The sequence below is a fragment of the Vidua macroura genome, chromosome 3, assembly GCF_024509145.1.
Source record: "Vidua macroura isolate BioBank_ID:100142 chromosome 3, ASM2450914v1, whole genome shotgun sequence".
In the NCBI taxonomy this organism is placed as follows: Eukaryota; Metazoa; Chordata; class Aves; order Passeriformes; family Viduidae; genus Vidua; species Vidua macroura.
The window spans coordinates 33,483,889-33,772,246 of record NC_071573.1 but is presented as its reverse complement, the minus strand read 5'-3'; the positions used below and the strand labels follow the sequence as shown (position 1 = coordinate 33,772,246).

The window sequence follows — 288,358 nt, the reverse complement described above, 5'->3', positions numbered from 1 at the left end:
AATAAATAAAAAACTACAGCTGTGCCACTCCTAACAAAATGATGACAAATTTGTCTGAACCTTTGTAGTTGCTTTTGCGCTGTATAGCTATTGCAAACAAGAGCTGCTCAGAAAGTTAACTTCCAGGTAGTTTTGTGGGGGAAATGCCAGTGCCACGAGACTGAGCTGTTCTGCAGGATGTATCAGTTTCATTGCATCTGTCGAGAAAATTCATGGTCCAAAAAGGCATTAACATATTTGTCAAAATTATTTTTATTGAATCCACTACAAAAGAAAAATCCAAGCTATGTGCAGCTCTGTAAAACCCCATAATCTGCAATTTATGAGCCCATAATTAACTGCTGGAGGTCACTGAAAAGAATCTTCACTCCAGTGTAATTACAAAATTATTTGTCAGGAAAGTCTTTTCAGTGTCTTCTGAGGTCTCAGAGACTGAGACAGATTTCAAAGTTAATTCAGTCATCAAGAGTGCCAGCTCCTATGCCCTGCATTTTATTGTCTCACAGACAAAATACTTCATCCACAGCCAAAGATAACCACTCACCACTGTTCTCCACACTTTCCAGTGGTTTTATCTGCAAGGGATTTTTAATCTGGGAGAAGCTTATTCTGTTCTGAATAAGCTTTTCAGAATTACCTGAAATTTGTATTTGTCCAAGTAAGTTTCCTCTGGACTTTATTATCTCTAATGCTTTGTTCAAAGAATTGTATTGGAAGAGTGGATTCCCTGAAGAGGGCACTTGTGAGGACTCAGACAGTGACAAATTGCTTCTACTATCACATATAATGAGTTCAGATCCTTGCTAACCTGCAGCTGGTCACTATTTTCCTCCATCTTCATGGTTTAATGTATATTTGAAGTCGGCCACTGAGAATTCACTCAAGAGCAGATGCATTGCAAAATGAAAGCAGGAAAATCCGTTAAGGCTGCTTAACGGAGGAGCATTTTGGTGCCTCACAAATGCTTTGAGCACTTTTAAATTCCCATTAAGTCCATTGAGGTACAGTGTTTGCTTGGAGTGTGAGCTTCCTGTGGGAGAGCTGCCTCAGTGCTCCTTCATCAGTACCCAGGGAAATACCCTCCTGGACACCTCTGAGCTGTGTGACCATACAAATACTATCAATACCAGAAACCCTGGAACAGTTGCTAGTGCCTAACAGCCCTTAATGACATTCCAGCCAACAGCCACTGAATTGAACAGGAAATTTAACGATCTTCACTAAGTCACCCTTTTGCTGAATGAAGCCTTTGGCTCATATACTTGGTTAATTCAGTACAGAAAAATAAATTCTATTTGTGACTAATTAAAGAGAATGAAATATTCATCAGTAATGCTCCAAAGGATGTTGGACTGCCTCAGCATAATGTAGGATTTAAGTTAACTACTCCTATATTTTGTTTAAAAAGAGTCTTCTGCCCATCATGAGCAAAACCTTTTGATAAAGTTTATAACTGGTGATGAAGAAAGAACTTTTACTGCAAAGTAACCTAAAGTGAAAGGCAGAAAGAAATCAGCTGAACTTTCAGATCATTGATGTTTAGAAGGATGGCTTAAATTTTTGATATAGGTGTCAATAAGTTTTGAATGCTGTTTTTCTTTTGGGTGGCTTTGGTTTTATTTTATTGTTTTTGTTTTCTTTAGGTGAAAACTTAAGAAGTAGAAGCTCTTTCCCTCCATAACATGAAGTCTGCACAAACTCATGTTTACAGGCAGCTTTCTGGGTGACACATGTCAGACTGTCTTTGCAAACACTCCTTCAAGATGCCAATTGCAAGGTACTGAAATCAAGCAAAAAAATCAGTCTGGCCCTCTTCTTAATGGCATATGAGATAATTTGAAGAAGAATTACACCACTAGCAGCAAAATTCCTCTAGGTGTCACCCTAATAATAATGCAGGCTAATGGAGGGCCATGGCCTACATCCATGTTCTGGGACTGCAAGCTCCCCTCTGCTCAGCAGCACATGCCCCAGTTGTCTTGTGTGTAGCACACTGAGTGTGGTTCCTCCCTTCTTCCTCTTGTTCTCAGGCTTTGCCTTTCTGCGCCAAGCTGTGGTCAGTGAATAAAGATCCAGGCTCTGGGGGCCAGGAGTTAGACTGGAGGGATGCTGCTTTCCCTGGCAAGGATCATGGTGACATTCACCAGATACAGGACGTGCCCTCCCTTTGCTTTGCCTGGCAGTGATGTTGACAATGACAGACAATTGCCAGGGGGCTGTTGCCCTGAAATGTAACACCTTGTGTCATTTGAGATGGGATAAGGACACAAGACACCTGCACAGAGCTGATAGAAGGAGCTAATGAAGCTCCCTACCTTTCCACAAAAGTAGCTGGAGGCCAGGGAAAATAACCTGGAGCTCCTTAGTACCAATGTCAGACACCTCGCGTGATTTCACACGCCTCAGCAGCCACCCTGTGTGACAAGAGTGGGGACTCCTCCCCCACATCAGAGCTGTTGCTTCAGGAGGGGAGGGTGGCACTGTGCTGTGCCCACACCTCGTCTCCTGAAGGCTGGATCAGCAGCAGGCACTGCTTGTTCAATGCAACTGGAGTCTTCAGTGGAAGGACTAGAACATTTTTATGGAAATGCTTCTCCTCTGAGTTGCTCCAGAAAAAACCTCTGATGAGATCCAATCCTGTCAGGGCTAAAGAACAATCAGGGTTTCTATGACAACCTTTCTCTGGTCCTTTTACCTCCAGGGCTGCTGTGCGGCCCCGAGACCCCCTACCACAATCCTGCTGTGCCAAGTCAGAAAGGGACAGCCCATGGGCTCAGGCTTGTTCCCTCTACACCAGAGCACTTGGGAAGCACACAAACCCCTCAGAAAGGTTCCCAGTCAGCCTTCACTCCTGACAGCTCTGTCAGGCAGGTGACAACAGAGCCAGGACTCCTCATTCTTCCAGCAGCCTGGCTAAACACTGGCAGCAGCCAGGGATCAGCAGGAGCCTTGATGCTGGCAAGATGAAATGTTGTTCATCCCTAAACGATATTTGAATTTGGAGATTTAAATCTTGATCTGGGATCTGAAAATACCCTGAAAATAGAATCATCTTTATGGAACAGAAATTCACTCTCCCAGCCAGCCCCAGTTGTCAAGACTCACTCCTTCTCAAAATGAGACCATCTGTCATGGAAACAGGCATCTAACTTTAACCCAGATTTGAAACTGCTGGCTTGGAGGTTTGTAAATAAATCCCAGCAACACCCCAACTGTTTTTAGGCTAACACTGAGGGGCCACATCTGCTCAAAGTAAAAAAAAATCTGAATTTACATGAGTCACAAATCAACTCATTCTATGTAAAGACTCTGTAAAAGCAATGCCAAAAAAAAAAGCTGTCGGTGTGCCAGCAATACCATGTTTACATTAAAGCCTGTCAAATACAGCCCTAAGCCACTACATAAATAGGTGGAAATATTGAATGTGTTGCTGCAGGATAAAATCCAAGTTTTAAACTATTACAGGTGTTTAATGGATGCTATCTTCATCATCCTCTTCATCAGGCAGAGGCATTGTCCTCCTGACAGCCACAGCTCCTGGAGCAGAAGGTGGCTGTCATAAGCAAGCCTGCTCTGCAGCTGGAGCTGTCCTCTCCCAACACAGCCCTGCTGGTCTGCTGTCCTGTTTGGCAGCTCAGTGCTAAAACAGAATCTGCAAGCTGTTAAAGTTGGTGCCACTATACATCAACACTAAGCTGGTTCCCTCTCCTAAATATGTTGGCATTTCAGCGCCTTCATGATTTTTGACATGTGCCTTTTAATAAGAGTGAAGAACTGCTCTTCACCCTACTTTACAAATTGGAAACTGAGGTGGACACAGAATTAGTGATTTCCCCCAATAAAAGAGGCAGACAGTGCTTTTTCCTTTCCCATTGTATTATGTTTTTTGACATGCTGCAAGTCTTTCTGGCTTCCTCAGATTCACACAAGAGGTGGGACCAATATTTAATTTGAGCATTTGTGTCTCTGTGACCTTCCCTAGCACCTGGTGAATGATCAGGGAGTTCTGGAGTCCAGGCTAAAAGACTATGAAATATGCTACTGTTTCTACATGATTTAAAATTTGTGTGCATCACAGGAGTGTTCTGTTCACATGCTTAGGCTTGGCTCCTTCACCAGATATCAAGTCAGGAAAAGCTTTTCTTGTGATCAGCTGGGTAGAAACTGTTGGATGTTTTCTTCAGTTTCGAGGGGATTTTACCTTACATAATATAAATTATGCCACACTGTTCATTTTGGGACAATCTTGATTCACATTTGCGACCATCCTGGATGCTGCATTAGAATCATTTTGCCAGCTAATGGCTGAGATTGCCTTTCTTGGATTCTCCCACTAGAGGGGCTCCCTCACTTCCTTTAATCCCTTTTGCAAACATTCTCTGCTAATCTCATCAGCCTGTAAATTCCCTTCCTTCTTACCATTGCTCTTCAACAACTGGATATTGACAGCAGTCTCTGATTTATCCCAGAGGTCACTGCTGTCAGCAGTTTTCTGAATTTCCAAGGAAGCATCTTCATTTTTTCTCCCACACAGGCAGTGTGTTCAGAGCAGTGAAGAGGAAATCCCCATCACTGTCTCTAAGACTGGCTCACTTTCCTCTTCCAGACCCCTGCTTTAAACTGTGCTTCACTGTCATGGCTGGGAAAAGCACCCACAGAGCACTGGCTGCTGATGTGCCAGCACTGCTGCCTCTCACACCACCCACCTGCTCTCCCCTCAGCACATCTCGGGCTATTGTCAGGCTGTAGGTGCTCTGGGGACAGGACTGTCATTCACTCTGTGCTCATGCAACACCTAAGATGGGGTTATCCTGGTGGATGCCTAGGGTTATTTGGAACACACAGCAAACTGCCCCTTGCAGAGCCTTGCTTTGACTGGCCTGGTACCCTCCCATTCCTATCCTAATGCCTGCTCTCAGAAACCTCTCTAATCCCCTGGCAAGCTTTCCTCATCCCTTTTCTTGGCACTCTCCTCACTTTGTGGACCACATTGCTTTGACCATATTGTTCTGCCCATGGTGTCTCAGCACATCTCTGGCACAACCTTGCATCCAGCCCTTGTAACTTTGCTAGAAAAAAAAACTGGGTGGCCACATGGCTGAGGGGCAACACTGTAAAAGGAAAATGCTCTTTCCAAAATTGAAACCAAGTTTGAGAAGCAGGCTTGAAAATTTTAATTGGCAGTTTAACCATTTGCATTTATTTATGTTTTTATTGAGTTTCTCCCCATGGACAATGGAATTTTATGAATGTGTCTGTTTACCTGTCTGTATTCTGCTTAAGATTCTGTTCCATTTTCTTGATGTAGTTTAGGCTACAATATATCTGGTTTTTTAGGACGTCATCCTATGCAGTCCACAAAATCTTGTCTGGGTAGATTTCATGGAGCTTCTTGGATGTATACATGATAATCCCACTTGACCAAAAAACCTGGAACTCCATACATGCACACTCATACTGTCCCATAGCTCTTGTTTAGCATCCTGGCTTCCTGCATACCCATGATAACGTGAATCCTAATGCTGTATAAAATACACAACATGCAGTCAGTGCTTTCTGGAAAGTCTTGGAGTCAATGTACACAGACTGTTCTATTCACAAACATACGTCTGATGCTTCTCAGAAACTGCAGTTTAGGACATGTGCTGTCTGTCATAGCCAGGGTAATCCCTAAAGGCAAACTCAAGAGTACAATATGGTAAATTCTCCTACTACACCTTACTTTCAGGAGTTTAGGGAATGGTGTGATGCATGGACAAGGTGACACATAGATTTCACACCTTGGAAAAAGGTAAGAAGTGGCATCCTGGGCAGATGATCTTTAACGTGTATTTCAGTGGTTTTCCTCTGCACTTTCTCTATAATTGGAAAGTGTCAATTATTTTGTCTGTTTACAGTTTTCCAATACAACCTCTAGCAAAGGCAAAATCAGTTAAGCTCTGAAAATCAACCCCTAAGCACTAAAATCTGTTTCTGTCAGCTGGCAGCAAACAAGCAGAAAAGCACTTCTTGATGGGTGCCCGGTCTTTGAGAAGCATCGTGAGAATGAATCACCCTTTGCATGCCTCGCTATTCCAACGTACCCCTGCAGGGTCCGCACATGGAATAGATGGAAAAGTCTCTGCACCTCCAAGCACCCACAAGGTGGTGCCATTCAATAATTTTAGAAGAGCCACCACCGAGGCATTGGGGAGGAAAAACCAAGATCCAGCTCCCCTTAGGAATTACGATCTATTGCACAAGAAATTCTGTTTTCTAAACCGTAGGCCAAGCACCACCCGAACAGCAACTTGCACTCAGTCAATCCAAAGGATCATATCAAGCATTTTGGCTGCTGCCTTGTGTCTCCTTCAGCCTCTTCCCTGTTGCAGGGTCATGACCACCTCTGCATGCAGTCCTAGGAAATTTCCTCTATATGGGGTGGCTCTGCAGCATAAAAAATCTCACAGTCCAGGCTGCCTCCCTGTCAGCACACCTGCTGACAGAGACCACCTTTAACCTCATGGCCCAGGAATAATCAGCTCAGTTTGCTTTGGATGGTTAATAAGCACGGGGAAAGTCCCTGGCAAGGGTTACTGTCAGCCCTCCTGATAATTCCCATTCCCATACAGACGCTGTTTGTTCTTCCTACATCATAATCTCCCGCTCACAGGACTCACACTGTACTCCCTTGGTGACAGACTCAGGATAACTGAGTCAACAGGGTGAAGAATGGGAGCCCCTTGTTTTGGTATTAGCAGGACACCACCAGCTGTACTCTACATCAGTTTTCCTACTCCGTGGAGATGGCCAGCTTATTTTCCAGCAAGCCTTGGATGAGCAGAACATTTTGAGGACTTGAAGGCTTCTTGCCTGTGTCAGATTCAGAGGAGAGGCTTAGAAGTGTACCCCTGCCTGAACCCTTTGCTCTAGCAAAGCTCTTCTGGAGGCTGGGGTTAGTTTCTGTAGGGTTCAGCTGGTTGTTCCTAACCTGCAGGCTATCTCCTTCCCTTCAGGCCTTGTTCTTTGCTGAATGTCAGACTGCCTGCAAGATCAGTGACTTCGAAATCATGTAAACAGCATATGTTGAGCAGACATTAAAACTGTTGCTGGAGGATGCATACCTCCATAAACCCCCATAAACCCAATCAGATTAGCAGAGCAAGAAGCTAAAACAATCTTTCAGAAAGAATTGCAGCTCTTTTTTGCAGCTCTTTAACAGATTAAGTTGCCTTTTTTCCCCAGTCAACTTCATCAGCGGCACTATTCAGAATCCTAATGAAATTCAGATGATAATGCAGCTGGGGGTCTTGAGAGCATCTCTGCCTGTGGCTATTCTTGACTCTATGGCCTGGAGGAATGCAGAGGAAAATTGTATTAGCCTGTCCTTCAAAGGCAAGGAATTAAACTTGTTAGCATTGTGGTCTAAATTGTGTCAGTAAGTCATATATTTACCATTAAGCAATTGCCAGAACAACACAGGTAAATGAGCAGGAAAATAGTTGTTTATGGCCTCAGTTACTCCTAGTTGCTGTTCACTGGTGGAGTGCAATAAAGACAAAGGAGAAGGAAACAATGGGAGACAACCTCCACAGGTGATGCTCAAATGAAGTGTGAGGAGTCACATGTTTCAGGAAATAAAAGGAGAGAAAAGCAGAATAAAGCATTTGTCTTCCTCATGCATTTTTGTCGTCTTTTTTATCACTTCTATAGAGCTCTGTAAAATCAGGAAAGGTAGGGGGATGATAAATGGTTCATTGTGCTTTCTTGTATGAGAACAAGAAATGAAACCAGCAATTAGCAAGCTCTCCACAAGCAGGAGGAAGTGGTCCTTCACACACTGTGCAAGAAATCCCTAAAACTCCTTGCTGGAGGAGATTTTAGATTCAAACATTTACAAAGGTTCAAAAAGCAACTGGACAACTTCCTGGGTAAAAAGAACCCATGAGTGCCTTTGACAGTACCTCCTCCCTCAGAAAGCCTGTGTGTGTGTTCCTGGGGAGGAGGACAGCCAGTTCTGAGAGAAGTTATTTATTCCAGACTGCTTGGTAGTAGCGAGGCTATACCTGGGTTGTGTCCACCCTTGGTTTCCCTTCCCAGGTCAACGGGGATGTGGGGAAACTGGCAGGGCCCAGTGGGGCTGCCATGTGTTCAGGGCCTGCAGGATGTACCCTCAGAGAGCTGGAGGGAGCTGGGCTTGCTCAGGCTGGAGAGAGGCAAGCTGGAGCTGGCTACAACCACCCAGCAGAGAAACACAAACAGCAGATACTTTTCAGGAGCAGTGGACAACACAAGGGCTGGTATCCTAGGTTTGCAGTTTGAGAGAGCCAGGTTGGATTTTAGGGAAGACATTTGCAGTAGGAGACCTGCAGAGGGGACTTTCAGCCAACATTTCTATGACTTGATGAGCATCAGTTTCAAAACTGAACACTTGCATTTTGCAGGACCCCCCAAAAAAGTGGTGGGAGCTTTCTGAGACAAAACCTAGAGAGAGACAATATCTCTGATATGGTAGCTGGGAGCACCTCTTTCTTGTTATCCCCTGTTTTGTACTGACACCATCACAGGTTTCCAGTGACAGAGTCTTATTTATTCACCTCACTGAAAGGCTCATTCTCAGTGTCACTGGGATGACTCTGTTCTTTGTACTGTAACAGAAGTGATGCAGTCACATCATGTTCCAATAAAGAGGCCCTGACCTCCAGCAGTAGCTCCATGTGAAAGAAATGAGCACCTGCTAGGAAGCTGGGTGCCTGTCATCCCAGCCTCCCTGGTGAGGCAGTCACAGGCTATTTTGGGCCTCAACTGCAAGTCCACTTTCAGTTCTGCATGGCTGAACCTGCCAAGCTGTGGTCCTAAAGCAGCTCACTGTTCACAATATTAACATTTTGTTCACAAAACACAGGGGTGCAATCAGAGTATCCAATCCTCTCAGCTGCCCAAGACACACACCCAGAGCAAAATGGCCAAGATGCTCCCAAACAGTTTTCAAGGCAGAGAAAAAACCTGAGCACAGCATGGCTGGGGGCTAAAAGTGAACATGAGAGCAGCAGGTCAACCTTCATGCTGCCAGCTTTTGTTCAGGCATTTGGGCTTCCTGAGTAGGATTTTAACAGAGAACAGCAAGTAAGATCTGGGGTTGTGCTGAGGGAGTTCCTCCCAGCCACAGAGAGCATCATGAGACTCTGTTTGCTAAGGAAATTATAACAAGGGAGGAGTAAAGAGCAAAACAGAATGATATGAAGAGCTTGGGAATGAACATATGTAAGGTCAAGGATACACTGTGGAAAGAGATCATTGTTGCTTGATAAAAAAAAGCATCAAAGGAGATATGTACTGAAGGAATAACACCACCCTCTTCTAGACCTCTTGCTGAGGCAAATAAGCCCTGCTGAGTGTATAGGGAATTGCCCCTCACCTTATGCAGAGCCCTTCTGTGTTTTATGCATCCTTCAGCCTCACTGCTAGGGCTAAAAAAACTAAAAAAAAAAAAAAAAAAAACCAAAAAAAAAAAACCCAAAAAACACTTGTCTGTAATGCCTTGGTGGTGATTTTGTGGAATCCTTTCAATTATCCACTCAAAAATATCCTCTGTTCCCTTTACTCTCTGTTAGTATGGGAACTATTTCTGTCTGAATTGTCTCAACCAACTTCAGATAAGGGTGTCCTGGGGATTAAATATTTTATAACCCTGGAATGTCCCAGAGCTTTCCCTCTGTGCCTTCCTCAGCCTGACTGAGATGTTAGAATGTGGGAAAGGCAGGGAGATTTTCAGAGGAAAATATTAATGAAAAATATAGGGAAAATATAGGGAAAAATCTGCCCCAACTTCTATCCCCACTGGTGGAGGATAACTTTTGTTATATTTAATAGACACTGTTTTATCCAGCCAGGTTTTACATTACCTAGTATTTATATTGTTTGAGATGACTCTCTGTTGCTCTGGGATCCTGTTGTCAGGAAGTTACCTTGGTATTATTCTTTATTTGGATTAATCTCATGAGGACAGATAAGCCCAAGTCTGCACACAGAATTCTAAGATGTGATGACTTTGGACCTGAGGCTCCCCAGGCCAAGTATCCCTGCTCTAGATCAAATGTTAAACTTCCTTAATGTCCCATGATGCTCAGATCTGAGGGCTTTGAACTTACTTCCACATTAATATGTCATTTCTCTTTATTACACTCTCCCATGCTAGTGCAGAAACTTTAATGGAGGAGCCACAGGCTACCACTTGCAGCTGCGTTCCTGCTGTTTGAGGACCAATCCATCAGACAGCAGTGGAACATCACCTCTCATATTCTAGACAGGCAGGCTCTTCAAAATGTTTTCCAAGAAAATTATCTGCACAGAGTTCTGTAAAAATCTAATTCTACCCCATTAACCAATAGCTTATAACTAGCCCAGAAAAAAAAATCAGGTATAATAGCCCTATGGCAAATGGGGTAGCACTTAGTCAATTCATTTGTCTATCTACTAAATGGATGCTTTAAACCCAAGAGCCTCACCTCTTAACTCCATGGTTAATGTTTCCGGATGACATGCCAAATGTATCTGTTTTATAAAACCACATTAAAATTAGAGAGGGGAAAAGTCTGGTCATCTTGGTTAAACAGGATTGTTTCATGAAGAATAATACTGAAATTGTATTAACAAAGCTTCAAGACTGTTCTGACATTAAAAGGACTGATACTCATTCTCCATTTTGCTGTGATGTCATGGTTTGCTTATTCACTGTGTCTCAGCTCAGGGCTCCAGCTTTGTACTGAGGTGCCCATTGTGCAAAGATAAAAGAGAAAGGTAGTCCATGTGCCAGCAACCCAGCCCAATGTGAGATATAGCACAACAGAGATGCTCCCATGCTCAAAGTCGAGAGTCAGAGCAGAGGTCTGTGCTTGGCAGTGTATTTCAGGCATGCCTTCAGTCTCATTCTCACTGCGTTTTCCACAGAGCTTGTGACAAATAATTTTAGGAAGGAATTTATAGGATGACTTTGAAGGTGATATCATGGTGTTTAGAGAGAGGGTCTCCTTTTCTATGTGATGCAGTGTGGAAAAAAACACCTTATCAATGAGTGTTGTGCTTTGCTAAATGGAGACACTTGAACTGCATGAAAAGAGGCCACAAAAGGCCTTTAAGGGGCAAAGGTAAGAAATTTGGGGTTGGTGATGCTGACAGAGGAGTTTGGCAAAACAGTGGCAGGGGGTGATGATGGTGCTGGGGTAGTGTGGTGACCCTTTTTTCCCTCCTCTGTTCTCTGCCCTCTCTGCTTTTGCAGTGTCTCACCCAAGTGGCCCTCACTCTCTGTCGAATGTGCCCCAACAGACTGTTCTCCTGAGTGGCCTCTTCCATGGGCTCTGATGTTTCTACCCCAGCTGGGGCTCTGCACACTCTCTGCACTGGTTTTCATCACCATACACAGGAGCACAAAGGAGCAGAGACATGTAGGGATGAAGAGTAGATCAGTCAATCTGCTGTGGCTACACAAAACTCTAGGGGTGTTGCAAGGAGTCGGGAGGGACAGTTCTTTCAAACTGTCCTGCACTCTCTGCTCCATAGCTTTTCATTAGCATGCCAGAAATCAGCTTTTTACAAAGCTGGAATCAGGAGTGATCCCCATCCTGAATGTATTGGGAAAGTAGGATATTCAAAATTATTGCTGCTGTCAAATTTACAACCCAGGAAAGTCACTGGGACATAGGAAAGCAGCTTCTGAAAACTTGGACAGTTGTAATCAAAGTCAGAGGCTGGATACACTTCAGGGAGGATGAAGCTCAGAGAATGAGAATGGAATACCCATTAGAAAGAAAATATGTCACAAATGTTATGTTTGATAGGAAGACTGTAGAATCTTTGCCATTTGAGATATTTAAAATATGCTTAGGTTGATCCTGAAGTACTTGCTCCTGCCTTAGCCTAAGAGGTAGACATTGGTGATCACCTGAGCTGGCTTCTGACTCTTCATTATTTCAGTCTCTGGTATCAAATACTGCTTTTCTGTGTCAACAACCTGTCACTGAGATAATGAACTGAACTATTATTTTTTTTTCCTGGGAGTCTTAATACCTTGTGGCATCAGATGCCACCAAATCATTTTTATTGCAGTCTCCTGTGGGGATTTGTGGTCAGCCATTCTGAGAGCAAGCTGCCCTCACCGAGCTTTCATGGACAAATATTTACCTGCAGCAGAGTACAGGCAGCTGTAGCTGCAGGCTCCTCTTTATTTATAGCTCACTAGCACAGGCAAGCTGCAGTCCGCCTGCCTTTGGTCACCTGCTCAGAGCTGAGGTTAACACATGAGTAAGCAATGACTTCCTAAAGGCTAAACTGTATTTGCAGAAAATATCACTTTATCCCAGTCACCGCTATGGACAGATACAAAGTAATCCCTACAGACATGTGAAGGCTAAGCCTGCTTATCTGATGGTGCAAGGTCAGACAGAGGGACTGACAGGGGCATGTGTTTATAGTAACAATTGTGATTACTCTACAAAAAGACATCCCTCAAAGGGTTTCCTCAAAATATTGTCAGGTCAAAATACAAATTCTTGAGAAAATTAGGAGTTTAATAATATATCATCTCCTATCAGGGTACTTTGACTCACACAAACACAAAATAATTACGAGATACTTTCTTAGAGAGCTCAAGTTTATCAGATGTCATCTTGCAGGGTTAAGCTGATTAGCACAATGGACAGGGAGGAAACTCTCCCCAGCAGGCACAGTTACTAGCCAAGGTAGCCAAGGTCTTACCCAGCCTGCGTGGTTGGGCACAAGCTGTGGTGGACCCAGAGCCAAGCATGGGCTGACAGGCCAAGCCAGCACTCCGGTCCAGTTGGCTCTGGTCTTTCCCAATGAAAGAGCTGGGCTATCCCTGCCTTCTCCTGCATCAAGCCACCCGTCTCCCCGCAGCGGGAAGTGCTGCACACTGTTCCATGGTCAAAATTGGCTGACACTGGCCAATGGGCTCCAGATTTGCTGAGGAACAATCAGAGGGGAAACAGATGGAAAAGCAGCAGGAGAGGATAAGCTTTGTTTCTTTAGAAAGCCAGGCTAAAATGTCCTTCTTGGTTTAGAATAGCAAATACAGTCTCACATGTGCACAGCAACTGCTTTTGCTACAGCCTCTTGTCTCTCCTGGTTACAAAGCCATGGAAGCCCTATGAAATATTGCCATACCCACCACTCTTTGCTATGGCAGCAAAATATCTTAAAGAGCAGAATCTAAATTAATATCTCATTGATCCAAAGCAGCTTGGGCTTCCCTCAGTGTGCTGGCTCCTGTCAATGCCATGGAGATTCACCAACAGAATCCAGCCTTTGGAGCAGAGTTTGTTGGTCAGTAAGACAAGGACTGTATGGAGAGAGAGTCCCCAGTTCACAGCATCTTGTAAGGTGAAGTGGGCTCCGTGGGAGAAGAAAGGGGTGAGGGGTGGTAGATGCTGGAAGAGAGAGGCAGTCAAGGCAAGCAGGGAGCACATTTTGGAGCCAGTTGATGGGCCTCCCCTTAAAAAAAAAAAAAAAAAAAAAAAAAAAAAACCCAACCAAAAAAAACCAAAAAAACCCCAACAAAACAAAAAAAACACAACTAGGCTTAAGAGCCGTGCATTTCTGCACAACTTGTGTTACACAACCACAGAATTCAGGTCTTAAGAGGGTCCTTCAAAACAGCTGCTTTTCTGGTTCACTGTAAGCACTATCCTGGCTGCCTCATCCCTGCAGTGACTTGCACAGGTACTTGTCCTGGAATGTTTGTAGTCCTCCCTGTCCCCAGCACAGCTGCCTTGCAATCTGGGACAGAGCAAATTTCATGGGCCCAGAGGGGGTGAGGGACCCGTGTGGAGCAGTGAGAGGTTCATCAGAACAGGAGCAGTCCTGTGACCTGCTGAAGGGATAAGGCAGTTTGGTCCATTATTTCTCTCCTCTGTGCATGTGGAAACAATGCAAATTTGGCAAAAGCCTGGCCTATATTATTAATCAGAAGTCATTTGATGGTGGGATTTGGCAACCAGCCAGTTTCATGGGGTGTTTCCTTCTTACAGCCATCATTTCATCTTCCCTATAAACATCTGCAAATTACCCGCCTTCAAATCATGCCTTTTCACTCCTCTTTTCTGGGGTGCCAGTGAGAACTGTGGTTCACCCAGCAGCCTCTGGTGTGATCTGCCCTTACCTCATTTTCTGTTTTTTCCTTCCTTGTACTTCCTTCTCTGAAATAAAAGATGCTAAATCTCAACATGATTTTTGAATGCTGTTTACTCCCAATCTGTGTTGTTTCCAATTCTTCGCCTGTAAATACAAGCTACTGGTGGAGCCCAGTATGAAAGAAAATATCCCAGCATATGTTTGGCAAATGCAGCATGCTCAGCTCTTGTCTCTAAATGCTGTTTCCCAGTGTTTTCTTCAGGGAAACAACTCTGATTAAATGTGCCAGTGTTTTTCATTGCATTTGGAGGATCTGCAGATCCTTCAGAAAAGTGGAGGCATGAAAAAGTAAATAGGTAACCAAGAGCAGTTTAAGGTGGAAACTGCAATTACACTTGAAATAGTTAAACCCAGATGTAGGTAAGAGATACCTCAGTGACTATTCCTGCACCCTTTAATCCCTTTGCAAACAGCAGTTGATGGCATTTGGATAAACATCTGCTGGCAGTGTGAAGGAGAGCCACCATATTCATATCTGAGTGCAAGACCTCTTCAGGGTTTCCCAAGCTTTAGGATCAGACACTTCCAGACTCCAAGCCTTCTCCCTCAGATATTGCTGCTGCTGCTGTTGCTTCAAGCTTCTCACTGGAAGGTGAGCCTTGAGCTGAGATGATTTTCACCAGCTCGATAGAGGAGGTTACCAAACCCCACTGCCCAGGCTGCCTGACTGGTGAGACAGCTCAGCTGGCCTTGGTGCAGCTCCTGAGCTGGCTCAAGCTGGCAGCCCCATGTTTTCCTGCTGGGCAGGCACCAGTCCTGCTCTACAGCAGGAAGGTTTGAGCTGGTAGTGTAGGATCCACCTCATCAGCCCAGTGCAAGCCACCTTGGTTTGATATCAGGACTCTATAACTCAAAAAGCTGGAAGTGTTTTGTACTTTTTTCCAAGAAAGTCCATATTTTCACCTTTTAACTTGATCCTGGGAGCTTTTCACTGTACAGAAAAAAAAAAAAAAAAAAAAAAAAAAAAAAAAAAAACAAAAACCCAAACTTAAACTAAATCAAACAGTCCAAGGCTAATGTGTAAAGAGCTCTGCTTTTGCCCCCCAAAATGCCACTCAATATTCTTCCTCTCCTTCGCCCAGACAAGTGCTGTGTTGTCCTCATGGATCTTTCCTAGGCCAGTGTGCCACAAGCAGATGAGATAGGACTGAAGATTGCAGCCTCTTTTTGGAAGTCAAATGAAAAGCTCTGCCAAAGCCAGCAGTGACTAATCCACTCACACAATTAGTTGTGGGACAGATGACAATGATTTTCAGAACCCAATACTCCCTGTGAACTGCTGTCCCTGAAAACACTTTGGAAATTTGTCAGCATGCCCTCCACATAGGTCCCAGATATCTCTGCTTTTTCCCTCCCCCATTTCAAACCAGTATTACTCTGTTTTCAAAGAGCATATTTTTAGCTCCTCTGAGAGGAAAAAAGGGCTAATGCTGGGAAATTTTTCCACTGTACAGGTAACAGGAATTACAGCCTGCAGCTGGGATTGCTCCCCTCAGATGGAACTGGCAATCATTCCCCACCAATGGTTTCTGCCAGTTAATTTAAAAGTGCTGTCCCCCCCAAGAGGGCTGTCCACACAAGGTCTCCTGGCCCAAATTTTCTAGATGGTTTAGTTCCACTGGTGGGATCATGATGGGGGCCACCAGCAGAGATGTCAACTCCAGACAAAATCAATCATGAGTTTGGGCTGAGAATCATTCCCCAGTCAAAGTGAACTGGGATGCGAAAGAAAAAGGGGGAAGGTTACATTCATTATAAAAATCTGCATCTAAAGATCGAATCCATTCCTAAGTGTGAGTACCAGCCTGAATTATTAAAGCTGAAATTATTTATAAGGTTAATTTTCCTTTCCTTGCTTGTGTTAGCAGATCCTGCCTAGCAACAGAGGTGACCTCTGGAGGTTGCTTCTAGCAGCGTCTCACGTGGCTGTGTTTGTTCACTGTCTGCAGCTCCTTCCCATCCAGACAGCCCAACGAGAATAGCCAGTTTCTCCTCAGTATTATCCTCCAATTGCTATGTGACAACCCTGCTTTGCAGCATGTCAAGTTACACTGTCAAGAAAGATTTAAATCCCCCAGAAAACAATTCATCTTTAAATAAAAAAATTGTCTATGAATCATTAATTTTAAAAATAAGCACTTATGAGAATTCACACTGTCTTGAGTAGTAAAAGCTTCTGTTTGACTCTAACAAAATCAGAGTAACTCTGTGACAGAAATGGCTGGATTCCTAAAGCTTTTCTTCCCTCCCCTTCAAGAAGTGATAAAGCCCAGGCCATTATGGTCCCAGACAAGCCCTGTTTTCTCAGCTTCTCTCTTTCAAATCAGGGTGAATTTAATCTAAACTCTTAATTATAGACTGGATCCTAAAAGCTGCTAAAATAAGGTGCCAATTATGCACAGCTCCTCAATGATCCAGGGGGTGAGTTAATCACTGCCCTCACATCTGGTACAGCCCCTACTGCCTTGCAAATCCCTGCCTGCAGACTGCTCCCAGCTGGGAACAGATTAACCCTTTTCTCTCAAGCATCCAAACTGCTCTAAAGGCTACATCCAGGAGTATTCACAACCACAACCTGGTTTCCCTTTCAGCTCCCAGATCCCATTGAGTGTTTCACAGGGCAAGAGCAAAGCTTAAAATAGGAAAGATATGGAAAATGTCTGTGGACAAAGCTTGGAATTGATTTCCTTGATGCCTTAGAGAGTGTAAGGCAGTGTGCAATGTGTGCGGGGTAGGTCCCCAGAGCCTGCAATCACAGTAAGAACAGGGCACAGGAGAAGGAACCTGCACCTATTCACCACATCTCTGTGCATGCTTCTTCTGTATTTGGAAGGGCTGTTTATGCCTGACTTCTTTGCCTGGATGTAACCAATTCCTTTACCTCCCATCTACTTTAAGACATGAGTTCGAATAGAAAAAAAACAGTTGAGATGTGTTTCCACCATCAGCAGAGCACTAAAGGTGATTTGCTTGTAGGACTAACAGCAAAGTCTTTGCATTTTGCCAGCCTTTTTCTTGGCATAGACTCATTTGAGTGCCATGTGGAGACCTCCTCTCCTGTTCACCATAACACAGATGGCCTCTTCTTCCCTCCCAAGCCACAGCTCAGTCTTGCTACAGCTCCAACAGTTATACAGAAAACTACCAGGAGAGCAATGTCAGAAAATTATTTCCTATATTTGCCTTTCCACTTGACATAGGGTGATTTCTAGAAAGGAGGAAAAACACCAGTGTTAGTTGGAAAGTTGAGTCCTGCTCAGCTGGTAGGAAAAAATTCCTCGATGCTGTGGCTCTCAGTTTGAGAGCTGGTGTCATGAGCCAAAAACTGATTTATAAACTGTCCTGTCTCACGTTGAGTATTCATAATTCTACAACACTCTCCCAGAGAGGAGGGATCGCATAACTTAGCCAGGCTTAAATGACTCCACAAAAACGAAAGCAGTGGTGAATCAATCCATGCACAGCAAGGACAAACAGACTGTCAGAAAAGTCCCAAATGCTGGTTTGCTTAAGGCAAGAAAACCATTGAGTTATGATATTGCAGTTTGATATGCATAAAAGGTCTCATTTGTAAGGTGGTCTCCTGCCTTAACAAAGCACCTCAGGCTATTTTCAAGTGGTTTCTATACACAGTTATTTCAGCTCACTGTTTGCTCAGTTTGCTTACCTTAAGCAGTGGTGACAAGATAAATATCTCTGGGTTCCAATTTACTTTATGTTTCTCAGCTTTGTCAAGGCACTATTTAGACTGTTGTGTTGAACAGCTGACTCCGAGCTGGAGCTCGTCCCTGCCTACATGCAAATGAACGATCAGATTGTGGGTTTGGGCCAAAGAACCGGGGAACACATTAAAAAACAAATTGCAGAGCAGTAATTCAATAGCTCGGACAGGGCTAAGTATCATCTGCCCTCAGGTGGGATGAGTCAACTGTAACAGAGCTATGCCACACAAAAGAAAATCTCTCAGGTCACTCAAGATAAAACACTGTGATTAATGAAGTCTTGATTAACTCAAATGATCATTTAACAACTATCTCTTGTTCTTTCCCAATTGTGTTTGCGCATCGGGAAAGGGCGGGGAGGGCCACGCAGGGAGTCACTGCACACGGACACCCACCCCCTGCCCGGAGAGCCACCGTGCTCCTTTTGCAGCAGAAAACGACAAGGATTAGTGACGGTGAGCCAGCAAAGATGCCACTATGTGGGCTGCCCGTGGAGGGCTGTGTGGCAACCTAACGTGGCTCATGTGTGCATCACTGTCCCCGAAGTTAGGGATGCGGGCAGGAGTGATGTGTCACACGCTAACAATAGCCACTAACAGCGCCCTCAGAAACCGGGGATAATTAACAACCACAGAAAACTCACCTGCCTGACACATGGTTCAGCTCTCCTTTCAGTTACTGATCAGTTGCTCAAGTGAATTTGCCAGGGAAAAAAGCTTTTCCTGGTGTTTCAAACTGACTCGACCGATTTATTTCTTTAATCCATTTCTTGGCTCTGTCATTTTGCTTTCCTGCCCCTAGTTCTGAGCTGTTCATTGTGTTTAATCAGCTCCTATTTTTTCATGTGTAAGTGTCATTGGATTTATCTTGTTTGCTCTCTATTCTGGGGGAAGGAATACTGCACTGGTCTATTTCTTTGGGCGCTACCCACAACAAGTATTCCAAACAGAAAACACATTTGCTCGTGACTTACTTGACCTGGGAGAAACCAGCTCCCTTTGCCCACAGGCATTTACACTGTCTGAATTCTGTGAGCATCTGAGTTTGCTGCTCAGCTTAAGGGAGCAAGGGAAGAAAAAAAAAAAAAAAAAAACCAACCCCCAGACAAAGCTGAAATGCCGAGCTGGTTTGACTACCCGATTTTATCTGTCAGGGGAGGAGAAGCATGGAAGGACTCGTGAGATCACTACTGAATTGATACTGGGAGACAGGAAAAGAGGAAAACACAGGTCAATTGAGTATCAAGTTTAAAAGCATCCCAGTCCTTGTGATGTGCTTCTTCTTGAATTAGTTTGTTCTCAACTATCTAAAATTGGATCTTGCCAAAGTGAGTTAGAAACTGCCAAGTGTCTGCATGATATTTTTGGGCAAAAATCTTCAAGGGACTGGAATGAGACCAGTGTTTCTCTTGCTAACTGATTAGATTTGAACCTGAGATTCCACCAGACTGAGGTCAGTACATTTCTGTGGAGAAAAGTCACACTAAACTATAATAGCTGAGTTTTTGAAAAACCAGAATTAGGATATTCCAACGTAAGTGCTGTACTGCAAGGAATTCAAATGAATCTGTTCCTGTGATCCATTTCCTTGTGCCATTTTACCTCTAAAATATAGTCATGGCTCTGAGGGCACTCAAAGACCTTAATTGCACTGACTGGCCCCTCACCAGTGGCTGTGTTTAGCTCTTGTGGGATCATGTGCCACCCCTGAGAGCCCTGCCTGTGCTGGCTCTGCCTCCAGCTGCTGCTCTCCTGGAACATCAGGCCATTGCTGTGCCCTGGCAAATACTCTGGAGGCTATTTGAGGCTGTTGTGGCTTTCAAGGGCTAAGAGTAGTTAATTAGTTCAGTCTAACAAGTCTTTCCAAACTTGATTAGTCTAGATTTTAATAGGGTACCTGTGAAGGTCCATTTGTTTTTTGCTGTTTTGAGGCTCATGTAGCCTCCCACATTCCAGACTGAGGCTGCACTATGAGCTAAGTCCCTGTTGCCTAAGTCTCTCTGAAATGAATGGGAGTCAGGCACCTACATGATGCCTTTTGGAAATCAGTCTAAACACTGTAATAATAATAAATAGCTGTCACATTAGCAGATGACTAGAAGCTTGACTAATAATGATGCAACAACAGTATGATGAAATACTCTTCTATGCTTTATTGGCAAGTTACCAGAGCACTTTTCTGCTTTGTTCCTGCTTTCTGCCCCCTCAAAATTCACCGAGTGTCCATCTCTTCCCCTAAAGACTTCTTCTTCAAGGACTTAGCCTGCCATGCCCTCCATCCTGTGATGGAGTGTACAGGTCCCATATCAAGTGGTCACTGCTGCAGCTCAGCTCCCTGCACTGTTGATGCCCTGTTGCCTGCCCGTGTTGCACTTGTTGATGCATAATCATGTGTGAAGGCAAATATCCCCCTCATGTCACACCCTGCAAACCTAGGAAGGGACCTTGCTCACCTCTGTCAAATATCAGCAATCTGCATGTGGAGTCCTAGTGAAATGAGAAAACTGAATCAGGCATTGAGGGTTGCTTACATGAGTCCTGTGCTACAGTTTTGTGAGCCCACCTGAGTTTAATTCTGTAGTCATTCTTATTCTTGTTCTCACCTGTTTCACTGGCTTACAAGTGACTCAGGCTGCCTTTACTAAAAGTCCCTTGCTAATGTTACTCAGAGCCTGCCCTGCACAAGGCCAGTCACATGTGCTGAATAATTACATTACTCACCATATAAGCAACTGGCCACATGAAAACCCTCAAGCACCCTTCCTTTGGGTTCTCATCCAAAATGGAGCCTGAAAAGCAAACAAATTGAAGACTCTTTTCCTTGTACTCCTGGCCTAACCCTGCCAGTCCCCCTCTGGCAGGACAAGGGGCTTCAGATCATTTGCTTGTACTCTCTTGTACTCCTAATTTTTATCTCTGCAGCAAGAACTGCATTGCTTACTCAGCTTAGCAGACTAATTGAAAATATTTGTGCAATACTGTGTGTTCTGATGTAAGATCTGCAGAGACCTTCCTCCTTTTTGTTACTATTGTACCTGGGAAGGAAAGAAATCCTTTCTCACTTCTGTGGAGGTTTCAAGAATGCCCTGGAATAAACGATGGATCATCTCTCTTAGGCTGCCCAGAGGCAAGCACGTCAGTGTTTACTCAGCTCTGCAGCTGGGCTCCAGGGACAGCCCCCTCGCAGACCTCTGAAGCACTTGCAGAAGGGAAGCTGGCCATTTTCTGTTTCCTCAGGTGCAGGCTCCTCTCACACGCTTCACTTGCTGAAACACACTGTCCCTGCAGGGAGTGGTGCCACCCACGTGTCATGGCTGCCGGACAGAAACCAGATGTGAACCCTCCTCAAGGTTTCTCCATCCTGGAGACTGGTGTTAGACACGGACACACATCTGCTGAGCTCTCCTCCTGGTCTCACATGCATCGTACCTTCATTGTTTGACTGTTTGACAATGACCAAGGATTAGTAGGGTGTGAAAAGGATCATAAAACAAGTCTCTACCCACCATTTCAGTGATATGGATGAAGCTGTTTATTGGGTAGATTTCCAGGTCCTGTTCCCTTCCCTTGCATGTCCTGTCTCCCCTTTTTATGTGGTCCCCCAGGCTCTGCTTGCCTTTTTCACTCTGCTCCCTCTGACTTTAGCGTCTTTGATAAATGTCTTTGGGTAGATATCTGTGAACAAAAGAGAGTAGTAAGCCTAGAAGGCTGTTTTCCTTTACACAGGCTCACCTTTGACACTCAGAAGTGTGCCTCCTAAGCAGGGGGTGGTACTGTTAAAAGACTGAAAGCAATACTGAATCTGCTTCAAGACCTTAGAGGAAATGCTATGTTGACTGAGGCTGGGAAACTCCACCCAGAGCTCCAGGAACAGCGAATGGAAAAGACTGACAATACTACGAAGATTTCTTCTCACTGCCCTGTCTGTGAAGTGAGAATTGTAACAAACCATCTCTTCGTAAGTGCAACCAAAAATGAAACAGTTATGGGAATTCATCTGGGCCTCAGGTGTGTATACATTTATACATTCCCAAGTTAGTAGATTCCTCTGATTATATAAAAAACCCCAGCAATCCAGTGCAGACATTAAAGTGTCCTGTTCTGTACAGGCTCTGAATGTCTCTGCATGGGGCCCTTTCTAGCCCAATCTGTCTTTGTTCTCACCCAGTGCTACAAACAATAGGGACGGCCCAGACTGTCTGATGAAGTCCACGTGCGTTTGAGTAGCTGCTCTCCCCCAAACTATTTATCTCCTGGTAGACAGCTGTTGTGATGTTTTTCTGTGCCAAGGGAATGGTTTCGGTTTTACTTTCTCAGATTAGGATACCAGCTCCCTTGAAATCACCTCCTATAAAACACAGGGGAGTTGGCAGCTGGCTCATTGCATCAGCTGGGTCATTGGGTCACCACCGCATGGCATCTCCACTCAAACACATGTGCATCAAACCAAGCCCTTGTGTGGAGGAAGTGGCATAATCAGATGGCTGTCATCCATGAGTTGGACACCTTTCAAAATCTCCCCCAAAGGAAAGTGACAACATATGTGATCTTGCAGAGCATTGCCACTGGACAGGATTTGTGAGACAGGACTTGCAGACTTAAACCTGAAAGTTCCCCTTATTTCAGTAACTGTCCTTCACTGTGAAGGAATAAAAAGAGAAGGCTTAGCAATGAAAAACCCTGCAAGATCTTTGCCCCACTGTGATATGTTTGTGTCACCATCCATTCTACTTAGCAACTTTGCTTTCTTTGCTGGGCATGGCAGTGAGGCTCACTGCAACAGTGCCTGGCTTTGGGGGCTCTGTGTCTGGGCTCCTTGTTTCTGCAGGACACCATTCTGCATTCCCTGGCACCAGGCCTGCTTACTGGCTCCATTCCTGAAGTTTTAATAATGGCACGGAAATTCAAAGTCCCTCTTCAGGCATTAAGTGCTTTCACTGATATGGCTCCTGGGTCTTTTCGGGTTTTTCACTTGAACACCTTTTAAAATCTGGCCAACAGCTACTAGGTATGGTGACAGGGTAATGAGACCAGCTCTGTCATTATGGAGAGGGTGTGAAGGAACTGCTTCATCACTGACCTTCATCTTTTGATGTTGAGATTAACTGTAGAAATCATTTCCCCTGGCAAAAAAATACAACATCTGAAAAAGTATATGTAAGTAGGACTTGTGTCTGTGTCAGCTTTCAGTTGAGCCAAAAGCAGTAAATGTCTGCTTGTGATATCAAATTAAAGACAATTACTTTTTTGTGTGTGTCAGTAGGCTTACATTATGAGAATGAAGCTGCAGCCTGTACCATCTCCTCTGAAAAGAGCAGGCTATCAGTAGCCACTGCCAAATAACAAGAGCAGCTCGTGGGATGAACCCAGTCTTTGATGCGAGGCAAAGCTGAGAAGGCACAGAGGGGGCAGTGAGGGGTCACGCTGTCTCCCAGAGAGATCACAGCCTGTAAGCCTGGCTCTGTATTTCAGTTGCCTCCTCTCTGCTGACAGAAATCCTGGACACGGTAGGAACAGCAATGGAAAATCCCATTGCATCACTGTCCCACCTCAGGCATGCCTGGTTTGGTAGGCTTAACTGTGCCACACAGGAATCCACAAGTGTACCAAAAGATTATTAGTGGTTCTGGAGAAGGAACAGGAACAAAAACTACTGAGCTGTAAGTTTTTCTTTTTAAAGGGAGAAGACGTGCACAAGCAGCCCCCAAGCCCTGACACTCATTCGTGGGGTGTACCCAGGTCCTGCTGAATTCCACTGAAGTTTTGTCACAGGTTTTAATTAGATTAATATGTTGGTGGCTGAGTTTCACTACACAGTTCTGTCTGATACTGTGATTAATTCCTCAGTTATCTAATTATCTCTGAAATACTTCTTATAGGGTTGCTCACAGCACTGAGAAATGGCTTTAGATGGAGCAAATATTAAAGGTGGGTCTTACTAAGGCTGTTGGGTGTGGACATCTCCCCTTTCTCTGGTTCATTAAGTTCCAGATCTAACATAGCCTTTTTTGCTCAGAAGTGCTGCAGAGAAGACTGGCTCCTCCAGAGTAATTTGAGCTATTGTGATATGAATCAGCTGTGGAAAAGGCCCAGGGTCTTCCCAAAACCCGGCATAAGAAGTAAAGGAGCAAACTGCTGACTGCACTGCATTTCCCTATGTCAGAGGAGAATTAATTAATGTTTTCAGGCTGCTTTGAAAATTAAAAGTGCCATGTGGTACAATATTGCTGATCCTGTTTTTCACCCTGTAGCTGACACGTAGCATGTCCCTTACAAGCTAATTGGAAATTGCTTTTGGTATTTTTAGCGTTTTTCAGCAGAGCTGCTACAGCCTGCTGCTTTGTTCTATTAAACGTGCCCTACCTCACCCTCCCCTACCCCCCCTTCCTCTAAGCTCCTCTGCGAGGGAAATAAAAACATCAGTCCCTGGCACCATCTGTCAAGCACAGGCTAATCCATTCTCTGCTTGTCTCATGGTCAATTTGGTTTCTCTCTGATTGGTACAGCTACCCTTCTTATTGGTGAGAATTTAATTCTATTCATAGGTTTGGGCTTTGCTTTGTTTTCATGGTAATATTATTGTGATGATTGCAATATTCAGACATACAACCCCTACATATGCAGGGAAAATGAGGCAGGAAGAACCAGCTTGCCCCAGGATGTGCGGGTGCCTCAGCAGCAGAGCTGAGCACTGAGCTCACAGGGCCCCAGATAATACCCAGTGCTGACTAAAGCACCACTGCTTTGACTCTTTCTGCTCTGTTTTGGCTTTGTTTACGGTGATCTCCACTCCACGGGAGCAGTGCAGAGATGAGTAAGACATGGACCTTTGTATAGCTCCTATGACGAGATGCAGCAGATCCACCAGGGACACAGCTCGTGGCTACCCAGCAAGGAGCAGAAGCAGATCAGGTCAGCCTGTTAACAAAGGGGGCATGTTGGATCAGTTATTTTCTCCATTTGCTGGTGGTAAATGGGACCCCAGGCACGGCTTTATGGCTTCCTTCTAATATTCTCAGTACTACTGCTGTCCCTGTGCCATTAACTAAGTGGTGATTGCTGTCTGATAGACTGCTCTAACACCTTTCATTCCCCTTCCAGGATCTAAAGAGAGGCTGATGAGAGGCCAGGGAGAAATGTCAATGCTCAGCTCTGCTCAGGATCAGGCCAGAGCTGACCATACGGAAGAGATCTGATTTTCTGGAGGTCTGTCCAAAGCAAACAGCAGCTCTTAGCACATTGATGTTGACCTGTCACTGGCTGTCTACCCTCACACAGGCTGTTGTGTTCTCTTCTGCCTCGTCATTTCTTTTTATAAAAGAATCCATGCAAAAGACACAGGCTGAAGAACAGCTGGGTGTGTAAGCAGGTCCTGTGTGCTTCACAGAGATGTCCCTCTGCCTCTGTGTGAAATGACAAAAGAATCCTGCTGACTCATTCCTTCCTGCCATTACTGCAGCTTCTCTGGTGATACCACACGGATAGACCCAGGAATGAAAATACTTTCTCAAGAACAAACATCCTTAAAATGGCATGGCTTGCCCCATAGAAGGAAAACAATGTCTTTTTGCGTCTCTTTTTCATAACCAACAATTCAAAAGGATTTTTTTTTTCATTCTATTTTGTCCAACACCACTATTTGCCAAGGAGGCAGTGTGTGAGCACTTAAAACTGACAGGGAACTGACAGCTCTTGCAAACAATGGTCAAGAAGGGCCACACTTTGCCTTATTCTCTCTCCTCTGGTCTTTTATCTTCACAGTGGGCAGTGTTTAAGGTATCCCACAAAGATTTCCATGTGAATGGCCTGAAAGTCTGCAAGCAGCATGAGTCACAGCTTCACTGACCAGGGGATGTCACCAAAAGCCATTTCTGCGCCTTTCTACACCTCCAACCCTCACAGAGCCCCATAGAGTGGTGAAGTTCACAGCCAGGGTAGGCCAAATCCCTAAGAATGCAGGTGCCTGGAGACAGGACTCTCCTTCCTCCCAGCCAGGCCTATGGCAATGTGCTCTAGGGGTATAGGGAGGTGTTGGGTGGCTCTGGCATTCAGCTCCCCTAGGAGTGAGAATTTCTGCCAGGCTGTGAGGGAGGCAAGGGGGTCTGGGAGGCTGGTTGAGGGGGAGTGGAAGGCACCAGGCTCAGGGCAGCGGCTGACAGGTGCCTGGGAAATGGAACTTGGCAGGTGGGGAAGGGCTGAGCCCTACCATAAGGCTCCAGATTTGGCTCTGGCACCGGCTCCAGACCTGGCTCCATCTCCAGCTCTGGCCTTGCCTCCAGGCCCCCCAACAGCTGGGCTGCAGCACTGAGCACTGCCCTGATCCCTGTCCTCAGCACTGTGCTCAGTTCTGAGCCTCTCTTTAGAAAGGACATTGGGGTGCTGCAGTGTGGCCAGCAAAGGGCAACAAGGCTGATGAAGGATGTAGAAAACACATCTTGTGAGCAATGGCTGAGGGAGCTGGGGTTGTTCAGCCTGGAGGAGAGCCCACTGCTCTCCACAGTTACCTGAGGGGATGCTGTAGGGAGGTGGGGGCCGGTCTTCTCTGACCTGTCTGCAGTGACAGGGCCAGAGAAAAAGGCCTTAAACTGAGACAGCGGAGATTCGGATTAGACAGAAAAAAATTGTCATTGTTAGGGTGGTGAGGCATTGGAATAGGTTGTCCAGGGAAGTCACCATCCCTGAAGGTGTTCAAGAGACTTCTGGACATGGTGCTGGGTGGTGTGGTGTAGTGATTTAGGGGTTACTGTGCTAGTGCCAGGTGGACGATCAGACTAGATGACATTAAAGGTCTCTTCCAGCCTTGATGATTCGATGATTCTGTAATTCTATAACTCTATAATTCTGCCATTCTGTAATTCCGTGATTCCGTGACCCGGCGTGCCCCACCGGGCGCGGCCGTGAGGCGACCCGGGGCGAGGCGGAGCGCGAGGCGGCAGGGGCGGAGCCTTCGCGGCAGAGAGGGGGCGGGGCGGGGCCTCGCCGCGCTGATTGACGGGCGGGGCGGAGCCACGGCGGGGCGGAGCCGCGCGGCCGATCCGGAGCGCCGGGGCCGTGGAGGGCGGGGGAGACACCGGGCACGGAGCCGCCGCCACTGCCGCTCCCCGCAGCCAGGTAACCGGACGGGGGCCGCGCTCGCCCCGGGCTACCCCGGGAGGCCGGGGCGGCTGGGGAGGGAGGTGGCGACCGCCGCGCCGTGGCGCTGTGTCTGTCGAGCCGCGGCGGAGCCCCGGGTGAACCGCTCTGGTCCGGTCCGGTCCGGCGACGGGCGCGGAAAGGGGCAGCGGTCGGCCCTGCCTGAGCCGGTGCGTTACCCGGCGCCGCCACAAAGCACCAGCCTTCCCCCACCGCGTCCCCTTCTCCGTCAGCGTCTCCCAGCGCCGCCCAGCCTTCCCGGCGGGGGCCGGCACCGAGCACGCCCTCCCCGTCGCTGCCGACACAACTTCCTCCCCCAGCTCGGCACTGGGCAACTTTTCGGACGGGTTCTTGCGCGGAGCCGCGGGCGGGTGGGCGCGGGGCCGTGCTCGGGCCCGGAGCGGGGGCGGCCAGGCGGCTCGGGGATGGGGGGCGGCGGAGGGCCCCGGGCACGGCCCCTCGGTGCGGCGGAGGCGGCGGCGGTGCCTCCCCGTCAGCTGTTTCCTGCTGTTTGTTGTCAGGGCTCCTGCGCTCCCGGCAGCGCCCGGCGGCGGCGGGGGGGGCGGGGGGGGGGACGGGACGAGCCGGGCCGGCCCCGGTTGGCTGCGCGCGCCCCCGTGACGGCGCGCGGGCCGGGCCGGGCCGGGGACCGCCCCCGCGCGCGCGCGGCTTTGTGTGTGCGCGGCACCGACACCGGGATCGGCACCGACACCCCCGCAGCGCCGCCCCCGGGCCCGGCCGCGGAGGATACGCGGGGGTTGACCCGCCCTGCCCTGTCTCACGGGGGGTGGTGGCGGCGCCTGACGCATCGCCCCTCTCCTAGGGCGAAGGTGCCGCCTGCCGAGCGCCGGCCGGCGGAGCAGCCCCGTGTCCCGGTCAGACAGGTGCCTCCCGCGGGGAGCTGTCACCGACCTGGCCTTGTCTTGTGGTGCTTGTTTGCTTTGCGGAGGTGCTCGCGGCTCGCTCGGCAGCGAGGCGCATTCGCCTGCTAGCGCTTAGATTGGGGTTTTCCCCGTGGAAGTACGGATTTCCAGGGAGCTGAAATATTCTGCCGGCGCTTTTCCGCTTTGGGAAAGATTCTAAGTCAAAGCAAAAATGAATGTGAAGACTGTCTTCTGTCTGCTTCATTTGTTGCTCTGTGCACAGCCCTCAGCTGTACTGGGCAAGAGATCTAGATTAGATTAATCCAGCGTGTTTATTTAAGAATAAAGGCCGCGTTTTGGACTGATATCACCGTAGAATTTAATAAATTATTTGTCTTTGGTTTATTTAAACAATAAACACGGGTTTAGGGTTAGACTGAGGGAATAACAAAGCAAGTACACACGGTTTTATGAGAGAGAAACAGGGCAGGGCTCTTTCTAAAGTGGTATCACAGAATAACTCTTGATGTCAGCAGCTAATGGCTCTGGATTAACCATTATCTTAACTAATGTTTATGATTGAAAGGAAGGGAACTTGCTCCCCAGTTGTAAACATTCCCTCACGTGACTGTATGTAACTGCTATATATATAATCTTATATATATTTTTATATAGAGCCTCTTTTTGGATGGCTGAATTCAAGTCGTATGTGTGACAAAAACTCAGTTTTTAAGTGCTGCTCACTTTTTCTAAAGTAGTCTTTAAAAATACTGTGTGGAGGCTTCTGTCTGTTCTGTACTTTCACTTTCGTAGTTACAGAATTACTTAGAGATGCAGGGCTTATTGTTTGTATATAGATTTTAATAATGACAAGTGAGTTTCAAGTGTGGTTGCGAGTGTATGAGGACAAATGAAACTGCATCTCAAAGCCCAGCAGAGAAGATGACAAGAACAGGCTGTATTTGTTACTTGTCACACACTGAGAGCTGTACACATATTTATATATCTGAATTTAACATGGTAATCATCACAAGCTTGAAGGGATGTTGTCCATGTCAGGTCATTGGTTCATGTTTGTTTACTAACATTTGACCTGTGTTGAAATCTTGGGTTGCTCAGCTCTCACTGAAATACGTAATTCCCTTAAGCAAGACTTAACTTAAAAATTGCTTGTTAAATGTGTAGATGAAATGCCTGTACACTGTGTATGTTTGTTAGCAAGGTGATCTCTAATTTTGGAGCCTTTACCTACCGTCAGGACCTTTCTAGTTAATATAAAAATCTCTTGGTGATGTGCACTTAGTGTACTTTCTGCCGGCTGGACGCTGCTGGTTTGGATGATGGTTGTCTTTACACCATTTCTTAAAAGGCTGTTTATTGGATTTCGTTTTTTATGACTCATTAAATCAGTGATGTCTTTGGATGAAGTTTTGTATCATTTCAGCACTAAAATTAATGAAAACAAAAAATGTGTAGTTTAGCTTTCTGAAAGTTGCAGAATGGATTCATAGACAAAAGTTGTCTCAACTGCTTAAGTAGTATAAGAATAAATGTATTACAAAACAAGGAAATACAGCTTTCTTAAAAACAGTGGAGTAATTAGGAAGAGGAAAGGAAGAAAAGGGAAAAAGAAGCAGGGAAGTAGGTCTAGTTGCTGGTTTTGGATTCTCTGTAGTGGTGGGAAAGAAAAGTAATCTGAGTCTGATACCATTTGTAAACTAATACTTATATATGTTATCTAGCAGGAGTATTGTGAGGGTTTAAGTTACTCTGTGGGAGATGCTGAGATAGGGGGGCTGTATGAGAAACAAGCACCCATCTATGTGTCTCTGCTCTCTGTTAATGTGAAATGAAATACCCTGGATTAGTGTTTGAGTGCACCAATATGACATAAACAAATTTAAATGGCAGTGTCTCAGTGCTCTCCTTACCTAGGAAAAAATGCAGTTTGCAATAGGAAATTATAGTACTGCAACCTGCAATACAAAATTACACTGCTGCAACTTGCACAAGGGTGCTTTCATCCTGCAAGGCAGCTTGTATGTTGGTGGGTGCTGTGCCCTGCATCAGGGCTTTGCCAAAGCCTCTTCTCTCATTGGACTGTATTAAGTTCCCTTCACAGTTTGCTACAGTTAGCTAGATGGTTCTAAAGAGCACAGTATGTTGGTCCAGTTCAGTTTCTCTCCACATTTGGCTACATGTGGTGGTTTCAATTCTGCATGTAGGCAGAGGCCAGGCCTTGTTTACTCGGACAGTCACAGAAGTTGATGGTGGACATTGAATCTCCGACCTCCTAAGAGACTGACCACATGTGTATTTTTGGATGTTCCCTCACCTGTGAGCAGGGAGACCTGGGAAGGTAAGGAGCAAGTTTTATTTTTTCCTTTATGATTCTTTAATTTTGGTCTTGTGCAGCTGTGCTAAGAATTATCTTTTCTCTTTTGTCCATCTCTGAGATGAGAAGAGGAAGCTGAAGCCCAGTTCCTGAGATGCCATGATGAAGTTTCAGCCTAGTTCCAGGGTAAGTACATCTTGAGAATGTTTCAGTGTGCTTAGAGGAATGCATAACCCTTTCTCAGAGGGTAGAGAATGCTTATTTGCTCACAAAGGAAAATGTTTTTAGTTGGTAAAATGGTGCAAGAGAGGTGGTCACAGTTTTTTGTCCTTTAACTAGCAGCTGTTCTCTATTGTAGATGTGAACGCAGTAGATGGTGCTGAAGCAACACTGAGGCTCCTCCTGTGAAATATCCACAGTCCAGTGTGTATAGAGAAAGTGCTTGCTGGCTCTCCCAAGTGTTGACGGTCCTGTGTCTTCAAGAGATGCATTCCAGGACAAGAAAACACTGACTGTTAGTTTTAAAGATGTTAATAAATAATTCTTTGTGTTACTTTTTCATTCTTTATTGATGGTGAAGATAGGCAGATGAGGTAGTACAAATATCAACCAAGCGGTGCTTCAGGTGGTTTTGGATATGTGTGCAGATAGTGGTCAAATTTAAGCTGTTGAATGTCAGCCCTTTGATATGGTTGTTGCTCAGTGTTGCTGAAATCAACACTGAAAGTGTCTGGGGAGTTTGGGAGCTACTGCTCTGGGCATACACATTATAGCACTCAGCCACAGTGCCTGTGTTTCCTGTCTGTCCATGCACTCACTGGGAGAATCATGCAGGGAGGAAGTCTTTCACAGAGAGATTGAGAAGTGGTATCAAGGTTTATGCTGTCAGAATAATGTACTGTCAAAATCATGCACTGTCAGCAAGCCTGACCTAGGTAATATGAGCTATCACTGATTGCTGTCCTAAAGGTCCTCTCAGGAAGGTGGTCTGGGTAGAATAATGGAAGTGACATCATCTCTCAGTTCATCAAGTACCCCCTCTTGGAATTGGGGAGATTGGACAAGCAATAGATACTTTATATCCCATTAAGGAAAGTAAAAAAGTCTGCCTTTCTTACATTGCAGCCATTCAATTAATATAATCACGTGTGTTTTGTAATTTGCATGAAGGCAAGAGCGCTAGAACTTCATCACTGATACATACCCAGTAAAGAATGCTTAGCTGATTTTAAAAGTGAAATCATGGGCCAAAAAAAATCTGTTTTTTCCTCAGCATTTGGTTTTGTGAATAACCAAGATCCCGGTCCGCTACTTCCGAAAATTCTGCTGGTAGCATGATGGAATTGTTGGGATAGTGTCACTTTCTGGAGCTGTAAGTAGCACTAGGGAACCTGACTGGTTCTCTGGACCAGTGGAAGTTATTTTCTGTGTTTTTAAGTGTAAGTAGTGGATGAATGGCCAAGTGCACTTACTGTATTTTCCTTCCCCTGTTTGGAGGATCTTAAGCTTTAGAAATGCTTTTGTCTTTCACAATTCTTTGGCTTCTCCTCATTTAAAAGAGCCCTCCCACTGCCTATCAAAGCTGCCTATAAGTGGCTTTTTCAGATCATTTATGCATGTGTGAACATAAATAGACCCCCGCACCTTTCCCATTGGCAGTGAAACTATAGGGAAAAAAATCTGCTGACTTTGTACGCACCACTTCTGTTTGTAAGGGGCAGCCTGAGAGCAATGGAAAATTGCTTTCCCCTTGTTCTGTTGTGCTTCTGTTTTTTCCTGTGTGCAGTAAGTATACCCTACAGGATTCAGCATCCTTACATAAAGAGAGAGGAGTCTTTAACCACAGCAAGTACATTCTGATTTGGTCTTATAAGTGAATGCTATGTTTTTAGCTTGGGGGAAGAAAAAGGAAGGGGAGACCGTGAAATTATTCCAAACTGAAGTCAGTTTCTCTATTTTACAGGAGAGGAAAAAGCAGAATTTCCATGTTAGGTATTTTAGAAAATCTATTATAAAGCGTGGTATTTTAAGTCTGCATTGCTAGCAGTCATTTTGTAATTTTTCCCTACTTTTTACTACTGTGAGCAGTAACATAAAGACTAATGTAAGATGACTAGTTTTATAGTGCTTCAGGTGGGCCCTTACAAATTCATTGAATTCAACAATCAAACCTGAAGTCACAGGTAGCTGTAGCCTGCTTTGTATTTTGACTGAAGTCTACCAGGTGGTAGTTAAGTGTAGAAGTTACTTTGAAAAAGTTAGACACTGGTAACCTTACAGTATTTTAGTAGTTTCTTCAGAAAATGTACACAAAATCTACATTGTTTTGATTGTTGCAGTGCTGACTGTAGAATTTAATTTTCTAAATTTTTTTAATGTGTATTATTTCAAGAATATAGATTACCTTATGCACTGTATTCTGAAAAAATATGTTCTGGTACCAGTTGGTTTGTTAGATTCTGCTGTGACTTTAAGTTACTTTCAGCTCTTTAAGGTGGCATAAATATGTGAGGATTTTAGGCCTTGTATTAGTAGGCAGATTTTTCAGCCTTCCATCTTTGAATATCTTTATTTATGCATTTATTTTAACTTTTGACATCTTTGGGACTCAAGATTTCAGTCCATGTCATAATGCCATATCCAAAAATAATACATTTGTATGCTGCTGTGACTTTTAGCTTGCTTGTTAGAATTGCCCTTGTGCTCCCTTCTGAAGTATTTAATTTCCATTTTTAACATCTCTGGGCTACTGCTTTTCTGAGGGCATTGACATGAATTATGATTTTAGGCAGGTGATGCACTTGCATTTGAAGTGTTTAGGTGCATTTTTCAAAATGTCATGCTGTGCAGGGTCAGTCTGTGTAAAGGATCTGTTCTGGACACCAAGCTCTGTGTTTGTGTTGCTCTTGGTGAGATAGGGACGGGTTTGGATTTGTGTTATGTTACCTTCTAAAAGTACTGACAGGGTGTGCACTATTTTTACTCTGAAAGAAATACCCCTTTGGACGCCGATTCCACATTTACTGTAACTTACAATCAGTTAATTGCTTTGAATCCACAATACAATCAGCACAAATATAACATTATCCAAAATTAGGAAGGATAGCACATGGACCTAGGCCAAGTGCCTTATGGGCATATCTATTACAATTGCCTTAATTGCTTGTATTTGTGGTTTCTTCTGGCTGGAGACTTTTACTGATACTTGTTTATTCACACTTATTGTCTGTTGATTTTCCTTCATTCTGTCACTATTCACGTTTTAATTTTTTTTGCCTTTGGTTGCTTAGAAAGATAAAGGCATATTAGAAAGGTATAAAGCTTAGAGAAATCTAAATGAAAATGCTTTCTGTATTTTGAGTGGAAATCTCACGTCTAACACTCAGACCTGTTTTATTTATCCTTTGAAGAAGAGAAATGGGTATTATATTACCTTTAAAAGGAAGAGTCATGACATTGCTTTTAATTTTTATATATCCTTCAGATGGGATACAGAAGATTAATAGTGATTGGAAAAATCTGAATGTTAGGAACCTCAGCTAAAATATCTCTGTTCAATATTAGGAACCTTTTTTGTTGCCTCACATTGTAAGAAAACAAAGTGTGAAATAAAGCAATTGGAAAAAAATCATTATGTCAGTGATTTTTCATTTTTAGATGTAAAAATGGTGTGTTAAGCTCTGTGTGTGCAGGTGCAAGTTTTAGTCCATTTGCTTTGTGCATGTCAAGAGTAGGCTTTAAGAAACTGATCGCCTAAAACTTGAAATGAGTTTAAACTAGGTATTTGTGCTTCTTAACAGTGCTTGACTTAGAATATTCAATTAGATGAGTACAAAATGTGACTGACTTCTCTATGAACGGCACAGTCTCCTGCTCTGAAAAGTAAAACCCACACAATTCTAATATTGCAGTGTGTCAGATTTACTTTGCATTGCTCTGCGTGACAAAAGCAGAGACAATACATTTTTCTGATTCCACATCTGAAGCATAAATGGAGGTACATTTAACTTGTTTAACTATAGAAGTTCAGTCATAAAACTTCTGCAGTTGAAAGGGAAATAACATCATAATTCAGTTCCTTTGTCATGTTATATCATCCTTCGTGATTTAAGTTGTCGACTATACGTTCTGTGCCTACTCACTAGTTAACTTTGAGTAATTTATGTTAGTTAGTGTGAAGTTGGTGAGACACTTTAATTTTCCTAAGCAGTGAAGAGGCTGATTTATCAGGCACTGCAGGTCATCTGCGATAAAGTTTTTAAGCTCTGTTTTTTTTCTCATTGGAGTTGCTGAGGCATTTTAGTGATGAGGCTTTGGAAATACCCTGGATAAATGACACAGTATTTTATATTTGGATTAGACAACTTTAAACATTTGTATATGTCTGGTGTAAAGACTGGATGTATTGTTTATTATGTGAACTAGCATCCAAACCTTTCCTATCTTGGTGTGTATATGAAACAAAGAAATGTCAAGTGAAATACAGCAGCCAGGGTGCTATACCAACATTCTGAGTGGTGGTGTTGTGTGATCATGTGTCATAAATTGTGCAAAGCTATGGGGAAGCGACATAATAAATATGTATTATAAAAAGTGGGGGTGACTTGGGAAAATTAAGCTATAATTGTCTTGGTGACTCAGTGTAATTCTCAGTGCTTCATTTCTTAGTGCTGACTAAGATGAGTGAGTTGTTGGGAATGTACTGAAATAGAATTTTCAGTATTGTGTTAAAGGAAGTGGCAGCTTCTGAGTTTAAGAACTGCAGGGGTCAGTAGGGGGTCTGCAAAAGTCTGAACTGTATTTTAAAGGTTTCTGTTTGTGTTTTTCTCATGTAATGTAATTCGTTTGTATTTAAGTAATCTTATTGGTAAAATGGTCACTTTGGGAAATAACTTGCCTTGAAGAGAGGCAGACTGTAAGTTCAGCAATTCACCAACAGAGGAACAACTTTGAGCAATCATTAGCTGATTTGGTTTGAAGAATATTCTGTCATATATATGGGATGTTTGGGAGGTTCATTTTTTTTGCTGTAATGCTTTTTTTATATGATGTTTCTTTTTGCTTTCAGGTCTTGAGTATAAACTTACATAAGTTCTAAAAATGGGAAGAATTTTTTTGGATCATATTGGTGGCACTCGCCTGTTCTCCTGCGCAAACTGCGACACAATCCTGACCAACCGCTCCGAGCTCATCTCCACTCGCTTTACAGGGGCCACAGGAAGGGCCTTTCTTTTTAACAAGGTTGGTAAGAAGCTGGAGGAAGTGCTCTTTACTTTTGAAAAATGAGTTTGTGGGATCTTATGAATCTGTCATAAGATTGAAAAAACTTCTTGGCTAAAGTGTTGTGTAATTACTATTTTAACTTTTTAAAAATTTTGTTCTGTCTTTGAAGTCAAATTTGACATTTACTGTTCATGGGGAATTTAGCTAAATTAGTTTTGTCTGAAATACCGAAAGTCTATAAAGAAAACTGTGTATATAGAGGCACCAGGCCAAAATTGATGGAGTTTTAACTTCAGAGACTTCTGTAATAGGAACCTCAAATTCACTCTGAGAGTATCTGGTGTCTGTCAAAGGGTTCCAAAGGTTTTTTCACTTTTATGCAGTTAAAAAAAAGTCTAGATAATATTTTGTTTAATTTCTGAAATGCATTTAACAGTAGTGTGGCAACTTAAGTTGCCACAATCAATCATAATATTTTTTACAGGTAATAATACTCTGGTTTCATTTAAGAGTTTTTAATTGATCCGATTCAATAGATCGAAATACAGAAGTCATAATTTTTAGTGAATTGTAGGATTATTTATTAACCTTGTCCATTAGATTAATTGAAAAAAATTGTAATTGTCCTTTGCTTTCTTGCAGAGTTCCTGGTCATATAATGCTTGGTGTATTTTAGTTTTGTTTTTTTCTTATAAGCCATTTGGCCATGGCAGAGTTTAGATAGAGGCATCAATATAGTCTTAACTATGGCATAGTGTCTTAACTATGTTTTGCTCTGGGACTTCTGGTATCCGAATCTTATCAGTAGTGAGAGATTTCTTCCTCATCCAATAGACTCTAGATGCTGGAGTTCAATTTTTTTTTAATGTTAAATAGTGGGGTTTAATTGCACTTTGAGTTTTTGCATTTCTGTAGTCAGAAGCTGTACATTTGAACCGGTCAGGTGCAAAGCTGAGAAAGTAGTACCGTCCCATCCTTTAGAATCTGCATATCAACAGTTTGGATATTATTCTGGCATCAACTTTTCAATGAAGTAACCATCCTGGTTTTGTGGTGATGCTGCAAAAGAAGTTAAAAGTATATTTAAACTGCTGATACAGCACACAAAAAGGTGCATGTTTCATGTCTACGTTCTCAGCCACTGACCCTGGCTTTTTCTTAGTTATTTCAAAAGCACCACAAGATTTTTTAAAGAAGTACCTCTTTTAATATTTCTGAGTTCTGGGACTTGGTGATCACATCAGCTGCTAGAAATGGGTTACATATATTACAAGTGGATTAATATAAATTTACAAGCTGTTCACTGGGAGATTGTCACCTAGAGTTGAACACATCCCTTTTGCATATTTTGTGATAGCAATTGTGTCTCTCAGTTAAAATGTGAGGGTTTCACATCGTTGTGAAGCACATCTTTAAGGTGTTACTCTCTCACAAAGGAGATTTTTTACACTGCAGTTTTCAGTTTGTTTGTGGTGCCACAGGCTCTTCCCTTCTGCTAGGTATTTAGCAGGTTTCCCCTAGGCAGGCTAATCCTCTGTGTTCCCTGTGCGCTGTGTGTTTGTCCCAGGTGGTCAATCTGCAGTACAGTGAAGTTCAGGATCGGGTCATGCTCACCGGCCGCCACATGGTCCGGGACGTGAGCTGCAAGAACTGCAACAGCAAACTGGGCTGGATCTATGAGTTTGCCACTGAAGACAGCCAGCGCTACAAGGAAGGCCGCGTTATCCTGGAAAGAGCCTTGGTCCGGGAGAGTGAAGGCTTCGAGGAGCACGTTCCATCCGACAATTCCTGAAGAGGCTCCAGTCTCTTCTCAGGTTCTCTTCAATTGAAACTCCAATATAATAAAATCAACAAAAAAATCTGCTTACATACACTGTCACCTTGGCATCAGAGTCGGATTCATGGACTACAAAGTGGGAAAGATTGTGAGAATATTTCAGATGGAACCTTACTTTCTTTATTCCTTTTATATTTTACTTTCCCTCCAGCAGCTGTTTGTAGAAAGAATGTTGTGCAGATGCTGTAACTTCTTCTCTGTTTCATTTACATCTGTTAGATTTGAGATTGTATCATAAGATACAGTGGGCTAAAAGGAAAATATTTGCAGGATTTGTCTTTTGTTGGAGAGAAATTCAGTGAAGGTTGGTTTTTTTTTTAGTTTGCACAAACTGATGTCAGCATCAAGTTATTTTAAAACTACAGATTTTTTTTTAAAGTATATTCCAACTTTTGGCTTAAGTTTTTAGTTAGGTTTTTGGTTTTTTGGGGTTTTTTTTACCCAGCCTTTTCACCTGGTTTGCTAGCTAAAGTGAAGAGATCCGAATTTGTGCTGAGTGCTAAAGGTTCAGTGTTGGTACAGCTTGGGCTGGCCCACGTGCCATATTCTTGTTGAGGTTGATTGGTAGCACAGAGCCCATTATTTCTTGTCATTCTTGACCCAAAGATGTCACCATTCCTTGTTTATTCGTGAAGTCCCATTCACCATGTAAACTGGTGTTGATTGGAAACTATCCTTGAAATAGGGTGAAACTGCTTGGCTTTTTTTAACTTAACAGATGTAACTTATGAGCATAGTAATAATATAAAGTAATAGCTGTCTGTTTAGTCTTGCATTGCTTACAAATCCGGCTGTGTTTGTAATGATAGGGATCCACTGAGAAACTACTATTTCAGTAGTCATTTTTTTTCGTTTCTCTACTAATCTCATTAAGTTAGACAGGGAATTGCAAATCTTAATTCTTCTTCAAGTGGCTTTCTTTAAACCCAGAACCTCCTATGTTAAACACAGCTGCTGTGTAAAAGGAGAAGATTGCCAGCATGTTTGTTCATGCGTAGAGTTATGCAATCTGCATCTCTTGAAAAGATTAACTTAAACAGCTTGTTTTCAAATGCTGCTTCTGGTGTTGAAACCTTTATCTTTCAACTTTGTTGAACGTTTTCATTGTGATGTTATGTTTTTATCTTTCTGGGCAGCAGTACATGTCAGCCTAGTAGTAACTAGTGACTTGGATTCCTGCTTTGTTCTTGTAGAGGTCAGCTCTGTTTAAAACAGTGATCTTGCTTGCCTTTTTTAGCAAAAATGCTATTCATTAACTTAACTCAAGGGTGCCCAAACAATTTCATTGTGTCTTAAGCCATAAGTTAGGATCTCAAGGGCTGAAATTTATTTGAATGTTAGATCTGTATGATTTCTTATCCAAGATATGAGTTGGTTGTGGTTATTTTTCTTATTGGATAAATTGTGGTCAATGTGAATTAAGTTACCCACAGACGTAGGAAAGGGGGAGAACCCCACCCAGCCAAATGGATCTGGTTCTGACCTTTCAGAGTAACTTTTCTTCTCTAGCCACAGCTCCATATCTGAAACTAAGATGTGGAGGGTGACTATGCAGAGTATTTTTCTTAATTTTTTTTGGTTGCCAAGTGGCAAGTTGGACACCCCTGACTTGAATCTACTGCCTCTTTCATGTAAAGGTAGCTTTCTTCTAGAAATGTCTCATAGAAAGAAAACAGAGTAGATCACATACCAGAGCTGTGCTTGAATCAAGCTGCTTAAACAATAGTGTACTTGTGCCTCAAATGAATCAGTTTTTGCACTGAGTACAGTAGTACCCCATTATCTTGTACTTCTGTCCTTCACAGACCCTGGAAGCGCCATTAGCATGGTTCTCTGCAGTACTTTTCTTGTACTTCTGACATTACAGTACAATAAAGTATGTTTTGTCCTGAACTGATCTTTGCTGTCCTTTTAGAGTTATTGTCATAGAGTCTGTCAGCCAAAATCGCATAACCCATCTTTCATTCCTTGTGTTAAGTTTCTGCAGCACAGTGACAAGCTGTTGACAAGCATCCCTTTCTGTATTGGTGGTAAAAGAGTTCTGTTGATTTTGGAAGCTGCCAAGTAGAGCTTCATGCATACCACTTGGACACTTGAAAGCCTTCAATTTACTCCTGTTAAAGAGAAAACAAGAAATGTCTCATTTTATGGAATTCTGGGTGCCAAATGTCTTTCCATGACTTTGAAAAGACAGCAAGCTAAGCAAAAGTCCACCTTCTGCAAGGAACTTGAGGTTTTGGCTTCTGAAATGGCTTGGGAATTAATGAATTGGGTATTATATATCTGGACTTCTGTGACTTTATCCTTTGTGTTCAAATGTTAGGCAGAAACCTGCCAGCAGCTGGTCAACTTCTAAAGCTGAAGATCTGAGATGAAAGAATCATTCTGTTGGTGTGATGGAGACTGGGGCTCTTATTCTAACTTACATTAAGACCATTTTGGAAGAATGCTGGTGTGAGATGCTAAAAACTACTTTTCACAAAGCCTTTGATTTGAAAAACACATGTGAGGTGAATTCTTCAAAATCCCAGAGGGATAAAGCAAGTTCTATGCAGCTTTAAAACAGTAGACTTTGGCTTGCTGTTTTAGCTTACACGCTGTTCCCTCGTGTATCACTTTGATGACTCTGGGAGAGTTTAGCCTCCTATATTTTGGCTGCTCCTCCTTGAGACACTTGGTGTGTGAACACAGATAGCTTATCTGTGGGGAACAAGGCCATTGGTTACAGCACATCTAGAGACAGAGGAGACATTGCTATTTGGCATCAGCTGCAATTTGGTAATAGCGCAGTAGCCAGGGATTCTCAAAAGAGGGCTGGCACAGGAAAATGTGCCACTACAGTGATCTTTTGCCTGGCATGTGGTGGGGCCTGAGGTAAAGAAGGGAGCAAGGAAAGTGCAGTGCATAACAGAGTGCACTTTGCATTCCTGGAGACCTCAGAATCTGTGCTCATAGGCTGCAGCTTGGGCCAGCAGTGGTGTTGTAACATTTGCATGACACGGGCTGGACTAGAGTTCATGTCACCCATGCTGTGGGTGTACTGGAAACTGAAATACTTCCTTGCTACTGTTTCAGCAAAACACAGCTTTGGGAAGAAGAAAGGATTGGATGGTGTGTTTGTGAAGTGTAAAAGCGTTTTACTTGAGCTCTCCAGGGATGTTAGAAGAACTTTAGAAAGGACATACATGTTTTGTGGCTCTGTTAGAAAAAGTGGCCTTACCCGGGGCTCTGGGGTTGGCTGTGGTCACTGCCACAGCCTTATTCTTACAGGGCGAGTTTGTCTCTGCAGATTTGGGTCAGAGCTTTAGGAAAAAAAGTTGGCAGATCATCAGTGGATGAGCAGGTAAGGAACAGGTGAAGCTGCAGTTGAGGACACAGTTGCCAGGTACAAGGATGAGGTGGCTGGGAAGGCTCTGGCATTGATGTGGGAAGAGGCTAGCTGGTTGATGAACTCTATTTTAGACAAGAAACACAAGCTGTAATACTGTAGTACCATTCTGCAAAAGCCAGAAATAGTGTATTGTATTTCCTTCTTGGGCCTACCTTTACTTAGAACAACAATAAATTTTAAAAATCCAGTGACGCTTGCTTTCCTGTGGATCTCAAGGGCTTTGCAGACTCCTTGATGCCTAACAAGGATGAAATGTTTCTGTCTTTTTTCTTTTGCTTGGGGCACTGATAAGAATTGCTCTCCAGTCCTGGTTTTGCAGGATTTAAAAGAACTAAGCAATTTTGACACCCCTCTCTTTGTAATCCAGAGTTAAAATTGGCCAAAAATTTCAAAAGATTGCTTTGAGTGATGAGGAGGAATATGACCTGGTAGATAAAGTTCCTGTGCAAGCTTTTTTCTTCTTGCAGAAAATCTGAAATATGGCCAAAGTGAGCCTCTGTCTGTCTCGTTACATGGTGTGTGGCAAAGATCTTGAAGAGCTGCTAAGGAGCCTCGTTTCTGCAAGTGTGAAGTTCTTCCTGGTCTCATAGTTACTTCCTTCCCTACCCCTCTCTCATGTAAGAGTTTCTGGTACATGTAGGAAAGTGGAAAGGGAGAAATCTCACATTTGCCTTCCAGCCTTTTGTTTACTGATAGCGTTGATCTTACTTGAATGGATTTTTGTGATCTAAGTAAAACTGCTGCCAGGCTGGCAGAATATAATTGACTTTATCATCTCTCATCCCCATCTCTCTGCCCCAAGTCTAGGCAGAAGTTGTTTGGGAGTGATGCTTGACTGAACATTGTACTCTGGGTGGAGGTGATGTGAAGGAAGACCTCATTCACACCATGCACAGGATACATCCATTGCTGTGCTGCATCTCTTTCTTTCTGGTGCTCTTTTAAGTTTGATTTGTTAAAGTTTGCATTGCAAGTCCTTCTCTTAAAAAGGAGGTGACTAAGAGAGAGCAATCGGTGCGTCTTAAACATAGCATTTCCCTCTGAAGGACCTGAAATACTTACAATTTGGTCTATATGCTGCTCAATTGGAAGGGGCAGCTGTGTTCCTGTTTGACTTGTTCCTGCAAAAATAACCCCAGTGCTTGTCTAAGGTATGGCCAAAAATCTCCCTGCAAGGGAGTTAGGATAGGGAGGAGAAATCCAGGTAGAAGAGAGTGTGTGTGTGTGTGATTCATGTCAACTAAACTGGTCACTGAAGCAGCAGAGGTGGGAGAGATTCTAGAGGTAAGCTCGCACCTTTTCTTTTTGCCTTGGGTGGGTTCAGAGAAAGTGGAAATCACTTGGGCATTGCAGAGGATCTAAGGTTCCCTGATGAAAAGAGGAGTGGCAAGTGCAGCACCAGGGCTAACTTTGGTACTGGCTCTGTGTTGTGTTTGGATGAAGGCAGCTGGAAGGTATTTGTCCTTTGAAGTAGGCTCTGGTTTTGTTCTCATTAGCTGAAGCATTTATTACTGTCAGGAACTTGCATTTGTATAGAAGTGAAAGTAGGAGAAAGAACAAAAGACTATGGTAATAACATGGATTTTCTAAGCATGAGGGGTAAATGGGAGAGAGAAGGATGTTATGATCTTGTATTTTCACTCTGCCCAGGAGAGAGATGTGTGTTTGCCTGACATCAAGATCCAGTGCTGTTTCTCTCTGGGACTTGGGGATGTTTAGTTAGAGGATTTTGCTTTGTCCTTTTGTAAGCATTTGATTTGACAGTTGTAAACATTTACAGGTGTTTGAAACAGTAAGTTTACTGGGTTACAACAGACTGCATGCCATGGTTGTTTGCACACTAATAGCAGATGTTGCAATAGATGTAGTTAGTGGAGTAGGGAGATCCCTTTTGTATGAGGGGAACACAAAGCAGAATAGCTCATACAAGGCTGCTTAACCAAAGAACTGCCTGGTGGCTTTCAGCTGTCTTTAGAGACAATAATCTTCTGTCCCTGGAAGAGTTTGAAAACTAACATTCCAGGCACAGGTATATGGTGAGTATAAAATGAAGAGGACATTCATTATTTTCAGGGGTAGATCTTGGCACATGTGCACAGTCGAAAAGGTGGGATGCTCTGAATTTAGTAGTGAGAACTCAGGTACATCCCATGGACAGAGTGCAGAGAGAGCCTCTGTGGTTATGCTCCTGTTGGTATTTGGTCAGCAGATCTTTTCCCCCATCCTACCCATTTTTATTGTCTTTGATCTGGTCTGTAGTGATAATTGCACCTTCTCTGTAGAATTAATGCAGCTTAAGGACTTGGGGAAGTGCCTGCTTTTGGCAATATTAGACGGTCATCTCTACTATCCTGTACTACACCAGTACAATGGATTAGTTGTCACAGCTCAGAGGGATCCATGGATTGTCTATTCCATGTCTCCTTGCTGAGGAGTGATTAGCTTAGTGATGAACTCAATGAGAGTGCATTCTTGGGATGGAGTTCCTCAGCGGGATTTCTTATTGTAGCCGAAAGTACATCAGAGAGATATGATTTAGGTCACGGAAGTAGAACACTTGAAAAATGCCAGCTTTCCAATGGATTGGGTAGCACATGGTTATCCTGTCCCTGCATACGTGCAGCTTGGGGATGAAAGTGGCATGTGATCTACAAGAGCAAGGATGGCACCATGATCACCCTTTTATATGGTATGCATTGAACTTGTAGCTACAGCCTCCATCCCACAATTCCTAACTCCAGACTGCTGGACTTCTTATTACTTCTGTTTCTAAAGGCAATTTGAAAATTAACTTTCTGATGTGCATTTAAGTGGCAAAACTAAAAGAAAATGAGATTAAGTATTTGTAATTGCTGGCTTCTTCATGACTTGAACTGGGAACCCCCTTTGGTGCAGTAATCATCACTACTTAAGCTCCAGGGCTGACTGCTGCTTAACCAGTAGCTGGCGGAAGCTTTTTGGTGAAAAGAAAGCTGAGCAGATGGCAGATGAAGGCTTCAGATTTGATGTAAAGTTTCAGTGTGGGACAGGGAATTTTATTTTTAGTTTGTATGCTAGTTCTGGTTTGGTTGAGGCAGTTGTGTGGTTTTGGTTGGGGTTTGTATTTTGCCCTTCTGATATGTGGAGTTGGTGAGTTTCCTGCTCCATGTAGGACTTTACAGGAAGAAACCCGAATTTGAAAATTACGCTGTATTTCCTATCCAGGCTGCCTAACTGACTCTTGCTTCCAGGCTCCTGAGTTTGGGAAGGTTCCTGCTCCATGCATGCTCCCTGTCAAGGAGAGAGCAGCACCATGATTCATGTGCCACATTCCTGGGAAAGGGAGGAGCAGTAGGAGGCAGCTTTCTATCTCTTCATTTCTACCCTGCTTCATTTGCTCTATCAGCTGCAGGTAAGCTCAGGGCTTCCGGAAGCTTTGGCTGCCTGCAAGAACAAACCAGAGGCACAGAAAATCAACAGCTTCTAACACTCAGTCCAATGCAAATTTAGGATGTAAAATTCTAGTGTTATTCTGAAAAACAGACACAAAGCCATTCTCCCCATAAAACTCACTTCAGCAGCATTGGTATTTTTATGTCAAAAGGTCAAAGGAGAAGGTGTGGGACGCTTGCCACAGGAAGTGAGGGGAAAGCAAAGGCAGATAAAGATGCTGTGCAAGAGGATTTGCTGTTACTTGCCGGCAGTGTTGATGCTTAAATATCAGCTCCAGGTGTCTTGGGGAAGGTGATGCTCATCACAGGCTCCTTTACCTGTCTCCTCCTTTTTGATCCCTTCTCTCCCTGTTCTCTGCACCCTAGTGTGCTTTGTTCCTCCTGCAGTCTGTGCTTTTGCCGCTTGTCACCTCCCCACGCTGCCACTGGCTCCACTCTGTTCTTCCTGCCCTGCTCCTTGCATCCCTGCTGGGTTTTCAGCCGGTGACCTTGTTCCTCCCCGCAGGGCACCAAAGGCTGCGGTTCTGGTGCCGGGCTCTGCTCTCGCTGCCGGCGGTGACTGCGCTGCTGGTGGCGCGGCGTGCGGCGAGTCGGGGACACGGAGGGGCTGTTGCCGGTCTGATTCACTGCGCTGTCACGCCAACAGCGCACACAGCCCTGCTAGCACGCTGCTGGGGGTGAGGCAAAGTAGCACTGCATCACAAATCAGGTTTTCATCCCTGCCCCTGTGTGCTGCCAGCGGGGAGTGAAGAACACACACACACACATGAAGTGACCCTGCTGTTCTCAGTTCCTGCCCCGCTGGCTCTGCTCAGCAGAGACAGGTCTGGAGAAGGCTCTGCTCATCTCTGCTGCATGGGGCGGGGCTGGCACCCAAGGTGGCCGAGGAGCTGAGATGGACACTGCACACCCCTCTGCAGACACACAGGTAATGGCAAAAAGCATCTTCTGGAGTGACAACCCGACCAAATTTCAAGGCCCAGCTCCGAGTGTTGTGTCACAACTTTTTAACAAAGTAATTGGACAACTTGTTTTAAAAGGGCAAAATCATGTAAATCATGTAAACCCCTGAGCCTGGTTTTCAGAAATGCCTGTTTCTAGAGGAACTGTTTTAGGATATAATAACCTATCCTGACACAGACCTCCAGCAGGGAAAACTTCAACTGTGTAATGCTTTGTGAGCAAAATCATAGCCAGCTGAAAAGAGCTGTGTGCTGGCAAGTGCCAAGCGGCCTTCATTCAGGAGTCATTTTTCACACAGATGCTTCAGCTCAACAGAAAAGAGAGCCCAGCTGCCAACAAGTGCATCAGTTTGGACAAGGGAATGGAAAACTATGGTTTTTCTTCATTTACTATGCTTTGAGGTGTCCTTTCAGGAGTCATATATACATCTGGTTTTTCTTGTCTTCAATGGGCAGTTCTGTGAAATCTGTCAGAGGCATATAGTTTTGTTAATTTTTAACATTGTGAAATTGTTCACAGTATTGCCTTAAAAATGCCTTAGTTCCGTGCCCTTTTCAAGCGCTGATTGGCTGCCAAATAATCAGTGTTTGAAAGACTCTGGACATGATTCTTCTCTCCTTTACACTTATTTTTTTCTCTTGACATCAGCTTAGTTCAGTGGAGCTACTAATTCCCTGCAGGTTTGATATGACTAGAAATATATATACATATATTCTTCTGTGTATATGAGTATGTATATATCTATAGAGAGGAATTATATGGAATAGAAATGAAATCATCATACCTGGTGGGTTTTGGTTCCACTTGATCTTATGCACATGTCCTGAGATTACCAGTCCCCTGAAACATACTTCTAAGCACATCTTCCCTAAAGAATACTTTCTTTACACCTGCAAGTGTTCTTTAGTGTTGTGTGACTTTGCTGTTGTAAATTTTCCTGTCTGCATCAGATAGAGTTAAAAACACTAAATAATTTATTTCCATTTTTTAGGCAGTACAATTCCAAATATTAATTCAGTTGTACCTCATGGTAATGCTTAGACTGGTGCTGAATTAAAAAGCAATGAAATGGTGTAATTTTTCAGTCCCCTTTCAGAAGGATTCCTTTTAAGTCCTCTTAGGTAAACAAATTTGGTGGTCTGTCATCTTAATTTCTTCCCTGCCTTTGCTTCTGTCTTTTGTCTCTATCTGTTCATCACAACCTGAACACTTCTTATTGTGACATCCTTTCAAACTACCATCCTTTTTCTTCAAGACCTTTTTCTCACTGTTTTGCCACCCACTCTGACCTTCACCAAACCCATTACATACTTTATTTTCTTGGCTTTGGCTACTCTTTCTACGTTACCAAATCCATGTTATTTCTTGTTAGATCAAATAGGGTTCAGAGCTCTTATTGACTCTTTTTTTTCTAGGTAGAATTGGTGCGAAAAGTGCCGGAGACTCAAACAAGGGTCTTCTACAGACATTCCACCTTTCTATTTTGAAACTGATCCTGGAAGTCTTTAAGATTAATGCAGGGTCCTTTCCATGGCTCCCTCAATGAATGCAGTACTTCTGACTAGGCTGCTTTGATTGTATCTGGTAACTATCCCCAGCTCACCTTTAATGAAATCCCAAGCTGCCCTGGCTGCAGCTGGTGGGGTGTGATAGAGGTGACAAAATTAATTTCCACAGAGGTGAAGCAAGCAGTGACAGGGACCCCTGAATAGTGATACCATTATTTCCCTCCCTCAGCCTAGGAAACAAAAGAGAATGCTGCAGCTGGGCACTGCAGTGTGTGTCCATGGATTGCCTTGCATACTTCTTTCAATATATTTTTTTACAGGAGGGTATTTTGTGCTCCTCTGATATTTCTTGTGACCAGAACCAGACCTCAGAGAGGAATGCCAGCCACTGTCAGATGTCTACTACACGCCTTGCTTCATATGTGTGTGGATAAATCCAGCTTCTCTGCAAAGCATCAGTCTTCCACACATCAGTGCTGTTTTAAAGAATTCTGCTGTTAAAAAAGTGCTGTTGCACTCCCTTCCAAAAGCATCTGGGAGCTGACCCTCATGGCATGGTATGAATCCAGCTCAATGCCAGCTCACCTCTTGGGGGCATCTGCATGTCCCTTCTCCTGTCATCAGCTCTGCAGTGAGATGTGTACATTCTAATAATCAAGGTCTGTGTTTCAGAAATATTAATGGCTGGGGACATACCACATGCCATACCTTAGCAACCCTCTATTTTAATGAAGAGCTATTTTCTGACAGCACAAGAGAGACTGTGGGAGTTTTAACATCTAGGAATGTTGGGGAGTGAAACCTGAAACAGAACTTGGCAGCCTGCAAATTATTTATTACCTGGGAGCAAAAGAAGTGCGGGCTCAACTTCCACTGAATCACTGTGGCCTGGGGATATGGTCCCACCTGCTTTCTTGGCCTTTGCCAGATCTCCTCTGCCTAACTTTGAGCTGAGAGGGTTGGGACCCCCTGTCCAAAGGAGAAAGCCTTTCTCTGAGGAGTGTACCTGGGCCTTAAAAGCTTCTCCTGGGAAATTCTCATTATATTTTCCTGATTGGTAAAAGCTGCTAACAAAGACACTTGAATTTGTCCTCATAGAATAACTACAGTCAACCTTCCCAAGGAGGCTGCTGTTACAATTTGTGATTAAAGTGATTTATGATTCCAGCTCATCCTGATCTGGCTGAACTAAACATCGATGGGATTTGAAAGGGAAGCACTGTTTGTTACTGACCTGAAGGATATATGATATCTGACTATAATCTTGAGGATGAAACACGTCTGCATCACTTCAAGTTCTCAGGTCAGATCCCAAATTTGCATATTCCTTCTGAAATAAAACTTGGGTCAGGTTCTTCCCAAAGCTGTGTTTCAGCACTGTTTATTGCAACATCAAGCTTTTGGACAGACATGGTTCATCTCATGTTGGTTGAAGAAATATTTATAGGAAATCTGAAGCAACTTTATTTCCCCAGGATTCCACACAGGGAACGTCAGACTTGGAGCTTTCCAAGACTGCTGGCACCTTAAAATAGTCCGTGAGAATTGCTATTGTTCAGGTGACATAATGAGGCTGAGATGCAAATGCAGAGGGAAGCAGTAGCTGGTATGTTTTGACTGATTTTTTTTTTTTTCATGGCATCTCTTTCTCTCTGTCTCTTTCTGCCCCTTTCCTTAATAACAGATTTTATGGGGGAGAATATAGGAAGTTCAGGGGGCCAGCTTCTGGCTGGAGAAGTTGGGATGTACAGCCTGCACAGAGGGTGAATGTGGCTTAACGCCTACATCTGACAGGAACTGATTTAGGCATTTCCTCCCGCTCTGCAGAGGGCTGCAACTGCAGTATCAAACACTGATGCCTCCCTAGATCATCTTCCCCCTTTCCCAAAGGAGGAGAGGAGGAACAAGCAGGAGTTAATAGCTGGTGGCTGATGCCTTCACTGTAGATGCAGAAGCACTGAATTGAAGTGTGTGTATGTTCTGATATCCAGCACCAAGCCTGCCAGAGTTCAAGAAACATTTGGACAACACTCTCAGGCACTTGATTCTTGGGGAGTCCTGTGCAGGGTCTGGAGCTGGACTCGATGATCTTTGTGGGTCTCTCCCAGATGAGCATATTCCCTGATCTTTGCAGATCATGAGCATTGCCCTGTGCTGAGGAGCACAGGAAAACATATCAGTCAAATTTCATTGAATCCAGGACTGCCTCACAGATTGCCCGAGTGAATCAGCATTTACCAGTACTGGGCTACATTTTGTTGCTGAAAAATCCTACCTGCATCAAGTGGATTCAGAAGGATGGCAGGTGGTACAGCCCCGGGAATGAAGAGGCCTCGGGCCTATATCCACTGCTGCCACCAACATTCCCCTAAACCCCCTTTTCCCTACAAGGTCATTTCTGTCTTTCAAGTTACTATCACCCTTTGTGAAATAAGAGGGCAGTGAAAGATGTAGAAGTTGTCTATCAAAAGTACTGTTTTGTCAACTAAAGAAGCCATGGCAACGTAAAGCTACAGCATGATTTCCATCACAAGACTTACTTGAGTCAGTCACTGCCTTTGAAACATCTGTGGTGTGGGCTAAAAGTAGACTTTTCTACCAAAATTGAAGGACATTGGAGTCACAAAAAATAGCCTAAAAGAGGGTGAGGAAAAGAGGATTACCAGATTAGGGAGTGGGGAGGAAGGAAGAACAAACAAGTGCTTCAAGTTTCCCTGTTTGTATTGATGTTACTCTTTTACAGCCAGACTAATGAGTTTATGGGATATGTTGGACGGTGACCTAGCAAGTGGAACCACTGTTGAGACTCTCGTTGCTAAGTTTCTTAATCGTAACAATGCTCCTGCCAGGAATTACCTGAAGCTAGGTAATTCTTCAGGGACTAGGAAGCTGTAGGAGCCATACCTGAGGGTTTTTCCAGTTCCTCTTTTGCCTTTGTCCTGTGTTATGCTAAGTTCTATCCTCCCTGCATTCCTCCTTGTTCTAGGAACACATCTATCTGGAGACTGGAAATGTGAGAGCTCAATAACAAGTTGATATTTTACATGTAAAAATGCAAACATATGTCCTAGAAAGACAAACTTGCTTCTCTATGAGAGCAATTTGATATATCTGAAAGGGCTGAGATGTAGCAGGGAATATTTTGGAATAACTTTGTGATGTGACAAACAAAACAAGCCAGTTTGAGGCCTGCCGGTATTATGGTAGCCTGCCCTTTGACACATCACACTTGTTTGGATAGCTAAACTAATTTTTATTAAAGAAAAACATTTCTGCAATGTTTTCCCTTGAATATCTTTGAGTGCCTGGGAGATGCTGAGGAATAAACACAGAAGCTGCTCTGTGAATCTCGCAGAATTTATTTCTGTGAATGTAAACTTTCCTTACTCCCTTTTTATTCAGACATCAAAAAGGAAAGAACAACAAGACAAAGGGAAAGGCTGAGACTTATGCAAAATATTTTTCTCTATAATTTTTGCCAAAGAAAAGAAGAATTACCATTGCATGTAAATAATCTTTTTTTCCTTTTGCCTATCCTAGACACTTTCACCAATTCATTGTAATTAGGCATAAGGTACTGAAATGATTTATATATCAGACCTAAGGGACAATATTGTGGTTCACTGTTATTAGGCAGAAGGTACTGAAAAGGTTTACATTTCCGACCTAACAGAAAATGCTGTAATTGTACCATTCTTTTAACAGATGCTTGGACGTTGATTTGAAATTTAGGGAATATGACTTCAGATTATATAGTTAAAGGCCACCTAAAATAATGAGAAAGAAGACAAGAAGAGAGTTAATGTTTTAAGGGTCAGGTGTGCAGGGTGTTTTTAAGATGTGTCAGAAAGCCAAATCCCGAGGCCAGGAAGGCAGCCCAGCACTCAGAGGAATTTGGATGATTAAACAAATTGATGACTGTTGTAATTAAGAGGAGTTTTAAAGCCCCCTTTAGAAGAAATTAAGGGTCTGCAGTGTTGGTAGGAGATCACTGCCTGAGGGATGCACAGTGCGCTGAAGAAGGAGGAGAGGTTTACGTGCAGCCTTAAAGGAGGATGGAGAATCACTGTGGCTGAACACAGGTGTGACTGTGCCAGGCTCGCTGGGCTCAGTGCTCACACAGCCACATGAACTAGGTGCTGCTGTTCCAGTGCTTGACTTGGGCAATCTAGGGACAGGTTTGCAGGGGTGCAGCAAGCACAGAGACAAGTGAGATGTATGGGTACCTGCTTGCTGTGAAAATCAGATTTTGCTGTTCTCAGACTAGCTCCTTTTGTAAATATTGACCTTGCCAGTTTGTGGTTCCTTGTCCTGGTACAGGAGTGCTTGGAGATACTCTTGTGAGAAGGAAATTTCTTCTTGTTTTTTGCAATTTTTTTTTGATTAAAATCTCCTTGCTCCCTTTTCCCCAGAGTGTATTCTCTTGTCTCCATAAGGAGTGTACATAGCCTTGGCTGGTGGGTCACCTCTTCATCACCCCTGGGACATTAACCTGTGATGAAACTCCACTGATGTGGAGTTCAGGAAAAATGTGTGGTGGACCCTGAATTAGAAGATGTGTAAAAGTCAATGCCAAGGTAAAGCAAATCCTTTCAAATCCCCTTCTTGACAGGCAAGAGTCTGACTAGCAGCCTGATAGACAGGAACAGTCTCTGGGCACGGCTAGCAGGGTGTGGCTCTCAGTGCTATACTGGCTGCACCATGCAATTCTCCGGGGTGACTCTCCTGAGGGCTGGTGGCAACAGCAGGGACTAAGCTGGCTCACCGTGGGGAGTCAGGAATTTTGTTTAAAAATATTTATGCAGGTGAGTGTCAGATATGTGGTGCAGCAGCTGTGTCTCACAGCATGAAGTCTGTGTCATCCATCCTCCTGAGGGACAAACCCCCCATCATTGCCAGCAGCTCTGTGTTTCCATTTAATAGGCAGTGTCCCTGCACTGGTGATTGCCATGAGGAACTTCTGGAGGACTGTGGAAGTAGAAATGCTAGGGTGTAAGTAGCTCCCTGACTGAACCTGTACCCTGCCTCCTGAAGCAGTAATCACTGTGTCACCTCTGTGATAAACCAGTTCCTGTGCTGAAGAAAGAATCCAGACAGGCCATGAGTGGTCTGGCAGTCCTATGTGTGTGACACGTGTACAGTTTGTACTCCACTGTTTGTCTTTCACACAGCACCTCTAATGGAGTGTAAACCTTCTATCCACCCTGCAAACAGCACTCACAAGCAGCAGAACCTGTTTCTCTGCCATAGCTTTTGTAAATCAGTGGCTGCTCTCCTGACCTGACCCAGATTTGTACTCCAGTGGGATGGAGGAGCCAACAGCTTGCTCTAGGTTTGAACAACATTGTACACATCCTAAAATACCTGAGAAATGATGCTCTGTACACGGGCTGCTAGTGTCAGAGAAGGGGCTTGTGCACACTGGTTTTCAGTATCTGTGAGGCTGTGCTTTGGAAATTGGGCATTTCACTGAATTACCTGCACTGTGAGCAGACAGATCATTTAATCTTTTGTTGAGCAAGTGGTGGCACTGCAGAGAAAGGCCAAGAAGGCCAAGATGGTGTAGCCTAGAAAGACAATGAAGAGTGACCTTAAATAGACCCAGTTCTCTGAGGTTACCTTTGAATGCTCATCTTTCTCTCCATCATTATTTCAGCTTAGAAAATACTTCCCTCATGGAAGCCAATGTTGTTTCACCACTACTTTTGCCATTTATGTTGGTTAGAGAAACACAGCTAGTATGAGAAGACATTTAATTTATTGTTAGTCTTCCTAAAAGTTTTACCGGCGTGCTCAGAGAGTACTCGTCAATTACAATGATGCTAAAAATGATAAACAGTATTATCTAGAGTATTAGAGAGAAAGGGTCAAAACTAACACATAAGGGCACTTTAGCTGCTGCAGCTTTCCAGGGTACCAGATTCAGAGGTGCTCTCTGTCTCCCAGGAGAAAGAGGAAGGCTGCAGGTGTCACAGGGCCCAACAAGTCCTTTGCTCCAGCAGCACAATGGTGGAAGGATGGTCATTGTGATTCTGCCTCCTCCTCTGCTGGAGTCCACCTGGGGCTGTTTCTACCCCGTCTTTAAGGCTCCTCTTGCAGTGCTCCTCGGTCCTCAGAGCTGGGTACATTGCACTGACCCAGGCAGAGCTGTGCACACCTTGCAGAGCTGCTCCTGGCCCTCCTGGCTGTTGTGAGTGATGTTTCCCTGCCCCAAGGTCAGTTCCTCTGTTGATGCAGCAGCTGCCTGTGGGGGAGTAGCTCATAGCGCCGGGACTGCTGGGTCCCTGCATGTCCCAACCAAAGCAAGGTTCACACACCTCTCTCTCTCAGGTTTTGCAGTGTTAGTAAACGGCCTGTGGCCTGTTTTTGGCAGTGGCCAGACTGTGCTTCATGGGCTATAGGCAAGCAGACCCCATCTGCCACCCCATGGGCATGAGCTGTCACACACGAGTCCAGCAAGGACATTGCAAACCCTCCTGTGGCTCAAGGCTCCTCACCAGGACCGAGCAGCTGATCTTCTTGGAGGCATTTGCTCTTTCCTACCTGGTCTTGCCTCGTGCAGGTCTGAGGGTGGCCTGTAGCTCTTGACTTTGTTGCATAGCTGGTACTTGGTTTTCTTAACGTTTTATAGCCAGTTTAATAGTTTGCACAATTAACTGAATCCTTGCAATTCCCAGGATTGCACTTCTAGACTTCATACCCTAGTTAAAAATTTCAGTAGGTGATGGGAGAGACAACAAGGAAGAATTTACACCAAGTATGATGGCCAGCATCTTTTATTGCTGTTGGAGGAAGAGCAACTTGCTCATTTTTGTGACACACTGCAAACCTTGCTTTGGTGCCTGTGAGACTACAAAATTACAGGTAGATTCTGTAATCTGCAGCAACTGATCAAAACCCAGCCCAAATGTACACAGTTCAAAAGTCTCTTTGTTCAGTACACAGTTAAAAAGTTTCTAGCAATTTTAGTGTCACTTCGAAATATATTATGTAATTACAATCATACATTTAAATTAAAATCACATTAAGCAGTCATGAATTACCAGATAACTTAGACATGCAGAGGTGATTTCTGGATTCTGGAGAGACACAGAAACACAGCTGGATCCCATATAAGTGATTACATTCCCACTGGAAACCAAAGGGTATATTTCATATTCACCTCTGGCTAGACCCAGTTCTAAACTGATTATCTTTTTGTAAGGAATTTGCATGTGTAAGTGCTTCTTGCTTGCTGGTGTCCCTGCAGAGAGGCAGCTGGGAGCACTCTACCTTGCTGGGCTGCTTGACATGGCCACTGTGCAGTTCTCATCTCAGGACTCCTCTTGCTGTCAGTGTCTAAAGTCACCTCCTCATCTCCTCCATAACTAAATAAAATTTTTCACCAGCACACTACATGTATCATCCATGTATGCAGTGATTTAATATCCCCATCACTGGGGACCTTCAGCTTTCTACCTATCCCAGCACCATCAATTTATACATAGGTGCTCTAAATTAAACTAAAAACAGTGCAAAGCTACACTAAGTGTATATATTTTTGAACTACAACTCACCCTACTACAATTTTCTACACCTCATTTGTTCAACTTTGCATCTCATAGTATTTAAAAATACTTATGTTTTTCAGCTGCGTGTTTCCTGTTTCACATATACAGGTGCTCTATCAGTCAGGATCACTATTATCAATAACAGCAAGTATGTCCATACTCATCAAGGGAAACTAGATTTCTCTTATTTGGAGATGGTGATCCCTTAAAAATGGATCAAGATTTTCCTTGTCACCACAGCTTGTTAATTCTTTTCTCTTACTTGAGCTTCAGTAATAGCAACTCTTCTAAAAAAAGGAGATTATATTTTTCCACACATCTAAGCAAGTATGATAATAAAGCAAAATAAAAGCAAGAAAGCAAGCACTAAGCATCATACAAATAATAATATCTGAAATTTGGAATTGTTACTTATTCTTCTGTGCTACCTATGGAAGACAAAACAGCAAATATTGTTATGAATAGTTATTTCAGTTAAACAAGGTAGAAGACATATCCATAGAACTTTTGATGATATTAAGGATCTATTAAACTGCATCTTCACATATTTTTATACAACTTATTAGCTTATGTTTTTAAACAGTTGCTCACCAATTCTCCATCATAATTACTTCAGCTGGTTCCATCATATCTCTGTAACGGAAGAACTTTATATTTTGATTTAAAATTATTACAGTAATGTGTATACTTTACCATGATAGGTGTTTTTTACTTCTTTTTTTTTTTTACTTCTCTTTTTCTCCACTCTAAGAATAAAACACTGGTGTTAATGCACCAACCATGCATCACACATTTAACTTTTTGCTTTTAGAGTGAATTCTGTCCCAAGTCAATTAGAATATTTTGTCATTAATAACTGTCCCCTCAAAACTTTATAGGTACATACATAATCTACCACTTTTCCAGCTTGTAAGTTTTTAAGCATTGGTAGCAATTAGTTCACATACCTCTGTTTCAATCCTTTTTTCCTTTTTTTTGATACCACTCCTAAATTTCTTTGCTGCATGTACTTCCACATGCTTATGTGAGAACACTACTGAATTTAACAATACTAATGCTAAACATGAATGGCTTCATTTTGTTGGTACCCCCTGAATTTGCTCTGCTTTTACCTCTTGATGGGTATGATTTGTTTAAATGGTGGACTTTTTTTCTTTTTTTAAGTACAAACCCTTTTGGATTGCCTACAGAAAACCCAGAAAGAAGATGTTATTCTTTCCTCCTTGCTTCACGCTCAGGGTTTATACCATGCTTGGGATTCCTGTAACCTTTCTTGCACAGCCCTTCATACCTAGAGCTCATTCCCAGTCCTACTGCTGTACATCACTGCTCACAAATGCTGCAGCCCAGCTGGTATCACAGCTCCAGTGTTTTATCAGTCCTAAAAGCTTTCTTTTTTTCCAAAAACAGCTTCTGCTAACTTGGCCTGAGCAGCATTTGATACCCCTGCCCACACTCAGGTCAGCAAAGTGGGTGCCGGGGTGGCTGTGGCAGAGCTCAAGCAGCCTCTGCTTTACTGCAGCCCTCACGTGTTCCTGCTGGAAAAGTCAACTTTTCCCTCTGTGTTTCTTCTGTAAAAACAAGCAAAACCAAAACCCCTTAACACTTCACCCCTCCTGCATTTCTCTCCCCAGAGGAGCCTCCTCAATTTGTGCCAGACACGCTCTGGTGCCCCAGCTTTACGTGTGACATGGATGATACCTCGAGGGCTCTGCTTCCCATCCCCCAGTGCTCCCAGTGTGGGAGCCTTCCCCAGTGGTCCGGTTTTGGTCTGACCACGAGCCCGGGGAAGAGGGGGACTGTGTGCCCTAGGCTACGACAGGGAGGGCAGGAGCCCCTGGCTCGCTTCCCTCTCTTCTCCCGCTGATCTCCAGCAGGCGATCCAACAAAACCCTAGTGGGAGCGTTATCCCAACAGGCCATGTCCTCCCCCAGCCTCCGAAGCTCCCTCCATATGTCCACTCGTATCGTGCTTAACTCCATCCTGGCCACGGTATTTTGTACCACAAATCGGGGGGCTGCACTGTACTGTCTCTTGCCCTGCCACCTTCTTTTCCTCCCTTTTCCCAGGAAGGGGCTCTGGGGGCACACAGCAGCAGAGGCAGTAGTCTGCAGCACCTGTGGGTCCCGCATATCCCTGGAGTTTTCCCTTCCTCTGCTGCCCCTTCCTCGCCCGGTTCCCCCTCTGCCCTCCCTTGCCCAGACACTCCCTGCCGACTGCTCTCTCCTTGCCTGGGTGCCCCTGGGTTGGAAGTGGCGAGGAGCTGGGCCAGCACTGCTTCTTCCCTGCGGGGGAATTTGTTTTGCCCGCGGCTGCACGTTTCTCTCCCTCCCCTGCTCCGCTACTCCCCTCTCCCGTTTCCCGGCCCCTGGAGTGCAGGTAAGTGAAACAGGATTTGTTTTAAATCTTTCTGGCCTCTCAAAAACTACTGACTCTGGGCTCGCTGGCTTATACGCCTCTGTGGAGGTGCTTCCATCCGGATTAACCCATTCCTTTCCATCCCAGTGCTCATCATCCCTTTGATGGGGTGTTTTTGTGACAGCCCCGTGCTTCGCCTCTAATGCAGCTTTTAACTTTTCTATCTTGACCTCACAGGCCCGGTGGTCTGTGCCCCTCTCTTTAAGGGTCTGTATTTTTTGCACCAGTAATTGGATTGTTCCTTGTGCCTCCTCTACAGCTTTTGTACTTATGGCTACTTTTTCCTTCAATGCCTGATTTTCATTCAAAATGGCCTTTTTCTGTTCACACACCTCTTGATACTGGAGAACACTTCGCACTTTTTCCATGGCCACAGCTCTTTCTTGAGTTATAACCTCCTCTAGTTTAAGCTGCTGAGCCTTTATTTCTTTTTTCAGTTTCTTGTTTTCCTCCCTTAGGTTCTGAATTTCTACCTGGGCTGCCTGTTTTTCTTCAGCTAAGCTTTTGGCAACTAACCACACAGCCCATGCTCCTGCACACTTTAAGGATTTTTGGGAGAAGAGTTTACACTTGGTCATCTCTTTTAATTTGGCAAACTCTAGGTCAGCCTGCTGCATGCTTCTGCAAGAGTTTGGACCCCAGGGATTTGTCCCCCACTGAGTAACCCAATTTGCCAGCTCTGACATCTTTTCGTCTTCTCTAAAGGTATTTTAGACTTTACAGAAAGGTCTGTTTACAAACTACAGATCAAGCAGGTTGAGAGAAGATGGCAGAGCCTCACCCAAATCTGGGCTTGTTCCTCTGTTGTTTTTCTAGTGTACTTCTTCCCTCCAGAAGGTTTTCTCAACCAAGAAATCCCCTAATCAGGGATTTCTAATTTATCTCTTCTCACAGACAAGGCAGAGAGCTTTTATTCCTCTGTCCAAGGATGGTTAGAGGCATCCCTTGAACATTTCTCTTCCCTAGGCAGAAGGAAGTCTTTCAAACCTGCTGGGTTCCCCACTTCAGTATTTTCAACTAGTCTGTGTTGCCCCCAAAACCGCATGCTATTCTTTCAGCAAGACACTTGAGGCTGTGTGAAAACAGAGCAGCCTTGTTGCTGGTTGTCTCTGACTGCCACAGGATGGCACTCAAAAAAAGGCTCTGTCAGAAGGGCTACTCACAAAAATGCCATAAGGGCTCCCCAGAGGGCTGCTGCCTTCTCTGCCGGCTCTATGCACCACAGCTCATGCCTTTACATGTGCTGGGGAAACACACCTCACACAGGAGAATCAATCTGCTGTTTGACTACAGAGTTCCAACAGCCTGATCAAAGAGTGTTAATCAATCCACTTACAGTGCTGGGTGATATTATCTAGACTATTAGAGAAAAAGGAGATAAAAGGGAAAAACAATCCCTTATCCGTACCAAACCCACCCCCTCCCTTGTCTGCTATGCCTTTCCCCAGCTCATGCTCACCCCTCCACTGCTGCTCGAGGATGGCTGCAGGTGTCCTGGCATAAGTCCTTCACCTCCAAGAAGCGTAATGCTGATGATGGAACCCCTCTGTCTGCTTCTCCAGGGTGCTGCTGGTGGTGGGATTCTGCCTCCTCCTCTTCTGCTGGAGTCCACCTGGGGCTGTCTGTATGGTTCCCCTAAGGCTCCCCTCGCCCTGCTCCTCTGCCCCCAGATCCGGTGATGTCGGCACTGATCCTCCAGGCAGAGCTGTGCACACCTTGCAGAGCTGCTCCTCGCCCTCCCTGCTGCCCGTGAGTGCAGTTTGCCAGCCCCAAGGCCGTGTCCCCATTGATGCAGCAGCTGTCCCTGGGGGAGTAGCTCACAGCACCAGGGCTGCCGCTATCACCCTGTGTGCTAGAGGTTTCAAGGCCCCACTGCCCTCCCCTACCTGCAATTTTCCTCCTGGCTCAGGGAGAGATTGCCATGCTCCTGCTGCTCTGCAAAAATACAGCCAAGACATGCTGCTGGAGACCTACTGGCACCCCTTGGACCAGGGGAAGCAAAACTGAGTGCTGATGGGTGAGTCCCTGAGTCCTTAGACAAAGCTCTCCAAGAGCTCCCTGCATGGCAGGTCCCAACCAAAACAAGGTTGGCCAACCTCTAGCATAGTTTGTGGGTCATGGGTATGCATTGCACCACCATCACCCTACTGCATTCCCCAATAACTCTTTGCTTTGCTACAACAGCCACAGAAACAGAGGCACAAAGGCCTTGTGCTTCACCCTGACCTCAAAGACCACCACTGATGCTCCTCAGCATTTTCACCAGGAGCTGCAAAGAAAGCAGTGGATCTTTGGGGGCTCAATGGGAACATGGCAATTGGCCAGCCCTGCCCTATGGCCAAAGAAATCCATCAAGCAGTGCTGGCAGCAAGGGCAATAATCCTACACAGAGGCAATCTCTCAAATAAACAAAACAAGAGAAATACCTGAAGTTCAGCAATTATTAAAACACATAAATCCCTGCTCATAAACCCCACCGTCCCCACAGATCAATGCTTTGAGAGACATCTGAAGCTTTGTAAACTAGAAGAGGTAATAGGATTAAAGCTGCAATATGACAAGACAGCTAATTTTTAATTATTTCTAACTCCTTTCTAATTTCTACTTCATCCTGAATATTTAAAAACCTTTCCAAATGTATTTCACAGGTTTCAATAACAACCTAGTAAGTGGATGTGGCATTATAGCAATTTATAATCACCTTCCAAAATGGGGATCTAAATTAATCTTTCTACATCTCATTAGTTTAGCTATCAGAGATCTTTTACAAGATAATTGGCTTTCAGTGGCTTTAATTTATTTTAATTTATTAATATCTTACATTTATATTTCATAGATGCTGTTTTAATTATTGAACTGATACATCTCAGAAACATAACTCTTTTATACAGCACAAAACTTTTGCTTTTAGGGCTCTAGAGTCTTTTAAAGATGTTTTAATGATAAATAATAAGTCCTTGTTTGTGTTTGCCTTTAGAGTGGATATCAATTTACTTTTGCCTTAGGTTCTTGCAGAGGAAAATTAGATCTTATTTTGGAACATCCTGTTTTGCAGGCTGCCTTTATTGTTAAACCAAAGCTTGTTCCAACTTTGTAATGCCATAAAAGTGAACGAGGGGAGGCAGAAGGGATGTGGAATAAGGAGCCAATGCACAGCTGGCAGATATTTGTGTAAATTATTCATTGGGCAGCAGTTAGGGAAGCTGAGTCTCCCATGGTGTTGTGTCCCATGGCTGAGCTCCCCAGTGCTGGCACCAAAGCTGCCCTGCCTGGAGCTTCTCTTACAGCCATCAGGTGCTTGCTCTTCCTGCACCCACACCTCTAGCTGGGTCTGGGGGGCTCCCCACCATCCCCCTGGCTAATTAATCTGCAGCAACACAGTGTGTGGAGGCTTCCAGGCTGCCAAAAACTTTGTCTGAAATGTCCTCACCGAATCAGTGAGGACAGACAGACAAGCACACTGCACAGCTGACCCCAAGAACATCCTTCCTTCGGAAACCAGCCTAAAAATATGTTCCTTCCTAGAGCAGAATAGCAGCATTGAAACATCTGACAGTAAATGTGATGATGATAATTGATGCTTAATGAATAATCCAGGGTAGCTTTAATATTTAACTTCTCAGAATACCTTTTGTCCCCAGGAGCTAAACCAATTTATAAAAGGTGTACTTTTCCCCTGCAAGGCCTTCTTTAACCATGAAATACACCGTGTCAGGGGGAGCAGCTACACAACTGGCCTGCACCAGGCAGGTTGCACAGCACTGCAGCAGAGAGGGGCTTTGTCCCTTCGTCCTGCTCCAGGACCTGCTCAGAGTGAGGCCATCTGCAACACCTGAGTTGGGGCAATCCCAGACATGAGTAGAGACAGGGAGAAGAACTCGTTGAAAGCTGCACTGATGAGGACTCAGGGGTTCTCACAGATGCATCATAAGCAGCACTGTCAGTAGGTTGAGGGAGGGGATCCTGTCCCTCTACTCTGCCCTTGTGAGACCCCACCTGGAGTTCTGTGCCCAGCTCTGGGATCCAGCAGGAGACACAGACCTCTTAGAGACAGTCCAGTGGAAGGCCAGAAAGATGCTCAGAGGGCTGAAGCACCTCTCCTATGAAGACAGGCTGAGAGAGCTGGGGCTGTTCAGCCTGGAGAAGAGAAGGCTCCAAAGAGACCCTAGAGCACCTTCAAGTACTTAAAGGGGACTTATTAAAAAAGGGAAAGTGACTTTTTAAATGGGCAGATTGGGATAGGACAAGGGGAAATGGTGGTAAACTAAAAGAGGAGCTATTTAGATTAGATGTTAGGGAGGAGCTCTTTGCTTAGAGGGTGGTGAGACACTGGCACAGGCTGCCCAGAGAAGCTGTGGATGTCCCTTCCCTGGAGTGTTCAAGGCCAGGTTGGATGGGACTTTCAGCAACCTGGTCTAGTGGAAGGTGTCCCTGCCCCTGACAGGAGTTTGGAACTAAGTGACCTTTAAGGCTCCCTCCAACCCACACCATTCTCTAGTGCTATGAATTTACCTCAGGCCTGTGACTGTCAGAGGTCAGGATCCAAGGGCCCACAGAGCTGAGCACTTCCAGTTCTCTGGTGGGAATGAATTTACACCCTCACCCTGCTCACCAGGGGCCACTTTCCAGGTGTGAGTTGTGCTCCTGAGCGCTGCCCACGGAGGAGCTTTGCTCTGACACAGCGCGGGAGCAGCCGAGGGGCCTCAGTGACGCCTTGTGAAAGCTGACCTAGAACAGAGACTAGACGGAGCTAAATAATAAAGTAGGGATTTATTAAGGGGCCTCAATAAATCTACCTTGGGCAGCACAACCCAAAATGGCCACAAAATGCCTGACTGGTCACAGGGGTCTCACACTTTTATAAGTGTGAGAACTTTTATAAGTTCTGGTCCGCTAGCATATTGGAGCTAATTGTCAAATTACAGCTTTAGCCCATGAAATCCCATCCTTCTTGTTTTCTCTCTTCAGTCCACCGCTGTTTGTGCTCTTGGGCCTGAGATCGGGATCGGCTGTCCTTGGGTCCCCAGCTAGAGAAGGAATTTTTTTGTCTCCCTACTCTGTGGAGAGACCTTACTATCTCCTAATATGAAGCCTAGATTTACACACTAAAGCAGAATAGAATCTGAAAAATAGAAAAGCTAAAACCTGAGGCATCAGCAGAAGCTGTCAGGACAAGACCCCCTCTCCCACCCGAACCTGGAGATGAGGAGGGGATCCTTGCAGACCCCCCCATACCTCCGTTTCACCGCGCACACGATGAGAGCCTGTGCCCTCCGGGACGGCCGGAGGGGTCCGCGGGGGCTCCGCTGCCCCGCCGGGCTCCGAGAGCGGCCGGGCTGCGGAGCGCTGGGCTCGGGGGCTCCCGCTCGGCCGGCGGGCTCGGCACGGGATGCGCAGGAAAAGCGGCCCAACACCCCCCTCTGCTGTCGGCACACACCGCGGCACGGCTCTCCGCACCGCTGCTGCCAGCGCCGCCCCGCAAAAACCCCCGGCCGGGCTCATTTGTCCGGCTAAAGCAGGAAACAGGTGTATATCAGAGGAGAGCAGCAACCATCAGCAGCTCGTGTCATGTAGTACCTGAAGCCTCTGGCCCTCGGGTAAAGCCAGGTTTGGGTTTAGACACACATGGATAAAAGTCATAGCAGTTTTTACTTAGTAACATCCCTTCCTCCCTGTCCCCAAAAGAAACAAGCTGCTTCTCTTCAAAGTTATCCTGCAATGCAGCTTCTGCCAAATTTGTTCTTGCAAGCTGTGACTTCTTTGGACACAAGGCTGGTCCTGTGGTGCTGGGCTTTGTTTGCTGGGTGTGGAGGGCAGGAGGCCGTAAAACAAGGCAGATGGGTTCCTGTTTTATTGTCATGTTGGCTTGGGCCAGTTATACAGAGTTTTTTATTTTAGATGCATTTCAACATCTTAAAATAACTTTATTCGTAAAAGAATGCTGCAAGTCTTTCTTCTTTTTATCCCCACTACAAGTGCCCCATGCCGATTCTGCTTTTTCTTGTAAAACCTGCTGCAGTGAGGACTTTTTTGATAATGCAGCCATTCTTGACAGCACCCCTAGGAAGACATGAGGGGTGTCTTCCAACTGCAACATTCAAGGCCTGGGAGATGGCACCTCAGTGAGTCTTGAGGAGCTCCACTGAGCTCATGGTGCTGCAGCTGCTGCAGGTCATGCTGGGACAATTTTCCCTTCTCCAGGAGGCTCCCGACATGGCTCACCCACAGTTCACGGCTTCTCCTTGATGGCTTGTTATTAAAACTGTACAAATACAGAATTCTTCCTCCTATTAATCAAGTCAGAAAGAAGGTCAAGTGGGTTCATTTTAGATCAGTCAGAAGCGAATGTTTCTGGTAGTTTGGTTTGCTCAGCAAAATGAAAGAACTTCCCTGAAAGAAGTCTGAAGCCAGCCAGGGCTTCTTTGTACTTGGATTTAACCCTAATGTCTGAAGCACTGGTGTGACTGTCTGCTGACTTGGGGTGACATTTACAAACATTCCCTTTTAGTCCAAAACAACCTTTTTTTAGTGAGTAAATGATTGGTCCTGCCATGACCTCGTGCTCTATTCCTATACTAGCCAGAGATGCCCAAGTGTCACCCAGGGTCAGCTCGTGACTTTGGCATCATGTGCTCTTGCCCCAGACAGGCAGAAAGGCAAGTGTATGATTTCTAGACAGCTAGGAGACTTCTCTTCCAAAAATACATGAAGAAGTGCTCAGCTGCCACCCAGGTCTAGCTGTTCAGGAGCAAGGATGAGCAAGAGGTCCAGAACATTAGCCAAGGTCTGGATCTGCCCTCCTATGCTTCCACCACTGCAAGGTGAGCATTTTTGTCTGTCTTGCCAAGAGGCAGGGCAGATAATGTTCCTCATTGATTAAAAAAGGCAAATCAAGGTCCCATTAGATACACTCCAGTTAGGGACTGGGACAGGGATCTCACTTCCTTTGGAAGGTGAGATACATGAAATAAAACAAAAAAAAAATTGTCTTCCTAACAGCCTGCTCTTGTTCCTCTCTACTAAATATATTTCCTACAGCCAGACCCGAGTTCTGCGTCCTATGACTTCTGCTTCAGGGATCTTAAAATTCCTGCTGATTTCAGTGGGATTGGGTTCAAGCTGCTGGACCAGCAGGGAGCTTGTCCCTGGGTGGCAGCTGTCCCTGTGTGCTGCAGCGGGGCTCCCCAGCCCCCAGGACAGCATATTCCTGGCTGTACCAGAGCAGAGTACATCATGTTTCGTCCTTGCAAAAGGTTGTTATAAATGGTTTCATTTCAAGGGAGCTCAATTAAATCTGGGAACTCTTGCAACAAGTTCACTCCTAACTGTGGCTCGGAGACTTCGGAATAGTCAAAAGACAAATGGATGGTGAGGAAAAAAGCAAACAACAGCAGGCATTTCCATGGTGTCCTCTTTGCTGCCTGTTAGCTGTGCCCTGTCACGTACTGAGTACTTCGAGCGCTTCACCTGTCACTTCCAAGACTGTCAGATTTCTCTTCCTAAGTTTCCATGTCTTTTAGGGAAGAAGCTGAGTATGCTATTTGCCAAAGGCACCATCCCATTGCCTTTGGGAGACAAGAAATTCTGAAACCAGACATTGCTGCACCTGAAACTGACCTGCAGCTTTTGAGCTCCTTCCCAGGCCACAGGAGATCAGTCCTCACCAATGACTTCTAGCTAAGCATGGTAATGAAATCCTCAGGACATCAGTCTGGCAGATGCTTTTTAATGGGACCTTGTCCTGAGTCCTGAGAGTGGCCTGGTTTCTTGGGGATTACAGCTGGCCTTGTTTCAACTTTCATGTCAGCTGAATGTGATCACCAAAGTCAGGTCAGTTCTCAGAGTGGGTGGTCTCTGTGCAAGCCAGTCCTCACAGTGAAAACCAACATGTTGCTCCTTTCTCCCAGGGCTGGTCCTGGCCCTGGAACTGCCTTTCTGCAAGTCATAGTAAGGCCTTTACTTTCCTTCCCCCATTTTCTTCAGCTATAAAAACACACCTGTGGATAGGATTATCATAAACAACAATGACATTAAATGATGCCTTGGTCTTTGCTGCTTTGCAGCAGTTTGCAGTGACTCATACTGCAATTCTTACAAATACAGGTCAAATAGGAGCTAGAATTCAGCAACCACAGTCCTAGCTCTTCCCCATGAGCATGCTGACCCCCCAAGGCAGTGGGAAGAGCTCTCCTGTAGATGACCCAGAGACATGAGGTCCCTCAGCATCTCCTCCTTCCAGTTAAAGCAACAGCAAACTGGTTGCTGGTTCCCTGTCAGCTTTAAGCAGTGAGTTTTGTTCTTTGGGAGCAGCCCCACACTGTGTTTCAGCAGCCTTGGTGCAGGGGCAAGGCTGAGCCAAGTAAGGAATTGGGCTGGTTTCCCCGTTCCTTGTCTTCCAAGCCCCTGTGCCACCGCGCTCACGTGTTGTGTCTGGGAGCGGGTGACAGCTCACATAATGCAGACTGGCAGGTGACCACGAGAAATGCAGCACGGGTCACGTCTCTGCAAGCCAGGCTCAGCCTAAGTCTCTCAAGATGCGTCACTAAGACTCTTTGGGCTAAATCCCTCCCTGTCGAAGTGCAGCCGGCAGCAGCCCTGCAGCAGGGATGCGCTCGGCCCCACTCCTGCCCAGGCACAGCCATAGTTCTCTGCATTGGTAGCACAACTTGTCAAACAGTTTGTTTGTGAGCTCCCCTTAACCAGGGCTTAACCTTCCAGGAGCCCAGAGCAATGGAAAAGGTTTTACCTTTCTGTACCTGAGAGCAAGGAGTGCAGCTGGGGAGCGAGACCCTGCCAGGCTGCCTGCAGGTTGTCAGGAGGTTTTGACCATCCAGCAGCTTTGAGGGGGCTGTGATCTGGGGAGTCTCACTTAGAAAAAACAGCTCTTGCGCAGCAGGGCTTTACACCACTCTGGATGCAGTTAAGCACTTCTCCCTGCCTCTTACAGGCAGGGAAAGGGACAAGGGATAGGAACCTAGCTGGCCTTTTGGCAGGGAGTACAGCTGCCTCTCCGTGTCATGCCTTTGCCAGGGGCAGGCACTGGCAGGGGGAAAGGCTGACTTTTGGGTGGCCATTCCCCATGGCAACTCTTTTACAAAAACAGCCATCACTCTCCAAGCTTCTGTCCAACAACTGTCCCCACGTGTACCTAGCCCTGTCCTAACTCCACAGCTCTCATTTTTTGCTACTCAGGTCCCAGCCACCCATCCATCTTGCATTCATCTCTCCCCGTCCCTGCCTTTCCTTCTCCCCTCCTCTCCTGCGATCATTACTAAACTGATCTCACCAGTCTCCATGTGCATTTCCTGCCAGCTGGAGGCAGCTCCTCACACATATCCTGGGCAGGCCTATTTCTGCCCCATTCCCTTGCTCCCCACACCTTGAGAGGCTTACACCCTCCCAGGGCAGAGGCAGGACACCCCGGTGTCTGGCAAGGCAAGTGACAGCACCTCTCATGTGACAGTGAGAGGGAGGCCTTATCCTTTCTTTCCCTGTGAGAAAAAGGTGGGAATAACATACACAGCCCCTCCAGATTGAGCAGACACCCTGGCAGTATTTGCCCTGCTGCCCACAGCAGCACTGATGTAACGAAGGCCTGTTTCACACAGACAGCAGCTTTGGAGAGATTTAGTAATTAGTGCCAGAGACAGCAAAGCTGAGAGCATTCCTGAAACTGCTCATTAAATCCCCTGGTCCTTGGAGTCCAGTTGCTGCCTGGTGGCTTCCTGCACATGGCAGGGGCAGGCAGGGAACCAGGCTGTCCCAGCTCCCTGCCTGCCCTCCTGCCCACACCCGCCACCACACTCAGCCCTCCACCCTCTAACGGGGTGCCTTGTCCCCACTCCGAGGAGCTGTGTCCTTTCAGGCTGGAGATGCCCATGTTGTCTGTGCCTAGCAGCTGTAGCATCTCCAGCTGAGGGGGTGCTGCCCCCTGTTCCCTCTCCTCCTCGAGGATTTCTGCAGCAGTGGGGGCCGTGCCCAGACCCAGCGCCCTGTGGCTTTGTGAACAAGGCAGGTGTGTTTGTGGGGTGGCCTGGAGGCTGTACAGGAACATATGATAGGAGCTTTTCTCCTGAAGGTCCTGCTGTTACACACGGGGCTGCTCTGCTCAGTCATGGTTTCCTTTCTGGGTACACAAAGATCAGGGCTGGAGCACAAGAGGCCATTTGCCTCTATGAAAAGGTCATACAAATGTTCTTTAATTACCTGGGGAAATAAGTGATCAAAGCCATCCTTCAGAAGTCATAGCTCTAGGACACAGTGCCTGTGCTTGAGACCAGCTGGGTGGATATTATTGCTATGAGGACATTGCTTTACATTATTTGGAGGTGGGTTTGTCCCATCTGGAGAACAAGAAGCAAAGGGTGGGGGTCTGGCTACTGTCATCCACCTCCAGTGGGGGGCTGGTGAGAAGGTGGGGCCAGACCCTTCTTGGAGGCACGTAGCAAGAGGCAACAGGCACAAATTGCAGAGGGAAGTTCTGGTTAGAGAGAAAGAAAAATGTTCACCGTGGGGATAGTGAGGCCCTGGGCCTGTTGCCTGGGCAGGTAGTGGGATGTCTGCTCTGAGAAGCACTTACAGCTCACCTGGACCGGCCCTCAGCTACCTGCTCAACTTTGCAGGCCAGCTGGGCTCCAAGCAAGGGCTGGACAGGAGGCCCTGGACCAGTCCTTTCTGCCCAGAGCTGCTTTGTAATTCTGTTATCCACATCCTCTGCATCCAGAAGATATTTCTGCAATTAACCCAAGAGTTTACTGATGCACCACATCACCAAATGCTGCAGCACTCATGTGAACTGGGGCAGCGTTGGGTCAATCCCTGGAACTCCCTAAAGCAATGCCTCAAACCAGCTGCACGATCCCAGCCTCCCCCACCTTCACAAGTTCCCCAGGCAGTCACAGTTCAGAGCAGACCTGGATCTATTAACCAGGTGAAAGCATAGGAATTTCAGGCAAGAAGTTTTGGTCCGTCTCATGGGAAGGTTTGTCAGCCACGGTGCTGAATCTTGAGTTGCGTGCAGGAGATGATAGCAGAGGATGGTTCGGGGACTTTGCAGTCCTGTTTCTGTGACACGGATGAATATGAGTGACTGAAGGACAGGTGCTGCACAGTGCTGGGCCCAGCTGCGTATAAAAATACACTTCCATCCGTCTCCACATAATAAACACATTAAAAAGGAACAAGGTGTGTCTCCAACTGTCTCCAAGGCTTTACATGGGCCAAGCTACATTTTTTTTTTACCTTTTTACAACAAATGGAAGTAGAGCACTGAGTTGGTTTCAGGGGAGAGAAAGGAGTGGGAGGCAGAATATCACATCCTATTTCCTCTTTTAAACACTTGGCAAGGGAGAGAACTTTCCATTCCCATCTGGCACAAGTAGACTAAACACAGGTTCCTTTCTGATAGCCATCTGCACTCTTCTGCTACCTTTTCCCATCAGTCTTCTGCAGGCAAAATGCAAACCCATACACTATTTAAAGATTCTTGAATTCAGGGTGTGTAACAAAATGATCCCTTTTAGTTACCTTCTTTCCAATCACTGAGCTTCTAGTGCCAAGCCAAACAATAACCCGGTTAATCAACAGGCTCAGGACATGAAAGCAACTCCATTTCCTATTTGTGAATGCACAGATGTTGTTTATCTTGGATCTCCCCTTGTTGGTCCCCCAGGATTAAATCACAGGCCTTTAGGTGGAGCATGAGTGATTGCTTTTCTATTGAAGCAGCTCACAGCAAGGCTTGGCCAGCCCTGCTGCTGTATCATCCTCCTTCCCACCTCCCTAGTGCTGGGTCTCTCTGCTGGCCCTTGGGCTGCCCACAAGAGGTAGGGTGTGTCATGGTGTTTGGGGGCATAGCTTGCTGACACAGAGCTGGGTTATCTCTGCAAGGACCTGCCCCTGGCACACCCTCAGGATGGTGGGGCTGATAGTTCTCAAGGCCCAGGCGAGGCTGGGTCAACACTGGAAGTGATAAGGGAGATGAGCTTCCTTGCAGACACAGATGTGGGGCCTGATTCCTGTGCAGCTCCATGTCCAGCCAGCCAGCCCTACCTTGCAAGCCCAGCAAGGGCTTGGCCAGGTTTTGGCCAGGTCAGGGAACACCATATTTCAAGCGAGGTGCTGGTTTTGGTGTGGTGCAGTAGCTGGTGCTGCTAGGAGAAAGCTATCCCTGGTCAGGCCTCTGTGCCATCCCTTGCTCCCAGGCACCGCAGCTGAGCTGCAGGTTTTGACTTTGTCCAACATAACCCAGGGAATCTGTTGGCTCCCTCTGCGAGCAGGCTGGGCCTCCATGTGTCCTGTGGTGGTGAGGCCGTGTGGTCCACAGTCAGGTGAGTGAGACAATTCCTCCTCTATACAAACTGAGATGCTCTGAAGGTCCAGGCACTTTTGCCACCTGATGCCAACTCCAGCCACCTCGCTCAGCCCTGGCAGGGGAGCTGCTAGTTCTCCTGCCCGCTTATGTAGCCTTTAATTTCACGTGGAGAAGGCCATCCTCATCCTCCCCCATGCCTGTCAAACTGCTGCAGAGCCAGGCTGGCATGGCCTCATCTGCAAACCCTCCTGTAGGGGTGGCTGCACCATGGAGGTGTTGGCGATGCTCGTGCGTGGGGTCCATGGAGCATTTTAAGAGGCTTCCTGTGGGACGAGCGCCACTTCTTGCAGCATCGGTTGTGACTGCACTCACAACCTACTTCCTCGGCTGCCAAGTGCTCTTTTGCAGAGGGGGGAGCCATGGTGATACTTCTCCATATTGCAGAAACAACCCGACTGCAAGACTAAGCTGGTGGCGGCTGAGGCTGTGTTTGGAGACATCTTCCCACCCACAAACCCTCTGCTGCCGTCTGCCTGCCGAACGGGAGTCCCCATCCGCAAACCCGGCACGCAGGCTCACTCCGCAGCTGCGAAACGCCGAGCAGCCCCGCTCGGCGCACGGCGTGGCCCGTCCGTCTGTCCCGTCCCGAGGACAGATGGGCGCGCACGCCCGGCGCCGCTCCCCGCAGAGGATGCTGCAGGGCCGGGCGCTCCCGGCAGGGAGCGTGTCCCGCACGCCGCGGGAGCAAGAGGAGGCGCGGGGGGATGAAGGGCGGGTGGAGAGCCGTGGATCGAGAGCTCGGCAGCCGGCCGCTTTCCCTGCTCTCCCATCTGGACACCGGTCCAGAATGACTCGGAGACCTGGACGAGCATCAGCTCGTGCCGCCGGGTCACGCTCTGGACGCAATTTCCTCCAAGATGCTTTCTGCAGGGATTTCAGTGCCCAGGTTTCAGTGGCAGGAGGGGGGCCGCTCCCACCTGTGGACACAGGGTGGCATGGGGACACGGCGTGTCCTGGGTGCCCTCAGCAGCTGGGAGCGGTCCCCACAGTGGGATGGGTTTTCTCCTGGTGCAATTGCACTGAAAACCATACAAGTAGAGGCAGGTGAGCGGAGAATTTGTCTCTTCTTTGGTGGCATGACTGAGCTGTGTGATTACTATTTTTCAACAGTAGTGACAAATTTAAGATAAAGCCCATCCCTTCCCCTGCAGGCTGGCCAGACAATGCAGCTGCCAGAGGACAGGGAGCCACCAGGCTGCTTCCTACTATCAGAAGTACCTGGAGCTGTGTAAGACAAACTGCAGTGACTCTCCCTGGGAGCCTCGCTGGATGAAGGGTTTACACAACAAAGACTGTCCCACTCCCATGTGTGTAACTATATGGGATGTGATGAGCTGGGGCCAGGATCCTTTCCCTGCTGCTTTGGGAATGGTAGGAGTAGTGGTGGGCAAGGGGAGGAAGGAATCATCCTGCCACATGGCTATTCTGGGCAGTGGATCACAAACCAGGGATTGAGAAGTCTCACTGAGAGCAGAACACAAATCCCCACTGGGGCCATGTTGCAGCCTTTGGAAAGGGAGGGGAGAGCTGCCACTGAGTAGGCACAGGACTTGAAAGCTGAGCTACTTTAGCTATTCATTTCTCGAGTCCCCAAAGAAGCAATTACTGCTCGATCCCTGTCTTAGTGAGCTCCCACAGCAGAAGGCAAAAGGATAACTAGCCTCCCCTCTTAAGAAGGAAGATGAGGATTTTATGGGATTACTTGTTTCTCCTTGACAGATGTAGGTCCTCTTAGGTCAGAGTTAAGGTCAGTGCTGACCATCATGGTTTGATTTAATAGGCAACAGTAAGAAACTTTCATCAGGACAGGGATGGGACAGGCTGATGACCACAAGGCACTGTGCTGGCTCTTGCACACCTGTGCACATGCAGGACAGAGTGTGGAGATGAGCATTGCTGAGACCCATGTGGTCAGAGTCCCTCTCTCCCAAGTGCCTGGATTTGCTCCCCAAGCCTGGACCCACCACAAACCCAGAGGAGCTGGGTGCCTGCCAGGAGCCAGGCCACCCAGCACATCCTGGTTCAAGCTGTCCCATGCTCCTCATCTGCAGTGTGGCTATAGCTCTTCCTGAGCTTGACTTTCATCGAACAAGAGAAGAGCTTGGGGCTCTGCTGGGTGAGGAGCTATCCCCCTAAATCAGTACTAGATTTTCATCACTAATTTTCTGCCCTAGGTCCTTTCAACTCATTTTAACAAAGCTGACTCTGATGGGGAAACTCCAGGGCCTACCATGCCCCTGCTCATCCTCTCCCATGCTTTGTGTTGGGGACACAATGGTTTACCTGCTCTCACAGCAGCCAGAGCTACAGCACTGGCTCACTTCTATTGAGACAGATGTGCCTGACATCAAGAATGTTAGTCCTCCTTTGGTGCAAAAATAGTATTACCAGTGTAAAAGCTGCCCTGTGCTGTGATAGCAGTGGTCACAGCTTTAATTACAGCATAGATTAGATACTAACAGAAGCAATAATTCCCCCAGTTAGCTCCTGTGTTTTGGTGCCTTCTTGATGCTTGAATTTCCATGTTGCCTCTCTCCCTCTTAGGCAGGGGACTTAACTTTGTGTTTCTCATGCTCCCACTGTCTCCCTGATGCTTGCAAGTGACCTGCCAGAAACTGGGAAGGGGTGATGTTGCCTCCAGGGTCAACTCTTCTCAGGGAACTACTCATCTGACCAACAGATTAAAAAAAAAAAAAGGGAAATTAATTCCTGTATATAAAAAAAAAAACCCTCTGTTCAAAAAAACCCCAAAAACTACGCTGCTAAAAAACATATCCAGTTAAAAAAAAATAAACCTGTCAATAAATAAAACTCTAGGATGATGAAAAGGGGAAATGCAGTAATTGAATAAAGAACTCAATTTTTTAAATGAAAGATCTTTCATACACCAATTCCAGCCAAAAGGCATTTCTGTTCCCTTGACAGAATATAAATATTAATCCAGACACTCATTGTTCTCAATGTGTCCTTTTGTATTGGCATGATCTGGAGCCACATTGAGAGCTCACATCTTCTGCTGGCTTCCTTGAGGGTGCCGGGTGCTCACTACAACTCCAGAGAATCCAGGAAGGACACATCCTCCTGCCCTGAACATGGGGCTCTGCTGCTCATCCATGCTTTATCCGAGCGCATCTGCTGCAGGAGCCATTAGAAGGATGGAGAAGACACCTCCATTTGCAGAAACCTGGAAGGGATGCTGGTGAGACACCTACACCTTGTGAGGTCCACATCAAACCCCCTTCGCTGGGCCTTTGAGCCCAATTCTCTCCTGCTTTGTGGAATTTTACCTTATGGCAAAATGGCTCTGAAATTCTGCCCATCTGGTGAGAGTGGTGGGCAACAGAGAGGGCCAGGGAAGAGTCACGGAGACCAGCCATGTGCCCAGGAAGACTGCAGGCTATATGGGGACATGTCCCAGGCAGGGCTGGGTGAAACAAGAACCAGGCATTGGGTGAAATACTGGCCAGGCTGGCCATGGGGCTAATGAGCTGTGCCACCTCTAGCAATGGAGAGGAAAAGAGAAGAAACCAAGATCTTAATATTTTAGGTTTCTTGGGACAGAGAAGCCATGTCCTTTGTCCTTTCCTCCCATTGCCAGCTCTTCCACTCTCCTCCTGGTTATCTACAGGAGCTGTCACCATCCAAGGAAAGGCCCCAGTTCAGAAAAGTCCTTAAGCATAAACCTAATTATCAGGACAAGATTAAGGTTTTCGCTGAATTGGGCCTGCAGAGCTGGATGGAAACCAGCTGAGCCACCCTGAGCCAGCCTCCCCAGAGGCTCCAGACTCGGCTCCGGCACGGCCCCTTCCTTCCTAGGGGGTCAGTGTAAAATAAAACCAGAGGCAACCTTGTAAAAGCAGATCTAATTCCCAGGCCCTTAGCAGCCCATCTGGGTCTATAAGATCAAACCCCTTTACTCTGCCAGCTGTATCCATCCTTTTTGCTTTTCAGCACAGAGTATGAACCCCATTTTTCCTCTCTGCTCTCCAACCCCCTTCACAATGAGGAACACAGAGCAGGACAGCCAAACACTGAGTGGCCTTTTCTTCTCAATCACTCTCTGAAAGTCACTGTGAAATGCGATGCTATGTGGAAAGTGGCTGGAAAGAATGACACTGTGAGAGCCTGTTTTTTTCCAAGGAAATAAATAGATTGTGTGCCATGAGCACGGAGAGGAGAGGGTTTGTGCCAGGTCATGCACAGGTAGGGCCATGCAGGGACAGCCTGGAGTTTGTTTGAGCTGCAGTCACCACCTCTTAGGAAGATTTTGCTGCGCAGAGGCACATGGGACAGTCTCTGGTGGTGCCACCAAGATGGCAGCCTGCAGGTGGCAGTTGTTTCAGCTTGTCTGCAGCATCCCTGGGCATGCAAGTTATTTGCAAGGGGGTCATGAAACTTGGTGAAGCAAAACAAGCTACTGCACACTGTGTGCAGATATCCAGAACTGGGGAGAGGCTGACCACACCTCTCAGCTGAGGAGGGGGGACTTAAATGCCCAAGGTGCTGGTGGGATGTCAGGCAAGCCGGAGCTTGAGGCCTGGCTCTCCAGCATGGTTGCGGTAATGGCCTGGATTCAACTATTTCAAAGGGCACCGGACGGTCAAATCAAGCCCCAAATTTAAATTTGTTAAAATAACTTTTTGCAAAACATTAGGACAGAGAGAAATGTTTCCATGGCTTTGTTTTTAAATTCCAAGTGGGAAGAGTTTATTTTTTCACTAGGAAACTTTCCCCGTAGGATTCACAACGCTGGCCGGGAGACAAGAACCGGCGAGCTCCGCTGCCGAATGGAGGTGACCCTAAGGGTGACCCTGCGTTGGTCACGTCGCCTCGTGCAGCCTCAGTTGCCCCTTGGAAAAGGGACCTGGCCATGTGCATGGCTGCAGAGGGGCTGGGATGCCAGTGTGGCTGGCTAGTGTGCAGTCAGCCTGTGCCGATCTGAATCCAGACACGTAGTGTCCTGTATTTGCTTGGAGGCAAATGCAATGAAAACTCTTACGTTGCAAGCAGGTTAGGGGAAAATATGGGGAAATTAGCAATCTCCTTGGCTCTGCTGATGCACAAGTGTCTTCCAGGAGGATAGCGATGGCCATCACTCTGCTCACCATCACTCTGCTCCTGCTGGATTGCTGTTGATCCAGAACGTGCAAGCTACCATTTGTTTGTTGGTCTATGCTGTCCTGAAAAGCAAAATATTATAGAGATTTATAAAATTAACTGAAGGTCATAAAAAAGGCATGGGGGCTCATCTGGTTCTCCTCAGCTCAACACCCTGGAAAGCCCTTTACCCCAGCTGCGAGGCCAAGTGCTGCTGCTTCTACCCTCAAGTGACTGGGGAGTCCCCAGTGTTTAATGCAAAAATACATAGCAGTGAAAAAGGGATTTGGTGAACATTGAGATGAGGAAAGAAAGGAAAATCAGGGCAGGTTGAGCTCCATTTACTAGAACTGGCTGAAAATAAAAGACAAAAAAATAGCAATTTGAAATGCTTGTATCTTGCTCCTATCAAGACATCAGAGAATGAGCACAGGGGTTCATCATTTGTGATCAAAGACTTTGAGCTAATCCCATTTTATTCTCTACTCCCATGTACTGCTCTGTGGTTGTGGGGTCATGGATGGCAGGAAACTCCTCTTGCTTTGCTCTCTGAGAGAAGTGAGGACTTGGCATTTTAGGATCTGGGATGTAAAGAAAACTGATTGCTTGGACATGCCATTTCCAAGGTGGCAGCTCAGCAGCTCAAGGGTTAAATGGGCTCCCTCATTTTCAGCCTAGACATTGATATAAAGGCTTATCCAAAGGGGAAAGCTTGTTCTTAGCAAGGTGGGAGCTGCAAGTACAACAGCCCCTCCTGCTCACCTCTGCAGCCCCAGCTTTTCACACCTGCTGGGGCAAGTAAAGCAGAAGGAGCTGTTATAGGACAACTCCTTTGCATGGAGAATGCCTCCCCAGGCTTATAACACATCTTCCATCCCTGGGACACCTGGATACCTTCAGCAAGACTTCCCCCAAGGGTAGGGCCAAAGGTGCAGTGTTCCTGGTACATGGCTCACCCACAGAACCTCACCTGGTGGCCACGGGCCTGGAGCCACCCCGACGCAGGGAAGCAGCCAAGCGCGGCTGATGGGAACCACGGGAGGTGTGCCTTTGCTTTCAAAAGGGCTATTAACGCGCTTAGGGTTAATCACATGAATAAATCTCGCCTTGGCTTGGAGCCAGAGCCAGCAGTAAAAGCACCGATCCCCAGGCCTCCCGATGGGAATTGGCCAGGGCCAGGGCCCATGTTCTCACCCAGTCGTTGGGAAGTAATCTGCGTGCTCAGCAGAGAGACATCCAGGGATTTTGTTCCATGTCATCCCCCCCACACCCCCTGAAAGGCACTTATCCAGGTGGAAACTAGAATATCTTCCCATGCCATCCAAGATGGTAAGGCAGAGCCCAGGGGACATAGGCAAAGGGCTGATGTGAGGTGCTTTTTCTCAGTGGTGACTGCAGGAGCCATGGAGGCTGGATGGAGGGGAGGTTGAGCCCCAGTTCTGTCCCTTGACCTCCTTCAGGGACTTTGATGTATCAAAAATTATATACTTAAAGGAATGAGCTTCCCAAGGAGGGAAAAACCTTGAACTTCAAGCCCTGCTGAGTGTAGGAAGGCATTTAGAGAGACAAATCAGTGGGCCTGGTGCAAGAGGGCGTGGGGGGCATGTGGGTTTTTCATTAGCTTTTATTTTGTACAGACACCACCAGGAAATCCATAGCAGGTGTGTATATGTTTGAGGGACACAGGCAGGGTTGCTACAGATTAAACATCCCAGGGAATTGAGCTATGTCCCCATCTCATGTCCCATGTTTTAACTGGACATAGTGGGAGATGAAAGTGCTTGGGACAGACTGTAAAATTAATTTTAAGAGACTTGACTGAAACAGGACTGTCTCTCTTCTCCCAGAGTGGTCTCCCAACCTCTGCAGCCACCAGGTACTGATCTGGGCTGTTTGGCATCAAAAAAGCATTTTACAAGTCAAATCTTTGTGTTCTCTTACTACAGAAATCAGCAGTCAGTGAATGTGTGTGTCCCAGGGGATGTGTGTGTCCCAGGGGATGTAGCAAGAACAGGGGGTCCGGGTGGGCAGGCCAGCAAAAGAGAAGGAAACTGTTTCCCCAGAACTTTGGAGACTTGGTTGTCCTCTTACTCCTCTCCCCGGTCCCAAACCTCATTATCAGGAGGCTCAAGGAGGGCAGAGGGATTGTGTGCACTGAGTCCCCTCTGCTGCCTCCCTGCCTTTAACCTTGTGGGAGGTGACTGGTGGCCCTTGGCAGGGAGCTCACTTGCACCCACCTGAATTTCCACACACTGGCAGGGGCTCGATCGACTCCTTGTGATTCATTTTTATGTGGCACAAAGCAGCAGCTTGCTGCAGCCTGATGTGCAACACCCACAAACGCTCACATTATATAATATGAATCTAAGAAGATTAAATTTTCCGGTCTGAGGAAACGCATGCACATAGGGGTGTACACACTTACACACAGTCTGGAGGGTAGCTGAGTGGAGCTGAGGGCAAAGCTTCCCTTCAGACACACTGAACTTGTGCTTTTTTGGCACTTAAAAACTGGGGCAAATAGCATGTCTTTGCCCGTGCATAGACATGTGTGTGAAGCACAGCAGCAGCTGAGTGTTCTGCATTGGAAGGAAACACGAGAAGCGTTTGTGTGTGCTTGGTTATCCACCGTTTTGGCAAAGTCTGAGCAGCAGCATGGAGCAACAGGTGGAATCCAAACAGTCCCAGCACTAAACTTCACCTGTCAGCGTATGGCAACATCCCTGGGAAAGCAAACAGAGGGGGGAACTGTCCCCAGAAGCCCTGAGCATCTCCCAGCAGCCTTGGAGACCCCGGCCCATCCTGCGGCCAAGAGCCCTGCCCTGCAGGCACGTGCCTCGGGGCACAGCCCATTTCGATGCACAAAGTCGGGAGTCATGCGGACTTTGGGGCGCCCAGGCCTTTCGCCCAAAGATGCACTTTGCCTTCCAGAAGTTTCACGTTCGGAGGGGAATGCAGGAAATGTGCTTCACCTACAAGTGCGCACAGTGCTCACGCTGCCCGGGCAACGAATGGATTTGCCTCTCTCTCTGCTCCTGCGCCTTCTCGTCATTGATTCACATTGTTTTGCTAAATACAACTCGGCCCCTTGAAGCTGCTCACTCAGCTTTTACTCCCGCCGGAGGTGCGGGGCACGAAAGGCGCCGGCAGGAGCGGGGCTGGGCGGCCGCTGCTCGGCACGTGCAGTCCCTGCCCGTGTCCCCGGCCACCCACCGCCACCATGGCCATGAAGGGGCCGGGTTTGAGACCCGCTTCCTGAGACCCAGCCCCAGCCGCGGTGATGCTCGGGGTACCGCCGGTGCGTCCCTCTGCGGCCGGCAGCAGAGCCGGGGTGGCCGCACCCCACCTCGGCCCGGGGTGAAACAGCGGGAACGCACCTCTCTTCACCGGAAACGGCCGGGACGGGGTGGCCGTCGCCACCGCCACCCGCTCATGGGGACATGGGGACGGACGGACACCCCCCACCTCCCCCCGCAGGCGGCGCGCGCCGAGGCCATTCATGAAAAAAGTTGACGTCAGGCGGGTGGGCGGGGCTGGGCCCGGGCCACGCCCCCGGGGTTATTTAAGGTGGCGCGGCGGCGGGCGAGGGGCTCAGAGCGGAGGCGGCGGCCGAGGCGTACGGGAGGCTGCTCGGTCCCGGGCAGCGCCGCGCATCGTCCCGCAGCGCCTGGGTGCCCCTTCTGCCACCCCCCGCCCGGGGCAGCCTCTGCTGCGACTTCATGTCTGTGCTGTGTCCCCTGCCCTGGTGAGTGGGCGCTTCCCGTGGGGGGCGGGGGGATGGCCGCTCCGCCGCCGCGGGGTGCTGCCGGGGGGACGCTTGAGGCCGAGTCCCTTCCGCCGCCGCCGTGCCCCGGGAGGAGGCGCGGGGCCCCGGGGAGCGGTTCAGGGACAGCGGCCGGTGGCGGCCGTTCTCCCGGCGGGCGGTGCGAGCCGGGCGGTAGCGGGACGGATGAGCCGCCGCGGGCGAGCTGCGGGAGGGAGTTCGCTTCGCTTTCTCGCGCTGGAAATGCCATTAAGGCTCTAAGAGCCGAGCTGGAATTGGCGCCGCGCGCTCCCCTGGTGTGGGGGTCCCCGAGGTTGTAAAATAAGCCAGTGGGATCTAAAGCACACCGGCTTGAGAAATAAAAAAATTAAAAAAAAAAAAAATAGAAAGAAAAACCAAAACCCCCGCGCTTGTACTTTATTTACTGTGGTTTTTTACTTCTCCTCCACTCCCCGCGGGGCAGAGCTGGAGGAAGCGTAGTTAAAAGCGAAGCGCTGCTGCCGGAGCGTCCCCGGGTGTGCTTGAGCTGGGTTCTTGGGGGGAGAGCTGCGGAGGTGCTCCGAGGGCATTGGATGTAGCTCCAGCTTACGAGGTACTGAGCTTTTTCCGCTGCCTTCCAAGGGGGGGCAGGAAGGAAAGGACCAGAAATAGACTGCCTACAGCCTCTGCTGCTCGCTTTGCTGCTTGAATCGTGCTCAGTCCTGCCGGAGCCCCTCAGATCACTGGAGTGCTGTCTTTTGTCTCTAGCTCTGATTATCTGAGATCCGCTGAAATGACTGAAGTGATGATGAACACCCCAGCCATGGATGAGATCGGACTAAGCCCCCGCAAGGATGGGCTGTCGTATCAGGTAAGTGTTTTGCTGGCAGTTGAGGCGCTAATCCCGTGTGGAATTGCCTGGGCTAGACTGTAAGCTTGGTCTAACGTACCTTTTCATAGCCTGACCTACTAGCAGGTCTTGCAGTAGTGAGAACTAGTCAACAGACTGGAATGTTTGCTTGGCAGGAGATGGTTGTCTAAAATATCACTCGCTATCAGTGTGGGTTGGCAGAGGATTCACTTGTTTTGAAGTGACCGAGCCCCTGCTCATTCAGCATTCCTGGGGCTCAGTGGAGATGGGTTAAAGAAGGATTCGTGCCACTCACTGGGCTGAGAGGGCTCTTGAGATCTTTGTAACACAGCATACAGCTGATCTGCTGAGAGCAGGAGGATGCTGTTTATATGGCATCTGCATTTTTTTGAGCTAGTTCTTGGTTTTCCTGATGGGCGTGCCCATTTGAGAGGGTTAACAGTCCTCTGTAAGATACAGTGAGGCCAGATACAGCCTAAATGAGCCATGGAATGTCACTGGAGATATCGGTACCTGGAGGCACGAGTTGCATTCATTCTGAAACTTCTGAACAGTGTAGTTACCTATTAATCTCTAGATCAATGAAGACATGTCTTCAGTGAAGAAGTGGTCTTCAGCTAGATTGAGTCTTAATCCTTTAGTCTCAATATCACTTTCATTTCCTAGCCTGTAGATAATCAAACCACAAGTTAGGCACCTTAGCTTCCTAGCTCCATCATTTTCTTCACTTCCAGGAGACTCGTTGATGAGATCTGACACAAATGCAGAATGCTGGCAGACAACTTGCATCTGCTCTGTGCATTGGGTGACTCTGACTGGCTCATCCAGATGCAGGCTTTGTCCTTTGCAGATGTTACACAATCTGCACCGAGGCATTTGCTCCAAGTGTGCATTCAGATGAGGTGCTGAATGTTTGCATATTTATGTCTGAAAAGAGAACTACAAGGCAGCAGCAGTGCACTGGAGCATGAAATCCACTGAACTTTGGGCCACCACTGAGGCCTCTAGCAGAAGCCATAGCTATGTGGAGGAAAAAGGGATGCATTCCTTCTTTTAGTCAGGATTCTGGCTCTGGATAATGCAAGTTGTTTGGTTTATAGCTGTGCTATGCTTCAGTACTTAGCTAGTGGGGAGTATACAGCGTCTCTTTCCTCTCTTACAGACAGAGTGCAGAGGCAATGACAGTTGTTAAATCTGAAGCAATCAAAGTAACCTGCTTGGGATGTCCTTGTGGGTCACCTTATGAAGAGGCTTAACCCAGTCAGGTCAAATGCCTCTACCCATCCAAATTCCCAGGGAAAGGCAGAATCTAGGTGCCCTGCTTGTTCTAATGATCACTTCAATGAGGTTCTTCCCCAGATGATAATGACCTTGATAAAGTCTGCTGTGGTCAACTGGGGAACAGGACTGTTTGGTTTTGAGTGGATCACCTGAACATGTGAGTCATAAAAGCTGACAACTCATATCTGTGCAGGGTTTCTGCATCCTAGATCTGTTCTCTTTAGTGGTCTAGTTGTAGGTAATTTTTTTCAAATGCCTGCAAGGAATTTCACTTGATGTGATGAAGAGTGATGGCAGCAAGAGTAGAGGAGTTGAAATGGAAGACCCTTATGGCACTAGTAGTGTGTGGGCTGTGTATAAGGTCTACCTCTAAATCAGGTTAGTGTAAAGAGGATTGGGGAGCAGGATCCAGCCTTCCTTCTCTGGCTGCTAGGCTGAGAATGTCACAGTGTAAGTCAAGGTAAGTTGAAAACATCCTTAAAGGGTTGAAAACTCAACTGAGACCAGCAAGGACAAATCTGATGCAAATAGCACCATGAACTTTTTGTTCTACCTCAGACTTTGGCACTTTGTGCCTCATCTTGCTGATGGAAAGAGTTTGGTTCATGGAAAATTGTATGCTTGTCTGAGAGCTGTAGTGCAATAACTTAAAACCAGACGGGGCTAATGGAGCATGACTGCTCCTGCACTGAGGCTTGTTCTAAGCTGTAGCATCTTCTTCCACTCATCTGCAGAGTCAGGCACTCGCAGTGTAACAGCCCTTGGCTGGCTATGAGAGGCAAAAAATAAAAAGTGGAGCCAGACTCAAGCTTTTAGCTTCAAAATTTTGTCCTGTTCCTTTAGTAGAACTTGATTTTATTTTACTACAGAGATTACCTCAAACTGGGGTTCAAAATTTCCCCCTTCAAGCTGTGTAGAGCAGGGACTGCCTGGGAGTTGGTCAGTAGGATGCTGCCTGTGAGACTGTGGACTGCTGCTGCCACCAGAGGCAGGCATGAAACTGTCTGGACCAGAGGAGGTGGTACAGCCCAGCAGCACTGCTGCCATTCTAGAGCACATCAGTACCTGCTGCAGACAGACTTATCCTACCAGGAGCACTGTTTTAAAGACTTTTTTACTTGGAAGTAAACTGAGGAAGCAAGTTCATACCCTGAGTATAAACTTCAGCAGTCTGATTCCTCTGTCTTGTGGAGTTCACTGCACTTCTTGTCTCCTCTCTGTCTTGGTGGTTATGAAGGGAGCTTGGGTTGTTGACTTTTTTCTTTTGCATCTTCCACCCACTGGGGTATCTGTTTGTCCTAGATGTCAGCTGAAGGTCTTCACTCTCCTCCCTGGTGAAGTGCTGGGCTGGTCATCACTGCTCAATAGTGTGAAAACTCAGACTGCAGAAGGAATACCAGTATTGAGTTGCTTCCATAGGCTTAAGGCAAACATGCTTTCTCATCATAGGATTGCCTTTTTTCCAGTTAATATGCAAAATGCTTGTAAACTAGCATGCTAGCTTCAAAATCATGCTCTGTAAGACAGCTTTTATTACTGTATTTGTGGCAGCAAACTGCTTTCTGATGCCCCTGAAGGTGGTTCAGCCAACAGATTGCAACGGCCTGAGCAGAAGTGAGTGGTGAATTTGGGGCATGAGTGTCAGAACAGGGCAGCACAGACAAAACAGAAGATGTGACTGAAGAGATGATGTCATGCTGGGTCTTGTGCCTGCAGTGAGAAGCTATTTCTGGATCCTTAATAGATGTCCCATAATTCCCATGGGACTTACTAAACAAAAAACTCATTGAAATGCAGCTGATGGCTCAAGTTGCCCCTGCTACAAACAGATGTAGCTATGGAGGGCTTCACACACTTCCTGCCTGGCAGTGTCCAGCGAGCCAGGCTGTTTCTGCTGCCAGCCAGAGCTAATGCACTGTTTGCTGTTTGCCCAGCCCCAGAAATATCTGTTCTTTGAAGAGCCTCATCAGCACTCTGTCAGCTTGTCCTCTGTGCTGTCTCCCAGCAGCATGAACAATGCCACTGAAACTGAGGCTGAATTAATCATTTCGTGGAGCTGTTGTCAAAACAGTGCCTTGACCGGAATCCTACCTTGCTTCTTGGAAGTGGAGCAGGGTCTGAGCACAACTGAAAACTCGTTAGTGCCCAAAGTGTGTGTTCTGAGCAAAGGCAGTGTCCTGAGTTGAGTGTGCTGCTTTGCTGCAGGCTGGCTGGCAGGTGACTCGCTGGTGCTTCAGGCCCCATGTAGGAGACTGGCCTGCAGAGGCTGAGCTTGCCTCATGCCCTCAGCTGAGGTTTGGTTGTCATGGGGAGCTTGAGCTCTTTAAGTCATGATCGCATCATGCTGGGATCTGTGTAGGTTAATCACAGCCACAGCTCACTAGGAATCACGTCAGAGTGCCTGAATCTGGGTAAATAGGCTTAAGGCTCTATCCAGTGGCTGTGCCAAAAGCTTGGTGTTGGGGAAGTCATTTCTGGTGAGTGCAATACCTCTTCACCAGCCCTGGAGAAGCACTGGCTTTCCCAGGGAACTGAGGGGCTTGAGCTGTGTCTGCTGGATCCCTCCAGTTAAACTGGACCACCAGTATGTTACTGGCTGTTGGCTCAATGGAAATTGAACTTCTCTGTAATTGTTTTCTTGTCAGGTGCTTCATGTCTGTGCAGCCTTGATTTGTGCAGGGGAAGTCCTTCAGAGGTGCTGCTTGCTGCTGTGGAAGGTTTTGAGACCAGGCTGCAAAAAGGTGGTGATAGCAAGCATGGCTGCTAGACAAGATTAATAGGCAGAGTCAAATGTATTCCAGGGTCTGGGAGAAGACAGAAGCAGGATATGGGATAAACAGATACAAAAGCAGTCATATTGGCAGCAATGCTGTGCTTGAGTGCTCCACTGAAATCAAACTGAGGACAGCAGCAACACCTAGGAGCATGTTTTTTCCTCCCTACTTTGATGCCTTATTACTGTGAGGGAAAATGGTTAGATGTAGGAAGTTTCCCTGACATCATGCCCTGAGACAGGGCAGTATTTCTGTGGCTGGGGAGTTGTTGTGGCTCATCAACCTGAGTCACAGCTGCTGTGTACATACTTGGAGCTTGTTCTTGAGTCATGACTACTGTGTGAGTAAATGTATGCATTGTAGCTGGAGAAGGCCTCCAGAGGACACTGAGAGATGACTGAAGTACTTCCTGAAATCAGCTTGCTGTGCTTCTCAGTGGCACTCAAGTTTTTTTTCAGAACTTCAGTGCTGATTTGGGATTTGGAATATTGATATTGCTGAAGAGGCACAAAATTCAGCTCTTCAGTCCAAGGAGGATGAGCGATGTGTCCATCAGGGGTGTGTCCTGTACCCAGTGCAGACTTTGCAGTCTTGGATAGAGCTACCACAGTCAAGCAAAGCCTTCCTTCAAACCAGTAACTTAATTTGGAAAGATGTCATTGCTTTAGTCTCCCTGTAATACAATTTAAATAGTTTTCAGCCCCATGGGAGGGGAGACAGGCATTTTAACTATGGGTGTTGGTATGGAGCACACATGTGGAAGTTGTTTTGAATTTACAAGTGTCACTTGGATTATGGTAGTGCTGAGCTAATCTTCTTAATTGCCTGACATCTCTCCTGCTTTTGGTGTTCCTCCATCCCTGTGAATGCTGAGAGAGGGTATGAGCCTCCCCAGGGCAATGAAAACTTTCCGTTCTTGTTGCCAAGACTTCATCCAAGGATCGTAGAGCTAGATCATCTGAAACAGAGGCAAACATGATCATCCTAGAATCATTTCAAGCTTTTGTTTCAAGTTCTGCTTTACCCTGCCCTTTCCAGCTGCAAGGCAAGAATTTGGTTGATTTGTGTGTGATCTGGATAAATTAATGAAGAGAGCAGTTACCAGACATAAATCCAGAGGGGCCTGGTAAAAACCAGTCTTGCTGTTAGCAAGAGGCTGTGTTGAGTAGTGTAAGAAGCAACATCCATGTTCTCTGTGGATCTAGAGGTGTTGGAGGTGTCTCTCCACAGCCAGGATTTGGGGCTCAGCTACAGGGGAGGCTCTGTGTGGAAGCAGTTGCAGCCCCTTGTGCTGCATCATGCAAGTGAAGGGGTGGAAGATGCCTTTGAATTGCTGCAAATTTGCTTTTAGGCAGCCATCACAACCAGTCACTTGTCCCCCATCAAGTGACCAGTTTTCCAGGGGAAGGTGTCTGCCTCAGCCGTGTGCAAGGTGGCTCCCTGTCAAGCACAAGAGTGAGAAGCTAACTCATGGCTCTTGCCCTCTTTGTGGGGTGGGAGGTGCAGAGCCTTCCTCCCACACCCCTGGGCAGGACAACGCGAGCAGAAAGGCTTGGAGGCAGGTGTTGCTGTCCTGGCTGCTGTGCCAGAGAGTGATCAGCTCCCAGGTCAGAGCTGAGCTGCTGCAATTCCAAGTGTGGAGCTTGCTGCAATTTAGGGAGGTTTTTTTTTCTCCCCATTGTATAAATCTGGAGTGGGACCAGATGAGGCCTATGGAACCAACAAATGTAGCAGGGCAGTACTGGAGCAGGACAGAGAGAGGTGGTGCTTGCTTATCTTTTTCTATGAAGAGGAGTGGGAAGGCTGGTTGGGTTAACCTTCTCACTTGGCTTCCCCAGATGTACAGTTAGTCTCAAACCCTTTTTCCTTGGGGCCTTGTGCTTGGCCTGCTGTCACCCTGCCCATCACACAGGAGGAAATCTGCCTTTCTGTATTTTTTCCATTGACTGTCCACACCCCTTCAAAGTGCAGTTGCAACATCTCCCTTCATGCTGCCTCAACGATTAAAAAGCATGACTTAGTGGAAAAAATCCTGACCTTCTTGGGTTCGGCCTGTCCTGCAGCTGTTTGAGATAAGATTGTGCTAGGTTTTTTGGGTTTTTTTTTTATTAAAAAAGCTGCACACCACATTTTGCGGATATTTGTTTGTAAGGAAATGACTACTACTTAGTTTCTGGAAAAAAAAAAAAATCTGGCAGGCTGTTTTCAAAGAAATTGCTCCAATTTGACCTAATGTGCTCAAAATAATAGCAGCCAAAGGTTAGTTTAATTATTATACTGCTATTTTTCTTCCATAGGAGGCTATTTTCATGACATTATCAGCTTATGTAACCTCTTGAACCACACTTCTTTTTCCATTGCAACCTTCTAAACCATGTAATGTCAAGAGTATTTTTTTCCCCTATCCTGGGTTTAGAGAACTTGATGCTTAAGAGCCACTGACTGTACTTTCAGTAATGCTGTGTGCCTGAAACTGATTTTCTTTGGCCAAGCAGAAGCCACAAAGCTCCAAGAAACAGTTGCTGTCTCACTGGTGCTGGGAGTGGCTAATAGCAAGTAGCTCACACTGCAATGCCCAGGTTGATGTGGCTGTGTTCAAAGGACCTCAGCTGCTCTTGTGCACCTGAAAAACGTGGGTGGTGGGAGCTGGAGTCTTGCAGCACTGTCCCCAGGACCAGATGATCACGTGCAAACAAACCCTCATTTGTGCATTACTTTGTTCCCTTGCCTGGATTTGTGTTAGGTAGCAGCCCAATGGCTTTCTCAACCTGATTGCCACAAAGCTTTGGGTGTGAAGGAAAAATGAGGCTGAAGAGTAGAAGACTGAATATTGCCAAGGGGGTGATGCTGTAGCTAATAGTTGCTAGGTTGAAGAAGGAACTGATAGGCTGTTGTTTCACTTTTTGTGGCCAGGGCTTCCCAAGGTGGTGGGTACCCACATGATTGGCACAAGGAGAATGAGGCTTCATGATTAATAATCAGGGCACCTGGATGGGGAGCCTGCTTTTGTAACTGGAACCACAAAGATCAAAGCAGATGAGATCTTGCTCTCAGAATGAGGCCAAGGCTGGCAGTGCTGCTCCCTGCAAGGGTGCTCTTGTAACTCACTTGAATGCAGATGATGTTAAAAGTACAGCCATATGACTTCTCACCTGGCCTACAACCTCAAGGGGAAAATGCACTTTGTAATTTTCTTCTTTGGGCTATTTAAACACAATTCCAATGTGAAATGGACACTCTGGTAAAATTGTTTGAAATAGCAGGTAGTGGTTGTTTAATCTTCTGGCTACTAACCAGGAGGTCTGATACAGCAAGTGGATTTTATCACCCAAGGGTTCCCTTCTGGATGAGCTGGCATTTGAAGGTGTTCCCCCAGCAAGTTACCCACAAGTAACACAACCTTTTCTGTTCACATTGCAATCTACTAGTGCAAAGCTGCTGCTAGCACTGCACCAGCAGTTTTGTTTTTTTTTTTCTTTTACTCATGCTTTGCTTCAGTTCCTAGTAGGATCAAAGTGTGCATCACTGGCACTACCAGTCAGTATGGGCCCTGATGCTGCTGCACTGCATGAGCTTGTGCATCCATGTGGCAAGCAGATGGTGGGAGGGAATGGGTAAGGTGCACCTTGAGGGGCTGGAGATCCAGGAGTCCTTGTACTCAATGCATGAGAAGTACAGTGCAATTTTGCACTGCAATAATAGAATATATATATTTTGCATAACTACTGGCTATGCCACAGGTACCCCCTTCCTGAAGAAACACAGTCCAGTCCCCAGCCCTTCCATAAAATGAGTGTCCTGCTGAGTTTCACTGCTGATGTGTGGTAGCTGTAGCGTGCAGAATACTACCAGAATTATCTCTAAAATTCACCTGAGCTATTTCAGGCTGGCACTGTGGCCCTGGAGTGATACCAGACACAGGCCCTTGCTGCAAGGGGCTAGGCTGCGCTAACCCTGGGTTGCCATGGGCCTCCTGCCTCCCAGCAGCAGAGCCTGGAGAACAAGCCTGTTCTGATGTGCAGCCTGACCAGCAGCAGGAAATGAGATCTCAGATTCTCTGATGGAGAGAGCTCTGTGTGCAAACTCAAGAGCATTAATGCAAAAGCAGGGTGGGGGGGCGAGGCATTTGGATAAATATCCAAAAGGGCAGATACCTATTTGCTGAGCGCTATCCAAGCAAGCGCGTGCTTCGGGAGCCTCTTGGGCAGTGCTCATTTCCATTACTTGGAGACTTGGAAAGGTTATTTACAAGTTCAAGAGTATTCCCGTCACTCAGTGGTTGACTCTGTGTCCAGACTAGTCTGCCCTGGAGACCTCAATGTTCCGAGCTGGGCTTTTGGCTGGGGCTGTGTGAGTGCAGCCCCTCTCACAGACTGTTCCTTGGCTCTTTCAGATCTTCCCCGACCCCTCAGACTTTGATCGTTACTGCAAGCTGAAGGACCGCCTGCCCTCCATCGTGGTGGAGCCCACGGAGGGTGACGTGGAGAGTGGGGAGCTGAGATGGCCGCCCGAAGAGTTCCTTGTGCAGGAGGAGGATGAGGAGGAGGAGGAAGAAAACTGTGAAGATGCAAAGAAGGACAACAAGGAGCAATAAATGGCATCTGGGGAAAGGCAAGGGACTGCACCCTTCTGAAGAAAGAGCCACACTTTCTTTGAAAGTCTTTTTAATAAGACAAGTTCAATTTTGCACCTGCGAGATCTTAGTTTTTTTGTATTCTCTGTATCGAGAACTGAAGCCCTCGGTGTCACCAGACCTCCTGAGGAAGGAAGGAAGTAACGCAGAGCAATGTTTGCTGTTCTTGAGATCATTATCTGTATTTTTCCGAGGCGGAGGCAGCAGTGAAATTCCAAGCACATGGCAGAGGGTGACCACACGAGGACTGCTGGAGGGGGGAGCTCGGGAAGGGGAAGGGAGAGTTGGAGGTGGCAGCGTTTGGCTGGGAGCTGCCTCTGACTAAAAGCATGAGAACAGAGCCAAACTATCTCAGATTTGCCTTTCTTACAGCTTCCATTTTGTGTGTTGGGGGGTGGAAGGGTGTCCATAGCAAAGCATGGCTAAATGATCTAGTGACAAGGGGCCTGTAGCTCTCCCTGGTTCGGCACCTCCTAGGGTAAGGTGAGCGTCCGTAGGAGTAGTCTGGTTTCTTGCTCTCGCTCTTGAGCCTGTTTTCCAGCTACTTTCCCCAAAGTTTCTTTCTCCCCCTGTTTGCCTTTAGACTCTTCAATGCTGAGCAGCTGTATTTGCAGGATAGCATTAGGCTGCTGCTTGTCATCTCTCCTGCAATGCTCTAGCTTATCTTGCAGGTGGTGAGCATGAGGTGGTGTACATCAGATGTAAAAAGGTGCTTCTGTCTGCAGCAAGAGCTCATGTAGGTTTGAACACCTCAGATTTTTCTCTCCTATTTGCTGAGGCTGCTGTGGGTGGTCTCGTCTTGTACAGTGCCCCAAGCCTAAGGGTGGAGATTTATGCCTCCTTGCCTTGGTGTCCTTGAAGTTTTAGGGTCATTTGTCTCTTAACTTGCTGGTCAATGGACTTGAGAGGGCTGGGGTGGGGGGGTTCTCCTCCAGCTTTGCACTGCAGGGCCTCCTCAGTGCAGGACAGGCTGGTAGGGAGTGTTGTGGTGGGGGTGCCACCAGACCTGGGGGTCATCCAAAGATGAAACACCAGATCTAGTGTGGATCACCAGTGGAGTTTGCAGGATGGGGTCTGCTGGGAGAGGATTAGCCTCGGTGTCCTGAGACAAGATGTGTTCCTGCTTCTTAGTGAGGGTGAAACGTTCGTGGTTGTTTTAATGAAGTGCAGACTGGCTTGTGAAGTCTGGGTTTGTCCTCTCTTCACCATATCCTGCCTCAAGGAGAAGGCCAGTCTGCTGCCAGACAAGGTCACCTGCTGCTTTCCTGGAAAGGGATGATCTTGCGGCTTTGGGGACCAGCTTGGGAGCCAGTCAGTCTTGGGATAGGATGAGAGCAGTTACCACCTAAACCAAATCTGGGGTCATGGAAGAGAAAAAGAAATGTCAAGGCCTTAACCAAACTTCCATAATAATCCCAATGCCACCCCCCCCCTTTGCTTATAACTGGTTCCATTTTTAAAATCTGTTTGGACAATGTGTGTATTTGTATTTTTAATACCTCATGAGTAGTTAAACGCTGGTGGGGTTTGGGAACTGCTTTTAATGTATTGGCAGGATGGTTTTAGTCTTGTCTTGCTTGTGTTTCAACATAATGGCAATAATTTATCAGCTGTGTAACTATTTTTGGACAGATGGGAGTTTGGAGATGAGTTAGCACAAAGCAGGAGAAATTCAGTGTTCCTACACTGCAGCTGGCCTCTGGTCCAGCCATGCAGACCCAGTCAGACACTCTCCCTGCCCACCTTGGTGGATGGTTGATCACTGAACAGCCATGATGTGGTGATACCATTTTCTCTCGTGATGGATTCAGCTGTTGTGTCTGTAACACTTGTTCTAGTCTTGCTGTCTTACTGGAGTGAGCTTGTACACCTGCATACCAGCCAGTTGTCTTATTTCTAAGTGTTACTCTCTATTGGTCTCTACCATCTGTACCACCAAGTCAAAGCTCTATATCAAAGATATTACCGTGTGGGCAGCAGTGAGATGGCAATCCTTGGACTTCAGACCTGCTGTCTGCCCTAAAGACTTGCATATTTCTGTCTGCATCCTTTTTTTTGGAAGTATTGTGTATATTTCTATTTGTTGTTAAATGTATCTAAAGAACAAAGCACTCCAGTAAAACTCCTGTTGTATGATATACATTCTATATTTCTGTAATTCTTTTTTGAGCCTCAGGGAGAAGCTAGCATTTTTTTCAAACTACATTTTTGTCACTGTGACAGTTGTAAATAAAGTTTGAAAATGCTTTCCAAACATACTGGCTTTGTTTTTACTGCGAAAGTGGGTTGGGATGGTCAACCTTCCAGATCATGGCTGCCAGTAGAGCCTGGAGATGCTGGTTTCATACTGGTGGCTGGCTTCAGATCATGCCTATGGCATTGGAAACCTAAGTCAACTTTGAGGGGCAGCACCTTTGCATTCAATCTTCCTGTGGTTGCTCATTGCTGTGTGAAAAGCTGCAGCAAACTGCTGCTCTGGTTTATTTATTCCTGAAAAAAATTCTGTATTTATATCTATTATCTACATCTAACCCCTTACCTAACCTTACAGAACATGAAGTAATGGAGAGTGGAAACTATTCACAGCTGCTGTTAGTCATGTTCCCTGTGCATGCTCTTCCCTGCCCTGAGCAGCACTCATGAAGACAAGCCTTGCCTTGCTGTGTGCTTGTAGGGTCTCAGCTGAGCTACCCAGGGTTGTCTGTATTGGGTCTAGAGGTCAGCTCTTCCTGAGTAGTCATCACTCACCTACTGCAGTGCTGCAGTTTGTGGTGCTGCTGGGGGAAATGGCATTTTTGAGTGTGAGTCTGAGCTTCAAGGCACTGTTCTAGGTGTAGAAGTCTGATTCAGTAATTCAAGCTGTGTACTTAATGGGATTAAATTTTCCACTAAAACCCGGTGATAAGCAAATACCCTGGAATACTCATATCTTTAAGGTACATGGATAGAAGTTCCTGTGATTTGGCAGCTAACACTCTAATCTAACCTAGGCAAACAAGCCCAGCTGAGGCTGGAGTGTTATGTTTACATGAGACTAGTTTAAATACACTAACTAATAACCCTTCCATTTAATGCTTGAACTGAGGGCATGCTCAGTGTGAGCCCCACAGTTCAAAGATGAATTGTATCATGCTCAACCCTCATGGATATTTTATGCCATGGGAGCAAATGCAATATTAAAGCTGACCTCTTCTTTTCTTCAGTCAACCTCTAACAGAGGTGCTTTGATTTCTTCCTCTCCTCAGGCACAGAGTTGCTTGCCTTGTAGAAACTGCTGCAGGATTTCCAAGACGACCAGATGTGCTGGTCTGAAATCAGCGAAGACGTTTATTCTTGACCCAGAACGTTTTTGTTTAAAATATAGCACTGGTTAGGGAAACTGCAAACATATTGAACTTGTCTGCTGCTTCCATGTGCTACACACCAACAGGTTTTTCAGGCTCACATCAGAATGAAGGATGAATCCTGATGTGTCATTCTGTTTTGGGGCGAGACCAGAAGGGTTGGCCCCTGAGTGGGGCTTGCTCAGCCAGGGGGTCTGCTTTGTATCAGCCTGGAGCAGTGCCGGTGGGAAGGAGGCTCTTCCCTGCTCCTTGACTCCAACTGTTGTGGCCAAAGTGGAACTTGGATCATCAAATGAAAATGGGCTTGCTGCTGAATTGGGTGAGCCTTAGTCATCCCAAAAAAATGATGGGTGGCATAAGGACCTTTCTTTGCATGCAGAACAATGTTTGTCCTGGGTTGCATTTGAACCTGAGGCGTTTGTCCTCCTCAAGCTTTGCCCTGTAGTTGAAAGTGATGACACAGCAAGCTGTGCTCTGCTGTCCTGCTTAGTTCAGCTTTTGTTCACTCTCCCAGATATTTCATTTCTAGTGTTCAGTGTGCACCCACTTCTGTTGCCCTTCATCAAGCCCACAGCCACTTGAACCTCTGCACATGAACTGCTGGCATCTGACTTTGCCTATGTTTGGGTGCAGACAGGAAAAACTCTCTCTCTGTGGGAGTGCAAAGATAATTCACCAGCAGTGCATGTGGGGACCAGCCACTCCTAAGACCACTCCTAAGGTCTCCTTGGTGCAGGTTAAAGTTGTGCTCTGGTGTAACCACACTCTTTATCATTTCAAACAACAGGAGAAGCTGAATTTTCTTTCAGGTGAGCGGTCTCCTTCCAATGTTAATCCCAGTAGGAAGTTCCCAGCCTATGAGGACGTGGAGCTTTCATCCTTGTGATGCTGATCTGCTTTAAGATGCCTTGAAGCACAATCAAAACTAAAACAAAATCCTCCAAGTCTAGTCACCTGGAACAAACCAGGGGATATGAGGAGCAACAGCCTGTAATGCACATGCTCTGAGCTCTCAAAAAGCAGTCCTGAGCACCACACATCTCTATACAAACAAGAGGAATTGCTATCACTAAATCCTTACTTGAGGAGAAAAGCTCTGGGTGTTTCATGGTCCAAGTGATGCCTTCCTGCTTATGTTTGGACAGCAAAAATCTCTGTCTGGACCTGAAAGGAGCACAGCAGAGTTTAGTTATGCACCTGCCTGGTGTCCCCGCGGTGAGCAGCTTCTGTGTCAATGTCTCTGCAGCAGGAGGGCTGTGTATGGGACATCCCTTGAGGCATGGTGGCCCATCCTGGGCTTTCCCAGAGGTCAGCAGTGTGAGCAGCACAGTGTCATTGGCTTTGAGCCACTTGGGTTAAAAATGTGTCCCTTTCTACAGCCCCAGTGATCATCCAGCTGCAGAAAGGGCTGTGCAAGCCTGGCTGGAGAGCAGCTCTGCTGAACTAAGCTCAAACCCATCCTTACACAAGTGGTTTATGAATGCTGGTTTTAGGAGTGGGGGAGAAGAGGCTTCATGCCCATTGCCTAGGGAGGAACTGAGTGCAGAGAAACCTGCTTCACCCAGGAAATGCCTAGCGATGAACAGGGATGGAGAGAACAGGAGCTGCTGCAAAGCAAGGGAGGGCACTGTGGGTGTGGTTGTTAGGTGGATAGTGGAGAGCTGCTCTGCCAAAGGTCCTTGTGGCTCCACGGTTTCATGCCTGAAGGACTGGAAATGTAGCCAGGACAAACCCTGGGGCCCCCACTGACCTCTGCAGCTCCCAGCTTTTGCTCAGTGGAAGTTCACCTGCAGGAAAAGATGAGTGGGGCTCGACTGTGTCATGCTGTGCTGATGGCCCCAGCATGAGCCAAAAGCCTGGGGTAGCAGGCTGGGGCAGTTTGGGTGCCAGGACTGGAGACAAACCAGCTGGGGAAGAGATTCCTTTGTTCTCTGGTCTCACCTTACCTATAATGGCTAAAAGGGGAAGGATTGGGGTCAAAGCAAGAGAAGTAATTTTTTTTTGCTGTTGTTTCAAATCAGACCTTTTCCTGTAAATGAAGAGCTTTTTCTCCCACACCAAGTTACCAACTCTGTGAAAGTTGTCTTGTGCTTTATCCACGTTAAAACAAAAACCCCCAGCCCCGTGCTTGGGGTCAGTGACCTCTACCTTTCCCACCGAAGAGAGCAAAGACAGGACAAGAAGAGATGGAAGATAGCAGTGGCTTCGGACAAGGGAACAGAGCCTGGAGAGGTGAACCTCTGCCCACAACAGGCAGCTGAGGCATAACAAAGTCAAACCCACTGTTCTGAGAGCGCTGAGGGGTGGGAAGACTGCAGAAGCCACAGGAAGCATGCACTGAGCACTCGGTCGCTGCCAGAGCTGTAACCACACAGGGTTACCGTAGCAGCGACCATCAGCTTCATCTGATAAAAATAAGCAAGGAAGTCAAGTGTATGAGAGGGAGAGGATGTCAGAAGCCAAGCATGAAAATGTCACAGCAGCTCTGCTTTCATTTTCAGTGCTTCCTTCTCTATTCTGCCCTCAGCCAGTTCAGGAGCCCAGAGTGTGTCCTGCCTCTGTCCCAAACATCTTCTGGCCCAGGGGTGCTCGTGGCCACACGCTGTGTGCACAGTGCCCTGCCATAGATGCTGGGAGCCTCCTGCACACAGCCTGCATCTCTGCTGCAAGCTGCAGGGATGGAGCCCAGCCAGAGCCTCGTCCCGCTGCAGCCAGGCAGCTCCCCACCTCCTCCAGCGTCGCACTGGCCGGTGCCCTTGGCTCTGGACTGCAAGGGTGAAGATCAGCACAAGGGGAAACACGGGAATATAATCCCAGTGTGGTCACTGTCGTGTAACAGCCTGCTCCTGCTGTGCTTCGTGCTGAGAACAGCTCAGCTGGGGTGAGGAGGTGGCTCAGGTTTGTGGCTTTCTCCAGCTGTGCTGGGGCAGTGAAGAAGGGTGGCTGTATGGCAGGGAAAAAGGGTGGCTGTATGGCAGGGGTTTGAGCTCTTCCCCACAGGTTCTCTGCATTCAGAGGTATAAACCAGGCAGGTTACAATCAGCTCAACAAATATTTGTCAAGCACGAGCCTTCCTGGTGGTGTTTGACAACTCTTTTCCACTGCAGTTGCTGCCAGCCCTGCCAAGCCTGCCATGGATGCTGCCTGCAGGGCTGAGGACTGACCCCTGCTGCCACCGGAGCTGCAGCCACACTTCCCCTGCTTAAAACTTGTTTTGCGGCCGGGTGACAACCACGCTGGGTCCCCTGGCATGGAGGTGAACTGGCTGAAGGTGGATGCTGGGGCAAGCAGCAGAGGTGGTGCTGCTTTCCACGTTCCCTCGGGTGGGAAAACCCTTTCCAGTGTGCCAAGAAGGCTCTGTGTGTGTGTGTGTGTGTGCAGTGAGATTTGCCTCTCATTGCCCTGCCCTCCCCTGCTCTAGTGCCCACAGCTTGCTTTGCCCTCTGCTCAGCCTCCTGAGTAATTGGCACATTCTGACATGGATTGGGTGGGTTTCATCCAGTAACATTCCAGTTGCTAGGATTTGGGATACCTTCACAAGAGGGGAATGCAGAGGCAGCTTTAGAGCAGGGTCCCATTCATGAACTTGCTCTGACAGTAGGACTGGGAGAACTTTGCAGGGGCTCTTCAGTCCCTGCCAGGCTCAGCAGATCGTGCTGGGGCTATTATCCCCTGCACTCAAGGACAAAGGGATTTTGTAGTGTGCAGTCTCATGACCTGTCTCTACCTGTGGGGCTCACAGCTGACCCAAAATGGGATTTGCCCACATCTGCAGCACTTGGATGTGGATTCCTGGCTGGGTCTGCTTTGGGTGTCTCTGTGTGGGAGAGGGAAGAGCCTGTGGACATTCATATGGGGCAGGGGTAAGTCATGCTGCATGCTCCTGTGCGTCCCATTGGTGCTCCCAGATGGACTCCCGAGCTGTGCTGGCCCATTCCAGGGCCCTTCTCAGCTGCCTGTTTGCTGCAGCATGTTTCACAAACTGCACCCTGTCCTTGTGCTCCTTTCCATACAGAATCCTTCCTACTTTTTCTCAGTAGCAGCCCAAGCAATTTCTCCAGGACTTCCTATCTCTGCCTTACTTATCTGAGCAACCAAACCTCTGTAACTATTCCTGACCTCTGTAAAATGGGATTGGCCACAGAATGCAAGAAGTATAATATTTAACTTGAGTATTTTGTTCTTTGTAGGGACTTCTCATCAGTGACTTTCCATACCTGTCTCTTCCAACAAACCTTAGATATTTATCTACAGGGAAGGTTCCTGGTGTGAGGCAGCAGCAGTCACTTTTGAAGAAACCTGATCAGAAGAAATGTCCAGAGCCACTGCTGTAAGAAGAATTGGTTTATTTAGCTGACTTTTACCCAGAGAGCCAGCAAAAGCTCCAGACCCTGGAAGAAAGGACCCCAAAAGCTTCAGACCCTGTGATGCCACGTCCCGCCCTGGCACTGGGCTAGTCATGCTAAGCTGCCTCCATGGTAATTAAAATGTGGGTGTTTAGTCTGAGGTAGTTGTTAGGTCTCCTGCTGTACTCCATGGAAGGAAGTAAACATCTCCAGAAGGTGAATCATTTTAACAGCCTATCTGGAAAGAATGTCCTCAGGCCAGTAAGAGGATGGAGATAACCATGTAGCTGATTAGAGGGGTGGAGCACCTCTCCTAAGAGGAAAGGCTGAGAGAATTGGGACTGTTCAGCGTGGAAAAGAAAAGGCTTTGGGGTAACCTAATTGCAGCCTTCCAGTACCTGAAGGGAGCCTACTACAAGAAAGATGGAGAGGAACTGTTTAGAAGGGCCTGTAGTGACAGGACAGGGGGAATGGCTTCAAACTGAAAGAGGGAGTAGGTTTAGATTAGATTTTAGGAGGAATTCTTTACTGTGAGGCTGGTGAGGCACTGGCACAGGTTGCCCAGAGAAGTTGTGGATTACCCATTCCTGGAAGTGTTCAAGGCCAGGTCGTTTGGGGGCCTGAGAAACCTGCTTTGGTGGAAGACATCCTTGTCCATGGCAGGGGGCTGGAGTCTAGATGATCTTTAAGGTCCCCTCCAAACCCAAACCATTCAATGTTTTTGCATGGCCAGCTTTCAAGCAGCTGAATCCAGATGAGCTGAACCTCACCCTTAGTTTGTTTTGTACTTTCACCTTGTTGGGTTTGCCCCTTCACATGTCAACGTCCCCACTTCTGTAGTGCAAAAAGATTAATGCATCCATGGCCAGCCATTCTGCGTGCACCTAGTGGACTGACATTGCTGGAAAATTCACATTTCTTAAAAAATAACCCCGAACCAGCAGGACATCAGTCACATGAAGTGACATGACTGGTGAAAAAAACCCCAATGGCGAATGGGAAGAATGAGGAACACACAGGCAAGACTGCAATGAAGACCATGGAGGTAGAAGGAGAGGTGTCAGGGACAAACCACATGCAGCTAGTTCACAAACTCTTCATGAGGTTCATCTCACCTGTGCTGAGGAAAACAGACCAAGGAGGTTAAATAGACTCCCTGTCTTTTGTCTGCAGCCCAGCTGTAGGGCTTGATCCTGTTTGCTCCCTTGCTCCCGCAGCAAAAACCTCTGGGCGTACATGGATCTTGCACAGTACCCCATCTTTCTGTATGTGCCAAAGATTCACTGTAACAAATGGCAGACAGGCACAATCTACTCATCAGGAATCACCTCAGTGTCTCAGGAAAAGTTGTTATTTCCACTCTATTTTTTCATATTAAAATGTTGTGGACTTCAGTATTTCTCCTGAGAATTTTTCTGTTCCCACACATGTCAGTCCAAGTACTATCAGTGGTGTCTGACTTCGGCAGGTTGGCTGGACAAGAGTCTCCTCACAGATTTCACGGGGATGCTGGTCTTTCAGCCTCCTCTGCTGGGTTCTCACAACCAGTCTGTCCCACCAGGAAAGAAAATACAAGGACCAGCAGCATGCTAGAGGGAACAGCAGCTTCCCCTGCCCCTCACAAAGCACAGGCTCTGTAGCACCCTTGGAAACATTTCATAGAAGGGCAGAGCACCCACCAGCAGTGGAGAGCAGCAGCCTGCCATTTGTGCAGACGCAGCAGTGTGTGACAATGCATGGGTAGTAAAGCCAGCTGTGAGCAGCACAGATGAAAGGCACCATGAAAAACACGGTAGGAGAAGCACAACGATGAGAGTACAGCATTTTCACTTTCCATCTGTCGATGCCTGCCTAGTGTAACTAGAAGGAGAAGTGAGAAAATGATGGCCTCTGAAGTTTTATTCCATGACTTACCTGCTATTTATGGTGTTACATAAAGGCCCAGTCTAGAGCTACTTCAATGATCAGATGCTTAACACAAAGATGCATGGAAAGGCTTCAGGTTTAGCACCTATTTTCTTCACTTGGCTGCCCTGGTCCTCTGGACAAAAGCAAGTCTGGGGAAATGAGTGCCAAAGCCTTGCCTGTGACCAAAACGCAGTGGAGGACTGGCAGGAGGACGAGTAACCGACAGGAGCTGATAACAAGTTGCCTTTGTTAATTACTGTTTTTAAAGTCCAAAGTCATTGGAAAAAATGAGTAAAGTTAGATTTCGCACACTAACGACAAGAAGAAAGTGCACTGGAATGTCTGAGTCACCGCTTTGAGCACTGCTAATTACACAGAGATACAGTTTTAATATGCTATGTTACATATTACAAATGTGTGCAGAGGCTTGGAGCAGCCTGGTTCTGTCACTGAGTGGTATTTACCAGAAGATTTGAGGCTGGGTGAGATGACCCAGCGGGCTGCAGTTAGAGGGGTGGGGTTTTTTTGTAGGTGATTTTATTTGTTTTACACAAAATTGGAGCCAAGTCTGAAACCAGCAAACTGAAATAGCAGGTAACGATTTTCTTGCAAAAGTGGGAGCTGGGTTTTTACCCAAGCCCACACTCACATGCAATGTGCCCTTCACCCTGTATCTGAAACCTGCCATGGTGCTGGGTCTCTGGGGAGTGACTCTAACACATATAACAGGTTTGCTCTGTGTGCGTGTGCCAGCCCCTTGCTGGCAGCCCAAGGGGTGTTTGGAAACCAACTCTGGTCCAAACTTCACAGTCCAAATTGAGATGATTGCACAGGGTAGGGCAAGGTTGGTCCCTGCTGGTGGTGAGCCCTGGGTGAGGGGCAGAGGACCTGGGGAGGTTTGGCCGGTGTCCTGGTGCGTCTGGATGCAGCAAGGCCAGAGGAACTTGCTGCCTCTGCTGGAGGATGCTGCTCTGGTAGCTCCTGGACCAAATCTGCCAGCCCTGGGTAGGAGGCTCAGGCACCCAAGGCACCTCAGAAGGCAGAGGGTACCTATGCACAGGCTCACACATTCCTCCTTGGTCGTAGCCTTCCCAGGTAATCCCAGGGCAGCCAGCACGTGGGCCCTGTCAGGAGACAAGTTTCCTGTGGCCCACAGGGACCATGAGCTGCAGAGCCAGCACCAGTCTGCCCTGCGAGGTGCAAAGATGTCCTTTCACTGAGCAGCCTCCTGGGATGCTGGTCCCAAGGCTGTGCGCAGAGGTCTATTCCAGAGGCAGTGCCAGCTCCCAAAATTGAGTACATTGATAGTACTTTTCCTGGATTACCTCCACACTCATGTGACTAAGCTTCCCAACAAAGCAGGCAAGCAATTAAAGAGCTGAGGCCTCATTAAAAAAACTAACCACACCACAAGGCTTGTGACAGGTAGCTGGTGTCTCCAGCAGAATTGCCTGATAAGAGTAAGGCTTTGGAAAAATCCAGCGTGGAAAGGGTGAGGAACTCAGTTGCGTAATTCCTTTAATAACTTGTTTTGTCATAAACCATATGATATAAACAGGCAGGAACAGAGGCAGGAGGATGAGGAGGATGTGGAGGATGGAAGGCTCCTCATAGCTCCCGCAGGCTGTGGAGGCTGGAGGTCGTTAACTGCTAGTGACTAATGTTGTTATCTATTTTTTCACCCTTTTGAAGTGGTAATGCTTCATCTGTGGTTTGGCCTCTTTATTCTTTTGTTCAAAACAAGTCTTGTTTGCCTTTTCCTTCTTATCCCCCATGGTTCCCCTCCCCTGGGATGGGAGGTATGGGTAGGGAAGCTACCCATACCCCTGAGGGTGAGGATGTGCAGCCCCTCACAGCAGACTGGAGACGAGGGGGGGGGAAAGGCAATTTATGAGTGTTGGACCCCAGGTTTGCATCCTCTCCAGTAGAGCTGGCATCCTCTGCAGCAAGGACCCCAACCCATCCAGCTTCACTGTCACCAACATTGCCCCAGCCAAGGAGCAAATCAGAGAGAGGACATATGCTAGCCCAGATTCCCAGGAAACCACGTTGTGGGGACCCTGTGCCTTCCCACTCCTGGGGCAGTGGCAGTTGATGACCAGAGTCATCAACTCTGTACCTGATTGCTGCAGGTACAGGCAATTGTGTGGTGGCCAAGGCTCTCTGAACGTGTTAGGCAATCTGGTGTCCCAGGCTGCTTGGTTTAGTCCCCCTGGGCCTGGCTTTCCACTGCACCAGGGTGTTTTCAGCACATTTATTATATTTTCCATCCTATGCTGGGGATGGTGCCTGCTTATCAGTGTCACCATTACCCCAAGAGGGACAGATGCCCTGTGGCACGATGCACCAGCAGGAGGGCTGGAGGTGCCTTGTCTGCTTTCCAGCAAAATCCTGAGGGAGAAAAAGGGGCTGAGCCACTTTGCTGGGCAGCAGTGGCATGTACTGGGATGTACCCCTATGTGTTGGAGCACCTCAGCCTCTGGTGTTTGCCCAGGAGATGTTCAGCTGCCTGTGAGACCAGGCTTTCCCCATGGTGGCAGCTCTGGGAGGGTGTGTGAGCATGTCTGTGGGGTCACTGGGTCTTACTCCTGCTCCCCAGGGTGTGCCAGACTAAGGCAGGTCTGGTTTCTTTTGGGGAAAAATTCTAACAGGCTCGAATAGCGTAAAAAATTACCTGAAACAGAGCTGAGACACAGTAAAGCATGAAAAATACAGTAGGAGCTTTCTGGTGTGGCAGCCTGGGGTGTTTTATGGTGGCAGATCAGTGTAATGAGATGGGCAAGGGGAAGGAGAGGCTTCTCCCACCTCTTGTCTACTTTTCCCTTTGGAAAGGCGTTATTTTTATATTTGACATCCAAACACTTTTTTCTCAGCTGCTAAATGAAGCTCTGAGTGTTCTCCTCCTCTTTTTGAAGGGGTCATAGAGGGGGCTGAAATGTGAGCCTGGATGCAAAGGTGAAAATTCAACCTCAGCATCACAGACTGCACTGAAGGATCCACAGCTCTTCCCACTTCTGGAGAGATAATCACTCCCCTGAGGTGGCTGCTGGCTGCTGTTTTGGGGAACCAGTTTGCAAGTCATGGACTAGAGCAGCAAGGACCAGCTATTAGAAGCAGCTGAGGGTGCAGAAAGGGAGGAATATTTAACTTAAACAAGAGTTTTAAGCTTGGGGCCAGAGTGGCTATGCTTGTGAGAACACAATGGAGGAGTATCTAATTTTTAAATTAGTACCACCTCACCTCTGCCTCGTGCCAGCCTCCCCCACCCCCTCCCCAGTAACAGGCTCTTTACCACGATGCAAAAGGGAAAAAAAAAAAAAAAAAGAATAAAAAGAGAACAGGGAAATTCTTGAGATTCTTTCCAATGGAAAAAATGTCTCCACTTATCACTCAGTGTCAACAGCAGCAGACACCTGTGCTTAAACACCCAACAACAGGGGCAAGCCAAAAGGTAGCCTAAAGCCTCTGCTTCTTCCTCCCCACGGGCACGTGAGCAGGACAATGGATTTGGACACTTCTCCATCAACCCGGTGGGGCTGTGGCCAGTGACTACAGAGCTGTGAGAAAAGCTCTGAGATGGCAAAGCTGGCAGCATCCCGTGGCCAGGAAATGCCTGCAGCCCGGCTGCTGGAGCCAGGCGTTATCACGCGGTCCCTAATTAGACTGTCACCTACTTATCCCTGCCTCCTGCCCATCCTCCCTCCAGCTCTTGCTCCATCACCCTGGCACACTGCTCTGCGAGTGACAGGTTATTGGCTCTCGTGGTGCCACAGCAGGGCACACCTGAGCCACGTGCTGCCCATCTTCACCTGCTGGGAATGCCGGGCCCTTCAGGTACTGCTGCTTTTGGGGATTTCTTGGTCAACCCATCAAAGTTCCTGCTCTTCCCACTGCCTCGTCCATCAGTCTCTCTGATAACCAGCACCCAGAATTTCCCCCATTCCCTTCCTGCCTTTCTTCAAGTACTTGTCCAGGGAAAATATCACAGTTTTGGGGAAGAGGACCTCCAAACATTACAGCAGCCTTGTGTTTTTTTGGGTCCTATGCAATGCCAAGCTGTTGGTCAGAAGCCACTACAACCTGACAGTCTGGTCAGGGGAACACCTGCTTCCCATCCCTCAGTCCTCACCAATTTCCTGCGTGATGTTGAGCAAGCTGCTGATTTTCTACATTAATTTCTTAATTAATGCTAACACTTCAGCTGGATTCCCACCTGTGAAGAAGAGAAATAATGATAATAATATTAATAATGATAATATTACTACTAATAATGATGGCCATTCATAGAATGTGCAGAAACATCCTGCATGTGAAGGCAGAGAGATGGTAAATTATTAGTGAATGTATAATCATAGAATGTTTGGGTCAGAAAAGACCTTTAAAGGTCATCTGCAATGAACCTACACCACCAGACATCACTGCATGTGTCTCCATCATGTTTCTTTCCTTATTACTGTTGCTGCTGCATTCCTCCTGGCTTGGTCAGTGATGATGCTACTGAGATGTTTTCTAAATAGAGACAATTATCTCACACAGTCCATAGGATTCAATTTATCCTGCTAGGAAGATATATCTTGGTTAAGGTCCATGCATCCACCAGAATGGAAATTTGGCTGACAGCTGCCTCCAAGACCTGCTACATCCTGGCTGATGCTTTTTAGCTGAAATGCTTGGATTTGGTGTGTGATTGCTCTCAGCACCTCTTACAGCAATGCAGATGTGTCAGGGGGATGCCTAAACCTGACCCTTCCCAGTGCAGGTTTTACTGTTTAATCCCATATATATATATATATATATTTTTTTGCTAATAGAGATCAAAACAGTGAGAGTTTACTAGCATTGCTCTAACAATTGTAAAAGTGACTTTTTCTCCTGTTATCCAGCGTTTTCTCCTGTTATCCAGCATTTTCCCCCAAATCCATCCACCAAGCAGCATCTGCTAAGCGCTGCATAATTCAGCATCATTTGGTGCCTGTAATTCTACAATTATTCTTCAAGGCTCATTTGCTTCAAGGTCTTCAGGCTGTAAAGTTATGGGAGTGTGGTTAGTTGATTTTCAGGAATGTCTGCTCTCTGGCAGGGGCTGGAGAAGGAAAGAACCAAAAAGAAATGCATGCAAATTCAATGACATAGCAGGAACTTTAGAGGCATTTCAACACAGCAATACCCACAGGCAAAGGAATTGTAATTGTGCAGGGGAAATACAGCCTTGCCAGCTCCTACGATTTTATCAGGAGTCTGGTAATTTCCAGAGTGTCCTTAAAAGCCCAGCTGCTGGAGTCATCTCATTGTTAGGGAGTCTTAGCTTCCTTTTTATAAGAAAAAGAGCATTTCCAGTCCTTTTTTTTTTTTTTTTTTTTTTTTTTTTCCCAGAGAAAATCTTTAGAAAGTAAAGTAAGCTGAAGGTTCAGACTTGGAAGGAAAAGAGAACTCAGGTCATACCAAAACTAAGCAAAACATTAATGCAAAAATCCATGATCAAAGCCATGGTTATTCAGAGGGTTTTTTTGGTTTTGGAAAAACTCAATGCCAAAACAAAACCTGTCACCATTTTAATCTGAACATCTGATTTGCAATCACTTGTGCTTGGCTGCCCCAGCCTTCTGTCCTTGCTTGGAAATGCCTTTGGTGGCTCCAGGGTGGGGCAGGAGGAGATGTCAAGCCTCTACCCTTGCTCTTTTTCTTTCTCCTCTCCTCATTTTCACCTGTCACCTGCAGGTCTCCAGCTCTTGGGGCCCTAGAAGTGTTTGCAGGGCAGCTGGGCCCTTAATGGGATGAGTCCTGAGGAGTGCAGGCTCCAGGACCAGTTAAAGTCTCCATGTGGACATGGTAGGGAGGGAAGGGAAGGAGAAAGCTGAGCAGAGGGCAAGGGGAGGGGAGGAGTTTTCCTTGACCAGAGGACATCCCCCTTCCTTTCCAGAGAGGATTGTTATACAGACCTGAGGTGGAATGGATTCCGAACAGAAAGCACAAAGACTCCTTGCTTTTTTAAACAATGCACCTTTCCCTCAGAAAATGGCTTTTCGTTGGGGGCCGTGAGCTTTTACAGCAGCTTTCAGTAGCACCATAAGTCTGTCCCTGCTTCTTACAGTCAGAGATGGCAAAACTTAATGTTTTTAGAAGCTTCACTTTGTACTGGATCAACACCCAGAGGTTTCAGCACTTATTTTGAACGTGTTTGGACTTAACTGGGGCTCCTGGCTCCTGGGGGCAAAGAATGAGCTCTGTCACATCATGTGTTCTGGTTTCAGCAGGCCCCTGGCAATGCAAAGACAGTGCCAACTGGCAATTCCAGCCCTCTGGAACAGCCCTCTGGCTACCCAAGACACTTCCCCAGCTGGTGACTCCAGTCCTGTCCCAGGGAGCCGTTGGCTCTCACAGAGGAGGTGCATGTACGGTGCGCTCTCCATAGCTTTGCTGTTGGTCCAACATCCAAATCCTGAACTTCCAGAATGGGTTTTGGGATTTTTGCTTGAGTTCTGTGGGACATTTCTGGAGGTGCAGCCACTGTGCTGTGATGAACTGTTCCATGTGAAAAGCAGGTGGAGCAGTCTGAGCCCTTTCCTGCAGTGCCTTTTTGCCAGCAGTGAGGGATGCGTGGGAAGGACTCCTGCACACTCAGTGCAGCACTGAGCTCTGATCCCCTTTGCTCTTCATATTCCCATGAGGTCCCTCTCTCTCTGTCTCACTGCCTGTGCGATTCTGCCAAAGGTTTGGGTTCATAATGCTGCCAAAATGTCTTGCTGAAACCTAAGAGTGAAAATGTTTCTGTTTCTGAAAGGTCCCACATTGCTGCTGACAAGAAGTGAACTCTTTCTTTTCATAGAAAAAACCCTAAATGTCTGTTCTGGCTCTAGCAGACATTAACTTCAGCCTAAGGAAAACAGCAACAAATCAGGAAAGCCAAGTTTCCTGCAGAAAGCCCAGGGTTTGGCTGGCCGGTAACTGAGTGCTAATTCCAGGAATAAAACAGCTGCTATCCTTGCACACAGACAGTTGTCTTGGAATTTAAAGAGGAAATAAAATGGGGAAGGGAAACAACAACAAAAATTTCTTCAAACATCATGTATAAAACCATGCCAAAAGTATAGAGCAGCAGAAATTCTCATTCAATGAATTGCTTGATAGGTCAGCAAATGCTGCTGGTGAAATTCTGGGTCCTCTGAAGCTGACTGTCAAAATTGGAGGCTGGCTCTTTCTCACAGACCAAGCTGTGCACGTGTACCTCATTTTGCCTAAAATCTGTTTTGCCTAAAATCAGATTGCAAAATTTGCCTTTTGCAATCTGTTTTCATGCTGCTTATGGGAAATGCTGAGTCCCAATCCATGGAAAAACAGAGACTAACATGCAGCCTGTATCAAGTCAATGTGGTCCTACAAGTACAGGTTTCAGGGAGGCTTCAAAATCTAGGAAAAAGTAATGACCAAACAATTGCCATTGCTGATTGAGTTGAAACAGAGAGTTTCACCAAGGTGGGAACTTGCACAATCCCCATCACTTTATCATCCTGGTGCTTCGTCCTCTTTATTGCATTAATTCTTGTGCAGCACCAAGGAGGTGCAAGTCTCTCCTAGCACAGGTGAAGCAAATTATCAGAGAGATTTACTGAAGTCTCTTAACCTGGCTGTCTCACTTATAAAAGGCCTTTGTCTTCAGCTGTGGCTTAGTACTAATGCAGGATCTTTTTCTGGTGCACTTCTCTTTTGTCTCTGCCCATTCCTCCTGTCAAGAGCAAAATGGCTTCCCCTGTGCTTAGTAGAGGTGCTGTGCAGCACTGAAGAGCAACATCCTAAGGTAAGCCCCAAAATAGCTTTTTATTCCTGCTGTGCTGCTTCTTACTGAGGGCTCCTGTGTGCACAGGAGCTATTTCTAGTTTCCATTTGCCACATCTGCTTCACTCTACTTTCTTGTACTCCCCTTTACTCCCCAAATTCCTTCTGTGAGACTCTCATTTTCTTCTCTCTCCTGATTCTGCTTTGCTGCCCATCACCCCCGCTGTCTGTGGCCTGGGTTGGGTGGGCTGATGGGATTTGCTGCCTCTTCCTGGGGCCCTGCTGTTGTCCCCTCCCTTTGTAGGAGGCTCCTGTCCTTCCCCACGTAGAAGGCACTGGGCCTCTCTGTGGCATGACATTGATCAGTGTGCATCAGAAAACAGGATGGCTTTGGACCAGCTAAGAAGCTGACATCACTCAAAGCCTTTAAAGCTCCTGTCACTGGGTCTACAAAGACTTCGGAGGGTGTTTATAGATACAATCTTATAGATTGCCAGAGGGAAAAAAATATTCCCCTGTCCTTTTTGCCTTTTCCACTATCAGAAGACACCTGGGGAGAGAAAAGCTGTGCTCCCAGCATCTGACTGCCCTCTCTGTGCTGCTCCGTGGCAGGAGATGGGAAATCAGTGACATCACTGTGCTGTTTGCTTTGCCTCCTTACAAAGTGCCACTACTGCCAGGGAGCCACGGCTGGGGCAGCCTGCTGAGGTGCTTTGCTCTCTCTTCCTCTCTCCCCTGCAGCCTCTTGCCTTCCTGAGAACAATGGGCTGATGTGACTGGAGCCTTATAAATACTAAGTGGCCTTTGAGGCTGTCACACTGAGCAGGAAGCACAGAGAGCCCCAGAATAGAAATTCAATCCTTGCTCTGCTCCTGGGCATCCCAGGGGATGCTGCCTGCCACACCCCTCCTCGTGTGGCCCAGCTGCTCTGCTCCACAGTTCCCCCGGCCCGGTGCTTTGGCTGGCTCATGTCACCAGGAGGTCGTCCCCTACCTGGAACTGGCAGGCAGGTGGATTTTGGGATGTGCCTTGCCCTGGCACGGCTGGGCCTGGCAAGTGATGTTTCCTACAAGGATGGAGATATGTCAGGAGAGTGGCAGGAGCCTTGGGAGGGCGAACAAGGAGGTGACCCTGGTTTTGAGGGCAGATCACAGGAGAGGCCACGCTGTGCCTACTCCTGTTACCCCAGCTCTGAGGTAGGTGGCTTGTTGCCAGAATTGCAAATATCCCCTTGACCTGTTAATAACTTACCCTCTCCAAACTCATTTTCCCTTTTGAACCAACCAGTGGGACGTTAGCACATGAACTTGCAGTTGCTACTGTGGTGTTGTTCCCTCTCTAACACATTTACTGGGGCATCTGTTGAGATCAAGAGACCATTAGGAAGTACCCTATAAGGGTGTTGATCCAAGTGGGGATGCACGCCAGGTGGGGAGTTTGGATGTGTCAGCCAGACTGCAGGACCTCTACTAAAGCAAAACTTTCACGCCTGCTTGCTTTAAACTGCCCTAAGCATCCCGAGTAATCCCCTTGCTCCCTCTGCTCGTCCTTCATACTTGGTGTGTTTTCAGCTCCTGGGAGTGGGCATGCAGCATTTCAATGAGGCTCCAGTCACTGAGACCTGCTGCTCCCTCTCCTGCAGCCCAGGAGTCATGTGGTAGTGCTGGGTTTTGGATGTCAGAAGAATAATTTGTGCTGGGCACATGCTGCTCCATGGTGCAGAGACAACACTGTGTGGGTCAGTGGTGCTGGGCAGGCACAGAAGTGTGGTGGGGCAGCAGGGCATCATGTGGTGTTGAGGACAGCCATAGCCTTCCCAGGAAAATCCTGTTGTCCCACAGGCTTTGACTGGCTTCCTGTACAAATGAGGATCATGGAGCTTTACCTATTAGACTGAGCTCTTTGCAGTAAGTGCCATCTCCCAGGCTTTTGCTGTAATAAATATCTTTATGCTGGAAGTGAGGTACCTGCAGCACTGGCCTCTGGCATAAAGGCAGGAGCCATGTTGTGGCTAGATCGAAATCTTTGCTGTTGACTTTATTACAAAGTGTTTGGGCTGGGAAGGGTCTCAGTAGAGATGTTTAGAAAAGACAATTGCAAAAGAGGTGTTCAGTGTGCATGGATGTGTTTCCCCTCTGGGTGAAGTGGGATGCAATGATGCCTTCCTGGAGGATATATAGGTTGTCTTCCTAGCTCAAGAACCCATCAAACCTCAAAGTTTTCCTGAGGACTGATGCACATCCAGGCTCTGGGTGTGTGAATGGACTCTGGAGTTGTAGTCATGTCCTTACCTGACAGCACGGCACATCATGTCTCTACCCAAACAGAGTCTCTCCGTCAGTATCTGAATTGCTTTAGGCTTTGCCAGGTTGGGAGAAGAGTTCAGAGAGCTAAGGACAAGCAAAGCTGTTCTTCCCTTTGTGCTATTGACATGTTTTAGCACATTTTTAGCTGGTATTTCCTGGAGTTTGTCCTGAGCAGCTAAATGTAAGTAAAAATGTGAAATTTCCCATGGAGGAAGAAACTAGCTTTGGTAAGCCCCAGCCTGGCATCTTGAATACTTCTAGACAGCCCTTTGAAGACCTGGTTTTAGAGGCTTTCACTGACAATGGGGACGTCCTGACCCAAGTAAGTTACAGAGACAAAACTTTGCTTTACTTCCCTGACCATCTTCTGTGCTTCTGTCTCGTTTCCATTGCTATTCTTTAACCTCATCCTTGCCACCCTCCAAAAAGTGCAGTAATGATGATAACACGCAGCTTTCATCCGCAAATCATGCTGGTCTCTATTGGTGGAAACATCTAAAAGATGCTGCTGTGCTGCTGGTAGGGAAAGGCCACTCCTCAAATTCTCTGTTCAGCTTTTGGGCCCCTTACCCTAAGAAAGACATTGAGGTGCTGGAGTGTGTTCAGGTAACAAGCAATAGGACAGGAGGAAATGATCTCAGGTTGCATCAGAGGAGGTTTAGGTTGGATATTAGGGAAAAGTTCTTCACCAAAAGGGTTGTCAAGCTCTGTACAGGCTGCCCAGAAAAGTGGTCAGTCACCATCCTTGGAGGCATTTAAAAGATATGTAGATGTGGCACTTAGGGACGTAGCTTAGTGATGGACTTGGCAGTACTGGGGTAATGGTTGGGCTGGATCATTTGAAAAGCTTTTCTAACCCAAATGATTTTATGATTTTCTGCCTTGGCACTCAGGACCTGCAAGGCTTCTCTTGCATGTGTAGGTAGTCAGGAGGGTCACCAAGCTTGCAAAGTTTCAGGTAGGAAGAAGATTTTCTGACATTTCTAATAACCATCTCTGATCATTGTTTTAACTGGGGGAGAAGGGGTTGGACTTGTAACTTGTGTGAGACTGAAGGAGTATCTGGATTTGTATGATAGTGACCCTCTGGGAGTTAGGCTGAGATAAAAGAACACATCACTGCATTTTCCTGCGGCTGTGTCTGAAGTTTCCAAGTTACAACACTCCTTGTTCTCAGCTTCATGCCCCAATGATACTGATAATTCATGTTTCCAGCTTCTATCGTGCACAAGGTTAAGCATGACATTTTGTGAAATGCTGAGTGTCTTCTTCCCTGTGCCTCCAGGTGATAAGCTAGGGGCAGATATGCTGAGAAGGAAATAAATTTAAAAAACAAAAAACATTTGAAGATGAGGAAATGCGTTTTCACACTCTGTTTGCAAGCTGAGAGCGAAGGAGAAAGAGAGCAGGGACTGAGCTTCTGTGTGGCAGCTGGGAACTGCATGGCTCAGGAGGCTGGGTAATGGGCTATGAAAGTCCTTCACCTCTGGCTTCACAGTGTTCATCCAGGCCAGCAGTGGGGGAATATTGTTGCTCTGGCAGAGCTTCTCAGTGGTTTCTGTCAAATGGATTCCTCTCTGAGAAGCCCTATTCCTACTGCAGCAAGTGCTTAGGAGACCAAGAGCTGTTTTTGGCAAGACTGATGTTGCCGTGTTGGAAATGACCAGGCTGCAATTAGACCAACTGATACAGGTGTGCACCTGTGACTTGGGCACACAAATCTTCTCATCTGCTCAGTGCCAGGTGAGAAAATGTGTGTGCTCAACTCAAAAGAACTGAAGAGATGGGCTGGATACCAAAAAGTAGTGACTGGCAAGACAAGAAGTGAATGAGAGTGCATTCCAGTGGGCAGATCAATCATTGGTGGTGGTAGCTGGGAGCCTGGAGAACCATCCAAGATTACAACCAACTCCCTGACTGTCCTTTCCTGGGAAAAAGTGTGGCTTCACATGTAGATACAAACCATTTCACACTTGTTATCAATACCATATCAAAATGTGGCTGTGTCAGACCCTGGAGAAATTGGTATTCAAGACTGGAGAATTTCTGGCTGAATGACCAGTAGTATTAAATTCAGGAAGGGAGAGGTATAAAAAGCACTTGCTATTCAGGAGAGGATTAGGGAGGTGGCATATGCTTTTGGTGACTTTGCAGGCATCAACAGTGACAAAGTGTAAACTTCCCAAGTCAGGCTGCACTTGGCTGGAGGTGGTGGAAATGCTAAAAGATTGGTGCAAGCTGTGTCTGCCTCAGCAGCTCAGGGCAAGGAGTTAAATAAATGGCTGGACCTCGGGATAGGTGTCAGACAGGCCGTGCTTGAACACTGCCTTGTTTCAAGAGGCATCAGAAAAAAAAAAATGTTCAAAATAACCACTGATGGAAAATCTACAGGAGGGAGCTTTGGAGCCCTCAGAAGATGGGAGAGCAGTTAACTCTGTGCTTCATTGATGAGACTGGACTAAACAGAGCTTTTGCAAGAAGACTGATGAAAACTTTTGGGAAAAAGGTTCAGGGAGAAGAGGGAATATCCCTGCATTTCTGTGCAGATCTTGAGAGACTGCAATGCTTTACCCATCCTATGTGTTTTAGGCACCTTGACAAGGAACTTTAAGCATTGCCTCAAAATCTGGTGCAGGCAGCAGTTGCGTGTCTGATGCTGGGGTTGGGAGGGCTGTGAGCCGATGTCATGAGCTGAAATCCTTCTGTCAGTGATCAGAGGGAGAGCTGGGGCCATTGGGTTTACCTTAACACCTGATGCTGGCTCCCCAGAGCTGCTTGGGGCTTTCTGAGCATCGCATTTATTGCAGTGACCTTTCTCGCATTGCTTTGGGCTCGGTGTGTGCACAGTCTACCCCTGTCTGTATTGAAAACAGGATTACTTTTTACTTTCTACTTCAAGAGGCAAATTGAAATCCATAGAGCAGGATTTGAGCCGTTAAGGCATTCCTATTAATTAGTCTCATGGAAGCAGAAAAGGCAGAGAGGTAAGATGCAAAGCTCCTTATCTCTGGGGTGGGCTGTGCCAGAGTCGTTGGGGGCTTTTCTGTTTGTTCTTTTTCTGGGGTAAGTGTGCTCACTAATGTCCTGCGGGGGAGAGCAGGGCTTAGCAAACAAAGCCCTGTGAAAAGGGAGAGCCAGAAATAGAAAGGATGTGAATATAGAAGCCCCAGGCAGTGTCTTCCTCTGCCTGGAAGAAGCTTTCCTTATTACAAAAGCCACCCTCCGACTGGATCTCTGATTGCCCTAAGCAGTCAGGGGAAAACAAGGCCCTCAAGAGGCAATTTTTTTTTTTTTTTTTGAGCCACAGTAAAGACTTATCCATAAAAGAAGCAGTAGGAGGGAAGGTGGAACGGGAGGAGGAAGAGGGAAATAAACAAGCAGTCTCGGTGTTAACCCTTTAACAATGCTTTAACAATGCATCCTCTCCTCAAGTCCTGAAAATCTGCTAATCAATCCACAAGTTTGTGCAAAGGTGAAAACTTTTCACAGGCCAAATTTGGACCGTGTTTTGCTGCAGAAATGCTCTGCTTGTGGTTTATTCAGTGGAAAAGAGAAGTGTTGGGACCAAGGAGAAAGTTCCTGGGGCTGAACTTCGAATAGCTGAAAGGCAGTAAAGCAGTGGGAAAGAAACTTGGGGGAGATCTGGCAAGGTAAAGGTAATACCTCACACGCCCACGTTAAGGGTATGGACATGAAGTACTCTCTGGAGAGTGTGACAAGCATTAAAGGGTTAAAAAACATCACAAGGCAGAGGGACTTCTGGCCTTTACAAAGTGATACTCGTGTAGTTAAGTGGTTTCCACAGAAGGCATTCTGTAACATTCCCCTGTTAATCCGCATGCATGTCGGGGATTTTTAAGGAAATGTTTTATATTTGGAGGGAGTAATGGAAATTCACAGAAATAATGAGAAAGCTCAGACTGATTTCCAGGAAATTTGCTATTAACAAGTTTTGATTTTGCAGGTTGCAGTAGCCAGATACAGCATGAAGGTGCTTTGTAACATCCCAGTACCTTCTCTGTTAATACTCTTCTGATAAATTACATCTTAAAAGGATTATTCAGTGCTTTTAAAGGGTTACAACCATGCTTTTTGTGTCTGTGGCTTCAGAAGGACTGCCCCACACCAGCTGCAATAACCTCTATTCCCAGGAGAAGGGTTTTCAGGAATCCATCTTGGAACTGAAAGCTCCAAACACAGCTCTTCTGCTTCCACTGTCCCCTTCTTGGCTTTTGTGGCCCTGCTGTGTCTGACACAGAAGCTGTGCTGGTGTCTTTTTGTGTACACCTCCAGTGGGGAATGTTGCTTGTGAGAGAGCAGGTGTGGGGCAAAGAAACCAAGCAGAAAGAAATCCTGCAGAAAGCTCCGAGGGGATGTTCCTTGTGGGCAAGTGGCTCACTCCATAGGCCTGATCCACTGATGTTACATTTCTTGTCGATGACTTCCAACAAAAAGTCACTGGATAATTCACACCTGAAATAAGGGACACGTGAATGGCATAGGAACACACGCCTGTCTTTTGGGGTGCCACATATGTTGCTAACCTGAATTACTTGCCCCAAAATCATATCAGAAACGTGTATGGCAGCTAAATACGGTCAGAGCTTCTCAGGGTGATGAGGCTGCTGAGGAAGGGTTAAGTAGAAACAATGGGATAAACTAGGCGAGGGGAAATGTAGGTTGAATACCAGGAAAACATTTCTTCACACTAAGGTCACTTGGGCTGGGAGAGAGGGAAGTGGCAGCTCAGTCAGCTGCCTTCTCCAGGCTGTGGGGTTGGGGGTGCTGGGAGAAGAGGGATGGGGTTCTGCAGAGACACTGCTTGGCAGTGTTTTCTGCCTCTGAGTGCTCATGAACAACTGGAAAGGGGAAATGTCCTAATGCCTCTGCGCCCCCTGAGGGTTTTTACTTGGGCCCAGCAGCAGGGATGGGCTCTGAAATAAGTAAAGAAGGAAAACCAGGGATTAAGTAAGGAAAAAGGAGTGGTCTTAAAAGAATTCATTGGAAACCTTTACCTGAATAGGCAACAATCACTACCCAGAAATATCTGCAAAGAAAAGCGTGAAAGGGACGCCTTTGGCCACAAACCAGGCTGATTAGGGATCGCTGATTGTACCCGGGGTGAGGTTCAGGCTTGGCACTGCAGTGGTGCTTTTGGCAATTTGGACTGCACCCCCTGGTCTGGTCAGGTCAGTGCATCTGAAGAAAATCCTGCCGAGGTTTTTCTGCCGAGCTGGAAGTAAAATGTGTTGCTCTGAATGGTAACTGGACAGGCTGCAGTGTGGCTGTGTGAAGGTAAACCTGTGTGCAGGTATGAAGGAGTTTATCTGTCTGAGGATAATGTAGATTTAGATATAAAATACAAAGGATAAATATGAAATCATGGAAGCATTATTTTTTTTTCATTTAGCTTCTGGGAATATTCAGCCCTTTGTGCTGAAGACAGTTTACAGTATATGAGTAACAAGAAATGAGGCTCTGAAATATTCCCTTGCTCTTCTGTATTGTACCTTGTTACAACCCTCCCTGCCCCCCAAAAAAACCTAACAAAACAAAACCAAAAACTAAAAAACACCCCACCTTTTGAAAACTGATTTTCCTTTTGTTCCTAAAGATTATGAAGGATATTTTTGAATCAAGCTTTTTATTGCCCTCTGAGGATTGTCTGAGTGGAGATGGACTTTATGTGTCAAAGCTTGACTCCACCTTCTAAAAGGCTGCTGTCACAGCACAGAACAGAGATGGGACACTAAAATTAATTCTGCAATAATTCACTTGCCAGTCAGCCAGCTCAGCTGTGTCCCTAGTGTAAGTGGCACCCCAGTTACTAGAAATCCTCTTTCATTCTTCTTAATTTTTAGTTGCTAATTCAGATGTCATCTGAAACTGCTACAGAAGAAAACACAAAGACTACCATTCATCACCTAAAGAAATTACTTGGGAGAACTGCTCAAGGTGTATTTGTATGCCTGGGCAGTGTGAATGAAGCCACTGAACTATTACCATTACCAGGAGAACTGCAACCAGGAAACTTCAGAAAACCATCCAATTATTTCAGTCCTTCTCTGAAGTCCTCAGAAGAGGGGGCCAGATGAGAAAGGAATTTATCATGGAATCTGAAGATATTGGCATCTGGTTTCCTTCTGGACTGGGGACAAAACATCTGAGTTAATATTTGAAGGCTACTTTGCTGCATGAAATTGTGTGGTGAAGACATGGTCTCATCCCACTCTGTGGTCTAACTGACCTCCTTGAGTTCAGCTCAAGTAAAGATGTTGCTGCCTAGAAAGGTGTTGGGGGGAACTCAAGCCTCCTCCCTCTCTGCAGTCAGGCAGAAGAACTGGTTGGGGTTGTTCACTCCCAAGATTTCTCGAGGCATTGTTTCCACACTGTGTGTGGGACACCATTGTTCAGTCACTCCTTGGCTTGGCCTTCCCAGCTCATTGGAACTGTGGTGTCAACACCTGGATGGTCCCAGCTGGTGATGGGGCAGCTCCTGGGTGACACTGACTGCTGGCTGTGGGTGACAAGCATGCCTTTTGTTAAAGACCTTTCACTGGCACCAAGTACAAAGTGGGTGCCACTGGCGGGCTGCAATGTGACACTTCCATATGGATATGGGTGAACTGCTGCAAGCCCCCTGCAGGGGTGTGAGCCAGGAACAACAAAACCCATATTAGAAAGGATTGCACTGCCTGGGAAAGCACTAGGGCAAATGTAGGTTTCACATTTTCTGCCACTAGTGACACCAAGGCAATGGTATGAGTGGTAAGGCATTGGGTGGAGTCTGCCCAGGCTGCCAGACCCTCCCTGCCTCCCCAGTACCCCCTCAAGAACCCACTATGACTTCAGGTAGGGAGTGAAACAAGTGATGCAGTTAATGAACAGGAGAAAATTGAGGTGCTGAGAGATACCTGTCATCTTAGCTGCTGGCAGAGTGTGGATAGATGATGGTGGGGTGAAACCATCACAATAGCTTGGGGTGGCTCTGGCTGAAGCCACAGAGTGGGTCCTGAGGTGGCCACAGGGAGCAGGCAGTGTTTGGCTGAGTGCTGCACTACATCATCATTGCTATGCTTTCTTGCTGGAAACTTTTCCCCTGCCTGAAAGTCCTCTCTGCTTCCCTTGTTTTTCTTCTCCGTGTTGCAGTAATTCTGCTTGGGTGAGATGGAACTTGGTTTGCTTCTAGGAGCAGAGGAAATCCAGCAAACACCATTGAAAATGGGATGAAATATGCCTGTTCTGTCAGGCTGAGTGGGTGGCTGTGAGACACTCGGCTGCCTGGAGCTGCTTCAGATGAGTAAACAGGGGTAGGAAGTCCTTACCCAAAAAGAACTCAGAGCAGAGATCCAAACCGTGCTTGTAAGAGGAGTGAGTACAGAAAAGCTGGTTTGATGTCGCACAAAGTTTAAAGCTTTGGCTTCACCCTTGTGGAAAATCTTTGGAGGGGTAGGGAACCCTAGGAAAGAGAGATAAACCAAATATCCAACAGGATAGGAAATTCTCATGCTGCATAAGACCAGCTAACTGTTGGAAACAATCTCTAGTGCCCTGTCAACTGGAGAAAGCAGCTCACTGCAGTGGGATTACTGGAGACTTTGAGATTTGCAAAGGAATGGCACAATTTTATTTTGTTTCTCTTTCTATTTTAAATCAAAGCAAAGTTATTCCATCCCCCTCAAACCACCAGACTGAAGTTCCAGTCTAGCTTGCACCCACAAAACCACACTGACTTCAGTGCGTGAGCTGAATCCAGCCTTTGGCCCTAACCCCCACAGAAGCTGAGACACCTCACTTCTGGGTTTGGCCAGATCATGTGGATGTACATGCAAAGTGCAGCCCTGGAAATTGGGGGAGGAGTTTTTTGTTTGATTTCTGATATTTCCTTTCCCACCAAGCTGGTGCACGAAGAGCTTGGTGCACAGCGAGCACAGGCACTCGTTTCCAGAGCCAGCTCTGACTGGAAGCAGCCCTGAGTTTCCTGCATGGTGTGCTGAAGGAGCCTTCCTAAAGCACCCTGTAGCCCTGACAACAGGGGTTAACCAGAGAAGCCATGTAGCAGTGGCCTCTTTGAAACATCTTCTGCCACCATGAAGAGCAAAAAGCTATGCTTGTTCTTCTGCTTCCCAGTGTAGTAGGTTGAGCAAGGAAAGCTGAGTTCAGGCATCTGGGGAAGAGGTTTTGGGAATCACAGTTTCTAACTGATAAAACTGAGACTTGGTTGGCCTGATTTTTTTCAGAGATGTGTAGCACATGTGGTCCCTGTGGGACGGCACTTGTAGCATGGGCATTTGCCACTTAAGATCTGGGCATGGATGTGTTGGGCTAGGAGCCTGCACACACAGGAACCCATGCTGAAGACCTTCCCATGATAGCTCAAAGCATAAAGCTAGAGAAGGGAGGAAAGGCAACTGTTTTCAATTCTGGTCTCTGTTTTGGTTTTTTGGCCTTTGAAGGACTCTGTGAAACTCTGAGAGCAAGGGAGTCAGGGCCTTTGGATGAGCAGTACTCAACCTATTCTCTGTGCTGCCATAACACCTTCAAGAGTCTTTGGGTAACTGGATCAAGGAAACACAGAGTTCTTGCACTGCAAGAAGGATGAGCTGACAGGTTTTTATCGAGTACTGGGTTTGACTGGGAGGTTGGGTTGGACTGAAGTGTCCCCTCTGCCACATATAACCACTTAATTTCTGGCCCTTAGTGCAGGGACAGAACTCTGAGTTCAACAGGATGGAAATTCAGTTAAATAGTTTAAAAGTTACTATTTCATGATTCCTTGCAGGAAGTGCCATCACTTGTTGGATCTGAGGTCTATACAAGCTTGTGTCTCTGATGCTGGCAGTGAGAGGTTGGGGACAAGGACAATCACTTTTTTTAACCCCCTAACATGTTTGCTATTGTCTTGGCAACTCCAGCATTTGACTAATTCTGTTCTTTCTGTCCCCTGCTGGTTCTCTCTTTGCTGCTGCTGAGATGATTTGATATGCAGCAAGGCCAGTACAGCATTTCAAGCCTCCTTGCCTCTGCCTGCCTTCCTCCCAGCTGGTGAGCAGAGTTATCACCCTCTCTCAGACTTCAAATAGGGTGCTTTCAGAACAAGCCCTGAGTACCTGGAAATATTTAAAGCTGCACACGAGGGTTGGGTTTTTTTAGCTCTGCATTGACATTCCTGTGTTATCAACCCCCAGAGTTTGTTGCTTTCCTAGGAAGGAGAGCTATGAATGGTCCAGGAATGTGATGTTCCACTCAACCCTATCTCTTATCAGCACACATAAGGCTGCTGTGTCTTCTGGAGAGCTTTTCCATTGCTGTTAGCAGCTCGTTTCGTCTCCTAAAGTTGCTTTTCACTTTATATATATATCCTGCCTGTTCTCCTTGCCAAAATACCCATCCATCTGAAACAGCAGCCACCTCATTTCCTTTGAAATCCCTTCAGCCCTGCCTGCTTCTGCGAGCCCAGGGCAGGCTATTCCAGCTGGCTCTGGGGACACTTAAGCGACGTCCCTCCCCACGTATTCACTTTGGAAAGAGCCTTCTCTGAGGCAGTGGCAGTGTTGTGCTTCAGAGGATGCTGATGGGCAGGGGGTCTGGCGCAGGGAGCAGTTCCCTGCAGCCAAAAATCAGTCCCAGGTGCACCCCCTTATCACGTGGGTGGGTGAAATGGTATCTGCAATAAGCAGGAATAAGTATACAGGTAGAAGGCTGTAGGGAATGGTATCTTTACAAGCCTTGCCGAGGGCACTCCAAGGGCCAGACTTTGCCTTGAGCATCAGTTGCAGCACAGTTGCCACAGTGGGCACCACGTGGACATGTGGTGGTGCTTGGAGAACCTGACCCCAGAGGGAGTCTTTTAGAGAGATTGATAAAGACAACCAGGCCATAAAAAAAGAGATAAAAATAAAATAATAATAAAAAAAGCCCTTTGGTATTTGTTTAAGAGATAAGATAAGCTGACAAAAATGCAGAAGACAATTGTTTACACACGCACACAGACACATAAACCAGGAAAAAAATTCTTTTCCAAAAATAGCTGCTGACTCTTTATTTATAGACTTTTTTTCCTCCCCTTTCTTCTAACATGAAGCAGAGCATTTACATAAGGGGCAAAGAGATCTGATGATGAATAACTGTTTCTTGAGCAGACCAAAGTCCTCATTAGACCTGCCAGCAGGGACAGATGTCTGGGCCTAGGGATAGCACCAGAATTAGCAAGTATCATTTAACTGTCTGAAGTCTTCAACTAACAATAGACAATCACCTAGAAGTTCAGTGAGATTTTTTTCAAAGCATCAAAATTATGGCAGGTCTAATTTATTCAGTTTAAAAAGCTTCATGGGGCAGAATAAAAGGTTTAGTTTGTGTCTGATCTACACCTGATTAGTTGTGGCTTCTGTTCCCAGGCCCTTGACTACCTCCTGTCCAGCATGAAAAGTATGGTGGAACTCCTTGTTGAGCCTAGACTGCTGGACTCTGGGTTTAGGAGATGATGAAAGCACAGGAGGAGGAGGCAGGTTACAAAGGAGAAGCTTCACACTTTGCAGTGCACGTAAAACAAGATGCCACCACCGGGCAGAGGAAGATGGGAGCAGGGGCATGGAGAAACACGTTCTTTAGCTTTGTATGAGGGTATTTTTAGTCTCGCGGAATACAGACCCAAACTTTGGACAAAAATAGCTATCCACTTACATAACATCCTTGCTTACAAAACTCCCCCCGCTGGGGCCCTGGGAGGCTCCTGGAGCAGGGGGCTGTCAGTCACAGCACGGCTGTGACTCAGTGCGGACGCACATCCCGGCACTGCAAAGCTGAGATGTGCGGCGTTACACTGCACGGGATGTGTGACAGCAGATGGAAAGCAACTTCCCAGCTCCATGGGCCCAGGGATGAGGCAGGGTGTTGACCACAGCAGAGAAATGCAGATGGGGCAGTTCTTCCCCTTCTTTCCTATTAGCCCATGGCAAATGGGCAGGATGAAGAAAGGACGTGGGAAGGGTTTCCGTTCTATGGGTTCCTGGTTTTGCTTTGTTAGGGTTTCTTTGAACAGTAGGCAGCCCAGATACTGAGCCCTTGCTCTCCGTCGCCTTGCAGTGTGAGTTGTTGGTCTGAATGGCCTAGTTTTAGTGTTACTGTATCCCTGTCACTGCTGTGGTTGACTTCTCAGAAGTGAGATTCCAGCTCAGAAACTCTGGAGCTGAAGAGGTTTGGAGTCACTGTTCACCCTTTGACCCTCTCCTTAGGACAGAGGCATACTCATGCTCAGGGGAAAGTTGCCCGGTCACATCCCGGGCTCCAGTTATTCTGGTTATAAACAGGGGAGTGTGGTGTCAAGGGTGCTCATTCTTTCCATTTGCACTTTGAACATGCGTGGTTAGAGATTAGTAATGTGTCATCCTTTCTTCATCCTGTTTTCCCTTGGCAGCCATGCTGTAAGTGGATGAGCCCGGGCAAGTAGGTGATACTGGTTTGTTTGCCAAAAGCAACATTACGTGGTGATAGCGCTCGTTGGCTCTGAAGGACCAGTTCTGCTGAACGTGCTTGTTTTCCTGAGGCACCAAGGTGGAATGGGTTTCGGTTAAAAATAACTGACCTCCCCGTGCTGAGCCTAAGCATTTTTTCCTAGGAAGCCATTTTTAACCACAGATGGTCACCAGATGCAGTGGTTATCCAGGAGATCAAAGCTGGAAGCCCACCATGGGGAGGAGTTGAATTCTTTCCTTTTGCTATCAGGCCTTCTCAAGTGGAACATCTTCCTGGTTATCCGCTGGTGTGAAGGGAAATGTTTGGGGGGGAATATGTGGGAACGCTGGGTCAATGAGAGACGTGCAGTGGTGGTGGGTGTACGTGTGCATGCTTGGGAACAAGCACTGACTGCTGATGGATTCTGAGAAAGCCAGGGCTGTCCACCGTATCCCAAAATAGCTCACGTAAACAGGTGGCATTACGCTGCATCCATACTCTGTGATGGAGATGTACAGCCCTGAAATGTAATTTGTTACACAATTTATCAAAATAGTCATCCTCCAGTGGCTTTAGGGCCTTACTGGGAAGGGACAAGGGAAAACGAGAGACAAGATTGCTTTATTGAGATAAATAGAAAGTTGTTTTCTAATGTCTTGGAGTGATTTTATTGGGAGTCTTGTGTGACGTCAGAATACAGTGGTGCACTTATAGAAATGTTATTTTTATCTTAGCTATGTGGAGGGGTGGTGCTAAAATATCCATATTATTAGTGGCCATGAAGAAAATATCTTCCAGGTTCTTGTCTTTTCAACAGCATCAGCTCTGGGTGCTGTTGTAGGCCAGGTCCCTCTGTCATTCTCACAGAGGCACATACACACATCACGTGTAGGATGCAGAGAGGGTCTGTGGGTGTGTGTGTTGGGGGGAAAGCACAGTCTGGCAGCTTGGGCAGCAGACAGATCTGCTTTCTGCACTACTTTTCTTGATGACATCATACCAGGTGTACTGCTTGCCCACAGGGTCAGTGCTGACATCGAAATGTGGGGGCCCTTCCCCATGTCTCAGCTGTCAGTCCTTTTCCTGCTCTACCTGGAAGGATCCACTGCAGCTTTGGAGGTGCTGGCAGGGGCTCCTTATCTCTCCTACAGCAGGGCTGAGCTGTGATCTATGCAGGGACCATCACATCCTTCCCATTTGCCTTGGCCTCAGCCTGACATATCTCACCTTCAGATTCTATCTCCAGCTAAGTTTTTTATTCTTTTCTTTAGAGATATTCAGTCTATTCCGAAAATAGAGGGAGTGAAAATGCAGTGCTTTTCCCCAGTCAAAAATCTGGCTAGCTTTTCCTACAGTAGTTCTAATATTCATATTGCTGGGAGTTATGAAATATGTGGGGACTTGGTCTGTTTGCCAGCCCAGTACCTCTGGGTTATGCTGTGTCAAACCTTGAAGGGCAGGAAAGTAGTTTGCATATGCTGATATGGATTTTACAGAGAAATCCCCAGAAGATTTTATATGCTTTAAGCAAGTCCAAGCCAGGGACTGAGTAAGACTTTGGCAGCTGGCAAGTCTGTGTCCAAATACCTGAGTTGGAGGCAAGAAGAATGTCTTCCTTTGCTGTTAGTGCTCATCCTGTTAATATACGGACAAAGATCAAACAAAACCCCTGAGAATATGAATGGAAGTGTCTTCAGAGCGGAGTCTGAGTATGGCACAATAAAAGGCAAGTGGAGGGGCATAAAACAAAATCCAGAATTCCCATGCAGTGAGTGATCACTGATCCAGAACAGGACCTGAATGTGGGAGGGGGAAATGGTCTGCAGTCATGCATTTGGTGGTTGTACAGTACTAGCTGCACAGTGAGTTAAGAAGTTAAAATCCCCAGAGACCTCCATGCATGATTTGCTGTACCCTCAGTAGTCCATGTTGAATCTGCATGGAGATCTTGATTTCTTCAAGTCCCCACCATCGTGGCTTAAATCCATCCTGCAAGCTCCCTTGATACCTCATTGTTGGAGGAAACAAACCCTAAGGGCCTTTGAAAGCTCCTGCTGAGCACTGATTCTTTTTCTCCCGGTAGCTGTTCCCTAACTCTGGCTTTTTCTGCACAATTCACTGTTTCATGGCCTGGCATCAGTCCGGGGTTCAGGAGGGTTTTGCTATTGATTTTTACAGGACCAAGATGTTGCTGTAGGTGTTTCACATCACTGCTGTAGCTGTACAACCTGACATCTCTGCCTAGACAGGCTATGGGAATTAAGTGAAGCATTTGCCCCAAAGGCTTTTCTCCACCCATCTGGCACTCATTGTGTCTGTGAGGACTTTGTGTCCCTGCACAATAGTCTTTCCTAGGATGTTCAAAGTATTAAAAGAGGGCAGGTTTTCATGCAAAAGCAAGTCACAGGCAGATTTGATCCCTAGCACTGCTTTACAAACAGGAGAGCTAGCACAGAAATGCAATTCCCTTACCCTTGTTGAGTAGTACCTTGTAAGCTACTCAGGGGGCAGGTACCACCAAAAGCGGCACATGATGCATGACCAGCATCTCCTTTATATAAAGCCCCACGAACCAAAATGAGCCTTTTTCAGCAGAGGAAAGGCAGAGAGACACGTTGAGTCTTGTTTGTACTCACAATGCCATGCACATGTTCCTAACTTTTTATAGAAACACTCTTGTTTCTCTGGGTGTGCATTGAGTTGGGTTTTTTCCATCTGTGGGGATTTATCCCACGAGTTGGTCCAACCAGCTCCCAAAGTTGGGTGATCATGGGAGGCTGTTTAGTGAAAATAACTCGTGAGAACTGAAAAAGAAAAACGCTCAGGGCATCTAGGCTATTAATAAAAGCGAGTGTTGCAGATCCCGGTATAAGTTTGCTACATCAAGGACACAGAATTTGCCACCCAAACTATTTTGGCTCTTTCAGCCAACAGTGCACTTAAGCTCATGTTGAATTGGTGATATTTTGGTGTCCATTCCATGCAGGAGGAGTTGGTGCAAACCTGCATTAGGGGCACGGCTACAGCACCATCGCACTGGAACGCTGTGGAGCATCCCATGGTGCCTCTCCCGTGGAGGCAGAGGACTCACCAGTGATTTTGGCATGGCTATACCTGCAGGTGGCTTTGGAGAACCTCAGCCTACAGTGTGGCTGTGTTTCTCCCCCTCTAACCCATGAACATGCACACTGCTTTATTCCAGAGCCAGGAGCTTCCTACTGCTTCATAAAGTACTTGCAGCATTGATTTCCAGTCTTTGCATTATGGGAGCAATAACTAACCGAGCTGTAATGTTTTCCATTGCATATTTAACTCGGCATGCATGGCATGCCCTTGCCAGAGCTTGGATTTGCAATTCCACGGCCTGGGAAATGCATGGATGAGGTACATCTTTGGTGAAGGATCCCAGTCAAAGTGATGCCTTCTCCACCACAATTTTAAAGATCAGCGCACAAACAAATTGCTGCGCTTCCGACGGAGCACTTCCATAAGTATAGGAAGGGCTTGCTTTACTGTGATCCACATCTTCCAGGCAGATCTCAACCCCCACCTTCCGCTGCCGTCCGTATTGTGCCGATGCCAAATCAGCAAATGTTCAGAGAAACAGGATAGGCCACAGCTGTAAACCAGCGATGGCATCTTGTGCGTTGGGCTGTTGTTGTTTTTTTTCAGTGTGAAAGGCTGGAGTAGTGCAACACTGAAATTGCATTGGCTAAAATAATAAATGGATCAGACAAATATAGCTGGGCATATGCTGAGTGTGGGTATGGGTTTTTAATTTCCCTTCTTCAAACCAAGATCTATAATAAGATGTTTCCTGGCTTGTGTGTGAGTGTTTTTAATAGCTTCTTTTTTTTTTTTTTTTTTTTTCTTCTTGCTGGATATTTCTGGACATGGCTGTACTAGCCAATTCCTGCACAGCAGCTACAGTGAAAATTGTTTTACATCTCTGAGCTGCGAGTACAGTAGGTTCCATAAACTATTCTTCAAGTCTGCTCTGTCAACGGGTGAGCACATTAGCAGCCTTTCTTTGCAAACTGAAGCAGCATCAGATGGCAGAGGAAAGAGGTTTTGTTTGCAGCAGAAAAGCACAATTCTTAGCTGGCTCCTTGTTGGAGCAAGGGGGTGTGGGCTTTTATTTTTTCTGCCTCTGAATCACAACAGGTAATGGATTTGCTCCTTGATCTTCTCCTTTGTCAATCCCAAATCCAGTCCAGTCTGGACCCCAAGTCTTCTCTGAGGGCCAGCAAATCCCACAGCCATGCAGCAAGCAGGAGATGCTGCAGGATTAAGGGGCAGAGGAACTGATAAGCAGAAAGCTTCCCACAGAATCATGCATGCATGCACACACACCAGCAGCAGCTACAGCCATGGACTTGCATGGAACCACACTTCTCATAAGCTTTGCTGAGCCCATACTGTGCCCATCATCTCTTAAGCTGAGCTAATTCAGTTTTATATTCCCATCCCTGTCCCACACTACAAAGGCAGGATGGTCAGAGAGTCACCCTGGGCAGCAGCATTTCTCCATCACTGCAAGAGCCGGTACGTCACCTGTGGATAAAGTAGGGCTTTGAGGCTGGAGTGAGTCATACACGGTGACCACTCCTTGTGCTGGACTGTAAAGCACCTGCCAGTGGAGGCAGCTTGTTAGAAGCCCTGTGAAATGTCTACTTGCTTAAAACCCCCTTCTCATATGTCATCTGAATGACAAATCTCAGCTTTCACTCAAACAAAATGATCCCACATCTGGCTTTAGCAGCTTTGACCTAGGTGGCTCAGAAACTGGAAGGAGTATCCAAGGTATGCTCTTATTTTAACCAACAGGATTTATTTTTAAAATCAGCATCATGGCTGGAAGAGGCCAGAACTGCAGCCATCTTCAGACTGGAGACAGCTCAGGGAGGACATTTCTAAGCCTCCTGCATAATACTTGAACTTTATTTTGACATGAGTCAGCATTATAGTGATGTTATGGGAAAGGCAAACATTGCACTAAGGAAGTGTATTCCACAAGAAAAGATCAAACTAACTTGACCTACTGAGTCTGAGGGAAGGACATTTCTCCAGGACACAAGCCAGCTGAGAGAGGGAGACGTTTCTGCTAAGACACTTGCATCCCACCTCTGTGGAATCAAGTACAGGGACATCCCTGATTGGAAGGGGAGAAAATGGAGCAGTGGAGCATTAGCTCCTGCTCTAAGACTTCAGTGGGGAAATACTTTACTTCTGTATCTCTTCTGCTCGTCTCAGGATGGGATCATCACCATCATTCTGCCTTATGTGTGTTAACAGAACAAGTAATCACACCTTATCATTTCAGGGCCATGCCAGTCCCTCTTGATAAGCAAATTTATAGCTCCAAGTGAGTACAGAGTCAAGAGTCAGCAGTGGCTTTAGTAAAAAATGAGTATGAAAATGGGTTCTCCTGTGGGTGGGGAAGGACACTGCCCTGATCAGTTCTGGCTGTCTTCTTCTGCAAGCAATAATGCACATTCCTCCTGGACCTCTGCAGCAGTTAACAGTGGGCAGGGGAAGAAAATAGGACCCAAACATTTCCATAGGAATGCAATTCACTCCTATGTCCTAAATGCCAGCTCCTACCATGATTTTGCCACTTCATCCCTGGTGTGATCCCAGCTCTGATGAGCTGAGCCCTAACAGGTCCTCTTTTTGGGGTGCACGTGTATATCAGTATGTCTGGAATCAACTGTACAAAGGGGGTCTGTCCCTGCCTCCCCTCCATGTCCAGCTGGGCCATGCTCAGCTGCTGGGATAAGGAGTGCTGGGAACAACTGCAGGGGCAGCTGTGCTGCTGAGGAGCACACCCCTCACAGCCCTTCTGCTCCCATTGGAAAAGGGGCTATCCCACTGCTGCTTCCACTATGGTTGTGCTGCCATCCCCCAGGCTCAGCTCCATTCTTGCAGGCCTAGCTGTAAGTGCCCAAGGCTGGGGAAAGTGCTGCTGCTGCTGCTGAAAAGGTGGCTCAGCAGTGGATGCTGAACAGGTTCTGTCTATAGGGAAAGGGCTTTCTATAAAAGCTGCCTGAGCTGGCTGATGTGTGTGGTGTTCTACTGAGGGCTCTGCCCAGCTCAGCCTGCACTGCAGCTGCAGTTACAACAGAGGCAAAACTCACATTATCCTGCAATATATTGAGAATTACCCCCCATTCCTTGGACCTCTTAGGTACCAGGTCTGCCTGGGCTTGTGTTTCACCTTTGTGCTGAAATGTCCCAGGTCAGCTGTCAAGAGCATATTCTGTCTGCACTCAGCTCATTTATCACAACCTCAGTATTGCATCCGTCCTCATTTATTATCCTAGATCTACCAGGTGGAGTGGCCAGGGTGTCTCATGGCGGGAGGGAATCCTGGGCTGCAGGTGCATTCTTATCCTGCAGCTGGAGGCCTGTGGCCATGGCAGAGCCTCTGCTAGGCATACCAGCATCCTCTGCCTGCAGGAACAGCACACACCTCACTGCCCCAGCAGGCACCCTGCAAACAAGCTCTTGCTCCCAAATGTAGCCGTGGTGTTTGTGCTCCTTCCCTCCAACAGTTCTCTCTTCCCAGGGATTGCCCACACATTGCCATGCATCCCAGCAAACCGAGGCGCAGGGGGCTGTGAGGGTCTCCCAGGTTGCACAGTGACTCACAGGTGTCTCTGTGCCCATGCAGGCTGTGCCTGGCCCTTCTCTTCCTATGGAAGTGGTGCAAACCAGGAGTTAAGATTACATGACGCTTGCGAAACAGCGCAGAAACACCTCTGGTTTGGGAGGGTGCTGAGGAAATTCTTGTTGAAATCAATCCACAGCTGGCTGCTTCCCTCCTGTGCTGGCTTGTGCCGAGCAATCGCTTCCCATTCTCCTCAGATCCAGCTTTGCAGATGTGCAGGGACACCTCCCCCCTGCCCGAGCTGGGCAATGCAATGAGGCCATTGTGTCTGAGGCAGCCTGCACACATCGCGTCTTACACAAACAGTAATGGGCTTCGTGATTACTTCTGCTGCTGCCACGGCACTCTCCTTGGCATGTCAATCACCACCTTTCCCCAGGGAACATTCCTCTTTCCCAGGAGGTTGTGGAGCTTTGATCGCACGCCACGGCAGTGGGATGGAGCACAGAACCATCCCTAAGCCCTTCCTACGCTGACACCGAGCAAGGTGACCCTGAAACTGGCTGGCAATGGGACAGCAAGGCACAGGGCAGGGTGTGCTGCACGGTGCCTCACATGCCTGGAAGGAGATGGGAGAGGTTTTCTCTGTCCTTGGAGCAAGTGGGGTTGGTAGCAACATCCTTCCTCTCAAGCCATGGTGGGAGAAGGAGTTAATTCACCCCTGACACCAAGTGCTAAAGTGTTTGTTCTGGCAGTCAGTGCCAGGCAGCAGGAATACACTTTTGACAGAGAGATATTAGGTAAAATGGAGTGGTGACCCAAGGAGGTGTAATTAGCTCTGCTGTCACATAGGAAAGGACATGTTTGTACAGATTATTTCCAATTTCTAGCAACACCTGCTCACTTGCTTTAACCAGGTTTCTCAAAATAAGGACTAATTAGCACTTCCTTGGAAGCCCCGCTCTCTCCAGGCAATGGCTTTACCTTTCAATTGCTATTCCTTCTGCAGGAAGGCACATTAATTACTGTATCAGGAAAAGCTAATGGCAGCAGGAAACCATTTTCATGCCTAAAGCTAATTCAAGGAGAAGGCAGAGCTCACCAGATCTGGATTTTCTTGCTCATGCCAGGCATGAGGGCTGTGCAGTGAGTTTCCTCCTCTGCATCCTTGCAAGAGAACAGGAGTAGGTAGAGCAGGAAAAGGACTGACAGCCTGAGGCAGTGGGGTAGCTCCTGCATATCTATGCTTGTTGTCAGTCCCTTGGAGACAGATGTGTGACCTTCCAGACAAAAGAAATCCCTATTCCCCAGCCGACCTAGCTGAGCTTCACACATAATTTAACATGCCTTATAATATTTTATAGACTCCACTCTGTTACTCAGCATTGAGCTATTATTTAATGAAATGATCCCCAACAGGGACCTTAGGAGAACTAATCGTACATAAAAGCTTCAGGGATAGGGTGATGGGAAACATCCACAAATGCTCTAAATAACGAATTTTTGGTCTCTTAATATTTATTAATTTATAGCCTCTATTCTGGTTGCAGTTCTGTAGATACACTTCAGCATGGTGTTGATTAAATCTGGTGCCAGTGAAAACCAGTATCAGATTCAGGCCCAGAGAAGAAGTATTTTAATTGTTCTAGAGCCATTTTGCCAGCTGGGACCTTTTTTTAATGGCACTGGTAGATGTGTGAAAAAGCAGTTGCAGGAGACTTCTAAGGGAAGAAATTCAAGTTAAGTCCCTTTATCAGTGCATCCAAGATTTAGGATACTCTTCCAGGCAGTTTTGCTTGAGGTCTCCTTATGGATCTCTGTCCACATCCACAGCAGCAGGATCCTGAGCAACGGGTTGGGCAGCACTGAGAGGAACCCCCTTGTGACAAAAGAACATCTATTTATTGTTTATTCCTGTTTATTCTTCTCAACACTGAATTTGCAAAATAAATATGATCCATTGTGTTTTGATGCCCACTTGAATGCTTTGCAAAAACGTGATGCCTTATTTTATTATTATGTTATCTTTTATATTCTTTATTGGTTTATTACATCCAATATCTCAGCAGACTCCAGGGAACTCTGGTGTGTTGAAACAACTTGCAAAGGATGACACAGAGTCACCCATGGTGACTTTGCATTGGGGATGGGGGAATGAAATGGAACAAATCTCACCCTCAGGGGCCTGGAGAACAAAGGAACTTGAGAGGCACCTGAGTGCTATTGGTGGTATGAAGTGCAAGAGGACATAAGGGCTCTGGTTCTTGTGCCCCAAAGGTCTTTATAGCATGCCAATTGTCATGAATAAGGACAGCTTCTGGTACAGGCTGATGAGTAATATTTTTCCAACTGCTGCTGAAGCCACTGGAAAAATCTGGTTGATCCAGGATGTCACGTCAGAACCTAATTCCTGTTTCTGCAAACACCCATACGCTCGTGTTCAGTGCTTAATAAAAGGTAAGCTCCAGTCAATGGGAAAATGTGCTTAAGAGCTTTACTCCCTTGCTTAAGCACTCTGCTGGGTCTGGCCTCATGCAATGTGTCAAGCACTCATTACCCTTATCTTTTATTGTTTTAATACAGATAGTTGTGTGGGAATAACTCTCTCACCACAAAGGTGGGGATTTTTCAGGGTGCGGGGGGAGGCCACCCTGTGCAAATGCACTTACTAAGAACGGCGTGTTTGGGTGACGTTCTGGCTTTGTGCTCCGAGGAAATAAAGGGAAGGAAACATGATTGTCCTGGAGCAGGTACACAGCTTTGAGATGCCTGGCTTGGAAGAAATTGCAGAAAATGTTTCCCTTTGTATTGCAGAGCCTGGCAGCCCAGTGGGATAATAGAAGATAAAGCAAATTGTACAACAATGGAAAATGCTGAGCTCCCTGAGTAATTAAAGGTTGTGTAAGACAGTCGGTAGCATGGCTTGCAAGGATTATTAATGCAGTCACGTTTGCATTATATAAAGGGTAATTAAAATGCAGCCTGCTTACCATTGATTACACCCTTTGCCTGGCACGAGTAGCAGCAATTGCACAGGCAGCAAAGGTGGCTTGGGAAGCAGTGGCTGCCAGCAAAAGGAGAGGCTGTGGGGTGCAGGATGCCCAAAAACTTTGGGACCACTGTTGTGCCATGGCTTTGGACAAATCTCCCAGCAGATTGTGTCCTCTCCCTGTCACAGAGGCAGGAGGGTGGTTTTTCATCCCACCATGCCACAGTCACTTAAGCTTTCCTATAAGAGCTTTTTAGGGTCTGCCTAACATGGGCAGTAGTGGGTAACCTAGGTATCTCAATAGATACCTAGGCTAGCCATGGATTATAGATTGGTGTACCTGAAGAAATTTTGCCAGGGTAACCTGAGGAAGCTGGGAGGTGAGGGAGGCCGCTGGCAACAGCCACTGCACAGCTGGGAGCCACCCTTAGCCCTAAGAAGGCTGCCTTGCTTTTTTGCCAGCCCCACTCTGTTTGTGATTACCACTCAGGAGGATGGGGTGGCACAGGGCAGCTTCCTGAGGCAGTGCAGAGCAGACCAGGATGAGGATGCCAGCTGGTCCCACCGGGATTCCCAAAGCCCAGTTTCATCAGCAATGAGGTGTGAAAGATGGGAGTGGGCCTGGCCATGGTTTCTGGCAGCTCCACCTCCAAGACAAAGGGCAACTGCACCCATATTATGCTGCACATGAAAGTGAACACCAAGAAGGGCCTGAAGTGATATGTTACTTGTGTGGAGGTTGCAATGAGCATTTTCCACTAGTCCCTACAGCAGGGAGAGACAGAGTGCCCAGACTGAGGAGAGAGGAGTGTAAACTCCCTGACATCAGCTCCTGTAAGCCCTTGGACCGCTGGCTGCATTTCCTGTGGCAGAGTGTACCTTCTGGTGCTGAAGAGGGCTTCAAGCAGAGCTAGGGAGGCCTGGGCTCTGTAGGATGCCCTGCTTCCTGGAGCTCTGTCTGTCTGCTCCTGGCAGGGCAGGCAAAGGAGACGCCTCAAACCCACATCCAAGGCTGTTGGGATGCTGTGAGCACACCATGTCTCCATGTTCCTGATTATTTTTCTGTGTTCATTATTGTTTCCCTGGGACTCCTGTCCTGAGTGCAAAGGTACTTCTTGAGCAGTGACAAAGGCAGTGCCTCCAAGGGAGCTGGAGATAAGAGTACATGGGAGAATAAGCTGGACCTACTGTTTTCTCCATGGAAACATGATTGGCACTGAGCTGCTAGGCCCAGTAAATCCAATTATGGCTGTAGGCAGAAATGCGTTTAAAGAAAAAAAGCCAAGCTGGTGTAAAAAAACATATAACTATGTGCTGTAGAATTGTTTGGGCTCGCTCTTTGTTTTTTACAAAAAAAACAGCTTGCCAACTACAAACTTGTGGGATGTGTTTGTTGAGTGATGTTTCCTGTGAAGCCATGGTAAACTACACCTGCCTTGATTTATGGGACAGTCAGCCAATGCCAAACATTTAAAGAGTGAAATATTTCTGGAAAGTCACTTTCCATGTAAGAGACCTGAATAACTAAAACCTGAGCTCCTGGAGATAATAGCTGGGAGTCTTTAGCTTTCCTTCCAGCCAGTCCTGCCCCAACAGCCCTCCAGTGGCTTGTGAGAAATCACTTTTAAATTCACACTACCATTCCTTGCAATACAGGGGACCTCTTTTAAAGACACCTGAGCTTACACAGAGAAATGCTGTGAGGCGAGGAAGACACAAGCTGAGTTTGAAAGCCCTCATTACAGATGGATGTCTATCCCAAACAATCACCATGAGCTCTCCCTCTCTATTTTTATAATTCCCCTTCCCCACAGGTGATGTGCTCTCTGTTTGGGTGGGAGTCAAAATGATTTCATGTAGTTAAAAAGCTGCAACTGGAATATGAACACAACACTTTTCCATATAACATTTTTCCAGGCAAATTAAGAATAAAAGTTCCCCCATCTTCAGCCCTACTCTTGACACAGTGTTTTAGCCACTCAGCTTCCTCCACACAATCCTGGATAGCACTATTGACATCTCCTGCTCCTCAGACCATCTTACCAGGCAGAGCAAAAGCCCTTCATCCCACCTTTTCTCATGGGGAGGAATCTGCCTGCAAAGCCACAGATTTCAAAACCATTTTTTTTTTCTCTCCATGGAAGGAATTAATTGCTTTAAATGCACATTGTGGTGTGTACAACTCGGTATCTTTTTAATTGACTTCTCACCTGTGTTTATTGCATTCTCTCATGAATTCTCATGATTGGTTTGAGACATATTTTGCTTGTTTAGTCACTGGGTAAATATGTGGAGAAGCCAGGACACATGGATGGCTTTTTCAATGTTGCTACCAACTTGACTCGCTTTTAGATGCTTATCCAAAATTTGATTTCTTTCCTGATCTGCAAAACAGAGGTTGATACTTTTAGCTTGATCCCCTTTTAAAAACTTCTCTGAGAACTTGGGGTAGAAACCAGCCGGTGGGCTCCAAGTTGAATGAGTTTCCATTTTTCAAATCCATAACAGTTTTAATTCTGTGCTTTGAAATAGAAAGAAGTACGGAAATGTTAAACTTTTTTGGAGGAGGGTGGGTGGTTTTTAAAAGCTCTATAATTTTGGTATGGTGGGAGAATTAAAAATAAATTCTTCCCACAAGACTTTAGCTTTGCACTGGACCAAATCTTGAAGGAAGCAATATTGCTGTTGATTATAGTTGTCAGGCTTTGGCATTTCTGTGTTGTGGAAGCCAAGTACCAGGGCTGAGGCATGGCCCCTCATCCCAACCATACTCTACTTTCTCATCTCTATTATTCCCAACTGAAAGCAATGAAATGCCTCTTGTCTGAAGGGATCCATTTCAGGCTGCTCTGGGAGGAGCTGCCAAGCCCGTGGTGAGAGGCAGCTCCCGCTGCAGAGGAGCTCGGTGGCATGGCCAGGTGCTCTCCTGAGCGCTGGCACGTGGGCAGGAATCACCCGGCTCTTCCATGTGGACTCTGCCCGCAAAAAACAAGTCCGACTGCCTGCTGGAAAAGTCATCCCTCCCATCCTCACGGTGCCAGGCAGGTCAGGGGGTCATTCCATGGATTTGGGGAGAGGTGCACAACCCTCTGCGTCGTCGATGCCCTTTGCAGACCCAGAGCAGGTAGGACTCCTCTCACTTCACCAGCAGCTGGAGCAACCCACTGCCCTGGATCATTCCTGAGACTGTCCCCTCCCGCCCTGCGGGTGGGTTCAGGCTGGAAGGAGACACCCTGGCACGTGGCCATGGGAAGTTCTCTGGTTACACAGGTGGCCCCATGCAGGTAGTTTTGCTTAATGGTATTAAACAGAGGGGGATAATGTTACCTCAGGGATCAAGTGGTGAGCTTTGTACGGCGTGACCTGCGGCAGCAGTGGGAGCCTCTCCTGCCACGGAGAGGCCTGGGATGTCACGGGGAGCCAGCAGGTAGGGGCAGATTTACTGGGGAAAGAACCTGGTTCAGTCCACCTGGAATGGGTGGACTGATCTCAATAAAACCCACCTATTCCCAAGAGTGTAGCCCCTCTGTTTGAGCACAAGGGCTTAGTTTAATTTTATAAAATTTTAACTATTAATTTGGGATTACCTCCAAACAAGCCAAAGCCATTTATCCTCCTCTACCTCCTCTTGCCCAGACCCATCATCAGCCCAGCTCTACCTCCAAACATGCTGGAGCCATTAATCCCTCTCCATCTCGTTTTGCCACTGCTTTCCTCCACTGCTACTGCTGGAAATGAGCTCCACAGTTAAAACCAACCATTTCAGAGGTGGCCATGTGTCTGCAGCTATGTGAGTCCAGGGTAGGAACCAAATATCAAATAACAAATCAGAGAGGTGGTGTCAGGATCTGTTTGCTGGCACGTGGGCGGAGGACAGGCGGACAACGTGCCCAGAAGTTGCTGGCTCAGCTCTGGTGACACTGGCAGGTTGTCCTGTGGCCTCCCTGAAAAGCTGGCTCCTGCTGGGGTGGGAGCCACAGTTGCCTGCTGTCACCTCGCCAGGCTTTGGGTGGTGCATCCAGATATAGAAAGAAGATGCTATATGGGGGAAGTTACAGTGGCTATGTATAAGTACATATATATAAGGGGCTGCTCATCTCCACTGTCGACCCAGAAAATGCCAATTTCAGTCACATTAAGCGATTAAAAGAGGTGCTCCCTTGACTTCTGTGAAGGCAGGACAAATTTCAGGCGGGTTTCTGTTGGAAGGGAGAAGTGATGAACTTTTGATGAACCAGGGCTGGAAGCAGACAGTCGCTCCTATTGAATCAGCATCGTGTAAGGCTGGCCTCATTAATGAATGTCAGAGAGCCCGCCTGAATCAGAGATTTCAGGCCTCTGCTTTTTCTCTTTTAATTGCATTTTCCAGAGTTCACAGGCCAGAGTAAGTGGGGAAATTTCTGATGGGTCAGAAATGGCTGTGGTTTGGAAAGAATTTCAGGCATCCTTCATGTGACCTCCTCCTCCTCCTCCCTGTGCACAATTGTTGCTTTTAAAAGAAGCAGCGATAATGGGGGACCAGGGGATCTGTCTTGCAGAAATGTTGCCCTCAGTCCTGCTTCTTGCAAATCCCTTCTTTGGGATTTGAGCAGGGAGAGGCCAGGAAGATGTCCAAAGGCAGGGGCCTGGCAGTCAGGTACCCCATGCCCTGCTGTCCTTGTGAGCCAAAGCCTACAACAACCACCAGGCAGCTTATGGGAGACAACTCCCATGCTGTCGTGGAGTTTGGGGTTAATTTGGAGCCAAGTCAAGGCTTACAGAGCCCCAGGAGTGGGTGGGACTCTCCCCCTTAACAGAGATGGGGGAAAGCCCCCTGTGCTCCCTCGCTGACTCAGCTGGCTGGGGCAGCTGGCCTAGCTGGTCTTAAATAAGCCAATTAAGGCTGCACGGTGGGAATGCCTCTCAGCTGAAGGCTTGATTGAATAAAGGCTGCAAGATTTAGCTAATAGTGCTCCAAATCCCAGCAGAGTGTTCCTCATTTAGAAAGTCAGTTGTGCCCCCTCAGCTCTTCCTTTGCCACAGGCAGGGCATGATTCAATTGGCACCAACCCACCAAGGAGTGAGTGGCAGACTGAGCCTGGAGCAGGGCAGTGAGGGGAGCACAACAGGTCTCCCAGCCTCAGTTTCCCCACCTGCAAAACCAGTGGTGCTCCTGAAAGGTGCAGGGCAGCCCAGGCTGTCCTGCAATGGATGTGGGGTAGTTGTTGCACTGGGTTAAATCACAGGTGTGTCTCTGGGTGGACACATGATGTTATCACCATGTGTGAAGAGGGAAAAGAGCTGGGCTTTTCAACATCTTCTAGCAGCCTGCTGATCTCTCCATGAAGTGTTTTAGGCTTCCTGATGAAAAGGTGAAGGAAGGCATCCTCAGCTCTGGCTGACTGCCCTATGCTTCCTACCATGACTGTGGAAGAAGGTGGACCCAACATGAACAGGTAAGTATTATCTCTGCAAAACTCCAAAAGAAATTGCTTTCCTTGGGGCCAAGATTCTGACATCAGGGCTGGCTGCTGCTCACCTCTGTCTGTGGTTCCCAGGCTGCAAAACCCTGCTCTGGTTAAATCTAAGAGGCAATATGACGTGTAAGGGCCCAGATCCTTATTTTGATGTGCTGCAAAACAGGAGTGTGTTTGCAAGAGAGGGAAGGGATGGGGATTTTTAAATTTTAATTATTATTATCATTTTAATAGTAAAGAAAAAACAGCTCCCTTCAAAGAATACCTCCTTATGAATTTATAGTCCTCCAACCCAGTATTTTATGATCTCAACAAGAAGCTCATAAAACCAACTATTTGGAAAGGGTGAGAAAAAAAAAAAAAAAAAGGGGGTGTATAAAAGAGGCACCAGCAAGTCACAACTGAAAGCATGGAAGGAGGTTTCCTAAGCCAAGAGTTCCCATAGAAGGAGCTGGGCTAGCTCAGCAGGAGAGGATGTTTTATGGGAAACCTTTTACGTGGGCTCTCCTCAGTGCTGCTGGGTCGGGGGCCTTGGCTGTGCTGGTGAGGTGCTCTCAGCACAGGAGCATCCTGCAGAGGGGAAGCAGGGAGGACACAGTGGGCTGTGCTTCATCCTCTGGCAAAATCCTTACTCATCCCAGGGATCTGCAAGGGGATTGCCCAGCTAGGAGAGGGCGTGGCTCACTTGGAGGAGGCGTGGGTCTGGAGGAAGCTGCTGTGTGTTGTGCAAACTGCTGAGAGCCCCTCATTTCTGCAGGGGTTCAGGAAATGTGTTCTGTTTGACCTGGGGCTGCAGAGGGCTCACAGAGGTGAAGTGGTTCTCAGCAGAAGGCCCTCTGCCAGGTGGGCACAGGCTCTCTGCTACCTGCACATGGCAGAGGTGTCCCTCCTTAGAGACGTTGATTGCTACAAATGACAAGGCAGTACATAGTGAGAAACAGAAATGCTGAAAATCTGGTATTCAGCAGTCTCAATTTCTGTGTGAGGGAGGGAAGTTATTTTTTAGGGTTTGGTGGTTTCTTTCTTTTTGTCCTTCGTATTCCCCAAAGGCCCTGCTGTATTTTACATGTTCTGGTTCAGCAGCCTCTGAGCACCTTCCCCTTCAGTGCTGCTGGACAGGAGCAGGCTTGGCTCTGCAGGAGACCCTTTGCTGGGTCTGGTGTTCTGAGCACAGCCTGGCCACACAGCCTGGCCTGCCTATGATCCAGGGAGCTTGAACATCAAAGCTGCAGGCATCTGCTACCTAGACAAATTCAGTGCTCCTTCCAGACACGTTAAAGGCAGCGAGGAACATCAGTCCCATGCTCCGCCCTTTAGCCACAGTGACTGGTTTTCTTGTGTTTAGTCTACCACATTTCTGTGCTGGATTAGAGTCCTGTTGGTGTCTCCATGAAAGCAGATGAGCTATAATTAAACCTCCCAGGATCACCTGTGCCCTTTGGGGTTCTTCCTTCCTTTCTCTGGGTTATTCCCACCTTTTCAGTGCCCTTTTCAAATCCCAGACCTCAGCACCCAGTGCCATCAGCATGGGCTGGGTAAAAGCAAGCCCTGCTTTCCCTCTGTACCCCCACCACTAACATGCTAGGACCTCATTTACCCCTTTTGCTATAGGGCAGTGCTGGGAGCTTGGATTTGCCTCTCTGCCCTTATGAGCTAAGGGTAGGTCTGTGGTGTGTCTGGGAGCTCTGGTTGAACAGCCAGCAGCAGGGAGAGGTGGCCTGCAAGCCATGGCAGCAGTGCCCACCACTCTCCAGAGCTGCTCTTTAAAGGCCATTAAAAGATGTTGTACCTAAAGAGGCATTAAGGGCTCACTCCTGATGTCACATAATAAGTCAAATTGGAAGGGACACACAAGGATCATCAAGTTCAGCTCCTGGCCCTGCACAGGACAGCCCAAGAGTCACTCCATGTGCCTGAGAGCATTGTCCAAATGCTTCTTGAACTCTGTCGGGCTTGGTGCTGTGACCACTGCCCTGGGGAGCCTGTTCCAGTGCCCAACCACCCTCTGGGTGAAAAACCTTTTCCTAATACCCAACCTAAACCTGCCGGCACAGCTTCAGGCCATTTCCTTCGGTCCTGTCCCTGGTTATCACAGAGAAGAGATCAGTGCCTGCCTCTCCTCTGCCCCTCAAAAATAAGTTGTAACTGCAGTGAGGTCTCCCCTCAGTCTCCTCTTGAGGAACACACAAGTGACCTCAGCCACTCCCCATATGGCTTCCTCTCAAGGCCCTTCATCATCCTTGTTGCCCTCCTTTGGACACTCTCTAATAGTCTAGTGTCTTTCTTTTTTATGTTGTGGCTCCGGGAACTGCCCCCAGCACTTGAGGTGAGGCTGCCCCAGTGCAGAGCAGAGCAGGACAATCCCTTCCCTTGCCCGGCTGGCCATGCTGTGCCTGATGCCCCCAGGACAGGGTTGGCCTTCCTGGCTGCCAGGGCACTGCAGGTTCATGTTCAACTTGTCACTGATCAGGACCCCCAGGTTGCTTTCCAGCATCTCATTCCCCACTCTGTCTGTACATTCGGGGTTGCCCCAGCCCTGGTGCAGAATCCAGCACTTTTCCCACATTGAACTTCATGTGGTTGGTGATTGCCCAGCCCTCTGATTTGTTGAGGTCTCTCCTGCCTCAAAAGAGCCAACATCTCCTCCCAGTTTTGTATCATCTGTGAACTTGCTCAGTATCCCTTCCAGTCCTTCATTCAAGTAATTTATGAAGATGTTGAAGAGCACAGGGCCAAGGGCTTTCCTCCTGAAGCCATCCTGGCTGTGATTGATGACTGTGTTGTCCTTCAGGTGTTTTTCAGTTTTCCCCTCCCAGAATAATCTTCTCCATAACTTGACCAGGCACTGAAGTATACAGATAGCAGTATCCCTTGCTTTTTCTATTTCTTTCTTTACTTTCTATTAAACTCATAATCGGTTTAAAGATGTGTAAGAGTGGCTCTTTCACAATTTGCACTTTGGAAATGGGGAAAGTGTAATACTTCCCCTACACGTGCAGAACTGTGCTCAGTTTTTCCAGAACAAGATATTTACTTCCTGGCCAAGGTCCAGAATGGAAAATTTAAGAGTAGTAAATATTTCTGAGCATAGGGGGTGTGATGTTGGTTTTGATTTTGCATAGCTTTTGTTTGTTTGTTTGTTTGGGGGGGTTGGGCTTTCTTTTAAGTTGTGGAGGGTGACTGCCCTTTTCCCCAGCTCCTTGTACAGCTGCAGTGGGATGCCCCTATTTTGGGAGGTACAAGCTGATGTGATTCTCCTTGGTTTCTCCCATGCCTGCCTTGGGGGCTATGAAAGAAACCTGTGGGGGATGATAACCTGTGTAATTCTGTCAGTGCACACACTGGAACAGGCGAGCCAGGCAGCAGCAGTGAGGCTGGGCAGGGCTGTGGTAGACCCCACCTGTATGTATATATATGTATATAGGACTGTGAAGACAAGTGCTCTTCCCTGCACTGCACCCAGATAAAGAAGTTTTATAGGCTTTATTTTTATAGGCTTTTTTATGGGCTTTATTTTCTCTCTTATCCGTGCATGTCCTCAGAAATACTAATTACTGAGTGTAAATTGTTGGGAAACAGCTGTACACGTCCATCCATTTGCTGGTAGACTCATTTCCTCTGCATCCTTCCACCCCTGCATTTTAGAGAGGAAAGGGATTTATTATAAGGCAGCACTGTGGAAAAAACTTCCTTAGAGAAACTCGCTGGATAATCCGGGAAAGGCTTGAGTAATGGAGCTTTTTGTGAGCTAACAGAATAAAACTACTCCACAAAAATATTATCATTGGGAACATGAGCTGAAAAGGGAATGATTCATGTGAAATCCAGGATGTTCCTATGAATCAGTGCTGTGAAAAGTAGGAGAGGGTTGGGGCAAAATGAGCACCTGAGACCTGCCCTGAAGCATGGAAAAGATAAAACACCTTTATTAAAGGCCTCGTCAGGAAGTAGCAGAGAGTGTGAGACAGACTTGGGAAAACCACAGGATGGAGAGTCCCTAGAGCTAAGGAGAAAGCCATATGAGGAGCCTGCATGATTGCTGATAGACAAATAAAAGTAAAGACAAATCTCTTCACCCCTCTGCACCTACACTACCTCATCCAGGAACATGAGACAAGAGACTGCTGCCAAGAAGAAGCTTTGTGGGCTATCTCTGCTCTTTTCTGGGAGATACTGCTTTGGAAGAGGCTTAGTGGAACAGATTAGGTCGAAAAGAATTTGTGACCTAGCAATCTTTTTCCTATCTTTCTGAAGGAGAAATTAGTCCCATCCACTATTTAATGTTTCACAGGCAGCAGAACTTGTGTTCCTGACTCACCAAGGGCTTTTTAAACCCACCCCTAATTTCTTCCCTTATGCTGCCACTGGTTGAGGTGATGGAGGAGAAGAAGGAGGTTTGGCTTTTGTGGCATCTTTGCTCTCTTTGTGCCCTGCCAAAGACTTCATGGTAGCACGGAGGTTACTTGGTGGTGCATGCAAGCCCTGGGCCCCAGGGGAGCCACAGGGCCAAAAGCTGCTGTGTTTCCTCTCCCATACCTTTGTGGCTGGGCTGCTCCTGCCTCTGACAATCCCCTGAGGTGCTGTGTTGATGAATTTGGACAGGGACTTTCTGTCACACGCTATATTTAGGCTGTGGATTTGCATTGTTAACTTGGGTGTCTTAATGAGCAGGCGCTTGCTTGTGGCAGCAAGCACTTGCCTCTCATGGGCTGTGGCACTCTGATGTGGGAGCATCTCTCTTGTGTGGTCAAGGATGCTGCAGTAAGGAAGAGAAAATGAAAAAACCTACTTTTAATTTTTTTTTGTCAAAGGCAGGTCTTAGATGCCCGTATGTCCAAAGCCTTTGGCAGGTTATGGGTACTGTCTGTGGCTATAACTCACTCTGAGGTTCCAGTGCTGTCTCACTTTTTGGAGGTGGCACAAATGTGATGCCACAAGGCAGGGCTGGGGCTGTCAGATGCTGGGGCCAGAGGGAAATCCCTGGCTGCCACAACAGCCCCTTCCCTCACAAACACTGATGGTTTGCACTGCTTTGCAGGGTCTTTTGCTGAAACAAAACGGTCTGGGTGACAAAATGGAAAAACTGATCATCACTTATTCACAGATAGATCCTAAAAATATATGGCTATTGTTCTTTTCCCTGTGACCCAGCTGGGATGAGCTGTTTTATAGAGGAAACAACAAGATAAACAAAGAATTCCAATATGCAAGGGTGAAGGCTGTTGTCTAATTTTTTTCAGCTTCCTGAATCTGACTCCTAGATCTTTCTTTGCTATCCGGCTTCCCCTCTCCAGCTCCCTTTCTGAGCAGGAAAACATGAAAGATGGCTAAGGATGTTCGTGTTGAATGCCAGGCTGAGATACTGCATGTAGGGAGACACGGAGGCCCTCGGGCCATGGTGCTGCTCCTGCACATGTCAGTGATTCAGCTGTGGGTCATCAGGGCTGGGGAAAGCATGGATCATGACCCTGGCATGTGTCACATGCTGAGAAGCCGCCACAGATGTGAAACCCACTGTGGATGTCACTGTTCTTTATGTGATCCTTCTGCAGCATCCAGAAGTCCACCACTGTTGTTGGTAAGGTCTGATGGGGTATTTATGTGAATTGTCCTTGCTGGCCCCATCCAGGATATTCCTGCCTGGCTCAAACTGAGCCACTCCTTTCTTCCCACCTCCAAGCATGGCTGTCACCCTGCTCAGCAGTTTAACCCTGTCACCTCCTGTTTGGTCTGAGCACAGGGAGGAAGCACAGCGCTCATTAGGCTGGAAAAACCCAACCCAAACCAAAGCATATTGCAGGTGGCATGAAGGTCTGGGCACCAGGATAGAAATCCTTGCTCATTTTAGCAGCAGGTTGATCTATCACAGCTCATTTCGGGTTTGGTGGTATGTTGTTTTTGTTCCATCAGAGAGGGTGCTGGTCCCTTATGTGGTTGCAAATGCCTGCATTTGTACACATGTCCTAAATCACAGTGGGTGATTTAGTGCAGAGCTTCACATGGCCTTGATTTGCCCCCTGACATTATACAAAATAAGAAAAACATGGAGTGAGGCAGCACTGCTTCTCAGTCACCAGCTCTGCAGCTGGTGTGAATCAACCCAGCTCCTTGGGTTTCTGTGGAATTGCACCCCTACACAGCAGAGACCGTGCAGCTCCTCACATGTGAGGGTTCCTCTCAAACCTGTCTCAGGGCCAGATCCTGTACAACGACCTGGGCAGCAATGCTGAATTTTGCAAGCATCGTGCCCAGCTGCTGCTTTGCTTTTTGTGCAAGCTGGCCATCCTCAGCAGAGCAGGGACAGGATGAGCAGGAGCAGCACATGTATCTCTGGGCTGCCCGCTCAGCTGGGAGGCACTGGAGGGAATAGGCTGCTCAGCAGCTCCAGCCTCAGTTTCTTCTCTCTGACAGTTGCTTGCCACATGGGCCTATAAAGTCAGCGTGATCACTTTTTCAGGGTCATACAGGAAAGAATACCTGAGCAACAACCTCAGACCTGAGACTTCGGCCCCTCTGCTCTGAGCCTGCAGCTGGCGTTTGGTTAATGGTTTCCTGGTGCGTTGCAGTGCACCTCTCAATCAGAGCACCCCCAAGCCTCATGGGTTTGCCAGCCCAGACCCTGTCTCTGCTGCTGAAGAATCTGCTCTTGAGCTTGGGTTAAACCAGTGAATTTAGGATGCAGGTTGCCTGGTGGGCTGTCGCTGTATCCCATTGTGTTTGGACAGGAGCATCCAGGATTTGGGAGATTCGCCCTTAGCCCTCAATAAGCCTAAAGAAAACCCAAGTGTATCTTTGCACGGTTGTGAGTCTATAAAGTTGTTTTAATTCTGTTGTGTGAAAAAAAGAACCTGCTATTCTGAAATACTTTTAATAAGCTTCAGTAGGCTGGTACCATGTGTCAGGTGGGGCTGGGCTGCTGGGCAGGAGTTGTCTGACCCCTCCAGAGCAGCCTGGCCCTTATCACGCAGCATTCCTCACCTGGAAATCTCCAGTGCATTTTGATTCTTCTTGAAGACCTACTTGTGACACCATTCTAATGGGCATCTGGAGGGCCATTGGAGTATTGCCTTCCCTGCAGCTTTGGACACCTGTAGGGGTTTATGCTATCACCTGATTGCTGGCTGGATCAATATGAATTGCCCCGGGGGTGCTGCTAGCTTGAGGCACGTGTAGGGAGGGAAAACTGGGGAGGCTGGGAACATCTCTCATAGTCCCTGTCTGAGGACATCTATCAACCCTCTGGACCTTCCACCCTGGCCCACCCCTGCCAGGTCTGCAAGCACCAGGAGGGCTTGGGGAGCAGCTCATGGGATGGGAGAGTGTAGGGGAGAAGCCATCATCCTGCCTGGATGTCTTGGGCAGTGTGGGCACCTCAGAGAAGGAGGGTGAGGGGTCTGTATCCCTCCAGCTTGCAGGGAACAAAGGTACCTTTCCATCAAGTTCCATTGTGATGGATTTCAAGTGAAACTGAGACAGGGTTCTCCACCAAAAGGTGCTGCAAGCAGCTGCCCTTGCTCAGCATTTGATCTCAGCCTCCCCCCTGTCTCTGGCTATCTGTTCCTTTCACCGAGCACCTGGAAACAGCTGACTAATGGAGATGTGCAGATGGTCATCAACTTCTGCATTATACAGCACTTGGCTAAAAATAGCCAAGGTTGCAGGTCTAGGCCCCAGCTCTGCTGGGAGAGATTTGCAGGGCACAGTCAAGAAGCGATTTGTCCCCTGGTGCCATGGCAACAGCTCTCAAATGTGAGCAGCAGGACAGCAGCAGCATGGTGCTGCTCCACTGGTGCGCAGGATGACCTTGGAGAAGTGGGAAGCAGCAAGGTGGGCCATTGTTCCCTCCCACAGCCCCTTTCCTCAGCCTGCAGCCATCAGCTCTGGCAGAAAAGACTTGTGAAGGATGGACTAAAATAAGGCAAATGTGCCTCATTGCATTTGCATTTAGATGGCAAAGATAAGGATATTAGGAATTACAAGTAAGTTGATACAGGAAAAAATGCAGTAGAGAGATTTGTAGTTGTATCACTGAGAGTGCCCGTACTTCTTTTTTTGTGAGTTTTTTCTGTTTGCTTGGTTTTAGCTTAGCACTATGCTGCCTGTTGGCCATGGTGCTGTGGGTTCTTGCTGGAGGACAATTTAAGCAGACTGGTTTCACTAGGAGGTGGAACTGGAGGTGTTGTAAATGCTGTCCAAACCAAAGAGGGCAAAGGTCCATCTGCAGCTCCTCAGCAATAACTGTCTTAGCACATTGCAGTTCTGCTGTTTGTCACATTGTCACACGGTCTCTGCAGTCTGATGGGTAAAATGTCACTTTTCCCCTCACTGTGAGGGAAAAGGAGATGGGAACTGAACTGAGATAAACAATTCAGGTACTTTTGCAAATATTTTTTCTGCAAAGGGCTGAGGTGTAAGACTTTAGTATTGTTCTTCACTCCAAATAGCCTTTAAAAAATCAGCATTTGCTTGCAGAAAGTTGTTGGGTGCATCTTTGTTTTCTAATCTGTTTTCACATGTGGAAACAGATTGGATAGTCTGGACCTTCACCATATGTGACATAACCTGTCTCAGTTTTCAGGGGGTGTTTATGATGAATGTTTTGGTTTTTTTTTTGGAGCTTAAGGTTTTTCATAATCTCAGCCCCAAATACATTAGATGGCCTGGTTAGTATTGGGCCTGGCCCCTTTGAAACCTCCCTGCAGGTACTCAAAACAAGACAACCCCAAGCACCAGACTTAGGTATACAGACTTTTAATGAGACTCCCATGAGTATTTGATGCCCTCATTTGAGAAGGGGAAGTGGTGTAGGAAAATTGAAATGGAAAGGGGTAGAGGCCTACATGTTTTGGTACAGGAGAGGAACTGAAGCATAGCCATGTTTCAGAATTCTGCATCTCCACCCATGCTCGTGCTCAGCACTGTGTCTCCTTCTGCATGAAGAGCTGCTCTCCCAATGGAGCTGGGTCCAAGGCATCAGTTGGAAACTGAGTTTTGAGGCTGGTGAGCTTGGTGTAGCTGAGTGAAAAGATAGAAACCATTTATAAAAAACACAATCCAGATTTGGGTTTAAATTTTATGTGCATATTTGAATTTGCCTACATTGAATTTTCTTTTAGGCGGGCCTCTTTGTTGGTAAGGCTGAAGAAGAGTCCCTGCTTTATTCTGTCAAGCGCTTTTATGGGAAAGTTAAACAAATGTTTACCTCTCACAACATTTCTTATCAAATGACTGCAGAAGGACAGCCCTGCCTCTGAGAGAGGGACCTCCCCTTTCTCACTGTGCTCTTGGACAGGTGTTGTAATTCCCTGTTTGGGACTGAGCAGGAAGCATGGAAGGGGAAGTGAAATAAAAGCAATCAAATAAAATATATTTAGGAAGTACAGTCTCCAGCATTGCTTCTGGGAGTGAGCATCCCTTAACTCCCACTCTGATGCTAGAGCAGATTTAAAAAGGTGGGTTAATAAATGAGTTGCTTGAAATGAAAAGCCTCTGCCTCTGATGCACAGAGCACTGAAAAAAGAAAAAATTCTGCAAGAATCAGACACCTGCAGGATTCAGATGGGTCTCCTGCAGGTCTGACTCTCAAGCTGCTGCGTGAGGGTGTTTCTGCATTGTATGAGCTTGAGAAAAGAGCTCATGGAGGTGCAGTTCCCCTTGGCTAGAGGAGTTCACACCAGTCTTGTCCTGGGAAATGCTGGTGTCTCTCAGGCCATGACCAGAGCCAGCAGCTTGGTCCAGTTTTGCATCTTTGCCTGCATCTTTCAGCAATCAATTCATTGCTCTAAGCTGGCATTGCCCTAGAATTGTGGCATCTCCCTGCACTTTCCCACTCGTGTTTTGCACTGCTGGATGGCCTCTAACAAGGCAGAGCTCAGTTCCCACAAAACCCAGATTTTTCCCAGTGATACTGGCTTCTTCCTTTGGATAACAAGGCCCTGATGAGATGGGAACCCTGTGTGAAACTGTGCCCAGGGCAGCGGGCTGGGCCGGCAAGGAGCTGTGTTGCCCTAACAGGCGCCTACAGGAAAGGCGGTGGAGCAAGTGGAGCACCTGCGGAAGTTTCCAGGCACCAGCAGCCCACCCTGCCTTCAGAGATCATCCATCACAGCAGCCATGAAGGGAGAGTACTTACCAGGCTGCTCTTTGAGCTGCCCATCAAGGCAGTGGCTACTCCCTTGGGTCAAGTTGGATCGTTGCTTTCTGGCACTCCTGCCGTAAAGGCTCCATCACCACTCACGTTTCACCCACGGGTGCTCCTAAACCGAGGACAACCTGCACACTTTCCTCCTCCCCCTGCACCCTCCACAGTAAGCCAGCCCTGGGGCTGGTTTCCAGCTCAAGGCCAGCAGTGGGTCTGGAGCGCTCTTCATCCATCCCGTGGAGACCATGCTCCACAGGAGATGCTAACCGTTCTTAGCAAAGCATTGCTGTAGACTTCCCTCCACTGCTCTGAGAAAACAAGGTGATTGTAGGGGGGAAATGTTCAGCAAGTGCTGCTTTCAGGTGTGTTTTGAGCCATTGCTGCTCCACAGAGGGAGTACCCAGAGCCCCCTCCCCAGTGACTGCAGCACCTGGTGCGGTGCCAGGCGTGGGCAGGGGCAAGGCAGCTGCAGTGGCTATTAGAGGCTCTCATCAGTCTTCACTCAGGGTGGATGTGAGACAAGGATGTGATTAGGAAATGGGACCTTGAGTGAAAAGTCATCTATCAATTGGACTTACTAACCTAAATGTGTCAAGTAAGTTTCCACCAAAAGGAGAAAATTTATTTATTTTTAATTTGGGCCGTTTTAAAAATGGAGAAAGAGACAAATTTGTATTTTATTTTTATTTTTAATGTAAGAAACATTACTTACCGAAGCTTCAGAGAGTACATGGTTATTTGTTTACCTGTCTCCAGCCTGAAAACAGCTAGCAGCAAAGGACATATTGGGATGACAAGGAGAACAGGATGAAGAATCTAACTCTTCAAATAAGCTCTTTCCAGGGATTTCCAGGTGCTTTCTACCAGACTAACACTGCTGCAGCACTCTGTCTGCCTCTTGCCTTCTCTGCCTACACAGTGTCTTGCAGGCAGCTGCATTTGCACAGTCAGTGCCCAAACTGGGAGGACACGGGCCAGCCCGGGCAGAAAGCCACTTAGCCACAGTTAGCTTGGTTCCGCTCCAGCTGGCCTGGTGTACTGAGAGAGCGCACGTGTCTGTCGGCAAGGACTGCAGGTAGCACCTTGTCGCCTTTTGGTGGCACACAGATAGGATGGAGTTCCTCTAGGGAAACTCAGCCAGCTTTGGGAGTCTCTCCTGAGTCAGAGTCTCTATATCAAGGTGTCTCGGGGCATGTGATACTGAAGAAAAGCGGTGAGTTTTGAGGTCTGGTGAGTCATGTCAGTAATTTCCCACAGTCAAAACCTACTAAATTAAAATCTGCATCTGGATGTAATATTCTTAAATTTGTTTCTTCTTGGAACCTAAGAATTGAGTTTGGCCATTATAGAGAGGTTTTTAAGATGGCCTATCTTAGGAGAAGAGGTCTTTTCCTAAACTTCAAGGATATTCATATCTGAAGTCTTGATTTCAGCCCAATCCTTGTTTAAGATCTCTCTGGACAGGACAAGTGTGGGATTTTTTTGTCTCTTGGGAAAATAAAAAGCCGCAGTTCCATGTTGGTGAGATTTATTCTGTACAACACACTTAAGTGAAGTAAATCAGCTTTCTGCTTTCAGTGGCAGCGAGGACCTACTGCCTCCCTCTCAGGAGCAGGTGCCTGCTGGTCCCTTGTCCAACATGGAGGTTGCTTCTGCGTGGCCACTGCCACTGCCCTCCTGCTGTGGCAGCTGTGCATCCTACAGAGTGTATGTGGGAGTGTGGTGATGTTCCTTCTGTGGAGGTCAGCACTGTGCAGAGGTGACCACTGACAAGGCATGAGGCTTCCAGGGCTGAACCCTTGCTTCAGAGTCACACGTCTGTGAGAAATTAAGCATCCTTCCAGCCCTGTGCAGCAATTTACTATGAAATCAAGAAAGAGAATGAACCACAAAGTTGCAAAGGTTGGAGCCAGTTCCTGTTGTACCCCTTGCAAATTCTTTCCTTCCCCAAGCATTGAAAAATAGCGCAGCTGTTCTGTTCCCTCTGACAAACTCCAATCATTTTTATAAGCAAATACTGAGAGCAAATAAAAATATTTTGGAGGTTCTGAAATGTTGATTCACTTCATGTTCCGGCCATAAAGGAAACAAAGGGCTAGAGATCAAAACTGTTTTCACAGTCTTGTCTAAAATGGGAAAAGGAATCATGGCAACCCAAATGTTTTGCGATAAACTTTGCCTCCAGTTGTGAATTTATGCCTGACTACCATGTTATTTTACAGGGGTTAATTTCTGTCAGTATTAGATGCATGGTTACTGTTGGTCTTCTGCTGGCCTTTTTGTCCAGCCTTGACAGGACCAAGACAGACCTGCCCTAATTTGCTGGACCACTGAAGCACTGAACATTGGGCACTGGAACAGGCTCCCTCAGGCAGTGGTCACAGCCCCATGTTGTGACAGAGTTCAAGAAGTGTTTGGACAATGCTCTCAGGCACATGTAGTGACTTTTGAGGATGGTGCTGTGTGGGCCCAGGGGCTGGATTCAATGATCCTTGTGAGTCCCTCCCAACTCAGCAGATTCTGTGATTTGGAGCTGAGGTCTTAAAGGTTCTGTCATGGATTTGAGTGCTTTGGGTGCTTTTGGAGCCTCAAGCTCTCTCATTGGGTGTACCTGTGTCTGTATCTGTTTCTGGAGGCAGCAACCCACAGCGTGTCCCCAGAGCGCATGGGTATGCAGTGGCCGGTATCAGTACTGCTGAAGGCTGAGTCCCATCCTGCAAAGCTCTTGGCTTAGGTCTCTCCTGGGCCACAAGCCATGACCTTGACGCATCATTATTAATCTTCTGTGGGTTTATTTTTTTCTTTCTTTCCTCCCCCTGCCCACCCCCCCAACAAAGCTTGAGAAAATGTCTTTTGGGGTGATACTTTGATTATGTGGTGCTCATGGTATGTGCTGCATGCTCTGAGTTATCATGAGTGAACACTCAGAAGAGGTCAGTAGCCAGTGGAAGGTGGTTCTGGAGGAGGTACCAAAACTGGGGCCTTCCACACCTGCACTCCCCTCCGTCATGGGAAACGTAGGGAAACAATCCCATCAGCTGTGCTTGATTTTCCTTCTGGAAGGAAGTACTTTGAGCAAACAAGGAAGAGGTTGCAAGAGAGGTGGTCCCTGGAAACATTCAAGATCAGGTTGGACAAGGCTCTGACCAACCTGATCTAGTTGAAGATGTCCCTGCTCATTGCAGGAGGGCTGGAGTAGATGATCTCTAAAAGGTCCCTTGCAACCCATACTATTCTATGAACATGTGGTATGAATGACCACAGACTTAGGACCTTGGGAGAGAGGTACACAGCTAAATCTGTCAGTGTAGACACACTTAATTTACATTTTTAGCCAGAATTGTATTGGTGGCTTACAAACAAAAGGGGAGAAAATTGGATTAGTCTTCTGGATTCAGTGGCTGCATTAGAAAAATTCAGAAAGAGGAAAGGAGGAGGAAGTGACTTATTCCTCCTGAAAAGGCAGTGTGGTAAAATGCAGTGTGAAGTTCAGCAGTGGTAAATATAGCTAAATCAATTGAGTTTAGTTCATATCCTGAGAGCCATAAATGTACACAGGTGAAATTTTATGAGCTTTTAAAAAGAATTTTATGAGCTTAGAGGGAGAAGCAGTATAATTTGAAACTAGCAATGGAAAAATAATGTAATATGGATTGTGGCATACCTAGAAAAACCTGTTAAGTTACCCTACAGAAGGACCACAAAGGATAAGCAAGGAGAAGAGATCTAGGGATCTCTTTCATTCTTCTCCAGGACCTTGATCTAACCTTCTTTCAAAACTGTAGCATCCATTGAAATTACTCTCTGGGCAGTCCAGGAGTCTAAAGGACTCCCAGGGAAAAAGTCTCACAAGAGAAGTGAAGAGGAGGGAAATGTGTAAGTCCTTGGTAGGTTCTGATAGTTCTGTATCTCTGCACCCTCTGGTTTTCCTCTGGGGGATTAGAGGTTGCCCTGTTGCACACTTGGTAAGAAGCAATGTTCTGAGACATGTAAACATGCCTGGTCTTGTCTGCTTGGTATAAGAAGGGTGGCCTGTAGCCTCACCTGAGGCATCTGAAAACCAAAATACGCTGACTCCAGAAGCTCTTCTTTTACGAGTGGCCTTAAGAGCAGAGGACTGATAGCAGCAGCAGAAGGCTTAGAGTTGTGCAGGTGTTCTCATTTAAGAGACCAGGACACGTGTCCCCCTCACACCTCCTGGTTTCCTGCTGAGCTCTGACAATACCTGGAGCTCTCAGTGCTGTCTCCTCCTCTGTGCTGTGTTTCAGCAGAAGGTATCAGTTCCTCGGGATTGAAAAGCAAATCCAAAGTTTTTGGGAGCGGAGACCACTTGTGGCTTAGCTCAGTGACAGACTGGTCAGCAGTACCAATCAGCTTCTGTCCAGCCATGGTGAGATAGGGCTGAGAGCCACCCTGAAAACTGCCAAGCCAAATGATCAGTTTTAAATATCAGCATTTCCACAAGTTCAAATAACATAATAATGTTATTTGATGCTATGTGAGTGGGTTATTTTGATTTGATGAGGTCCTGCTTGCTCCTGACAGTGCTTCCTTAGACCACTTAGTCTTTTGAGTGTGGTGAGACAGGCTGTGCCCTAAAGAGTTGCACATCAAAGCAGAAGCCTTTGTGACTAACCAACCCAGTCTGGTTCAAAATCAGATGTCTAGGAGAGAATTTTCAGCAGACAGCTACAAGTAGAGCAGTAATGAGGTCAAGAGCCTATTATTGACCTCTTCTCATAGGCAAGAATTTATGCAAGAACAGGAGCACTGCATTTGAGACATGGTCTTCTGAAACAAAGGCTTTATTCCAAATAAAACATTTTCCCTGCATCAGTACTCAGATCTGGCTTTGATAGGAAAGTCATCAACAGGATCCTCGTATGGTGCTAATATCTTAGCTTTTCCTTCTGCAGTTGTGTTTGGTTATATATAAATATATATATATATGTATTTGTATGTATTTAAAGCTCCTCTTGTTAATGCACCAAATATGTGTAGGCAATTAACAGAAGATTGTGTTTGATTATGGCTTACATGAAAGTCTCCAGAGAAGTTACTGTTCATTAGTCACTGAGCAGCCCTTTCAGCCATGAATGGTGACCTTGGCAGAAGGTCCTGGAGACCACAGAATTAATTGAGAAAGTTTTAATAAAGGCTGGTGCATGGAAAAAAAAAAAAAAAATCCATATGACTAGTGCATTGTTGGCTGGTGAGGATACGTTTGGCAGATACCTATCCCGTTACAAAGTCAGATACTAAGTTCATTGCCTCAATGTGCTTTCAGGGTAGATTTGATGACAAGCTAGAGAAAGGCAGCTTTAAAAAATGTTCTTTGTTACATTCTGAAAGCCGTCTTGCAGTTTGACAAAAGTGTAGGCTCACTTAATAGGAGTCTGTTGTATTTAGCCAGATGCTTTCTTGGAATAGCATTTTTCCATGGCATCATAGTTACAGAAGTGGTTGTGAACACATTCACTAGCTCATGTGGCCTAAATGAGTTTTCTTAATGAAAAAAATAGCCTTGTGCGTTGATTTCACTTGCTGTTGTTCCTTCAGTCACAGTTTGTGAAAGCTCTGAAACTCTCTGTCTTTGAATTCATTGAGCCTACATAAGAGTGCAAATATCAGGGTGGATGTAACTTCTTAAGCAGGCATGGCTAAATTTCCGGAGGGGCTTGGATCTTCTGAGCTAACACTATGGAAGTAAAAAGGGCTGGTATGCACTAAAAGGGTAGTTGGGGTGTCTTTAGGCACCCATCGATTCAAGTCCCAGCAAATGAAGTGACATTATCAGGTGCTAATTTCCCCCTAAGTGACAATGCACTCACTGGAAATAAAGACCAAAGGGAGGCTTTGTGCCATAACTTTCTCTGAATCAGAGTATATTGGAAGGACTGCACTATTCTCTCTACTTGTGGAGCCACAATTAAGCAGTTACATTGATATTTGTACTGAGATCATGGCCTCTGAAATCACAGGAGTGTGTCATCTTGAAACATGTGGACCATGACCATGGGGAATGCTGAGCAGTCCTAGAGGATGTGAGGTTTTAATCAAAGCACTCTGAAGTATTTGGGACTCTTTATACTGGCTTGGATGGGTTTTAGATTGAGCTCTTGAAATCCAGCAAGTTTAGGCAAATAGGCATGAGTAACCAAATGTTTTTCCAAAGCTCATTTTGTCATCAACAGAAAAAACCACTGTAGATGCTCAAGATGCACAATTAAAATGGTTGTTGGTTTTTTTCTTTTAAACAGTGAACCTTTTCCCAAGAATACTGAAACTTTGAGGGTTTTATCAACTCCAAGGAAAGCTGTCCCTACTTCCCCATCTCTCTTCTGACTGAAAACTACTTTTTTGGTTACTATTTGAGGTGAAATGAGATACGCTGTTAGCACAGTTCACGAAGATTTACTCCAAAAGGGATAAAAACCTGAATGTACGGGTTAGACTGGAAGCCAGCATGTAACTGGCAAGCAAGCAGCCTGCTCCTATAGTGTGGGCTCAAAGTTATCCTGTGTGGTTGGACTTTTATGCTTTTTTTTTTTAAAACATTCTCCTCAAACAACACCGACGGGCTCGAGAGGAGCCAAAATATCCTTCCTGAACACCTGTGAACTTTGGATCTGGAAGTGAGCAGGGGGGTTGGTGCCAGCTCTCTGCTGGCGTGATAGATGGGACCGCAGCCGCGGCTGCCAGGTTTCCAGGGGCTCGGGGCCGGGCCTGGCGCTGAACTTTGCCTTTTAGGAAAGGTCAGCTCCTTCCTGCCGTCCCACCACGTGCCAAGTGGTGGGATGAGCCAGGCGACGGGGACAAAGCGTCACACAGCACAATGAAGAGTGTTAATATGAGTAATTATTGCAGTATGTCACTGCACTATTTTAAGGCTGCTCGCTGCATGCCAAAGAGTGCTCTGGGCAGGGTTTTCATTACAAAATCCTGCCAAAACACTTCCTGAGGGGATCGTGATAAATATAGATAGCAGAGAGCCAGTCTGAATCCACTGTGGCGAATAGCAAGAGTGCACATGCCTTAGGGTCCTCAAGGCTCATAAAGCAGAAGATACTTGAGTTGGCTGAGGTCCCTGAATAATTCAGCTGACTCCAGTGAGGGATTTTCAGGTAGCATTTTGATATGGTATATTAGACATGCTCAGGAATCGGCTCCCAGCTCCCCCTACCAGTGCAGTGGGGGTCACTTTTATTTCTGGCCCTTGATCAATCATGATGGATCCCAGTCAGATGTTTTAGGACAATCACTTTTCTCTTTTGTTACACAGCTTCATTGTTGACCATCTGTAGAGCATTGCTCTTTGCCTCGTGTCATGGCAGAAAGAAATAAAGAACAAAGGAAAAATGTCTGTCTGTTTTTAAACTCTCCCCTTATAGCACGACCATTCCCAATTGCACATGCATGTGAGCAGCACCACCCCTGGTTTTGCAGGCAGCTTTATGTTCTCCTTGCTGTCCCCAGGGCTGCCAGAGGTGCCAAACCCAGGTGTTGTATCTGTAGTGTTGTCTGAGGACTACTGAGTGACCCTGATTTCCATCTCCCAAGGCTACCAGACCTTGAATTTCTACTCAGGCAGTGCAGAGCAATGACTGCATTAAAGCACCTGTACATAGGGGTCTGAGCAGCGTCACCTCGCCTGGACCTGCTGGCCCAGGAGCCCCAGTGCTGCTGCAGTAGGGACCACTGCAAACCAGTGAGCCCATGCATACAGCAAAGACTGTGATGGCTTTGGTTTCTCTGAGAACAGTGGTAGCATTCAGAAGCAAAACCTTGTGGGATGGCCATGCATTTCCTAAAGGCTGATTTTCACCACTAGCCCTGGTGGACAACAGCCAAAGCTGCCAGGCCAAGAGGTGTTTTGTGTCTCAGTGGGTAGCAAAGTTGGGGCACAGAGTGTCCCCATAGTGATGTGGGATTGAAGACATGATGGACTGTACTGCTTCTGCTTGGAAGCCTGTAATCCTTCCTGCAGGCTCTGTCTCTTGGGGGCTGGTGTAACTTGTTTCCTGTGTTGTTGTCGGCTGGGGCCAGAGTGTGAGATTGGTATTCTGTGTGCTTGTCCTGGACTCCTGCTGCTGTGTTTGGCAGCAGTGTAGCCTCTGCTGGCCCCTGTCCTGCTCCAGACTCACTGACCAAGGCTGTCATGGAGTGTAACTTTTGGAGGTCTTCTGTACTTCATATATTGTATATTGATTTGCTTTGAAACTTTATCATCTCTATGTCTGACAGACTCCTCCATGGAATGTTGCTGCAAGAGATACTTATGAGTGCTTTCCCCAGCCTGGCCTCATAAGTTCCTGCAGCTCTTCTTCCAGCAGAAACCAAGGAGCTTGCTCAACTGATGAAATCATGAGGAGCAGTGGGGAAAGCTAACAAAGGGGCCCCATTCCTCCCACAAGCCAAAAGCCCTGTCCATTCAGGGACAGCAAAAAGCCCCTTCTATAATAATTCCCTGCTGTATTTTCCCTTCTCACCTAATTTCCTCCCATGTCCTGGCTCCTGGAACCACCTGAGAGACCCCCAGGGCAGGCCATGTGGGCTTCTTTCTGCCATTCACTTTCTCCTGTTCCCCTGTTTTGACCAGGCATGTGCACAGAACTCTTCTGGAGCACACACAGGGAACAGCAAGGTCACAGCAAGTTATTCCCACAGCTTCCAGTGAGTGTGGCCTGTTCCATACGTTTTTCCTCTTTGTGCTTTGAAACTAATTCTGCTATGATGGCTCTAAATGCTTGAGGAGCATTCCAGGCAGTTCACTGAGAGGAGTGATGGTGCATAAGCAGCAAATAAACTTTGGTGTCTGTGTCTAACACATCCCATAGCTCTGAGGGCTGCAGGAAGGCAGAACCTTTTATTTTTTTTCTTTTAAGGTATAAGGCTATCATAAATTCAGAACCGTCTGTACTAGATAAGGGGTGTATGTGTGTTATGTGGTTATTGATGTTTATTTTTTGTTATTCATGACAAGCAACCTGGATCAAAGTCAAAGCCCATCCTCTTATCTCTTGTATAATTACATGGGTAAAACAAAACCCAGACTGTCTTTTTAAAGTATGAGAGATGCTGATTTGCTCCTCAGTTTATTTGTTGGAGGGCAATGCAGGCAAGCTATCCGGCAATAACTCTGAAGATGCAGGAAAGGGTGTTCTAGTAAGGTGATGTCTCTTTGCAGCATCTGCATTGCTTTGGTTGTAAAGCATAACAAGTGACTATGCAATAGGGAAAATGTCTAGCCCAGCAGTTTTGTTCCTCACAGAGAACTCCCTGTACCTGCTGGGACAGCTGGATCAGTTGACTGCTACCTTCTCTATTTACTTGTCTGTTTTTGTGAGTGCCAAGAGCTGGAAAACAGGAATAACAACATGTTTAGAGGTCTGATCCTTTCTCACGACCCACAAGGACTGTTTCCACCACTCATTCCAGAGGGAGAGTTGCAGGTAGTGGAAATGGAAAAAGTCATTAGGAAAGATAGCTGTGAAGGTTTGATTTGGACATGTTGATCTGAGCTAAAAACAATGATTATTTCCACTTCCCACCCTCCCTGTCCCACTCTCATTGTTCCCACCCTCAGCAGACTGATCCGTGAAGACACATTTTTGACATACTTCTCTGTAATGTGTATAAGACAAGTCATGTGAGAAGGGAAGATTTAGGATTCCTACTTTTTCTCCACTCTAACCCTCTTCTCTGGGCTCTCTTCTCCTCTGTGCTTCAAAGGAGCTGTTTACAAAATAGTGAATTATTCCAACCCCCAGAAGGTACCACCTCTTAGCCACAACTATAAAAGCAAGACCAACTATGGCACCAAATAAAGTGCTGCCAGAGCAACTCCGAGGACCTGTCATTCCTATTTCATTTCCATCTTACCCCTTGGTTTCACACAACCAGATTAATGCAGTGGTGCACAAGGTCTCAGGCACAGAGAAATTATTTTGGTAAGAAACCCTGATTGTTGCCACAGGATGCTGGTGACCTTCAGACTTGTGTAGCTGCTCAGCCTGTGGCCATGTGAGACTGAGAAGAAAAGCTGCTTGAATAGAAGGTTCCAGCCATTGACCTCATCAGTACAAAATTCATATTTTGTGGGGGGAAAAAAGCCCAACAGTAAAGAGCTGCAATCGGAAAGCACAACGTTGAAACGTGACCAAATGGGAATTGGAAAAACCTGGAAGTTACAAATGAATGTCACATTTTTCCCTTATACAAAATTTAGTGTTGTCCCAAGAGACTAGTGATTTGTCTTTAGTTCACAAGGCTTACAGCAGCAGACCTCAGCGCTGCATTCTTGAGAATTTTCATTTGTGGAGCCTACAGATTTCTGTGCAGCGCTGCTCTCAAAGTTAATCCAATCCTCCTGCCAGCACACCCAGTTTTCTGTGTCTTGTGCTGGACCCCTGGAGCTCCTCCAAGGCCCTTGGGGACCCACAAATGATAGGCTAAATGGTTCTGTCCTCCAGCTCTGAAGCAGCATTCCAGTTTGAGGGTTCTTTTGTAACCTGCACTGACTGAATGGAACTTTGGATTATTTAGAGAAGTTGGTGCTCTGCCTCCATCATCACCTGCCTAGGAGAGCAATATATTGCTTAAGAGCAGCAAGCAGGGAAGCAGCAACTGCTGTCATGTCTCAGCATCCTGAAAACTCCCCAGGGGCAGAGAGCTCCTCCCCAAGCAGAGTAAAAACTAGGCTTGAAATATCTTTATTATTATTAATTAAAAATTACTGTTCTCATCTGCCTTTGCCACAGCACAGATTCCCTACAGGCTGAGCAGATTCTATCCAACTGAAACACACGTTCAACAACAAGAACATCCCTTGCCAGTTATTTAAGCAAAATGCCTTGTGAATCTGTCTGTGTGGGAGCTGACTTGCTGCAGACAAGCCTGGAGCTTGTCTGAGAGCTCAGGGTCCATTTGTGGAGTCACTGTGACACTGGCTTGGTCACAGTCACTCATTTCTCTGCACCATCCTGACACAGAGCCAAGAAGAGCACAGGAGAGTTTCCCCACAGCAAGGTAGCTCTTGCTGCTGGGAGCAACTACTTTGAAATCCCACAAATGTCCAATTTAACCAGGACCCTTCTTGTCTGGGAGTGCTGAGAATTAGGCTGAGCTCCCATGGAAATAAAGCCAGTGACCTGCTGCACTTCTTGGCTGAGTGATGTAACTTCTCAGCAATTTGGTTTCCTCAACTGTAAAACTTATATAAAACTTTGAGGTGTTGTCTGACAAAGAGCTGTAAAAGTCTAAGGAACTTTGATTTGATTCCCTCTGCTCCAACACAGAATAACCCTCTTCAGTTAACTATACTATATTTTAAGGTTTAGTCAGTATTTGTATACCTACAGGAACATATTAAACACTGTGTGCATGCTATGGAGTTTTACCAGCACTTTTTTGTACTCGTGATTATTTAGAATTTTTTTTCTCCTTCTCCTTCTCCTTCTCCTCTTCTTTTCTTTTCTCCTCTCCCCTTTGGTACAGTAGTAAGCACAGAGAAGGTAAAGGAAGGGCAGAAGAGTAGCAGCAGAGCCTGTGAATAATTTTAGCTCTCCATCTACTGGGGTGATCCATGTGAAATTCACATGCAAGCATGAGTTCCTTAAACCTTGGAGAAATTGAGAGTTCAGAGAGAGCATTCACCTAATCAGTTCAGAATCACCTAATAAGGAGACTGGTTCAGGAACTGCTGGTCTTAGAAACATCCTCTTTGCAATTACCTTTCAGACCAAAGTCTGCTACTGGGTGGGTAACTTTTATCCCTTCCTCATCTCACTTCAGTAAATTGTTGTCAAGAGTCATTACCAACAACCAAACCCCAGGTGAATCTACAGCTCCTGCAGTGTTCTGTTTGGAGGTTTCACTTCTTTTGATCTCTCCGGGGAAGCAGGCTGGCTACAGACCATGTGTTTTTCTCTACAGCAACAGAAACTGGTGAGCACTTTGTTCAGCACAGTGATGGTAGAGGGCAAAGTCGAAGCAAATATGGCTTTGCCTATTGTGGACACACCAGCCAAGGGTGAGGTTCTTCACAGGGGTGGGTGGGAAGGGCTGCACAAAACAGTGTCAGATCCTGGATGGCTCTGGCAGTTCAGTACCCACAGTGACCAGCACTGTGGGTACCACTGCTGTGGAAACTGCAAAGGCCCTGCTTTCAGACAGATGGGGGTCTGCCCAATCATTAGGTACTAACCTTGTTGGCATCCTTTAGACACTGGGAGGACATGGCCACAAACACACACGCCAAGATACACAGCATTTGACAGAGTAGAGATGCTGCCAGGAATTTCCTCAGCAATACTAAGTTGCATGCCCAAAGCTAAGTGTCTGCACCTATATCGAAGGACTCTGTAGTCAACCAGCATCCTGTTCATCAGAAACACTGAGTGACCATTATTTTGTATTCATAAGATCTAAATTTTCCTAAAATGAAGCAAAGGAAGTCAGAAAAAGGGAATGCTGTAACACACACATAGAATCACAGAAGATTTGGGGTTGAAAGAGATCTTTAAAGGTCACTTCCAACTCCCCTGCAATAAACAGGAATATCTTCAACTAGACCAGATTCCTCAGAGCTCCATGCAGCCTGTGCTTGAATGTTCTCAGGGATGGGACCTTTACCATCCTTCTGGACAACCTATTACCATGGTTCTCATTGTAAAATTCTTCCTCCTTATATATAAATGGAATGACCCTGTTTTAGTTTAAAACCATTATCCCATGTTCTTTTGAAACAGGCCATGCTAAAAAGCCTGTCCCCATCTTTCTTCTAAGTCCTCATTAGATACTAGAAGTTGCTATAAGGTCTCCCCAGAGCCTTCTCTTCTCCAGGCTGAACAACCCCAGCTCTCTCAGCCTGTCTTCATGGGAGCGATGCTCCAACCCTCTGATCACCTTCATGGCCTCCTCTGGACTGACTCCAGCGTGTCCATGTCCTTGTTACGTTGGGGCCCAGGAGCTGGATGCAGCACTCCAGAGGGGTTTCACCAGAGTGGAGAAGATGGTGAGAATCACCCCCCTTGAGCTGCTGGCCGTGCTGCTTTGGATGCAGCCCAGGATGCAGTTGGTTTTCAGGGCTGGGACTGCACATTGATGGTTGAAGTCCAATTTTCATCCATCAGAACCCACAAGTCCTTCTTGACAGGGCTGCCTTCAATCCCTTCATGCCCCAGCCTGTATTGATACCAGGCATAGCCCTGAGCCAGGTGTAGGAGGCCACTTGTTTCAGTGGCCAGCATGCAGGGTTGCCATTCCCCCTGCTCAGCCTTGTGTGCCCCCACAGCTCGTGCAGAGGCAGCCCAGAGCTCACTGCCTGTGGATGCAAATGGTTGGGATCTTGGTCCAGCATGCTCCCACTGCACCCTGGCAGCCTGCTCCAGCTGCAGACAGGTATTGATTGGGGTGGCCAAGGGCTTTGCCTTTCCTCAAGGAGTTTTGGTTGAAAAGTCTGTGATGTTTTTGTCCAGTCCTAATGGGTTTTCCTGCTACACCCAACCTGCTCCACTGCCATCTTGCATAGTTATGTTCATTGGTTTGAGCTTGGCCTTGGGTGCATTTCAGATTTCTTTTCTATAGCTGTGCTTTTCCCTTCCATTGGTAGTTATCACAACCCTTCACCCTCTACCATGAGCTCTGCCTTCTGCAGTCTGGCCTTTGCCTAATCAAGGGAGACAGCCTTCCTGTTGTTACTGTTGAAGCTGCAATAAATAGCATATCCATTTCTCCATTTGTCTGCTTTTTGAAATCCAGCCTGTAATGCCAGCAATAATTACTCTGTTTCTATATTTAGAGATCATCAGCACCTCATGAATACCAAATTGTACTGTTATTATCTCTGTACAATATGGGCCAGTCTCCTATCAGTGTAAACATTTATAACAGTGATTATCAGTAGGACTGCTAGAGATCCCAAAATAGACAAGGCTGAACAGGAGTCTGCCATTATTTGTTTACTGGGGGAGGCGTGGAGAGAGGCAGAAGAGCCAGCTGAAGGTCTGACAGCACAGAGCCCATCTAGCACCACTGTGGGAAGGCTAGTACGTGGGGAACTGCACCTGGTGGGACCATTAGGAGCAAGTTTGGAGAGTCTGCTAGCCCAAGCACCATCTTAAATCCTTGGGATTAGGTTGCCATCTGCACAAACATCCTGCCCTACAAGAAAATTCCTCAGGAAACATCCTTAGGGTATGTTTTTAGTATCTTCATTTGTCCAGAAGGTGTTTTTTAGAGCCGTAATCTGACTGGATTGGTAAATCATAGAAACAATTTCCAAATTACAGATTCAGCTAATTTTGCTGTCAATATCAGCTTGCAAAGGGGAAATGGTTGGTGTCTCATCTTCTGTGGCACTGAACGGCTGCATCTGAAGGTGTCTGGCCTCCCCAGGCAGTGCTTGCTGTTGGCTTGAAATAAAACTGTGCTCTGAGCTCAGGCAAATGGCAGGATGCACAGACAGGAAGGTGTTGAGAGGCTGCTGGTGAATGTTAAGGGCACGGGTGAATGCCAATGGGTTTTTGCACTTGTTAACTTGTTTGGTTTTTTGTTTTGATGGACATGCCGCATTGCATTAAAAAGGGCTGATCTAAACCTCTGCCAAACAGCTCAAGCTCAGTGGATCTGGCTGATCTCTCTGTCTCCTGAGAGACCTTTCCCCTGCTCTGAATCTCCAGGAGGCTTCCAAGGAACGGTCACTCACCATCATCATCTTTCAGAGTTGTCAAAGATGCCTCAGCAGCTGAGCTCTTGGCATGGTTTTCCAGCCCTTGTATGCTCTGCTGTGGCCCTGGCCATGTGTACTGTTTTCCATGCAGATCCATATCCCCCCACCTCAAAGGCTTTACCACCATCAATGACTGCAGTGCTTAATAGAATTACCCTTTCCTTTTCCTCGCTTTTCCCAAGAGTTATTGCTCCTGTTTACTTTGCAGCTCTATGGGCCACCTGGGCATGGCTAGGCAGAGCCACCTCCTGGCAGGACAGTAAGGAAAGCTCCCGATCTGCTAGCCCAACACTTGCCACTGCACAAACATGTGGCCACTATCAATGGCATGTCCCTAGCCTGCAGCCTGAGAGAGCAGGGTTACAGTTCAGTACCCAGCTCTTCCCACACATAAATGGTATATCTGCGTTTCGTAGCACCTGTTTTGTATTTGAAGTGGGGGTGCTAAAGAGAGAAAATTACTGGCACTTGGAAGGATTTGGGCAGGAAAGTGACTGTGTGACTCAAGTCTGGGCAGGTGAGCTTCTTGTAGACAGGGCTGGTGGCACAGAGGGACACCAGGAAAGTGGTAAAACCTTGTGAACACAGTGGATGCTGTGCAACTGCAAGTCCTGCTATCCCACACTATTTTGCCCCATGACAGCAGTATATCCACACCTAAGCACATCCTTTAGATTTTAGCTGAAAACATTTTAGTGACACTAATACCAAGCCCTAGAATCATATTTTCTATTCTGAATAGAAAAAGTTAGTAAATAAAGCTGGCTTATTATCAATTCCTCATCCCTGAAAGTGCTGTAATACAGCACTCAACAGTTTCTGTCCTAGCTAATTTCTAGAATCAGCTCTCTTTTCAGAGAAACCGCTGCCAGAAGAGGACATGACTAAGCAAGAGAGGAAACTCAACTGTAGCAAAATGTGAGTGAAACAGAAAATAATCACTGAGTAAACTAGTACTTGTTGGTTCAGCAGGGGAAACAAATCTAGATCATTCTCTGCAGCTTTGGAGAGACCTCACTGGCTCTTGTACAGCTGGCTTGGAGAGGCAAACAGAATACAAAACAGGAGTTAAGGGCTCCAGGGCTGTGCACGGCACCTCGCACTTTCATCTCTTGCACAAGGGGACGTGTCCTTCTGACAAGAGAGCTCTTGTACACATGTTTGTGCTGCGAGAATGCTGTCTATGTTTGGTTTGGAAAAGCTATGCTTGCTTAACAAAACCTGAATTTATCCCTGTAATCCTTCCCTGCATCTCCATGGCCAGATTGGAGCAGCCTGTGGAAAAAATTCCTGTCTATTTTCAGAAATAGATAAAAGCATTCAGATTACAGAGTGCAAATCTCATCTCAAAACGGCTGGAAAAATCCATTCAGCGCCACTGTCACTGACCCTTGCTACCTCTCCAAGTAATGAATTTCAGTTGCCTGTGCCTCTCCCCCATGCTGCCTCCTTCTCCTCCTGCTGCCACTGCCAGAACTGCCTGTGCTCTCAGCATCTGCAAAATGTCAGCCTTGAGTCCCACTGTTTATCCCATGGGGAGCAGGGAGGGAAGCATTGTATAAAAGAGCCGAGTGTGGAAATTATTATTGATGCCGCTGCTTGAAACCACTAGTGGGATCTTTTCAGTCCAGCGTCCATGCTCACAAATTTTGGCAGAGCACTCGTGTGCCAAGGAAGAACTCCTCTTTACTACAAAGGTAAAAGTGGCAGGAATCTGCCTCATTGCCCACACTTGTCCCAGGGCTCTGCTCTCTGCTGTGCCTGGAGCTGGGTACGGCATCATCCCCTCCACTGCCAGGAGAACCCAGAGAAAATGAGCTTTTAGCATCACTTATTAGTTCATGAGATGGAAGATTCCATGGAGGAGATTACTGCTCATTTAGAGGGATTGTGTGCTTTAGGCAGTCCCTGAGGTTTGATGAATTCCTGCTCATGGTGGATTAGATGCCCTGTTAGGAAGCAAAATATTAAAGACAACGACAGCGAGCTTACATCTCGCTCATATTTTGCTTATGGATTACAGTCTTCATAATTAATACCAAGGAAGAAGGCACCCAGATGGACTGTGGCTTTTGAAAGATTAACCTTGATGGAATTTATTTTTTTAATTTAAAACTTTATTAGTCTTTCTGTGATGTTCAGAGCAGACCTGGGATGCTGATAGCTTTGTGCCTCACTCATCAAGTGTCTAACAGGAATCCTGTGGTCCTCCCTTGGGATTCACACAGCTGACAATCACCACGCTTGTGTTCCCTCTGACAAAATCAGGCTAAATCCTGGGACGTTCTGAACAAACCATTTTCAGAGCTGAGGATGCTTCAGATGTCTCTCCTTCTGCTTCAGGATTATGAGCAGGATATGAAAATCTAAAAGAGAAGTGTGTGGTGAAAAAGAGATGTTGGAGCTCTGATGATGAGTACATGGTTTAGGGTGATAACATGTGTATTTCTCCTAGCACTGCTAAACCTTCCAGGACCTGAGGGAATCAGCTCACTTCACTAGGAAACTTATAAATATATCCACTTTGCAACAGTGACGAGAGGCTTAGTTACCTATCTAGTGTGAGCAGAGAGAAGCACAGAACTGAGTGGAATGTGTGAAGAAGGGACAAGGTATTTAAATGACTTCAAAATACTTTGAGATCTTGGATTATAAGGCAGCAGGTGCAATATAAACACAAATTCTGCATTTAATGCATGTGCATGTTCAGAGCTCGATTTATCTCTGTGAGCAGGCACATGAATGTGTATTTGCATGCATATCCTTTGAAGCCCAAACACAGCTCAGCTGAACATGCAAGTGAAGAAAATTGGGCAGTGTGTGTGTATCTATAGATATATACATTGCACATGGAGTACAAGTGCCAAAACACACTGGAAAGCACAGCACACCTATTACAGTCTACCTGAAAGTCTAATGCTGACCTCAGAATTTGTTTTATCCCACTGCCTTATTTTTCAAGCCTAGAGAAATACCCACACTAGCCAAAACAATCTGATTCTTGAGCTTGTTTTGGTATTTTCCACAATTTTCAACTAGCTGTCAGGTGAAATTTTCAGCAATTGTAAATGGCTGCTGAAATTTTTAGACATGCTCTAACTGCACCGTTTTAAAGAAATGCTAAATGGTTCTTCTTTTAAGATATTACAAATATTTTTTATCATTTCTAACAAAGCCAATAGTCTTTTTGAAAATCATATATCTGAAGCAAGGGGTGTAACTTCATTATTTCAGATAATGGTGCAAAACAAGGATACCACAGGAAAGGTCATTATTGCCTATAAAGGTTAATTAATTTAATACTTCTTAAAGTAGTCATGAAGGGATACATATTGAAACAAGGTTACTGGATCTATATCTATGGAATACATAAACCTGAACTATATTGATAGATATAAAAATGAAGTTGTTTGTTAGAATGTAGAACCAAATTGCAGGTTATAAAAAATTTGTTTTAATTATCTTTAGAAGAGCTGGAGGTGTTTCTGTTGTGATCAGGAGGCTAAGAACTATAACAATGCCTTCTCCAAGTGAAAATCTAACCTGTTAAGAGAAAATAAATGTGGAAATCCAGTAAAAGATTCAACTCTGACCCATTTGGAAGACAAAATAAGCCTGTGATATCCTGTTCGTTCACCAGGGAGTCATACTTATCATTGAATTGTTACAGCTAGACAGAACACAGGTATTTATATATTCTGTATGATCCAAGTGCTTAAAATTGCTTTCAACTGTTGACTTCACTGGAGATGAATGAAAGACATTAATAGGACTGCTGCAATCCAGCCTCTTCCAGCACTGTGTAATGGCCCCAGGAATATCTCCTGTGTACATCATTCCCATCCGTTCCAGGAGTTCCCGTGGCACTGTGCAAGCCCCAGCAGAGAGGTCACCACAGCTCCTGCTGCCAAGCTCCCCCACCAGCTGCTGCCAGCTGATGGCTGCTCTGCAGGAAAACAGCTCTACAACACAGGCAGCTCGTGGGGCCACTTGGATGGGTGCCTTCTGGAACAAAAAAGTGGAGGGGAAGGGAGGGGAGGGGAGGGGAGGGAAAGGAATGGAAAAAAGAAGAGAGAAAAGAGAACTAAAAGGAAACACATGAATATGGGTGGGAAAATGAGTTCTGTTCCTCGCCGAAGCTGCCCAGGCAGATTCTCTTACCTGTGTCCATGTCACACGATGTGTTTGGCTAGCCAAGAGAACAGATATGTCATCCAAACACCAAATAATGCTCTTCACTGCTCCACTGGCACACTGACCAGTCAACGCGGCTTCCCCTGGGTACCATCCCTGTTTGATGGAGGCAGAGATGAGCAAATCTTCTTGGATAAATGCCCATGGACAATTCATGTTGCCTCTTTGCTTCTGCTTGGACTATCTCTATCTTTTCCATGTAAGTCTTCTCCTTTACTCCTGACTCCTGCTGTTTCTTGCTCTGCATTCAAAGCTATGTATTTTTGCAATGAGGGATTTCATGAAAGGAGAAAGCACCTTCCTTTTCTTCCAGGAAAGGTAGGTTTAAAGGCTCTCAGAGGGATTAAGTTTCTAGGTTTAGAATGAATGTAATGTATAAATGAATCAGACAAAAGGTTGAAATATGCAAAACCTGGGAAATGTCCAAATCCCCCACACTTAGGACTTTCCACATACACCTTCCCAATAATTTCTAACTCCACAGCGCCAGCTCTTAGAGTAATGCTTAGTTTTGAACTTAGCTTTAGCTAAATGTGGTGAAGAATCCATCTTAGATTCACTGAATTGGTAGCCAGCCCACAGGTATTTCAGTAAACTCCAAATAGACTCGGTAAAACAGAGTGGAAGGGGAGGGTAATAGACTCTGTAATTAGAAAGCTGTCAGTCTCCTAACACAGAATAAAAACACGTTAAATCCTCCAGGGCTTTCAGACTGAAGATCAGCACTTGCAACTTCAGCCCCAAATCATTCATAAGCAGCTGTAAATGATGGCACCCATGCAGAAATCCCTCTCATGGTAAATACTGCCCTGGGCACAACATAGTTAGCATGAAGCAGCAGCCTCCAAACAGTCTGGAATTATAAGTTCTGGGCAAAGCAGGTTACAGCAATGCAATAGATAGGAGAGGTGAGGTTCCCACCTCCAAATTGGCATGATGCAACCTCCCAGTAAGGCACAATGGAGAAGATAAAACAGTTCTGGAGACCACAGTGATTCCTTTCCAGCCACCTGAGGCCCAGAAGCCTTAAGGACCCTTGTGCTTAGGACATGCTGAAATGAAAACCTGATTTTAATGATAGTGCCTTGGAGAAAGCAGCATCACAGCTGCACGGGAAAGTGGTCTGTCCTTTGCACACCTGGATTGCTTTCATGACATGCCAAAAAAAGGGCTGGAATAGTGTTTCTTCCTCTACCTCTGCCTGTAGGCTGCACAAGGAGGTAGAAGTGTGGGTACACTGCACTCCATCACACTTTGTTGATGACTGGAGGACATGAGTTGATGGCACTCTGCTGCCTGAACTCCTGCCTTGCAACTCTGTGCCATTCTGTGGCCTGATTCACCATGAGCTGTATCAGTGTGTGTTCTCACCAGGTCCTCGGGTGGTTGTGCAGGCAGCTGAGAGATCTTCTGTCCATAGCACCGGCAGCTGGGGTCCTTCATCTCTCCTTCGGTAGGTCTGCTCCCTGCTCCTGACCCTGGCTGAGGTGCTGGAGCCATGGAGGTCTCTTTGGGGCACCATTTCACTAGACAGGGGGAAGGAAGGTGGACCTCTGCCAACAGATTTGAAAAAGTGGGTTCTTTTGCTCATTATCTGGATATATATTGCCATTGCTGGCTTTGCCTGGCTTTATGACTGCGCTCCCTCTTGCCTAATAAAGATCTGGGAATGCAAGTGAGTGGTGGAAATCCCTTTCTTTAAGAGCTCCTGGGGAGGGTGTGTTTAGTTTTCTCAGGTTTCTAAGTGGAGATTGGAATTTAGTCCTTTATCAAGAGGGGCCATGGGTATATTAAATCCAAACATTTTTCTCTGCTGTTAACCACCTGGCAGAAAGGTTACATTAATTACATCAGATGTAAAATTTTCTCAAATTTTCCTGCTTCTATTATAAGCGTGAGGCTTATGACAGGGGAACCAGTCTGACCACTGGGAAATGCAACCTGTCTTATTCACAACTCAGTTCCCTGATTAACCAGGAGACAGTGACCCTCATGGGAGGTAAGGTATGGGGACAGAAACAGGCAGGTCATGGGAGAAGAGCATGCCAGAAATGATCCAATTCTGTCACCAGACAGCTCCAGGTCCATACTCAGGGGCAGGGAACGGACAGGCACTGTGCCAGTAGAAAGTGCACAAGACTATGGTGCTCGGAACTTGGAGCAATGAAAGCAATTTCTGTGCTGTGCAAATGGCTCTTTACCTTCTTCCTAACAATCAACAGACATTTTTTGGGGTTGCCATTCTGAGAGTGGTGGGAATGGCGATGCAGATGTTGGCTTGGTCTAGAGAGGGAGGAATAGAAAGGAGTGAGAGATGGGAGAGAGGTCATGTTTATGACACTAAAGATGAGCCTTCATAAGCTCCAACAAATCTGTGCCCCTCTGGCAAATGCCACAGCATGGCCAGCCATCATTTCAAGCCCTGCAGTACCACTCACACAAACTGGAGTGTTTGGCCTTTTATCACTTTTCCCTATTGTATCACTTTTCCCTTAGCACCCTTTTGCTAAGGGTGTCTCTAAGGTTGGATACGTGGGCCAGGCTTTGGTGGAAACTTACGGTTCTAGGATTTTCCTGGAAAGCAACAGTGTTAATTTTTATCTCCATCCAAAACCAAATTGCTCAGAAGTGACAGTGGTGAAAACAGTATTTAGTAGAAAAACATTGTCCTACTCAAAAGAGAGCACCAAAAAAAAAAAAGTCATAGTTAAAAAAGTAGAGGAGTAAAATATGATTTGACTGTGTTCTTTTAAATGAGACTCAGGCATTAAAGTGCACTGGGGGCTGAACTTCTTACATTTAGTGACAGATCGTCTGACATGCTCCCACCAGATGCTTCTGTAGTTTGGAAATGAGCAACAGGGAAGAAATATGGTAGGTTTTTTTTCAAGATACAATAAGATGTTGTACTTCCTGGCCACATGTAAAATGAATTTACAACGGAAACGTGCCAGAAATGCCTGAGGGTAGCACTAGCCATAGCAGAATGCTGAGTCTTTCTTTTTTTTTTTCTTTTCCTCCAGCATTGAATAATGGTCCTGAATGTCATTTTTCGTAAAACAACCCCAGCATGGGTGACTGGTGAGTGAGATCAAGGTTCCATGTTTCATTGGGCACATCGGGAAAAAGTTATTGTGCAATCTGATCTCAACTGCACATACGTCCTCTGTCACACACACTAAGATAACTCTCAAGGTTATTTATTGCAACAGGCCCCTAAAGCGATGGCATTATGAAATTAATATTATTACTATGAATAATTGCGTAATTTTCTCTGACTCTAGTTATTCTTGTTTTCTGCTAATACATGCATGTCAGTGCTGTTCATTGTTGGAGTGACTGGAAACATTTCACATGGTTTGCAGAGAACAGTTTTAACATTTTCCAAGCAAAGCAGAAAAATGCTCTTTGGCTCTTTTTGGCCTCAAAACTGTGCAACAGGTTTGCAAAATATTTAAGCACAGGGCTAGCAGGTCTCTGTCAAGGTCACTGTAACCTTAAAAATACTCCCCCTGATTCATCAGGTTTTTGATTACACTGAAGTGAGCGGAGCTGCCTCTGAATTCAAAGAACAGAAAAGAAGGACAGCCAATCTCGTAATGCAGGTACAACAGTAAATTACCCTGCACCAAGCCCTGTGTGTCTCAGAGGGCTGACGGCAGCACTGAGCTGTGGGTGATGAAGAGCCAGGGCCATGCAGCCAGAGGGGCAGATTCAGGTGCTGGATACAGCACTGCAAATCTCCCTTTCAAGCACAAGCAGTGCTTTATGCTTTGCACAGGGAACAGGAGAAAATACCACTGGGCAGCAAGCTGAGAGACCTGGAATATCTTTATGTCTTAGCTAGGGCTCTTTGCGTTAGTGTCATCTCTTCCACACTGATGCACATATGCTTTCCTAACCACAGTGCTATCCAAAGCCTCCATCTTGGTTAGCATTTCATCATTCACACTCCGGGAATTATCATTTCCTCTAGACATGCTGACAAAGCTCATTGTTTATTGCTCACAGCATGTCAGAACTGATGGTTTTGCTTTAGACTGCAAGATGTTTGGAAAGCCACATGCTTTTTCTGAAGCCGGCTCAGTCCCCTCTGTGCCAGCTTCAGCTGCTGCGTTCGCTTTTGCCCAGAATGTCAGATCCTGTCCAGATGAGCCAGAGCAGAGGAGAGTTTCAGCTTCAAACTGACCAAACAGCACTGGATTTCATGTAACCATGGCCAAAGTCTTCCTAGCAGCCACAGGTCCGGACTTTCCAGCAGAGAGGGCTGGCACTTTACTACCTTGCTCCCCTCCAGAGCTGCAGATAAACCTGCTGCATGAGTGAGCCAGTGAGTGTGACTGGGACACATGCCTGTTGTGCCATTTCCCAACCCAGGGGAGATTACAGCTCTTCCTGGCAGCAGAACTGCCCATGGAGAGACTATAACAGGGAAGGAGGCCATGCACCACCCCCTCTGGAAAAGTAAATGATCTTCAGCCATAGTTCTGTGCTCCAGATCTCCCCAACCAGAAATGGGGGCAACACCTGTCTTCTCACTGACCTGTTACAACACTGCAGTCATGAGCAGTTGCTAAATGGTGCAGAAATGCAGATCATTATTTATTAGTTACTGCATTTCATATGACAGGACATATATTTTTCCCTAAGTCCCTGAAAGCTGAATGAACACAGAAAACACAGGACTGTTCTTACAGATCTGTACAGCATTACTTCTGGTTGTATGGCTGAGCCCTCCTCTCAGTCCAGAAGGGGTGAGAGCTGAGTATTTTGGTGAAAGCTTAATTTCTGTCTTGAAGGAAAAGTCCTGAACCCCATAATCTGACCTCCCCAGCTAAAATCATTGCTGGAAGATCTGTCCTGCCCACAGCAGTACCACAGCAGGAGAGGGGACACACAGTACAGGGGCTGCCTGTCCTGGGAAAAAGAGTGCAGCTGCACCCATGAGTGGAGGCAGAGCAGGAGGAATGGACCAAGAGCTGTAACACCAGCAAAGCAGCAGTCAGGGGATGTCCTCAGCACACAGCAATTAATAGCCAGGGATGAGCAGGGTGACCTCCACACTCCTTACTGCATGGGACACACATGCTCAAAGGCACAGAACACATTCTCTGCAGGATGAAGGTCCCTCTGCATCCAGTGATTACTCCCGAGGTTATTACTCCCCCCACAGTAACCCCAAAGGGACTAGTCCAGCCCAGGGAGGTAGTAAGGAGGGCTGGAGAGTATGTTGTCAGTGGGAGATCAGTAAGTGGTTTGAGTAAGTTTTTTGGGAAAGCAGACAACTCCGAAGGGTCACTGGCACTGATAACAAAGAGAAGCTTTACCACAAAGATCCCAGGCAGATCTGTGTTCCTGAGAGCACTGCCCTTCCTCACCCTCACCTCACTCAGTCTCACTCTGCTGGTTTGGCTTGACAAGCTCCTGTAGCTGTGACCTGTCTCTTGGAGCCTGTTATTCACATCTTATTTGCATCATGCAGGATCTGTCCAGGTGGTTAAACAAAAGACATCTTTTCATTATTGTTGTTGTTTTTACTGTGCCATTGCTATGTCCTTTATAAAAGCTTTGCTTTTCCTGTGAGGAATAATCTCTGGAAACTTGGATAGAATCCTTTGGCTCACACTAGAAAAGGTAATAAAATCCTGGGAACTCAAAATGTTTCTCTGTTTTTTTCACCAAACATCTTTTTCCAGCTTGAAAAATGCATTTCTTGTTTCTGATTTGCTTCTTGATTCAGGGAAAATTTCTTCCTAACCTGCCAATTTTCCTCCTGTCCAGCACACCTGGACATTTGGAAGACTGTGCCCAAGTGCTCAGAGGGCTCCAGAGACCTTTCTCTTGCTCCCCACCACAACTCTGACTCTCCCTACAGTTACAAGGAAGCCACTAAGTTCCTCATTGCTCTGGTTTCTCCATCTGCCACCTTATGATATAATATTTACTTATCTTTTCAAAGCATTTTAAATCTCTGTAGGAATGCATTATAAAAGTGCCTCAGAGTTATTGCTTTACTCCATTGTGTAACTTTGAGAAATGGCTTACATAAGGCCAGCTTCTCTATCCCCTCTCTGACCCCCATCCATTGTCATGCTGCTCTTGCTGCCTCCTCCTATGACAGCAATAATTAAGCTCTGGTTTCCCAGTACCCTCCTTGGTTCCTACCCAGAGTCTGGGGAGTTGGCATCCAGTTCTCTCTACATCAGTCCAGAGATTGGCAGCTGTGGACTCAAAGGTTCTGCTGCTTCTCTCTCCACACCTCTGCTGCCTGCATTAGGGTCACAAGATATATTTTCAGAGGCTCCAGAATTACTTGTCTGAACTCAAAGCACCTTTTCTGGCATCTAGAAGTACCCTATCAACAACAATCTTTGACACTTATAACTATGACATGAGTTTAATTGGGAGGACCTTTGTAACCTCTTAACCCCATACTCTCTCAGGTTCAGCCTTCACAAACCAAGACAGCAGGACCAGAGGAGCAGTCCAGCAATAACCTAAAGCAGAATGTATTCAGATGGTGTGGTGAGAGGAATGGAGCTCCTGATGAGAATGACATAGCTGACTCCTGATGTGCTACTGTGACCTGCTTTTCTTTTCACAGCATTTTTCTTTTTAGTAGGTAAGTGATTTTTTTTTTTGTTCCTTGTATTTTCTGTCATGCCGAAAAAACTATTTTCAGTGAGATAAAAGGCTGTCAAAAAAGCAGGTACTTGAATTAACAACACTGTGTAGAAGAGCTTTCACTAAAGGGGCAGATGACAGGAATAAGAAGGGTGCAAACTAGTCAGACTCCTCCATGCTCTTCTTCCTCTTTCTCTTCCTCCTTTCCTGAAGGATATTGGTCTACATCCTGACAATTTTATGTAAAACAGCTGCCAGGTTTCATGCCAGAGGTGACTGCATTTCAGAGACAAGCAAATGCGCTGCTGTACTACTGCCAGATACTGACTTCATGTGCATTAGCCTTGGCTTTTCAAAGTGCTCCATTGGACTTCGGTGGTGCAGCTCCAGCCTGACTCCAGCATAAAAGAGATCTGAGCCCATTCCACTAATTTTTGGCATTCAAAAAACATAAAGTGTGTGTCCTATAACAATGTGTCCATACACTCTGCCACCCTGCTAACACCCATCTCACACAGGCTGTCTCTCTCTCATAGTCAATTATTTGGACAAGAACTGGTGACTAATAGAAGCAATTTGTAGGAAACACACTGTTCCCAAGTGACCAGCAGCAAATTGCTAATGACTGATATTAGAATGACCATTCTCCAAAGAGGAATAGTTGAAAGCTCACTGTGCACAGCACTGATCACATTTAGCAATAAAACAACCCCTCCTGATTCTGGCATCTGCCATTTATGCTGGCTACTGCTTGCTTCCTTTCCCTGGTACATCCATAAGACCAATTACACTGAAATTAAGCAACCACATATTATTTATTGACATAAACATGAAATGTAATGAAATGTACACTTCACTAATGTGACCTTATAAACTTGATGGACAAAACATTAAAAATACAAATGCACTATAGGGAGAAATCCTGCATTTTTCAGGAAATGGATCATAGGGCTTAATAGATCATTTCTATCTCTGAAATTTCTGAGTTGTGATGAATGGAATTTCTTAGTATTTGAAGCAAGAGAGGGCCATGTTTAAACAGACTGGAGAGGGCTGCAGTATAAAATCTTTGCACTATAAAAAAGGCAGCCTTGGTTTTTATTGCCCCTGTGGGGAGTCTCCTGTGAACCAAACAGCAACTAAATCAAATAAACATTTCTGAATCAACTCCATCTTCTTTTCAGCTTTGGAGAGTTTAAAAAACCCTGTAATTTATTGAATCGCCTTTTATGGTTGTACCTACAGATGTCTTTTGAATTTGATAGTAAAAACATTTAAACTCATAATGTTTCCCAAATCAGCTAAATCCATTATATCACCTGTGCCAGTTACTATATTTGTAGGGCAGTAAACAGTGGCCTTTATTGTTTGCTGTTCATGGGGCTGTGCATAAGAAAGAACTTAGTCTGTCTCCAGAGATATACACCCACCTTGCAGGCACCAGAAATACTATACCAGCTTAAATCAGTGCAAGCTTTCCATGCTGTCACTGCCTCCCCTGTTTTGATTTGGTGGCGGTAATTGCTATTCACTGCTGTGCTGATACCCTCTGAGTCAAGACCCCTTCTCTACTTCTGCTGTTTCTGGAAGAAAAATTAACAAGTGCAGCTTAGGCATGTTATGAACAGTTAGCAAATTTCCACACCTAGGAGGGTATGTGGGCTCAGATATCTGATTTTCTTTGCAAGCAGATGGAGAGGTGAAAATCCTTATGCGGGCTTGTCATATCCTTATCTCAAACCCTCCAGAAAAGTAGGCAAATGGAGGTGAGACGGTGAATTATCCACACATCGAGTAACTTAGCTCTTCTCACAGGCAGTGAAATTTGCTCAGAAAACCCAGGAGAGAGGAAGAACCCAGGTGGATGTGGATTATGGCAGTTTCAGCAAATGAGCTACATGAGGGTGGTTAGGGGAGAGCATGGGTGTGAGAGCAGAGCCATCCCAAGGTGCCCGTGGAGTAAAGGCAGTTGGGGCCCTGAGGATCACATCTGCACTGCTCTCTGGGGCACAGGGCTTTGGGGAATGCACCTCATGACCTCCCACCTCAGGCATTTAATGATGCCTTCTCATCTTTCCCTTTCTGTCATGCAATCCTTTCCTCTTCCTCTTCTTCTACTCCTTGAATTTACCATTTAATACCATCTCTGGGGCTACTTTTGCAACTGTTTACATGGTATAGGACCATTAGGAAAGCAATTAACACATTCTGATGAGATTTAGGAAGTGGAAATAGCCATGTAAACTGCAGATCCATAAGTAGCTTGTAAGTCTCAATTTGAAAACCATTTGATGCAAGCACAGCCCAGGCCATTTCTCAACAAGAGATCCTAGAAAGTCTCTTTATTCAAGTGACTGAGGCTTTTCCAAGGAACAAGAGAACATGAGTTATCTTTCTGCTATTCTTTGGCAGTTATAGAGAGGCATGACTGGCTGCCTAATGATATTTTCCATATTGTTTATCTTTTCTTCCCTTTGAGTGCCACATGGTCTATCATTTCCTCAGCTCAGATATAGGCCCCAAGGGGACTTAGTCCACAAATAAAACACGGAGCTAAGCAATAGTGATTAAAACCCCAAATGTTTTAGACATACTGCTCTTGTTGGTAATACTGTTTCCAAATTATTTCCCTCCTCTCCATGTCCCCTCTTGGAGACTTGTTATGAGCTCCATTATGCCACTTGTCATCCAGCTAAGCTAACACAAGATGAATGGAGGGGTCCCGCTACAAATCATATAGCTAAAAAATGTTTTGTAAAGCTAACCCCAGCTATAATAAAAAAATTCCTTTCTCTTGTGTTCCTATGAAGATCTTAAATTCTTCATGCCATATGTTTCCAGGACCTGTCAGTGGACTGATAGTAGCTTGTATCATTTTCTGTTTTCGCTTTGTATTTCTCAGGTGCTAACACAACTTGAAAGACTCAATCATTTTCAATTTCACCCCCTTGCAAAAGGATTGTGATTTTTGTGGGGTTTTTTTCCCCCACTGTGGGCAACTTTTTAGTTTTTCAATCTGTTTTTTCACATGAACTTTGTTTATGTGGCCATGCTGCTTTTTGGTCTGGCTGCAAGTCCCTTTCCAAGAGCTTTTGAACCTTCTTGATTAATTTTGCTCAAATTTGATGGAAGGGCAGAAAGGCAGAATTCTCAGAAACAATCATGCTCTTACAAGATCTGTTAATACAGACATTATGATAGAGGAGTGAGAATTAAATTCATGCCCTGACTGAGCAAACATTATTGTTTCTCTTGGCAGCTTGTACTTGCTGGCTCACCTGCACCTACGGCTTCTTGCTTTGCAAGGATGCTGTCCATGGAGTGGGAAGGAGACAAAATTAATGCAGTGGGGATGGAGATGGGCTGAGGGGCACAGGGAGCATGTCTGTTGGGAATCAGGCCTTGCTGCTTCCAGCTCTCCCCACAGGAATTGTTTTGTGGCTAAATTAAATTTATATTGTTTTATTTCAAACACGTGGAAAGCTTGACTTCGGCATCAAATGGCATTATTTTTTGTGGACGTAAAGCCAGTACCTTAATATTATTTTAACAAAGCCTTCTGAAATGCACATACATTTCCAGTCAGCCAGATTCTTCCTTTTTGCTGAATACTGAACATTCTTTTCTTCCCCTCACTGTTGTCTTTGGCTGTAGAAATTGTACTTTCCACTTTCACAAAAACTGTAGGGGCATTATGAATGCCTGTATTTTTCTTGAGCAGACTTTTTGCTTTCTAACAAAATGCCTACACTAACTCACTTCACACAAGTTCAGCTTTCAGTGTCTGTGTGTAAAGCACAAGGTGCTTATCTACTTTGCCTATGTAATTGCAACTGAAAATTAAATTTGCCTTTGTATTTTCTACTAGAGTGCTATGGTGAATGCTTGAAAAGATGTCGTGTCCTTCTTCAGCTGCCTTCATGTCATTGTGATAGACAAAGAGATTTATCTCCAAATGGTACAAAATTGCTCTGGGATTCTTAAGGAAAACAGGAACACCATTTCTCATTATTGTTTGTCTTACTGATTTGTTTTCTCCACAGTTTTAAGTAAAATATCTTAACTGAAAGTTTAGATAGTGAGGTGTTGGCATTGTAGGGAGTGCTGTATAATGTTTCACATATTCTAATCAAATTACAAACTTTGATTATCATCTCCTGACAGCACTCGCACCAAGAAGAAAATGTCATTATTCTTACTATGCTGATAGGAAAGTGAGATGATTTATCCAGGGTCACTCTGGAAGTGGCAGAGAGTGGGCTGCAGTAAGATTCTGGTCTACATTTTGGTGCACGGAGTGCCAAAGCTCCTTACTTAGCTACTTAGAACATCTTTCTCAGTATTTTATTAACCCATTTTAGCATGTATTTCTTCCATGCAGAGAGCTTCAACCAAAGAGTCAATTAGCCATATACATTTTTGCCCAGTTTATCAAACTAATAAAAGAGCCATGACTGCCCTATGGTACAAATTCCAAAAGCCACATGCACACATGCTTGCAGTTTCACCCCTCTCACCTTCCTACACTATAGTATAAAAATTTGGGGACAGCTTTCCATTTAGCATTACAGGGTTGCACCAGGAATTCTGCAGATATTGCACATGGCATCACTGCCCTGTTTCTATTTGAAGTTTTGAGGCTGCCAAGGAGCCTGGCCACAAGTCTATGGCTGACAGCCCATGGCACATGTTACCCTCAGGGACATTCTGCTGATGCTGTGTCTTTCATGTTAAGTTATTATTATTAAAATTCAGCAGTTTGCCTTGCTCTTGTCCTTATTTTCAGGAGGCACCAGTGAGGATTCATTTCATCTGGCTTTAACCATGTCATCAGCCAGAGTGATCTCAATATGAGCCATTTCAGCTCCCCATGTGCTGGGCTGTTTTAGACATCCAGTTTGGGAGAGAATGGGTCACTTTTTGGAGCTGCCTAGAGGAGGGAATCTTGGTGACTAAGTCTGACTAAATGCCAGTTTCCTGGTTAGCACAAGTCAGCTGAGGTGAATCATACAACAAAGAGCCTCCCGACACAGAGGCAGAGCGCTCCAACACGGAGTTGCCTTTATCTCTTCACCTAAAGCATTTCAAAGGATTTGGGATGCTGTTGTTAATTTTACATAAAACCCGGTCCATTCTGGGTTTGAGATTGCACAAGGTCTTTGGGAAGCCCATTCCAGTGTTTGACTGCTCTAATTTTGAAGAATTCCTTCCTATTAACTAATTGGGATTTCTCTTGCTGCATCGTGGGACCAATGCCTCTCATCTGCTTGCTGTGCACCTTGGAGAAGAGTCTGGCTCCGCTTTCTCAATTACCTCCCACCAGTTGCAGACAACAGCTAAGTCCCCCCTTAGCTCCTATTTTCTACAGGCTGCATGAACAAATGAGAGCCCTCAAAAAGTGATGACAGCAGAATTTCCAACATTTTTATGACTTTTAGGAAGAATTTCCCCAAAGGCTCATTCCCTATTTTTTTTTTTTTTTTTTTTTGATTTCAAGTATTGACCAAATTGATGACCGATTCTCAAGTCCTCTAAGGCACTAAATTCTCACTGGGTCATTGTAGGCATATCTGAAGAGATAATGTTGTCCTCAAAACTAGCTGCAGTGGGAAAGAAGGATCCCAGAGGGGGAGCGGCTATGGGGGGATATATACCTAAGTGGGTATGGGATCAGGTTTTGCCCTGGCATTTGTACTTTGCAGGAGTTTTGCAGAGGAACATGTTCATCTATGGACATGGAATTGATGTGGAATCAGAAGGAGAGCCCAGGTTGCTTTGGTCCTCATCCAGCAGCTCTTGTCAGCCGGGCATGGACTCACTTTGGTTTCACACAAACATAAAACTTTATTTAAAACCTCCTGGAGTTTCCCTTCTTGGACTGGGGGTTTCACCAGGTTTGTTTACCTTATAAAAACATACATGTGGCAAGGGTATATAGAGGTTAACTCCATCAACAGTGAGTGGAGGCAAAGGCGGTGCAATAAAAACTGAAAATACAGCCCGTTTCGGGGAAAGTTAAGAGAAACCATCTCCTCACAGCAATGGAAATCATGCCACGGTCGTTTTCCACTACTCTCCCACCACACAGGCTATTTTATGAGAAATTCCGCAGCTAAACAGCAGTACGGTTTTCCCCTTCGTGCAGCGCTGTGGGGCGGATGAATCACCGTCCCTGTTGGGCTCACGGCCGAATGACGCCGGGCGCTTTCCCTCCGCCGTGCGCCGCGGCCCCCCGAGCCCCTCCCGCGCGGTCCCTTTAAGGGGCCCGGCCGGGCGCGCTGCCATGGCAACGGCGTGACCGCCGTGACCGGAAGTGCGCGGGGTCAGAGGCCGCGGGAACATGGCGGCGGCCCTGGCGCCCGCGGGCGGTGGCGGCGGCGCGGCGGCTCCGTGAGCTCCTCCCGCCGCGGCGCTGCCCCGTCCCAGGTGAGGGAGGGGCGGACGGAGGGGTGGCCGGGCCGCGGTGCTGGCGGTGGCAGCGGCGCCGGGGCTCCGCAGCTGCCCTGGCCTCGCCGGGTCGTTCTCGCCCGCCGGGCTCTCACCCGCCCCCCGTTTGTCCCCAGGCATGGTCGCCGCGCTGTAGGAGGGCCGGGAGCCGCGGCGATGGAGGAGAGCGCTTGAGCTTGTCTGCGGAGGCGGTCCGTGTGTGTGAGACGTGTACGGTACCCGAAACCTCGGTTTCAGTGCTACTGTTTTTGTTGCACCTGGAGGAATAAATAACCGGAGGCCTGTCGTTATAATCTCATCCTTAGTATCTTTCCTTTTGGGGAGCAAACCGAGTGTCTTGTTTTGGTTTGTACATACACAGAAGCCAGTCAGTTTTTTTTTTCTCCAGCTGTAACTGTGTGGTTTTCCTTGGTTATTGTGCCTGTTGTCACTTTTCCCGTTAGTACTGGCGTGCGTGCTGCCGTCTGGGCTAGATGTGCCCTCTGGCAAAGCTAAACTTTGACCTGAATGGTCTCTTGTGCAGTGAATGCAGGGTGAGTGCTGCAACAAGGCTCGTAGCTTTGCACAACCGGGCTGTTCAGCACATAGCTGCGGCTGCAAGAAGCTGCCCACTAAAAATAAATGCTGGAGTTAAACTGGACGTGCAGCTTCACACTGGTGCTTGTGTGTATTCATTGCAATACAGTTTTTGATCCTGGACTTCTTTAATCTCTACTTTTGTTAGTGCATGGAGTGGGCTGCACTAGTGGGTGGTGGATTTTACTTACTGATTGAAAGCATCAACATATCTCACTTACTTCACAGCAGCTGTGTGTTCTGTTCAAGACACAACCCAGCCTCTGCTTTTGGACCATTGGACTTTTCAGGTGTACATAGCATGGTAACCTTTTAATGTTTCTCAAGCATGAGTTTATTCCACTGTAAAACAGAGATTAATAGATAGGTTCCTCTCCATCCTGCTTCTTACTTAACAAATGGGGAAACTAGGATTTAAAAAAAGCCAAAATATGTCTTAAATTGAACACAGAAATGTAAAATGAGTTGGTGGACTTTTCAATCATGTTTTACAGTATTATCTAACAGTCTGAATGCAGAGCTGCAGTGGAAACTGTACCTCAGCAAATCAAGGTACCCTTTACCAGTGTGAATTCATAGTTTGGTCAGTGTGTGGGCTGCAGCTGAAGGGTATGGTCTCACTCCTTTCCATCACTGGCCATGGGTTCTTATTACTCTCTTTGTAGTGGATTTAGTGGTTGGATGATTTCAGGGACAGTTGATCTAACAGTTTTATGGGGATGGAAGTTATTCCTGTGAGTGCTTGCTCTGATATGAATAGGAGCTATTTCTCCTTCTGCTAATGTAACCCAGCTGTGGGTCAACCATAATGTGAAACTGTACCTTGAGAAACCAAATCTCAAATTGATCATTCAGAAAATCACAACTATACCTCAAACTTCTGAAAGGTTTAAATTAAAAAAAAAAAGAAAAGTCAGCTATGTGTAGGCAGTATGTGGTAAGACTGAAGAGAGAATAAGCCTGTGAAGGAACTTTCTCATCTTCCAAGGGTTTTTTCTCCATTCACTGCTTGCCAAAGTGTTTCTGTGCTGAAAGAGGGAAGTCACTTACAAACCTTTATTTAGACCTCAAGGGCTGGTCCACCATGTGTACACAGTAAGGCAGAATCTTGAAGGAAAGATAATTTTGTACCCGACCTGCAAAAGTCAGACTGAGATTCTGTAGGGAAACCTTGATTCTGATATGGTCCAGCTCCTCAGTCTCAATGAGTTTTGCTTTCGTGGTGTTGCCTGCCCTCCCCACAAAAGCAGTCTGGAAGGAAGATTGGAAGTGGAATGAAGTGTCATCTTCACACCGACCTGGGGTTTTAGTGGTGTTAGGATTTGCTGGATCACATAACCCTTTCTCCAGTTGCTCATGTGGGAAACTCCCACGTGTTTCATCTGGTCCTGCAGAGTCTCCACTCCTTCAGCAGCTATTTTTAGTAAAGCCAGATTTTTAATTCTTAGGTTCTTAATCTGAACTGCCATAGGTGCAAATCCTCTTGTCCTTCTGCTGGTTTTCTGCCTGATTCTGTCCAAGAGTTTTCCCCATAGGGTTTCCTTCTTTTAATTTTTGTTTGGACAGTCTTATGTAGGTCTTTTCTTTCCTGTCACTTGTCCCATCCTTCAGTGTGCTGCTACCCCTTACTCTTCCCAACTCTGTTTTGCCAAAGCCCTTTTTTTTTTTTTTTTTTTTTTTTTTTTAACTTTTGTTGACTTCTTCTTCCAGCTTCTTGGGATGTGCAGACTCTTTGTCTCAATTTATGCTTTCTTCTGACATCATCATTATTTACAAATAATTGTGCTTTCCTCTGTTGTTCTTTCCTTATTTCATTCTCCTCTTTCCCACTTGCAGTCTTGTTCAAGGCTTGTTCACTAGGTTCTTCAGGTCGTGGTGCTGGGAACACACAGACATGAGGTACTGAGCTCCACAGTCTGGTTAAATGTTTTCTTGGCACTGGCCTGAGGAGAGCTTACTTGTTTGTGTCGTGTGTGTGGTGCTTGGTCAGCACTTAGGACTAAGAGAGGGGGAGACGGAACTTTTGGAGAGTTGAATTTTTGGAACGGGTCCTTGCTGACTGTGGGCAAAGGCTCACAGTTTGAATTTACTGTTTGTTGCCTTGGCCTGACAAGTAAATTGCTCCTGAAAGACAATTCTGCATTGTGAATTGTCCAATTTTTAGCTATAGCAGGGCACAGTGAGATGTGATAGAGCTATGTTAGCAGAATTCTTCAAACATGCCCAAAATGTCTCTTCATTTTCCCATTTTTTTTTCACTTAGGTGAGCTGTTTACTTGTGAACTTGATCTTGTTTTGATACAATAAATGTAATTTACCTAATTACATTTGTTTGTATTAGAGTTCTTGTATGCTTTGAGTTAAAAACTGGGAGAGCCTTTACTTGCCCATGCAAAATTAGTATCTTCACTGGGTTCACACACTTTCCTTTCATGAGTTTGAGGAAATTAACTTGCCTTTAATCTGATAATAGGCTTAAGGTGGTTTCCCTTTGAGAACAGAACTGCTTTTCTTCACCTTGCTTTTCCAAGATTTTGCATGTGTGATACTAAAACTCCCCTGACTCTTGAGGAGCTTGTTTCAGGCATCCTTTGGTATAAAACCTGCCGTTGATGTTAGTTTAGGTATCAAGGGAGCAGGTATTTCTTTCATTCCAGTGTTTCTGAAAGATATTTCTTAATCTCAGGTCCTTTTTCATTGAGCTTACGATGGTTTTATTATTTTTAAGGCATTCAGCATCTCTTAGTGTTGAGAGAAATTGATCTCTATTTGCTCTTCTCCGTTGATGGCAGCTCCAGAGGTGCTGTGAAGGCTAATTGAAGACTGCCTCAAGAGTCTGTATGAAGCAGTTATGTGGATCACCTCACACTACTGGTAGAAAGAGAATTAATTTTTGCTGAAAAGCTTCTCTTGTCCTTTATAAAATTACTGTTTGAATGATGGTGGTCCTGTGAACTGCTTTGTCCCCAGACATGCTCCTTACAGTTCCTCTGTATTTTCATATATAAATGACAGATTGTTTTGTAGTTCTTTCACCAAATCAGTGAAACAGCAGACTGGGGTGTAGTCAGAAGAGTCAAAAGATAACTGAACACTCGGGCTTTCAATGGAGACCCAGAAATAGAACACAACCAAGTCATTAATTTTTCTTCCTTAATCAAAGACAGACAGTAAAAGGCAGTGCAGTCATGTCATCATGAGTTTGAAACAAGAATGGAGCTACTTTGAATTTCTTGAAATGCTGCTAATTGCATCAAACTGTTAATGATTGCTGCAGATCAAGATTTAACTTACTTTTCAAAGTAACTGGAATTTACAATGGTTATACATGAAATGGACAAACAGATCTGGGGTGAGGGTGTGATTATGTTTATTTTTTGTTTCCTTTTAAGTTTTGCATGGTCAAGTATGATAATGATCCCATGCAGATGTGAATGTTAAAGATGAAATAACAGAACATATGTTCTATAGCCCTTTGAATTTATTTGAAGACCCTCTCTGGTGTTTGAAGGTAAAAATGTTCCTGTCTTGCTACACATGAGAGCTTGGGTGAAACGCCTCCTGATGCAGTTTTAATGGGGATAAGAGGGCTGAGGATCCTCTGTTCAGTTTGAGCAGCTCTTGGAGAGACAGAAACAACAGAGATTCCAAGCTTTTTTTTTTTCTCCTCAAAGAAAATTCTTGAAGTAATTAATTCCACATCACTTGATAATTCTGCTCTTAGATTTCATTATGGTTACTCCTATCTAGTGTTGGTATTGATGTTTAACATTGATTTCCTCAGTCTTCACACAAACAGCCTGCATTTGTTCAGATTGAGTATTAGCATTATGTGTTTGAATTCGGAAGATAATTGCATATCTTGCAAATTACCCAATGGCTGTTTCATCTTGAAACATTTAGAAATCCATTTCAGTTTCTCATAATTATAATGTTTTAGTCAGACAGCAATCTAAACTTAGGACTGCACTTTGGCAGTGATATGCTTGTTTTTCTAAAATGAGCACAGTTTTTGTGGTTTAATTTTCCTTTCATTTAAGTATAGATTTTAACCAGCATAGGCCGAACTTTTCCAACCATCTTTAAAATTAGCTCAAGCCATATTTTAAAAATTATGTTCTCCTAATGGGATTTAACTTACATAGAAAAATGTATGCAGGAATTAATGTTTTAAAGCTGATTAATATTTTTGAAGTGTTTTTAGAATTTGTTTATAGATAGCCTCAAATAGGATACCAGTAGTCTCTCTGTAATAAATACCACTGAACGCACTTTATGCTGTATTTCTGAAATTTGAAAGGTAGGTGTTCAGAAAGAAACTGTAGATTCTATTCATCAAGCAGCTAAATTACGACATCAAAACACAATAAAATGCCTCTGTTTTTCCAGACTTCTCTGCAAGCAGTGTGTGAAGTTTTGGAGATGATTGAAGTTTTCATTGGTTGTCTTGTATGTCCTTGGGCAGGATATAGTTACCCTTTTTCAGTTGGTAAGTTAAAGCTGTAAACAGATCTGTAGCAAGTGTAAAGCTCTGGCTAGATGATATTCAGCATTTTATGTATTCCCACACAGAAGTGAGAAGGAATCTGAATTGCATCTGTCAGGTGACTATTAGAACCTTTTGTGTTGCTGCTAAACATTTGCTTGTTTCAGTTTCTAGAAAAGTGCTAGAAAAACCCTCAAGTAAAAAGACCCCGAAAACTGTTACCAATCTTGTATCACTATTTTTTACCCAAATACAGAAAAAAAGGTCTTGGCTATACTTAGAAGGTTTTCCAGCTGGCAATGTTCAGAGATCAAGGGAGTCAATCTGTCAGCAGACTTCTCTTCAGATAGACCATTTCTTCTGATCACAGGTAGAGTGAATTCCTTTCCCTAAGTTTGAGGAGAAATGTAAGAAAATGATGAGTCCTCTGGATTTCCATTTTGTGTTTTTATATGAGATGTGCTGGTTAGCTTTGATAAACTGTTTCTCTAGTGAAAATAATGTCAAAAAATTCTGTCCTAGTTTGGACATGGAATTGTGAGAAAGCTCATTCAGTTTCTTAGACACTTTATTTTATTATTCAGATGCTAGAAGGCCTAGATCCTTCTGGTTTTTAATACCTACAGTAATCAGGCATTTGTTCAGCTGATCAATTCCATTTGTTATCAAGATCATGTTTGAGATCTGCTTGAGTATAAAAAGCATTGGTTTTGAAAAAACAGATATTCTATTTAACAAGAATAAAAAATAAGAAATTTAATAATGACTGGTAAAGCTTTCCTTTTTTCTTCTAATTGTTGCAGCTTGTGCTATTACCTTTAAGAAACTTATATGATGAAGCACTTTTAATTTCAGTCAGTGATTTCTTTCTCATAAACTCTACTAACTCTTCCCCAGAATTCTTGTGGTACAGTGGGAATTTCTTCAGCATTCTGTTCACTGAATAGCAGTTACATATTTTGTCCTCATTGAGAAACAACTTTTAACCCTTCTGGTATGATAAGCCAGGAGATAGTGGTGACCACATGCTGATCCATGGAAGATACAACTTTTCAAAGTGAGTCAGTCTGCAAGTGGGCTTTCAGGCTATGGTCAGAACTTGGAGCTTGTTTCTGGTTCTTCTGGGTAAATTTTTGAGATTGTGTATCAGCTGCAGCTGGGGGCCATGTGCTCCAGGGAAGTCATTGCTTGGTTCTTTAACAAAGCCAAGGAAAACTGCAAAAAGATTTCTCAAGGAGCAAAACAAGTAAAAGAAATACTTACCTGTTAAGTCTCTGTTAAGTCTCTGTTGGGAACCAGTCCATTTTTTTTTTTTAACTCTTCACTCATGGAAATCCTCTTTTCTGATGATTCTGTCATCATCAGATAGTGGAAATCCCAGTTTATGTCCTGGGAATTGGCATGCACTTTACATTTGGAAAGGGGGTGTTTGGTTTGCTTGAATCTCTCTTAAATAATTACAGACTGTGTAGGAAGATGGAATGTCGTGTTCTGGTTATGTTTGATCTTTCTAAACTTTGGTGATGGACTGTTTGAGGAAAGGATTGGTCTTGCTGCATTTTCTGCTGCCTCCATGAGATGGATAGATTTTGCACTAGAGTTTCCTTAAAAAAAAAATACTCGTGTCTCAATATGATTTACAATAAATGTTTTGCAGACTCATCTGTTTCTAACCATTGGAAGTGACAAAGGGTGTGTCTCTCCCAAAATTATGGCTTTGCTCAGAGAAGTGTGTTCTTTTATTAGGAACATCAGGTTTAAATTTTCTCTTGAATACCAAGTTTGAAATGAAATCCTTACAGTTATCTGCTATTTTGAGCGCTTGCATGGGTCTACCATTCATTACAGAATGAATACTTCATTATTTTGTCATAAATTATTCTATCTTGAGATGCCAATTTCCATTTTTATAGAAATTATTATTCTGTCTCACAATGTTTTTACTTGTGTTGCAATAAAGGTAGGCATTGTATGAATTGTATCTCAGTCCTACTATGAAGAAAGAATTTTGGTCTTTTTGGTAAATATTGAGAAGCATTTAGTTTTGCTCCTCTCTTGGATACAGTGTTAGATGTTGAACAGTGTCAACTGCACTAAGCAATAAAAAAACTCACACTTTAAAACAATGCTTGAATTGAACAGCACATCTCATTTAGATTATGACAGTGGGTAAAAAAGCTGCATGTTTATCTTGTCTGCCACCTTAATAGTCTTCGAAAGACAAATGCCTGCAAAGTTGTCCAAGGTCAAGCAGCTATTTTTTTGTGTGTACTCTAATTACAGCCGGCCATCAAAGGATCTTGAGAGATGATTGACCTACAAAATTGAGACAATGGCTCTGTAGTTATTAAGTATGGAAATTAAGTTTAGGGAGAAGCAAATGTGCCTGAAGTGGTCACAACAGTGATATTGCCAAAATGGTTATTGATAGCACAGGAATACATATTCTGTCTAAAAGAAAAAATAGCTGAAATTATGTGGGTTTTGTTGAAGTAATTGTGGTAGGCTGGTCTACTGAAGAACAAATATGATGTGTTACACAGCACTCCTGTGCAGTAGTTCTCTTTGAAAACATACTAATAGCAATTATTTTTAATTTGAAAGAATTTTATAAAAAGTTTAGAAGATTTAGTAAAATTTCTTCTTTCAGTCACACGTTAGTTGGGTTTTCTGATGGTCTGCCTTCTCTCTGTGCCTTTGCAGCTTGGCAGACCTTTACCCTCCTGCAACAGGACCAAGCCCCTGAAGTGGCTGTAGGAAATCCTTTCCCTTTTTAAAGTGAAGCTGTAGGTTATTCCTATGTTGTTAGTGTGAACCCAGGATCCTTCAGGTCCTTCTTTTTACATGTCGTCAGTGGCAAATAGAGGTGCTAAATACAGCTGTTCTTTCTTTTTTAACCTTATGGGAGGCATCCATAAAAATCTTTTAGGCAAACTGGCACTGTACATATTGCCTAGAGCTTTGTTATCATGCGCTCTGGGCATTCAGCTTGCCTTCAGAACTGAAGGTAGCATTGCTGCGAGCAGAAAGCTAAAATGAGTTTGCATACTAGAAAGAAAGATTATATTCCCAGTCTCCATGATCTCTCACTGTGTCTTGAAGTGCAAAAGTAGCTGGAAAAGGCATATTTAGGACAGGCTTTTGTGACGTTTAGAAATACATAATTTCTTCATAAATATAAAATAGACAAACCTTCAAATTTAGAGAAACTGTCTGGTAGCTTTGGATTTCAGTGCAAGATATTGTCTATGAACACAGTATTAACACAGATGATAATATTTACTAGAAGTCTCACAAAATGGCATATTGGCTAAGAGATGCCCAGAAATGGAAAGTAGTAACTGCAAAATATTGTTGTAAATATAGTTCCACAGGCGGCAGAATATTTTAGAATAAAATTTTTAGTCTGTACAGAAAATTATTTGATCTATTAGAAAAATAATATTTCAACGAATGCTTATAGCAAAACAAGAGGAAAAAGAAATTATCAACAGGTATTTCTTTATCACTTGAAAACTGCTCTTACTGCTGTTGCTCTCCAGCCTTTTAGCCAGAGGTTTGCAACCTTTATAGGGAGTATATATTACAAGCCGCAAACCCAATACCTTTGGCCTGAATATCTTGCAAAGGTTCAATTTCCCCAGGATTATTGCTTGTGGATTTTTGCTTCTTCTGCATCCACCTGGTACGTTACAAGTCTCCCTCTTAAGAACTTGTGTTTTGATGTTAATATGGAGGAGTGGCCCACCCTTAGGAGCTCCGTCTACTTCTGTGAGACCTCAGTGTCTGTCCTCCTCCTGAGAAAGATTATGGTGTGCTTTTCTGCTGATTTCAGTGTTTTGAATGATTTTGGAGGGAAGTTATAAGAACTTTCCTTTCTGGTTTGGGAGGTATTTGTTACAGAACTACCAGTCTGTTGTTCTTGAAAACAGTCACCCAGTTAACATCTCTTTCCTAAGCTGAACTTTACTAAGATCTGTCAGATTTTACCAGACATGGGACTGAGGAGTAGAGCATAGAGAAGTTAATGTTGGAGTGGGATCTGGAGAGAAGCAGTGTTGTGGGCAAGTAATTTTTCCGTTTTCCAAATGTTAAGCTTCAACCACGTTAATAATATTTCTACAAAAATATTACTCGGCTAATTTAAAGCAAAACTCTAGAACTCTTTTATCCCACATGGCATGAAACATTCCTGTTTTTTTTTTTTCTTGGTGTATTAACTTCTTACACAGAAGGGAAATGAATTTTAGAAAGAATGTTATACATAAACCATTTGAGACATTCTCTGTTAAGAAAACACCATCTGTCAAGAAAGATGCAGCCAGTGTTGAGTTATATTAAAAACATTGTAAAGGAAACATTTCTCAAGGAAAAGTGGTTTAATTAAAACATTTTAACTGGTTTTGCTCTGGAAAAAGCTTAGGAAATTTCTATATAAGCATTCTAAATGCAATCATAATAAAAGTTCAATTAATTTTTTCAGAAGGAAGTTAGCTTGGATAAGTTGTTCCTTAATGTAGAATAAAGAAATTTTCTGACAATGTAACTAGTAGGAAAAAAAGAAAATACTTAGAATCATTATTTTATTACCTTCAAATTCTGTAGTTTGATTGATTTAATTGTTTTTTCTTGATGGACAGAATTTATTTCAAAAGGAAAATAGGTTACATTTTAGGGTTTTCATATTAATGTTTTTATTTGAAAATCAGTGCTTTTATGAGCATTTAACAGCATTAGAAGCCATTATTTTGCTTCTGTGGAAGAAAATAGTGAAGTACTCATAAAAAGGTACCTAGATTAGGCATGAGAAACATTAAATATGATAGAATTTGCTCTTTCTTTAAGTCAGTCAAGCCTGCTGGTTTAAGGAATTGTACACTGACTATACAGATTTACTCTAATGGCTTGAACGAAAAGCTTCTGCTTTAATTAATACTTTGCTCTTTCATCCTTTAACCTGTTGGTGCTATCAGACCTACTCTGAAATGTAGCAAATACAGAAACAGTTATGTCTGATTCCTTTCTAGCTCCAGTTGTTTGTTTTGGTTTTTTTTTTTTTAAATTTAGCTAAAGAATATGAAGGGAATGCTTGGAAGTTGTGGGTTTTGGCCAACTTAAATGCTGAGGTTTTGATTTTTACAAAAGCATGCATATTGTACATAGGAATGTTGGGTCTTCCTTTGTTTAAGATATCCTACCTTGTCATTGGAGTGTTTTCCTTTCCATTGTTCCTTAAAAATAATAAAATGACATTTCTTAAGTTACATGATCGCTGTTAGAGATGAGCAGCTGTTATTCTCCCAGATTCTCTTCACAGTAGGCTCATGATCTTAGACTTCATTAAAATACCGACAGAAACATAAGTGACAAGTGATATATGGGCTAAGTTTTTTAATGTCACCCACATCTCCTTATTTGATTTGACAGGATGTATTTCCATTAACACATTCTCTTTTTTTTTTCCACTTGAAAAACTTGCTGTTTACCATGGCTTGTATTTTAGGAACACCTTAAAGATATAAAGAATGTGGTCTGTAGAACCCATTTTACTTGTTGCATGTGCTTGATGTTGTATCTTGAACTGAATAAAGGATTGGAGGTGATCATCTGAAGGTTTCTGTAGTTAAATGCCACTGAAGACCTGGATTTTACTTTTTGCTTGAGAAGCAAGATATGTAACATTATTAACAGTAACCACTTAGGATCCTTGTATTGAATAGTAGGGTTCCAAATTGGACATATATAAAATAAAGAATGCAAAGCTTTCACAGCTGCAACTGAAGCTGATAACAACTGTGAATTGTGCTTGTGATGTACTGCACAGTGACAAATATTCTGAAAAAAAGTAGTCTGGAAACATTCCAGATTAAGCAGACACAATTCATATGCTGTGTGCTGAGTTATAATATAGGCCTTGAGTTATAAATAGGATCTATTGTGAAAATAAATTACTGAAATACAACACTTTCAGATAGCAGTATAAAAAACTTCAGATGGAAGAAAAAGAGGGTTTTGCCCTAGAATTTTAATATCTAAGCACTGTACTATGGGAAGGGGAAAAAGAAATGCAGAGTAATTTCTCCTTCTTCGCCCTGCTGTCAAAGCCTGTGCATTAGATAAGGTGGGGTTCCTGTGTGAAAGAACAAACCAGCCAGGGAGCAACAGCCTTAAATCTGGTGCTTTATAATTTCTCTATGTTTCATTGCGCAGTTTCAGTATCCCAAATGTGTTTTTGAGTGGTGCTGAATCCCCTGATCTCCGCTGTGAATGTAGCAACCTGTACTTAAACTGAGGATGACTCCTTGCTAAATGTCATCTTCTCCGTCCTGTAAATTCTGATGTTGCTGTATCTGACCAAAACACTTTTTGGGCTGAAACAAATCATTATGTGTTAGATTTCCACAGAATCACTTCATCTGTAGTCTGAGACTATGAATTCTTGGCAGTCTGTTTTATTGTAGGCAAATGATTGATACCCAAGTCAATGCTGACTCCACAGAGAGGTCACTGGATTGAGTTCTTGAATATAGGATCAAGAGCACCAGAAAAAGAAATCTGTCAGTATTCCAAGTTATTTCTACAAAGCCATTTACAATTGCAAATGGTTCTGCAGTTTGACTGAATTCTGCTTTATGCCTCTCACTTAAGTCTTGCTTTGGTCCAGAGTGCAACAGTTCCTTGTCTATTTACATATGCATGATTGAACATGTAGGTTATTGTTCCAAGAAGTAAGAGGAAAATAGCCAGTTCTAATTTTTCCACTCACATTCTGAAATTTTCCTCACAGTAACTTGTGAAAACTGTATTGACCATCCAGGACCACTTCTTCCAGTTTCAGGCTGATACCTCTGCAGTCAAGGTGAAGGATGTTGATTGGGATGCCTTTTTCCCAAGGAATTAATACTGAATCTCTGTGCTTTTACTGTCTAATTTGCGATAGACAGCTTTCCCTAATCTTTGTTGGCTTTCACTGTGAATTTCAGCCTCCTAAAAAGGTACTTGGAGTTACTTGATGTAAATGTACCTTAGTCTTTTATGATATTTAAAATGGGACAAAGCTGACTTGATGAACTGGCAGACATCTTTGCAGTTGGTAACTTGGAGAGATACATTTTGAATGAGGTGTAAAGCTTGGAGTTTTAGATTTATCAGACTTTACCTTATTTGGTAATCAGTTCAGTCTTTTTCAGCTTTTGATGGAGGGCACAGTGATCACCTTTATTGGTACATCTGATAACAAATTACAATTAATGCCTTGAATTCCCTGCTAGTGGTAAAAAAATAATATTCCTCTATGCATCAAGTAAACTTTGATGGGAAAAAGTGTTACCATTTCTTAAGTATATTTCTGTTATGTGGTCTGCATAATAGAAAGTGACTAAATGATGCTATCAAAATGTGTAACAGCTTTACAGAAATTGCATTTACAGGTTGCAGATGTTATTTTATAGGGTATCTTGCAGCTGACTTGAAGTGGTTTGTAATGTATAGAAAAACCTACTTTCAGCTTAAAAGAATCAGTTCTGATATTTCTTCATGTAGTTTCCCATTTATATGCTTGATATCTCTATCTGACAATATAGAAGCTAGAGATAGAAAGTTATAAGGAGAAATTATTTGACTAGACAAAGTGTTATGGGAGAGTTCATATTGAGTCCCATTAGCCATGTTGTTGAACTGCAGCCAGACATTTTGAAATACTTTAAATCCTTAATGTTTCTGAAAACTGGAGGAGAATCCTGTTCTAATATTCCTTCTAAAAGGGATTATTATTTATTTTTGTTGTAGTTTGGTCTAAGAATTTCAGTGAAGTATCAGGAAATTATTATATGTTTCCTTACTGACTCATGCATTCAAACCTGATTTGAAGCTTGGAATCTGTTACCAGTAAAAAAGACTTGCACATATGCTGTTACAGGTTTTAGATCACTTTCAATTTTTTATTTTCCATAATATACCTAAAATCTTTTTTCTTGCTTGCTCTGTTGCCATTAATCTCTTTCCTCTTTGCTACAGTGTTACTTATTAAAAAATATGACATCCTCAGAAATGCTCATCACATAACATCTCATTTTCTTTGTCTGTTATATCCCTTTTTCATACTGCAGATTACTGTATATTGCTCTGGAAGCACTATGAAAGAATAATGGGTTAATATAAATAAGTGTAAAGGAACTTGCAGTTGTTGCTCATGTCTACTAGTCTGCCTAGGCCTAGGTGTTTGATCGACTTACCAAAATGTGGAGGGAGAAAAGTTGGAAGATTGGTAAACTTTTTTTTTTTTTTTTAATATATTTATGGCTTCCTAAAGTAATTTGAACTATTTTGATAGCCATGCTGTCACACAGAGCTGCTAGTTTTTTCTCTCAGCCTTGCAATATTTTACAACAACATTATTAGCTTTTTTATTTGCTTCATGAAGCTTAAACTGGTTGAAAGGAAGCTGAGGACTGGTGAATTTTTAAGTGACTTTATAGTCTCCCTAATTTTGCAGCTAGTAGGGAGGTATTTTCAGACATAATTCAGTTTCCTGAAAGCTGGTCTTAATTGTTCTGCTCTGAGTTAGGACCAGGACCAAAGCTATTATTGTAGTGGCTAAAGAGGAAACCCCCTCATGGTGAATTTGGAGGGCTCTTTGCCTTCTTGTAAAACCCTGTGCAGCAGCTTAGGTGAAATTTTTAACTCTTAGGGCTTAACCTTCCAGCTAATCAGGATACTCTAATTCTTCCAGCAGTTTCTAGGATTAAGTCCCTGCAGAAACACATACTGGATATAGAGGAGAGAGTTCAGTGAAGGGCCACAAAGCTGGTGAGGGGACTGGAGCATCTCTGACATGTGAGGAGGGAGTGGCAGCTGGGACTGTTCAGCCTGGAGAAGAGGGTTGGGGAGGGACATGTTATCAGTTTGTACAAGTACCTGAAGGGAGGGTGCAGAGAGGATGGAACAAGGCTCTTCTCAGTGGTGCCCAGTGACAGGACCAGAGACAATGGACACAAACTGAGACACATCAGAAAACACCTTTTTTGACTGGGAGGGTCAGTGAGCACCAGCACAGGTTGCCTGAGGTGGTTATGAAGTCTCCCTCAGATATTTATAAGCTCACTGGCTGCAGTTGGTCCTGCTTGAGCAGGACAGGACCAGAAGACCTCCAGAGGTCCCTTCCAACCTCAGCCACTCTGTGTGGATCTGTTGTCTGTAGGGATATTGTGTCTGTATGGGTTTGAGATGACTCATAGATGATTCTCTTGAAAAGAAAAAGATGTCAGCGACAATGCATTATGATCAAAACCCCTAATCTGAACCCAAACCTGGGATGCAACAGATGTCTTACTCCTGTAAAATTCTCGCAGGAAATAACTACTTAGCTTTAAGTAAGCTGCAGAATAAGGGGTGTTATTTGGGAAAAAAATTTCCTTTCCACTTTAAAGTCTTGGGAATCATGTGAACTGAAAACAGAAGCTGTAGTTTTAGCTGCTGTTAGAGCAACTTAAATGTACATTTTAACTAAGCCACCTTAGGAAAATAATACTCTTTCCTGAGCGGCGGGGGGGAAGGACAGAGGCACTTGCTATGTAGTCTTGCTGTAGGCTGTTTGTCCTTTTGTGTTAATCTTCTTGCCCTGTAAGAAAGGAAAGAAGCACTTTAAAACACAGGAAAATGTTGTTGTTGAGCCACAAAAAAAATAAGTTTCAAGAGTGGTTTTGATACTATTCACAATTTTGATACTATTCACTCTCGTTATTGATTTTTGCTTTGATTTTGATAGCGACAGTTTAAAGAAAATTATTTGAAAACCATGATTTTCCTTGAGGTGATGGAAATCTGCTTGTCGGTTTTGTAATGCTTCCATTTTGAAAATGCTGGTTTATTTTCATAACTCTAAATTCAGTGACTTCAAAATGTGCCTGTACATTTTAATTTGCCTTCTTAACACATGCTTTGTTGTTAAATGAAACATTTTTACTGGCACAAAGATATTTGCCCCACCTATTTTCATTTGCTAGTGGTGGGAATGGTAACATTAAAGGCTGTTTAAAATATATGAAGGGAGTTCTGGGGTCATTCCCCACCTGTTGTTTATTTTGGTTTATGCAAGAACAGTCAAAAGTAATCATGTTGGTGAAGCTCTGTCATTTAAGTAATGCTTTTGGAGACTCATAATTTACACATCAACAGGTTTGGCTTCTTCAAGCAAAACTTGGGACTTTTATGTTAGTGAACAGTGAATGCTGGCAAGAAAGGTCACAGCTTTAAAGTAACCTAGAGTACATTGTACTATGTTATGGAACAAAAGACAGTAAATACGGAAAGTCTTTTGATTAACTTCTCCTTTCCAAAGTGTCTTGACCTTTATTGAGTTCCCCTAGCTGACATTTTTAGAAGACTTTTAGTATTCCTTTCATTATAAAGGGTTTATTTGTGTGTTTGCTCCCACATATTTCATTGTCATCTCTGCCATTTGATTTTCTTTAGTTACAATGGCATCTACATTTCATATCAGCATGGTTTCTGTAGTAGTGGAATGATGTAGTCCGTTTCTGTACAAGATTCTAGAAATGCATTTCTGTGACTAGATGGTATCTTGGTACACAAAAGAAATAGAAAGCAAAATTGAGTGAAAAACAAAAAAAATTACCAAAGCTGAAAGCACCTAGGAAAACATTTGAAGGACAGCATAATATATTCATGCTAGGAGTAAGTCATATAGGATTCACATCACATATCTTTCTATTTTTAGTTTTAAAATTATTAGTTGCCATTTCTATTTAAAGATAATGACATATTTAGTCAGACTTAATGCAAGTGAATCATAGTATTGCATTATTATTGTATTAAACAGTGATTGTTAGTTGTGTTTCTTATGCTTCTTATATTTTAGAGGGCAAAAATAACTTCTCAGTGCTCTGGAAGTTGCTCAGACATTTCAGTCTGGGGTGGTGATGAATAAATTATACTCTAAATAAGGCAGGCAACAGGAATTCATATTTTTGTTTTCTTCCACCAGCCTTCTCCAGCTGGCCCCTTTCCTTCTCTTTACCCCCTGTGGTTTTAGCCATGTAGGCTGGATAAGATTACAGATACTTGTTTTACAAGGAGTCACTGCAGACTTGGTCTTTCTACATGACTGTTTGTGCTGGTTCTGCTGTCAGAGCTGGTGGCTTCCAGCTGTTCTTTAAAGAGTGTACCAGGGGTGCCTTTTAGGTTGTGTCCTTCCTTTGCCCAGTTCCTCTCCTGGGGTTGGTGCAGGAGAATGAGAACTTCTTCCAACAGTTAAAGGTTGATGAAATCTTAGTAGTTGGCACCTTGGACAGCTGGCCAGCCCAACCAGACCTCCCTGGCTTGAAGAGGCAGCTTCTCAAGAGCATCCCTTGCTCTGTAATAACTGAACAAATCCCAGATGTAAGATTTAATCTTCTCCTTACTACTTTCTTCCTCTTTAATACTGTGCTCCCTGAAGCCTTGAGGCTGTTTTACACACTTGAACCACCATTCACATGCCTCCTAGTAAGATATTCCATAAAATGGGAACTTTTCCTTAGAACAAGATACAGCATTTAGACTTTATTTTAAAGTCACAGGATTTTAAGTGTGGGGCTTCTGACTGATTACCTATTACAGGCAGCTGAGTGAACCCTAGGATGTGATTTGTACCTTTGTTGCTTGCATGGGCAGGTTGTCTGGCTGCTGTCAGTCCTTTTGCTTCATGAATTAGAGTATTCAGCAAGAGTGAAGAAGGCTTAAAGATTGCTTGTAGAACAAAAGGATTAGGTCTTATATAGAAGACAAGAACAGTCTGCTAATGAATGAGTAGTAGTGAGAAGAATGTAAGCCTGAGTATTTTACGGCATAAGATAAATGTTACCACAGGCTAAGAATAAACTCACCATCTCTGTCTCTTGCAGGCTTTCTTCTTGCATGTTCTTATCGAGGTGTCTGACAAGACACTGTCAGACAGGATAACTAGCCAGCACTACTGCTGATTGTTTGGCAATTTCTGTGGTTTTTCCACTGGTGATTTCTTTGAACATCATACAAGATGACAAAGTTTCCTAGGTCAAGACACTGGAAATATTAATTCTCCATAAATGTTCTGTTCAACACAAGTCAGATCTGAGTTTATAGAATACTTTCTTTCTTCAGCCTCGGTACTTTTCCAGTTTTCTGAGGGCAAGCAGCCCAGCAAACACTCCTTCAGACAATTCCTCATCTTTCTTCTTTTTCCAGAATGAAAATCCAAAAATCTTGGCAATGGGGGCCAAAATAACAAAAGAAAAGTGTGTGTTGCCACTTCTTGCCAAGTTTTTGTAAATGTTTCTCTCCTTCCCTGTTCCAGCATAACAGCAAAACTTCCCAAAAATCCACAAAATAAACCAGACTCTTTTTCAACCTCTTCTCTAATTCAGAATAAATAAGGAAAATGCTAGAAGAACAAGTACTGTAAAGGGTATATAGTTTATCTGACTGTTAAGCTTTTATTCCTCATCAGTTAAGGTTGCAGAAAACTCTAGGGCAACTGGTAGGTCCTTGACTATGCTCAGGTGTTATTCTTGTTTCTAGGCTATCAGTTGGGATGGTGCCAGTTGCTTTTCTTTTTACTTGGTTGCAAGGAATCTTAACTAGGTCATGGGTGGATAGATCTGTAGTTTAGGGCAGGCAGGAGTGAAATACTGTTATAAAGTGGTAAACGAGGGGATACAAGCTCCACAGAGTGATTCTAGGCTAGGTGTTCTCTCCTGCTTGCTTGTTCCTCCTCCAGTGTCAGTGCAATGATTAGAAATAGTAGGGAAGGGGAGGGGGCATGGTAGGCAGTGAGATCCAGGAATTAGTGTTAAGCAGACCAGAGGTGGGATTATAAACCAAGGCTGTGCTGGCAGAGTGACTTTATACAATGAGGGGGCAAAGAGCACTGCTGGATCAGAACCTAAGACCAAAGGGCAGCAAGAGGGACAGGAAACGGGTTCTTAGAGCAATAATCAAGATGTTATCTGTAGCTACAGAATAAACCCTTGTTTGGGTTTCTTCTGTACCAGGAGTGTGTGGCAACCTTCATTGATGGAGTTCACAGGGTCAGCTCTTTGGCTCTTGTTATGGCTAGTGGCTGGCTGCAGCTTTTGTCTTGAGTCATATGTGCCACTTTTCCTACAGATTGTTCTTATTTTAATTGAAATTCTTGCAGCAACAATGAATTCATTATTAGGAGCGTTTTAAGAGATTTATTTTTTTCCCTCAGAGGTGTTTCTTATCAACAAACCATTGAACTTAAACGTGTTCATATGTGTGATAAGAAAGAATAATTTTTTCATCAGTGTTATTACTAGAAGAAATTCTGTTTGAATTTATACATTTAAACTGTTGAGATTGCTGCTTTTTGATGTGTCAGGTCTGCAAAATTGATCTGTATAATGAAATGGCTGTGTGTGAACTGTGCCATGACACATTCAAACAGCTAATAATTGATTCCTTGAAACCATCTCTATATGTGTGAGTCATGGTGGGACTTGTGACCTCCCTAAAATGTTGGGGTTTTTTTCAGGATCCTAATTGTGACCATTCCCCAAGAGTTAAGTATCTATAAAGTATTTCCAGGTCATTGACTGTCAAAGTAGAATTCCAAATCAAAGGGAACAGCCATCCAAATTGAGACATAGTCTGGAATTTGAATACCATGTCTGTGTAGGAAAAGAGCTTCTCAATTCCTGTGCTTTTGCTTCTATTTTGATTGCTAATATAATTTCTTCTTTTATTTATTTTGGAAAGTGCTAAAGCTAGAAAATCTGATTCACTGAATCCAGGCAATGTCTCATTGGAAGACTCCTGGAAAACCACACTTGTTCAAGACAAACATGATGTCATTTCAGTAGCAGAATCTTTTGTGAACCTCCTGGAAACAAATGTTTTGCATGAAGACTCAATTTTTCTTGTGCTGAATTAATTCAAACAAATTACCCTGAAGACTGTATTTGTGGTAAACTTTTTTTGAGAAAGCCTTTTCTTGGGCCACTTTCAGAGACAAGACTGACTCTGAGTGATGTTTAAAAGCTGCAGAGGTTGTTAGCTTGTGAACAGGTAAATGTATCAAGCAGAGCAGTCTGCTTCAGTCTTTTGAGCAGCTTGGAAGATCAGTGTTCTTTAGAGCTTCCAGCAGGTGTTTCTATCTGCTCTACAAACTACTGTGCTCTCCCTAAGAAAAGTATGTTGGCCTGGAACAGCAAAGCAGCTTGCTTTTCTTTCTTTAATTAGGTGATGACTTAAGATATTTACAGAGGAAAGAAGATAATTTGCTTAAGTAAAGCCAATTAATAATGGGGATGTTGAGGACTCAACTTTATCTCTCGGAATGTTTTTTCCCCTTCTACATCTGCACTTTCCCAAGTTTCTGGTTTTTGTAGTGCAGGAGCAAAGACAGAAGGCTGCCTCTGAGTGTCAGGGAGGGACTTAAAATATAAATCCAAATGACCTTATTGGGACTTTGACACATTTGCTTTCCAGCTGATTGAGAACATAGCCATGAAAAGAACGTGCTTGGGAATTTTCCACCTGCCCATTTGACGTAGGAGAAGAAAGAAACCATTCATTTCCTGACAGCATGTCTGAAAACTGGAGATGGAATGGTTATTTAATGTGTTTGGGTTTTGGCAATCTGATTCATAGTTTTTGAATGCTTGTAGTTGCCAGTTCTTAATGCAATGCATTTTTTTATTCCATGAATAAAAAGATGGAGCAGACAAATCTTCAGAGTTTCAGAGCACACTGTGGCCTGTTGTCTGTTTTGTTCTCCCTCTAATAGCAGGATAAATAAAAGTATTTTGAGGCCTGTCCACTTCCATCAAGCTTCTGGGAAAGAAAAAAGAAGGGGCGGGGGGGGGGGGGGAGAGGGAGAGGACAACAGCATGGAAAACTTTATGAAATTGCTTATGGGTTTCCTTTTCATGTGAAATTTCCCTGAAATTTTCCCCATGACTCATTTCCTTTTTATTCCTTTTTGAGTCCGTAGTTTGGGCTTTTTAATTTTTTTTCTTTTCAAAGACAAATTGGTGGCTTTTTCCGCCCCAGTGTGATGTTGATTTTGCAATGGTATATATTTCACATATGGGCATTGCAGTGTATTCTCCATATGGGCAGTTGTCCTCTTGTCTCTAATTTCTTTGCACAGAGCAAAGACAGGAAGCAAGGAATACACTTCCACAGAAAATAGATATAAATCATATGCATTGTGTGAGGGAAGAGGTGGTGGGAAGCAGGTTTTTTGTTTTAGCAGATGTGGATTGATGCTTGCAGAAGTCCTGTGCTGAAAGAAGATCAGTGAGGGAGTTTGTAATGGTTTCATAGCTTCTGGCTTGCAGTTTTCCATTCATGCTGATGTACACTCCCTGCTGGGTATAGAATTTTCTAGAACTCATTCCCTGAAATGTGACCCACCATCTTCTGAGTAATAAAGGCAGCTCTTTTCTGGATTGAAAACTTGTATAATTAACTCTTTTTCCTTGTCCAGTGTGGGAGATACAAAAGCTTGACAGAATGCCAGCTTTTCACCAAGACATAGCCATTGATACTCAAAAATGGAACCCAAAAATATTTATATTTACTGTGAATCCATCTAGTCTGACCCAACTCTTGCATATGCTTAAAACTCTACAATCTGACTTCTCTTGCAAGGGAAAAAAAATCAATACTCTCAGAGTTCTTGTTGTACTGCTAAGATAAGACTTACATATTTAATGGAAATATACACAAAAATGTGTTCCATTTGTGCAGCTAGTGTTTAATAAAGCAATTCAGTGCATCTGAAGAATTGTAAACTCTTCAGAACCTTGGCAGTGTTTCCTGGAATATCTGATTCCATAGAAGCTTGTGTGATCAGATCACTAAACTATCTGAGTACTCCTCACAGTGAATTCAGGCAACTCCTCTCCCTACCCTCATCCAGGGCTCAGATAGATCAGTGTGAGTATTTTTAAAAAATCATGTGATCCCTCTAGTAAAGCAAAATTATTTAAATTCCCAATCATTAATTTACTGGGAAATAAAGCATAAATACTATAAGTGAAACTTTCTGCAGAGATTGGTTAGATTTTGATCTAATTTGTAATCATTGGTAGAGATCAAAACGATTACACAATGATTTACATAAACACATACTACTTCTATAACTAACTGTTCCCTTTTTAAAACATAAGCAACAAACAGAGAACCTTGAAAGAAGAATGTCATTTACTCTTTAATTAGAAATACCTGCTCTCCTCTTAAGCAGTACAGTCCTCCTAAGTGTTGAAAATTTCATGGTTTAGCATCCTCATCCTGTATCAAAAAAGAGCTTTCCTTTTAGAGAAATTAAGTGACTTCTTATCTAGGCCCTTTCTACATCATTAATAGCATAATTTCTTCTAGTTGGACAAATTGCTACATCTGAAGCAAGTTCAGGATACTCAAAAAGAGTCTCAAGAACAAACTGGAAATTTAAATCCAAAATAAGATTAAAGTAAGTTAATAAAAATAAAAAACTACCCACACACGCCTTCCTATCCCAATATAGCTAGAAAAATATCCCCTGCATTAACTTACAGCTGTTACCTGGTAGGATCTTGCAAATACTAAGAGAAAGTGGCATTTTCCTCAGTTGTGGCAATGCTGTCGTAGTTCCCCTTTCTAAAATGAAGTGAGTTTTCCATCCAGGAGTAAAAGCTGTGTTGCAGCTCGCTTTCAGTTCTGCACTTCCAGGTGTAAAGTGTGAATTCTTAGCTTGTTTTGGGGTATCAGTACATCTAAACGTCGATAGACGCTCTCTAACTGTTTGTTCAGCCAGATAGGAACCCTGAGCAAAAGCTTTGCAATCTCATTTTTATGTTCTTGTCTCTGAGCGTACAAATAAATGTAAGGAGTAGTTGTTGAACGGCCAAGTTCTTCAAAATTGCTCAGGAAGTTCTTTGTTAAACTAGGAAAATTAAATTTCTGAGCTTGGTCACTGTTTATTCTTTTGGATTATGTATAATTTGACTGGAGACTGGTTGATCATGGTATATTATTATTTTTGTCCCGTTTATCTAAGTGAAGACTGAAGTTTTGTGGTTAGCTTACAATTCTCTTTATAGATCAAAATTACCATATGAAAATATGGGGAAACCTTTTTGCAGACCAACTGTTGTTGAATATTCTGGAATAGCATTCCGTAAACATTTGATTAAGTGAACTAATGATATTTTCCAGCCTTTAACTTTGAGGAGGATAAATCCATGATAATTAAAATACCACCTTAATCTAACACAGTTTTTCCAAACTGGCGCCCTTGATTGAAAGATCTTTTGTATGTTCAAATCAGCAGGATCAAACTGAAAGAAAACTGAAGAGGGAGCTGTTTTGTAGAAGCAATTAATTTTACAAACAAGGGTTTTTTTTTTCCTTACTGAAATTTGTTGTGTTTCTGCACATTTAGTAATTTTTTGTATGTGAAGAGGAAAATGGCAATTTTATTGTCACTTTTTATCCTTTACATATCTCAGTGAGTCTGATGATCTGGCTCTTGAACTGATCCTCAGAGCAGCTTGGAAGGGCTAAATTTCATTACATTCTGAAATTCAGTTTAGAAATCCAAGCTGTGTGGGTCTGCAGAGATAAACATGTTCTTGTAAAAAAACCTTTTATTCCTAACAGGTAGCTCTTCCAGGGCATCTTGTACCTGTTTCCTTCACCCCCTTTTCTCAGAGGAAAAGCTTGAAAAATCTTTGCTTTCACAGTAATTTGCATTTGGAGGCTTCTAATATCATAAAGATGTGAGGCATTCCTGAGGTTAAGTGTCTCTTTAGCTTTTCCTACTGTGATTGCAAATTTTACCTAGAAGTTCTAAAATATTAACTCCCTGTAGATCAAGCCTCCATGAAAATAAGCTGTATGTATATTTGCTGCTTCACAGGGAGAGAAAGTGCAGTTTTCTTTTGTGAAATTAGATCATAGGATGAGCCTTCTGAATAGAGTGGGATGGGATGGGGAATGAGGGAGAGTAATTCCAGTGACCCAACTTAAAGGACTTATATAAATGCCCAAAATGAAATGAAGGAAATCCTTCTTTGATGGATTGGTACTGGGCTTGGCAAATTCAAAATTGCATAAGGTAGTTTTGATCCAGGATTTTAAAACGTCTGTTCTACTTTGCTGGTAGGAAGCAGAAGGCAGCTAATTTATTTTCAATTTAATCTTTTCTCAAAGATTTTTAAAAAATAAAAACAACCAAACCCTTACTCCAGAAACACAGTAATGTATTGTATTATACATACAAAAGAGGCAAAAGCTGAGTTAGAAGACAATTCTTAAAAGTACATTAATATCTATTTAAACTAAAACACTTGAAGAAATGTGCTCCTTTACATAAGCAGGTCTGGCTGTGGAAGCTGCTTGTGGTTTAATGTTTCATCACAATAATGGCAGCTTATATGTACTTGCCAAGAGACCATTACTGTTTCTTCTGCTGCTCAGGCTCTTCCAGTGAAATATCTTTAAGGTGAGAAAATGCATATTTAACACAACCTGTCATGACTGCCTGTGCAGTGAGAGAGCTTTGTGTGAACTTCTTACCCCATTCCACCAAGCATAATTGCTGATGTTTCTGTGGAGCAAAGTTTAATTAAAAAGAAAAAAAAAAGATAAAACCAAATAATGGAATTAGATGTGATTTACAAGGAGAGGTTTTAAAAGTGACTTATGTAAATAATAAAGATTATTTGATTGTAAATACTGTAGTATTCTACAAAAAGTGTTTTCCTTTCTGTAAGGGAAGGAAGTAATGGGGAATGTTCATTGATGTTGTTAGAAAATGGGTTGTTCTATAATAAAACCTTGGTACTTTGAGTTTTTTATTTTTATCCCTTAATGATACTCCTTTCAAAGAACCAGCTGTACCTTTACCTCGACATCCTTTGCCTGATGGAAACAAATCAAACAGCAGCACACACTGGGACTAATGAGGGCTACCCATGTGCTGTTTGACTAGTTAGCCTCTTCCAAACAAATTTCATATGGCTGTGTTATTTCACTGGGTTTGTATACATTGGTTATGTATTTCTCTTTGAAAAGGGTGTTAAACTGTCATATCATTAAACTAAGCTAAAAAATCCAATTAAGTGGATTGGTGAAGGTGGGGGAAAAGATCTAAAAATGCTGGGTTTGATTACTATTGTTAGTTTACCTTCTACAGCAGAAGTCCTCAAAGGTGTCACTTTTTTTGTCTGTTCCCATTTCTCTATAGCAAAAACCCCCGAACAAACTAAATAAAACTTTGATTGCTTAGTAAGTATGGTAATAATATAATTATTTAAAACTGAATTTACTGTATACATTGCCCATAAAACTTTTTGAAATATTGATGAAGAGGATTGTTTCATTTCTTAATATTCAGATCCAGGGCAGAGGGAAAGTAAAGACTCAAAGAATAGTTTCATGAGCATTTGTCTTCAATTTATTTTCATCAGTACTCTGTTCTGAAGTTCTCAATACGTTGAAATTAATAATTGGATTTAATTGCCCAGCAATCCTTGATAACATTTAGTCTGATGATTGATTCCTCCTATGGGCATTGTTTTAATAATATATCTGTTTGATCCCAAAAGAAGAGAGCTTCATAAAGTTGTTGTGAAAGCTTCTTTTCTTACTGTAATGGTTCAATGAAGTGTTCAGCTGTGGCTGAATTGGAAAGGAAACACATGCTGTTGTAGCTTGTATCTATGTTGGAAAAAAATTTCAATACAATAAATCTTAGCTGTTGTTGAAAACTCTATGCTCAGCAGGAATCCATGTTTCCTCAAGTTGTTTTCAAATTTTCTCCTTACTGCATTTTCAAAATTCTAAGCAGCTCTACCCCTCTTTCCATGAGTTAGACAAGGATTCTTGGGAAATATGGGCGGTGGAAACCTCAGGCTCATCCATGCCTGAGTCAGTCCATTAATCTTCTGGGTTGTAATTGCTTTCAAATTGTCTTTGTTAGAAGGCATGTTGTATTGCCTTGCTTAACTGGAGTACAGGGCTTTCCAATAGCTTTAGGCTTCCCCTTTGACACAGTGTGTTCCTTCATTCCCAGTGCTGCATTTTTTTGCTTCTTTCCATCCTCTATCCCTGGTTGTTCATGTGCAACAAGAGCAGGAACAGGTGAAAATTATTTGTGTGAGAGGAAAGTTTTGAATGTTCAGCAACTTCATGTAAAATTAATATTTATATGTTTTAGTCTTGAGAAATTATGGCCTTCTTTCTTCTAAGTTACTTCTGTTAGTCCAAGTATATAATTGATACTTTTAACTGCCAGAGATTTTTCTCACAATGTATTTGTAGATACCAGTAGAAGTTGCAAACTTTATCTTCTATTTAAACTATGAAAAATGCATTATTTATCTTGAAATAAAACAATACAATGCTATGTGCATTTCTAAGGAGAGCTTTTAAGGCCATCTACATATTAAGAGCTACCCTCATGGAAACCTGTGCTCCTGTATAAATTGAGATCAAAGTATATGCAAGAACTCATATGTAGTGTTAGGATTGGAAGCATTCAGAAGTGTCCACATTATGTTCTCCTGTGGAAATTGGATTTTTTAGCTTAACAATCACAGCTGACTTTTTCAGAGATGACACTGCCTCAACCACTGTTCAAGGTGGGCCTGCTGAGCAGAGAAGTCAGAACTGTGAAGAGCAAGACCTTGCTCATCATTGGGGCTCTTATTTCAGTCCCATTGTGGAGAATTAGGTGTAAAACCCTGCTTAGTAGGAGTCAAGACATAGGAGTCAGTTATCTTCATTTGGTGCCTCCACTATAGCAGAAATTCCCATACTGGTCATTCTGCCCATGAGCTTGGAAAGTTGCATCCCTGTGTGTTGTCTTGGGTTCATGCCTTTGGGAAAGACAGCAAGTTGACCCAGCTGCCAATTAATTAATTCATAACATTTAATAAAGGGTCGGAACAATTTTTTGTGCCTTTTTTGATGAAGATTATGTAACTACAGTTTCTCTAAATAGTTGCCATGTATTTACTTATGTTAGCATAAATTAATGGCTTTAATAGACTCCAAGTGATCCTGTGTAATTTCAGGTCTTTGTGTTGAATTATTTGCTATCACTACTCTTGCTCTTGTCTATCAAACTGTTTGTGATGGTCTTTCTGCCAACAAAAGTATTTCACAGGTGAACATGGTGTAGGAGAATATAGTTGTCGCTTCGTTGCTCAGATGAAAAATGTCACTTAACTCTGGAACATAAGAATATTTTATAGTCAGTGCTCTTTTAGTGCTGGCATTTCTGTGTTTAACTTTGTACCTGTGTTTGTGATGTTTTTTCTTAACTTGAGCATGCCTTGCAGTCATAGTTAAGGTGGAGTAATTTTCTTGAGGCTGTTGTGTTTGAATGCAAGATATCCCAGTAAGTAAAAACATACTGTCCTTTGATTATTTGAAACTACTCTGGGAGTTTCAGCATCGTGTTTACTTTCAGACAACACAGGGAGAGAAGCCTCAACCTGATGAGGAAGAGAGGGAAGTGGAATGTCATAAGCAGCTATTTTTGAGAAATCCATAATTTATAATTTTCCCAATAAAAACATCACTTCCTCAATGCCCATTTCAATGAACTCATTAAAAGCATTTCAAAAGCTGTGGTTACATTTGAGAATCCTTCTACAAATGCAACTGGAAAGATCTGATTTCTTTCTCACATACATCCTCAGGTAGTTGCTCAGTTACTTTCTAATGAGCATGTTTTATACCTCAAATGTAAGTTCTTGCTTCTATTTCCCTGATATTACTGAGCTAATCAGAAAGAGCAAATTCTTTCCAGGAATACTGTGTTTTTGTGTAAGCATCTTCCTGAAAGTTCAGGGCCCTTGCTAAAAGGGAAAGCACACACCAGGGTGTGTTCCCACTTGGAAATAACTGAGACAAGGCTAGGGGCATTGTCTCTTGGAAGAGACAATAAGAGGTGCATCTGAGGTGAAACTGAAACAATGCTAGGTGCATTTCTTCTTGGAAGAGATTCTTGTGGCAAAACAGAAAAGGAAAAAAAAAAAGGGAAAAAATCTTTATAGCGAATTGTTAGATCATGAAATCTTTCTGGCCCCAAAGAAAATTCTAGATATGACTGATGTTAAATGTGTTTCATTACTTTAAGAGCTGCTGTGAGAAGATTCTTGATTTAGGTATTTCTGGTAGCATGACCTGCACAGCCAGATCTTACCCTTTTTTGGATAAGATTTATCTAGTGCAAAGATTGACTCATTGCATTTCCTCTTAGATTCCTTTTTTATTGTTATTTATTTTAAGGGGGAGAGGGGAGACCAATAAATAACCTTTTCTAGACTATTTCTATCTTGTGACCTGTTTCCTTTATCTTCCACGTGATAGCTTTGGTGTAGGTCAGGGTATTATTTATGTTTTGGCCTCTCATTCTCTAGGTATGAGCTGTGTAGCTTTCTGAATGATCCAAACAAACCTGTTGTTTTTTTTTGTTTTTTTTTTTTTTTTGCTTCAGTGGTCTTTTAAAAGTCGTTATTTTTGTTTCTTTCCCCTATCACTTTTCAGCTTTTAAGACACTTTTCTAGCAACATCAGTGGTACTGAGTCAGAGACTGGAAGGGGCTTTACTTGGTCTGTAACAATGCCCCAGATGTTGTTGGGAGGCTCTTTAACTGTAGCTCTTGAAGGCTTTCCTCCTTCCCCTTTTTTTCCTAGTAGCTCTTGTTAAGCCAGAGCATTGCTCACATATTTAAAATCTAGTAGTCCCTGAGTTGCTGTAATAGGTTATTTCCCTGACTGGGTCACTTGTTTTTCTGTAATTACTTCATAGATACTTTGTTCTTAGATTGACTGGCATATATGTGTCTGCCACAGCCTGTCTGTCCAAAGCATCTGCAACTGCCAAATGTGTTTGCAGCTGACTTGAAGCTCATTCTTACTGTAAATTGACTTGGCCTTTGTGATGGGAAATGCAGCACCTATTAAACCACTTCTAATTATTTTTATAAGCTCCTTTCAGTTCTGGCTAAATTTATTAGAAACTTGAGTTTCTGTTTCAAATCAGTTACTATTTTACATAATAAAAGGCTAAAAAGCTAAAAATCATGGTCTTAGATGTTGCATTTTTTCCCCCGTTTGTCTTCTGGCAGCTTAGTAAAATATTGCATTAGCACTGGCAGATAAACTTTCCCAGTTGTCTCAGCATTGAATTATTTTATTTAGCTTCTTATGCTGGTAATTTGTTTTAGGATAAAATGACCTTGATAAATTTTCATGCAAAACATTTTGTTACTTATTTGTCAATAGCCCTGGATCCTTTGTATCTAAATGCCAAAAAATTTACAAGTAAGAATCAAATGTTTGCTCATAACTTTGTAAGTGTTTGAGGGACCAAAGCCATTCAGCTTTAACAAGGAACATGAGTTGCTTTGTTGTACTGTACTGATGGGATATTTTCTGGCTTTGAGAGCATTTAAGTCTGAAGAAAAATATTTTATAGAATCAGATTCAGTAACCCTGGAAACAGAGGCAACATGTCTGCATCAGGCTGCTGCTGTGAGAATCCCTGCTGAGCCATGGAGCTTTATTAGCAAAAGTACAGATGGACCAACTTAGTTGTGCTTCTTCCCAGGCCCAGCCTGCATCCATGCACAGCGCAATACCCATGGTTTACACTCTGAAATGCTGAAATACACTCTGAATCTGCTAGAAATGGCTTTGAAGACCTCAATCCACCTGAAATCCTGGGGACATCCTTTTGGAGTCCTGTCAGAAGAGAAGAGCTTCCCATTGCAGCTGATGGAAAGAGGAAATTACAGAGCTGAAGATGGGGTTAAAGCTACCCTTCTTAGCAGTGGTTTGTAATGTAATCTTAGAAATAGCCAAATGTGCTGTTGACTGATCCTACTGGTAAGCTGTTAAAATGAGGTGTGAAGACTGTTGTCTAGAAGACTGAAAAGCACAGCAGATCTTCATCTCTGACTGTAAGGTCCTGAAGCAGAAATACTGTTAGTTAATCATGGGACGGTAGTTTGGCAACATGGTTTTTGGCTATGATTTGGATATTGATCTACACCAAAATATAATAGATTGAAAACAGGATTTCATGTGCAGAAATGGAGCAAATGCAAATAAACTCTTTTCTGCTGCTTCTGGTGGGAATGAAACGTTTATAAATTTTCTGCAGAACTGCTGCATTTTTCTTCTTTTGCTTTGGAGCCTGCCAGGTAACCCATCTATTGTTTGTTCTATGCTTACCTTGGAAAGCAGCCAGCTTGTAAGCACAGCTCACTAGAAAACTACAATTTATGTGACTTTTAAAGTTGTTATAAACTTGTGATATTTGCTGACGTGTAAGTCTGCTTCAGAGTGCTGTGTACTCCTGACATAAAGGTAGCCCTGCAAAATTTCAAGTTCCCAAATGGAATTTTCCAATTAAATGGCTAGAACATTTTTAACATTGTTTGCAAATGGTTTTTTTCTTTGATATTTGTCTTGGAAATATATTTTTAAAAGACCAAGGCAGTTGCAGAGACTCGGAGGCTTGGCAGAGTTATATTCCATTGATAATAGCAATTTATTTTTATTATTATTGAAAAACAGTAGAGGCATAAATTTGTCTTTTGGTGCTCTTCTACATCTCTCATCTAAGTACTGTTGAGCCAGAATCACTTACATGGTGGGCAAATGAAGATAAGTGTATAATCTTTCTCTTCAGTCATTTAATAATTCTGAGAGTAGATAAAATCCATAATCTGATCTTGCAGCTGATTCTAGGTGGAAACTCACTGGCTTCAGTAAGTTTACTGTTAGATTTTTAGCATAGGGCCTGCTGAATTTTTGCAGCATATAATGTGCTACTGAGGAAAAGAAAAAAGTAGTTTAGCAATTGCTGTTGCTGTATACGTGATGACTGTCAGAGTATAAAAGATGCTAAAAAACAACAAAGCTGCATTGGATAAGAAAAACAAACCACATGGCAGTATTACCCATCCAGAATCAAATTCATTTGCAGCATACAGTATAGCTGGAAAAGGAGGAATTATTTGGGTAAATATATTCCATTATAAAACTGAGAGAGGTGTTTATAGAGGATGGTCACAAATACAGAGTTCTCAATGAGATCTTTTCCAAGCTGACTACCTTACTTAAGGCCTCTGAAAGTCTGCTTTTTCATCCCCCCCTCTTTGTTTACATAATTGCACTCTGAATAATATGAGTTAGCATAAGCTGTCATGCTGCTACTGTCCTGGTGATAGTCACTGGTTTTCCTGGGCCACATGAGTTTTGTTCATATGCCTTTCCTTTATTTCTTGAGTTGTTAACCTGATGAGAAAATTCTGTCTTCATGAGGGCAAAAAAAACATTAGAAGTTTCTTGGATGTCTCCTCCTCTGAGAGTGATTTTTAGTTCAGTGCCAGTGGGCAGAGATTTAAAGATACTCATGTGAAAATTACTAGTTTTCTATTTGAGTAACTGTTCTTCAGCATGAAGTCCTTTATTTCTGTTTTCCCACTGAAGATTTTATTGTGAAATAGATACTTCTGAAATTATAAATGTCACCCCTTCCCACCAAGAGTAGCTCTGAACTAAAGTGTTGGGGTGCTCCTATGCAGGGGAAAAGAAATTGATTTATTGATTTGTTTGTAACCTCTCCAATTACAAAGTGGATTTTTTTTTTCATAATTTTCACTTTGATTTGTTATCCATCAGTGTTGGTCAGCTTTTTGGTCTGTAGAGTTTGAAAAGCAAAGGACTCATATTTGCCAGCTGTTGACCACAAGTAACTTTTTTGAAAAATAGGCTGGGCCTCAAGCCGACTTGCAGGTTTTATATAAAGTACTTAATAAACCCCTAAAACTGACACTGCTCCATGTTTATTGCAAGGTTATGTTGGGGTTTTTTTGTTTGTTTCTTTTATTTAAAGAGGGGTTGGGAGGAATACAGCAGCCGCTTTTCATCTGCCAAACCTATTTTTGATGACTTGTCAGCCAGAGCACTCTATTTATATTGGTTATTGTTTAATACAGGCTTGTGGGGCCTCAGCAGCTTGATGGATAGTGCAGAGCACAACTCCATGCATGGAAAGCCATGAAGAAGGAATTCAGAATTATTAGTATCTGCACAATATGAATAACAAAAAAATACGAGGTAGCTTTTAGGAGTAAAAGCTCTTGTGCTGTTCTTCCTTCAGCAAATTTGTCAGTTCATCTAGATTTTCTGATTATAGTAAGGAAAAAAAGCAAGCTACTTTTCCATAAATCATTGTTTCTTTTTTTTTTTTTTTTTTTTTTTTTCCCCAGGAAGCAGCTGTAGCTATTGCATGATACCCTCTTAAAAATTATTTCAAATACCTTAGATCATGCTTTCATTCAAGCTTTATTGGTCTAATGGTTGTCTGGAGTAACAGTGGAAAGAGAACAGGTAAACGAGGGTGAAAAAGCATCAGACTAATTTGATTTCTGTACCCTGACTGAATTACCTGCTTACAGTATCTAAAGGCTGTACTGCAAAGAATCTCAGCCAGCATTTTTGCATTTGGGAAGACACAATTACTTGGAAGAGCAAATTCAATATTCTATTAAATTTTTTATTGAATTATAATAGTCAGATTAAGTCTTGGCAAATAAAAGACATAATAAATAGTAAGTTGCAGTAATAACCATATTTTATTTGTAATATTTACAGAAATTGCTCATTAAGTTTTGTACTTGTTGTATTTTATGTATAAGCTAATATCTGCTATACTATACTGTCAGGGGTGTGACTTGTGATGATAATTACCTTTTATTGCCCTATTCTATATTGTTTTATGATGACTGTATCTCTATAAGTTTTTTAAATGCAAGAATTGTATAAAAAGGAAGTAGTTTTAGTGGTCAAGTGCCTGTTTCTTCACTTATTTTTTCAGTGATAGTGATCTGTGCCATATTTGTATGTTCCTTAAAATACTGAAGTGCCCAAGAGAAGGATAGGAAATAAAATATAGTTCATAAAGAGTTCTGTGGAGACTGAGGGAGCTTCCTGCCTGTGTTGCATGGACTTCTGATTAGAATGGCTATCTCTGCAATTAATAATTCAGCTTCTTCCTGCCACTGCTTACCCTAGAATCTCTTCTATTTCTGCAGTTCTTTTAACTGAGGCAGAAGCGAGAAGTTGTGTGATCAAAGAGACAGAGTGAGTTGTAGATCTGGAAATACAACTGAGTCAGTCTACACAAACTTTCTGCAAGCAAGTTTCTTTTTAAATACGGTGCTACAGAGAAACTAGTTTCTTGCTCTGGGTGCAAGAATTGATAAAAATTTCCTTTGAAATGCTGTTATGGAAGAAAACCATAAAATGCTAAAATAGCAAAGCGTGGTGATTTTGTTGGACTTGAAACGTTCTGCTGGGATGTGTCATTTCCACTGAAACTTTGTTTGCTTGGCTGATGTTCAGCACCTGCTCACACCTCTCATTTGCATCACTAAAACAAAAGGAAGGGTTGTCAATCTGCCTGCTCTCTTGTCTAGATGATTTTGTTTAGCAACCTAAACAAAACAACCTAAACAACCTAAACCTCTTTGAACTTCAATTCACAGCACCCAGATCAAAGGTTTTAAAAGGTTGTGAAAATGGTATCTTCTGATTTGGAAATTATGTTTCTGAGTGCAAAATTGAAAATGGGAGCTGGAATTTACAGTTCACCTGTTTCACTTGTCCTGCTTGGAGGAAATGCAGAAGTTAAGTCAGTTTGGAGTTAAGTGCTGACTTTCTTTGCAGAACTGTTAGAGAAGAGGCATCACTGGCTGTGTTGAGTTTCTGCTTGATTTTAATTGAAGATGTTTACCTTTTCTACTGGTAATTGACTGGAAGAAGCATTAAATCCAGTGCCTAGTATTTCCCATTCAGGTTTGAAGACTAATGAGCAGTTTTATTGCCCATGCTGATTGAATGGAAATGTTCTGACCAGTAATCCACTGTTGTTTTATTGGCACTGAAGAGCGTTTCTTTATTTTTCAATGGTGTAATAAAACCTGATTTGCTCACTTTTTAGTACTAAGTGCTTGAAAATTTCTCTCGTTAGCAGGCAGCTGGCTCTGTTTGTCAGGTAGTATTGCTCAATGCTATGCTGAGGCTAAAATCTTGTTTTACATTGAGCCTGGAAGATGAGCTAACCTATTTGTACAAGCACTTTGAATTAGCTGGGAGCTGCTAAGGAAATTTGAATCATGTGGTGAGTCTTGACTATGCTGAGACTTCCAGACCTTAAAGTTTGGAACTTTTTTGTTTCTTATCAGATAAACTTATTTTGCATCCTTTGCCCTCTTACAAGCCACGGAAGCGGTTATGAAGAAAAGTTTTGTTGTAGAGAACAGTCTGTTTAAAACCTTTTGAAATCAACAAGCTGTGATTTGTCTGTCATTTCAGCTGTACCTTCAATAAAAGCATTTAGATGTTACATAAAACAAGCCAAAATTCGATCACAGGAAGGTATCTTTGCTTTATGTTACTATGCAAATGTTTTGTTTGCATTGATTATCAAAGTAATTTCATGTAAATATTCTAATAAAAGTGAAGTTTACAAAAACTGTTTGGGAAAGTATTTTCTCCCCTGTAGCTAAGAATTTTTCAAATTAATTGAAATAGAAAGCAAAAATTGTATTTAATGAATTATTGTTTCCAGTTACCTGGAGACAGAACATGTTTTCCTTCTGCTATGGCAACAAGAACATGTGAAGTACAGTGCCCCAATAACTTGGAGTTCTGCCACGAAATAGATGAAGAACTACAAGCCCAGTATGAGGGTTCTGTCTTTATCACTGTTTGCAGCTTTCAGTCTGAATTGTAAAATAATTTTGACTGTCTTCCTACAGCTCTGACCCACACAGCTAATGGAAAGTGGCTTTAAGATATATAAGGATCATCCTACACGTTAAATTCAGTGTTGAGGGAGGTTGCTGTATTAGAAAGAGAGTTGTCAGCAGCAGTAAGAGAATACTTCTGTACTTTGAAAATGTTTGTGTCCTGTTCAGGCTTCCTGTCGAATCCTGTAATTCATTCCTTGGGTGTCTAATCTCTGACATGAGTCAGCTCCCATTTTCTTTGTTTTGAGATCTTTCAAATTTGTTTTAGATCATTTTCCAAGTCTTCATTAAGTATTCCTGTTTTTGGCTGGTTTTTAGTCATGTTTTGAAGTTGCAGGCATGTATTTTGCATTGATTTATAGCTGATACTTGTTGAATGCAGGTGTTAGATTTGGGATGGCTGACATATCTTAGAGACAGTTTGTTTCTCAGGCAGATATTTAAGGGCTGGAGGAGTGCAAACGGATGAAAATAGTCACTTCCCTCCTGTCTTTGGTGGTAGGTGCGTGGAATGGTAACCTGGGTACAGCACCAGAGCCTGGCCTGGCCCAGCTGTGTGCCAGCCCTACATCCTCAACCCTTACAAAATTGTGCACTGCACTCCCAGTTGGATCTGCTGAAACTTTCTCCCTTTCTCTCCTTCATTGCAGTGGAGGTAATTCAGAGACAAAGTCCAAGTCTATCCGTTATTCTAGATAAATGCATGTTTAAAGATACATAATGTGTCATATAGAAGCAATAAGCAAAATGTGGTATTTATCACACTAAAAATATGGCTTTAAGAGTGATAAATGGCATCGATTGAAAACACACATGGTATTGTTTGTGTCTAGAAATAAACAGCACAGTGTTTAACCCACTGGAATGCACTGTAACTTACAATGTATACACTGGAATGTAAAAGAAAGTACTGCTTCATTCTGGTTGAAGAAGAGGAAATTCAGAACTTCCTCAGCTCTTTTCCATAGCTCAGATACTTTCATCTAAAACAAACAAACAAACAAAAAGTATTCATGAGACAGTTTTTCACAGAAAATACAACAAGATTTTTTTCCTTATATCTTTGGTTGTGTTTAACAATTTGGGGGACGGACCTCAGTGTAAACTGTGAAAAGGATAGCCCCTAAATAAGTGACCCACTTTGCTTTTTTAAGAGTCTAGAAGGATGACAGAGCACTGTCTGTACCTCCTCTGAGGGTACCCGTGTGCAGCAGTCAGGTGTTTGGAACTGGAGCGTGCCCCCTGTCCCTTGTTGTCTGGCAGCCTTTTGGAGCTGCCGTGTCTGCCTGGCAAATGTCACTGCGTCTGACTGATGGCTCTGAGAGCCTCACAGAGGACCAGAGCAGCTGGCTAAAGCCTAACAAACTCCTGTTCTGTGTCTGGTAGCAGATTTTACCTGTCTTAAAGCTGTTTAGATACATTTGTTCCTCAAAAATGCCTGTTCAGATCAATCACATAGAATTTTAATTCTGTCTGCTGCCTTTTGCAGTAGGTCTCAAATCTTGATGTCAAGAGAATGCTTTTTCTTCTGGTCTTGCTGCAATTAATAATTCCCTCCCAACCCCCCTTTGTGTTGGTTCCTAGTTTTTTCTGGGTTTTTTGTTTTGTTTTTTTTTTGTCCTCTTCTGCCTTTATCATGGACTTCCCCCACAGAGGTTTGCAATAACAAATAGAAGAAGTCCTAACAAAAAGAAAACAACTTCCAGGGCCTACTCTTCAAGGATCCCTTAATGTATCAGAATTGATCCTACTTAGTGCATGCATATGTGCAGACGTGGTTGTTTTGTTCCTGCTTTTGGCAGAAAAGAGAGAGCTCTGTACTCCAGCATATAAATATTATGTATTTGTTTGAATTCAAATTTCATTGTGTCAAAATCTTTCCAATACAGCGATCAGCAAACATTTGTATTTAGTGTGGCTTGTTTTACTATGCTGCAGAAATAGAGATAAATACAACTGTCTGTATCCTTCTTGCATTAAAAATTTGCATGGCCTCTTGTCTCAGCCTTTCTCCAAATACCATACAGTTTAGGAAATTGTTTAAACCTAGAAATATCTCAAGAGTAGAGCTACTTTCTTCTTACTTGTCAACATGAAGTAGCAGAAGCAAATTTCATCTGCTAGCAACCCTAGTGTTGCCATTTCTTGACTGTCAAATACTTTGCTGTGAAAACATCATTGCTAAGGACATTGTACAAAACATGCTTGAGATAAATCATGTATGTTACAATACACAAGGCTTAATGGATTGCTTTTCCATTGCTCATTTTAAAATTAAACCCACCAACTTCCTGTTTTTTCTTGTCCTGAAGTCCTGTCTATCTGTGCTCTTAAAATTGCTAAAATAGCCTGTCAAAAAAAGTGACTTCTGCTGACCTTTGGTTTTATAAACAATTGGCTGAGTCCTAAATAGATGAAAACAGACTATTTTTAGGCCCTAATTTAGAGAATGGATATTTCCACATTTGCTTTGTCATAGCTGGTAGTAGTTGCTAAATTGTGAAAGCTTGTAGCTATTACAAATGCTTGGAGGATTGCTGAGTGTTCTGCCATAATGCACTAAGAAGCTCAGTGTACTGTACATTTCAATTTATAATAAGACAGTGTAGCTGATAGCGCAGACACTGAAATATTTCAAGTCTAGACTATGCCTTAAAAAACACAGGCTATTGGCTTTTTGGTGCAGCAAGTTGGAAAATAACTGATAAGGGCAGTTGAAGTACAGCAGACTTCAAAAAGTGATGAGTTGTCTAAGCCAGGGTGGGTTGGGAGGGTTCAGCCACTGCTTGCCTGCTTTGTTGGGATGAAAAGGGAACTGGTGTTTGTAAGGGCTGGTCAGTCTTGCCAGGTTTGAGTGGTTTCTGAGGGAGGTCACACATAGAGCCTTGTTAGACAGGGAAGATGAGTTTCTGCAATGCTGTGTTTAGCAAGAAGAAATGGGATGGAGAAATAGAAGAGCAAAGTTTCCTGTCCTTAGAAAATGGTAACATTAGTATTTCTCCACAGACAAAAGTAATGGCCAAAAGGTTTAATGCCACTGGTGTTCTCTTAATAGCCCTTTTGTACCTTTGGATAATAAAAATAGCTTGCTGAAGGTTTTGAGTGGAGCTAGATATTGTAGTAATGGGAGGAAATGATGATGTAGCTGATACTTTTATGGCCCCTTTAATATCCCAATTCACCTTACAAATCACTGTGTTTATAAAGTCTTACTGCTGCTGGGGAAGAAGAACATTTTGGTTGTGTTTACTGTTGTCTACTGTTGTGTTGTTAGCTATGGAGAAAAGGAGGAATATTACCTCAGACTGGGCTTGCAGACTTGAAGAATTATGTAATTACTTTGTTTGCCTCTCTAATGTAATGGCAACCCTGTTTTTCAGAGCCATGGTGTCATGGAAGGGGATGTACTTTGCACTTGCACTATTCTTGGGAAGTTTCTTTGGAAGTATATTCATGCTGGGCCCTTTTCTGCCTGTGATGTTTATCTCGCCAGCCTGGTACCGCTGGATCACCAACTGCATTGTGGCCACTTGGCTCACACTCCCTGTGGTAAGTGGCACATAATCCAGGTCTGAGCAACTCTCCATAATCCCACAATTTAGCTTGCTCACTAACACTTGGATTTTATTTTAGGGTTTTTAAAGCTATGTATGCTTCTGTCTAAACAGGCCCGTACACACTTACTATCTTTGGAGACACTGGGTTTAGCTCAGCATTGTAAACTGTGTGCCTATTTACAGTCCCCCTCTTCTTTCACAGTTTAATTTATGTATCAGCTAATGTTGTGTGTTCATTTTATGCTTGAAAAGGTCTTTTTTTGACATCTTCATCCAGTGTCAGTCAGATGCAGAGAAGAGTAGGTGAAACTTTTAATAAACAGAAGGAAGTTTTTTTTAAACTGTAAACTTCCTAAATGAGTTGTCTTGTAAACTGTTTCTTTGAACTGTGCTCCAAGTATTGAATTAGGAAAACTATCCACTGTCTGGTACATTGTTGTCAACCTTCACCATTCTGTTACTTAATCCTTGTAGAATTCAGCCCTTGTAGTTGAATTACCGATAAATGTTTTCAGGTGAAAAAGAAGAGGTCCCCCTAGAAGGGATGTATTCCTCACTTACAGTGCATCAACTTTACAGCTATATGAGTCTGGAAATCAATAAGAAAGCTCTTCCTCGAATAGTTCCAAAGGAAAGGCAATGTGAATGGGATCTGTCTCTTCTTCTGTTCTCTAAAAGCCAGGGGACTTTGTTCCTGTAGGCCATTAGAGATTTGTTTAACTTTTTCTGAAGTAAAATGCCATACTGGTGTGCAGAAGTATGTATCTTGTGGCATAAAGGAAGCTCTATCCTTATTGTATATCAAATAGTTTCTGCTTTTGCTGCTTCTGCCTTGTGTGTTTTAAAGGTTTCAGCTGTTTCTTATTCTAAAACTTCTATAGTTTTTATCATTACTAAATGCGGTGAAATTAGGAGGGCTGATGTAATCAACAGTAAAGGAAATAGATTGTTATTTCTTGTCATGATGAAATTTAACTGGGTACTGATACTGTCACAAAATAACTTTTTCTCTGTTTGTCTTCAATTTTTTTTTATCATTTCAAACTCCCCAAAATCTAATACCAGTCTTTTCTTTGATTAGTTGCCTGGGCTTTATAATTTTGGGTTATTAAAACTAGTTTGTGATAACTTTTTCAGTCTAGAAGTTTGATTTTTAGCCCACACTACAGCTAGACCAAAATGATTTTAATATCTTTGTGAAAAGGATTCTGTCTTCTGAGAATCTTGGGGATTTAGGTTCAGGAAAGGAGTTTCAAAAAGATTTTGCATCCAACCATTTTGAGGCTCAGACCTTGTCTGCCTTAGGTTTGTATCCTTACACTCACTGCATTCTTAGTCAGGAGAAGCAGATTCTTGGTTTGGGTCTCGGAATAATAAAGTGCTCTTGTGCCAGTTGGACTTCAGCAGGGAAACTATGACCCTTACCTCTGTAATAAATTTTCACCTTCCTCACTCTGCTATCACATTTTACTTCCTTTCTAGGAGTCAGCAGGACAGTGAGGTGGGTCTTAATTTCAGTTTAGTTTGGCTTATATTAGGCACACACAGAGCTGGCAGAAATATGAACAGAAGTTGTTTTACTTTCTAGAGCTCTGTTTAAATCCCAGTGTTTGTTCTTTTGTGTTTTTTGGTGGTTTTTTGGTGTTTTTTTTTTGTTCTGTTTTGTTTTGGAGTTGGTTTTTTTTTTTTTTGAGAAAGAATGGGGAAGAGAGGGTAAAGAGGTAATTTGAAGGCCTTTTTCTTATGGTATTTTGCTGGTTTCTTTTTCTGTGCTGATTTCTTTTTCTGTGCTGGTTTCTTTTTCTGTGCTGACTGGACAGTGTGCTGTCAGTGACCCTGACCTTAGGGATAATAGATGGTTGATGCAATCTCTCCGTAGATTACCTACCAAGTTATAATCCATACTGACTCACTTACATTCCTACATGATAGTACTCCTGGAAAATCAGGGAAAGGTAAGTTTAGTGTAGTGATAGGAATAGAGTGCTTTTTAAGAAGTGCTGCTTAATTGTTCTTTCCTCTTCCATTGAACAGCTATTACTGGAGAAAAGCTGGCTGCTTTATTAGAAAACAGAAGTTTGTTTACCAGTTGTAATGTGAGCGAATAAGTGAAATTATATAATTCAAATTAATTTTTATTGCTAATGGGGTGATGTTTTTCTTCTGGGAGTAAAGCCATAATACCGAGATACTATTTCTAGGCCTTGCTGGAAATGGTGTGTGGTGCCAAGGTGGTTGTCACTGGAGATGGATTTGTTCCTGGAGAAAGGAGTGTCATTATCATGAACCATCGCACACGAATGGACTGGATGTTCCTGTGGAACTGCCTGCTGCGATACAGCTACCTCAGACTTGAAAAAATCTGTCTCAAATCCAGTCTCAAAAGCATTCCAGGATTTGGTATGTCACAAAACCCTTTAATTTGAAAGGAAAGTATGTTTAAATTATGTCCAACACAGTTCATAACCTACTAAATGACATAGGTTTAAATTCTGTTTCAGTATTTAAAAAAAAAACTTGTGTAAAACATGTGGCATGTGGAATGACTAAACCATAAATCTCCAGAAGACACCTGGACTACATGCCTAAGCATTTCTTTTTTAAGATATTGCATGTGCTGCTGTTGCTTGTAGGTAAATATATTTCTGCTTTACATACCAAAAGCATTTTTCAGGATGATGAAAAATGATTTTTAGTTTTTTCAAAGTCTCTTTCAGCATTGTAGTTTGGGTGCTATTTCACCCCACATCGCAAATGCTCTCATCAAGTTTCTTTCTTCATTATCCAATGTAAAACATTGTGGAGATTAAAAAAAAAAAGCTCTGTAGGCAATTGTAAAGTTAATGGTTCATTTTAATAACTAATTTTAAATTGAACTTGGCTATGCAAAATATTCTGTGCAGGATATGAAATCATCAGGATTTATAATGATGTAGGCTGGAAAGAGATCTGAGTTGCACATATTCAGAGAAATTGTTTCAGATAGTCCAAAAATTGTTCCACAAATGGTTTCTGAATAAATAGGCAGACTTATCTGAAATAAAAGCATCTCTGCATTTTATTTATCTCTTAGATTTATTTGCTGTTTTATACAAAACTAGCTTGGGCAGGATATGCGTCAACTTTATGATGTCGAAAGAGTAACCTTATTTATGGTTGCCTTTTGTCAGGCCATTTATCTGAACAGATAATTTTGGCAAGATTCCATCCTGAGGAGCTCTCCTACTGTTGCATTGGATCACATTCACTGTTGCATTGTGTTGCATTCAGTGCTATTTAAGTAACAGCAGCAACAGGGTAATGTGCTTTTATTTCCCTAACAGCCACATATTAAGGTCAATTTTACTTCACAAAAGAAAAATCTCTTTTAACATGAGAGGAAATAAGCAAATGCATATTAAGTATCTTCATTATATAGCAGAGATGTTTTGAAATCTTGGAATCAGCTGCCCGTGCAACTTTTTATAGCAATGATGGAAGATGAAATCAAGAATATCCTGAGGAAGATTCATAGATTTCTGTCTTCAAAAGTAACATACGTCTTATAATTAAAAAACTCATTTGTATTTATGCTTATTAATGCCATTAATAAAATTGGATGTCACCTCCAGGAGCTTGGATGCTAAGCTGTGCTTGGTAAAATGTAGTTCCTGAAAGGATGTTAGGAGTCATTTAGAGATTGTTGGGTTTTGAAATTTTTTTTTTTTAATTCAGTTCTCAGTTTTCTGCATAAACTGAGCACATCTAATATATTTGATCAGTAGGCTCAGGCAGATGGATCCGTGTCAGGTCAATATTAGCAGACCATGGTGCCATCTTTGTTCTGATATAGCATCTTAAGCCACTAACAAAATTCTGGGCTCATCCTCCACTTTGTGATGTAGAGGTGACACATGCAGACATTTGCTCCTGTTATTTCCATTATAAGATGACAATTTCTGGTGGTAGAGCTGACAGTTGGGTCAGTAGTGTTATAAACAACTATTTTTATGCCAGATCCCCAAGAATTCTCCACAGTACACGGGCTTTGAGGACTTTGGTTGCAATTTTGTGAATTATAGCTTATTTTTTAGTAAACTGTTAATGATGGATTATTAATCACAGAACGGGAGTTCAGCTAAACTGCATCCTTCACTGAAGCCATGATTTGATGTCCTGAAATTCTGAAAGATAAGCTTTTGTTTTATCTTAGTGTATCTAAAAAAGAAGCATTAAAAATGCATGTCTCTGTGTTCAGTCAGGCTGTGTTTTGGTTGGCATTTTCTTGCAAAAATATTCTGTGTATATATGTAATTAGGGGATTGTTGGAAAGTGAGACTCTTGGATTGAATGAAGACTGATGGAAAAAGATGAATCTGTATGAGGTTTGTTGGGGCAGGATCACTGCAGAGAATGGTGTCTAAAGAGGAGAACCCTAAACCTCATCAGTGACAGCAGAATTTCTTCCACTTATTGCTCTCAACCGTGCTGTGTTATATGACAGACCCGTAGTAAGTGTTTATTCAGGTTTTTGGCTTGTTTTTAAGTTGTATCCTGTGGTTTTTAACTAAATGTTTTCTTTTATGAGCTTGTAAAAGCCAAAAGATCACTTGGAAATAAACCAGACAATTTCAGTGCACTGCATCTGTAATGGATACTTTAGACGTTGATCGTTTAAGATATAATATTTGTGATAATTTAATGAGCTATTTTCATCATGTCTTTCAGATTTATCTTTTCATATATTTATATGGATTAGTTGTACATAGTCAGATGTATAGGGTTAGGGAAGTTTGAGACACTGGCTAAATGCAACTTCTAATAAATTTTAACCTAGTGGTAATCATGCTCTGAGTTTCAGAAATATTTGAGTGACTATACCGTATTTCTTTCTGTGCAATTTTTTGTGATCTTTCAAAGGCTTTTTTTTTTTTTTTTTCTAACAAGCATTAAATTTAAAATTATGTTTAAGATAAGATTTGTAATGCAAACCATCCGTATCCATGTTTCTGGAAGCCTTGCTGTATTCAGCATAGCACTTTTGTTGTCATAAGTTATTTCCCATTTGGGTGTCAAAATAGGTCTGTGAGAGATTATGCTCTTTCCAGTGGCATATATGATAGGTGAAAGGCAAAGCTGGGAATGGAAATAGATCCAGAGTTCTTATGGTCCCCTTTGTAGGTTAAAAGTGTAAAGGTATCAGATTTAATGAGTCTGTATTACAAGTAGGCCATTATTTTCTAGTTAATTATAATTAAAATTAGAGGATTCACTATTTCAAGGAGGCACATTAAGTCATTTATCTAGTTCTCAAGTTATTCATTCTTTGCATTCCAGTGTATGAAAAAAACCTTAAAATTGATTAAAGGTGAGCTTTAAAAAAAGAAGTCCAAAGGAAAACAGATGGTCCTTTCTTCCTGGAACTGTAGCTTTGGCTTGATGAATTGTGGGCTGTAAAGTTTTCAAAAAGAGATATTACGTTTCAGTAATCTCAATTTCAGAAACATTCTTGCAGCATTTCAGTACATCTTGCCAAAGCTGGTGTCTCCAGGGAGCACTACTCTGCTCTTGGCTGTTGCTGCAGTTTCTCATCTGACATCATCAGAAGCTACTGACACATTCTGCAGTATCAGTTTTCAAGGAGAATTTCTAATGGCATTGACAGCTTCCTCCATGGTCTGACATGATAGGACTTCTCTAGACTATTTGTAATAGATAGGAGCAATTAATATTCTCATCTATTCTCAATTAATTAGGAGTAGTCTGGGGAGTGATACAGATTATGCTGCAGTCATGTTCAGAATGTGCTATGGAACACATACTGTTCCTGTAGGTACCAAGGAACATACAGGGTAGTGTGGGATGACCAGATAATGTCTAGGAGATGGTTTTAATTTTTTTCTTAACAATTTCATTTGTGGAAGTCTTCTTGTGATAACCAGTAAGACTTCACTGGAAATAGGTATATGTTTTAATGATGGACAATATGGTTGTGTTGGATGAGCTTACAGTAATATTTGAATTTTAATAATTAAACGTGCCACAAGATGGATGTGAAAAATAAATTGAAATTTGGGTTTAATTTGAGCGCTATCAGATAAATTTATGGAAAAGTGAGAGAAGGTAACCAGAGGGACTAATGTCAGAGCATGGCTACTACATGACATAATATTAATTCTAGTTTTGCTTAGTGCAGATGAAAAAGATAAATACCATCATAATTCAGTGTAGAAATGTAAAATGTGTAGGTGTTGCAGGCACCATTGATGGACATATCTTGAAGACTTCCCTGTTTTGAAAAGGTCACTAAGGCTGCTAAAGGAGGGAATTATAGTTGAAGCAGACTGGACAGGAACAGGTAAGGAAAGGACAAGATGACAAAGAAAAAAGAGGAGAATAAGCAAAGCTGACAGCTTTGGAGTAGTTAGGAGCAGAGATAACTTGAGTAACTCTGTGCAGATCTTCGTCTCTGGATTCAAGTTATTCTGTGGCTAACATTGCTCTCAGAGAAGATTGCAAGATGTAGGAGCTTTTTACTCATTGTTTTCACTCATCTGTTCACTCACATGTCGTAGTTCACAAAGGCTCAAGTTAAATGCCAGGGGGAAAAAAAAGGATGTTTGCTCTGTTTCAGCACTGGGCTCAGCCCCACCAATCTTCTACTACACATCAGTTGATCCATTATAACTGTCCAAGTGTGCGAGCCTCGCCTGAAGCAAGCTCAAAGTAATTTGAGTCATCTTGTTTTTCAATGAAGCAGGGCAAAACAACTCAAATTATCCTGCCTTTGCCACAGGCTAAGAGCATACACACCGACAGCTATGATGGATCAGCTACCGTGAAGTAAAATATTGTTGTCACTAAGCCTAGAAAATTTTAACACTTAACTCAATTGGAGTGCAGCTAAAGCAGTGCACTGTGGAGAATCTGTACACATTTGTATTGACATGGAAGTGTTTGTACTGCCACAACTACTTCCATAGGTAGGGATGGAAATGCTTCAGCATAAAGCTTCTTTGATTAGGCAAAAGCAAATCTATAGGTGGATTTACATTAAAATTCTTACCAATTGAGCTTATTATTTAAAAAAATTAAATATATAACCTACTGAACTTTCTAGTATAGTTCCTGTGTCAAGTATCTTACATTAAAATAGTCTGAGAGTTTTGAGGAGCTGCGATGTTTTGTCTTCTAGCAATTCAATTATGAGCTGCCAGACTTAATTACCATAGAGTTGTTAACCTAGGTGAATTTGAAAGTAGAAGTTGAAAAGCATACTCTCTAATGGCAAGCATAATTGTTATTGTACCAGCTATTCCTGGTGAAGACTCTCTTTAAGAAATTTTAAGTGTGAATGAAGGATTAGTACTTTGCAGCAGAAATGCAGCTTAAGTTGGCTGTAACCTTATATGCCTTTTTTTTTTTTTTTCTTTAGTAGGGAAGAAAAGCTTAGGGGCCTGTTTCCCAGCTTGTCTCATCCAGGAAAGGCATAATAGATTTCTCCCACCCCTGTCAGGGAAAAAAAAAAACCCACAACCAAAGCCAACAAGCCTGTGTTCCATTAAACTTTTAAGGACTCCATTTGTTCTCTACCCCTTTTCCTCTCCAAAATGCACATCAAAAGTGTGAGATCAGATGCTAACTACTTTTATTCTCCCCATTTTACAAACAACAAGTGATAGAGGGAGAGATTGTTTTGTCCAAGCTTACAGAACAAATGAGAGCAGAATTAGATTGGCATGTTTTCCTGATTTGCATTCTTGTGCTGTTATCAGTGGGTTATGCAGCATCAGTACAGCTCAGCTCTTCAGGCTGGGTTCCTTTCATGGTCCCCCATGGAGGAGATGAAGCATCTGAAGAGGATGCAGGCCTTTGGAAGAGGTATTTTGTTGTAGAATCTCTCCCAGTTCCTGACTGGCAGTTCAGATGCCACATCTGTGGGAGACTCACACTATTTGGTAGAGCCTGCTTGTTCTTCCTCACAGTCTCACAACTGGAGGTTGTTTTCTGCATGTCTTTGGAGATTTTGGAGTGACATAGGCCTTTTCTCCAGATAGATATTGGGCAAGACTCATCTTTTTTAACACTTAGGTTTTCATGTGCTGTTTCACTGTATTGATGTATTTTTAAACTGCATCAGAAGAAGCTGCTTTCCAGCCATCCCAGAGCCTTTGCTGTAGTTTGCTTTACTTTTGAGTGATGTTATGTTATGTTATTCTGATTTTACACAGTGCATCAAATCAAATAAAATTGAAAATAAAGTTTAAGATGCGTACTGGAACCAGAGGTTTAATAGTCCATAATGACATTTATAGCATTTTGTAAGTGGCACTAATATAATGGTAGAGTTAATCATCTAATCGTCCGTATTCTATAAAAATGGCATAATTTAGGAAATGAAACGAAATTTTTAATATGAAGTGTCCAAATAATATCCTTCTGAACCACAATAAGGCACTGAATATTGAAAGAATACTTTCCAAGAAGATAGTATATCTCTGGGTGCTTTATATACACACTTATCTTGCTGCTTCTGTGACGAGTTTTTCCCACATGCTTTCACATGCTCTGTGTGTGTTCCTTGGCTGAAAGATACTAATTCTTTAATGGAATATTCTTTCTAGAAGGTTCCACGGTTATATTTTCACAGGTGAGGCACAGGCCACTGTATCTGACTAGCTTGCTGACAACATTGTTCTTGCCCTGACAAGGAAATCTTGTGCTGCAAACCTTGTTTGAAGAAGTTTCTAATTGTGTTCTCAGTAAACAGTAAGCTAAAGCAGGGGTTTGTACTGGCACATCCTATATTCTTCCACAAGACAATGAAGCAAAGCAAAGCAAATGAAGAAAGCATTAAGACTTGAATGTGACTTAAACGAACATAAAATTTGGAATAATTTGGTACTGAAATAAATGCATGAGAACTGTGGGGAAGTCAAAGATAAAACTAACTGATCAGAGCAAGACCAGAATATTTTTGTTTTTTTTCAGTTACCTTGAAAATCTGTGTTTTTAACATTGTTTGTTAATTGTTTTAATAGGGAAAAAAAAGGTTGATTAGGCTCCACATACATTGGAAGGGATGGTATTCTGTAGAATGTATGGTAGACTACATAGGGATATATATAGATATAGATATATATGAAAGATATAATCTGATATATATATCTGAATATATATATATCTGAAATATATAATGTTAACTGGAAATTACCATAAAAATAATTTTAAAAGAGATGTAGGTTAATGATCAGAGTCTGTTAGTGCAAGGCAATAGCAAAAGCATGGTGGTTTTGAAATGGACACCTCACAGATTGAATCAAATTAAGAAATAGACTGAATCAGATGATTCACTGTAAAACCAAGAGCACTACTGTGAATTTGTATTTGTGAATTTTATCTCTTAGTTTATCTTGTAATTTGCTTAAAGAATTCACCAATCAGATAGTAGTCATTCAATTCATTATACTCCGGTTAACTAAATTATTGGAAATGAGCATGGTTAAAGAAAACTTGCCAGGAGCAGAGATTGTACTTTATGAGATTGTTTCAAGAAGCATTTTTTTTTCTTTATTTTTCTAGTTTCTCCTCTCAAACCATTACATTAAACATAAAAAAAAAAATTATTTGCTTTGGGCTTTTAGATATAAAACTACCTAGGAAATAGGAACAACAGCAAAATGCCCAATTCTAATTGAATTTGCAGAAATGTGCTTATGAGTCTATACTGCATAAAACTCAATGCTGTATATGCACATTTACACCCTGGCTTCCTGTGTGATCTTCTATGAACCAGCATCTTTGCAGTACCCACAGATCTTTGAAACAGGGGACATTCACAACTGCATATTTGTTGCCTTGTGGTAATTTATGCAGCAAAACACTAGGAGTAACAAACTGTTAATGGGCCCAATTATTTGTGTACTGTGGGATCAGGAGCTTCCGAGTGATTTCCCTTATTAAGCCTGGATGTCTGGTTCCCTCATGCCTCAAAAGCCCTGATCAGGACCAGACCCCTGTTGAATACAGACACACTGAATAAGGCTTTTATTTTTGACCAAGATAGTGCTATGAAGAAACAGTGAGTAATCCAGTTGTAGAAAAGAGACAGGATGAATGAATATAATAGCAAAGCCCATAGTTAGGCCGTTTACCTTCCTATTTGATTCTGAAATTTTGAATCACTTATTGAATTTGTTTGCAGGGGGTTTAGTATTGTTAGTTGTTCTGTTACATTGCTACAGGTAACACACTCTAGATACCATTTTCTTGAGGTGTGTGTGTGTGTGTATGTTTGCTTTCAATATCAGCCATAATATCCCTCCTTGAGATGTGACATTTTGGAGGATATCTAATTTCTGAGGTTGAGTACAAAAAATTGTGATACAAAACCAAACAAAGGCGCTTTTTTGGCACAACTCAGCTCTTTCTTGCTTTTGTTTATTGTCACATCCACATTTGGTATCTGCTTACTTCCAAATTACCTTTGCAATGAAAACACACTAAGGAAATTTCAGTGTTGAGTGTTGTTTTCTTCTAAAGGATTTTGGGGTGAGGAAAATAGAAGTGCAGGGTCTTAGAATTTAAAAAGCTTTAGACTTGGAGCTGGCATTTTTAATACAATGCTGCAAATTCTTGACCTGCATAAGCTGTAGTTTGCTTTATCCCCAAGGCAGTAAGGAAATTCTGATGTACAGCACATCTCTCTATTTCAATAGCAGGCTTTTCTTTTTGTGGAAGCACATTTTTTTTTCCTGCACAGAATTACATCCTAATAGGATACATATCATTACTGTGTCTGTGTTCCTAGAGATTTTAAGCTGCTTGTTTATTTTTTCAGCTCTGAAATGTTGATTTAAAGGTCAATGCGGCTAGCTATTCTCTCTGGTAGGTTTTTGTACTGCTGTTTGGCAATTTGGAACAAGAGCTGTGCAGCATGATGCTTTTTGTATGCCTTTCCAAGCAATGTTAGTTATCCAAAATGTCGGCTGCGATAAGAAGATTATTTTAGCAAAGAAATGGATGTGCATTGTTATGGTTTCTTTAGCATTGCTGTTTCTCTGCTGTGTTTTTGTCATCAATGATTTCTTAAGAATCTGCAAATCCAAAGGCAACCATTTTTCCCCAGTCAAGTAAATGCTGCCTTTGCTAGGAAAATTCCTGTTGTCCAGGAGTTTTTAGACAACCAGAAATGCTGTGCAAAGAGAGCAAAATACATTTAATTCAGTTGAACAATATGTTGACCTAAACTGAATAGCAAGTTTTACTGCAGGCTGCACATGGGAAGGGACTGCCTTCTGCTGCTTTTTCATAAATATTACTGGTTAGCAAAACCTTTCATTCTGCCCATTGATTTATTGAATTCCTCCTGTTTCCCCATGCATTCCTATTTGGCTCCCACATCATGTCTTGGACTTGTAACATGTTATTTCTGCAGCAGCACGATGCAGACACACTGGAGTGGAAATCAAAGCAAGAGCTGCTTTTGCTTTGCTCAAAGGCAAGCAAAAGTGGGGCTTCCTTACCCACTTGACACTGCTGGGGTGGTGAGACATGAGAACAGCAGGCACTGTCCCCACTGGTGCATGAACTAGGGTTTTATAGAAATCAGGAATTCACAGTTTTGTTGCCTGGAGGCCTTGAAGCATGAGCAAATGTGGAAATTTCTCCACAGTCATAGATGGTAAAATAGTTTGGCCCAGTGTGCTGTGCTGGGGTAAGTCAGGAGGAAACCTGGGTCCTTTACTCTTGGTCATCTATCTGTTAGATAATCTCTTCTTTTTTGAACAGTCAGGACTGTTTTATCTAATTAGATATACACTTAAAGACAGACACATTCTTCCAGAATACTGGATGTTATTTATTGGAAAGGTTAGAAAATCAAACCTGTTGTTTATCTTAAAAACTGGATGCCTCCCAACTCCTTTCTCACTCCTTCTCCCTGACATCGTACTGTCATTACATTACTGCTTCTGTTTAATTATTCATAGTCCATATATAACACCACCACTTAGAGCAGGAATGAGAAACTACTGCACTCTATCCTCTGTTTTATGCAGTTTAGTCAGGTAAAGTACAAGTCACCCAAGCAGCATCTTTTGTTGGTAGCTAAAGGTGTTTATAATTGGATGCTCACAGTGTTGTTGAAGAATGATAGCTAGAGTGAGTTTATGTGCAAGTTTTGATATAATTTAAAGCCTTGTGCTGCATGAAGAAGGGTAGGAGAGAAGATGGGATCTGGCAGCTTTTTCCATATTCCCTTTGTTATGGACCCGAATCACTCCTAAGGAGCTGCTGACCTGGGAAAGTATCAGCAGGCTTCCTTAAGTGAGAATTTATTTTGCTCTTTGCTTCCATTCTTTCAGCCTACAGGCTATGCTGCAATGAGAACACAAGGACTGAATAACTTAGGCCTGATGTGTAATGCCACACAATAAAATGGCTCAGCACAGTACAGGTTTCCATATACTAACTTAGGTGTAGTGTCCTGTGTACAGAAAACATACAGAAGGTCTGGACTGAGAGCTAAGAACGATTGGAAAACACTGAAACCACAGTAGAACTTTCATAATCTCTGTGTATTTTTCCACTCTGTCCTGTGGAGCATCTGCATTTCACAGTAGTAAATGGTATGGTTCAAGGTGTTTCTTTTTCTGCTCAGAGGGATTTTGTCCTTTGCGTTGTCCATTTTTATGAATTTGCTATCAGATGAAGTATGACAGAATATCTCAAGTTGGAAGGGGCCCAAAAGACCATCAAGTCCAACTCCCTGCTCCTCACAGGACTGCCTAAAGCCAAACCATGATCAGGAGCATCAGTCCAGGTGCTCTTTGAACTCTGCCAGGTGAGATGCTGTGATGACTTCCCTGGTGACTGACCACCCTTTCAGTGAAGAACCTTTTCCTAATTTCCAATCTGAACTTCCCCTGATGCAGCTTTGTGCAGTCTCCACCTATCTTCTAGAGCAATGAAATGCTTGGGCACCATTTGGTATGAAAAGATGTCCTCTTTATATAACACGAGTGTGGAAATGAAGCCCTGATTTGTACGATTTCAAATACTAGTGTGGCACCATTTTTGTGCCATGTATTGTAACAGTAGGAAATTATTACATGCCAAAAGATAGCATAATTAAATTGCATCAGTTATTTTAAAGTTACTGTGAAATGTACCTTTTTTTTTCCTGCAAGCAATTTGTTAAACATGGATAGCCTCTGTTAATAAAGCTGTACTGACACTTCTTGATACTGCAGATGTGGGAATGTACTAGGTGCATAAATGCACATAAAATGTTGTGGTCAAAGTTGAATTTCCCTTACAAAGGATTTTTCACAAATATAGTATGCAAATATGAAAAGATTTGCTGAGACTGCATTCTGGGCATTTCTTTTCTTAAGTCATATAACCACTTCTAGTATTCAGTTATCTGAATATCATTGATTATCTGGATATCTGAGATGCATTAGATCCAGATTGCAGACAGTTTGTTAGTTATTCATGTTCCATCTGTTTAACTGATTTAAAAATTAGAAGTATTTACCCCATTATATAGCTCACAAATGTTTAACAATACAATTAATGTTTCTAACCAATACAGAAGAGATAATGCAGCAGGTTAATGTATTGTCCAGGCTGACTGACTTACAAAGCTGATGGAAAAATGAGTGACTTTAATAAGTAGTTTTCTAGCATATGGTCTGTATGAGATACTGCTATGAACAGAATATAAAGGAATCCTGTGAAGAGGAGCTGAAATGAAGGGCAAGAATAACATGCTGTAAGTCACCAGCAAAGGAAAAACAGGCTTTGAGAGTGGTGGTGAGCAAAGAGGAGAATGGGCAGCTGTGATGTTTTCTCTTTGATGTGCAGGATCTCTCTGCTGGTTTTCTGATGAGGTACAAGCTCGCCAAGTACACTGGCAAGGCTCTTCTGAGCCCTATTTAGGAAGGGAGCATCTCAGGCATGTGGTGGAGCTGGAGCCCTGATTTTTCATCCTGCTGTCTGAGCTAATGGACAGAACTTATGATATTATGTGATGTGCTGTACACTATATACTTGTGCCAAAAAGAGCCAAGAATACTTACTGAAGATAATTGGATGTGACCTCTGAGCTGCAGGGTCAGCAGCAGTTGCACTTACATCAATGCACTTACATTGTCAATTTGAGGGCAGGCTGCAAATCCTTGTGTGTATTAATACAAACAAATAGATATATATAATTTTTTATTCTATAATCAAGTGTAAAGATGAAAGTATTTTCTTCTGTGAGTAATGAAAATTATAAGGAGGTATATGTAATAAAGCCCTCAAAGGAACAGATACTTTCTGGTTTTAAATGCTTCACCTCAGAGAATCATGGCATTGTTTAGGTTGGAAAAGACCTTCAAGATTATCGAGTCTGAGCACATCCCTAAGCACTGCATCCCTAAGCAGCACATCTACACAGCTTTTAAATAGTCCCAGGGATGGTGACTCAAACACTTTTCTGGGTAGCTTGTTCCTAGGGCTAGCTTGACGATGCTTTTGGTGAAGAATTTTTTCCTAATATCCAATCTAAACCTGGTGCAACTTAAAGCCATTTCCTCTTGTTCTGGTGAATGTTACCTGGGAGAAGAGATCAACCCCCACCTTGCTGCAACCTCGTTTCAGGACAGCATTGACCCTATTCTTGGTCTGGTAACTTGAGTTTTGAGTTTTGAATGCATTTATGCATTCTTTTTTTTACCAATCCAGAATTCTTTTTACAAGATAACCAAGTGCTCTTAATCAGAGTTGATGACAGGGGGGCAGCAGATTTGGTCTAACCTAGTTTATAAAATTCTTTGGAATAACAGATACTGTGGAAGTTTCAGAGTGAAATGTTGCTGAAGGTGTATTTTTTTTAAACTTTAGGCTGGGCAATGCAGGTTGCAGCCTTTGTTTTCATTCAGAGAAAGTGGGAAGATGACAAGAGCCACTTCGAAAAAATGCTGGATTATTTCTGTGACATTCGTGAACCACTACAACTCCTCATCTTCCCAGAGGGAACTGATCTCACAGGTAGGCTGCATTTGTCATCCTCTCAGGTAATGTTCAACATGGAAATTCTTTGTTGTTTATGGAAAGAGTTTAAGAAAGTCCAAGGCAGGAGCAAGACTTGGTTCTCATGGGTAGTAGAAATGATAGTAAATGATCAAACAATGTGCTGATTCATGTGAGAGGCACAAACATAGTTCTACTGGAAGACTTTGCCAGTCTTCCTGAAATAACTTACATTGCACAGCATCTAGTGATTGACACTGCTTTTCATTGGTCAGTGCCATACATACACTGTATTAGCAAAATCAGGCTTCAAGACCTGGAATATATCACTCGCATGCTCCTATTTCCTGAATTACTGTGACAAAATAATTTCATACCAGTGAAAGAGGGATTGAAAAGGTCTAATGATTCTGTTTGATTTCTTGCCTAATGTTTTAAGAGGGAAACATGGAGAACTTGTTCCTTAGGCCATGTAAGCACTGGAAGCAGTCTGTATCTGCCTCTATAAAGGAAATATCTCTGTAAAACAAATGTTGAGATTATCATGGGAGTAAATATAATGAGTTTGACCCTGTATTATTAATTTTTAATCAAATATCTACCTTAATACAGGTATCTTATGGCATCATTAGGAAGCTGTTAATCAAAGTTAAAGACAACTCAAGTACCTATAGTAGAAAATACTGTATGAATGTTCTGTGGTGGTTTGTGCCTCCAGCATGATGCCTGATTGGATAAACATTATATTTAAATAGAAAATTAATTGCAATTAAGATTCTAACTTTTAGCTTATTTAAAATATTTTTGCTATTCTTTTCATTGCAGATATTCACAAATCATATTTTATTGCAAAGCTATGTCAGTAAGTAGTAGACATGGTATAAAAATAACTAGCATATGGTGCTATTTTTCCTTCTGTATTCCAAATATCCTTAAAATGGGTATGTGTGTAGTATTCAGATGCTATCACACTGTAGGGAATTATCATCACTTGATCAGCCTTCCTTGAAGAGAATCAATTCATTGAACATTCCTGGACTGTTTCACGTGACATCTCTTGTTGAATTGGTTATCTTGTATCTGAAGTTAGGAAGAAGGGTGGAATTTTCTTCACTAAAAGAATGGTGAGGCACTTGGACAGGGTGCCCAGAGAAGCTGTGGCTGCCCCATCCCTGGAAGTGTTCAAGGCCAGGTTGGATGGGGCTCTGAGCAACCTGGTCTAGGTTGCGCATGGTTGCAACCTGGTCCAACCCTGCCCATGGCTGGGGGTTGGAACGAGGTGATCTTTAACATCCCTTCCAACCCAAACCATTTCAAGATTCTCTGAAATTATCTCACTTCAACTTTTTTTCTTTGAATTCATGAGGAACTGTTTCCTCCTAGCTCTGAATTATGAGGTACAATCTGTATCTTACTCATGGAGTCAGAGACACCTCCTTAGAGCACTCACACTCTCTGAACAGGTGTTTCCATCTCAAGATGTCTGAAGGAAATGGATTGTTTGGAATTTATTCCATAAATTATGTATGCCTTCTGATCTCTAGAGGAACCTGATATTCCTGAGAGACAAGAGATTTTTAAAGAATTGAGGAAGCTTTGTACTGCTTTAAAAAAGATTTGGCTGAGGACTGAGACAGCCGCAGTGTGTTAACATTTGTGCTGCAGAGTCCAAAAGGCAGTGGTGAGGATGCTCCCACAGCTGCTTAAGGAAACACAGGGTTTTCTCTGTGCTGTAGTTACTGATATAAATGACTTAGGCTAAACTTCAGTATAAGCTGTTGATACCCTCCACTGAGAAGCTCATGGGAACAAGTTTCTTTATTTAATTAATAAAAAAACTAATTGAATTTCTGAACACAGGTTGTTGACAGATTTATTTTTTCTCATTTGGTAATATAATTCTGTTGTTCTGATTTCCCTTCTTTATACCTGTGTAACATGTTCTCTTTAACTTCACAATGCCCGGTGGAGATGCACTAACTGTGCTGATCTTCTGAGGTCGCCACAGGTGGGTGTGAGCAGCCCAGGAAGAAGCAGAATGATGGGAAGGATGGAGTGATAGGTAGGGAAGACAATAGGGCACTGCTGTGCTGGCTTCTGACATGTTAAACTGTCCTGTGTTTACCACTCTTAAATTGCCATCAAGTATTGAATGCCACTTGGATACTGCATTTGTGCATAAAAGAATGAATAGAGATGGACAAAACCCTGGGGTTTTTTCTCTGGAAGCAAATAGCTCTCCCTCTCTGATTGTCTTCACAGGAAATACTGCTTAATATATATTTTAAAGTACTGTAGGAGACAAGAAAAAATCCGTTGACAAGCTAATCCTGACCAAGCAGTAAATTTATGCCATATAAGAATGCTATAACATAATATATGTACCATTTTGAAGAAATTATTTTCAGAAAACTGTTGCATTATTGACATATTAGAACCTGTTGCAACCTCATGTTCCATCCTTTAGAGTAAGAAATAAACTGTTTTTTTCTGAACAGTTGCTCAGAATTGTAGAGAACATTTTGCAAAAATAGAGGCAGTGACACTTGTTTTCTGGCCAAATGGTAAAACTGCTAATTACTTCTGAAAACAAAATTCCTCTGGTGCTTAAAATGAAGAGTAACATTCTACATGACTGAATAGCAAAATTGCTGTGCAGCTCTGTGCTGCTGTCAATTTTATCCTCCCAGTGGCCATGTGACGATGATAGATTTACTCCTCTTTATCATATTTTCAGGTATTCGAGAATGAAATTTCAAAGAAATGTAAAGTAAGACTGTATATATGGGCTACTGCCTCACTTTAAGGTGGTGAAGTACTTTGCTGTGGAAGGTGCTACATAAATAAATTTTAGAAATAGTAATGTCATGAACCCTGAACATTGTATTTGCAGACTGGATTGCATAGGGGCTGAGGTAATAATTACTTAATTGTATACTTATTTCTGATAGGTTGGCCATCTTTTCACTCTGGAGTACTTGAAGGTTAAAGCTCAAAGGTATTTTATTGTAATTGTTTAAAAAGAAGCCCTCAGCAGGTAAACATGTAGCCAGACTTTCTGAAGCCCTGAAGAAAACAAAGCAGCCATGAGTCTTATGCTTCCAGAAAGCTGGAATACAGCCCACCACATTGCCTGTTCTTTTGTTTTTCCTGGTGTTCCTTACAAGATTGTTTGTAGTAATTCTTCAGAAAGCAATAACAGAAAAAAAGAGTTGCTGTGTTGCTCTGTGCCTGGTAAAGCCTCATTTCCTCTGGATTTGTGTGTGCATCCCTGTACGTAGTCCTTTCTCCGTACCAATGCTCCTTTTCCTGTGTGTTCCCTTCCATGTGATGTTTCCTCCGCAAAGCTCCTGCCGCTGCCGTGGCTGTGGCTGCCCCCGGCCAGTCCCGTGTCACCCGACGGACTCCGCATGCCGTGCTGAGAGCCCTGGCACGCCAACAGCCACGGACCCTGCCCTGCATTCACCCTTACTCACATCTCTACTCTCAGAAGCTTGCCTTTACCCAGGTTTTTCTAAAGCTTCTGCTGGGCTGGATTATCTTTGAATCTCTTGTCCCTGATAAACTGTGTTTGCAGGGGACAATAGCTTCAAAAGTTAAGGGGAACAAACAGGTGGACAGAGTGTGATTGCACAGAGCTTTTTTCCTTGAGGAACAACTAAAAATCAAGTAGGAAATCTTGCTGAAGTTCAGATTTTGGCAGGAGTGATGTGATGTGGATGACAGAAGGTAACACTGAACTGCAGTTGGATTTTTAACTTTGCTAGTAAATGTGAAGTGCGTTGGTAGTGCAAAGAAAATATTGATCAGAAGCACTGAAAGGGGTTACTGTAACGTGGAATAGGTTGAAAGTAGCACAAGTAAGAAAAATTGCTTCATTTTTTCTCAAAATATTAACTGTGAGCCAATAAAGCTTTATCATATCTATGCAAACCTCTAATAGGTAAATGAGGATTTTATTTTTTATCCAAATTGAGAGACTTTTGGAGTACTCATTTACTCTTTCACTGTCTGGCACTAATATAATTTGAGAGTACTTGAAGTCATAGAAGAACATGCATGTTTTTATCAGTGCGTTTTTATCACAAGTGAAATTAAAGGAAAAGGTAGTACTTGATATTAAATTTCAGCTCACAAACTAAAAACATCATTTTACTAAAAAAAATTGAAGTTGTTCATTTTATGCACAGCTTTTCAGGAGCAAAAGCGATTTAATGTCTTTAAAATCTGTAACTCAAAAATAAAAAAAATGTGTTAGCAACATTTCTTCCTTCAGTTACTTTAAATGAAATTTTGAAGTGTGGTGCTTCTAGAAAATGCTGACTTTGAGCTTTTCCAGTAATTTTAGAGTGTGGCAAATGGGATTTGGAAAATATATGATCAAATTATTTACCAAAGATGGCATGTGACCACAAAAAATTTTGGCCAGAGCCCTTAAATTCTTGTATTTTTGTGTAGTTTGATAGTTGCTCTGCAGAAATGTCTAAAGACTCAAATAAACTGGATGGTTGTGCCTGTCACCACCCCAAAGAATATGCTCTGAGCACCTGCATACATTAGCTGAAGGAGATGGGGGAGGAGAGGCAAGTTGGTGTGAGACCTGAGGAGAAAGGGCATGAAGCAGCTCTGGAAATGTCCCACATCACCCTCATTTGATAAACTGGTGGCTTTCCATAAAAATAAGTTATTCTCCTTATTCTTTTTTAACAGTAAATAGAACAAATGGGTTAAAATACTCCTAATGGGAATGATGAGCAAAAACTTGGGGAGTAAATTTGCTTTGACTTAAATACAGTGTAAGAAAGAAAATAGTTGTTCTTAGAAAGCAACACTTGCTCAACTCTTCAGAGGGTTTGGTGACAGGGGACATTACCTTTAGCCAACCAAATGATGTGAGTGGCCTTTTGAGACTGAGGTAAACTGTGTGCATTTCTAGGCCCTGTTTCAAGAGCTGCTTGATGCTATTTGTGTCAGTAGTTTGGAAGAAAAGAATATATGTTTTCTCTTTTTAAGGAAGTTTTTAGGCATCTTTCATCTTTTTTTTGTTTTAATTATTCCACCTAAGACTGTTATAAACTTGCCTATGGAACAATAAGACATCTGCATAAGTTTTGCTGCACTGACAGTGTAGCCTGGTCTATTGATTATGGGATTTTAAAGAGATGTTGGTTGTGTGAATTCCCTCAAGTTGCTGAGGATGTAAAAATGAGTTTCTAATTTCCTGGATTGGTTTTCTAACCTCTAGGTTTCATAGAATGGGGAGCATTGCATGTTCTGCCTTTTGTTGGCTCTGGTTCTGAGCAGCAGAGTTTGCTCTGAATCTCCCCCCAAAAGTTTGGGCACCGGTGTCTGGCAAAAGGATCTCAAACAGCAGTGGGCACCAAGGTCCTTACATTGGATGAGATGGCAGTCAGAGCATTTAGTCATACGTAATGAAAGAGTAAGAAACTGGGTTTTTTTTCCAATGCCAAGATTATGGGAAGGGGAGGAAGGGCATCATTCCTACTTTTTTTGTAGTGTGGAGTCTTATCCTCCCCTCGCTTTCAGTATATCATCAAAGCACATTGACCTTCCTGACTTGCTGTAATAAATAATGTTTAATGCACAAAGAGCTGTTATATAGGCTTTGTAGTTGTTAGGAAGGGGAGAGGGAGATGATTTTTCCAGATGACAATGATCATTGTATTAGCCAGGAGCATTATTCTAGTTGTAAAATCCCGTTACACTAGGGTCATGCAAAATGGGAGGGGAGCAGTCTCTGTTATATAAAACTTAGAGTCCAGAGGCAAGACAGGCATACAAATGTCAGGAAATAGCTGAATAGTGTTGGCCAGTGTGCTGATGTCCAGCTGTTCACACATGTCAGAAAGGCAGTGTAGTAAAGGGAAATTTGGAAGATGTTTTGCAGATGTTTACAGTGAGTTCTTTCCAAGTACAGGGAGGTGGACCTAGAGGAAGTTTAAAGATGATTACTTCAAGGCGATGGGCACTGGAAGTCCCAGATTTTTCTTGCAGCATCAATTAAGTTTTACTCAGAGAACATAAGTGCCCTTTCACTCCTTGCTTATCTTTGGTGCAAGTTAGGCGTGTTTTGCAAACACCAAGGAGCATTTTCATGCTCCCTGTGAAGCAAAGTGCTAGTGAGCAGACACACTGAGATAGTTCTTCTGAGTGCTTATTAACTGTGTGCACTTTGAGGTGCTTAAAACTTAGAATTTTTTTTTACACTGCTTAACTTTATGTAGATGTGTATGGCACTTGTGTCTCAAAGCTCTGATTGACTTGATTTGCAAATTGCAAATTTTCTGAAGTGAAACCCAAAGTTGGATATGCTGAAAATGAAGAAGATGATACTTCTGTCCTTTGGAAACAACAATACATTACCCGAAGAACTTTTGTGATAAATTAATTTAAAACATTTTACTTGAATCATCCCAGAATCTGGAAAGGAACTCTTGGTTTGGATATTTTTTATAGGAACACACTTGGTCATCAGTGTCATTTCTTAGAAAATAGTTTTAGTTCTTGAGCTAATACTGGTGCACCTAAGAGGTAGAATCTGTTTTTTTTTGGAGGAGCATTTAATAATTACCAGATTACTGTTGCCTCTTCAGCTGTTCTGGCTCACTTAGCAAGTTTTGCCATTGCAGTGGGAGTCTGCAAGGCAAGCCCCCTTTGCTGATTCAGAATAGTCATTTACACTATTGAATGGAGTAGTAGTTGAGCAGACAAAAACAGATATTCTGACCATGTGGTTAAATACATAATGTATATGTCCACGGGAAGATAAATTATAGTTACGTAGCCAAGTGTAATTTTAGTATTTCACACATTCCGTAATTTTAGAATACTTTTTGAAGTTGTAATATTTTTCAATTATTTGTATGTTTTGGCAATTTGGCAAGAATTAAATCTTGGATCCTCTTTGCTGAATCACTTGCTTGGCTACTGTGCAACAGCTTTCCTTTCCTCCAAATCACATGGTCAGGAAATCTGTGCAGTGAATCTTAAGGCTTGCACACATGAAAAGCAGCACTCTCAGGCATGGAAACAGTAGGTCACAGGGAAAAGATACTTAGTATGATAATATGTTATAGCATTTATTAATTGGTAGACAAACCTTTAGAGGGGCATCAACATTTTTGAGAAATAAAGAGGTCATATAATTTAGGGAAAAAAGAAAGATAGGGGCATGCTGCATTACAGCAAAAAGGAAATCTCTCACTGCTGTTGATTTGTTCACTTGTGCTATTGTACTTTTACAGGAAAAATTATGGTTGTAAAAGGAAGGATTTATCTCTAAGTGTCACTTCTGTTGAATGATTAAAAAGCAATATATTTTCCATTACTTTATCTCCCATCTTTGTTAAGCTTAACTGTGGACCCTTAAAAAAGATATTTTTTTTGCTTTAAAAAAAAATAGATTGCTTAAGCAGTGATTTTGTTCCATACATCTGTTGCTGGGATTTTGTCTTTTAAGCACCTGTAAAACTTCATAAATATGAGTTATTAAATAAGTTATTTGCTCAAATTGATTTTTGCCATGTTGCCAAGGGAACACTGCTTATGTCCATTGCCTTTTAGCCCCAGGGGAGGCATAGCAGGACCCACAGTAAAGAACCTAGTGTAGCCAGCAAAGTCCATTTGGCTGTTGACTGAGATTGCTTGGAAGAGCCTCCTGCACATCACAGGAGAACAAATTGCCTCCTCTCCACCTGTCAGGAGTTTTGCTTTGGTGGCCTTGTCTTCCTTGCTTAGTAGTCTCTCTCAGCAACCATCCTTGGAAAGCCTTTGTTTTCTCATGAGAGGTTTTGATTACCAGAGGTTTGAAACACGTTTGTCATGGGGTTTAGCCACGGTACTTTCCAGCTGCCTTGCGTGTACTGTGTGTACAGTGGCAGGTATGTGTTGGGGCACTGAGGTGCTTGGTCAAAAAGTTAAAATGGGGAGCTATGTGCAGCACAGGTTGATGAATAAAACGTGGCGAGTTCAGAATGAAGATATAAAATACCGTTTTAAGCTAGTAGGTTAACTGCTTTCCTCTTTTTAATATTTTCTTTCTGAAAAAAAGTTTAATGTGGTTAAACACTGACTTCGGGATATTTCTGTTCATAATATCAAACCTACATTTTGTAGGTTTTTTGAGTTGAAAAACCCCCAAAACACAATGGAGCCAATTAATACATTTTATTGTAGATTGGGTATTGAAGTGTACAGAGAACTATTAACAGACTATTAATTCATAAATTCCAGATTGCTTTTGATAAAGTATGAAAGATTTGATGATGATTTGCTAAAATGAAATCAGAGGGTAAAAAGGCTTTTCTTGCAATCCACATGGCTCTTCCTCATACCATGGTATGGCCAACTGAAAGCACACTTGTGTCTGCCTCCACATCCCCATACTGTGTGAGCTGCTGTTGTACCATTCCTGTCGTGTAATCATTCCATTTAATCCATTGTCTGCTTGCACAGTAACACAAAGTGCTGCTTCTCCTTCTCTCCTCAGACAATACCAAAGCCCGCAGTAATGAATTTGCTGAGAAGAACGGACTTAAAAAATACGAGTACGTCTTACACCCGCGAACAACCGGATTCACCTTTGTGGTTGAGCGTCTAAGGGAAGGTAATCCTGCTCTGTCCTTGTTTTTCCTTTGAAATGATTGTAACATGGAGAGATTTGAGAGACTTGATAACAGACACTGATATCAGGAGTTATGCAGGGAATGAAAGCAACTTTTGTGTTGTTTTGTTTTAAATATTTTAGCTTGTTTAGCAGTCTTACATCAGAAAACTAGTGGAAAAAATCCCAAGGAAATTCAACCTGTACCGTCCTCAGCCCCAAGTGGGTGGTTGACACTGAGCACACAGGCACGTATGTCAGTGCCCTCTTTGAAAAGGCTTCTGGGTTTAATTCTGAGAGCTGAGTAAATGAATTGTTATGTTAAATGGAGAAGGGGAATGCACAGCAGCATGGAAATGCAGCAAGTCAGCTGCCCAGTGCTGCCAGGTGTTTTGGATGATGGTGACTCAGAGAAGCTGTGTTGAAATACAAGTTGTGCTGCTTGGCAGGGTGGTGGGCAAGAGAATGTGTGATACTTGCTTTTTACCCAGAAGTGGTTTTCCATCCCAGTATTAATCTAGGGGTTAGGCTTGAGTCCCTATTATCAGGAGAACAGAGTATGAAGATGTGATTGTTACACTGAGATGTCTGGGAGTTGTTTTGGGAATGGGCACATTGAGGAGGTTTGAGGCCATCAGGATGTAACCTTTAAATGGTACAGATGTGCAGATGTGCCAGGGATTCAGGTACAGATGAGTGAATATTTGCAGGATATATGGTTGAAGAAAATAAACATGTACAGTAGATATGAAGTGACTTTTTTATAGGCTGATTCTTCAGGGAAAAGCAATTCTAGATCTTTAACACATGCTGGTTATTTTGAGTGCCAGAAGAAGAAGTTAGAGATTATTAAAAAGAATAGGGGCCTTCTGGTAGGTTTTTTTGCTAGCTGGAATCTTTGCTTGGATTTTCGAAGCAGACCTGGCTTGCATTTTACCTGCTTCCTTCTAAGCAGATAGCCTTAAATCACTGCAAGCACTTTGGAATTTTGTCCAGCTGGACAATCCCATTTCTCTATTTGACCCTATTAGTATTGCACATTCAGAGTTGGAGACCTTAGATTTTCATCTCTCTTGAATGTTTATTACTCAGTTTGCTGTAATAAAAAAATTTGCCACATACACAGTTTCAAAAGCTTGCTTAACTTAAAACTTCACAGCATTAAGTTAACCTAGTGCATAACAGTATTTCAAACCTGGAATAAATTTTCAGTTAAAGAAATGTTTTCCACTTGAAATATTAATAGCTTTAAAAAATTTCTGTATTTGCTGCAGGAGCAAGCTTTGTGGTATACAGTAATTTTCTAATTTTATAAAAATGTTTTTCTCTTTCATTGCTCTATGAGCAATCTTTGCAAATGAGGCGGTTGGGTTATAAAAAGGAAAATATTTGAGACTGATTAACTGATTTTATGCAGTAGAAAGCTGGGGAAAAAACAATAACGGTCCAGCCTTTGAAGTGGTTTTATGCCTCCTTTTTATTTAAGGCAGGCAAATATTGTGTGAAGTATTAACGTCCCTTTTGTGTTGAATTTCTAGATATTGGATACTTTGATAGGCATCATAAGCTATATATATTATAACTGTATACTATTATGTAGTAAATTGTGCGTGAGAAGGTAGTTCAAGTAGCATTTTAAAGTACTTAGTTATTACTTGTTAATTTAAGAATTGGTTTACAGCTGCTTCCAAGTGTGCGAAATGGGGACCATTTGTGTTGAGAAGTTTTGGGGTATTTTTTATATGTGTATATATATACAACCCAGCTGTAGTTGCTGGACTTTAAAATACTTCATTATATCATATAGATGTGCAAATCTATATCTATGTCTATCTTTTCGTCTGTACAATATAGATATCAAGGCTGATATTCAGATGCAGTTGGTACTTGGTGTTATTGTGCATCTCTGGTTTGAGTTATAACTTAAACTGATAGAATGCTTTCTTACAATCCTAATTTCTCATACTAGCAGTAGTAAATAAAAACCAGGACTGTCAAGGGATATAGTGTTAACCTGAGTCTCCATTTCTGAATTGTCTTAATGCAACAGTCATAGTAATAATCATAAAAACAGATTTATTTTCTTTTTTTACTGCTGATACCTGCAGGCACAGAGCAGTGTGTGTGACTTCAACATGCAGGAGGGAGTGGTGGAGATTTTAACATCATGTTTACGTCTTTGAAAGTATTTTTGTGCATAGATGACAACCTTACTGCCCTGTAGCTCTCCTGTGAATACATTTTGGCTCGTGGCTGTTTTCCATTCCTGAGGCTCAAGTGTCTTTTCTTCAGGCCTGAGTACATTATTTTGCTCCAAAAATAGGTTGATGAAAAGAGGGGAAGAATGTCGTTAGAAGTTTAACTGCTTTTCAAATGCTCAAGAAAGTAATTTAATTTGGCAAGAAGCCCGATTAATATGCATCACAAGCTGTAGCATGAAAGAATTACCTGTTATTATATAAAAATTACTATTAGTGACCCTTCTGAATAGGAAATGAAGAATCAGGTAAAAATAACCTTCAATAAAATTTTGCCTGTATCTGTGCAAAGGAGTTTATTCCTGGAGGAAGCACTGTCTGCACCCTGCCAGCATAAACTGAGCAGTTATCTGTTCTTTGCTTTCCATAGGTGGCAAAAAGCACTCAAACTCCTCTGGCTGGCTTCTCTTTCTTATAGGGTCATTATTTCAACTATTTGGTCTCTTTGGCCCAAAGATGTTGCTGTGATGTTTTCTAAGTCACTGCTGAGATTATGGGAAAAGAAAAAAATATCTATATGATGTCCACCAGAAAACAAGAAAAGTTGTTTAGGTAGCATATTTCCTTGGCTTTTGAGTCATACCTTTTCTTTCCCCATTTTGGTTCATCTAAGTGGTAGCTCTTCCCCCCTAAGATGTCTCTTCTAAACAGAAACCCACATAGAAGCTGACTGGTTTTTACTTTCATTATGCTCAGGTGCCAAAACAGTAAAAATATAGTTTTATTTTTAAATGATCACATTATTGTTTTCTCATTCATATAAACCATAGAATCACCCAAGAGTAAACACAGAACATGCTTTAGATGTATTATTAATTATGTATATACTCAAAAGAATAAGGCTTTCAGCTCTTGCTACTTTTCAAGCAAGAGATACCTGGTTGGTTGACTATTGATGGAAAGCTAAGAGAAATAAAATAGGTGATCTGCTTCTTTCTAATTCTGTTCACTTGATCAAGTGAATAATTTGTCTTGTCTGAGCTGTAAGGAATCCTGATTTCAATCAGCACCTGGTAAAAAACTACTAGAGATTTTTGCGGGATTTCTTTGAAAGACAGTGTAAGAACATATGAATGAGCAACAGAAAGTGAACTCCAGGCTCCAAAATGAGGATTGATCATTACTTTTTTTAGTTCATCCATCTCTTAAACCATCTCCTAAAATCATATTTAATCCTTTTTTTTTAAGCCTGAAATCTTGAGTAGATGCTATGTATGAAGTAATTTTTGGCAGAACTTGAGTTAAGGTAACTAATCTGCTTTTACAAAATGTGGGACTTTGAAAATGGCTGAAACGCAAAAGAACTTAAATAAGACTTTTATAAAATTATGCCATTAACAATGTTAATTGAAAACATTTGTGGTTTATATAATGTTCTTGAAGATCCAGTTTGTGAGATCTTTCTATAGGAGGTCAGGAGGTTACTCAGAAATGACATCTAAGTTTTCAGACCTGTTTGTATTTTATAAAGTTTTTTCTGAAGTGACAAATGACATTGAAAGTTCAGCTGACTTGAATGCTCAGTTTCAAAGAGATGGAAAATAATACTGGTTTGATTTGATTCAATATTGTCTGAATTCATTGAATTACATGTATTATCTTGGCATAATATCTGTAATTGTAGCCAAATAGTCTGTCAAGAGAAAATAGCTGTTTACGAATGTTTTCTTAAAATTGCTTCATGGCTTTTAAGCATTTTCTCAGGACTAAATAAACAGTAAGTGTTAAGACAGAGCTAACACTTTAAAGCATCATTAGAAGATTATTCATGCTTTTGTAGACAATCGTTTCTGCCAACATTAAATTTAAAATGACCCCTTTTTGACCCTTCCTCTTCAGCCATCAACAGTCTTTAATAGCTGGATACATTGGACTGGATGTTCCCATTATGGGGTTTATATTTTACTGGTTGTACAGTATAATGACTAGTCAGAATTAGTTGTCTTATTATAATATTTCAGCTTTGAATTTATTTCTGGTTCATAATTAGCCAACTGAAAAAATACTGCAGATAACATCTGCCAACTGCAGTATCACAAAATAAACAAAGATACAAATTTAACATGCTTGCCTTCATTGCACATCCTTACTGATGAAAAGAAACTGTGATTCTCATCCTTTTTCCACGATTGGTTCAGAATTGATAGTTTTGCCCTAAAATTAGTGTTTATACACACAGTTGAAACTAATCTGTATCTTCTAGTGTTCATGCCTGGGGTTTACAGTGGCTTCAGTAATTACATGCAGGTATTCAAGCAGATTCATTGCTAGGCAGGAAAGTTTTCTTTAGGTGTTCAGTCCAGGTTATCTCTATATAGAACTGTAAATGCTTTAATCCTGGGATGCTTAGTGACTATTATGTAGATTCAGTAGTAATGTAGATTCAGATTTTCTGGCAGTTAGAGTATGCAGATATGCATATATATGTACTGAACTCTTCATGGCATTTAATTGGGTTCTGGTACAATTTGCTTACATGGCATTTTTGAGCTAATGATGTAGGGAGACAGGTTGTGATTTGCAGATCAGTGTAGAAGGCATTCAACAGGAGATGATGATTAACAGTTCCTGAAAGCTGACACATGGTTTGGCTCCCCTTTGCTGAGGTGTGAAGTAGCCAGGGTTAGGCAGCAGGTCTTTGTGAGCAATGCCTGGACATCCTTGCTGTGCACCAAGAATATTTATTAGTGAAACCCTTCAGCTTGAAGTAGCCAGAATTTATGAGCTCTTAGAGTTTTTTTCTTACTTTTACTTACTTACTTTTCTTACTTTTTTTCTTACTTTTACTTAAGTTTTCTTACTTTCTTTTTCCGACTTTGAAAGAGAGGCAGGAGGTTGCTTGAATGAGTTGATGAAACGTCAGTGAGAAATGCTACCAGCAGACTGCCAAGGGCTTGTCTTCTGATTTTGATGACACTTATGTCCAAAGCACCTACAGCTTACAAGACAGGTGCCATTCGTTCTTTCAAGCATAAATCAAAGTAATACCAATTTCTAAGTGTGTTACGTTTCCTAAAGAGAAAATTGATGCGAGTGTGAAAATCAGGTCTACTCATCAACTGAAATGTTCAGGCTGTGGTAAGTGAGGTATATGAATGAATAAATGTACATATTAAATAAACTGCTTTTTATTTTGATTACATAGTTTCTTTCCTCTTCACATATATATTGGGTGAGGCATGTGGGTCTCAATCACAGAAGTGTCTGCTGAATTACCTGCAGAGGTACTCAAACAGAACTATGTAGCAGGACTGCAGCAGTTTCCAGGTTTATGCATAATTTGTCTTGAGTGTAACAAAAGCACAGGACACAGAAAGACCTCACATCGAATGACAGAAAATGTTAGATTTGTTGTTTCAATGAAATTTAGCTTCCCTCTTTGTGACTGAACACATTTCTGACTCCTAGAATTATATGTTGGGCCACTGCCAAAATTTCTGTGGATTTTGGCGAGGCCAGAGCTTGCACACTGACCGGCACTGTCATCTCTCAGAGCAGCTCTTGCCTGTTTGTGCTGGTTGCTCAGTTGTGTAAACTAAAACCAGTCTGTTTTTGAAATAGGAAAAACATAAGTGTCCACATGAACCTTAGTTTTGGGTCCTCGATCAACTAATTTCACCCGTTATGTCCATCAGATTTGCAGAGATTAAACAGCAGCTCTAAACCACCATTCCTTAATGCAAGGAAATTCTTTCTTCATTATTTCTTTTTCCTCTATGCATGTGTTCCTCTTAGAGTCATGTTACTAAGTAGACTGGTACTCTGAAATTACTGAGCTATTGTGAAAGAGCTTTGAGTAAGTTTTTAGCTGAAAATGCAGTATTAGAGCTTCACTGACTGCTGTAATTGATCTGCTTTTATGAGAATTGGATCCTGTGCATTGAATAGCATAGTCTTTGATACAGAAATATCAGTATGTAAATTGAAGCTTGCATACTTTTTATGCCATTTGTGTGTCAGTAAAAAATTCATAACATTAGTTATATAAAAAAAAAAAAAAGCAGGGACCTGGTTCAAAAGCACGCTTTTATCACTGGGCAGGTCTGTGAAATTCAGCAAAGCAGAAAATCGGATGCAGGCTGTTGTGCTTTATTGCAAATGCTGACAGTTGTCTCTGTAATCTGGAACATGGGAAAGGGCAGCTCGACTTTTTCCAGAATCATGTTAACCGCTGATGATTACCATGTCTTGAAAACATCTGCGTACATTGGCTGTGATGTACTTCTCAGAATGAGCATCAGCTTTCTGTTAGATATTTTCTAGCCTTTGGTACATGTTGAAGTTTCTGTTTCTCTTCTTTCATGTCTTACTGGAGCAACATTCTACGCTGCTTGCCACACCTCTGTGGAAAACAGTCCATTGTTTCATTCCTCCTGGGAAGGATTTGCTTTTTCCGAACCACTCTTTTTGTCAGCCTCTGTCCTTTCCTCTTTCCACCCCCCACTGCTATTGAGAAGGGATCATGGCCTTTCATTGGAGGGTTTATGGTGTAAGAATCGCTGCCCCTTTAGTGTTTGCAGGGTGACGTGTTTGAGTCACCACACATCTGTGGTATTCATCGGAAATATTTCAGGTTTTACATTCTCAAGCCTCTCAGCATCCACCTACTGCAGTAATTCCCTTGCAGTCTCTTGCGTGTGAGTCATGGCTTGTGACAAGCAGATACACCATGCAGTGGATCATTTTCCATTTACCTCCTCACAGGTTATTAATAGTTGTAGTGGTAACTGTACTAAAAAGTTATCATTTGCCAGCAGTTACCCCACAGTGGTATTAGAGGTTTCCACTGTTTTCCCTTGACTCAGAATACACAGTATCTGTGGTAACGATGTGGTAATGTTTGGCAAGTGTGGACTTCTTTAATTGCTTCAACTGGAGGCCTGGAACGATGCTAGCTCATCAGATTGCATATGTAAAAATGAAGTTTGGCCACCGATGAGTTCAGGAAAAATGATTTTTCAGGAAAAACTAGAATTATTTTCTTCAGAATTATGAAAATGTTCCTGCTCTTTGATTTTAATCTAATGTTTATTTCCTCTTGGAGATATTTTTAAGAAAGGTTTTTCTAGTAGATAATGTGCTTTGACTTAGATGTGCTTTAGATGTGCTAATGTGCTTTGGACTAGGTGTGTGAGTAACAAGGTGTATCTGCTGGTCTAGACTGGGTCAGCATCTCTCTAGTGTGTGTTTTGAAACGTCCTTTATTGATTTGAGTGTTTTGAGTACTGAGCTTTATGGTTGTTTTTAAAGACTTAAGACAGACAATAGGTGAGCCTGAGGTAAAGTACAAGTTCATTAATTACTCCTAATTCTAGTCAGCCGATGATCCAAGAATTTGCAAGTGATGTTGATTGGATTGGTAGCATATTTAATGCTGAAGTTGAAATTAATTCCTGTAAGCAGAGGAGCAGTATTGGCATCTATTTGTTTCACATGTTATTACCACATGCTTTACACAGCTTACCCATTTCTCAGCTCAGTTTATTAGTAAGGCAGATAATTGCTTCAAGCAGTCTTGAGTAGAGAGGAACCTAAACATACTTTTTCCATACTCTCTTTTTCTTTTTTTTAACTGCTTTAGTTTCCGTTAGGAGATGATGTTTCCTGCTGTGTTTTATTAGAAAAAGAGCAGCATCTACAGGCTGAATAGACTAATCCCAAATCAAGAGTCCTATTGTACAGGAGATTCTCTGTCTTTTTTTGGATTCTCCACTCTTCCACTTTTTGCAGATGCTAGCTGTTTTTATTTCCAGCTGCATTAAGGTTGCTTCAAATGTGTTTTGTGTATTCTTGATAACCACTTTTCTGTATGAGTAATTACTGGCAGGGGAGAAAGTCCATGGAGTATCCTTTCAGTTACTGGAAATGTTGGAATCCCCAAACTGTTCAGATATAGCCTCCAAATCTGTAAGATAGTAATAAAGCTTTCAATCTCATCTACTTGCAAAATATGCTGATTATGTATCGTTAAACCTTAAGTAGTTTGTTTCTTTCATTCCTTTCTGCTGTTACAGCTTCAGCTCTCCTTCCCTTTGCCCTCCTCCCAGTCCCCTGCCACTATTTTCAGGATATAAAAAATGAGCCCAGCATCAGACTTTTCCGAGCTGACTCAGATCCCTGAGTTTAGCAATCGTTTGCAAAGGCTCTGCTCCAGAGATGTTTGAGCAGTGCCACAGCCATGAATCCTGGATGTTGCTATGGAACTTGTACTGAAAAACGAAAAACATCAGGGGGCAGAGGAGCTTGGGAAAAATTGTAGTAGAGCATAAATGCTTTTTAAAATAGATTTTTATCAAAACATAAACTTCAGCATAAATTCAACTCTACACCTCATTCATCACTTTACATGTAATCTGAAATATTCCTGTCTTTGGGACATATTTTGTCAACCTTTTTCTGAACTGCAGGATTTTGGAGGACAGGAAGTAAGGTCTTGGCTCTCTGTGTTGTCACTAAATGTTGGTGGGATGTAGGAAGGGTTTCCCTTTACTGCCTGTGTGCCATGCCAGTAGTTTGAAGTGCAACATGCATTAAGTGTTGTAATGAAGTATATTACAGCAATAGGGTTTGAATATATTTTCCCGTAAATTCATTTATTTGTAGAATGATTACCAATTAAGAGTTGGAGAACTGTTTTAATATACATTTGAGTCTGTAGTGTTTCTCCCTAATTCTATTTCATACCATTAAAAACAAATAATATCTTAAAATAAGCATCTCTGAAATGCCTATAATCTATATTTAGACTTATGTAAATCTGTGATTTTGTTTGCACAGATAGTCATTGTTGGCCTTGCAGTACAGCAATAAAAATAAATGCTCTTGATGATTATTAAATAATTCCAGAAGCAGGGACCTGAGCAGGGCTTCTCCTGATCACCAGTCCTTAACTGCTCTGCTCTGAAAGGAGCCAGCCTGACCTGATGGATTCTGGCATGGCAGACAGTAAGGACATCTATTAGGAGAAAAGAAGAGCATGCACAATAAATAAAAAGAAGAGAGGCATTTTCAAAATGCTTCAGAGACTTTGGAATTTGTCAGCTATGGCACGTTTGTGTTGCTTTGAAGTTGCTATGGGTACTGGTGTTTAAAAGCCAAACACAGAGGGCAGGCCTTAGGGACACAAGTCCCACTTAAGATCCTGTAAGAATGAGTGTTCTTTTTTTGAAAAATCATCCCTCAAAAGCATTCTTTGTCTAAGTGCTCTGCAGGTTCATCCTGTCAGCGGCACCATTGTGATTTAACCAGTCGACTTCTGCCTTCACTTATCCAAGAAGCATTCCTTCCAACAGACCTGAAAGCTCCCTGCCGTCCTTTATCAGCCCTTTGCTTGCCTGCTTTTGTAGCTTGTATCAGAAAATGAAATGAAACATATGCTCAGCAGCTCTGTGGCTCCTTCTTTCCTCCCTGTTGCTCGCACCCCATCTGTGAGGCCTTTTTGAGGCAGGGATTTTGTTTTGGTGTGTCTGAAACATCCATCTCACTGGTATATAAGCTTTGTTGGAACAGGTAGCAGTTAAGCCACAGCTGTCTCAAACAGTGCACTCTGCATGCCCACAGCATTGCAAATATTTAATAAACCTGTTAATAATACATTCCAAACCAAAAAGGCTGTGGAGATTCATCAGGATTTATGCTACCTGTGGTGCTGACAAATTCAGTTGACATTACACACTGAGACTCACAGGTAAGCATGCACTCAATGTTCAAATATATACATAATTTCTGATTTATAATAGCAGTCTTGTACATCAGGATAGAACATTTTCAAAGGATTATTCTCCTTCTTGAAGGGATAAATTCTCTTGACTTTCAGCCTTGTGCCTTTCTGTATTCTGGCACGTGTAATCAACCAGCTGCATATTCTTTTTCATGTCTTCTTGTTTGAACAGTAGTGGACAGCACAGAATTCATTAAAACTGAACAGCCAAAATGCTGATAGACTATAATGTGCCTGTGACTTAAATGGCGGGGCTTTTTCTTGTAAGGTGTGGTATACTGTGTACATACAGAACTGTATGTATGTATATTGAGGAGTTTTGGTGGCAGATTTCCATCTTTCTTGGCAAACTGTCTAGGATGAGGATCATGTTGTAAAAACCCCATTAACAGAATTACAGAAAACAAATCTTACTTAGCCTTTGTGAATTTATGCATAAGGATGTATGCCCCATGACTTTTTACAAGCAAAATGGTTTTACTTTGCCTCTCCCTCTCAGCTGACTGAAATCACCGTGGGCAGACCAGGGCTGCTTTACACCCAAACTGAAGAGATTGTTGTTCAGAATGAGTTCCACTGGCCTCTTGCTGAAGGCCCATTGCTGCCTCTGAGCTGGGTGAGGGGAGGAACTCGATTAAGTAGGTACATATTGCTTGGAAGCTGTTCAAGCATCTGCTGTCCAGGATGCCCTGTCCTGATCTACAAGTGAAACAGCCTCATAGGGCACTGCTTCTTCTTAAAGTAACACTGGAGGAAAGTGTCAAGCATTCAGTTTGCATAACTAAATACTGAGAAATGGGAATTTCAGGAAGGGGGATTGAATGCAGCCCTCTTGTGGTGTTCACTTTGGAACAAGAGAACAAATGTGTTTTGCCAGTTTGGTATTTTCTTTGCTTAGAATGACTAGCTTCTAACAATGTATTTCGTGCTTTTTCCTTTCAAACTACAGTAAAAAAAAGTCAGAATGGAGAGCTTTTGCTGGCAGGACTTTCAAGCTGATCTACTGTCTGAGAAGCTATGAAAGGATAAAGAAAATTCCATAATCTGTAGCATTCTCCAGAAGAGCCCCGGAGCTGTGAACCTGAGGAAATGCAGTTTCTTCCTAGGAGAGAGGTGGAATTTTGGAGTATCTGGTCATAACTCCTGAAATGTTGCCTTCATTTTCAAATATTCTATAGTAACTCTTCTACAGCTGCTATTTCAGCATTGTTTTCTCAAAATATTTTGCTATCCAGAAACACATTCCTAAGATATTTTCATTATTTTAGTAGAAGAGTTGTGGCAAATACAAAAGGATGGAAGTAGTGGAGATACATGAAATAAATTAGAGGCTTGAACATTCATACTTTCACAGCAGCACATACATCCACATCTTGTAAATACAATAATGGGGTTTATGCCCATGAGAAATCCAGACTACACTTTGGGAAACAGTCTGTCAAAGAGATACTTGCACATGGTTACATAATAGGCATCTAGCTCTCAGATTTTGTTCTCTTCAAAAAAAAAAAAAAAAAAGGACAAAACCCCCCAACACAATCAAAGAAATAAAAGACCACACAAAAGTTTTTCTAATTTTCAAGTGATATATTTCTTTGTTAACTTTCATTACAAAATTATACTTCTGCTTTATGGAGCAGAAATGTCACGTTGCTTTTTCTTCCCTGGAATTTGCTATGCATACCTGATGTGGAAAAAAAAATCAAGAGCTGTCTTGAAAAGGAGCACCAGTATAGTTTCAATCCCAGAAGTATGACACTTCACAATAATCATTCTCTGAAAAATACTAAACACACTAAGAAACAAATTATAAACAAATAGGAACATGAACAGTATGCTGGTCAGGCTTCTGTCACAAAATAAACAAAGACTGTTGAGACCTGCATGTAAAATATATTTTGTCTGCCACTTTGCACACACTGTAGCTAAAATGGAAAATTCTGTAGAGCTGTATGATAGCACTAAGTGAATTGGCATTTGCAATTAGTTTTCCAGTGGTTTGGCAGTATTAATAATGCAACAGAAGGACAGGATATCCTTCAACTAAGTCAGTATGAAAAAAAGGTTTTCATTAGCATTACAATGAACTCTGAGAACCAGGTATTCTTACTCACGGGAAATAAGGTTTGGGGAAACAAATTTTGTGTTTGAAAATGTTGGGTGAATTTTGAAGCATATCTAAATGTGACTATTATCAGAAAATGGTTTTAGAATAGTATAAGGATAGTGTGTTTCTCAGGCTGTTATTGTAATTCATAATATATTATTTTCAGAAGTGTTTATTATGCAAAAGAATGTTCAGAACCAGATAAATACACTAGGGAGCCTATTTAACACTGGTTAAATAGGAATAAACCAAAGGAGTTACTTAAAGTTACAAGAGAAACAAAATGCTGACATAGATGAGATAAATTATTCTTTCTGTTGTTTTTCCATAATACTCTACTTTGGTCAAAACCAAAGAGCACTAACTAATATATTTGCATATCTGTGGTTCAAATTTACATGAAGATCTCAAACATTCTGATTTATCAACCAAGGTAAAATGAGATTGAAGCAATCCAGTCCAGAGGAGCAGATTCTTATCAGCATGACCTTGGTGCTGAAATAGATTAATTGGAAGCCATCTGATGCAAGTTGCTCACAAGGAAGGGGTAGAAGAGGAAGCAGAGTGACTTTTTGTAGCTGTTGTCACCACAGAGCACTTGTGTTCATCACAATGGTCAAATTAGTCCAGCCTTAATACCATAGTGTGCAATTCTGCTAAAATGGAACTGCCTTTCTGGCAGCCTACAGCAGCTTTGGAATTTGGTGCCTTTGCCAGTGTACCCCATCCTGAACAGCCACATGCTTAGATTTTAGCCTGATGGCCAGCTACCTCTTTATCAGCCAGTAAGATCTTTTAGGTGAATTACAATGTGTGCTATTACACAATAGCTCAGGGTCATCCAAATTCTCAATCTTTTCCACATAGTTGGTTAGAACGCTAGCAGGGTTTTTAGGAAGGCTCTCTTCCTACACTTCCCTGCTATAAACACTCGAAATACACTTCCATGTAATACTACTAAGTTATTGTGGGTCTGTCCTCTGCATGTCCTGATGCCCCTCCCTCAGGCCTGCAAGAGTCCTTAGTGGCATCACAGTTCTGCAGAAGACCGTTCATTCTCCAGTGTTTCTTCTCTCTTGCACCACCTGGTTTTTTTTCTGTCTTCATCTGAGAGTAGAGGGAGGAAACTCTCAAGTTCAGGCAAATTAAGAAATCTCAAGCATTCCTGATTTTGGCTGTTGAACATTTCTTCTTTCTTCTCTGTGCACCCATCACCATATTCTTGCTCTGGAAGTGACTACAGTGCAATTAATGCTGGTAATTTCAGCGTGTTATGCTCAGCTTGTTCTCTTGAAAGAAGCCATAATTTGGATAGGCCCCTCTCTCAAGCATGAAAAATATGCTTTGCTAATTTTCTTCAAGAAAGTCAATCCAGATCAGGTGTTTGTCAGAAGGACCCTTCTGTAGCCCCTGTGAGACTTCTGCTCTGCATACTTCCATCCAAGGCAGCCCTGGTTGTGCTGGTGCCTCGAAGTTGCCCAGTACAATAATGTTTTAATCCAGCATACAATGGATAGAATTTCTTGCCACACAACAGACATTTGTAAACTTTCCAACTTAACACTGCTGAAATATAGTTGGTTCCCTTTTTTTTTTGTTTGGTGTAAATAATGCGCCCCATAGATGACATTCTGAGTGAAATTCAATGAGCTCTCTTTATGAACAGTCATGGACAGTAGCTTGTGTTTTAGATGACAACCAGCCAGCTGGTCAGTCTCAAAGGAATTTGCTTCTAGCTTGAGAGATCTTATCTATAAGATTGGAAGGCAGATCCATGTTGAGAAAAGCTCCCAGAGGATGTGTGAGTAAAGCTCAGGATGTATGAGGGACAGGAACATCTGTACCAGAACTTCAGTGATGCTCTGGGCAGGAGGCAGAGACTTGGAGGGGAAGTGCTCAGCTGTAGCTTTGCCATAAATTTTTGACTGGCCTTAAAAATAAATGCCTGGAACACCAAGTCTGGAAAGGAAAAAAGATTAAGCCTCTGCTACCAAACAAACAGCATGTAGTTACCTTGGTAAGTGTAGGTGAAATTTGGTGCAGTGTCTAGCCCAGGAATAGCAGATGTGAGTGAAAACTAATCCCAGAACTGCAAAGTGTTTTAGGTATCTTAAGAGGGAAGGAAATGGCAAAGTTGTTTTTGTCAAACCTGTGCCCCAGCTATTCCAATACCTTGGTATTGTTCAGTCTTACTGTACTGTTAAAGCACAAACATTTTTAAGGTTTTGGGGCTTTTTTTTAGCAATTCTGTCTTACCTAGTCATTATCTAGAAATTCCTTTCCAGAAATTTCAGTGGCTTTTAGTGCATGATTGCATTAAGGTAATTTTAGGTGTCTGTTTTGGCCATCAGATCTTTCCAGAATCCCTCCCTTGGTGAAGTTAGTAGAAAATTTCATATTGACGGTACTAGAAAGGGAGTTGCATGTGTTCTTGCATGTGACAAAAAAAAATTATAATGTCTATATATAGCAATTTTTAAAATCCCAGCGTGTCAAACAGGTATTGATGTGTTTATTCTAAATTTCAGTGAGGCTTTCTCTGCATATCTTGTATGTCAGTATGTTGGCATAGGTAGAATGACTTTGAGAAGGGGCAGTACAAAGGAGGGGAGAGCTTTAGATGTGTGTTTGAACTCAGTTGAGTGAAACTGAAATGTGCATCTCCTTTAAATTTAAAACATCAGAAAAAAAAAAAAGAATCAAAATACAGAAGAGGTGAAGGTGAGGGGGAAATTGCTACACATCCATTGAATGGAAACTTGATGTTAAATAAGATCTTCTTATGTTTCACCGTTTGAAACACAGTAAGAGTTCCAGGAACTAATTACCTAGCAATGGATGATGACATGGAAATATATTAAATATACATAGATAGCTAACCATGAATACTTGATGCATGCAAAAGAAGAGTCTAGTTAATTTTTATGTAAATTAAGCAACTTTGAAAGTGGCAATATAATAAGCAACAACACTGTTTTACATTTGAATAGAACAAAGCAGCAAATTCACACTTGAAATAGAGCCTTTCTTCTCAAACTGCCTTTTCCTGGGTAGATGTCTTAATGTCTGCTCTATTCACAGTTAAAAACGTGGTCCTCACAGGTAACGTCTTGTCCAGAAACAATCAGACCATTTAGACTTTTAAAAGCTAATCGAATTCTTTGGTGGGTTTCATGTCTGTGTTCTCTCTTATAATGATGAAAGGGGTTCGTGTTGAATCAGTGTGATAAGAAAGCATAGTTAATGCCAAGATTGTGTAAGGATTAGCTTATTTCCAAAACTTTGTGGAAGTAATGGAAAGGGGTGCTCCCTCCCAAGGAAGTGTGTTGTGATACTGGTCTGGCAGAGGTAGAGATGCTGTGAGGGTGGGCTCAGGTGCACCACGCTGCTTCCGTGGGGAACAGCTCCAGCACAAATTCAGCTCAAGCCTGTTATCTGAAAGAAAGAAAACTCACCTGTGGTGACTGAGTGGAGAATAAAAACTGAAGAGCATTGAGGAGGAGGAAAAAGTTCAAACAGAAGGTGCATTTGTCTTCAGCCTTCTACTGCAAGTTGCTTGATAGATGGCAATGTTTATAATGACTTTATGCATGGTTTATTTATGCTCCTCATATTACTTCAGTTCAGAGTTGTCCATGGATACACAAAAAGTTCAGATGTAGATCTGTATACCTTTTAAAACTCTCTTGGAGCTATTAGTCTTTGAGAGGCAGGGAGGAAGTTATTAAAGCCGTTATTAAATGTATTTTTATTAATATGTACTGGTAAACAAACTTCAAGCCCTGTGAAAGAACAGCTGCCTTTGGCACATTTCAGTGGTAAGCATATGGCTATTCAAGTTTGCAGTACAAATCCCAAGGCATTTAGATCAGTGACTGTCAAATAGTTTGTCATGACAGAGAGTTCAGCTTGAAGCTGCAAATTTGGTGCTATTCCTTCCTTCTAATCTACTGTAGAATTTGATTAGTTGAGCCACCACTCAGCTTCCTGTAAGACAGGAGTCCTTCTTCAGCAAATAAACTGCCAGAGGCATGCAGGGCACAGTGTTTTACCTCTGTGTTATACAGTGCTGTGTATTACAGAGGTTTGAATAACTTTGCAAGGGCTGAGGAAAAGTGTTTGTATTAGGGATAATTAACAAAAATTAAAAGCATCATCTGAGTTCATATTATAATGGCTAAAATAAAAATAGGCTCTTATTGCAAACAGGTTACATGTGCAAAGTTTGTGGATGAGGCTTTAACAACTGAGCTGAAAATCAAAATGGCAAAATTCTATTTTTTTCCTTAGTTTGTTTCCAAATCTACAACTTTCACATGGATTCAAAGTCTAAAATAAATGAATACATTTATTTATATGTGTCTGAGAAACAGAATCAGAAAAATCATAGTGAATTAGCTTTATAGGTGCTAATGAGCACTGGTTTTATGCATGGAAAGTGCTAAGAATTGATCATGACTTTATAAAATTTGAATCTTCCTGCACAGATAGGTTTGCGCTTTGAATTTAAAAGCTGGTGCAAAACTGAATATTTGAAAGTCTAGCGTATTCTTTAGGACTGAGGCCAGATTTCTTTAACATGTTTCGGCATCCAATATCATTAAATCTTACAAGATTATTTCATTTCATTAGTTGCAGAACTGGTAATTTTAATTGGATGAAACCAACAATGAAAACAAAATTTAAAAGGGAAAGAGAAAAGAAAGTACAGCATTTGGAAAATTTGACACTCAGAAGTTGACAAACATCATAAAGCTATTTATGGAGTCTTAATTTGGCTTTCTTACATGTATATCTGAGATGATTTGGTCTTTAGCTAAATGATTGTATGCCATTCTCTCCACACACATATCCTCTGCCTCATTGAGCACTCACTGAAGGAGCAACTTTTAAATATTTTGTTTTCCTCTCCTCTTCAGTGTGTGGCCCTGGGGCTTATGTGCTGCATTATTCAAACTCTTCTCTGAAAACAGATTTTCTATGTAAGCATCACTGCTGTTTGCTGCTCTAGTGCTAGAGTGCTTCCTGATTTTGAAAGAATTTATTTTCACAATGCCTGTATTTCTCATGTGTGTGGGAAATGGATGTGTGCAGCAAGACTAAGGTCAGGTCTGCTGTGTGGTTTCAGCCACCTGGGGGTTTGTTTTCTAGCCAGGGTGCTTTCCATGCCCTGTGCAGCTCAGCCTGCTCAGCAGCACTGCAAAACTGACCCCAGAAACATCCACTCAGCCCAGCCAGAAGATCAGAAATACAAGTCTGTTTATGAAAAAGGCAGAAATAGCATGCAGTTCTCTTGGGTTTTATTTAGCATGAAGATTGGTTTGAGACTCAGATGCCTAAAGTTGAGCTTGTCCTGTTTGCTCCCCCCTCCCTCTGTTTTGTTTGTTGCAGACCTTTATGCAGCAGATGAAGCAAAGCTCCTACATTCAGCTGTTAGACAGCCCTGATTCACTGGAGGGTCAGGTCCTGGGGCAAAGTAGTGTACCATCACAGAACTAAAGATAATATCCATTATATAGGCAGAGGCAACCTTAGATCTGGCATTTCCCTAGATCTGAGAAATGAGCTTTACAACCTAGTGTTCTTCACTACTGATGTTTTCAAACACTAAATCAGCTGTCGATCACACAACAGATACTGCCACCATCCATCCACAGACTGGGTCTCTGCTTTGATTGCCAAATTCCCTTCAAGAGTTGTTAAATAGTTGTCCCCTTTGTATTTGAATCAGATGGCTTCCTTCCCCGTGCTGCATGGGTGGTCACAGGCAAGAGCCACAAGGGGATGGGGATATAGCATGGTCCTTTACTCTGAGGGAATGGTGCATGAATTAAGGACCAGAAGTTGAGAATACTCAGTAAGGATAGATTCTTTTTAAATTTCACCTGTAAACTCTACAAATGTTTGCTGAGCATGTGCAAAATTAAGATTCTTCAAAGGCTCATAGTTGTTGGCCAAATTTGGGATGTTTTCTTGAAAGTTGGCAAAAGGCATATTACTGACACAAATACCATCTCCTGCCAAACTTCAAGTCCTGGTTCCAAGGCTTGGGGATGTTATTCCTTTCCAAAGAACAAACCATCTGAAATTCTTTGTGACTTTTTAAGTAACAAAAACATTTTTTCCATAGCCTCAGTCTTTGATATAGCTGAATTGCTTTAACTGAGATTGTGGTACTCTTTCTTCCCTTAAAAAAAAAAAAATAAAAGAAGGAATCCAAGTCTGAAAGAGCCTGGAAATTTAAACCACTTCAGTCCGAGAGGTTTAAACTTGTTGTTATACGTAGCAATTACAGTAGGTTCTTGTAATGAAAGAGTTGGGAAATTGTAATGTGGAGGTACTAAGCCTGCTTTATAGTAAAAGAAATTGGCTGTTGTCATCTGAGTTGTTTCATACTAACATAAACACTTTTTAAAACATAAAAAAAGTGTTCAGGAACTTTTCCTTTTAGATGAAAAGTCCAGGCCTAATCTGGACTGGACAATCTGTCCTACTTTGATTTTTGCTTGGTTGGCAGAACGTGTGCTGTGTTGGCATTGCTGCTGTGCAGACCCGGTCCAGCCATCTAAGGCTGGTTTGTTAGGATATCAACTTGCAATAGGAAGCATCTTTTTGTGACAAGAATGTGAAGAATTTTGTTACTAATAGCATCTTGCCCTTTATGGGTAAAGTTATTTTGCTGCTTTCCAAGTTGAATCCAGCTCTCGCTGCTTTTCTGTCTTACTCTTGCAAGTCTGGGGTGAATTAGTTCAGCTCCCTTGAAATACAGACAAATTTGTCACTGTACATCCAGTCAAGTATTTGCACTTCTTTTTAGCTAGAATGTGTGGATTTGCACTCGGAAGCTCAGGTTTTTATTTCCCAGCCATTCGTAAGTTGCTTTGGTTCTCAACAAGTTACACAACTGGGGTGGAGGGGATGGGGAATTATTAATCCACCCAAAAGCTTTGTAACCAACTGTGTAGTTTTATGTGCATGTAAACCAGCGACTGCCACTGGGGAAAAATACAGGAAAAGGATTGTTTTACAACAGGAGAATTTTTCATATATGATTCACCATCTGGCCTGCAAATCCTGATGTCATAGCAGTGGTTGTAGGGGGAAGGAGCAAACCTACAATGCCACAGCCAGAAAGCAAGGGAGGTGGTTGAAGCTGTTTCATTCTGATGACAGTGGAGAATGCCACCTCAAGTGCTGCAACTTCATCTAAAGCAGCAGGGCAATCAGACCAGTTGGCAAAAGAAATCACTGATTCTTTCATGCATGAATAGGCACATGACTCAGTTTGATACATCTGAAAAGACCACGGGGTATTGAACTGTTTTATTTTCATGGGGGGTGGGCATATGACGAGTCCAGATCTCTGCAAAACCTCCTCTTCACACTTATGTGTTTGCTCGACTGCAGAATAAATTGGTATATTTGCCATGTTCTGGGATACTGTTTTTTTTTTTCTCCAGTTGACTGTCATCTCATGAATTTAGTATTTGTTGTCTTCTCCTGTACATGAGCAGAGGTTGCTGAGAATTCAATGCTTTATTTCTACTGATCAAGGAAAAATCACAAATTCACTAGAAGTCAGCTGGATATTAGGTGTCAATATTGCTGGTTTTAAATTTCTCATGTCTTGTTGATACAGATGAATCAAAAACATAACCCACAGCTATTAACAAGTGTAAATGCCTTCTAATACTCTCTGGTCAATCTGTTATTTCAAGCTCTTCGAGTCCCTTGTTTGGTTCCAAAAAACAGTGAATCTCAGATGCATAGAAAGGTTTAGGTTGGAAGGGACCTTAAAAATCATCTTGTTCATCCCCTGCTATGGGCAGGCCTACTTTCCACTAGACCAACTTGCTCAAAACCCCATCCAACCTGGCAAAGCAATTCATTACAAATATTTAACAAGGAACAGTTAAACATTTTTATTTTCTATAATATCTTTTAGGTTGTGGGACTCTTGTGATATTTTAATTTTTTTTAAAGCTCAAAAAAACCCCTGTGCTTGGTATAAAATAATTTGGTAAAATACTGGTAATCTCTGTATTGAGATTAGTCTCCCTTTGAAAATGAATGTGTTAGAAATACCAAAAGATAAAACATATTTACCAGAATTTATAGAGCTTCATCACTTGTTTTGTTTAATGTATGCTCTTTCTTATACAAATACTACAGATGTTGTTTGATTTAATTCCTGTTTTGCATTTTGAACAACAGGAGTCAACAAAAGAAACTAAATATTCCACTGAATGTGGCTATTATCCTGTATTTAAAGGTACTTAACTTGAAATTACAAGCCAGCAGTGGCTTGTGTGTTGTAATGACCCTAATAAAGAAATGGTTTTGATAAAATCATGACATGGCCTGCTCTACTTCATATGAGATAGAATCTTTCTAAAATGAGCAAATATCCTCCTCACTCCAGACAAACAAACAAAAACCCTTAGACAGAAACAAAACAACTTTTTTTACTTCATAAGCTTGTTTGGTAGCCTTACCAGCAGTTGCAATTTTAGTGGTTTTGCAAGAGATTGCATAATTTAATAAGTGAGTACTTCAAAAGGAGCTGTAAAAGCTGAACCTCGGGGTGCAGCCAGCTTTAGGGTAACAATGGGAACAACCTATCTGCAGGCACAGCCTTAGGAGCAAATGCCTTTCTCCTTACCATCCTAGTTTAAACTAAGCAGGAGTATTTTCAGAAGATTGCTTTAGAGATTTGAAGAGTAATTACATGTATCTAATGTGAAATCTGTCACCTGTGGTGACAGTTGTTCTGGCAATTTAAGAAATCGTTCATTTTGTGCTGACTGCTGTAGCTTCTCCGAGAACATCTGATGAATTGAAACTCCTAAGGAAATATGCAGTCAGTTGTAATAAGTGAATATGAAAACAAATGTGTTTTTTGAAGGACGCCAAAATACAGGCTTAAGTCATGCTTATAAAACAGTGATAACCTATTTTCTCCTCTGAATTTCCAAGAATAAGAGACACTTTCTTGTTTTTCTTTCTTGGCTGGAGCTTGAAATTCAAAGCCTCAGCCACAGAAGGGTTTCCTTAAAACAGTGTCTTTAAATGTCCATTAATCTATCAGTGGTTTTGATATAGTTTCTTACATGAAGATTTGTTTGGGAACCTGACTTTTTGCCAGTTTCAGTTCTATTTAGTCTCCTGTCCTCTTTTCTCTCTCTTGTTTTCCTGAAAAGGGAACATATAAGTGTTGGTTGACTTAAAGCTTCCATTTGGTGGTTTCTTGAATTAGGCTTTGCTTCCCCTGCCCTCCCACTCCACCCAGCATTTTCTTCATGACTCATGCTAATTTGTAGGTATTAAAAGTATTGGGATCTACAGATTGTCCCTTTGCCACTGCTGATTTTCTTCCAGGAATTATTTTAAACTGTAACAGAGCATATCTGTGAGGCCCTCTGCAAAATGTGCCTGAGTCTCCACCATGTATAACTCACATGAAGTCTGGCTTATTTGGGGCATGCTGCTCTGTTTTGTTGTTTTTTTAATATATAGTTCTTTCTTCATTCCACTGTAGTTTAAAATGCTGAACCAAGGAACTCATGGTCAAAATAAAAAGAATATCAGGCAGAACACTGCAAAGGAGAGGTGTAGCAGCAAGTCTACTGTGCTCCCTTTGAAGACTTCAGGAAACAGAGCCCTGTCCTCTGAAATTGTGGTTGAGAGTTTGAGGGTTTGAGAAGGCATTATAGTGCAGTGGCAAAGGTCTTTTTAAAGGAAAGAAAGAGAAGTAACTCGTATCCAAACTCCTTCAGCAGCTGCTTCATGAAGAGATACAAGAAACAAAGAAATTGTGTAATAACCAGCCTATCTAGGAATCACCTAAAGATGTAAATGCTCTGACTCTACCACCTAGATCTTTGCTGGTTTACTACAGAGAGGAACATGGGTTTGTACATGCCATAAATCTGTGTCTAGAAAAATTTATTTTTGTGAGCTGTGGCAGTGGGCAGACAGACTGAAGGGACACATTCTGCAGCACTGTAGTGTCATATACCAGGTGTGTGAGGAAATTGCTTAGCTTAAAAATTGAGGTTTTCAGTAAAATAGGTGCAAAACATCTATCAGATGCTAGCAAAACTCTTAATGAGATTCTGCTCCTTCAAGTATGGGAGCCTTGTGAAATGTTGGTTCTTCCATCACTAATTACAACCCTGTAGCAAAAATTACATATCTGGGTTTTTTTTTTTTGTGTGTGTCTCTCTGTCTGTAGTTTTTACCCTATTGTTTTGTAACCTTAAATGGGACTTAAGTTTTCGTGTATTGTCTGGTTTTATTCAGTTTTAATTCCTTTGAGTTTAGTTTTTTAGGAGGGTTCCAGTTATTGATGCATTGGGGACTATCATGGACTGAGGTTACCAAAAAAGGGTGTGACTTGGGAGTGGAGTAAATTTAGCACATCCACATTTTATTAAATTTATGACTCATAAAATGCTCAATATTTCACAGAATAGCCAACTGACCCTCATTTTGCTTGTGCTGATGGATGTCCTGAAGTTTTGCCAAATAGTTTTGGAATTATATCCTCCAGAAAATGTTATTGCCTATTAAAAGCTTGAATGTGACCTTTTCTCCTTTCTCTTTTCTCTGACCTCTTTCTCTGGACAAATCCCATATTGAAATTCTTTTTTTTCCTCTGTCCATTTGGCAGAAGGATTCCACCTCCTGCAGACTCTCTGTTTTGTTTCAGTAGATGTGAAAACGAACATTTTTGCATGCAGCATCATCTTCAGAGTGACATCTGTCTTTGTATATTATCTTTGTTTCTGCATCTGGACAATCTGATACTTTTAGACAGGATATTTGTAATAAGCTTCAGCTCTTCAGTGAAAAACTGCTTATTGTTAAGAGGTTTGTTTTTTTGGTTTTTTTTCTTGGGTTTGTTTTGGGGTTTTTTTTTTGTTTTGTTTTGGTTTTTTGTTTTTGGTTTTGGTTGGTTTTTTTTTTTTTTTTTTAATCTTGTTATGAAATGTTCCTTTTTGTTTTCTGGGTGGTTTTTTCCATACAGCTGTTGATATTGTAAACTGCACATTTGCAGGGACACATGTGTCTGCAGCATATGAAGCTGTCGGCTTCTAAGTAGTTTTTCCTGTTTATGGACTGGAGAACATTTCAGATGGAGAGGAGCAGCTGGAGGGAGAGCAATGTCAGCATACCCTACTGGGATTTTGATCACACTAAGTTCTGTTAATAAAATTCAGGGTCCATATATCAACATAGAATAACTTGGAAATGTTATATAAACATTTTCCAGTGAGGACTAAGGGTCTGTGAGATGCAACTTAAAAGGTATTATCTTTCTTTAAATCTTTTCAATTTGGAACTGTAAAAAGGCCAAGGTTTTCCTAGCTTCACTGTCAGATCTTAAAAAACAAAGATTTAGGAGTCCTTTTTGGTAAATGTTAGAGGTAATACTTTTAATCATGAGCTAAGTCAAATCTATGAAAATAACCTTTAGTGCTGGTTTTAAAAATTACAGCACTAAAGATAGGTGGGGTTACAGCAAACTCTGTAGGTCGGGATATGCAGATGTACTTTCCAGAATGACAGTGTGCACTCACCTGACCTGTGTCCTGTTACAGCAACTGTGTGTGCAAGCAGAGAGAGACATAGGGTCTGTGTTCCTCCTTTTAAACTGTGTGTCTGGGAAAATCAGATAATATATGGGAGGAGAGAATAACACGTTATATAATGCTCTGCTTCTCTTACTCACTGCCTAAGCGGGCTCATTTGGCCACTTCATGGCTTCCTCTGCCTGCACCAATGTGGTTTGTGGATTGCAGGAAATAAGGAGAAATGAAAGAGCTGGCACAGGGAAAATCAATAAGCGTACGCAGTTGTCAACTGTTCAAGGCACTGGTGGCCGTGCATGTGAATGAACAGGTACAAGAGGTGAAAGGGGCTTCTTTAAATTTTAGATCCTGATCTAGCAATTTCATTTGTGGTCAAGGGACTGCACAAATACACAGGGCAAGTTATGCACATCTGATTTCAGGACTGTTAGTGCTTCAGGTTTCTGAAAATAAAAATAAAGCAATTTATATGAAACTCAAACAGTGTACCTTATGTAATTCATCTTCTGCAGGCATCTTCTGTCTTTCAAACACAATATATTTTTATTAGTTACCCTGTCAACTAAAAAAACAGGCCTGTTTTCTATTTTATTGTGTTTTTCCTCCAAATGTATTTTGTACATTTTGTTAAATGCTGTAGTAGTCACAGTAGTCACTTTCTATGCAATTTGAATATTTTTTTACTCTGAAACCACAGGAATAAAAACCTTCAACTTGCTTTTTTAAGATATCTATGTAGATAAACAGATACAGCTACATATATATATATCTATCTATATATCTATATCTATCTATCTATATATATATATATATATATTTATCTGTTGTTTTTTTTTTTTTAATATGTAGTTTTCCAGATGAGCAGTTGATATTTTTAATAGTAAATTTTAAAAACTATAGTTGCATTCATTTTTAGGCTAATATAGTAAGGTTTGGTATATGAAAATATATTTAAAGAATGCTAAAGTAGGTTACAATTGGCTTTGCATTTCTCTTAAAACCAAAACTGGCCATCTTTTTGTGTAGTACCTGGGTTGGGGTCTTTTTCACACACAGGATATCCAGTGCTGTAATGTGGTTGAGGAAGGGAGATTTTTATCAACAAATGCAATGCAATCATCCTCAATTCAGAATGGCTGCATAATTTTTTTTCCAAATAGCCCATCTCCTTTCTATTTTGGAGTGGAATATAAAAATATCTTTTCTGAAACTTGGTTGATCTCCTCTCTGAATGTATGAGGTTAACATTTAATTACAATTCTGTGCATGAAGCAAGAAGTGAACATAGCATTTAGTTGTGTGATCTTGTTTCCAGTTGAGAAAGGGAAAAGTACAAACTCTAGTTCTGTTTGAGTGAGGTATCCTTAAACTGTCAAGTACTTCAGTTAAGCAACAGGAGAAAGAATCTACTACACTTAGAAGCTAATTTTCAGAAACAGGCAGTGAAACATCATAGAAACCATTTAAAAACCTGAACCAAGCTTTTCAGCAACCAGTCTGGGTAATTTTAAAGATAAATTATGTGTTCTATCCTAGTGAGAGCCTCCCTGGAACCCACAGGATTGTTTTGAAATTCATCCACAAAGCTGAAAGTTGTTGCAATGAATTGCATTTTAATAATGTTCTGCAGGTTCCAACCAGGACCCAAAGGTTTGATTCATATCTGCCAAGCACAGAGAACACATGATAAACAGACAAAAAGATATGGACCCTCCCTGGAAGAAAATTGTTTCCCTACAGAACTTTGGTCATTTTGCACATGGTGGGAGCCTGCCCAAAAAGCAGCATGAAACATCTTTGATCACTTTTTGGTGGGTGGGAGAGCAGGGACTGAGGTAATCCATGTGCAGGGGTGCCAGTAGTGTGCCTGCCATGCAGTTTTTGGCAGATTACCTATACAGAGGTGAGTCACATCATTTGCAATAAAGGATCCTCGGTGTAATTGAGGATGGAAATTCTAGATGCGTTTCATAAAGGCAGAAAATAAAATTAGACAGGTTTAAGCATGCATGTTTCATGTGCACATTGTGTGTGGAAAAATACTTCTGTCTCCTAAAGCATTGTAAATTCCAAGTGTTGGGTGCACAGACTACAACCTGGTTTTGAGAAAATGCATTAACCATCATTTTATAGCTACTTTTTCATACCTGTAACAAAAATCACAGTGGAGAATGCCTGTGTCTCATTCAGGCTTGTCTTTTCCATGCCCATTTGATGGCAATTTTCTTTTTTTTTTTGTCTGAACCAGTTTTTTGTAGCTATTTACTCAGAGTTTTATTACTGTATAGGTGCATTCAGGCCTCACATGGTTTCTGATAAACAACCCTAGGTGGATTTGGTTACTGGTTTTGTCTCTGCAGTTAACTTTTTGGTCAAGCACTTTGCCATTTGGAAAGCAGTATAAACTCAAGGAAGCAAGACTGAAAGAGTAGGCAAAGCAGGGGTTATTTTCTTTCTTTCTTTCTTTCTTTCTTTCTTTCTTTCTTTCTTTCTTTCTTTCTTTCTTTCTTTCTTTCTTTCTTTCTTTCTTTCTTTCTTTCTTTCTTTCAGCATTGTCACTCATTTTCAACAGTGCTTTCTGTAGCAGAAGCAATTATGTTGCATCAAGCGTTAGCACTGTTTGATCTGTCAGTTTACAAGTGTATGTATTAAGCCTTCAGTAGGAATTCTTATGTTGAAACTGAAAAGCACTGAAAGGCAGAAATGCACAGTTTACTAAGACAATATCAGCTCAATATGTCATAGAGGGAGCTTTAAACATCTTGCAGTGTAATAAGGAATATATGTGTCTTGTCAGTTCCCCATCAGTTAAGATCAAGAGCTGGGTGACTGATGGGAGGCAGGAAGCATCTTATAAACATTGCTGTATTGAAACACAGGACCTCAGTTTGAAAAAGAAAGGAAACAAACAACCCCCAGACCTAAAATTATAAATTGAATTCAGTTCTGGCTTTTTTTTTCTGCTGGTGGAGGAGAAAAAAAAAAAAAAAAAACTACCCTAAGAAACTATTCTTCTTGTTTTTGTGTTTGCATTTTTATTTTGCTTTTAAGATGGACTCTGTAACATTCCAATATCCAGGAGTTCAGGGCTGTACATCTGGAGGCAGTGGCATAGCCCAGTCCTCATTCCACTCTTCTCCTGAGGTACTGCTGTTTTGAGTATCTCCTATTGACAACACTTTTTATTAGTGTGAAGGTGTCAGAGCTGAGCACTGACTGATGGCACAGGGTGATATTTAATATGGATTTCTTCCTCCCTAAAAGTTTTTAACTTCAAGAATGTGTGGCAACTTTTGCTGTTCTAGATAAATGAATGCATAAGGATACTGGGGGAGGGATTAAAAAGGGCTAAACCCCATAGTTTCTTGACAACTTGAGTCCATCATTGCTGTTTTCTTCTCACCTAGTTTAGGGATAAAGCACATGAGGCAGGTATCTGTTCTGTAATGCAGTCTCACTTTTGTTTTGTCAGTGGTGAAGAGACTGGGTTCTGAGCAGCAGTGACGTGCATGTTTGTCTGCAGGGATAGAGTGAGTGCCTACACCTCTGGAGGGAGGAGGGAGGGTGTGCCCCTCACTTCTGCTGTAGTTTGTAGCTTGGAGGTCCTCTTGGGCCCTTCAGCATTTCAGAAAAGGAACAGCTGTGGTTCCATGCCTTTGTTTTTCCATCTGTTGCTAGCCAGGAATTTGTGAACATCCTTCTCGGATGTGGATCTTGCTGAGGTTATTCATGTCTTTGTCACCTCCCAGGCTGAAATACTGCAATCCATACTTGGAGTAAATGTTCCTAAGTCTCCCAAGCATTTAGTGTGGTGTGTACAAAGCAGTGGCATACTTCCCAAGAGGTTTAATCAGCATGGGCTTGATTTTTTCAGATAGCTTTGAGCCCTTTAGCTCTGTGATGAATTTGCTGAAAGCTGCAGGTGTGTTGTATCTCTGAAAATCAGGTCTTGGGAACACACTGAGCTCATGTCTGTTACTCTCCTCTGGCTACCTAACTTGTTCCAGATGCTCCTTCTAGGCAATAGCAACTAATAGAGGAAAATGCTACTCTAGGCAGTGGGAGAATAATGAAGAAAAAATGTCCCAACCCTTGGCCCAGAATTCATATGAATTGCAGGAGGACGCTGTGTTCTGTGTAATCTTGTTTTTGCATCTTACCAACACAACAGATGTCAGCTGCAGGTTGGGTCTTCTGCCATGAGAATACAAGCCTGGACCCACATCTTGGATGGGTGGGGAAACAGCACTTACCCTCTTTGGTGGATGAAGGAAGGGGTTTCTAATAAGAAAATATACTGTTCCTATAGCATCCAGCCTGATGAACTTCCCTGGTTCCACAAGCTAGCAGTAGGAATACCTGTGGCCCACTTCTATCCATAGTCAGGGGTTCAAATTCCTCAGCAGCCCCAGTACAGCTCTTCAGCAGGTCTGGCTTCTGCTGACTCCACGTGCTGAAAGGACTCAGTGCAGGATCTGGTGAAGCAAAGGGAGCATCCAGTGTGGGACAGAAGACAGCAAGATAGTTCCTTTCAGAGATGGGATATTACTGGATTGGTTATCACCTGCATCCCAAGAATAGAAATGGCTGAAGACCTCCTTTTGGAGGGAAAGGTGTTTGCTGTCAGACTGCACAGGCTACACTTCTGGCTTGGTAGCATAACTGAATATTCATGTTCTTCTCTAGCCCTCTGTCCAGGACAGTTGTCTCAACAATTAAAGGAGCCAAGCAGCAGTTCAGAAGATCCATATTCAAGGTGTTCCCAGGAGGCAGAGAACAGTCCTGAGCTCAGATGTGTTTATTTGCCTGTGAGAACATGGGTCATTGTGCTGATGATGCACGAGCATCCCCCATACGTGTCTGCCAGCTGTACCTCCTGCTCCCAGCAGTCCCCTTCCCTTTCCTGTTGCAGGGCATGGAACACGCTCCATTGAAGTCCTTACAAACAGCTTCTCTCTGCCTCATACCCAGTAAAATCACAGAATCACTGATGCTTTGGGTTGGAAGGGACCTTAAAGATCATCTTGTTCCAACCCCCTGCCAGGGACAGGGACACCTCCCAATATCCCAGGTTGCTCAGAGCCCCATCCATCCTGGCCTTGAACACTTCCAAGGATGGGGCAACCACCACTCCTCTGGGCAGCCTGTGCCAGTACCTCACCACCCTCACAGTAAAGAATTTCTTCCTAGTACCTAACTTAAACCTACCCTCTTTCAATTTAAAACATTCTTCCTTGTGTCACTAAGACCCTCACCAGCTTTCTTGGAGATATCAAGATCTCAAACAGGATGAAATTTCTAGAAATTTCCACCTTCACAGGCAGGAAGATTGTTTGGCCCTGCTGTGTAGGGGTTAGGAGTAGCTTAGGCATGGTATGACTCTTACATTACCAGTGGGGCCATTTTTTAAACCTAGTTAAAGAGCCCTTAAATGTAATCCATGTGCAACAGTCCTTGTTCCCATGGGGAAGAGGGAAAAAAAAGAAGAAAAAAAATTAGGAATGTAAATATACATATTGTATCCAGAGATGCATCTTGCCTGGAAAGCTGATGTCTATAAAAGGCTTACAGGCAGTCTGCTAAAAGTAGTAAATATTAGTGGTCCCATCTTACAGAGACACAAGGGGCTTTCCTATGAGGTTTTCAGGTTTTAAAAAGAGCAAGGAGCTGTTGATGAACTACCTTTATTCTTGCTATGAATCTAAAACTATGTATGTTGTAATGGATGAAATAGAGAATGGCTAAAATAAATCCCTCATAGCTCTTCTTCAGCTCTAGATTACAGAGAAGAGCTGAGTTGGAAGGCAAGTCAATTTATTGTCTGTGTTTCTCTAGCCCTGCTAGTCTCTACTGCTGATCAATTATAACAGCAGTAGCAGATTGCATGTCAGGACATCTTTGGAAGTGAGAAATTAGAACTGTTGAAGACTACTTCACAGGTATGTCAACCCAGGAATTAAGTGAGAATTAGACCTAAATAATATGTGTGGTCTTAAGAAACTGGCTTTGGGTTAGGTTTTTTATTTATTTTTTGATATCATGTCAAAGGGTTAAAAGTGAAACAGTTCTAAACTATTCACAGGATTTCACAGAAATTGTGAGGGTATGTCCCCAGCACAATGATTGTCTTGTTCTCTAGGTAGAAATATGGTATTAAAAGCAAAACCAGTGTCATTTCATTCCTCTAATAACAAATAATGAAAAATATTTTTACACATCTATTCACTATGGATAGTGAGGACAGAAAAATGAAATGCAGTGCTCTCAGTGGCATTTAGAAACATGGAATTTATCATGTGTTGCAGTTCCTTGTATATTGTGTTTATTGTGTTTCACAATATATGGTGGTCTCACATTTCCATCAGTGTGCCTTAATGCCTGACATGCCTCTGGCCTCTGGTGCCAAAACATCTCACTGTGGGTTATCCACAGGCTATGCTGGATTTACAATTTCCTATTTCACCTTCATAAGCAGAATGTTTTCTGTGCATGGGTAGATAAATGAGCACATCTTGCAGTAAAAATTTTATATGGGAATTCCTGGAGCAACCAGCACAAAAGCTGTGGCACACTATACAATTAATGATAAGACTTGGGCTTTCCATTTGTGTTGAATTGTGAAAGGAAGACTGAAATCCCTTTTCTTAACATAAAATATTTTAAATCAAGCATTTATTATGCCTAGATTTGATAAGGCTACTTACCAGCCTAGACATGTTTGCACACAGCAGTATCTTCTCATTTAAATTCAATCATAGTCACAAAACAAGGCTGGCTTAGACTAGCTGAAGATATAAACTTCATTTTCATCTCATTAGGCCACCTGGAAGCAACAATCAGTGAGTAGTCCTGACGTCAATGGTCTCTCTACTTCATTAAAATGTTAATTTCATGGCTTTAATTCCCTTTGTAAAACGTGCTGCTGCAGGACACTATATGCAGATTTATTCTGAAGTAGACAAATCTGCATGCCATATTCCTTTTTAGTGCCTTAGGTTCCTTTGGATTTTTATTTTTAGCCATCCCTATTTTTATAAACTGCTGTGAAAATATGATCACCATAACAACCAAAAAGTAAATATTTCGTTAAAACAGCCCTTTGAGAATGTATACTTAAGAGTCAGGAATTCAGGGCATCATGCATTTACTGGTATTTTGCTCTGCCATTCCCTTTTTCAGTCTTTAAAAATGAGACAGGTATTGTTACTGGCTAACATTTTCAGACCATGGATCATGAAAGGAAAGCAATGTGTGGTAAATCAGAAGCAGCTATATAGATCAGCAATAGCATCAACATTTTTAGTTGAAGTACTGCTTATGACAGAACAAAATGATGGTCTTCTCAATGTTATTGAATCCTTCCTTGATAATAAGTACTTCCTCAGCATTTAGTCACCTTCATCTTGCTTTAGGGGATACATTTCTGGTTGTGTACTTCAAATTTGTATGTCATAGTTTGAGATCAATTGTTGGCAGTAGAAGTGTGTCTTCAGTGCAGGAAAACAAGAGAAGGTAATTGTTCATCTGGTCTTTTCCCCTTCTATTGCATGCAGTTCCTTTTAAAAGTACAAGTACTCTTGGGTATTTTCCAAAGTGCTGTGTAAATGATTATTGTGTGTTAGTGTGCCTGTGGCATCTCTTGATGGATGAGCTGTTTGCTCCTGTTGCAGATGGTCAATCCAAACCTCAGGGCCTGGGCTTCTCAGGATCCATGGCTGGTGGAGCTGCCTGGCTCAGGGGTGCCGTGCTCAGCCAGAGGGCTCTGATGGCACACTTGGGGCTGGGCTGGTGACACTCAGCAGCACAGTCCTGCTCTCCCCTGGCTGATCCTGTGAGTTCAGGCACTGTACAAATCCCACTGAGGCCCTGCTGGCATGTGGTTCCTCTGTGCAGGACTTTGGACAATGTGTAGGGTCTGCCTGGTGTTAACCTGGCTGGAGAGGACAAAGACCACCAGGTCCCAATACAGCAAATTAGGGAGGATATCCTTGCTAAGCACTGGACACATCCAAAGTTTTCCCTCTGAGAATCTCTGTGGGATTTCCCTGCTGCTTGCCCCAGGAGGGTGTTCCTGGTGAGTGACTAGGAACAGGTAGTTAATTTGGCCTCCTGCCTGTGCTGAGACTGCCAGGAGAGCAGTGGAAATGTGGCTTTATCAGTCTACTACTGTGTACATCTCTGCTACTTCTCTGAAGATATGTAGCACAGGGAGCAATATAGAAATGTAAACTGCAGTTGTAACTGAGAAGTAGCCAAAATAGCTTCAAAGGTGTGAATAAAGTTAGCGTTACAGACTTCTATTAGTTTTCTATTTCAGATTAAGTAAGATCATTTGCTAGTGAGTCTAAAAACATGTTGGTACCTAATTTTTCACTCTTAGTGTCGAGGGAGAAGTTTTTTGAAAGTCAGTGAAGACAGATGGACAGTAGCCAGTTCATTTCCATCTTGGGTCTCTTGCCTACCATGTTATTTCATCACAGGCAGTGCCATAACTCAATGTACTAGTCAATTAAAAATGCCAAAATGTGCCAGGGTTTTACTCTATGGATAGAGTTATTCATTCATGTTTGCAGTTGGAGAGGGGAACGACACTATGACGACTTCTCAGATCACAGACTGATCTAGAAAAATATTCCATTTGTAACCTGAGATATTAGCTGTTACTGCAGCAGCCTACTCACTCTTCTACCACTGTGTTTTGATTTATCTTACAAAATGTCTTACAAGCTAATAAAAAAAAATTATCACTTTGGTGTGCAGGCCACTTAAACATGAGTTACTGCAGGTGCTTGGACAGTTGTCATCAGATGGTCAAATGAATTTTGTTGTAGCCTGGATATTTGAAAGGCCGTTTCTATGATAGAGCAACACAATTACTGTTTCTGTCATCACTTAATGAACTCATGACTGTGCATTGACATGGCATTGGGAGAATAAAAATAAGAGGTCTTACTGTTTGGTTTGCATTTCTTTTGTCTCAGTCACTAAGTGTGTGTAGTTCCAGAGGTACTCACAGTGTAATTGCTTATTGTTTGGTGTGTTTATTTGTTTTAGTGCTCCTGGAAGCAGGGCAGATGGAAGAGTTGGTGGGAGGTAGCTTGTGTCACCATTGCTTAGGCAGCAAATACACTGAGTGGTGGACTGTAGGTTTCAGCATTCCATGTTTCAAAAAGTATATCAAAGCTACTGAAGTTCTCCTTGGCTTGTGTTTGCCCAAAGAGAGAAAGGTTTTGACCAGAATTACCTCTTAGAGCTAAACTATCTTTGCTCAGCCAAGCTACACTGGATTTTTCATCACCCACCCCATTGTTTATTTTTGGAAGACTTAACTGGCAGTAATTCAGCAGCTCTTGAAAAGCCTGATTCTTCCTCAGAAGAGAGATTATGCTCTTCAGATAAACTTCAACACTCTCACCACCTTTGCTGACCTGCAGTGTGACCCAATGGCAACTTCTTTGTTCCTGTTGGTAAGGACAGCCTTTTCCCTTCCCACTGGGTTGGAACATGGCAGACATCCATTTGCACCTGGCTGGTGAAGACATTGTGCTGTACCACAGCAGAGCCTTCCTGCAGGCAGTTGAGAATTTTATATCAGCCCTGGGCTGGGTCTCTTCCTTGGCTCTCATTCCTCCAGAACAGAGGTGTTGGTGTGTTCAGTGGTGTTCAGGAGGTCTCTTGTCCTTTCCCTCCTGCCTGAAGCCCTCCAGCTGTTTGTGTCCATAGGCCAAATATGAGTGGGAATAGCAGTCTTCCCCTGAAGGCTGTGCAGATGGTGTGTAGCTTGTCCATGGGCACTGAGGCAGAATTTAGCAAGGTTATATGTTGTTTGCAGTGAACAGGGTTATGTTCAGGAGCACTTGAGGGAAAATAGCAACGGTCTGCTGAGGAACATGGAGTTTTCTGGGATGTCCTCGTAGTGTGAGTGTTTCCCATCTGTTTGCTGTTCCTGTACACCTTGGGATCTCCCAGTGGAGGAAGCTGTGGAATGAGGATTTTTGTGATGCCTTTTGTGCTTTCAGTGGTAAGCCTTAGGGGAGCAACATGCAGATAGATTGATTGTTCGGGTAGTTTTGAGGGCAAGTGTTTCTGAACTCAAATGTGTTAGGTATAGCAAAGAGTATTAGTGGAAAACATTGCTCAGAAGGATTTTCTGTTGTGACACATAGTTTCTCCCTCTAATTATGCATTGTCCTCTCCATGCACTGTGTGAAATTTAGGGGGCTACATTCTTCCTTGCGTTAAAATATTTAAGGAAAACAATTGTGTACTGACAACAATGGGCTTTTTAAATTGCAGGCCATTTGTTTCTGTAACTCCTATGAAATAAATTCAACTGCCTAAGTTGATTCTATTCATTGTGGTTTAGTTATGTACATACTCATATTTGTGTTAAAAAGCAATGTTAAAAACATTAGTGATGAGTGCTTTCAGAGCTTTCTAGCATGCAGTGCCAATGGAGTTAAATGTTCCACTGGAGTTCAGAATGGAAGTTTTTAGCAGATGTTTTTAGGATACCAGTTTTAGACTTCTGTTCAAAGATGGCTCTACAATAAGAATTTACAACATTTCTCATCTGTGACTTCATCTCCCAGCATGGGTTTTCCTTCTGATCAGTATAAAAACCAGCAGACCATGGCTGTACACATCTTTAATACAAAGATACAAAGCATAGAGGATGATCCTACACCTGGTTGTCTGCCTTGAGCAGAGAAGCACATTGGCTCAGTGCTGGGCCATTGCATACTGGGATAAATGGCCTCTCTCAGTCTTGTTCTTGTGACACTGAGACCAGATCTGAAGATGAACCACTGACAGGTATCTGACTCTTTCGCTGTCCTTGCAAAAGGAATTCAGTTTTTACTTCTCCGGCTGGCAGACTGACAGCACCACACATGTAGAAGTACAAGATGGGTGCCCAAAATTCACCTTCTGTCTGGGCACAGGAACAACTGTCCAGGCACTCCCAGCAGTCTTCGTTCATTTTCATTCAAGGAATTGACTTTAGTGTAATTCTTCTAAGCATCTCTATGAATAGCAGTAGTTGGGAAAAAACATGAGCAAATAATTTTATCACTGGAGACAGATCTTTTTGTTGTTGTGCATTTAAAATTGCTGCAATCCCTCATGCATCTGTAAGGCCATGGTGTACTGTGTTTTCACACATCCTGTGGTATGTAGCATCCCCTTCTCTTTTCTATGGCATTGTCATGACAGCTTCTGTTGTTACAGCCATTCTCACATCGCCATAACTGAGCTGGAGCTGGGAGAATTGTTCAGTGCTTCCAGCAGTCATTGTCAGAGGAAGTTCATTTGCTCCTGGACCTCCCTATGTCTGTTTTCTGCTGGATAGAGGAGCACTTCCTTCAGTTTTCCTACCACTTTACCAGTGAAGGGAAGAAACACTGTTTGCTCTGACGCTCTAGAAATGTGCTGCAGGATAAACAGCTCATGTCCTTCACCCTGGCTTGAGTGAAGGGAGGCGTAGCAACTAGCCCAGTGTTATGTGGGCACCGCCATGCCAGTGCCACCAGGATGCCATTAGGAGGATGTTTGGTTTTGCAAGAAGAATGGATTGTGCAGCTTTTTTTTTTTTTTTTTTTTTTTTTTTTTTTAAATTTAGGAAAATAAATAGGAGACATTCAGTTATGTGTCATGGGTACCTGTAGGGCCATCCCTTCTTAAAGAAGTGCAGCCTGATCAGGAACATTCAGTCCTGCAGTGAGTTCCTACAGGTAGGAAGGGCTGGAGGGGTCTGCACTGGTTTTCCTTTCTCCTTCCATAGTAGCTGGGAGGGTGCTTGTGTTATGTGAGGTTTCTCTGCATGACAAGGATCCAAAGGCCATTAGACCCTTCAATGTTATGGCTCATTTCCATCAGAGGAGCTCCACCAAGTAGTTGCAATGGGGTTTGAGTCTGATACTGTGTCATTAGGGAGGAAAGAAACTATATAATCATTATCCTTTTTAGAAAGTTTAATCACAGCCTGCGGAGGGATGGCAGTGTTTTATCTGACAAATATGTCACTGTCTTTCATCAGTTGATTATAATCATCTTGGAAGTTCCAGTGTGTCTGTTTTTCCCTCTTCTTTTTTGCTTTCGTGTTTTGTTTAACTTTCCCTAATGAGCCCAGTGAAAAGCAATTGTTTTAAATAAATCATGTGCGCTACAAAGCAGTATATCACAATTAGGTTTCCATTATACTTTAATTAGGCATTCCATTATTAAATTGATGTCTTTGGCTTCTTCCAGGTCTCAGACTAATCCTGAAACAAATTCCTCTTTGTGAATAAATATTAGTCAGTCGTAATTAAAGAGTATTCATTGGTGTTGCGGCTTTTCATTAAATCCCTTTCTGATTAAGATGGCTCCCCCAAGTACTGGGCTGATTAAATTTAACAAGATTTGTTCACTTGTGTGTATCATGGTCTGGTGGAAACTGTTTTAGCACCAGGGGATTGGGAACTATAAGTTCATATCTTGGTGCAGGCAGCCATGGGTCTAAATGCCTGTTTTGCACAGTGCTGTAGACTCTTGTTTCAGGGGGCTCTATGGTTTGTGTGGTCAGCCAGCAGTGGAAAAAAAACATGGAAATTGAATTAACAGTGTTAAGAGTTGTATTTCAAAAGGCTAAGTTACATCTAGAGGGTTACAATAAAGAAGGGAAGATAAAGTATGTTGGAGGCTCTGTTTTCTTGACTCTTTCATGACTAGGGCTTTGCTGCTGAGTTGAAACCTGAGTGCTTTTCTACCCCAAACCATTTTCCCTCCCTGAGATGTATAGATGAGCTCATTTCTATGTAAATATGCCTTAGCTGAAAATTCAGATAAAACAGATGCTGCTGACAGAAATTTTTTTAACAGCAGAGAATGAAATGTTTTCAGAGCAAAATCCTTCTCCTGGGTTTCAAAATCAAGGTTAAACTGAATCGTTGATATTGCTTTAGTGTATATATCCATTGGAGAAAGCTTATAAGCATCACTGTTTTCTGTGTGCCGAAATTATGCCTTCTTGTGGAGCTGCTGGTGCTGTTCTGCATTCCTCCTGCTTTGTACACAGAAATGAAAACAAACCACTGTGACCAAGAATGGCAATAGCACAAATTGGTGAGGCGTGCAAGAGATCGGCTCAGGACATCTGCAGAAGCACTCCATCCAAATATTTGAGGTGGCAGCTAGCAGGTGTTTTTTTCAATATCCAGTTCATACTCTATTTTTGGTTCAGGGTACATTTTCATTTAGTGTTTTGGTTTGGGATGGGCCGTATTTGTATTATCAAATATCTCAAAATGTGTTTTCAGTGTTGTGTATCCCAAATGTAATGGTACTGAGTATATCATCCAGGCAATCTGTCGTATTGCATGGAATCAGAGCTGTCCCCTGATTCCTGACTGCTCTTCTTGGGGCTGCTGAAAGCCCGAGAGTGATGCCTGGGACGGTCTGAAGGGGCAGGGTTGGAGGCGGTGTCGGGTCAGTGCGCAGTTGAAGAGTTCTCTCTAGCGGTTGGTTGTGGGTAGTGAGCACAGACAGCAAAGTGCCCTGAATTAAGGAAAGGGTACTCATCTGCAGCAACTGGAGAAAGGGAGAAACACAGAGTAAGGTGAGGAAAGGAAGCTGACTTCTATATCTGAATTATAAAAAAGAATAGTTGTAATGTGCTAGAAGCCAAGAGTAAAATGTCTTTTCTCTAATAGCCATCATTTAATTTCTTATTGCTACAGTTGCAGTACAGCAGTGGATGGTGTTATGCTATTCATAGCACCACCCTTCCACTGGCCTGAAGTGAGGGCTGATGGACAGCAAAAATCCCTGGCATTTCTGAGGAGATGGGGTGCACTTTGATCTGTTGATTACCAAGCAAGATCTGCCACAGCTACTTCCTTCTGAGTATCTGTGGTGAATTAGTTTTCTCTGCTCACAGTGACTCACACTGATTTTGTAGTGACTTTACCAAAGACAAGGCTCAAAATAAGTTGCATGCTCAGTCTGCAGGTTTGGCAAAATGTTTATTTAAGGCAACGATTAAAAATTATGAGAAAATTATGAGAAATTCCTACTTTATATGCTGAAAAATCATAGAAGTATAGAAAAGAGATAGAAGCATTTGAAAAGAGTATGAGCAAGGGTTTTGGAAGAATTGAGGGAATTAAATAACATCTAATAAGAAGACCAGGGAGATTGAGGAAGTATAACCTCTTTAACCCTTGTATTTTAATTGGGATCCCAAAAACCTACATATGCTGTTGTACTACAGCATGGCAGTTTATACATACTGCTACTGCTTGCATCTTTAAAAATGTACCACTTTTCTTCTCCAAAAATTCCAGGGTTTAAGCCGGCTCCGTTGTTTACCTAGCAGTAACATCCTGCAATGTTGAGCATCATTGGTATGACAGTTGTGTATGTAAACTGTTCAGAGTGTTTTGCTTTACTGTTAACTCAGTGAGACCAGTCAGAAATGGCAGTGGAAATTGCAGATACAGCAGCTGGATTCTGGTAGAACTGGATTGCCTCAAATAGGAATGTGTTTTCTGTTGTAGAGATTGATGCTTAATTTCATCTACATTGGAGAGAGATTGATCATTCAAGTAGACAGCAAAAAAAATGTACATTGGGGTGGGTTATTTCTTTCCCAGATTCCCAGGGATTTAAAATGCCCAAGCAGCAACAGAAAAATTAGATGGGTAGTCTGTTATTTTAAAGAGAAGAATAAGCTCTGTATGTCTGTGTATGATTTATTTTAAGGATATCTGGTGTCTTATTTTTGCTTAATTGTAATGATATTTAGCTTTCCAGAAATACCTGGATGACTAGTTTAGCTTTTTTTTTAAATAAAAATAACTCACCCATTTCCTAATTTAGGTACATTTGCCTGCCTAGCAAGACATCTTACTGTAACACGGTAGAGTACACATGATGTTTTTTGAAAATATTTCACTGAAGTGTAGCAAATTATCTTCATTTTAAGCAGAATTGTGATTCTCGTCTGAGCTGGTTGGCTGTTTGCCAGGAGAGGCATATTTGAGCTCAGAGGAGTTGGAAAGTTGCACACCAGTGTGTCAGTGTCTCTCTGTTACATGAAATATCATTTTTCTGTTTGAAAAACCAGTGGTGTCCTATAAGCCTAGAAACAGCAATGTCTTCTTCCACCTAACTTGGAACATACCTATGAAAACCAAATCCCATATGTGTGTGTAGAGAAGACTTGTAGCAGAGGAGGCTTGGAGAGAGCAGATATGCAGGCAAGGGAATAAACATGGCATTTTGTTATCTGCATTTGATAAATATAGTTTGGGAATGATGGAGTAAAGAGTGGTGAGTCAGTTTTGCCTGGTCATCTCCAGTGACTGAAAATAACTTGTTATTCCAACCCTTTTATCCCTTCATTCCTTTCTCTCCACATATTTTTGTGTTTTATTTATAGCTCGACCAGCTTTTCCTTTGCAATTTGTAAAATAACCCTTCAGAGTCAGGGAGGGAAAACTGAGGAGCAGCAGCTCCTGAGCAGTCTTGTGGATGGAGCCACTGGATCATTCCCTGTTGCTGTAGCTGGATCCCCCCTTTCCCATGCACATCCTTCCTTCATCTGCACAGAGATTCATTCCTCTTTTAACAGGCAGTCTCAGTTCCTGAAGTCATTAATGGGTTTGTGTTGACAGGAGCCACTGAGGTGTTTCAAACCAGCTGGCTGTGACTTTGACAGCAGCAGGGTTAGAGGCCCCAAGTCTGGAGAGGTGGCAAGGCTGAGTTTTATCTGTGAAACCTTAGTGGAGGCTGTAAGCTGTCCTGAAGCACATGAAATCCACCACCACAACCCATACTTATATGTATCCTGTAAAGCACAGCTGTGTAAACAATACTTGCATTAATTCTGAGCTAAATCTTCGGTGTTTTGCTTCAATTCCCGTGCCCAGGATTTTTGTCCAGTTTAATCCACAAACTAAGGGTCAGTTTAGCACTTGATACATCTTAACTTGCAGATTAGGATAAGAGACTTCTTGATCTGCTCTTAGGTCTTCCACAATACTGACTTCTGATAGCATAACTGGACTGCTCCATATTAAACCATCTGATTTGGTCTGGAGAGGAGGAGGGGAGCTGGCAGCCTTAGCTGCAGTCCTCCTTATTAATTTATCGATGGAGAGGGCAAGGGGTGAGACATGTTCAAGCAATAAATGTGAATCATAAAATCGTAGAATGCTTTGGGTTGGAAGGGACCTTAAAGATCATTGGGTTTTAAGCCCTCTGCCATGGACAGGGACACCTCCCACTAGATCAGGTTTCTCCAGTCTCCATCCAACCTGGCTTTAGGCCAATGTGAGCCAGTGCCTTACCACCTCCACAGTAAGGAATTTCTTCTTAGTAGCTAATCTAACCCTACCCTCCCTCACTTTAAAGCCATTCCTGTTTGTCCTGTCACTACATGCCTTGTAAAAAGTGCCTCTCCAGCTCTCTTGTAGCCCCCTTCAGCTACTGGAAGGTCCTCTGAGGTCACCACAGGGCTCTTCTCCAGGCTGAACAACCACAACTCTTTCAGCCTATCTGGAGCAGAGATGTTCCAGCACTCTGAGCATCTTCATGGCCTTTGCTGGCCTTATTCCAACAGGCCCATGTGCTTCTAATGCTGGGGATCCCAGAGCTGGATGCAGCACTTCAGGTGGGGTCTCACTAGAGCGGAGCAGAGGGAGAGAATCCCCTCCCTGGACCTGCTGGCCACACTGATTTGGATGCAGCCCAGGATGCAGTTGGTGGAGCCAATTAGCAGACACCAGCCTGAGGTGTGAGAATCTCAGGCTCTGTCACAGGTAAGAGTGGAAAAACAAGAAGCAAGTAGGAATGTTAGTACTAGATGCCTGTGTATGGACTTAATGAGGCCATTTTGAAAAATTCTACTGGTTCCAGCACCCATGCTTTGAAAAGTATATTGAAATATTAGAAGAGATTCAGAGAGTTACTGAAGGGGTTTGAGCTTTAAAAGGCATGTTTCATATTGAGATTTCAGTAATTAAGTAGATTTAGTGTGTTCAGGAGCAACTTCTGAGGTTGACAGATCATACCGCCACTTACCTCTGTGAGCAGACAGGTCTCTAATTTAGCCAAGTTACGTGGTCAGGAAGTGGAAGTACAAAAATAATGCACACAGACACATACACGCCCCCCTGATTAATTAGGGGAACTGCTTATCTCATGGTAAGAGCTTTAGGGCAGTGTGGGATGTCTGTCTCACCACATCCCATGGCAGAACCAAAAGCAGTGTTCTGCATAAGCTCCTGTGTCATTCGGGAGATCAGATTAGATGATGATAACATTCCCTCTGGTCTTAAAATAATTAAATGAGGTATTTACAGAGATTTCAAAGTCAAATTGGATCGCCTTCCCCACCACCACCCTCTCAGCAGCTTCAGTTAGTGGTATTGTTTACACATTAATGAGATGTAGCATCAGGCTGCAAAACTATGTGATTTAAATGTATTTAGCAACAGCATTAAGCACATGTAATGGTTGCTGATAGCCGTGAGGATGTCCTTACATCTCTTGATCTTTGTACTGTCTTGTCTGGAGGTACCTGGTATGGGATCCCACTAGTCCTCTACTCCTGTATGCAGCACCCAGAGCACATTTCCTTCCTGCTGGGCGGCAGAAAGCAGACAGAGCTGTCCTTTCCCCTGGCTTCCACCCTCAAGGACCAAGAGGTGCAGTGTCCTTAACTCCTTAGTGTCAGCAGGTGGAAAGTCTCCCTCTCTCCTTGTATCACAATGCCAGTGGAAAATCAGATAGGTATAGAAAGAATTGGTATGCAGGATCACTCTTCTCTGTTAATCAAAGCAGCATTATCATTCTGTCTTTTTTTGTTTGCTTATTTGATTGCTACACTTACCTAAAAAAGATTTCCAATAACTACTGAGTTGAAAGTGATTTAGATTAACCCCAGCTGACACTGATGCTTTAAAGAGGGCTGCCTGAAGTTTTAAATCCTCAGAAGCATGATACTTCCCAGGAGGAGCTGTAAATCCTTGAAGCTGCTCCCTCCTGATACTGTGTTCTCAAAGAAAAATCACTCAAATCTCGTGAGCCAAGACAGTAATATTTCCCAGTAAGCAGTTTTAGATGGCTTTTGTTTTCATGTCCAAAAGCATATCTGTGTTTAAGGCTAACATAAAATATTCAGATATTGTATAACCTGACAAGTTTTCTTCTACTTGCTTCCATCTTTTCTTTCATTATCTTGCTGATCAGTTTATCTACAGAAGTGCCAGGCCTCCTCCTATCAGGTTTCCTAAGGAAATGTGAATAGGGTGGGGGATATTAAGGCATAGGTGGGCGAGCAACAGTTAGTATTTAATGGATACCTGGAAATGTATTAAATATCTGGAGCTGTGCAATGGAGGGACAGGTATGTCATTTTGCAGCAATACAGTAGCAGCTATATTGAGCTGGGAGGTAGGATGGACAAGGGTCTCACATACAGGTTCCACTTTCAACAGAGCAGCTTAATTTAAGAATGAATATTCTGTTGTGAGAGCATCTCTGTGTGCCTCTCCCTGTGGTGGCTCAGCAGCTCATCAGCTGCTGTTCTGTGATGTACCCTGGTTAAGAATAGCATCCTCTCTGCTGGATCAGAGCAGGGAAGGAGCCAGTATAATCCTTGTGAGGTGTAAAGGAATGTCAATGATAACCAAAATAGGACAAATTAGGGTTCCTGAGATCCTTGGTAGGGATGGAAATGGGTAATAGCCACCCATGTTAATGCCAAGGAGACTTGAATTCACCTTTGAGGTTGCTGAGAGTCTGAGCAGTTCATTGCATGGATTTGCCTTGGAGCCATCCTATTTTTTAGCTCATTGGTGGTCATTTTGGCTTTCAGAGCTCCTGTTCTGAGTCATTATTTTGGCCCTGGCTTGTACAGATCCCTTTGTCTCACAGTGAGCTTGCTCAGCATTGCTGGGTAGGAGCAAGCAAATGTCCTTGTGGTTGGTGTGAGTCAGAACTGAGGAAAAGGCTGTGCTTGAGCTCCCAAGCAAAGCTTTAGCACAGGGAATGAGCCCATCCATCCATCCATCCAGGACCAGGGGCTGGGTCCATCCCACTTACTCAGGATTGTGTTGTAGGGCTGAGCTTCTCCTCTGGCAATTGTCTCCACTTGTAGCTGCACTGCAATATTCTCTTTGTGAATGTGTTTGAAGGAAGCTGAAAATCATTTAATCCTGCCTTTTACATTCAGGGTTTTTTCCCCTGGAATAAAAATACTGTGCTGGCATGGTATTATTGAACACACAATTAAAAGTAATTTTCAGTTTACCTGTTACATCTTTATTTTGAACCTAGTAAGAGGCTCTTGGTTGTAAAGGTTTATGGTAGGTGATGAGATAAAAGATGCTGGCTGGCTGTGCCAGTGTATAGAGCATATGTATTGTGTGATAGCTTATTGGGAATGTGTACTCAGGTTTGCTGGGGCAGGGGGTTGCAGAAACTGAGATGTACGGGGCTACCAGATGCTGCAGGATAAAAATTCTGATTGAACAACTGGTGTAGTAAAACAAAACGTTCTCATTTTCCCTTGGAAGCGTTTTTTAAAAAGCCATGTCTTTCTCTGATGCTGATATTTTGGTCCTGAGCCTGGTCAAGTTCTCCCCGTGCCACTCTGAGTCCAGTGCCCAAAGCAACAAGCTGTGCATTGTAATTGCCTGAAGTAATGTCGTGTATCAAGAGAGCTTAAATATAAATAACTTTGATTGGGCACAGAAAGTTCAGTAAGTTAAAGAATAGTGCTTTTGAGGCATTTTGTCATCCCAAAATGGAGACTGCCACATGGATTAATCATCGTCTGCGTGTTGTGCAGTTTACAGGCACTTAACAATAGTTAGAAATAAACTTTATATTCACTCCTGAGCACTGCAGGAAGCTTTCCTTTTCTGAGGTGCTCTTACAAAGCATGAGACAAAATATTATTCTTGAGTATGAAGAATACATAGTTCTACTACTGCAGGAAGAAAGTCATGGAACTGTAAAGCTACTGAAACTGGTGTTTCTATTTGTCCTGAGGAGCTGGGCTACCTGCCTGAGGTTTTAGCCTAAATGGCAGTTTCTTAGCTTAATTAGATTTCAGATGCAAATCTCTGAACATTATTTGATTTCCTTTGTCCTTCATTCCTTCCTCAAGGGGTCATGGATACTCACAGGATAAAGACAATCCCTCAGATGTCACTGAAAATATTGTAAGTGTTTTGTCCTCCTCAGCTTCTCTGAGCTGTGAACAGATATGGTTGCTTACTTTTTTTTTGACCCACCAGAGATGTAGAATGATGTGGTTTCCCACAGGGAATTTTTTTTTTTTTCAAAACTAGCAGAAACAGGTTGTTGAAGCAGGTCTTTAAATTCAGGTGGAAGAAACATCCTTAAGTCACTGGCTGCCACATGTCTTCACTTATGATCACTTGATTTTCTAGTTGACTGGCACTTTGCTATGGATCTGAAACACGTGTTGTTAGATATCTCCAGATTGCAGAGACAACAGCCTAACTTCACAGGGAAAGAAACAGTAAAGATGCTCAAAAATGCAGGTTCAGAGCTGCCTGATTAAACCTAGCCTAAGGAAATTTTGTCCCTTTCTCAAGAATGGTCTACCTTTGTCTGCTCTGGTGGCTTTTCTTCCTTTTAGCAGATTGTCTTGTAGCTTGCCTTGCCAGGGAATTAAAGCTTCAGGCTGCCATTTGTGTGGAGTTATTAAATATGGATGACCCAAGCAAGGGGCCTCTTACATATGAAACCTGGTATTCTGGTCTTCTCTCTTTCTGATATTTCTGTTCTTTCAGATATGCTAAATATACCTTTGAAGTTTCTTTTCTTCTTGGGTAAAATACACTTTCATAGGTGAGCCTTGCAGCCTGGAATTAGGAGATACTGGTTCCAGCTGGACACACAGAGCAGGCCATGTAATCGTTCTTTGCCTCAATTTCCCCATGTGTAATGTCAAAACAGTAACATCCACCTTCCTCTGTGCAGCTCTTTGAGCTTTGTTCTGTGTGACTAAGAAGCCATAATGTAGTCTAGACCTTCTGCAGTCTGGTGGGAAGCCAGACTGGTGCTGGAAGGTATCTTGTCTGGGGAGGTTATGGATCCATAGGCAAGGAGTAGAGGCTTTCCTGTTTCCGATCAGGAATTCATGGGGAGAAATATACCTGCGTGCTAAAGCCATCAGACCAGCTATGTGAGTGCAGGGAGTCCTGCCTGCACAGAGTCAGAAAATCTGTGTCTTAACTAGATCTGATGATTTATTACCTGTGGTCTGTATGCCAGTGGCCCTTAAGTGTAGAGACTTGATTTTTCAAGTAGTTCATGTAGTTGGCAGACTGATAGTTTAGCTGCCCAGATATGAATGACTGCAAGATGTGCAAGAAACTCATCTGGCCAAAAACTCATTTCATAAAAGCCTTTTTTGATGCAAGGCTATCAGGAAGGCTGGACTTTTCTATCTTCCCTTTTGAGGTAAGAGTGTGTAGGTTTTATGTTCCACTAGACCTGGGGAGCTATGGAGAATCAGGAGGAGGGAGATTGTAAGAGATGGAAATCTCTTGGAGGTTTATATAGCAGCCCTTCCCCTGGTTGGGCCAGGAAGTAAGGGATAAATGTCTGTCCTGCAGGATGACTGTAAATCTGATGGTAGAAATATTTGGAATAGGGGAGTTAAAATGCAAGCTGTTCTCAAAACTAAAATGTTTTGTGCTAAGGTGCAACAGGCTGGCAATTATTTCCCTTTGTAAGGGCTGAGTTTCTAAGACATGATCAATTTTGGCATCTCTTGGAAAGACATCTGATAGGTTTTACCTGTGCACAACACAGGGATTATCTGCTCAGTTCAGAGGTGATCCCAGAGCTAGACAAAAGATGGAATCTTGAGTTTTGCTCTGATAGACCTCCAAGGAGCCATATAAATCTCTTTAAAACCCCAAGTAACCTACCACAAAACTGTCCAAGAGAGATTGCTTCAAGACAGCACAGTTATAAAATACTCTGAAAGGCTGAATAGGGTTTTTCCCTCTCTTGTGATATTTGGAGTTGAACTTTAGATACATCATTTTGAACATGGCCTTTTAAAGTAACTTTCTATTCTGGCCCTGTCATTTTTAGGGCTGTAAAGGAAAACCAAAATGCCAGGGAAGGAGAGGAAATGAAAATGAAGAGTGGGGCTAAAGAGTAGGTTTTGATCATCTTTGCAAGAAGTGGCATCATCTGTGAGAACAAAAGTCTTCAATTGCTGCAACTGGAGACAGCTTTTAGTCTCCAATTCTATTTTGCTCTGAGCCAGCCAGCCAAATAAAAACAGCAACATAAATCACTGCTGGCAGAACTTAGCAGTTACGCAACATCCAGTGCACCACATGCCTATTTTTAGATCAGTTTTACACTAGCAGAATTTTCTTTATGAAATCTAAAAAGAATGTCTGTTCAGAGGCTGGGGATAAAGACGGTATTTAGAAAGTGCAAAAATGTAAAAACACTTCGTACAAGGATGCTCTAGCAAGCCCTGTTTTGGCAATACTGATATTCTTTCAAAAATGCTGGCTCAATCAGGCATGCTAATGAAGACTAGGGGTTTTTTTTTTTTTTCATCAATAGCCCCTTGAATTTCTAATGCGCAATTGCTGTTTGAATGGTTAGCTGTGCTCCCTTTACCCAAACAGCTGAACATCAGACTCACATACAGCACTCGTTATCCAAGACCAGATGTGCCTCTTCCCTCCTTTACATTTGACTTAATTCTCTTACTATTGTAATTCTGCATTAGTTTGTACTGTGTATAATCTTGTTCCAAAGCTTTTTGTTCAGATTCAGAACAGGCAATGATTGGGAAAAGTTTGACCTTTCAGCCTTTAGATATTCTAGCAGATGAAACACAGTCTGCATAATTAATGTATCTATGTGATTTCTGGGATTTCTGCCGTAATTTTGACAGTTTTCAATCATGTCTTGAAGCAGATTAGTATTCTGAATGTTGCATAATCTGTATTGATCTTTTTCCCCCCAAACCTTTCTTCTAGGTGACAACCTCGATGCCATCCATGACATAACTGTGGCGTACCCTCAAAACATTCCTCAGACAGAGAAGCACCTTTTGAAAGGAAACTTCCCAAAGGAGATTCACTTCCATGTCCAGAGATACCCCATAGAGACAGTGCCCACTTCCAAGGAGGAGCTGCAGCTTTGGTGCCGGCAGCGCTGGGAAGAGAAAGAGGAGAGACTGCGACACTTCTACGAAGGTGGAAGATGCTTCAGTGCAGCTGGGCAAAGCATTGTCCCGCCCTGTAAATCCGAGCTCAGGGTCCTGGCGGTGAAGTGCGCCTCACTCCTCTACTGGACAGTGTTCCCACTGGGAATGCTGGCGCTGCTCTACCTGTACAGCTTTGCACAGTGGTACTTTGCAGCCATGATCATCTTTTTCGTTGTGCAGCAAAAGATATTTGGTGGGCTGGAACTCATTGAACTCGCTTGCCATCAGTATTTTAAAAAGCAACAGAAATTTCACGACACGAAAGTAAAAATCAATTAGTTCCGGGGCGGAGGAAGGGTAGTTTTGAGATGCCCTGCAAATTTTTTGCACAGGGAACAATTTTTGCATGAGAAGTGTCTTTTACTATCGCCATTGTTAGACATTTGCACATGATTCTGTGAAGAGAAAGAAAAATGTTAGTTATTGCTACACGTGAAAATGGTAGTTTTTAATCTCTGAATGTAATTTCAACATTGCTCTCACAAGCAGCTAGCAACTGCATTCTGCTGTCATTAAGAAACAAATTGCTGGATTACTGAACAATCATAAGGACATTAATAAATGTGATGTGCACTGAAGTTTCATGTAGAAACCCAAACAGTTCAGCAAAGAGAGGCAGATGTATGATTTCTTTAGAGTGACATTGGTGTGAAGTAAGCACCAAATTTGGAAAACTGGTAAGTTTTGATGGTAGATGAAAGTTGAAGGAGAAATTGTTCTGTTTCTTTTTTCTATTTCAAATAGTCAAACTTATTTTGCAGTAATATTTTTGCATAAGCTTTTCCAAACACTACTGAACCTACCAACTATTGAACTATTTTGGCTTGGTCACTCAGGAGGATTTTTAAGCCTTGCAGTCTTGTGTCATACTACAGAAATCAGTACAGTGCTCACTCTGCCTCCATTTAAGTGTTTGCTGATTATTTAATAGACCTGTGCAGCTAAATTTTTATCTCTCACTGTTTCATACTGTTCTAGTCTCCCTGTTAGCTGTGGGAGACTTGTTCCTACTGTAGTATGCAGAGCTGCAGGATAGGGGAGCTGTTTTTTCATTGGTTTATTGGTATTTTTTTTCTCACAGAGCAAAAGTAGCTGTTTGTCTCTGAATAACTGGAAAATGTTTTTAAAAAAGGCTTCCTTGTAACCTTGTAGACATTCTTTGGTTGAAAACATTTTATTTTGTTTTCAGAATAGGCAAGATACCTTTTTTCTTTTTCTAAATTTTTGTAGTATTAATTTTGGTTTTCACATTGCTTCCTTTGGCATTTCACGTGTCCATGTACATAAGCAGGATGATTGCTTGGTCTTGTCAGACAGACCTGTTGAAATGCAATGGTTCTGTCTGTGGTGGTACAAGAGATGGGTTTGAGGTTTTGACTTAGCACAGGGAAGAGCTGCATCTTCCCTTTGCATACTGGCTTTGTTTCCTGATGACATCATTACTTTTTCAACCTCCTTCACAACTTTTGGTACTTTCCCTTATTTTCATGACATTCACGAAACCTGAAGGCTTAAACTCAGACAAGGCACTTGGCCCTTGTTATATATAATAAAAGTAATGTTCATGCTCACCTAGAAAAAGACAGAAATATTGCCAGCGCTTCGTAGATACTTCAGGTCTTCAGGTTAAATTGTTTTGCAACCTCCAAAATTTTAGACAACTTGAACAATTGTATTGCTGCAAAACCTTCCTGATTTACTAAATATTTGGTTTTTGGTTGCATGAGGGCTCGTTTGAGCTGGACCTAGGTGGCCTGGCTCTGTTTGTTGAGTGGCGTTGCTGTGAAATGTGGAAGTCCAGAGTGCAAAATGTACCTCGTACTGTGCTGTGTATCTCAAGTGTTGGGTCAGCATGGTGGACACACCTGTTTGCTTCTAAATTACAACACTAAGCATGTTGTCTTAATGTGTTTGTTTTAAAGACCATTTTTTGGACAAATCACCAGCCTCTATTCAACTGTCCCTTGCAAGGTGACAAGTCTTTTTTAATCTATGCTTATAATAATTGTTTATTATGTGGAAAGTACTTGAAGCCATCTGGTTTACTCCAAATTTTTTAATCCCTTTTTTCTTAAAAATAAATAAAAGTAGGTTTATATTTAGGATTATATTGCTTAATGGTTTTTTCATGTTTGTATTTGTGTACCTGACAACTGGTGTTGCATTGTCATGAGTGGAAGGAGGTCTTTTTTTAAAGCAGTTCTGTGATATCACAGGCATGGTTGCAGCTTAAACTTCCATAGCCTGTCTTCTCTTCAGCCAATACCCTGCACATTCAGGTAACCCACTGCAAGGGAAAACCTAAAAACCTCATTTGTGGTTAATGCAGAGGAGACCTAAAAGGCTTCTTCCAGTCTGTCCTGAGCCACGGCTGTGCTTTCATACCAGGAGTAACCATAGCCAGCCTACTCCAATAGCCTTAACATCATCTTCAGGAATGACTTCAGAGGACAGGTTCCATGTGTTGGTGACATAAAATACCAGCTACGCTTTTCTCGGTCATTCGGAGAACTTTGTGGTGTCATCAGATGTACCAGGAACATCAGTGTGAGTCTTGGTCATGGCACGCTACAGGATGTATGTCTCTGTGTAATTAAAGTTGGGCTCTGAAAATGAAGTCAATGCAATCCATCATTGACCCTTACATGGGATTTCCTCCCAGCTGGAGGAGCCAAACATGTAGCCAACTGTAATGTGGTAAAAACATCCTGAAAAATCTGTAATTCATCTTCTTCCCTTATGTGTTTGGATCAAAGAGAAAGAATTATCTGTTTTTCAGCTGGTAATGTCACGTTTGCAATGCCAAACTCCATGATGCAGAGTGAGTGGTAAGTGAAGAATCCTCCTCTCACAGGGAAGGGTGTTGGCTTTCTGTTTGATGTAGATGTTTAGATTATGTGCATCATTTTTTAGGTCAATTAGAAATGCAAGATGGGAAAAACGTTGAATAAAAACTAAAAGTTTTGTGGATGGAGAAGCTTCTTTGTTTAAAAAGTGATTAAGGAACTGGGGGAAGCTTTTTCTGTGAATGCTTTTTGTCCCACTGGTGAAAATGTAGCTTTTTAATCAAAAGGTTCTGATATACAGATTTCTTGGAGACTACTTTGTTCCTACCCTGTCTCCCTTTTCAAAGATCACTAAGTTGGCATTTAAGGACATGCTTTAGTGGTGGACTTGGCAGTGCTGGGTTTACAGTTAGACTCAGTGATCTTTTCTCTCCTAAATCATTCTGTGATTCTCTGCTGGGTGAATCACTTGGAAATTTTTTCAGTGCTGTTGGGATAAAGGTGCTAGTACTCCAGGAATCACATAGCCCTCTTCCATGGGACATGGATTGGCACTGGGTCTCATCTCACTCAGTAGCAGGTTTGTCCCAGTTCACCTTCTCTTGTAGTCCCAGAGCTGCCCCTCTGAGCTCTGTCTGCAGGGCCTGCAGGTCTTGCTGGGTCTTGCATACATTGTTTGGGATCAATGCTGTGCTCTAAGGATGCTGCTCTTTCCTCATCAGCATCAGGGTGTTTCTTTCTCTCTGCTCAGAACAGAAGGTTGAAATCCTGCCATATCTGTGTGTCATCAGGCTCACCTGGGTAGCAGGATGTCAGACCAAGACATTTTTCTCTTGACTTCAAAACTGCAAGGCCCAAAGCTGGTCTGTAAGGTGTTGTCTTGATCATAGGAAATGTAGTTCCTAGTTTTGTGCATTGCATCAATCGGTGTTGTTTAAAAAAGATCTGTGTTTTGATAACTTGATTTTATATGTGCACTGTGTGAAAGGAAACACCAGGACACTACAAACCTACAGAAAGCCTTAGTTTTCAGATTTCACTGATGATATTATTAGAATGTTTTAACTATGTACCAGTTACTCTACAGCAACAATAAAGACCAGAAGCATTGCATGTGTTTAATTTTGCTGTTTTCTTTTTACTGCACCTGTAAGGAACAAACCTTGTCTTCAATCATATGGCTGACTGGCTTGGGCAGACTGGTATCTGTTTCCATGCTTGACTCATGGATTGTGGCTGTTGAGGGAGGAGAACCCCTCATCTCTCCATGGGAGGCTGGAAAAGGGTGTCTGGCTCTACCTTCCCTTCCAGCTTCTTCATGTCAAGAGGCACAGAAACCTTTGAGTGTGCAAGAACTACAGCTCAGCTTTAGCCTTGCTGTGCTGCTTAACCAGGATTGCTGAAGAATAACCTGTCTTAGGTAGTGATAGGTGGGTAAGTCCTCCATTTTAGCTGCATTCTGTTGCCTCCCATGTAATTACTGACACAATAAACCATCTATGGCAAGGTTCACATTCTTAGAGGGCCTTTCTTTAATGTAACTTCAGGTCACAGGCCCCTTGATTTCTCTCTCCATTGCTTGAGTGCTAATCTGGTGTGGAGGCACAAGGGCTGTGTTTCTCAGCTCCTCATTGCCCAGTGAGAATAGCCTGGCTGTGCTGGCCCTAGGGAAATGCCCACATCTCCAGCAGGTATCCTGTGGCAGAAAGAAGAAACAGAGACCCTGGTAGCAATTTCTGCAGCTGGAAATTTTATTGGCCATGTCTGTATAAGCTCAGAGCATTCAAATCCTTTCCCCAAAGTCAAAATTAATGACTTGTCACTCTGCAAAGGTGGTTGTCTCTTCCTCTTGATTTCCTCACAAATATGCAATGAAAAAATGTATTTCTCTGTCTTACCTGTCC

At 43.4% G+C, this 288,358-nt stretch overlaps 3 protein-coding genes across 16 annotated transcripts; all 3 read left to right on the top strand.

Moving 5' to 3' along the window:
- The first annotated feature begins 26,903 nt into the window (after window positions 1-26,903).
- On the top strand, window positions 26,904-39,192 carry YPEL5 (yippee like 5). Of its 5 annotated transcripts, XM_053972309.1 has the most exons (7): window positions 26,904-27,016; window positions 30,126-30,259; window positions 30,357-30,421; window positions 30,594-30,749; window positions 31,509-31,607; window positions 35,304-35,476; window positions 37,026-39,192. In XM_053972309.1, exons 6-7 carry the CDS (start codon window positions 35,336-35,338, stop codon window positions 37,248-37,250), a joined length of 366 nt encoding a protein of 121 aa, XP_053828284.1. In that variant the 5' UTR covers window positions 26,904-27,016; window positions 30,126-30,259; window positions 30,357-30,421; window positions 30,594-30,749; window positions 31,509-31,607; window positions 35,304-35,335; the 3' UTR covers window positions 37,251-39,192. The 5 variants fall into 5 exon arrangements, with proteins under 5 accessions (XP_053828284.1, XP_053828287.1, XP_053828285.1 ...); XM_053972312.1 differs by lacking the exon at window positions 30,594-30,749; XM_053972310.1 differs by lacking the exon at window positions 31,509-31,607.
- Window positions 39,193-77,562: 38,370 nt separating this feature from the next.
- LBH (LBH regulator of WNT signaling pathway) lies at window positions 77,563-89,581 on the top strand. Of its 2 annotated transcripts, XM_053972316.1 has the most exons (4): window positions 77,563-77,771; window positions 78,253-78,381; window positions 78,537-78,639; window positions 87,088-89,581. In XM_053972316.1, exons 3-4 carry the CDS (start codon window positions 78,562-78,564, stop codon window positions 87,286-87,288), a joined length of 279 nt encoding a protein of 92 aa, XP_053828291.1. In that variant the 5' UTR covers window positions 77,563-77,771; window positions 78,253-78,381; window positions 78,537-78,561; the 3' UTR covers window positions 87,289-89,581. The 2 variants fall into 2 exon arrangements, with proteins under 2 accessions (XP_053828291.1, XP_053828290.1); XM_053972315.1 differs by lacking the exon at window positions 78,253-78,381 and having other exon boundaries at window positions 77,564-77,771.
- Window positions 89,582-175,519: 85,938 nt separating this feature from the next.
- LCLAT1 (lysocardiolipin acyltransferase 1) lies at window positions 175,520-287,571 on the top strand. Of its 9 annotated transcripts, none has more exons than XM_053972960.1 (9): window positions 175,520-175,632; window positions 175,770-175,863; window positions 207,000-207,120; window positions 212,924-213,092; window positions 215,135-215,196; window positions 215,302-215,500; window positions 227,972-228,118; window positions 236,610-236,726; window positions 283,439-287,571. In XM_053972960.1, exons 4-9 carry the CDS (start codon window positions 212,936-212,938, stop codon window positions 283,945-283,947), a joined length of 1,191 nt encoding a protein of 396 aa, XP_053828935.1. In that variant the 5' UTR covers window positions 175,520-175,632; window positions 175,770-175,863; window positions 207,000-207,120; window positions 212,924-212,935; the 3' UTR covers window positions 283,948-287,571. The 9 variants fall into 9 exon arrangements, with proteins under 9 accessions (XP_053828935.1, XP_053828931.1, XP_053828933.1 ...); XM_053972956.1 differs by lacking the exon at window positions 215,135-215,196 and adding an exon at window positions 207,825-207,873; XM_053972958.1 differs by lacking the exon at window positions 207,000-207,120.
- Window positions 287,572-288,358: the final 787 nt, after the last annotated feature.

Coding starts and splice junctions, on each gene's coding strand:
- YPEL5 (XM_053972311.1), top strand. CDS start 35,336: ATGGGAAGAATTTTTTTGGATCATATTGGTGGCACTCGCCTGTTCTCC. Junction 35,477..37,025: donor GGGCCTTTCTTTTTAACAAG/GTTGGTAAGAAG, acceptor TGTTTGTCCCAG/GTGGTCAATCTGCAGTACAG.
- LBH (XM_053972315.1), top strand. CDS start 77,746: ATGTCTGTGCTGTGTCCCCTGCCCTG. Junction 77,772..78,536: donor GTGCTGTGTCCCCTGCCCTG/GTGAGTGGGCGC, acceptor TTTTGTCTCTAG/CTCTGATTATCTGAGATCCG. Junction 78,640..87,087: donor AGGATGGGCTGTCGTATCAG/GTAAGTGTTTTG, acceptor TGGCTCTTTCAG/ATCTTCCCCGACCCCTCAGA.
- LCLAT1 (XM_053972956.1), top strand. CDS start 207,087: ATGGTTGTCTGGAGTAACAGTGGAAAGAGAACAG. Junction 228,119..236,609: donor AGAGGGAACTGATCTCACAG/GTAGGCTGCATT, acceptor TTCTCTCCTCAG/ACAATACCAAAGCCCGCAGT. Junction 236,727..283,438: donor GGTTGAGCGTCTAAGGGAAG/GTAATCCTGCTC, acceptor CCTTTCTTCTAG/GTGACAACCTCGATGCCATC.